Source organism: Pseudophryne corroboree, chromosome 6, assembly GCF_028390025.1.
Source record: "Pseudophryne corroboree isolate aPseCor3 chromosome 6, aPseCor3.hap2, whole genome shotgun sequence".
Classification (NCBI taxonomy): Eukaryota; Metazoa; Chordata; class Amphibia; order Anura; family Myobatrachidae; genus Pseudophryne; species Pseudophryne corroboree.
Window position 1 is genome coordinate 725,016,179 of NC_086449.1, and position 288,358 is coordinate 725,304,536.

Below are 288,358 nucleotides of genomic sequence, written 5' to 3' on the forward strand. Positions count from 1 at the left end.
GCGAGATGCTGCTACTGGTGCCGCCGCTGCTGTTCTTGCGGCGGGAGTCCATACATCTACCCAGTGGGCTGTCACAGTCATATAGTCCTGACCCTGCCCTGCTCCACTTGTCCACATGTCCGTGGTTAAGTGGACATTGGGTACAACTGCATTTTTTAGGACACTGGTGAGTCTTTTTCTGACGTCCGTGTACATTCTCGGTATCGCCTGCCTAGAGAAGTGGAACCTAGATGGTATTTGGTAACGGGGGCACACTGCCTCAATAAATTGTCTAGTTCCCTGTGAACTAACGGCGGATACCGGACGCACGTCTAACACCAACATAGTTGTCAAGGCCTCAGTTATCCGCTTTGCAGCAGGATGACTGCTGTGATATTTCATCTTCCTCGCAAAGGACTGTTGAACAGTCAATTGCTTACTGGAAGTAGTACAAGTGGGCTTACGACTTCCCCTCTGGGATGACCATCGACTCCCAGCAGCAACAACAGCAGCGCCAGCAGCAGTAGGCGTTACACGCAAGGATGCATCGGAGGAATCCCAGGCAGGAGAGGACTCGTCAGAATTGCCAGTGACATTGCCTGCAGGACTATTGGCATTCCTGGGGAAGGAGGAAATTGACACTGAGGGAGTTGGTGGGGTGGTTTGCGTGAGCTTGGTTACAAGAGGAAGGGATTTACTGGTCAGTGGACTGCTTCCGCTGTCACCCAAAGTTTTTGAACTTGTCACTGACTTATTATGAATGCGCTGCAGGTGACGTATAAGGGAGGATGTTCCGAGGTGGTTAACGTCCTTACCCCTACTTATTACAGCTTGACAAAGGGAACACACGGCTTGACACCTGTTGTCCGCATTTCTGGTGAAATACTTCCACACCGAAGAGCTGATTTTTTTGGTATTTTCACCAGGCATGTCAACGGCCATATTCCTACCACGGACAACAGGTGTCTCCCCGGGTGCCTGACTTAAACAAACCACCTCACCATCAGAATCCTCCTGGTCAATTTCCTCCCCAGCGCCAGCAACACCCATATCCTCCTCATCCTGGTGTACTTCAACACTGACATCTTCAATCTGACTATCAGGAACTGGACTGCGGGTGCTCCTTCCATCACTTGCAGGGGGCGTGCAAATGGTGGAAGGCGCATGCTCTTCACGTCCAGTGTTGGGAAGGTCAGGCATCGCAACCGACACAATTGGAGTCGGACTCTCCTTGTGGATTTGGGATTTCGAAGAACGCACAGTTCTTTGCGGTGCTACTGCTTTTGCCAGCTTTAGTCTTTTCATTTTTCTAGCGAGAGGCTGAGTGCTTCCATCCTCATGTGAAGCTGAACCACTAGCCATGAACATAGGCCAGGGCCTCAGCCGTTCCTTGCCACTCCGTGTGGTAAATGGCATATTGGCAAGTTTACGCTTCTCCTCCGACAATTTTATTTTAGGTTTTGGAGTCCTTTTTTTACTGATATTTGGTGTTTTGGATTTGACATGCTCTGTACTATGACATTGGGCATCGGCCTTGGCAGACGACGTTGCTGGCATTTCATCGTCTCGGCCATGACTAGTGGCAGCAGCTTCAGCACGAGGTGGAAGTGGATCTTGATCTTTCCCTAATTTTGGAACCTCAACATTTTTGTTCTCCATATTTTAATAGGCACAACTAAAAGGCACCTCAGGTAAACAATGGAGATGGATGGATTGGATACTAGTATACAATTATGGACGGGCTGCCGAGTGCCGACACAGAGGTAGCCACAGCCGTGAACTACCGCACTGTACTGTGTCTGCTGCTAATATATAGACTGGTTGATAAAGAGATAGTATACTCGTAACTAGTATGTATGTATAAAGAAAGAAAAAAAAACCACGGTTAGGTGGTATATACAATTATGGACGGGCTGCCGAGTGCCGACACAGAGGTAGCCACAGCCGTGAACTACCGCACTGTACTGTGTCTGCTGCTAATATAGACTGGTTGATAAAGAGATAGTATACTCGTAACTAGTATGACTATAAAGAAAGAAAAAAAAACCACGGTTAGGTGGTATATACAATTATGGACGGGCTGCCGAGTGCCGACACAGAGGTAGCCACAGCCGTGAACTACCGCACTGTACTGTGTCTGCTGCTAATATATAGACTGGTTGATAAAGAGATAGTATACTCGTAACTAGTATGTATGTATAAAGAAAGAAAAAAAAACCACGGTTAGGTGGTATATACAATTATGGACGGGCTGCCGAGTGCCGACACAGAGGTAGCCACAGCCGTGAACTACCGCACTGTACTGTGTCTGCTGCTAATATAGACTGGTTGATAAAGAGATAGTATACTCGTAACTAGTATGACTATAAAGAAAGAAAAAAAAACCACGGTTAGGTGGTATATACAATTATGGACGGGCTGCCGAGTGCCGACACAGAGGTAGCCACAGCCGTGAACTACCGCACTGTACTGTGTCTGCTGCTAATATAGACTGGTTGATAAAGAGATAGTATACTCGTAACTAGTATGTATGTATAAAGAAAGAAAAAAAAAACACGGTTAGGTGGTATATACAATTATGGACGGGCTGCCGAGTGCCGACACAGAGGTAGCCACAGCCGTGAACTACCGCACTGTACTGTGTCTGCTGCTAATATAGACTGGTTGATAAAGAGATAGTATACTCGTAACTAGTATGACTATAAAGAAAGAAAAAAAAACCACGGTTAGGTGGTATATACAATTATGGACGGGCTGCCGAGTGCCGACACAGAGGTAGCCACAGCCGTGAACTACCGCACTGTACTGTGTCTGCTGCTAATATATAGACTGGTTGATAAAGAGATAGTATACTCGTAACTAGTATGTATGTATAAAGAAAGAAAAAAAAACCACGGTTAGGTGGTATATACAATTATGGACGGGCTGCCGAGTGCCGACACAGAGGTAGCCACAGCCGTGAACTACCGCACTGTACTGTGTCTGCTGCTAATATAGACTGGTTGATAAAGAGATAGTATACTCGTAACTAGTATGACTATAAAGAAAGAAAAAAAAACCACGGTTAGGTGGTATATACAATTATGGACGGGCTGCCGAGTGCCGACACAGAGGTAGCCACAGCCGTGAACTACCGCACTGTACTGTGTCTGCTGCTAATATAGACTGGTTGATAAAGAGATAGTATACTCGTAACTAGTATGTATGTATGTATAAAGAAAGAAAAAAAAAACACGGTTAGGTGGTATATACAATTATGGACGGGCTGCCGAGTGCCGACACAGAGGTAGCCACAGCCGTGAACTACCGCACTGTACTGTGTCTGCTGCTAATATAGACTGGTTGATAAAGAGATAGTATACTCGTAACTAGTATGTATGTATAAAGAAAGAAAAAAAAACCACGGTTAGGTGGTATATACAATTATGGACGGGCTGCCGAGTGCCGACACAGAGGTAGCCACAGCCGTGAACTACCGCACTGTACTGTGTCTGCTGCTAATATATAGACTGGTTGATAAAGAGATAGTATACTCGTAACTAGTATGTATGTATAAAGAAAGAAAAAAAAACCACGGTTAGGTGGTATATACAATTATGGACGGGCTGCCGAGTGCCGACACAGAGGTAGCCACAGCCGTGAACTACCGCACTGTACTGTGTCTGCTGCTAATATAGACTGGTTGATAAAGAGATAGTATACTCGTAACTAGTATGTATGTATAAAGAAAGGAAAAAAAACCACGGTTAGGTGGTATATACAATTATGGACGGGCTGCCGAGTGCCGACACAGAGGTAGCCACAGCCGTGAACTACCGCACTGTACTGTGTCTGCTGCTAATATAGACTGGTTGATAAAGAGATAGTATACTCGTAACTAGTATGACTATAAAGAAAGAAAAAAAAACCACGGTTAGGTGGTATATACAATTATGGACGGGCTGCCGAGTGCCGACACAGAGGTAGCCACAGCCGTGAACTACCGCACTGTACTGTGTCTGCTGCTAATATAGACTGGTTGATAAAGAGATAGTATACTACTAATATTATATATACTGGTGGTCAGGTCACTGGTCACTAGTCACACTGGCAGTGGCACTCCTGCAGCAAAAGTGTGCACTGTTTAATTTTAATATAATATTATGTACTCCTGGCTCCTGCTATAACCTATAACTGGCACTGCAGTGCTCCCCAGTCTCCCCCACAATTATAAGCTGTGTGAGCTGAGCACAGTCAGATATATATATACATTGATGCAGCACACTGGGCTGAGCAGTGCACACAGATATGGTATGTGACTGAGTCACTGTGTGTATCGTTTTTTTCAGGCAGAGAACGGATATATTAAATAAAACAAACAACTGCACTGTCTGGTGGTCACTGTGGTCGTCAGTCACTAAACTCTGCACTCTCTTCTACAGTATCACAGCCTCAGGTCAATCTCTCTCTCTCTCTCTCAACCCTAATCTAAATGGAGAGGACGCCAGCCACGTCCTCTCCCTATCAATCTCAATGCACGTGTGAAAATGGCGGCGACGCGCGGCTCCTTATATAGAATCCGAGTCTCGCGAGAATCCGACAGCGTCATGATGACGTTCGGGCGCGCTCGGGTTAACCGAGCAAGGCGGGAGGATCCGAGTCTGCTCGGACCCGTGAAAAAAACATGAAGTTCGTGCGGGTTCGGATTCAGAGAAACCGAACCCGCTCATCTCTACGAGGTAGTAATCCATTATTTCAGCTTCCATTGACCTTTTTGAAAGCGGTAGAAGTTATCGATTCTTTTATTTAATTTTAATTTTCCCCTATTTTTAATTTTCTCCTGCATAGCCCAGTAAAATGTTGCAATGTTAAGTATTGATTTGTGCCTTCTGGGGGTCCACTTCTTCACCAAACCCAGCCAAATCTCATCCTAACACTCTGTTCCACGTTCTCTATGTACCCCATCTGTGTCACCCATGTCTGTCTACCCCTCCCCTTTAGATTGTAAGCTCTCACAAGCAGGGCCCTCTTCCCTCATGTGCTTATCCTTTGTCTTACTTTAATAATCTTCAACTGTACCACATCCAGCAGTCTTCTGCCACCTGATACTTATTCCAGTGTCATCTGCTGATGTAACTATGTTTATTTACCCTGTACTTGTCCTATACTGTCATCAACTGTAAGTTGCTGTTTTCCTGTTTGATTATTTATGTAATTACTCTGTAATTGGGCGCTGCGGAACCCTTGTGGCGCCATATAAATAAAGGATAATAATAATAATAATATAGGGTATATAATCCCCAGGTGTATCTCACACATCGCTTAGTACAGATTACAGGATGTATAATCCGTAATCACCAGGTGTATAATACACGTCGCACAGTACAGTATACATACTGGTCACAACAATGCAGCAGATATTGAGCACTGAGCAAGATACAGCAATGGCCTACTGTACTGTACTATATATGTATACTGCTGGTCACCAAAATGCTGCACTGTCCTACTATACTGCTCACAATAATGCAGCACAGATATGGAATGGATACTTGCAGTGACACAGAGCCGCAAGATACTACAGCAATGGCCTAATGTACTGTACAGCTATATACTGTTGGTCACCAAAATGCTGCACTGTATATATACTGCTCACAAAAATGCAGCACAGATATGGAATGGATACTTGCAGTGACACAGAGCTGCAAGATACAGCAATGGCCTTCTGTACAACTATATACTGTTGGTCACCAAAATGCTGCACAGATATTTGCAGCACACTGAGCACAGATTACGGAGCTTTTCAGGGAGAGAACGCAGCCACGTCCTCTCCATTCAATCTCCAATGCACGAGTGAAAATGGCGGCGACGCGCGGCTCTTTATATAGAATACGAATCTTGTGAGAGTCCGAATGCGGGATGATGACATTCGGCCTCGTTCGGGTTAACCGAGCAAGGCGGGAAGATCCGAGGCTGCCTCGGAACCATGTAAAATTGGTGAAGTTCGGGTTCGGATCTCGGAGAACCGAACCCGCTCATCTCTAAATTTTATAGGACGCTTTTTGGAATGTCCTTACTGCTGTCTATAGCGCTCTAGGAAGACGATCACATCTGTCACTCCCCAATATGTCCCAATAATGCATACATAAAGGAGTTGGCACTCCTACGGTATACAATATATCCAGCCATCCCTGGAGTGCCATTCCTCTACATTACATGGAATTTGTATTTATTGCAATGAATAGCAATCTGAAAGTTTATACATTTCCTCTGAGATTACTTTCATGGGAACTGTCTGATATGTATTTTTTTTTTATTACTATTAGATTTGTGAACGTATATTTATTTATTTTTTGTTTTGCACTTTATACTGTACTTCCTTTTTTTTCTCTGACGTCCTAGTGGATGCTGGGTACTCCGTAAGGACCATGGGGTATAGACGGGCTCCGCAGGAGACTGGGCACTCTTAGAAAGATTAGGTACTATATCTGGTGTGCACTGGCTCCTCCCTCTATGCCCCTCCTCCAGACCTCAGTTAGTATCTGTGCCCGGCCAGAGCTGGATGCACCCTAGGGGCTCTCCTGAGCTTCCTAGAAAAGAAAGTATTTGTTAGGTTTTTTATTTTCAGTGAGATCTGCTGGCAACAGACTCACTGCTACGTGGGACTGAGGGGAGAGAAGCGAACCTACCTGCTTGCAGCTAGCTTGGGCTTCTAAGGCTACTGGACACCATTAGCTCCAGAGGGATCGAACACAGGCCCAGTCCTCGGTCGTCCGGTCCCGGAGCCGCGCCGCCGTCCCCCTTGCAGAGTCAGAAGAACGAAGAGAAGTTGAAAATCGGCGGCTGAAGACTCCGGTCTTCATTAAGGTAGCGCACAGCACTGCAGCTGTGCGCCATTGCTCCCTTAGCACACCACACACTCCGGTCACTGATGGGTGCAGGGCGCTGGGGGGGGGGGCGCCCTGGGCAGCAATTAGATTACCTTACTTAGCGAAAAGCACATAATACAGTCTGATAAACTGTATATGTGCATTAACCCCCGCCATTAAAGTACATAAAAGGACAGAAGCCCGCCGCTGAGGGGGCCGGGCCTTCTTCCTCAGCACACCGGCGCCATTTTCTCTTCACAGCTCAGCTGGAAGGAAGCTCCCCAGGCTCTCCCCTGCAGTATCCTGGTACACAAAGGGTAAAAAAGAGAGGGGGGGCACATAAATTTAGGTGCAAAACTGTGTATATAAGCTGCTATAGGGGAAAAATCACTAAGTATAGTGTACATCCCTGTATTATATAGCGCTGGGGTGTGTGCTGGCATACTCTCTCTCTGTCTCTCCAAAGGGCCTGGTGGGGGAACTGTCTTCAAATAGAGCATCCCCTGTGTGTGTGGTGTGTCGGTACGCGTGTGTCGACATGTCTGAGGTAAAAGGCTCCTCTAAGGAGGTGATAAAGCGGATATGTGTGTGGGAGGGTGTCTCCGTCGACAACGCCGACACCTGTTTGGATATGTGTAAGTGCTGAGGTAAAATTATTGCACAAACGTTAGGGAACAGAAAGGAAATCTACCCTGGTCTGTCCCTATGTCACAGAGTCCTTCAGAGTCTCTCTATGTTCACTATCCAAAATAACAAAGTATCGACACGGAGTTTAACTCCACTGTCGACTACGATAATGCAAAGTTACAGCCAAGAGGGCTAAAAGATATTCAATATATGATTATTGGAATAAAAGATGATTTGCATATCACTGATGACTCATCTGTCCCTGACACGAGAGTACACGTTAACTTGTTAAGGGGAAGAATGCTGAGGTAAATTTCCCTCCTCTCATGAGGAAAAAGAGCGGGAATCTCCAGACAAGAGACGGCAGCTTCCCACAAGAGAATTCTCAGGCTGTATCCTTTCCCCACTAGGTCCAGGATGTGTTGAGAATCTTCCCCTTGGGTGTCCTGTTTGCACTAGCTATTTTCAGGGATCCTGCAGATAGTGTGCACATTCCCAGACCGGCGATTGTGTTGGCATGGGTTTATAGCGCTGTGGCAGCGTGGACAGGTACCTTATCAGCAGATATTGAGACCCTAGTATGCATATAAATATTTTAAGATGCTGTCTTAAGTGATAGATATATAATTTTAAAGCATGCCCAAAGGGACATGAGTATACTGGGTCCTAGAGAAAAAGCTATGTCGATTTCTGCTTGACGTGTCCTGTAGAATATACATTGGACAGATGATGCCGACTTAAGAGACATATGGAAGGCTGAGGATTGTGTGGAGAAAGGTTCTCGGGCCTGGTCTCCACAGCTATAGCTGGTAATTCTGATATTTTGCCTTATATTCCTGCACAGCCTAGGAAAGCACGACATTATTAAATGCAGCTTTTCGAATAAAGAAACAAGAAAGTCTGAGGTGCGTCCTTTCTCGTCAGAGCCGGGGGCAGAGGAAAGAAGCTGTACAACACAGCTAGTCCCCAGGAACAGAAGTCCTCCCCGGCCTCTACAAAAATCCACCGCATGTCGCTGGGGCTCCACAGGCGGAGCTAGGCCCGGTGGGGACACGCCTTCGTAAGTTCAGCCACAAGTGGGTTCACTCCCTGTTAGATCCCTGGGCAATAGAAATTGTATTGCAGGGATACAGGCTGGACTGTGAGAAGATGCCCCCTCACCGAGGACCCGGCGGGCTTTCCCACAAGAGAGGGAGCCAGTGTTAACTGCAATTCGTAAATTGTATCTTCAACAGGTGGTGGTCAAGGGTCCCCTCCTTCAACAAGAGGGTGTTATTATTCATGTTATAATCCCGAAACCAGACCCATATTGTATTAAAACCCCTCAACATATACCTGAAAAGGTTCAGGTTCAAGATGGAATCACTAAGAACGGTCATTGCAAGCCTGAAATGAATCGGGACATAAGGGATGCATACCTTCGTGTCCCCATTTATCCACCTCATCAGGCGTACCTCAGAATTGCGGTACGGGATTGTCATTACCAATTTCACCAAGGTAATGGCGGATATGAGGGTGCTCCTGCGGAAGCAAGGTGTCACTGTTATCACATACTTGGATGATCTCCTCATAAAAGCGAGATCAAGAGAGCAGTTGCTGGACAGCGTATCACCTTCTCTGGAAGTGAAACGGCAACACGACTGGATTCTATGGGGTAAATTTACTAAGATTCGTATTTTCCCGTTTGAGGTCAAAGTTCAATCACGAATGACATCGAAAGTGTAAATATGTAACTTTTTGAATTGATTACGACTAATTTACTAAGCTGCCGTATTCTGCATTTTCGGGTTTTCCGATGTCGATGTCATTCGGGTTTTTTGGCAGTGTTTTACGTGAGTGACTTGTAAAACACTGCCGACTTTAATACAATGAATCTCGGCCGGATCTGAGAGATCCGTGCTGGGCTTCATTGTGCACTTTGTTTAAAAATAAAATAAAGTTTAAATGTAAATAAAAATTTGCGTGGGGTCCCCCCTCCTAAGGCAAACCAGCCTCGGGCTCTTTGAGCCGATCCTGGTTGCAAAAATATGGGGAAAAAATGGACAGGGGTTCCCCCATATTTAAGCAACCAGCATCGGGCTCTGCGCCTGGTCCTGGTTCCAAAAATACGGGGGACAAAAAGAGTAGGGGTCCCCCGTATTTTTGAAACCAGCACCGGGCTCCACTAGCTGGACAGATAATGCCACAGCCGGGGGTCACTTTTATACAGTGCCTTGCGGCCGTGGCATCAAATATCCAACTAGTCACCCCTGGCCGGGGTACCCTGGGGGAGTGGGGACCCCTTCAATCAAGGGGTGTCCCCCCCAGCCACCCAAGGGCCAGGGGTGAAGCCCGAGGCTGTACCCCCCATCCAATGGGCTGCGGATGGGGGGCTGATAGCCTTTGTGAAAAGTGATTGATATTGTTTTTAGTAGCAGTACTACAAGGCCCAGCAAGCCTCCCCCGCAAGCTGGTACTTGGAGAACCACAAGTACAAGCATGCGGCAGAAAAATGGGCCCGCTGGTACCTGTAGTACTACTACTAAAAAAATACCCCAATAAAGACATTACACACACACCTTGAAAGTATAACTTTAATACATCCATCCACACCTCCATATACACATACTTACCTTATGTTCGCACGCAGGTCGGTCCTCTTCTCCAGTAGAATCCATGGTGTACCTGTAGAAAAAATTATACTCGCATAATCCATGGTTGAAGGCTCCTCGGTAAATCCTTTTGTAATCCACATACTTGAAAAAATAAAAAAACGGATACCCGACCACGAACTGAAAGGGGACCCATGTTTTCACATGGGCCCCCTTTCCCCGAATGCTAGAAACCCACTCTGACTGATGTCTAAGTGGGTTTCTTCAGCCAATCAGGGAGCGCCACGTTGTGGCACCCTCCTGATCGGCTGTGTGCTCCTGTACTGTACGACAGGCGGCACACGGCAGTGTTACAATGTAGCGCCTATGCGCTCCATTGTAACCAATGGTGGGAACTTTCAGGTCAGCGGTTGACCGAAAGTGACCTCACCGCTGACCTGAAAGTTCCCACCATTGGTTACAATGGAGCGCATAGGCGCTACATTGTATCTCTGCCGTGTGCCGCCTGTCATACAGTACAGGAGCACACAGCCGATCAGGAGGGTGCCACAACGTGGCGCTCCCTGATTGGCTGAAGAAACCCACTTAGACATCAGTCAGAGTGGGTTTCTGGCATTCGGGGAAAGGTGGCCCATGTGAAAACATGGGTCCCCTTTCTGTTCGTGGTCGGGTATCCGTTTTTTTATTTTTTCAAGTACGTGGATTACAAAAGGATTTACTGAGGAGCCTTCAACCATGGATTATGTGAGTATAATTTTTTCTACAGGTACACCATGGATTCTACTGGAGAAGAGGACCGACCTGCGTGGGAACATAAGGTAAGTATGAGTATATGGAGGTGTGGATGGATGTATTAAAGTTATACTTTCAAGGTGTGTGTGTGTAATGTCTTTATTGGGGTATTTTTTTAGTAGTAGTACTACAGGTACCAGCGGGCCCATTTTTCCGCCGCATGCTGGTACTTGTGGTTCTCCAAGTACCAGCTTGCGGGGGAGGCTTGCTGGGCCTTGTAGTACTGCTACTAAAAACAATATCAATCACTTTTCACAAAGGCTATCAGCCCTCCATCCGCAGCCCATTGGATGGGGGGGACAGCCTCGGGCTTTACCCCTGGCCCTTGGGTGGCTGGGGGGGGACCCCTTGAATAAAGGGGTCCCCACTCCCCCAGGGTACCCCGGCCAGGGGTGACTAGTTGGATATTTGATGCCACGGCCGCAAGGCACTGTATAAAAGTGACCCCCGGCTGTGGCATTATCTGTCCAGCTAGTGGAGCCCGGTGCTGGTTTCAAAAATACGGGGGACCCCTACTCTTTTTGTCCCCCGTATTTTTGGAACCAGGACCAGGCGCAGAGCCCGATGCTGGTTGCTTAAATATGGGGGAACACCTGTCCATTTTTTTCCCATATTTCTGCAACCAGGATCGGCTCAAAGAGCCCGAGGCTGGTTTGGCTTAGGAGGGGGGACCCCACGCAATTTTTTTAATGAAAATTTATAACATTTCCCCCCCCCTTCCCACTGAAAAACATGCACGGATCTCATGGATCCGTGCATGCCTATACAAACACGGGATTAAAAAGTAGGTCTGTTTTTTTTTTAACACTTTTTCACGATTTGTATTTTAGCACGGCAGTGTTTGGCTATTGTTGGCAGTGTTTGTGTTTTGCACTTTTTAGTAAATTCCCGATTTCTACCAAATTGCAGGCGTATTTGACCGATGGTGTATTGATTCGTGATTTTTTTCCTAGGACTTCCAAAATATTACGAATGCCCTCATCACTGCCGTGATTTTTGCTTAGTAAATTACCGAGATGACACTTTGAAGAAAAAACGGCATCTCGGTCAAAATCGGGACCTTAGTAAATATACCCCTATATATTCCGAAGTCGCAGTTGGTTCCTACAGCTCATCTGCCTCGCCTAGGCATGATCCTAGACACAGAGCAGAAGAGGGTTTATCTCCCGATAGAGAGAGCTCAGGAGCTCATGACACTAGTCAGGAATCCATTGAAAACCAAAACAGGTGTCAGTGCATCACTGCACTCGAGTCCTGGGAAGGATGATGGCATCATACGAGGCCATCCCCTTCGGCTGGTTCCATGCAAGGACAATGGAACTTACTGGACAAGTGGTCCAGATCACATCTTCAGATGCATCGGTTAATCACCCTATCCCCCAGGGCCAGGGCGTCTCTCCTGTGGTGGCTGCGGAGTGCTCACCTTCTCGAGGGCCGCAGATTCGGCATTCAGGACTGGATCCTGGTGACCACGGATGCAAGCCTCCGAGGGTGGGGGGCAGTTACACAGGGAAGAAAATTCCAAGGTTTGTGGTCAAGCCAACAGACTTGCCTTTACATCAATATCCTGGAACTAAGGGCCATATACAACGCCCTAAGTCAAGCGGAGTTCCTGCTTTGCGACCAACCGGTTCTGATCCAGTCAGACCGCAGGGGCTCATGTAAACCGCCAGGGCGGCACAAGGAGCAGGGTGGCGAGGGTAGAAGCCACCAGAATTCTTCGCTGGGCGGAGAATCAAGTAAGCGCACTGTCAGCAGTGTTCATTCCGGGAGTGGACACGACCTCCACCCGGGAAAGTGGTGACTTCATCAGGAAGTCTTCACGCAGTTTTGCAAATTGATGGAAACTGCCTTAGGTGGACTACATGGCGTCCCACCTCAATAAAAAGATAAAAAAGGTTTTACGCTGGGTCAAGGGACTCTCAGGCGATAGCTGTGGTCGCACTAGTAACACCGTGGGTGTTCCAGACGGTCTATATATTCCCTTCTATTCCTCCCAGACCCAAGGGCTGAGAATTGTAATAAACGGAGGAGTGTGAACAATATTCTTTGCTCTGGATTGGCCAAGAAGGACTCGGTACCCGGAACTGCAAGAAATGCTCTCAGAGGACCCATGGCCTCTGCCTCTCAGTCAGGACATGTTGCAACAGGGACCCTGTCTGATCCAAGACTTACCGCGGCTGCGTTGGACGGCATGGCGGTTGAACGCCGGATCCAAGCGGAAAAGGGCATTCCGGATGCAGTTATTCCTACGCTGATAAAGGCTAGGAAAGACGTGACAGCAAGACTTTTTCACTGTATATGGCGAAAATAGGTTGCTTGGTGTGTGGCCGGGAAGGCCCTACAGAGGAATTCCAGGGGGGTCGATTCCTGCACTTCCTACAGTCAGGAGTGACTATGGGCCTAAAATTAGGATCCATAAAGGCCAAGATTTCGGCCTATCCCTTTTTCTCTCAAATAGAACTGGCTTCACTGCCTGAAGTTCGGACGTTGTTACAGGGGTGCTGCATATTCAGCCCCTTTTGTGCCTCCAGTGGCACCTTGGGATCTTAACGTGTGTTGGATTCCTAAAATCCCACTGGTTTGAGCCACTTAAGACCGTGGAGCTAAAATATCTCACGTGGAAAGTGGTCATGCTTTTGGCCTTAGCTTGGACTAGGCGTGTGTCAGAATTGGCGGCTTTGTCATGTAAAAGCCCATATCTGATCTTCCATATGGAAAGGGCAGAATGGAGGACTCGTCCCCAATTTCTCCCTAAGGTGGTATCATCGTTTCATTTGAACCAACCTATTGTGGTGCCTGCGGCTACTAGGGACTTGGAGGATTCCAAGTTGCTGGACGTAGTCCGGGCCGTGAAACTTTATGTTTCCATGACGGAGAGAGTCAGAAAAACTGACTCGCTATTTATCCTGCATGCACTCAACAAGCTGGGTGCTCCTGCTTCAAAGCAGACTATTGCTCGCTGGATCTGTAGCACGATTCAGGTTGCACATTCTGCGGCTGGACTGCCGCATCCTAAATTAGTAAAAGCCCATTCCACGAGGAAGGTGGGCTCTTCTTGGGCGGCTGCCCGAGGGGTCTCGGCTTTACAACTTTGCTGAGCTGCTACTTGGTCGGGTTCAAACACTTTTGCAAAATTCTACAAGTTTGATACCCTGGCTGAGGAGGACCTTGAGTTTGCTCATTCGGTGCTGCAGAGTCATCCGCACTCTCCCGCCCGTTTGGGTGCTTTGGTATAATCCCCATGGTCCTTACGGAGTACCCAGCATCCACTAGGACGTCAGAGAAAATAAGAATTTACTCACCGGTAATTCTATTTCTCGTAGTCCGTAGTGGATGCTGGGAGCCCGTCCCAAGTGCGGACTTCTGCAATACATGTATATAGTTATTGCTTAACTAAAGGGTTATTGTATGAGCCATCTGTTGAGAGAGGCTCAGTTATTGTTCATACTGTTAACTGGGTATAGTTATCACGTGTTGTACGGTGTGATTGGTGTGGCTGGTATGAGTCTTACCCTGGATTCCAAATCCTTTCCTAGTAATGTCAGCTCTTCCGGGCACAGTTTCCCTAACTGAGGTCTGGAGGAGGGGCATAGAGGGAGGAGCCAGTGCACACCAGATATAGTACCTAATCTTTCTTTTAAGAGTGCCCAGTCTCCTGCGGAGCCCGTCTATACCCCATGGTCCTTACGGAATACCCAGCATCCACTACGGACTACGAGAAATAGAATTACCGGTGAGTAAATTCTTATTTTTGTTTATTTTACCCACTTTGTTATTCCGTCTATGAAGTCAAGACACAGTATATCATAAAGAGGGGAATTCCTGTTTTTTCCTGTCTATCAGTCAAACAATTGAATATCCCCCATAAGGTTTAAAAAAAAGTGAGATCATTTCTGTGCAAATGTCTGTAACATTACGCTACAAAATCCTAATTTCTGTAAACAGGACTGAGAATCTATGGGGGAGATATAATGAATTGTGAGGTTCCATCAGAATCTCGTATGATGGTCCAGCTGATCACCTAGGAGGCTATTATGGTAGGAAAATCCCTCATAGGAGAGCAAGGTTTTCCTGCTGGATAACCCAACTTACATTGGTGCATAAGACTGTAACAAAACTTTGCCGCTAACTGGATCTCACCTTATGTGCCGGATGTAATGAAGTCCGAGTTGGCCGGAGGTGTGGGCTCCCAGCCGAACTCAGACTTCTTTTTAAAGCGGCAATCACGTAGAAGGCAAAACCATGCCTTGTAAATGATTGCTGCTTTAAAAAAAAATCCGAGTTCGGCCGGGAACCCGCCCCTCCGGCCAACTTGGACTTCATTACTTCCGACCCTATATGTTTTTATTTAATGATCTTGTTCCCTCATAGGAGTGATAAAAATAAATATAATATTAAAGAGCATAAAATAGTGTTCAGGAGCCGACAGTGGTGCAAATTATTTTTCTGTTCTTTCTTACATTATACATATACATAAAGCATTATTTCTATTATTATTTCTTACTCTGCTAACTTTGCATTCTTGTTAAATTATCTTTATGTTTACTATGTACTTACTTAACATCAGTATGTATTTTAACCAGCATGTGCCACCATATCAACTTATTCCACACGTACAACTGTTCACAATCCCATTGATTCCAGTGGCAAATGCAGGATTTCTGGGAGAGCAGTAGAAGAACCTAGTGACAATCCTGGACATTAATGTAAACATTGGTCTTCTTATACACTGGATACTGTATGGAAAACTATTAATATTTAACACTATAGATTTTCTCTAATAAAGGGGGTAATTCCAAGTTGATCGCAGCAGGAAATTTTTTAGCAGTCGGGCAAAACCATGTGCACTGCAGGGGGGGGGGGGGCAGATATAACATTTGCAGAGAGAGATTTGGGTGGGTTATTTTGTTTCTGTGCAGGGTAAATACTGGCTGCTTTATTTTTACACTGCAATTTAGATTGCAGATTGAACTCACCCCACCCAAATCTAACTCTCTCTGCACATGTTATATCTGCCTCCCCTGCAGTGCACATGGTTTTGCCCAACTGCTAACAAAGATCCTGCTGCGATCAACTCAGAATTACCCCCATAGGTTGTATCAAACATTTAAATAAGTGGTCAGGAAAAGGTTAAATATTTCATAATGAATAAATACTCAAACATAATATAACCAGTAATGCACTTTTTAATCTCACATTCTCCCCCCTCATGGTAAGGCTCCTGTCTCTTGTTCCTGGTAGCTATTCTCTGGTCCAGTGCATGGATTGAGGACTCACATTCACACACACCGCATACTTGGTAGAAGAAGCTGCTACCACTGGGCATGTGCAGCAGCTCTGCTCTGTCCCTTAAACTGCATGATGTGGCGGCAGCTGTTGTAATTGTACTATATACCATCACTATTGTTGTCATCATTTGATCCACTTGCCAAGAGGAGGGTGGTTTGCAGGCAACCAGAAACCCCCCCTGCGTTTGCCTATGGATTCCCTTCTCTTATGTGATTATGCTACATACCCACATACCCACATACCCACATACCCACACACACACACACACACACACACACACACACACACACACACACACACCAATACTTTGGGGCAGATGCATCAAAGCTTGGATAGAGCTAAAGTACCAACCAATAAACTTTTTAACTGTAATTTTTCAAACACAGCCTGTAACGTGGCTTTTTGGAGCTGATTGGCTGGTAATTTAGGGGTCTTTTCATGAAGCAATGAACAGAGTGGAGAAGTGATCCAGTGGAGAAGTTGCCAATGACAACCAATCAGTGGCTACATAGAATTTTAGAGAATGTACTTGACAAATATTTCTTGAAAGCTGATTGGTTGCATTGGGCAACTTCTGCACTGGCTCACTTCTATACTCTTTTCACTACTTCGTGAATAGACCCCTCAATATCTCTCCACATCTCTCTCCAAGCTTTGATACATCTCCCCTTTTAGTTTTGTCCGCAACCACTTTTCAAGCCATTCCATTTCGGCACCTCAGTTTTTAGCATAATTTTCATCCCTTCTTTCCAATTACCTCAATACTCTTATCTCCCGAGTCATTTATAAAAAAAAAAAAAAAGTTTGGTCATGCTAATGATATTCCCCCTCCCCCCAAAAAAAACAACAAAAAAAACAGGGACTACACATAATGCAACTCTAGTAACTCAGTAGGGAATAAAACTTCCACACTTTTCACAGATGTTCTTCTAATGGAGGTTACACACCAGAGTTTACTGACTATAGCTCTAGGACGCAATGTTTCTCAATGTACTGAAAATTGTAATTTTTAGGGTTTGTTGCTCCCAGGTGACAGTGGGAAACAGAAAAGAGTCATGATGTTCTGCTGTCAAGTAACCGCTTTGACCCTGCAATATTCTTGATGTAGATATCTAAGTGCTTAATGACAGGCACGTAGCAAAACTCTTACAAACAAGTGCCCATGAGGAATTTGTAACTTGTACTTGATGCTCTAAACGTGACTGTTGACAAATCTTACAAGATATGAGACTTGTCTTCTATACGTTGTACTCATCAAAATAAGGCCGTAGACCAATTAAAAAGAAGATAATGCAAATTCTCTGGCACAGTCTGGGATAATCATTTCATAATAGTTGGAATTTGGAGCTGTACGAAGTTCTTGTCAAGAACAGCTGCTCTCAGACCAAGCTCAGATATTTTCAGCTAACTATTTAACTTGACCTTGACAATCATCCAAGCAAGGACAAAGGACAAATGAAGTACATGTTCTACTGCTTCCAGAGTTGGTGCATATTTGACACTTGCTATGTATTGCCAGAATACTATATTTACTTTTACTGAAAAGCGTACACAGAGCTCGATTTCTTTTTAGACAAATGGCGTATTTATGGTTGAACAACGTTTATACATGACCCTCCATCCAACCACAGTAGCCCTGGAGACAAATCACAGTGTTTGCCCTGAACTCAAGCTCCATCACTTACAAATGGTAACTCAGAAATCATCTCTACTAGGCTCTCTCTAAGGGGTCCATTAATCATCCCATAATAGGTGGAATAATTGTGTTCACCTATTTTTGAAGTAAGTAATGGACCTATTCATTGCAATGGTACCGCATGGGATATCACTGATATCTGATGTTAAACTCCCAGGGCCATATTTAAAGGGAACAAGACACTTCAGAAAGACTGAATGGTATAAAAAAACAAACTAAACGCACTAGCTAAATGTACCATTTAACTAAATGGCACTAAAAACAAAATTTACTTGCAAAACATGTCAACTAAATAGAAATAACTAAATAATATTGAAACAATATATATAGAAAACAGTTAAATAGATCTTCAGAATAGCACTGCTTTTCTAAATAGCACAGATTATTGCAATGCAGAGACATGCTGGCAGACCTCCCAAATAACACAAGTAACTTCCACAGTGAAGAAATGTTGACAGGTAACAGGTTTTCAGAATAGGACAGATTAGTTGAATTGTGGGGACATGCTAACCGATCTTTCAGATATCACAGGTAAATGAGCTCCACTGGGCAGCACAGAGTAGATACCTAAGTAATCACCAGGACTAACAGAATTAGACTAATTACAACCCACAAGGAAGTGTCAAAGGGAAATTTCTAAAAAGGCTTAAGTTAACAGTCAGTAATCACATGTCCAGAAACCAAGCAAGGCTCTGAACTCAGCAGCCATAATCAAGAGTCAGTACATAGCCCAGCTTGATGACTCCTGGTCTGCACTCCTGACTGGTTGGCAGGAGACTGATTAAAGCCACAAGAGCTAACCTCACTAGGAGCTGCTGAACTGTTCTTCTTCCAAATTCTAACACCAGCATTACAAGAACCCGGGAAGTGATATGCGGTCATGCCCTGAAAACATCATACACCAGGGATGTGGGCTCTCTGACACAAGGTCACACCCCCTTTTTCCCGCTTGCTCCTTCAGAGCATGCTAGGAGTCCTGAGATTGGATTTTACATTATTGGGAGACATGCAAATGTATATTCCGAGCAAACAAATCTTTAAAATTAAAGTAATTCTACAATTTGATCTCAAATTTTATGGTATACTTCTATATAGTTGATGAACTGACTCCTTTACAAGTTTATTACACTCTCAACTGGTTTGCATGCATGCAAAGATTTAAACCCAGGACTTTTGCCTCCTCAGACTACTGCACTTCTGACTGAGCCGGTCAAAACTTTCACTCCCGATACGGTCCGCCGCCCCCATACTGAAGAATTGAGACCTTCAGTCATCAAACTCTGAAATCTGAATATTTTTGGAGCTTAACTGCAGGAACCTCAGATGGAATTGGTTCTCAGAGCCCTGCTCCTTCCTATGAGAAGGAGGTCCAAGTTACAAAGAGAGATCCATTGGATCCTAGCTGCCCTGCGCACCTCCAGCAGTGCGCATGCACAAAAAAAGTACCATAACAGCACACCTCTAATTATGGCCCTGGGAGGTATGAATGCGCTTTCTGTGTTGTCACTACAGGAATTCAGGTTGCACAGTAATTTGTGAATAAGGGAAATGATGATGCAGTGTTGTAATCCATGTAATGTAAACAGATCATCAAATCCATTTATACATCCATCACTGTTCTCATTGGTAGATTTGTCACTAAGCATATGCCTAGGGGTGCCACCTGCTTGGGAGGGCATAGCAGACTTCCCCGCATGAGAACACTGCTGGGATGCTGGCCAGATGAGGTCAGGTTTTTTCTTTTCTTTTTGTCATTACGATTTAATTTTCCCACTTGCAAGGGGGGAGGGGGGGGGGGGGCAATGGGCAGTAAATTGTGATGGTGGAGGTGAAATTGGGACTGTTTTGCTGGTCTGAAGGCATTTGGACTGTCCCTGACATGAAGCGGGCAAAGGGGACAGTTATGTGATGGGAGGTAACCAATAATGTGGTGCCTCGGGTGGCCAAACCCCTAAATTTGCTTTGTTGACCGGTTATAATAATGGACTTTTAACCTACACTAGGTTCTATTAAGGGTCACATATTCTAATGTTCCAGATAATAATATGTAGAATAAGAATGTAATGGTGTTCAAAGATAATTGTTCAAACCTAAATGTCCAGGCAAGCTAACACTTTCTAATGATGGTGCTTGGGAAAGCAAATGGCATCCTCCTTCCAGATCGCACACAGCTAACAGCAGCAGGGTCGTAATCAGCAAACTCCTTGTGTCATTGTTTTACACGCAGTGCCCAACACTAGAGTGATGCCAAGTCCTTCTGTTTGTCTGAGCAGCAACGTACATGGAGCAATTCTCATCCTTTATACAAACTATGGGGGTAATTCTGAGTTGATCGCAGCAGGAATTTTGTTAGCAGTTGGGCAAAACCATGTGCACTGCAGGGGAGGCAGAAATAACATGTGCAGAGAGAGTTAGATTTGGGTGTGGTGAGTTCAATCTGCAATCTAAATTGCAGTGTAAAAATAAAGCAGCCAGTATTTACCCTGCACAGAAACAAAATAACCCACCCAAATCTAACTCTCTCTGCACATGTTATATCTGCCTCCCCTGCAGTGCACATGGTTTTGCACAACTGCTAACAAAATTCCTGCTGCGATCAACTCCGAATTCCCCCCTATAAACGTTTGGACATAGGAACCTGTAGTCTTCTTACAGTATATAATATCTTTATTGGCGTTCATAGTAACAAATATCTTGAATACCAATGGAAGCCTTATAGTTTTATGCCCACAATTACACTTCCTCAGAGAGGTAACCTAATGTACAGTAGTAGTTCATACTGTAGATATAAAACAACTATCTCATTGCTGTACATGGAACAGTGAAACTGCTATCTTTCTATCTATCTATCTATCTATCTAGGGCAGGCTTTTTCAACCAGTGTGCCGTGGCACAATAGTGTGCCGCGAACAGTTGCAAGGTGTGCCGCGGAGCCAGAGCAGCTTCCTGCACCTTCAGAGTGAACTGTTGGCCCGGGCTCTTCTTAGAGGATCAGTCGTGCTCCGGCCATGATGTATGCCTTGAAGACGTGGCGGTTTGATATCATAGGTCACGCCGCCGCATCTCACCACTCAGCCAGCTCACCCGCCTGCATACACATCTTCCAGTTCCTGCCTGCATACACAGCTTTCCTTGCCCACCCACTTCCACACCTGCACGACCACCCACTGCTCAGTATTCGCAGCACTCTACTATGAACAACCCCCGCCACTGAGGGACAGGGATGAGGACAGCTGACTGGTAGCTTGCTATTTATTTTCTCCTGTGGGGAACAATAGGATTCATGTGAGGAGAATAAGGATTTATGAATTTATGGGGGGAACAATGTGAATAATTTATGTGGGGAGCAATAGATTTATGTAGAGAGCAATATGATTTATGTGGGGAGCAATGTGATTGGCCTACACAGAAAAAACAATGTATGTATGGATTTTTTTTTACTGTGAGGGCCAATGTGTGTGGTTTTTTTTTCTGTGGGGAACTGATGGTGTGCCTTGCAAATTTTAAAATATTGTTCTGTGTGCCGCGAGTGAAAAAAGGTTGAAAATCACTGATTTAGGGGTTCAAGAGAATGTGCGACCACCACATTTTATATAAACAATTTGTTTTAATCCACAGCAGAGTTGTTAGCAAACTAAAAAAAGTTAGCAATTGGGCAAAAACCATGATGCACTGCAGGTGGGGCAGATGTAACATGTGTGGAGAGATTTGGGACTCAGCTCCAAAATCAGGGAAAGTAACAGACATATTCAGCGGGATTAAATGGAGGTGCAGGTGCAGATCGCTGGAGGTGCAGGATGCAAGCCGATCTTCGATGTTTTTCTTAAAGGGGCAATCACTTACAAGGTATGGTTTTGCCTTGTTATTTGACATTGTTTTGTACAAAATATATATTTTTATGCCCTATCTAATATTGTGTAGGGCCCCCTCATGTTGCCAATACAGCTCTGACCCGTCGAGCCATGGTCTCCACAAGACCTCTGAAGGTGTCCTGTGGTATCTGGCACCAAGACATTAGCTCAGATCCTTTAAATCCTGTAAGTTGCAAGGTGGGGCCTCCATGGCTCAACTTGTTTTTCAAGCACATCCCGCATATGTTCATACAGACTGAGATCTGGGGAAGTTGGAGGCCCAGTCAATACCTGTTATGAGTGCCTACCATAATCTTGAGTGTGGAGAACCAACGTGCTGAGTACTTCACATATAGCAACCCCATTTTCCTGGTACTACAATGGTTCACTGGTACTCTCTCTTGCCAGGACATCAACTCTAAGGCTCGAGATCACAGAACACATATTTAAAGGGAACAAGACACTTCAGAAAGACTGAATGGTATAAAAAACAAACTAAACGCACTAGCTAAATGTACCATTTAACTAAATGGCACTAAAAACAAAATTTACTTGCAAAACATGTCACCTAAATAGAAATAACTAAATAATATTGAAACAATATATATATATAGAAAACAGTTAAATAGATCTTCAGAATAGCACTGCTTTTCTAAATAGCACAGATTATTGCAATGCAGAGACATGCTGGCAGACCTCCCAAATAACACAAGTAACTTCCACAGTGAAGAAATGTTGACAGGTAACAGGTTTTCAGAATAGGACAGATTAGTTGAACTGTGGGGACATGCTAACCGATCTTTCAGATATCACAGGTAAATGAGCTCCACTGGGCAGCACAGAGTAGATACCTAAGTAATCACCAGGACTAACAAAATTAGACTAATTTTACAACCCACAAGGAAGTGTCAAAGGGAAATTTCTAAAAAGGCTTAACAGTCAGTAATCACATGTCCAGAAACCAAGCAAGGCTCTGAACTCAGCTGCCATAATCATGAGTCAGTACATAGCCCAGCATGATGACTCCTGGTCTGCACTCCTGACTGGTTGTCAGGAGACTGATTAAAGCCACAAGAGCTAACCTCACTAGGAGCTGCTGAACTGTTCTTCTTCCAAATTCTAGCACCAGCATTACAAGAACCCGGGAAGTGATATGCGGTCATGCCCTGAAAACATCATACACCAGGGAATGTGGGCTCTCTGACACAAGGTCACACCCCCTTTTGCCCGCTTGCTCCTTCAGAGCATGCTAGGAGCCCTGAGATGGGATTTTACATTATTGGGAGACATGCAAATGTATATTCCGTGCAAACAAATCTTTAAAATTAAAGTAATTCTACAATTTGATCTCAAATTTTATGGTATACTTCTCTTTAGTTTATGATCTGACTCCTTTACAAGTTTATGACACTTTCAACTGGTTTGCATTCGTGCAAAGATTTATACCCAGGACTTTTGCCTCCTAAGACTACTGCACTTCTGACTGAGCTATTCCCACTTCTGCACACATTACTTCCTTTGCTTTGTGTGCTAGCTCAGACTAACTATTAGGAGTTTGTTTGATATGTCAAGGCTGCATTGTGTGTGTGGACCCTATAGCAATTTAGCTGTTGTACCGTGGCACATCCAAGGGGGGTTATTGTGAGACACATTGGGTGGGGGGGGTGGGGAGAAAGTGATGGAGTGTGTAAAAGAGAGAAGGGGGATAAAGGTGCTGGTTGGGAGAGAGAGTGGAGGGGGAGAGATGGAGAAAGGTAGTGGGAGTGGTGTAAAATAGATAACTAATAGAATCCATGAAATGGGTATCAGACCTAGTGCATATATATATATTATATATATATATATATATATATATATATATATACACACACACACACACACACACACACACACACACACACACACACACAGGAATCCATGGCACTCGCCATACCCAGGAGAGGGGTGCACTCACGTATAACCCACCTACTCAAATATACCTATACAGAGAACCCTGCACTCTCCTTAATAGTGTCATTGACTTTAATGTTTTGTTATACAACTGGAAAAAACAATGTGGTTTTAGTTCATGAATTGTACAATGCATTTAAGATTGCAGCCCATTCCACAGGACCAAATGGGGTCCCGTGAAGTGTGCTGCAAGCTTAAATGCATTGTGCAAATTGTGACCTTAAACCCTATTGTTTATCCAGTTGTATATTAAAGCATTAAGGTGAATGAAACTACTAAGTATATACACATAGCTAGTGCTATGGTGTTTGGCACCCCCCTCCAAATGATAAATTTGCACCCTGACTCCCATGCGTGGCCCCACAATAGTAGACCCAATTCAAATTATACCACACTATAGTGCAATCTTGTTCACATTACGCCGCATGTAGGCCCTCATTCCGAGTTGTTCGCTCGCAAGCTGCTTTTAGCAGCATTGCACACGCTAAGCCGCCGCCTACTGGGAGTGAATTTTAGCTTAGCAAAATTGCGAACGAAAGATTCGCAAAATTGCGAATAGAAATTTCTAAGCAGTTTCTGAGTAGCTCGGGACTTACTCTGCCACTGCGATCAGTTCAGTCAGTTTCGTTCCTGGTTTGACGTCACAAACACACCCAGCGATCGCCCAGGCACTCCCCCGTTTCTCCAGCCACTCCCGCGTTTTTCCCAGAAACGGCAGCGTTTTTTCACACACTCCCATAAAACGGCCAGTTTCCGCCCAGAAACACCCACTTCCTGTCAATCACATTACGATCACCAGAACGAAGAAAAAACCTCGTAATGCCGTGAGTAAAATACCAAACTGCTTAGCAAATTTACTTGGCGCAGTCGCAGTGCGAACATTGCGCATGCGCAATTAGCGGAAAATCGCTGCGATGCGAAGAAAATTACAGAGCGAACAACTCGGAATGACCACCGTAGTGCTCATGAAATTGCACCATATAGTAGTGCCACACAATGCTCACAGTAGTAATGCCCTTTACACTTAACACCCACAGTAGTATTGTCACACATAATGTCCTCAGTAGTAGCGCCCCTTACACATAATGCCCCACAGTAGTAGTGCCACACATAATGCACACAGTAGTAGTGCTCCTTACACATAATGCCTCACAGTAGTAGTGCCACACATAATGCAAACAGTAGTAGTGCCCCTTACACATAATGCCCCACAGTAGTAGTGCCACACATAATGCACACAGTAGTAGTGCCCCTTACACATAATGCCCCACAGTAGTAGTGCCACACATAATGCACACAGTAGTAGTGCCCCTTACACATAATGCCTCACCGCAGTAGTGCCACACATAATGCACACAGTAGTAGCACCCCTTACACGTAATGCCTCACAGTAGTAGTGCCACACATAATTCCCACAGTAGCAGTGCCCCTAATACTTATGTCCACAGGAGGGAGGGAGGGGAGAGAAGGGGCAGTGCAACTTACATGGGAGATCAACCACTTCAAGTTGCCGGCACCACAGCCAAAGATGCAGCAGGGAGGAGAGAGGAGGGATGTAGCCGGAGGGACCTGACATGGAAGCTGCACTTTATGCAGCAATAGCAGAGTAGCAGAGCAGGAAGAGCACCACTTCAGCGGGTTGTGCCAGCTCTGTATCTGTATAGATAGTGATAGAGAGAGAGAGAGAGAAAGAGAAGCAATTAGTTAATGAATTTCAGTGTTATATTTTTAAAATATATAATTTTTTGCCACAATGTTTTTCTTTTTGTAATTTTAGAATATTTTTGGAACATTACTTGGAAGGAAACTCCTGAAATACAATTGCTTTAGATTGTACACTTGTACACAGTTTTAGAGGCTACTGTTTCACTGCTCATCCCACACAGATACACAACTCACCGTCTGCTGTTGGTTTTCTGTTAATTTGTCATTTCAACTACAATTTACAATGGATTCCCAATACTCTGTTTGTAATCTCGTATTGATTGACACCTCCTTGTTAATGGCTTGTTCTGCATTACTCAATCCACAGTGATTAATTCATTAGTTTACTATCTACTCTTCGTTCACTGGTAATTTCTAATTTCCATGAAATCATTATGCGACTATCTTCCCTGCCTCACAAATTATTGTATTGCATATTCTTTTTTTTTCTTTTAATTTTTTCAATGCGCCAAAAAATAAAAAAAAATAAAAGTAATTGAAAATGTACATAGGGTATAGGGAACCTGTCAAATTAGACTGGATCAGGGATTTGTGTTGACACAGAAACAGCCGTTGTATTAAAATATTTTAAATATGATAAAAGAGATAAGAGATATATAAGATAGTCAGGACCCAGGATTCATTGGAAACAGAGCACAGTGGTTCAATAGTATGTGGCAGCTGAAATGAGAAATTAGCAGGGAACAAACAGCAGGCAGTGAACTAATTAATCAGGCAGTAAGCACTTGGTAAATGACAGAACGTTACAATGTATCTAATTTCAGGGTTGAATGAGCAGCTGAACAACACGTTGGGATTTTTATGTTAAAACAATTATAATTACTGAACAACAGATTCACTGAACAATTAATGGAAGTCACATCACTTTATAGGCAGAGGTGGTTTAATTTAAATCATAGGTTCTCAAACTCTGCCCTCAGGACCCCAAACAGTTCATGTTTTCCAGGTCTCCTCACAGAATCAAAGAACCAAAAAATGACTGTTTTGCGCTAAAATACTAAATGGGGCATATATGAATGAAAACTCCTGTATAATATATAACCATCTGATTCATTTATTCACTAAAAATATATATATATAAAAAGATCGGGTAACGTTCTGCTTTTACTATATAGAATTCATATGTACAAGTCATCAGATACTTTTCCTAATTGCTATAACAATGGAAAATACCTGATATATATTACAACATGTAGTATGAATACTTATGCACACTGTAGATAGTATCCAATCTTAAGTATACATCTTTCATAAAAAAAGTGCAATTTAACTTTAAAATGTTATTCATATAGATATTGTAGAAACAACTGTGTTTAAAGATGCTGTCCCAAATTGTGGTTACCACTCATATGCTGTATGCACACAGCTTATTGTTCCATGATATATATGTTTCTTAAAATGGTATGAAAACTTTTGCACACTCATATGCTTTTCAGTTTTAAGGTGCAGTCTCTTGTATATACAAGCAGTGGCACTAAGTATGGTGTCCCACGTTATGTGCAAACGATCCTGAGAGCACTTGTCCCGTAATGTGATTGCTGCTTATGTGCCGTGTATGGCAGCTTACCACTGCAGCCCAACTGGCTGTTTTGCGGGATCTTGCGCTGCACTCAGCGGTATGTGGTGCTGTCTCTCACCCGTCTACATCCGCACAACAGAGCACGGGAAGCTGGAGCTGCTTGTATACGGACGGCTGGGCAGATCTGACTCTCCCCGTCAGCTGGTTGGCCGCGTCCTCGTTGCAGAAGACCCAGCCGGAATGCTGATCATTCTACAAATTTCTACAACTGATGGTGATCTGGTCCATAAGCTGGCAACCAAGGACGGCCAAACGTGACTCCTTAAATCAGAAACCGCCGGCTGGGTCTTCTGCAATGAGTATGCTGCCAACCAGCTGATGGGGAGAGTCAGATGTATACTTAAGATTGAATACTATCTAGAGTGTGCATAAGTATTCATACTACATGTGGTAATATATATCAGGTGTTTTCCATTGTTATAGCAATTAGGAAAAGTATTTGATGACTTGTACACATGAATTCTATATAGTAAAAGCAGAACGTTACCCAATCTTTTATATATATATATATATATATATGTTTTTTATTGAATAAATGAATCAGATTATTATATATTATACAGGCGTTTTCATTCATATATGCACCATTTAGTATTTTAGCGCAAAACAGTCATTTTTTGGTTCTTTGGTTTGCTTTAATTTCTGAGGTGGAGATCTGTGGCTCTTCATCATCACTAATTAAAATAGCTGTGTGCACACAGACACAGCTGGACTATTTTTTTTTGCAGCTCTTGTATAAAAACTAATTGAATTTATTAGTGATGAGCGGGTTCGGTTCGTCGGAATCCGAACCCCCCCGAACTTCACCCATTTTACACGGTTCCGAGGCAGATTCGAATCTTCCCGCCTTGCTCGGTTAACCCGAGCACGCCCGAACGTCATCATCCCGCTGTCGGATTCTCGCGAGATTCGGATTCTATATAAGGAGCCGCGCGTCGCCGCCATTTTTCACTCGTGCATTGGAAATGATAGTGAGAGGACATGGCTGGCGTCCTCTCAGTTTTATTCAGGTGGCTGAAAATATCTGTGCTCACTACTTTATTGTGGGGACTGGGGACCAGCAGTATTATATAGGAGGAGTACAGTGCAGAGTTTTGCTGACCAGTGACCACCAGTATTATACGTTCTCTGCCTGAAAAAAGCTCCATATCTGTGCTCAGTGTGCTGCATCTATCTGTGCTCACACTGCTTTATTGTGGGGACTGGGGACCAGCAGTATTATATAGGAGGAGTACAGCGCAGAGTTTAGCTGACCAGTGACCACCAGTATTATACGTTTTCTGCCTGAAAAACGCTCCATATCTGTGCTCAGTTTGCTGCATATATCTGTGCTCACACTGCTTTATTGTGGGGACTGGGGACCAGCAGTATTATATAGGAGGAGTACAGTGCAGAGTTTTGCTGACCAGTGACCACCAGTATTATACGTTCTCTGCCTGAAAAATGCTCCATATCTGTGCTCAGTGTGCTGCATATATCTATCTGTGCTCACACTGCTTTATTGTGGGGACTGGGGACCACCAGTATTATATCGGAGGAGTACAGTGCACAGTTTTGCTGACCAGTGACCACCAGTATTATATGTTCTCTGCCTGAAAAACGCTCCATATCTGTGCTCAGTGTGCTGCATATATCTGTGCTCACACTGCTTTATTGTGGGGACTGGGGACCACCAGTATTATATAGGAGGAGTACAGTGCAGAGTTTTGCTGACCAGTGACCAGTGACCACCAGTATTATACGTTCTCTGCCTGAAAAACGCTCCATATCTGTGCTGCATTGTAGCATATAGTAGGAGTACAGTGCATAATTTTGCTGACCACCAGTATATAATATATAGCAGTACGGTACAGTAGGCCACTGCTCTACCTACCTCTGTGTCGTCAAGTATACTATCCATCCATACCTGTGGTGCATTTAAGTTTTGCACAGTTTGCTGACCACCAGTATATAATATATAGCAGTACGGTACAGAAGGCCACTGCTCTACCTACCTCTGTGTCGTCAAGTATACTATCCATCCATACCTGTGGTGCATTTCAGTTGTGCGCAGTATATATAGTAGTAGGCCATTACTATTGATACTGGCATATAATTCCACACATTAAAAAATGGAGAACAAAATGTGGAGGGTAAAATAGGGAAAGATCAAGATCCACTTCCACCTCGTGCTGAAGTTGCTGCCACTAGTCATGGCCGAGACGATGAAATGCCATCAACGTCGTCTGCCAAGGCCGATGCCCAATGTCATAGTAGAGAGCATGTAAAATCCAAAAAACAAAAGTTCAGTAAAATGACCCAAAAATCAAAATGAAAAGCGTCTGAGGAGAAGCGTAAACTTGCCAATATGCCATTTACGACACGGAGTGGCAAGGAACGGCTGAGGCCCTGGCCTATGTTCATGGCTAGTGGTTCAGCTTCACATGAGGATGGAAGCATTCATTCTCTCGCTAGAAAACTGCAGTGCCACTCCTAGATGGGCCAGGTGTTTGTGTCGGCCACTTGGGTCGCTTAGCTTAGTCACACAGCTACCTCATTGCGCCTCTTTTTTTTTTCTTTGCATTTATGTGCTGTTTGGGGACTATTTTTTTGAAGTGCCATCCTGTCTGACTCTGGATTGCCACTCCTAGATGGGCCAGGTGTTTGTGTCGGCCACTTGGGTCGCTTAGCTTAGTCTAGTCACACAGCTACCTCATTGCGCCTCTATTTTTCTTTGCTTCATGTGCTGTTTGGGGACTATTTTTTGGAAGTGCCATCCTGTCCGACACTGCAGTGCCACTCCTAGATGGGCCAGGTGTTTGTGTCGGCCACTTGGGTCGCTTAGCTTAGTCACACAGCTACCTCATTGCGCCTCTTTTTTTCTTTGCATCATGTGCTGTTTGGGGACTAATTTTTGGAAGTGCCATCCTGTCTGACACTGCAGTGCCACTCCTAGATGGGCCAGGTGTTTGTGTCGGCCACTTTGGTCGCTTAGCTTAGTCACACAGCTACCTCATTGCGCCTCTTTTTTTTCTTTGCATCATGTGCTGTTTGGGGACTATTTTTTTGAAGTGCCATCCTGTCTGACACTGCAGTGCCACTCCTAGATGGGCCAGGTGTTTGTGTCGGCCACTTGGGTCGCTTAGCTTAGTCATCCAGCGACCTCGGTGCAAATTTTAGGACTACAAATAATATTGTGAGGTGTGAGGTGTTCAGAATAGACTGGAAATGAGTGGAAATTATGGTTATTGAGGTTAATAATACTATTGGATCAAAATGACCCCCAAATTCTATGATTTAAGCTGTTTATGAGGGTTTTTTGTAAAAAAACACCCGAATCCAAAACACACCCGAATCCGACAAAAAATTTTCAGGGAGGTTTTGCCAAAACGCGTCCGAATCCAAAACACGACCGCGGAACCGAATCCAAAACCAAAACACAAAACCCGAAAAATGTCCGGTGCACATCACTTGAATTTATACAATTTAAAAACATACAGCGCCTGAATTGTGATTTTTGGACTCCTCCCAAAATCGCAAGTGAAATAATTAGCTCCCCCTGTGGATCTTTTAAACTGTGGCCCGCATTCAGCATGGATCGCTTGTGAGATCCCCTGCGCAGTTTCCCAATTATCAGGAAACTGCATAGGTGCAGGACCCGTTCTGTCCATGTGCAAAGCAGCTCCTGTGTGTGGCTCGTATTTTTTGCAACAGCCTCTGTCTGTTTGACAGGCATCAGGATTCAGTGGGTGGGGCAGGGTGGGGGCAGAGTCGGTCGGGTCGCATTAACTACAAATGCCTCTGCCTGATTGACAGGCAGGGATGTTCGCAGGGTGGGCAGGGAGACAGCGATGGACCATTGCGGGGTTGGCGCAGGGAAAACTGGGGAAAGTTGACGGCATTTTCGGGCAGCTGCATGACATCACACACAGCCGCTCCAAACGAAAAGAAGGCGGCGGGTCTCCTGCCGACTGGAGGCTTCCCTAGTTTCTGTGACCATGTACTAACTGCAGCGCAATCGCAATTAGAGCACGGTCGCAGTTGGTAGGCAGTGGTAGCATGCTGGGCGGCCTTGTCCTGCGATGGGCGGCCCCCAGCGAAAGAACGTATTGCAAATTCAGTTTTTTAGCAGAATCTGAGATCCGTACTGAATAACACCCTCAGTTTGAGAACTACTGTACTCTTTTAAATGGATTCAGACATGGTGATTATCTGGCTGGAAGCATGCAGTGTGTAAGGAACAGCATTCAAAAGCTAGGAGGTAAATGTGGATTTGTGACAATAGCAACTAATCAGAATCTAGCTATCGTTTAATAAGTACATTCTAAAAAATGATAGCTAGAATCAGATTAGGTGCTATGGGCTACACCTCTTCTTTTCCTTTTCAGAAGGTTGATAATAAAAGGTTGTACTGATGTAAGCAATTATAAGTATTTGAGACCCAGTACTGGCAGGAGCACTGGCATAATTATCGGAATTCACTGTGACTCACCCCTGCCACCCACTATCTACCTGTCACCCCTGCTTCCCCTATCACCCACTATCTACCTGTCACCCCTGCCACCCACTATCTACCTGTCATCCCTGCCTCCCCAGTTAACTACTACCATGCCCCTTTCTTGTGAGCCCACACCCCTGTGCACACTGTCCCTTCAAAAAGTATATCCCATCAAGGAGCGCCAAAATTTATATTTGCTTACCAAAAAAACATAAGCTTGGGTGGGCCCTGGACTCACTTCATAGTGTACAGACCTGCTGGGAATACACAATAGGTTGACCTGGGTTATAAGCAATATATAAATCAAGTAATATTTAGAAAATCCCATGTTATTAATCATATACTGAGGTGTTACAAAATTTTAAAGAAATTAGATTAATTATCACATTTTAATAAGGATATTTATCTGATTAATAATTTCTAGGAGATAATATTTTTGTAAAATATCATATAGTGTAAATTAATATATTCAGGCCCTAAAGATTGCACAAGGTTATACGACTATATACAGTATGTACTGTATAAGAAATGGTTTCTCTGATATGTCTGATTATGCAGATAGGAACCCTCAGAGCTGTAACTAGACATTTTGGTGCTCTGTGCAATGAAAAGCATTGGTTATTTTAAATAGACACCCAAAAGAGGTGTGGTCTCATGGGGAACGGGCATGGTAACACAATAGCACCCCCAATTCAAATTATGCCACACAGTAGTGCAACCTTTTTCACATTACACCACACAGTAGTGCCCCTTAGTCACATTACGCCACACAGTAATTCCCCTTATTCATGTTACACCACAGAGTAGAGCCCCTTATTCACATTATGCCACACAGTAGTACCCCTTATACACGTTATGCTATGTAGTAGGGCCTCTTATACACTATGTGCCACACAGTAGTAGTGCCCTTTATAACATATAATGCCACACAGTAATGCTGCTTATACATTATGCTACTCAGTAATGCCACTTGCACATTAAGCCAACATTAGTGTCCATTTTACACTTTATGCCACACAGTAATGCCCTTACACATTATGCCACATAGTAGTGCCCCTTATTTATGTTATGCCACACAGTAGTGTCCCTTATTCATGTTAAGCCACACAGTAGTGTCCCTTATTCATGTTACGCCACAGAGTAGAGCCCCTTATTCACGTTGCACCACACAGTAGTACCTCTAATACACATTATGCTACATAAATATGTCCTCTTATACACTATATGCCACAAAGTAATAGTGCCCTTTATAACATATTATGCCACACAGCAATGCTACTTATGCATTATGCCACACAGTAATGGCCCTTGTACATTAAGCCACACAGTGGTGTCCATTATACACATTACACCACACAGTAATTTCCCTTACACATTATGCAACACAGTAGTGCCCCTTATTCATGTTATGTCACACAGTAGTAGTGACCCTTATACATATTATGCCACACACAGTAGTGCACCTTACACATTATGCCACACACAGTAATGCCCCTTACACATTATGCCACACAGTACTGCCCCTTACACTGCTCTTAAAACTGAACCTGCTGTAACAGCTGCCTGCCAGTCTGGAAGGTGCTGCAGACACAGTCACCACTCTCCCCTCACTCACTGCTGTCCGCTCCTATGTGCTGCTGTGCTACCCTCGCCTCCTGTGGCTGGGTGCAATTCCATCGCAGTGAGCATCCAACAAATTGAAATCACAGAGAGTCTGCTGACATATGAGAGAAAGCATTGCAGTGAGTGCCATATAAGACAAAGAGCACTGTAGTGACCACCATATGATACAGAGAACATCATAATGACCACCATGACAGGGAGCATTGCAGGGACTGCCATATGACACAGCATTACAGTGAACACCATATGATACAAAGAGCATCGCAGTGACTGCCCCATAAAGAAGGGAGAGTTACAGTGACCAAATTATAATAAAGAGAGCATTGCAGTGGACGCTATATATTACATCAAGCATCCATACACCACAAAGAACAAAACACAGAAGGGGTTTGGAGTTTGGAATCTGCACTGGACTGGATTGTGCATTTTTCTAAAGCAAATCAAGAGTGGAAAAATAACATTCGTGATAACCAACATGTGGCTACTGTCTATGCCTCAGGGGTTTTATGCAGTAGTGCCTGGTTGGTGGTGCTCCCAAAAATTAGTTCAGAACAAACAATTTTGGGGGGTTTTGCAGAGAAGCAAGAACACTGTTTTGTCTCCCTGGGGCACACTTTAAATCCAATAGTATGGTAAATATATACTTTTAATTATACGGTAAGTATGGTTACACTGTCGGTATGAATTAAGTTTAAAACGTAACTTTTGTTTTATTCATGAAAATTATACAGACGATAACAAAAAATTCCAAAGAAAATATTAAAAGCTTATTAAATATATTTCTCACTTGTGATCAGTTCGGTTGTCTAATGTCTCTATGGGTACTTACTGTATCCAATGTGAGTATAAATAAATATACAACGTTTATCTGAGCGAAAATTTCAATTTTTCTGTTCTCTCTATCAATATATGAGACTTAATGTATACACATGAGAAAAGAGCAGAAAACAGGCTTAATGACTCCAAGCTCCTATAGGGTAACCAAATGAGTATACACTGTGCACGGTGCAACATCCATATTGAGGGGAGTGGTAAGGTATATGTTTAGATGATGCCGTACTTAAATTTAGGAGATTAATAAAGACTACCGTATATACTCGAGTATAAGTCGACCCGAATATAAGCCGAGGCACCTAATTTTACCACAAAAACCTGGGAAAACTCATTGACTCGAGTATAAGCCTAGGGTGGGAAATGCAGCTCTAGCCGTACACAGCCCTCAGTGCCAGATATGCCCTCATACTGCCAGATATGCCCTCATGCTGCCAGATTTGCCAGATGTGCCCTCATGCTGCCAGATATGCCCCACAGTGCCAGATATGCCCTCATGCTGCCAGATATGCCCCACGGTGCCAGATATGCCCTCATGCTGCCAGATATGCCAGATGTGCCCTCATGCTGCCAGATATGCCCCACAGTGCCAGATATGCCCTCATGCTGCCAGATATGCCCCACAGTGCCAGATATGCCCTCATGCTGCCAGATATGCCAGATGTGCCCTCATGTTGCCAGATATGCCAGATATGCCCCACAGTGCCAGATGTGCCCTCATGCTGCCAGATATGCCAGATATGCCCCACTGTGCCAGATGTGCCCTCATGCTGCCAGATATGCCAGATATGCCCCACAGTGCCAGATGTGCCGTCATGCTGCCAGATATGCCCCACTGTGCCAGATGTGCCCTCATGCTGCCAGATATGCCCCACTGTGCCAGATGTGCCCTCATGCTGCCAGATATGCCCCACAGTGCCAGGAAGGGTACTTACCCTCCATCGCTTCCGCGTTGTCTTCTGAAGGAGGGACACGGAGGGCACAGCGCGCGGCTCTCCTGCGTCTCCGGCAGCGTGTGTGTATTAAATGAAGTGCCGGTTCGTGAACCAATCAGAGCTCACGAACGGGCAGTTCATTTAACACACACACACACACACGCCGACGGAGACGCAGGAGGGACACAGGAGAGCCGTGTGCTGTGCCCTCCGTGTCCCTCCTTCCACTGACTCGGGTATAAGCCGAGGGGGCTTTTTCAGCACAAAAAAACGTGCTGAAAAAGTCGGCTTATACTTGAGTATATATGGTATTAGAGAACCAGTCACTTCCGTTTGTTGCCCATCTGTTGCCATCGACTAGGCAATGAGAGAGTGTTTTGCACCAAGATATTCTGGTTTGGAAGAAAGTAAAGTACACTTCTGCTTTCCTGGGTACAGGGGTTAATTGCACTATCCCTTAGTACTACAGTACCTGGTATTCCCAGAAGGTCTCCCTTTCTGGTACTAACCAGGCCCAACTCTGCTTGGCTTCCAAGATCAGATGAGATTGGGCATGTCCAGTGTGGTATGACTGTAGATAATTGGTAGGGAATATTCATTTTTGTGCAGAAGTACCCAATTGGATGAGAGTGTCTTAGATTTAAGAAGAATATTTGAAGAGTAAGGTAAGTATTGGAACTGAGTATTTGAAGAGTAAGGTAAGGATTGGCACTAAGAAATCAGAGTTGGGAAGGAAGGTAAATATTATACTTCTGCTGTCCAAAAGGGGGCCTCTGTTGCTGTAACGTGCATTGCAGAGGGCAACCCTAAATTATGGATGAGAGAGTGTAAGAAAAGAAAGAAAAGAATGGAGAGGAAGCACAAGGTTCTGAAGTTATTGGTATTTGTCAATTATGAATGACTTAAGATTATTCATAAATAGCCCTAACAGTGATGCGAATGGGGGTGTTTTGAGACTCTGCCACCTTTCTGATGAGTCTCCATCCCTTTTTTGACCACATGTAAAGATGGAAATGTTGGGAAGTATGACCAAGGCCATACTATTGATTATACATATACAAACGTATACATATACGTGAATACATTTACGTAATGAGAGGTCTTGTTACCTTTTAATTTGTTGAACCACCCTCGTATATGTCGGTTTTCTCAATCAAGATACAGTAGCTCATAGAAGTGGCTTAACTCTGAGCTAGCTTCTGTTTAAAAATGCAACACATGTGACATCCAACATTTAGATATTCATGTGTTATACTTCACAGAATGGTGAGACAGACCTCACTATGTAGTGGAGAACGTGTACACAAGGCTCCCAGTGCCGGCTGGAAAGGAGAAGAAAGAGCCTGAGCCACATAAGAGGGTGAGCCCCCAGTCTTGGATGTGATTGGGGGTACCCTTAAATATTAACTATCCTCCAGATGAACCCTGGCGAGATCACAGCAGATATGTCTGATTTCTGCCATGGTCCCTCCATTTCTGACAGCAGGTCTAAAACCTGATAATTTATAAATTTGCCCCTAAGTGTGCCCATGCAGCAGTCATGTACATTTAAATACATTATGAAAAAGAAGAAGAAAATATCCAATAGTAGTGTGTACTATCTGTCGCATTTAAATGTGTTTCAAAATCAACCTGGTTTTGCCATATAAATGATTGTCACTTTAAAAAACAGAAGTATTCTCACAAAATCTCTCACTTTCTGATTCCCACACCCTATTACATTGCCCCCTTGGCCTTTGCTATTGACGAGAAAAATGACTACAAGTTCCCCCGAGTGTGTTGGCTTTGGTATCACTCATGTATTATGCCTACTTTTTATGATTGTATTATTATGGCATCATGAGTATTGAACATTTGTCCTTTGCTGCCTCTGTTACATATTTTATATATTTATCTTGTATACTATGCTCTATATCTGTGTTTCCCAACCTCAGTCCTCAAGGCACAGTAACAGTCCAGGCTTTAAGAATAGCCATACTTGAGCAAAGGTGACTTAATTAGTATCTCAGTTATTTTAATTTACCCATCTGTGCTCAAGCATGCATATCCTTAAAACCTGGACTGCTAGTGTGCATTGAGGACCAAGGTTGGGAAACACCATGCTATATGGACATGTTTCACACACTTTCTAATTTTGTACCAAAAATGTTTTCTTATGGTAACTTTTAAAAGCCACAAATCCACCACTATGTAATAAGTGTTCCTGCTGTAAATGGTGACTGTAATATTTTTTATATATATATATATATATATATATATATGTGGCAGAAGAACAGCCTTCAGCACTATTCCCAAAGCTGGACCATGAAACTCTCTCATCATATTCACTGCCAGCAGAAACACAGCACCAAAACCTGCCCAGACTTCTCCAGAGCTCCAAATCCTAGATTATCTGGTGTCAGACAGGGTCATATTATTAGAACACAATGGGCCCAATTCAATTGTGGCGCCTGCCATGTGCTGGCCATGTAAAGAAATGTGCATCTATCGGAGCTATTAAATTGTTTGTCCGATAGACACCCATTATCCACCCATTATCCACCCGTTATTGTACACTTCTATCACATTTTTTTCTGGATTTGGAGATGTTGGGACAATTCTGTTTAGAATGGTAACTGTGCAGGAAAGTATGGCATCTTTCAAGGAAGCTTACTTTCTGGATAAGAGAGCTTAAATACAGTGCATCCGGAAAGTATTCACAGCGCTTCACTTTTTCCATATTTTGTTATTTTACAGCCTTATTCCAAAATTGAATAAATGAATTTTTCCCTCAAAATTCTACACACAATACCATATAATGACAATGTGAAAAAAGTTTTTTTGAGCTTTTTTGCAAATTTATTAAAAATAAAAAACTAAGAAATCACATGTACATAAGTATTCACAGCCTTTTCTCAATACTTTGTTGATGCAGCAATTACAGCCTCAAGTCTTTTTGAATATGATACCACAAGCTTAGCACACCTATTTTTGGGCAGTTTCGCCCATTCCTCTTTGCAGCACCTCCCAAGCTAGGGTTGGATGGGAAGCATCGGTGTACAGCCATTTTCAGATCTCTCCAGAGATGTTCAATTGGATTCAAGTCTGTGCTCTGTCTGGGCCACTCAAGGACATTCACAGAATAGTCCTGAAGCCACTCCTTTGATATCTTGGCTGTGTGCTCAGGGTTGTTATCAGTGGCGGATTCAGGGGGGGGCACCAAGGCACGTGCCCCCCCTGTCGTTTCCAAGATTTTTTATTATAATGCAGCAACTCTCCCGCCCTCACCCTTGCCGCTGCCGCCGCTGCAACAACATCCACAGCCGCTGCGCTGAGACTTAACATTATCCTGTCAGTCTCAGCCGCGGCTGCCAGCTCCTCCCGGCCCCAGCCAACGCCGCTGCCTGATCCTCAGCTCGCCTCTTCTTTTAAGCCTGTGTCACTCTCCAGCGGCTAGTAAGTGTCACAGTGTCCAGCCGCCCCTACATTCAGGATCTCCAGCCATGCAAAGAGGGGCCGTAACGGACACTGCCTCCTGGGCTCCAGCCGGAGCGTGAAGGTATTTTTTTTTTGTGGGGGGGGGGGGGGAGGGGTAGAATGGCCAGCCATAGTACCACATAATACCACTTAGTACCACTTATGTTATAAAAATAAATGTAGTGTTTTAGCGCACCCCTAGCTTGAGTGTTTGAATATTTTATTTTATATCTATAAAAAATGTCCACAATGAGACAGAGTTATGAATAAAATTTCAATTTATTTGTATAAATGAGTAAGAATAAATAAAAACCAGGTGAATTATAAGTGCAAGTTTTTTTATATATTACTTTACTGGTAATCCTAAAAAAAACTCTCTAGTACCAAACATAAAACACATGGACAAACATATAAATTGCCTGTGGGCACACTTTATAGCGTTTTACCCCACTGGTAATTGATTAATTAGTGATGATTCTTATTCCAAAGAAAAGTATTCTATTTCTATTTCCTTGATGGGTTAAACACAGTGTCTGGTGATTCCCACTGGGAATAAAATCTCTGCAGTTATGAGGCTAGTTCCGTTACTGCATTTAATTGTCCCAATTTATAGGCAAAATGCTGGTTGATTGTCTCTGTGTTATACAGAACTTTCCCCGTGTTTCTGTTTTCAAAGATATACGGGTGGTCTGAGGTGTGTCCTCTGCCTACCTCAATTCAGCTGCTTCTGCATGGGGTTCTCTTTGGTGATGTAGTGGAATGAACTGTAGTCTGGCGGCAGACTTCCGTTGCTCCGTGTCTTCGTCCGTGCGGTCACTGGAGCGGGATCGATTACTCCGCAAAATTATTTTTAGGATTACCAGTAATATATAGAAAAACCTGCACTTATAATTCACCTGGTTTTTATTTATTCTTATTCATTTATACAAATAAATTGAAATTTTATTCATAATTCTGTCTCATTGTGGACATTTTTTATAGATATAAAATAAAATATTCAAACACTCAAGCTAGGGGTGCGCTAAAACACTACATTTATCACATCTGTTACGTCCTAAGTGGGATCCTATAGTATACCCACATACAGTAGTGTTATAAGCAGCAACCAGCCAGAAGGAGGTTGTGTGCAGTAATAACGCAGTTCTTCACTCCTTTTCTCTTATCTATATATCATAGTACCACTTAGCTTACACTTGTCACAGTGGAATCTCATTTGGACCATGCAAATATAAATTCTTCCAGCCAGGAACACCTAGTTTGTCACATGTAGTTATGTAGTACATATGGTACCACACTTTTTTTTTTACTAGTATTTGTACAGTAAGTTGGAAAATTTGTCCTGGAGATGTCGGCCTTCTTTTTTTTTTTTTTTTATTGCAAACACACATGCTCCTACAATTGCCTTGTCTTGATTTATTTTTTAACAAATACATTAAAAACTAAAATTTGCTGTTTGCATAAATATCTAGGCATCCACTGCCTATCACCCTCTTCCTGGTGTCACCCCTTCCTCTCTCCATTACATAGAAACATGGAAACATAGAATTTGACGGCAGATAAGAACCACTTGGCCCATCCAGTCTGCCCCTTTTTTTATCCATTAGGTAATCTCAACCCTTTTTGAACCTTAATTCTTTGTAAGGATATTCATATGCCTATCCCAAGCATGTTTAAATTGCTCTACAGTCTTAGCCTCTACCACCTCTGATGGGAGACTATTCCACTTGTCCACTACCCTTTCTGTGAGTACCTTTAACCCTCTACCTGGCATCACTTATTGCCTCTCACTCACTACCTGTCACCCTCTCCCTGGTGTCACCCAATGCCTCTCTCCGTCACTCTCTCCCTGTCACTTACTGCCTCTCTTGTCACCTTCACTCTGTCACCCTCTGCCTCTCCCTAGCATCATCCACTGCCTCTCCCTTTCACCCTCTTCTGTCACACTTTGCCTCTCCCTGTCACCCACTTCCTCTACATCTCCCACTATCTCTCCCCATCACTCACTGCCAGTCCCCTGTGTCAATATCTCTGTATCACCCTCTCTCTCCAGTCACTTATTGCCTCTCCCCACCACCCTCTCCCTATCACTTACTGCCTCTTCCCGTCACCTTTTCTGTCACCCTCTGCCTCTCCCTGTCACCCTTTTCTGTCACCCACAGCCTTTCCATATCCCCCTTTTTCTCCCCATCAATTCTCTCTCCTGTCACCCTTTCCGTCACCCACGCCCTCTCCCCGTCATCTTCTTAGTCACTCACTGCCTCCTCCTAGTGTCACCTATTGCCTCCTCCTGTCAGCCATTCCCTGGCTTCACCCACTGCCTTTCTAAATATCACCCACTGCCTCTCCCTGTCTTCAGAAAAGCAGTCAGGAGCTGAGCAGTGTTGTGTGAGGGAAGCTGCGCCAGGAGGGGGAATAGAGACTGTCACTTGGAGGCCAAAGCCTGGATGTGACTGCTGAAAGGAGTGGGTGAGGACTGAGGAGACAAAGGTTGGCAAGGGCTGGGGAGTCGGTGAGGAGGCTGGCATAATGGGAGTGGGTGAGGAAGTGTGATGAAAACGAGGGCATAGCTCGTGGATATGGCATTCTCCTTGAGTCCACGCCCCTTGTTGCATGGCTACACCCACTTTTCCATGAGCCCGTGCGCATACAAACCCCCTCCCCCTTTTTTCCTGTCATGGTGCCCCCCCTGTCATTTAGTTCTGGGTCCGCCCCTGGTTGTTGTCCTTCTGAAAGATGAACCGTCGCCCCAGTCTGAGGTCAAGAGCGCTCTGGAGCAGGTGTTCATCCAGGATGTCTCTGTACATTGCTGCATTCATATTTCCCTCTATCCTGACTAGTCTCCCAGATCCTGCCACTGAAAAACATCCCCACAGCATGACTATCCTGTCTCAGAGGTCTACAGACAATTCCTTTGACTTTACTCTTTGTTTGTGCTCAGACATACACTGTCAAGTGTGGGACCTAATATAGGTGGTCATTTCGAGTTGTTCGCTCTGTAATTTTCTTCGCATCGCAGCGATTTTCCGCTAATTGCGCATGCGCAATGTTGGCACTGCGATTGCGCCAAGTAAATTTGATATGAAGATTGGTATTTTACTCACGGCATTACGAGGTTTTTTCTTCGTTCTGGAGATCGTAGTGTGATTGACAGGAAGTGGGTGTTTCTGGGCGGAAACTGGACGTTTTATGGGAGTGTGTGAAAAAAACGCTACAGTTTCTGGGAAAAACGCGGGAGTGGCTGGAGAAACGGAGGAGTGTCTGGGCGAACACTGGGTGTGTTTGTGACGTCAAACCAGGAACGACAAGCACTGAACTGATCGCACTGGAAGAGTAAGTCTCGAGCTACTCAGAAACTGCACAGAGAAGTCTTTTTGCAATATTGCGAATCTTTTGTTCGCAATTTTGATAAGCTAAGATTCACTCCCAGTAGGCGGCGGCTTAGCGTGTGCAATGCTGCTAAAAGCAGCTTGCGAGCGAACAACTCGGAATGAGGGCCATAGACAGGTGTGTGCCTTTCCAAATCATGTCCAATCAACTGAATTTAGCACAGGTGGACTCCAATTAAGCTGTAGGAACATCTCAAGGATGATCAGTGGGAACAGGATGCACCTGAGCTCAATTTTGAGCTTCATGGCAAAGGCTGTGAATACTTATGTGCATGTGATTTTTTTATTTTTTTTATTTTTAATAAATTTGCAAAAATCTCCAAAATACTTTTTTCTTACGTTGTCATTATGGGGTATTGTGTGTAGAATTGTGAGGACAAAAATGAATTTATTTCATTTTGGAATAAGGCTGTAACATAACAAAATGTGGAAAAAGTGAAGCGCTGTGAATACTTTTCGGATGCACTGTAAATGTTAGTGAAAGTAATGGTATCTATACTTAAAAAAATAAGGGAAAAACTTTACTAACAGAGTATGGTCTTTATGGTTAATCTGTCATAGGCAAACCACTGCCATGGCATAGGCAAACGCAGAAGGGGTTTCCAGTTGCCCAGAAACACCCCTTCCCCACAGCCTGGACAGAAGCCACTGAATCTTGTATAAAGGGCAAAATTGGACATGCCAGAAATCCTGTTCCCTTTGCTCCTTCAGCTCCTGTACCCTCAGTTGCTCATCTCACCCGTAACCAGGAGCGCCCCCAAGAGCCAACTCAAATGTCTGTGTGCAAATGTAAAAAATAAGGAAATAATCAGGTTTAAAGTATAATATTGAAAATTAAATGAATCATTTTACACAAATGGCCTTTACATTTATTTGTAAAGCAATATGTGTAGCTATATAATTCATTGGGTATCTTTATATTGAAAATACATGTTAGAGGTATGATGATAAGCACTGATATTATGCTGCTGGTTGCTAAATGTATGTTGTCCTTTAAACATTAGTGGTTGGTGACTTTTAAGCCTATTAAAGTATTCACTAGCAAATAACAAGATTTGTAGTGTGCATGCATTTACTTGCCCAGTACCCTGTACATTTGACTTTAATAACCAATATAGCCCTTGCATTGCTGCATATTCCTTCTTGGTCTCATTGAAAAGATATATATATTCAATATGAGCTCTATACACCTTACATCTACTGAGCAACGATTAGAGTACAGACACTCTAAAGGGCCCCATACACTACAACGATATGTCCTGAGGCTGAAGTTGGAGGCGATTTCCCTTGAACTCTCCCGGGAGTGGTTCCATACGATTTGGTACATTTTGCATGTAATATATCTTATGCAATTCCAGCCATGCCTGCGGGAACCGACATATCACGGGTGCAGCACTAACAATGTAGGGGAGCCGATCCAACCCTCACGGGAACGCGCATCGGATCGTATAGGAAACACCTCCAAAATGCCCGATTTCACCCAATATATCGGCCCGAATGCCCGAAATTGGATGAAATCGGGCATTATCGTTCTAGTGTATGGGGCCCTTAACACAGCTAAATTCATTCATTTTCTGATTGAAAACTCAATTTATACACCTTACAGTCTATACTCGTGTATCTGCAGTACAAAAGCTCAATATGATAATTGTGCAGACTACTGTACAGATATAACATGTACAGAGAGAGTTGGATTTGGGTGGGTTATTTTGTTTCTGTGCAAGGTAAATACTGGCTGCTTTATTTTTACACTGTAATTTAGATTTCAGTTTGAACACACCCCACTCAAATCTAAAGGGCCCTACACACTGGCCGATCCGCCGCCGAGCTGCCCGACGGCGGATACGGCCAATGAGCGACCCGGCAGCGTGGCGGGGGGGCTGGGCAGTGACGGGGGAGTGAAGTTTCTTCACTCCCCCCGTCACGCGGCTCCATTGAAGTGCAGACAAATATGGACGAGATCGTCCATATTGGCCTGCATGCACAGCCGATGGGGGACCAGCGATGAACGAGCGCGGGGCCGCACATCGTTCATCGCTGGAGCCTCCACACTGAAAGATATGAACGAGTTCTCGTTCATTTATGAACGAGATCGTTCATATCTTTCAAACAAATCGGCCAGTGTGTAGGGCCTATAACTCTCTCAGCACATGTTATATCTGCCCCACCTGCAGTGCTACATGGTTTGCCCATTAGAGGAAAATGTTGTTTTGCAAGCAACCTTGAATTAAGCCCTTAATAAAGCCAGGATCACAGATTCCTTCAAACTACATGGAGAGTATTACTTACAACAAAGGGTCTAATTCAGACCTGATCGCTGCTGTGCGTTTTTGCACAGCAGCCAATCAGGTCTGAACTGTGCATAAACCGGCGCTGCAGTGCGCCGGCGCTTGCCAGACAGCCAACGGCCATTTCAGCCCTGCGATTGCCTCTGCCTGATTGACAGGCGGTTGCTGGGCGGGAGGGGGCGGGCCCAGGTGGACACAGGAGTGCCCAGTCCATATGGGGGGTGGGCTGCGGTGGCTGCGTGACATCACACGCAGCCGTTGTGACCCGAACAGTGATGAGTAGCTCCCTGCCAGCGTTTCTTCACTCCCCCCGTCACCCGGCTCCATAGTGGTGGAGATCATCCATATTGGCCTGCATGCACAAGCAACGGGGCACCAGTGATGAATGAGCGCGGGGCCTCGCATCGTTCATCGCTGGTGCCTCCACACTGAAAGATATTAATGGTATCTCGTTCATTAATGAACAAGATCGTTCATATCTTTCACTAATATCGCCCAGTGTGTAGGGCCTATGGGGGTCATTCCGAGTTGATCGCTAGCAGCTGTTGTTCGCTGCGTAGCGATCATTGAAAAAAACGGCAAATCTACGCATGCGTATGCACCGCAATGCGCACGCGCGTCGTATGGGTATGAAGTCCTTTGTGGTTTTGCACTGGTTCTAGCGACGATTCCAATCGCACAGCCGACTGCAAGGAGATTGACAGGAAGAGGGCGTTTCTGGGTGTCAACTGACCGTTTTATGGGAGTGTTTGAAAAAACGCAGGTGTGGCCGGGCGTTTGCTGGGCGGGTATCAGACGTCATTACCGTGTCACTCGTCGCAGCAATCATCGCACAGGATAAGTAACTACAGGGCCGGTCTTGTTCTGCACAAAATGTGTTTGCAGGCGCTCTGCTGCAGAGGTGTTCGCACTCCTGCAAATCGAAAATACACTCCCCCGTGGGCGGCGACTATGCATTTGCACGGCTGCTAAAAACTGCTACCGAGCAATCAACTCGGAATGACCCCCTATAAGAGGATACAAAGAGATTTATTGTTGCAATTGTAAAATGACTTAAATCTCAGCAGCATAATAATGATTATTATCATTAACTAGACAACACCCGAGGATGGGTTAAATAAATTATATAGTTATTTTTGGAAAATTATGTGGTTTGGAAACCATAAGAAAAAGGCTGAACTGAACTATTTATGAGCAACCAAGGAAATTGCAGCATTTAAGACATGGTTGTGATATGTGAGACAGCTTATACCACATGCTGTTAAACTATGTTGCCTGTCAAGGATAAAAAGTAATAATAAATAAGTATTAAAAACAAAATCCTTCTCCAACAGCCCATGCTATTCAGCATTGTACCCAGCCTTCCAGGGGGCCACAGTGCCTAGTGCTGTCTTTTACCCATTGCTGGATAAGCGTTGGCACTGGTGCCTTAGCTAGTGATTGACAGTGTTTGAATCTGTGGCATTACAAGTGGCAGCAAGCACTGACTAACCATTCAGTATGCATTTGCTGGGTGCTAATGTATTGTCACAAAGGGTCATTACAGGTTTTGCCCAAATAATAAATGTGAAAGCAGTCCTCGCGTTCTCATAAATAAATCATCTCATACAAAAGAAATAATTTTATGGCCTAAAACATCCATTTATGTCATTGAATTTAAAACATGAAAATATAAGGGGTCATTCAGATGTGGTTAGAATTGCTGCGTCCACACTAGCAAAGTACCGATTAGCAGTACTTTGTATCGGATCATCTCTGACACCACCGGCCAGCTTTGTGACCCATGCGGTCGTGCAAACCGTTGCGCATTTGCTGTCTAGAGGCAGGAAATCTTCATCCCCTGGTGGAGATCCTGGCCTCCTCCCTCCCTTGCAATGGCAGCAATACTCCTGCATTTGGATAAACGGAGGCTGTTGCTGCCCATACCCCGCCCCCAAATGGCATCAGATTGTCAATCACTGACAGTGAGAGGCAGTCCTGCGACCGTCGTTGCAGGACCTGTTCGAGCATGCTCCACATGTACAAAGTACCGATAATTATTACTTTGCTATGGATGCAGCAACTCCAACCACATCTGAATGACTCCCATAATGTCAGAGATAGTCAGGTCCTTTTTCATTGTTGGTCGCAGCCGCTGCGTCCACATCCATAGGGTCTGCACACACGCCATAGTGCACGTGTGCGACACTTCACCACGCAAAGGTGATTGAAAACCGACGGGCATCCAGGGGCAACAATGCAGCATGGGGAGGGAGTGGGTGAGATAGGGAAATGCAGGTGTGTCATGGACATTTTCTATGATGTCGCCTGCGTTTCTTGCATATGGAAATATGGTGGCGGTTCCACGATTTCTATTCGATGCATTCGCAATTAAATTGTGAACGCATCGCGGGGCTGCGCAACACATGCTGGGTGGCCTTTCCCTGTGCTGGGTGGCCCGCAGCATGTGAGTATGTAGTGCAAAATCTGCATTCTTCTCTGAATAACCCCCATAGTGTAATAACTTGTACAATGGTTTAACTGGATTCTTTTGCAAACGAGCAGTTAGTAAATAAAATCTCATTTCTGCAGCGGGGTACACTGTGTCCACAGGGAATACATTGGGGTGTAGAGGTGGATCTTGATCCAAGGCACCAACAGGCTAAAGCTTTGACTGGCACTGGAGCTCAGTTTGTAAGTTGGTGCTGCATAGCAGGTCACGAACAGGGGGGGCTGCGCTAGGCAGCCCTGAAAAGAGCTTTTAAAGAAGACTTCAAGGGCCGCAGCACTTTCTATGTCATTCTAACATGCTGTGCTGCGGCTCCATCACCTAACACAGCAGCGCTGCATACTGCCGCAGCCTGGTTGCCGGGTACTTGTAGTGGAGGCACCCCGGACTTCAGACACACACCGCTGATGCTCTCCTGGATCGCGTGGCTGCACATTAGGGAGGAGGTAAGAGGGTCCCCCAGGTGGGACCCACCAAAAATCGCGGTACCAGGAGACGGACCGCGCCGCTGGCGTGGACACTGTACTGCACAGGTACCCCACTATATCCACCAGGGCAGGGAGCACAGGTCGGATTTACTAAAATCTGTTTAATATAGGCTCCATAGTACCCGATGGTGAGGCCCAGCATAGGGGATAAGGCGCTGACCTGTAGCCCCTCCCCCAGGCGTGACTGGGCGTTCGCTGGGCGGGTGTATGATGTCAAATCCGGACACGAATAGGCTGAAGTGATCGCAAGCGCTGAGTAGGTTCAGAGCTACTCTGAAACTGCACAAACTGTTTTTGCAGAGCTCGGCTGCACATACGTTCACACTTCTGCTAAGCTAAAATACACTCCCCGGTGGGCGGCGGCATAGCGTTTGCACGGCTGCTAAAAACTGCTAGCGAGCGATCAACTCGGCATGACCCCCATAGTGTACTGTTACGCCCAATGGCTACATTCCTTACAGTGTCTGCTACACAAGGCGGGAAATCCGCGGACGCTTCTGCATCCTGCAGTACTGGCACCACGGATTTACCTGAGGGGGAAGTTTTAGTTGCTGGTTTAGGCTCTGAGTGCCATACACCCAGTCAACCTGTAGCACCTGTGGACAATCGGGACCCTCCCTGGGCAGCGTTCTCAGGTCTGCTGACTACACTTGTGACATGTCTTACGCCCCCTGTGGGACCTCCTGTGCAATTGCAGCCACATATTGTCCCTGCAGTTAATCCGCCCTGGGCGGATATTCTGTCTACCCAATTACAACAATTAAAGCAGTCTTTGATTAGACAAAAGTCTACCCCATGCTCCTCTGGGACCAAGGGGTCATCAAAACGGGCCATTTCTTCCTCGCAATCCACTAATATTTCTGATAATTCTTCCAATAAGGATGGGGAATATACTGATCCGTCAGACACTGACACAGTTGCTTCTGATGAGGAATCTACAATTCAGGTTGATGTTCCTGACCTAGTGGAGGCTATTAAGCTAATTCTTCAAATAGATAATGACATTGAGCCTCCTACTGCGTCTAAGAAACCTAATAAGTTCAAACATCAGAAGGTTGCTAAAGTTGTCTTACCACATTCTGACCATTGAATTGACATACGTCAGGAATCCTGGGAGTCTCCAGGAAAGAAATTTTTCCAAAAAGATGCTAGCTTGTTATCCTATTTCTGCGGAGTTGAGTAACAAGTGGGAAACTCCACCGCCGGTGGATTCTCATGTCCCCGTCTTGTGTCATCTACTCTGCCTGTCACCATATGCACCTCACTTAAGGAACCATCGGATAAGCGTTTGGAGGGATTCCTGAAGTCTATTTACTCCCTTAGACCAACTATGGCCGCTTCCTGGGCTGCGAAAGGTATTGAAGCATCGGTTCAAGCAATTGAGGATGAGCTGCCTCGGGATTTTTGTGACACTGCCAGACAATATCTGTCTTATATTACCACAGCCTCCCACTATATTCAGGAGGCGGCCTCTGATGCAGGCGTAATGGCGGCCAGGGCATCTACTACGTCAATCCTGGCTCGTCGAATTATGTGGTTGATGTCCTGGAAGGTTGACCTGGACTCCAAAAAGACCTTGGAGGTGTTCCTATCTGGGGAGGATCTGAACAAGATTGTGACTGACTTGGCTACTGCCAAGACTGCGTGTCTCCAAAATACTAATCCTTCTGTTCCGAAGGCTAAGAATACCACCTTTCATTCTTTTTGACCTCCAGGAAAAGCAAAAGGTCAGGCGTATCCGCGACAGGATAGTGCTTCCAAAACCACTAAGCCTAAATCTAAACATTCTTTGGCTGCCCGTCAACCTGCTTCCAAACAAGACAAGCCTGCTGCATGACGGGGCGGGCCTCCCCCTGGGGGACCCCAGGGTGGGAGGCCAACTTCTGCAGTTCACCCAGGCCTGGTTAAAGACCACTTTGGATGCTGGGGTGGGGGAAGTTGTTTCTCACGAGTACGCAATCTCTTTCAAGAGACATCCCCCTCGCCAGTTTGGCACAATGGTTATCCCTGCAGATCCGTTAAAGGCGCAAGCTCTACACTTGGTTGTACAATCCCTCCTGGATACAGGAGTGGTAGTGCTGGTACCTCTGTCTCAGAGAGGCAGGGGTTACTATTCAACCCTGTTTCTAGTTCCAAAGCCAAATGGGTCCTTCTGGCCTATACTCAACCTCAAATCATTGAACAACTTTGTGAGAGTATCCAAATTCCGTATGGAAACTCTGTGCTCTATAGTGCTGGCCATGGAACCCGAAGACTATATGGTATCCCTGGGCATACAGGATGCTTACCTGCACATACCTATTTCCATGTCACATTAGCAATGTCTGCGGTTTGCTATTGGCAAGCTACATTATCAATTCCAAGCACTGCCTTTTGGATTGGCCATGGCCCCTCGGATCTTCACCAAGGTCATGGTCGTGATGACTGTTCTTCTCCGCCGTCAGGGTATCAGTATCCTGCCGTATCTGGATGACTTGCTGATCCTGGCGAACTCCCAAGAGGTTCTCCTCAGTCATCTGGAACTGACAGTCCAATTCTTACAAGCCCACGGGTGGCTCATCAACTGGAAAAAGTCTTCGCTGGTCCCTGCTCGGAGCATGGTGCACCTGGGGGCACTACTGGACACACACGTCCAATGATTGTTTTTGTCTCCAGAGAAAATCCTGAAACTTCAGGACAGGATCAGATATTTCCTCTCTCGCCCAAGAGTGTCAATACCCTCGGCGATGCAAGTACTAGTCCTCATGGTGTCGGCTTTCGACATGGTAGAGTAGATTCAATTTCAATCCCACCCTCTGCAGAAGTTAATTCTTTCCAAGTGGGATGGTCTGCCTCATCAGATCAGGTCTCAAATGATCTCATTGACTCTGGAGGTTCATCTGTCACTGAGTTGGTGGCTACATGACCAACAGTTGAGCAGGGACCGTCCCTTCTGGATCTCCAACTGGGTCCACCTGACAAAGGATGCCAGTCTGCGGGGTATGGGTGTGGTGTTGGAGCAACACTCTCTCCAGGGTCGGTGGACCAGGGAGGAGTCTCTCCTCCCGATAAACATTCTGGAATTGCAGGCAGTGTTCAATGCGTTGACACTGGCCCTGCCTCTAGTACAGAACAGGCCTGTTCAAGTACAATCAGACAACGCCACTGCGGTGGCGTACATAAATCAGCAAGGTGGCACTCGAAGCCGCATGGCAATGCTGGAAGTATCAAAAATCCTCCGTTGGGCGGAACGCCATCTGCCAGCAATATCGGCAGTGTTCATCCCCGGAGTCCTCAACTGGGAAGCGGATTGCCTCAGTCATCAGGACATACACGCCGGAGAGTGGAGTCTTCATCCAGAAGTCTTTCAACTCCTAGTGGACAAGTGAGGCCTACCAGACATAGACCTGATGGCATCTCGACACAATCACAAGGTTCTGGTCTTCGGATCAAGGACAAGGGATCCTCAAGCATAGTTCGTGGACGCACTGGCAATTCAATGGAATTTTCAGCTGCCATACGTGTTCCTTCCAGTTTCACTCCTACCCAGGGTACTTCGGAAGTTCAAGCAAGAAAAAGTAATACTGTACTAATTCTAGTCGCTCCAGCATGGCCCAGATGGCATTGGGTCTCAGACCTGCAGGGTCTCTCGATAGAGCGTCCTCTTCTACTTCCTCAGCGCCCAGACCTCCTCGTTCAGGGCCCTTGTGTCTATCCAGACCTGGCCAGACTGGCTTTGACGGCGTGGCTCTTGAAGCTTCACTCCTGAGGACCAAGGGATTATCTGAGGTGGTTATTCAAACTATGTTGAAGGCCCGTAAACCGGCTTCTGCACGGATTTATTACAGGGTCTGGAATTCTTATTTAACATGGTGTGCTGCTAAGAATTATGATGCCTATTCATTCAGAACTTCTAGACTGTTGGCTTTTCTGCAACAAGGCCTAGATTTAGGCCTTCATCTGGCCTCCCTCAAGGTTCATATATCTGCATTGTCGGTGTGGTTTCAGAGGAAAATTGTATCTATTCCTGATGATCATACTTTCACTCAGGGTGTTTTAAGGATTCAGCCTCCCTATGTTTCTCCTGTGGCTCCATGGGATCTGTCTGTTGTCTCAAATGCCCTACAAGAGTCTCCATTCGAACCTCTTGAGTCTGTGGATCTTAAATGTCTTACACTTAAGGTCGTGTTTTTATTGATTATTGCCTCTGCTAGGAGGGTGTCGGACTTAGGCGCTTTTTCCTGTCGTCCAGCCTTTCTGATTTTTCACCTTGACCTGGCAGTTCTTCGAACTCGCCCTGGTTATCTACCTAAGGTGGTATCATCTTTTCATCTTAACCAAGAGATTGTGGTTCCAGCCTTTATCTCTTCTGGTTTGTCCTCCAAAGAGCGGTCTTTGGATGTGGTATGAGCTCTCCGTATTTACGTAGAGAGGACTGCCTACCTCAGGAGGTCAGATACCCTTTTTGTACTTTTTTGTTTTCACAAACGTGGCTGGCCTGGGAATAAGCAGACCTTGACCAGATTGATTAGAATGGTGATTGCACAAGCCTATGCGCAGACTGGTCTCCCAGCTCCTGCTGCTATCAAAGCCCATTCTACTCTGTCTGTTGGACCTTCTTGGGCGGCTCGCAGAGGCGCGTCTGCTGAACAATTGTGCAAGTCGGCTGTGTGGTCCTCTGTGAACACGTTCATCCTCTGTGAACACGTTTGCCTTCGATACTTCTGCCTTCCAGGATGCTTCCTTTGGACGCCAGGTTCTTGTTCCCGCAACAGTACTTCCTCTCCCATGAGGAACTGCTTTAGGACATCCCAGATGTATTCCCTGTGGAACACAGTGTACCCCGCTGCAGAAAAGGAGATTTATGGTAGACTTACCATAGTTAAATCTCTTTCTGCGAGGTACATTGGGTTCCACAGGGCGCCCACCCTGACGCACTTAGTTTCTTTGGGTTTGTATGGCATTAGCCGCTGGTCCCTTCTCCTGTTGTGAGAATGTGGTTCTATGTGACTAACATCTGCCTTCTCTTTTACCTGCTACTGCATTGGACTGGTTAACAAAACTGAGCTCCAGTGCCTGGAGGCGGGGCTATAGAGGGGGCGGTACAATGCATCCTGGGATCAGTCAAAGCTTTAGCCTGCTGGTGCCTCGGATCAATATCCAACTCTACACCCCGATGTATTCCCTGTGGAACCCAGTGTACCTCGCAGAAAGAGATTTAACTATGGTAAGTCTACCATAAATCTCCTTATTGCATTGTGTCTATCAAACTCAAAAATCAGGGATTAATGTTTTAAAGAGTTTGGGGGTCATTCCGACCCGTTCGCTCGCTGCGGTTTCACGCAGCAGAGCGAATGGGTCCCTGCTGCACATGCGTCTGCGCCTTTGTGCACCTGTGCATGCGGGTCGGCCGACGGCCGTAGCAGGGCAGCGATCACCTCTGCCTGATTGACAGGCAGAGGCGATCGATGGGCGAGAGGGGGCGAAACGTCGGTGCTTGGCTGCCGTTTCATAGGCGCGGTCCGGCCAACGCAGGCGTGGCCGGACCGAACGGGGGGCGGGCCACAGCAGCTGCGTGACGTCATACGCAGCCGCTGCGAGCCAGGGAGCGAGGAGTAGCTCCCGGCTAGCACGCTAAACCTGCGCTGGCCGGGAGTTACTCCTGAAGTGCAAAGGATGCCTTTGCACTTCTGCGAGGGGGGCCGGACTGACATGCGGGGCAGGCTAGCCCTGTGCTGGGCGTCCCCCGCATGTCAGGAAAGTTGATCGTAGCTGTGCAAAATTTTGCACAGCAACGATCATCTCGGAATGACCCCCTATATTTCATTCCACTGTCTTAGTTATCACTCAAGGAGTACATTTTCCAAATAATACACAAATTGTACAATATCACCATATTAAACCAGTCATCAAATGCCAGGCAACTCTAGCACACACAGAAGATTAAGTAAATACAGATAGTTATAAAATACGCTTTTCTCACCTGGAACCACAATCAACAGTATCCAATATTAATATGATACTGACTAGAGATGAGCGGGTTCGGTTCCTCGGAATCCGAACCCCCCGAACTTCAGTTTTTTTTACACGGGGCCGAGCGACTCGGATCTTCCCGCCTTGCTCGGTTAACCCGAGCGCGCCCGAACGTCATCATCCCGCTGTCGGATTCTCGCGAGGCTCGGATTCTATCGCGAGACTCGGATTCTATATAAGGAGCCGCGCGTCGCCACCATTTTCACACGTGCATTGAGATTGATAGGGAGAGGACGTGGCTGGCGTCCTCTCCGTTTAGACTAGAGTACTAGAGAGAGACACAAATTTTGGGGAGCATATTATTAGGAGGAGTACTACTTGCTGCTGATAGTGTGACCAGTGACCTGACCACCAGTTTAATTAATCCGTTCTCTGCCTGATAAAAAACGATACACAGTGTGACACAGTCACATACCATATCTGTGCTCAGCCCAGTGTGCTGCATCATATGTAATACTGTATATCATTATCTGACTGTGCTGAGTGCTCACTGCTCACACAGCTTAATTGTGGGGGAGACTGGGGAGCAGTTATAGCAGGAGTACATATTTTAAGTACAGTGCACACTTTTGCTGCCAGAGTGCCACTGCCAGTGTGACTGACCAGTGACCACTGACCACCAGTATTGTGATTGTCTGCTGACCACCAGTATATTGTGATTGTCTGCCTGAAAAAGTTAAACACTCGTCGTGTGGTGTTTTTATAAACGCATTCTGCAGACAGTGTCCAGCAGGTCCGTCATTACATAATATATACCTGTCCGGCTGCAGTACTAGTGTGATATATAATATATATATTTTAATTTTATCTCATTATCATCCAGTCTATATTAGCAGCAGACACAGTACGGTAGTCCACGGCTGTAGCTACCTCTGTGTCGGCAGTCGCTCGTCCATCCATAATTGTATACCACCTACCCGTGTTTTTTTTTTTTTTTCTATCTTCTTGATACTAGTAGCTTACTTTAGGAGTCTGCAGTGCTGACAGACAGTGTCCAGCAGGTCCGTCATTACATAATATATACCTGTCCGGCTGCAGTACTAGTGTGATAGATATATATATATATATATATATATATATATATTTTAATTTTATCTCATTATCATCCAGTCTATATTAGCAGCAGACACAGTACGGTAGTCCACGGCTGTAGCTACCTCTGTGTCGGCAGTCGCTCGTCATCCATAAGTATACTAGTATCCATCCATCTCCATTGTTTACCGGCGTACGAGGTTACTTCCAGAAAATGTGGAGAAGATGATGTTCATTAAAATGAATTATAATCAATTCCTCCGTGGAGACATTGACCAGCAGCAATTGCCTCCACAAAGTACACAGGGAGCTGAGATGGTGGATTCCAGTGGGGACGAATTGATAATCTGTGAGGAGGGGGATGTACACGGTGATATATCGGAGGATGATGATGAGGTGGACATCTTGCCTCTGTAGAGCCAGTTTGTGCAAGGAGAGATTAATTGCTTCTTTTTTGGTGGGGGTCCAAACCAACCCGTCATTTCAGTCACAGTCGTGTGGCAGACCCTGTCACTGAAATGATGGGTTGGTTAAAGTGTGCATGTCCTGTTTATACAACATAAGGGTGGGTGGGAGGGCCCAAGGACAATTCCATCTTGCACCTCTTTTTTCTTTAATTTTTCTTTGCGTCATGTGCTGTTTGGGGAGTATTTTTTTGAAGGGCCATCCTGCGTGACACTGCAGTGCCACTCCTAGATGGGCCAGGTGTTTGTGTCGGCCACTAGGGTCGCTTATCTTACTCACACAGCTACCTCATTGCGCCTCTTTTTTTCTTTGCGTCATGTGCTGTTTGGGGAGTGTTTTTTGGAAGGGCCATCCTGCGTGACACTGCAGTGCCACTCCTAGATGGGCCAGGTGTTTGTGTCGGCCACTAGGGTCGCTTATCTTACTCACACAGCTACCTCATTGCGCCTCTTTTTTTCTTTGCGTCATGTGCTGTTTGGGGAGTGTTTTTTGGAAGGGCCATCCTGCGTGACACTGCAGTGCCACTCCTAGATGGGCCAGGTGTTTGTGTCGGCCACTAGGGTCGCTTAGCTTAGTCATCCAGCGACCTCGGTGCAAATTTTAGGACTAAAAATAATATTGTGAGGTGTGAGGTGTTCTGAATAGACTGAAAATGAGTGGAAATTATGGTTTTTGAGGTTAATAATACTTTGGGATCAAAATGACCCCCAAATTCTATGATTTAAGCTGTTTTTTAGTGTTTTTTGAAAAAAACACCCGAATCCAAAACACACCCGAATCCGACAAAAAAAATTTGGTGAGGTTTTGCCAAAACGCGGTCGAACCCAAAACACGGCCGCGGAACCGAACCCAAAACCAAAACACAAAACCCGAAAAATTTCAAGTGCACATGTCTAATACTGACACATTTCTCTGCACATTATAACAGCATTTTATATTCCTCATTAGGAAGCATACATAATCAGCGCTCCTTTTAATTTGTTTTATAACGTTTTATGCTGTAGGGATCCAGATTATCCCTTAGGAAGAGCAGTCTACATACCCTTCATTTATATTTATATCAATATTACAAATACCTGCAGTTTTTGGGGAGTTTGTGCCCAATTGTATTTTTATGTAACTAAAGCTGGGTATACACTGGCCAATATATTATGCGCATGTTGGCAGAATTGACCAGCGATATGTCTGTGAATGATATCATTCATAGACATACAGATGAAGCCATACTCATCTTTGCTGTAGTGCAGCATGCTGCAAGATGGCTTTCTGCATGGCACGCCAGGCTTTGACTATTGGCCACCAGCAATCGCTCTATTAGCTCCTTTTATAGTAGAGATGTGCACCGGAAATTTTTCGGGTTTTGGTTTTGGATTCGGTTCCGCGGCCGTGTTTTGGATTCGGACGTGTTTTAGCAAAACCTCCCTGAAATTTTTTTGTCAGATTCGGGTGTGTTTTGGATTCGGGTGGGTTTTTTTTTTAAAAACCTCAAAAACAGCTTAAATCATAGAATTTGGGGGTAATTTTGATCCCATAGTATTATTAACCTCAATAACCATGCACACTTTAACAAACCCATCATTTCAGCCACAGGGTCTGCCACACGACTGTGGCTGAAATGACTGGTTGGTTTGGGCCTCCACCAAAAAAGAAGCAATCAATCTCTCCTTGCACAAACTGGCTCCACAGAGGCAAGATGTCCACCTCCCCCTCATCGTCCGATTCATCACCCCTTTCACTGTGTACATCCCCCTCCTCACAGAGTATTCATTCGTCCCCACTGGAATCCACCATCTCAGGTCCCTGTGTACTTTCTGGAGGCAATTGCTGGTGAATGTCTCCACGGAGGAATTGATTATAATTCATTTTGATGAACATCATCTTCTCCACATTTTCTGGAAGTAACCTCGTACGCCGATTGCTGACAAGGTGACCGGCTGCACTAAACACTCTTTCGGAGTACACACTGGAGGGGGGCAACTTAGGTCAAATAAAGCCAGTTTGTGCAAGGGCCTCCAAATTGCCTCTTTTTCCTGCCAGTATACGTACGGACTGTCTGACGTGCCTACTTGGATGCTGTCACTCATATAATCCTCCACCATTCTTTCAATGGTGACAGAATCATATGCAGTGACAGTAGACGACATGTCAGTAATCGTTGGCAGGTCCTTCAGTCCGGACCAGATGTCAGCACTCGCTCCAGACTGCCCTGCATCACCGCTAGCGGGTGGGCTTGGAATTCTTAGCCTTTTTCTCGCAGCCCCAGTTGCAGGAGAATGTGAAGGAGGAGCTGTTGACGGGTCACGTTCCGCTTGACTTGACAAGTGTCTCACCAGCAGGTCTTTCAACCTCTGCAGACTTGTGTCTGCCGGAAAGAGAGATACAACGTAGGCTTTAAACCTAGGATCAAGCACGGTGGCCAAAATGTAGTGTTCTGATTTCAACAGATTGACCACCCGTGAATCCTGGTTAAGCAAATTAAGGGCTCCATCCACAAGTCCCACATGCCTAGCGGAATCGCTCCATTTTAGCTCCTCGTTCAATCTCTCCAGCTGCTTCTGCAAAAGCCTGATATGGGGAATGACCTGACTCAGGCTGGCAGTGTCTGAACTGACTTCACGTGTGGCAAGTTCAAAGGGTTGCAGAACCTTGCACAACGTTGAACTCATTCTCCACTGTGCTTGAGTCAGGTGCATTCCCCCTCCTTTGCTTATATCGTAGGCAGATGTATAGGCTTGAATGGCCTTTTGCTGCTCCTCCATCCTCTGAAGCATATAGAGGGTTGAATTCCACCTCGTTACCACCTCTTGCTTCAGATGATGGCGGGGCAGGTTCAGGAGTGTTTGCTGGTGCTCCAGTCTTCGGCACGCGGTCGCTGAATGCCGAAAGTGGCCCGCAATTCTTTGGGCTACCGACAGCATCTCTTGCATGCCCCTGTCATTTTAAAAAAAATCTGCACCACCAAATTCAATGTATGTGCAAAACATGGGACGTGCTGGAATTTGCCCACATGTAATGCACGCACAATATTGGTGGCGTTGTCCGATGTCACAAATCCCCAGGAGAGTCCAATTGCGGTAAGCCATTCTGCGATGATGTTACTCAGTTTCCGTAAGAGGTTGTCAGCTGTGTGCCTCTTATGGAAAGCGGTTATACAAAGCATAGCATGCCTAGGAACGAGTTGGCCATTTGCGAGATGCTGCTACTGATGCCGCCGCTGCTGTTCTTGCTGCGGGAGGCAATGCATCTACCCAGTGGGCTGTCACAGTCATATAGTCCTGAGTCTGCCCTGCTCCACTTGTCCACATGTCCGTGCTTAAGTGGACATTGGGTACAACTGCATTTTTTAGGACACTGGTGACTCTTTTTCTGACGTCTGTGTACATTCTCGGTATTGCCTGCCTAGAGAAGTGGAACCTAGATGGTATTTGGTACCGGGGACACAGTACCTCAAGCAATTCTCTAATTCCCTGTGAGTTAACGGTGGATACCGGACACACGTTTAACACCGACACAGCTGCCAAGACCTGAGTTATCCGCTTTGCAGCAGGATGACTGCTGTGATATTTCATCTTCCTCGCAAAGGACTGTTGGACAGTCAAGTGCTTACTAGATGTAGTACAAGTGGTCTTCCGACTTCCCCTCTGGGATGACAATCGACTCCCAGCAGCAGCAACAACAGCAGCGCCAGCAGCAGTAGGCGTTACACTCAAGGATCCATCGGAGGAATCCCAGTTAGGAGAGTACTCGTCAGACTTGCCAGTGACATGGCCTGCAGGACTATTGGCGTTCCTGTCTAAGGAGGAAATTGACACTGAGGGAGTTGGTGGTGTGGTTTGCAGCAGCTTGGGTACAAGAGGAAGGGATTTAGTTGTCAGTGGACTGCTTCCGCTGTCACCCAAAGTTTTTGAACTTGTCAATGACTTCTGATGAATGCGCTGCAGGTGACGTATAAGGGAGGATGTCCGAGGTGGTTAACGTCCTTGCCCCTGCTTATTACAGCTTGACAAAGGCAACACACGGCTTGACACCTGTTGTCCACATTTCTGTTAAAATAATTCCACACCGAAGAGGTGATTTTTTTTGTAATTTGAGCAGGCATGTCAATGGCCATATTCATCCCACGGACAACAGGTGTCTCCCCGGGTGCCTGACTTAAACAAACCACCTCACCATCAGAATCCTCCTTGTCAATATCCTCCTCAGCGCCAGCAACACCCATATCCTCATCCTGGTGTACTTCAACAGTGACATCTTCAATTTGACTATCAGGAACTGGACTGTGGGTGCTCCTTCCAGCACTTGCAGGGGGCGTGCAAATGGTGGAAGGCGCCACCTCTTCCCGTCCAGTGTTGGGAAGGTCAGGCATCGCAACCGACACAATTGGACTCTCCTTGGGGATTTGTGATTTAGAAGAACGCACAGTTCTTTGCTGTGCTTTTGCCATCTTAACTCTTTTCAGTTTTCTAGCGGGAGGATGAGTGCTTCCATCCTCATGTGAAGCTGAACAACTAGCCATGAACATAGGCCATGGCCTCAGCCATTCCTTGCCACTCCGTGTCTTAAATGGCATATTGGCAAGGTTACGCTTCTCCTCAGACGCTTTTAATTTAGATTTTTGGGTCATTTTACTGAACTTTAGTTTTTTGGATTTTACATGCTCTCTACTATGACATTGGGCATCGGCCTTGGCAGACGACGTTGATGGCATTTCATCATCTCGGCCATGACTAGTGGCAGCAGCTTCAGCACGAGGTGGAAGTGGATCTTGGTCTTTCCCTATTTTAACCTCCACATTTTTGTTCTCCATTTTTTAATGTGTGGAATTATATGCCAGTAATAATATATCAATAGCAATGGCCTACTGTACTGTACTATATGTATACTGCTGGTCACCAAAATGCTGCACTGTCCTACTATAAACTGCTCACAATAATGCAGCACAGAGATGGTATACTTGACACAGAGCTGCAAGATACAGCAATGGCCTACTGTACTGTCAATCTCCAATGCACGAGTGAAAATGGCGGCGACGCACGGCTCTTTATATAGAATACGAATCTCGCGAGAATCCGACAGCTGGATGATGACGTTCGGCCGCGTTCGGGTTAACCGAGCAAGGCGGGAAGATCCGAGGCTGCCTTGGACCCGTGTAAAATAGGTGAAGTTCGGGGGGTTCGGATCTCGGAGAACCGAACCCGCTCATCTCTACTTTATAAGTAAATGTATTATAGCGGCATGCATCGTTCATTACCGAGGTGAAGCAGGAAGGGACATCAACAAGATGTATTAACATCTTGTCTGCCAAAACGCGCTCCCTCCTCCGGCGATGTTCCCCTGAGCTCACAGCGCGTCAGCTCAGTGCTGACGTGCTGTGTCCCCTTCCCGGCCGGCACCTCTGCACATGCGCGGGATCTCGCTACTCACGTGATATTCCCAGCGCAGTCCAGAGCCGGAACCCGCCACAGGCAGGGACAGCTCTGTCCCTGTTGTGGTGAATGGGCATTGCCACCTGCAACTGTCGAAATCGACAGCTGCAGGTGTCAGAACGGTCAGTGATGCTGAGCGTTTATACATTGTCCGCGCATATCAGCCTGCTATCTTTTAGTGCCCCTGTCACCTTGCAGACACTGCTGCAATCATACATGGGGGTGAAGCAGTATAGCGCACATAACACGCGCTCATACCGCTTCTCCCCCATATCGTCGCATAATACATTTATCACCTAGCTCTATTAGGAAGTAAAGGAGCGATTGCCGGCTGCAAATAGTCAAAGCCTGACGCGGCATGCAGAAAGCAATCTTGCAGCAAAGATGAGCATGGCTTCATTTGAATTGCATCGGCTGTGCAGCAAAGCAGATGGCTGATATATCGTGCTGCTGTGTGTTAGTGCTGTCAGCAACCACCCATACACTTGTTGCAGAGGCTGCTGGTGATAGACATCTCAACTGGGCGGGCACATGTAAATGCCTGCCCAGTTGTGACGACAGATATGACACATTGGGCCGATGATTGGCAAGTGTGTATGCACTTAACAAACATCATATTGGTCGGCGGATCAGCTGGACAACCAATCCCTCGCCTTAGTGTGTACCTAGCATAAGTAGTGGTTGGGTGCCTAGTTTTTCTAAGCTGTTTTAGAACAAGATTTAAATTTGCAAAGCAAGAAAATTGATATGTGATTAAGAAGGGCACACCAGTTCTCAGTTGGAGGGGATCACATCTTCTCCTGTAACTCTAATGGTATGCATTCCGCACCTTCCAGTGCACTTCAATGGAGAAACAGATTCCTACAGTAGGTGCACATGGGAGGCACTCGATATCCCGGCTGTTGGGATACCGGCACTCTGCATACCGGCGCCGGGATACTGACAACTATTCTCCCTCTTGGGGTGCCCACGACACCCCTGGAGGGAGAATAAATAGCGTGCTACGCGTAGTGAGCGCAGCTAGCATGCAAGGGGCTCTTTTGCGCTTACCCCGCTGCCAGCATTCCGACGGTTGGGATCCCAACGCCGGTATGCTGGGCGCCGGGATCCTGAGCGCCAGTATAGCGCAGTACACCCGGAGAACATAGCTCAATTTTCATTAAAAAGCATCAAACATACAACAGTGCCTCATACTTACTTACTAAGCCTTGGACGTAGATAAAGTGGATGGAGATAAAGTACCAGCATACCAGTTCCTAATTGCCATGTCACAGGCTGAGCTTAAAAATAGACAGTTTGGAGCATGTTGGTTGGTACTTTATCTCCGTCCACTTTATCTCTATGCAAGGCTTAGTAAATAGACCCCTTATGGCCTGATTTTTGATCACTACGATAATTAAAGCAGTAAATGAGGCAAAACGATTTGTGATTTAGAAGAACGCACAGTTCTTTGCTGTGCTTTTGCCATCTTAACTCTTTTCAGTTTTCTAGCGGGAGGCTGAGTGCTTCCATTCTCATGTGAAGCTGAACCACTAGTCATGAGGAACATAGGAGAGGGCCTCAGCCGTTCCGTGCCACTCCGTGTTGTAAATGGCATATTGGCAAGTTTACGCTTCTCCTCAGACGCTTTTAATTTAGATTTTTGGGTCATTTTACTGAACTTTAGTTTTTTGGATTTTACATGCTCTCTACTATGACATTGGGCATCGGCCTTGGCAGACGACGTTGATGGCATTTCATCGTCTCGGCCATGACTAGTGGCAGCAGCTTCAGCACGAGGTGGAAGTGGATCTTGATCTTTCCCTATTTTACCCTCCACATTTTTGTTCTCCATTTTTTAATGTGTGGAATTATATGCCAGTAATAATATATCAATAGCAATGGCCTACTGTACTATACTATATGTATACTGCTGGTCACCAAAATGCTGCACTGTCCTACTATATACTGCTCACAATAATGCAGCACAGAGATAGTATACTTGACACAGAGCTGCAAGATACAGCAATGGCCTACTGTACTGTAATATATGCAGGGGCGTAACTAGGGTAGGGTGAGTGGGGCACATGCCCTGGGCACCTTGGCAGGCCCAGGAGAGGGGGCGCCGCCGGCGGCCAGGGCATCATGCCCCACTCGCCCCCGTCACACTGAAATGTGAGGGGAGGAGAGCACAGCGCCTATCCCTCACCTCACCGCCGCTGCCAGCACTAGCAGCGCTGCCAGTAGCGCTGCATGTGTCCGTTCTCTGGCATTAGCCAATCAGAGCTTGCGGACCGGCTCCTGATTGGCTGACGGTCCGCAAGCTCTGATTGGCTAGCGAACAGGCGCCAGACAGCCGCCGGAGAACTGGAGCAGTGAGGGGAAGGAGAGGCGCTGCGCTTTCCTCCCCTCACATAGACACAACAGGTGGTGAGTGACCGTGGGGGGGGGGACTCGGGGGAGCACAGTGGGGTATGTATCTGGCACAGTGGGGCATGTATCTGGCACAGTGGGGCATGTAACTGGCACAGTGGGGCATGTAACTGGCACAGTGGGGCATGTATCTGGCACTGTGGGGCATGTATCTGGCACTGTGGGGCATGTATCTGGCACAGTGGGACATGTATCTGGCACAGTGTGACATGTATCCGGCACTGTGGGGCAATGTAACTTGCACTGTGGGGCAATGTATCTGGCACTGTGGGCCATGTATCTGGCACAGTGGAGCATGTAACTGGCACAGTGGGGCATATATCTGGCACAGTGGGACATGTATCTGGCACAGTGTGACATGTATCCGACACTGTGGGGCAATGTAACTTGCACTGTGGGGCAATGTATCTGGCACTGTGGGCCATGTATCTGGCACTGTGGGGCATTGTATCTGGCACTGTGAGCCATTTTCAGTGGCCACACCCCTTCTGGTGCGTGGCCACACCCCTTCTGGAGTGTGGCCACGGCCATTTTTCGGCGCACGCGCACATGCTTCTTTTGGTGGTTTTTTTTTTTTTTTTGGGGGGGGGGGCGCCATTTTCCATCTTGCCCTGGGCTCCAAACACCCTAGCTACTCCTCTGACTATATGTATACTGCTGGTCACCAAAATGCTGCACTGTCCTACTATATACTGCTTACAATAATGCAGCACAGAGATAGTATACTTGACACAGAGCTGCAAGATACAGCAATGGCCTACTGTACTGTACTACTATAATTATATACTGATGGTCCCCAGTCCCCACAATGCAGCACACTGATCAGATATTTGCAGCACACTGAGCACAGATATGGAGCGTTTTCAGGCAGAGAACGTAGATATTTTCCGCACCCTGACCACAGATATTTGCAGCACACTGAGCACAGATATTTGCAGCACACTGAGCACAGATTACGGAGCTTTTCAGGGAGAGAACACAGCCACGTCCTCTCCGTTCAATCTCCAATGCACGAGTGAAAATGGCGGCGACGTGCGGCTCTTTATATAGAATACGAATCTCGCGAGAATCCGACAGCGGGATGATGACGTTCGGCCGCGTTCGGGTTAACCGTGCAAGGCGGGAAGATCCGAGGCTGCCTCGGAACTGTGTAAAATAGGTGAAGTTCGGGGGGTTCGGATCTCGGAGAACCGAACCCGCTCATCTCTACTTTATAAGTAAATGTATTATAGCGGCATGCATCGTTCATTACCGAGGTGAAGCAGGAAGGGACATCAACAAGATGTATTAACATCTTGTCTGCCAAAACGCGCTCCCTCCTCCGGCGATGTTCCCCTGAGCTCACAGCGCGTCAGCTCAGTGCTGACGTGCTGTGTCTCCTTCCCGGCCGGCACCTCTGCACATGCGCGGGATCTCGCTACTCACGTGATATTCCCAGCGCAGTCCAGAGCCGGAACCCGCCACAGGCAGGGACAGCTCTGTCCCTGTTGTGGTGAATGGGCATTGCCACCTGCAACTGTCGAAATCGACAGCTGCAGGTGTCAGAACGGTCAGTGATGCTGAGCGTTTATACATTGTCCGCGCATATCAGCCTGCTATCTTTTAGTGCCCCTGTCACATTGCAAACACTGCTGCCATCATACATGGGGGAGAAGCAGTATAGCGCACATAACACGCACTCATACCGCTTCTCCCCCATATCGTCGCATAATACATTTATCACCTAGCTCTATTAGGAAGTAAAGGAGCGATTGCCGGCTGCAAATAGTCAAAGCCTGACGCGACATGCAGAAAGCCATGTTGCAGCAAAGATGAGCATGGCTTCATTTGAATTGCATCGGCTGTGCAGCAAAGCAGATGGCTGATATATCGTGCTGCTGTGTGTTAGTGCTGTCAGCAACCACCCATACACTTGTTGCAGAGGCTGCTGGTGATTGACATCTCAACTGGGCGGGCACATGTAAATGCCTGCCCAGTTGTGACGACAGATATGACACATTGGGCCCAGGGGCGGATCCAGAAGAAAATGATAGGGGGGGCACCATGGAAGGGGCAAGTACATTTGCGTGCAGCTTCGGTGCATGTGAGGTGGAGCTTCTTATACAATGCCCACAGTTGTAGCGCTCATTATGCAATGTCCACTGTACTGGTAGTGCCCCTTATATAGACCCCATAGTAGTGGTGCCCCTTATGCAATGCCCGTAATGCCCCCAGTAGTAATGTTGCCTGTAGTAATGCCCGCAGTCATTTAGCGCCCTAGTAGTTATGCCCCTGCAGTTATTACCCCAGTAGTTTACCCCCCCCCCATTTAGTTTAGCCTCCCAGTGGTAATGCCCCCAGTAGTTTGCCTGCTTGTAGTTTAGCCACCAGTAGTAATGCCCCCCTGTAGTTTGCCCCATTGTAGTTTAGCCCCTGTAGTTATGCCCCCCTTGTAGTTTAGCCTCCAGTAGTAATGCCCCCACAGTGCCAGATCCAAAAATGCCCCTACAGTGCCAGATCCAAAAATGCCCCCACAGTGTCAGGTATACAAATGCCCCCACAGTGCCAGGTATACAATTGCCCCCACAGTGCCAGGTAAACAATTGCCCCCGTAGTGCCAGGTATACAAATGCCCCACAGTGCCAGGTATACAATTGCCCTCACAGTGCCAGCTACACAAATGCCCCCGCAGCAGGTATACAAATGCCCCCACAGCAGTGCTGCTGCTGCTGCTTCTCCGCCCGGCTCTGAGGGTGTCAGGAGGAGAGTGCGGCTAGGTCTGGCCCCGGTGGCGGCGGCGTGTAGGACTTCAAATTAGCCGCCGGTTCGTAAGCCAATCAGAGCTCGCGGACCGGCAGCGGTGGCTCCTGATTGGCTGCCGGTCCGCGAGCTCTGATTGGCTCACGAACCGGCGGCTGGTTTGAAGTCCGCTACACGCCGCCAGACATAGACGCGCTCTCCTCCTGACAGCTGAGACACACTGCCGCCGGACTGAGCGGCAGCGTGTCTCAGTGACACAAGTGGGGGACGGACGGGGGACGGAGGCCACAAATGACAGGGGGGGCACGGCCCAAGTGCCCCCCCCCTGGATCCGCCACTGATTGGGTCGATGATTGGCAAGTGTGTATGCACTTAACAAACACCAGATTGGTCGGCGGATCAGCTGGACAACCAATCCCTCGCCTTAGTGTGTACCTAGCATAAGTAGTGGTTGGGTGCCTAGTTTTTCTAAGCTGTTTTAGAACAAGATTTAAATTTGCAAAGCAAGAAAATTGATATGTGATTAAGAAGGGCACACCAGTTCTCAGTTGGAGGGGATCACATCTTCTCCTGTAACTCTAATGGTATGCATTCCGCACCTTCCAGTGCACTTCAATGGAGAAACAGATTCCTACAGTAGGTGAACATGGGAGGCACTCGATATCCCGGCTGTTGGGATACCGGCACTCTGCATACCGGCGCCGGGATACTGACAACTATTCTCCCACTTGGGGTGCCCACGACACCCCTGGAGGGAGAATAAATAGCGTGGTACGCGTAGTGAGCGCAGCTAGCATGTAAGGGGCTCTTTTGCGCTCACCCTGCTGCCGGCATTCCGACGGTCGGGATCCCAACACCGGTATGCTGGGCGCCGGGATCCTGAGTGCCAGTATAGCGCAGTACACCCGGAGAACATAGCTCAATTTTCATTAAAAAGCATCAAACATACAACAGTGCCTCATACTTACTTACTAAGCCTTGGACGGAGATAAAGTGGATGGAGATAAAGTACCAGCATACCAGTTCCTAATTGCCATGTCACAGGCTGAGCTTAAAAATAGACAGTTTGGAGCATGTTGGTTGGTACTTTAGCTCCGTCCACTTTATCTCCATGCAAGGCTTAGTAAATAGACTCCTTATGGCCTGATTTTTGCTCACTCCGATAATTAAAGCAGTAAATGAGGCAAAACGAAGCAGAATTTTAACAAGATTAAATTTTTAAGAGACATTAATAAAATTTTTGTGGTACTGCGTAATTTTTATGCTGCCTAACATATTTTCCTGAGCGATTGGTTCCAAGTAAATCTATAGGTTGCATTCTCATGAATATTAGCTTATCCAACAAAATGGCTGTCTGTCATGATGTGCAATTTTTAAACAAAAGTGCCTCAAGCCACAGTGATGTCAATGGCTGAATCAAAGTGACATCGATTCAGCTCACAAAATGGCTGCCTCTAACGTGGGTGGGTAAAGCAAACATAAAAATAGAAATTGTCTGGATGAAATTAGTCTGGATGACATTTAGAAAAGTGACAAATATGTAAGTCCGGAAGAGTTGTGTCTTTTCTCCACACACTTACTCACTTGTACATATGTAAATATGTACAGTACATCTTCGCCAAATGTCTTCTATTTAAACAATGACTAAGATTTTGTAAACAATGCAAACCCTTTAGGGCATTTTCATGTGAAATGATGGCAATGTTCTTCAACCACCAGCTGTGTGAGTGCAGACACAGGTATAACAGGTATGTTATTTAATACTTTACACATACAGAGGTCTCGTTTAATGACCAAAACTATATAAACTTGTGCAGCCATTTCATGCAATTGCATACACAGCTACATGGCTGCATGAAACTGCTACATAAAATGGCTGCATAAATCCATAGGGCTTTTGGAAACTAGAGAACTGGTAAAATCTCCAAACTGCTCTGTTAAGATATAAGATATCTCACTACCTAAGTATTCGGGATCGGTATGAAATACCGCCAATCAAAATCCCGACGGTCGAAATCCCGACAGCAATTGACCGACGGTCAAAATCCCAACAAGGTCAAAATACCGACATGGACAAAATACCGACATTTAAAATACTGACAAGGTCAAAATACCGACATGTAAAATGCTGACAGGACAAAATACCGACATGCGGTTTTCATTGTTTTTTGTGTGTATGTCAACATAGGTCGACATGGACACCATATAAGTGTACCGCGTCCCCTCGCTGCGCTCTGCACACTATTATATTCCCCCTCCAGGTCCACTGGGATGGTAAAGTATGAACAAGTCAGTTTCAATGGAAAAAATCATGAAAAACTCATGTATTTTGACCTTGTCGGTATTTTAAATGTCGGTATTTTGTCCATGTCGCGATTTTGACCTTGTCGGGATTTTGACCGTCGGTCAATTGCTGTCGGGATTTCGACCGCCGGGATTTTGATTGGAGGTATATTGACTGCATCCCAAGTAATCAATGGCTGAGTAGTTTCTTCTGTGTCATACCTGCAAACTTTTTTTTTAAAGCAAAACAGCTGTTATAATCATTATTATAATAGTAATAGTTATAGTACTTCTACTACTACTGCTAATAATAATAATAATAATAATAATAATGATAATAATACAATTATTATTTATTTAGTCCTTTTTCCCAGTAGGACACAAGGCGCTTTACAGATAGTATGAACATAACACAGAGTATTAGATTTGCATAAAATGCAGAAAACATGAATATAGGACCTGATTCAGAGAAGTGCACCAATGAACGTTTCTCTGCAACGCAAATGCTGATATCAGCAAGTGAAGCTGCTGCCCAGAAACAGAAACAGATGCGCCCCACAGCTACTATAACTCATTCACAATTGCATACACATAACAAGGAACATCGGGCTTAAGGTTAGAACTATGGCTACACAGGCCCAATGTTTTTGTATGTTAGGGCTCGCAGCTGACGTCAGATACACTACCCGAAAACGGCTTCTCGATAACACCATATTAACACCTCCAAACAGTCACTTCCTGTCAATTACTTTGCAATGGAGTCATCATTCGTGCAGGTTTGCAGCAGCACCGTGACACATGCGCAATTCAAATGCAGAACATGCACAGTCTGCCCATAATCAGTTCCACGGAACATCGTCTTTACGTACTTCTCTGAATCAGGCCCATAATACAAAGGTGTGGCAGCCATTTTGGATCATCAGTTCCAAGGATAATTAATCCTACCCACAAAGGATCCCGGTGAGGCAGCCATTTTAGTTGCACTACATAGGCTTTCACTGGGCAGAATCGGTAATGCCTGGAATTGATGACACATAATGAAGAAGAGAAAAATATGGGGTGACATACTTACACAATCGTCCGAACTATGCAGCTATGTTGGGTGCATTGGTGACATACAAATTTAAAATGAAAAGTGACTGACAGGATACCCACTGTATAAATAGCTCAACGGTTTGTTCATCCTGCACTTGAAAGTACCAGGTGAGGCAGCCATCTAGGATGCACTACATCCATTACAATGGGCAGGATGAGCAATTCATAGGGCGGTATTCAATTCTTTTCACCCCATTCCACACCCGTTCTGTTTCTGCTGATGAGCGTGATATAATCATTACAGCTCGCTACCCCTGGGGTAGCAAGGGTGCCCAACCCTTTACGCAGCTAAACCTAATTACTATGGGTGCGATATGCGTGATAATAGGGATCACTTTAGAAAAGAGATTGGGCATGATATATCATTTGAATATCACCCATAGAAGTGTAACACACAGTGGGAAATTACAGAGAACAGAAAGAGTACAGTAAATTGAATTTGGCGGAGGTACCGGGTAACTGGGATTAGGAAGAAGGGGGTCAGAGGAGGGATGTAGAGAGTACATGTATGAGAGTACATAAAGCATACTTGCCTACTTTCTTTTTTTCCTCTCCGGGAGAAGCCCGGAGAGAAGACGCAGCAAGTCACTTTGGGGAGTGGGACCAGACTGCCATGTCAGTAGGCCACACCCCAAGCCAGAGAAATGTCTGCGATTCGCAGGTCCATAGGTAGGGGGAGGGCTAATAGATGCAATTTTCTTCTTTTGTCCAGCCCCCTTTCCACTGCAGGCAGAGGCGGATTTAGGCCTTACGGGCCCTAAGCAAGACACAGATTTAGGGCCCCATATCCTTAGCACTATATCCTGTCATCACAGCACCTGGCTGTGTCTGCTGTGTGCCTCCTTCCCTTACACATCCATGAGGAGGCAGCAGCAGTGCAGGTCCTACCTGCACTCCTGCAGTGGGGACCAATTTTGTTCATCTTCAGCTTCCGACACCAGCAGTAGCTCTCCCAGTAGAGATGCTGCCTCTGGCGGCAGAGGCAGCCGTGCCAGCAGGGACAGACCTATACTTTTCTTTTAGAGGGAGCTGGCAGTAGACACCCCCAGCTATGAGAAGTTTGTGTTGCAGTTTCAGAGAGAGATGTACTAAGCCTTGGAGAGTAATAAAGAGGAGCTGATTGGCTGGTACTTTATCTTTCTCCAGTTTATCACTATCCAAGGCTTAGTACATCTGCCTCAGAGAGAGAAGGAAGCCAAAGTGGCCAATAACAAAGGAGAGAGAGAGATAGAGACGGTGGACAGGTGCAAGGAGCGAGATGGGAGCTAGCAGTAGACGTTTAAGATGAGAGCAAGAGAGATGGAGAGATATAAAGGCAGAGAGAGAGAGGAGAAGCAGAGAGATGAGAGAAGCCGTGGGAGGAACAGAGGAGAGGGGGAGGGGGGGGGGGCACAGAGAGAGGAGGAAGAGAAAGGGGAGAGAGATAAGCAGAGCAAGAATGTGAGAGAGGGAAGAGAGAGATGTGGAGATGAGAGAGAGGTAAAGAAATGTGGAGATGAGAGAGAGGTAAAGAGATGAGAGAGAAGCAGATAGGGGGGGCAAGAGAGGAGAAAGTGGGAGGGGAAATAGAGAGAGAGAGTTAGAAGGGAGGCAGAGAGATGAGAAAGGCAGACAGAGAGAGGAAAGAGAGAGGCATATAGAGAGCAGAGAGAGAGAGAGAGGAGGGAAAGGCACAGAGAGAGGGAGCAGAGAGGAGATATGCAGAGACAGTGAGGCGAGAGAGGGCAGAGAGAAAAGTGAGAGGCACAGAGATAGGGGGCGGACAGGAGATATGCAGAGAGAGAGAGAGGAGAGAGAGGACGGAGAGAGGATAGAGAGGAGAGAGACAGAGGGAAGAGAGTAGAGAAGCAGAGAGAGAGACAGGCAGAGGAGAAAGGGGAGAGAGAGCGGAGAGGAGCAGAGCGAGAGAGGCAAATAATGGATAGAGAGAAGCAGAGCGAGAATGTGAGAGAGGCAGAGAGAGGAGAGAGAGATAAAGGTGGAGAAGAGAGAGAGAGTTAAAGAGAGGAGAAAAGCAGAGGGGGGACCAATACAGGAAAAAGGAAGCAGCCAGGATGCGGACGGATTGCGGGAGAGTCACGCACCCTTCTGGGGCTGCGGGGGACTACTCTAAAAATCGGTAGTCTCGCGCAGCTTCCGGGAGGGTTGAAAAGTATGACATACAGGTACATGGTAAACTGGATCAGTAACAGATATGCCATACTTCAAAATGTGTGAAAACAGAATGCAGTAATGATATTAGTCCATGGTACGCAACACAGGGCCAGATGTAATGCCGCTTAAGTTCAGCGGCCGCGCGGGATGTCGGCCAAACTCTGACTTTTTTTTTAAAGGGGCACTCACTTACAAGGTATGGTTTTGCCTTGTAAGTGATTGCCCCTTTAAAAAAAAGTCTGAGTTTTTCGGGCATCCCACACGGCTGCTGAACTCGGGCGACATTACATCCCGCCCAGTGCGTCACATGACCAGGTGAGGTTGCAGGAGGTAGAATTGAATGGTAGCATGCAGTTGCTTGTAATGCTTTAGAATTTGTGGTATTCTGAGATTAGAGAGTGGGGCAAAATCTTTCCAATCCAGTTCAAACTCCATTTCTAACTCTGTATTCTTGGAATAACATACTTAGAATGCAGCTTTTACAGTGACAGGCCAAGGTCTGAGAACCTACTGTATCTTGCTTATCAACTGCATTTGGTCAATTCACCAGTCTGAATAAAGGGAAAATAAACATTGTAAGTCAAAGATTTTGAGTGGAAAAAATAGAATGCTCTTGAAGAAAACTTGAATACGTACCAAGTTGGTGCCTTTTATTTATAAATATCACTTACTGTAAAAATGAATACTGTATTAAGTGTACTGGGACTATTTTTCCAGTGATGTTCTCAAATAGAGAATTAAGAGACAGCAATATGCTACTTGTCTTTTGCCAAAAACACTGTGAAAAGGAAGAATAGAAAAAAGCACTTAAACATACTTGAAAAGTGATAGGGGAAATTGGCAGTATTGTCCTTTGTGAGATATGAATGACAAGCAGATTGGCTATAAATTATAACTATACGGCAGAATTTATGCATGAGTTTAGACCTCAGGTTTAAACATTTTCCAATAGACAAAAAATTGCAGGATATTACCTTGAGGAAAATGTAATTATGAGGATTTACGCCTGCATTTAATCTATTGGCTTGACATATGACCTTTGCCATTTCAACACTGAAATTATTCGGTATTGACTCTGCTAATGTACAGCTTAACATGACCTAATTTATGAGTGTCAATAAATAAAGGACACGTATGACAATTGCATGCTGAACCATGAGTATTGTACTGAGGCAGTGAAGACATTTCCAGTGATTTGCAAGGAACAAAATGGCTGACAGTAATATAATTATGTGTAATAATCCTTTATTAAATTGTTGCTGGAAATTTCTTACAGTGACTTAGTTGTGCCCATGCCAGGCTTCCAGGAACAAATCCCCACATTTGCGTTTTTGTCTTCCCACAGGAATTTAGCTGCGAGTATTAATACAGTTCCATACAAGTAGGTGCTCTCGTCCTCATTGACCTTGCATGAGAAAAGCACTTTATGAATTCTGTTATGGCAATTTCATCTGATTGTACCTTTCTGACTGGGTTTTTCTCAGGTTACGAATGATTTACTTTTACTATTGTAATGATAAAATAGACATAATTATAAGTAACATCGGGTCATACACGACTACAAGGTTTGTTTTAAGCAAAACAATGTTTGGCAGAGATTATTATTGTGACATTGTTTTTAAAAGGTAAAGTCCTGTACACTAATACAGATAATCGAGTTTGTTAATGGATTTGGGGGAGATGTACTAAGCAGTGATAAAAGTGGAGAAGTGAGCCAGTGGAGAAGTTGCCCATGGCAACCAATCAGCTGCTCTATATACTTTTATAGTATGCATATTATAAATGTTATGTCATTGCTGATTGGTTGCCATGGGCAACTTCTCCACTGGCTCACATCTATACTTTTATCACTGCTTAGTACATCTCCCGGATTTAAATGTATCAAACCTTGTAGAGCGATAAAGCGGAGACCATAGCCAGGGACAGAGCAATGCGGTAAGTGGGGTAAGCAATGCAGGATGGCACCGGACTGGAGAGGCAGTGTCCCTGCTCCACTGCACTGGCATCATATTATGCCCCACAGACCTAAGCTCTGAGAGACAGGAGCAGCAGCAAACTATGGCGGAACTAACTGGGACAATGGAGGCCTCCAGGCACCTGTCCTGAACTGGGCACTCAGGCACCGTAACCTCCTCCATTGTCCACCTGTTTCTGCCATATAAGTTCACTGAGCCACTCACACGCACCTTGACTAGGAGAAGAGACGTACTCAGGAGGATCTGCTGCAAACCAGGCGTGTGCACATGATTGAGTGCATGCTGCTTCCTAAGGCCTAGATTTATTAAGCCTTGGAGAGTGATAAATAGCACAGTGATAAATGACCAGCCAACCACCTCCTGTCATTTTTCAAACACAGCCTGTGGGCAGTATATACTAACCTCTCCCGCTGCGGAAACACTCCTCTTTGCGCTCCCGTTGCATTCTTCACATTAACTGCTCTCCACCTACTGGCTGGCACTGCCCTTTGCTCCCTACAGTTTTCTCATCTCCCGTTCCACCTCCTTACCACCGCGGCCACTCTGGACTCTGCGTTGTCTCTTGCACATGCGCATATGACACAGCCTATCGTCATGCGCACACTGGACGTCCCACAGTCCAGTGTGCGCATGGGACAAGAGACAACGCAGAGTCCGGAGTGGGCACGGCGGTGAGGAGGCGGAATGGGAGATGAGAAAACTACAGGGAGCAAAGGGCAGCATCGGCCAGTGGGTTGAGAGCAGTTAGCATGGATAACATAACAGGAGCGCAGAGAGGGGTGTTTCTGCAGCGGGAGAGGTTAGTACATCCCTCCCTGTGACATGCAAGTTAGCAGCTGATTGGTTGGTACTTTATCACCGTGCTATTTATCACTCTCCTAGGCTTGATAAATGGGGGCCTAAATACCCTATCTGCTGCTCCACCAACCCCTCACATACAACAAAGTAGGACCTGCTCCCTCGCTCTGCTCTGAAGGAGGGAACAGTGTGAGCATGCCCGAAACAGTAAACTGCAGCCAGAAGGTCCATGTTCAACAACAACTGGTGAGATGTGGTGAAGTGGGTGGTATGTCTGGATGTTGCAGTATATAGGGGGAGGGGTATCTAGGTGTTTTAGTTTATGAAGGGGGATGTCTGAGTATTGTAGTGCATGAGGAGATGTGTTTGGGTGTTGTAGTGCATGAGGAGATGTGTTTGGGTGTTGTTGTGTATGAGGGGGGTGTTTGTTTGCTGCAGAAATATTCTGCAGCTATTAAATAATGAGAATGATGCTATAATTTATGTTTAAAATAATTCCCTTCTATGTACTCCCCTTCTGCATTCTTACTTTCCATTGGTCAAAGCCATGCTGTCAGCTGCCTCAACAGCTCTGTTGTTTTCTTCTTTACCTCAGTAAATGATTCCAAATGGGTTTCCTTGAATACAGATTTGACTTTCAGAAAAAGAAAAAGTCACATGTCTAGCATGTTCTAGCGCTGCAGTCTGTTTCTTGGCCAAAAACTGCTAAAAACACAGAGCTGTGTAGGCTGGTGCATTGTCCTGATGAAGGATTAAACCATTTTTCCACAACTCTGGCTCTTTCTTCTGATACTTGTCCACAAAGATTCTAGAACACTTTTGTAGTAATATTGATTCACTGTTGTACCCAGTGTCGGACTGAGGCATGAAGGGCCCAACGGGGGAATGCAGCAGTAGGGGCCCAACCATTAAAGAGGACATAACCTGCAGACAACATGGATACTACAGTGCTCGGGTTTTGAATTTAGATTTGGTTTGACATGCTTTCTTCATTCTTGGTGATTATGGTGTTTTCCAGTGCATAGACTGGCATTTTGTCTCAGGATCGTACTGGAAGATCCATGTTTATTCACAGGTAATAACTTTATCTATTAAAATGCGAATCCACTTGAATTTGTTCCAAAATGTCTGTACTAATCTGCTTTCGATTTTCTCAGCAGTGAGAAGCCTTGGAACCATCTTAGCACAAACTTTCGTCATGTTAAGATCTTGGTGGAAAACTTGCCTAACGGTTTCTTTATCAATGTTTATCATTTCTGATATGATTCGGATGTGAGTCAACAGTCAATTCAAACAATTTTCACAATTTTTTTAAATTTTCATTTGTTTTTCATGTGTAAGGCCTTCTGGTATGTACAGTATCTTCGACATCCTCACGACCATCACTAAGAAGCACATTCGTCATGAAAAAATTGTGCAATGAGAATTTTTAGTTTTCAATTCTCATTGTATTCTCTCACATTTTTTTCAGTATTCATTATGCCCCCATCAGAAAAAAAAATGTATGTATGTATACACTACATACAGAGGCAAAGCGCCCCCCCCACCCCTCCCTTCCCCCCCTCACACACACACACACACACACACACACACACACACACACACACACACACACACACTCACACACCTATTTACCAGGGCTGAACGGCTGCTGCATGGTCACCTGACAAAATACCCCCTGCACCACCACGCTGCTGGCACCTAATCGCACTGCAGTTATGGACAACCTCCACCCCCCACCCCCCCATTTGCTGCACATATTCCCAGCGGACACCCCCGCAAGGAGATTGCTGGCCTGTCCACGGTCTGCCAACCCCCCCCCCCCACCTCCGCCGGCACCTTATTACTGGAAGTGCCACACTGCAGAGATCACACTGCAGTTGCGACCCCCCCCCCCCCCCTTCCCAACTGCCACCTTATTACAGGGGGCTGTCCGGTTGCAGAGTAAACGGCAGCTTGTGTAGAGATTCGGCGGCTATCTCAGGATGGTGAACAGATTCTCTTTCAAACTCCAAAAATAAACCTTTTTTGGAGTTTGATGAATGTCACAATTTATACATCCCGTGTGGAGTGTAAAAATTGTGAACTTTTAAGGATGATGAATATGCCCCTAAACAGTGACGGACTGGTGCTCCATTTTGGCCCGGGCACTCGTGAGCGTGCGCACGTCAAGGGGGGGGGGGGGGGAGCGTGCCGCCACGAGTGCCCGGGCCGCGACTCCTGGGTGTGTGGACTCGTGGCTTGCCCCCATTACCATGACAACACTCGCTGGGGGTGTGCCGCGAGTCCTGGGGTGTGACCCCCTCCTGCATCCCCTCTTCTCCGTCTCCTGTCAGAACAGAAGCAGCATTGTGCTCTAGCCAGCACACGCAGCTGCGTGCCAGCTGGTCTGTGCCTGTGGTGGTGCAGGGAGGCTATTGCCGCTTAGCAGCAGTCTCTTCTGCCTGTGCAGGGGGGAACGATCACACTGATCACTGCCACCCCCTCTGGATTAGCCCCTGGCTGAGGGTCACAATCACGCCTTCCGGTTCTGAAAAAAAACACCTGTTATTTGCATAAGGGGCGTGGTCACACATCCCCGCAATTAGGCCACGCCCCGAACCCGTACCTTGGCTCGCAGCGAGCACAGCAATAGGGCCTCCGTGTCTTCAGTGCTCTGGGCCGTCCCAAGGCATAATCCGGCACTGCATATTATATTCCGGCGGATGCGATGCTTGCTGTCATGTGACCAACACCAGTATCCTGAAGCAGGGAATCCCAACAGGGGTCGGATAGGTACATTATGTGTACCTTCCCCCCTTACCAGCCTAACCCTAACCGCACATACTGCACCCGTTACTGTGACAAATACAGCATTTCTAGAGGGGGGTTTCCAAATGCAACCCACAATCTCCCTCTCTACGGAACATTGGAGCAAGGGCAGGAGTCTGGGGGAGTGGTAGAAGCAGGGCCGGCCCGACACATACTCAGGCTACGCAGCTGCGTAGAGGGCGCTACTCCAGTCCGTTACAGTCTATATCACTCACACTGCACCCCGCTGCTCAGCCTGTACACTAGCAGGCAGCTCTGACCATCGCACAGCTGTGCCGTTGTCAGGGCCGGATCTAGGCCTTGTGGCGCCCAGGGTGAAAAAATAGGGGCGTGGTTTCAGAGAAGGGGCGTGGTCAGTTATGCCCCCTGTAGCTGTGCCCTCAGCAGTTGTGCCCCCAGTACTGGGCCCTCTGTACTGTGCCTCCAATACTGTGCCCCCAGTAGCGCCGATCACCGTCATCGCGCACCGCACAGCATTGGGGGGCACCACCAGTAGCGGATCTTGCCACGGCGGCGGAGCCCTCCGGATGGCGGCTGTGCCCTCTGGAAGGATGCGCCTCGGGCAAAAATCCTGCATGCCCGTAGCAAGGTCTGCTACTGCCCGTTGTACAGCGCAAACTTGAAACCAGTGGCAGATTCTGGGGCCGGGATGGGGGGGGGAGGGATACTCTAAGGCACACGTCCTCACTCATTTAAAATAACAGGCGCTGATAGGTAGAAGGGGGAGCTGACAGTCTCTACCCGGATCCGGAATTGTTGAAGGAGTCCGGGTCCGCATCCCCCCTTCCTCCTCAACATGTAGTGCCGTGCACAACGGGCAGAGAGAGGAGCCGTAAAGCTGCTGCGTACCCAGCAGTCCTGACTCCCAGTGACCAGACCCTGCCCACTACACTCTCTGTGAGTGGGGACACCGGGACCCAGGCTGCAGCCACAGACGTGAATCTTTCCCACCCTTGCAGGTATTAGTGAGAGGCTCCTGGAATGTTTATTTATTGTACAAGGCCGTTTACCTTCTATACAGTAAGTTGCACTGCACACCATGAATATCCTAGCTTTTACTTATCACCTGAAGTGTATGGGTTTAATGCTGCTACTGTAAGTGGCACTGGGTCACTCACTATCTCTCTGTCCCCCCCACCTCAGTCACCCTCTATCTCCATCACCACTGCCTCAGTCACCCACTATCTCCCTGTCACCCCTGCCTCAGTCACCCATTGACTCCCTGCCACCCCTGCCTCAGTCATCATTGCCTCAGTCACCCACTATCTCCCTGTACCCTTGGGGGCACAATTGTGTGGCTACGCCCTTTTCTTGTGAGGCTAAACCCCTTTTTGCGTCATGTCCCTTTGAACAATTTATCCCATCAAGGGGCGCCAAAATTTATCTTTGCTTACCAAAAAAACATAAGCTCGAGCCGGTCCTGGGTAGAAGACCCTAGTACTGGCCCATCAGTGTTTTGCTGCTTCTGAGGCCCTGTGTCACGATCCGGGTATCTGGACGCCATTTCTTACCTATCAGATGCCTCCTAAGGCTGGCTCAGCTGTGTCCGCGTGGTCGGATGTGCATCTGTCAGCCTGGCGTCTCCTGTCTCCGGTGGCCGGCGCCGCCATTACTGTTTTCCAGACCACATGGATTACAATCCAAACTTCCCTCCAAGTGTCTGCATGGGCGCAGCCATCTTGGATTCTGTCAGCTGATCATTCCTACCAATCCGTTGTCAGTATTATTAATTTGCATAATTGCCTAGCCAACGCCTTCCTTGCTGCAGGTATAAATAGGTTGTGCCTGAGCAAGGAAGGCGTCAGTGCTTTGGTTGTCAAACCTAGTTCCAGTTTGTCTCTCTTCTGTGAATGTCTTCCAGGTTCCAGCTCCTGTCTCCAGACTTCTGCTATAGAGACCCGCACCAGCATTCCATCTGCGGTGTAGCCTGACTCTCCGATCCATACTGGACTCACCTGTTTCCAGCTACAACATCACCTGCTTCCAGCTCAGCTTCCAGCAGTGTACAGCTTCTCTTAAAGGGCCGGTGTCCTTTCTGCAGTTTACCACTCTCCACCGGTATTATTATTTCTCCGCTCTCAAATTCTACATTTCATCTACATTGCATCGCTCTCAAGCTTTATTTATTATTTAACTGGTCCCAGCCAGTATCCACTCCGTGCCAACACCTGTCTGGTTCTAACCAGTACCCACAGCAGCATTTTATCTACAGCAGTCCAGCTTTCCCTGGAACACCAGCTGGTACGACCCTGGGCTTTCCTCATTGCTACAGTTGAGCCTGGTAAGGACTTTCCAACTTGCAGATAATAAGAACTGTCTCATACCACCAGAGCTCTGTGGCCCCTGCCACCCTGTAGTACCCAGGAACTGTATTATTATTTCTCTGCTGATTTTTATGTTACCTTTTACTGCTACTGTGATGCATGGAGTTTGTCATAAATAAATATCATTGACTTTTAAGTTGTCGTGGTCACGCCTTCGGGCGGTTTCTCTTCATATTACTTACATGTCCAGGGGTCTGATACAACCTCCCAGGTTCCGGTACATCTCAGCCCCTACAACTGAGGCTGCCTTCCGTCAGCTCAGGCCCTCAGTTGTGACAGTAAGCACTGACCAAATGAATCCAGCCGGAGACCAGGATCAAGCGGCCAGGCCGATGCAAGAACTGGCAGCCCGACTTGAACATCAGGAGGCTGCACAGGGCCACATCATCCGCTGTCTCCAGGATCTCTCTACTCGGCTGGATGGGATTCAGACAACTCTCCGTGGATCAGGCGCATCTGGGGCGTCAACCACAGTGACTCCAACTATAACCCCACCCACCTTACCCGTTTCTGCTCCACGTCTTCATCTTCCAACGCCAGCAAAATTTGACGGATCTCCAAGATTCTGCAGGGGATTTCTCAACCAGTGTGAGATTCAGTTTGAGCTACAACCTGGCAATTTTCCCAGTGACCGAACAAAAATTGCCTACATCATCTCTCTTCTCAGTGGCTCAGCCCTTGACTGGGCATCACCGTTATGGGAGAGGTCCGACACCCTGCTATCTTCTTACACTGCATTCGTGTCAACATTCAGGCGCATCTTCGACGAGCCAGGCCGGGTAACTTCAGCTTCGTCTGAGATTCTCCGTTTACGCCAGGGATCACATACTGTAGGACAATATCTTATACAGTTCCAGATCCTGGCATCTGAACTGGCATGGAACGACGAGGCCCTGTATGCTGCATTCTGGCATGGTTTATCCGAGCGTATTAAAGATGAGTTAGCTACCAGAGACTTACCCTCCAAGTTAGATGAGCTAATCTCACTTTGTACAAAAGTTGACTTACGTTTCAGAGAGAGAGCAATTGAGCGTGGAAGATCATCTGCTCCAAAATCTTCTGCTCCTCCTCCTCGCCAACTGTCACCAACTAAAGATGAACCCATGCAAATTGGCCGTTCCTGTTTAACTCCTGCTGAGCGCCGAAGACGTCTCTCTGAGTCTCTCTGTCTGTATTGTGCAGCTCCGTCTCACACTATTAATGCCTGTCCCAAACGTCCGGGAAAACTCCAAATCCTAGCTCGCCAAGGAGAGGGCCGGCTAGGAGTAATGATCTCCTCTCCATCTCCTCAAGATTGTAATCTCCCAGTCTCGCTTCAAGTTGCTCAACGTTATCAGAACGTCATTGCCCTCCTGGATTCCGGAGCAGCTGGGAACTTTATTACCGAAGCCTATGTTAAACGGTGGTCCCTACCCACCGAGAGACTTCCTTCCTCCTTTTCCTTAACTGCCGTGGATGGCAGTAAAATTTTTGATACAGTTATTGCTCTAAGGACTCTACCAGTTCGTCTGAGAGTGGGAGTTCTTCATTCCGAACTTATTTCACTTTTAGTGATTCCAAGAGCCACACATCCTGTGGTCCTGGGCCTTCCATGGCTCCGTCTTCACAATCCTACAATTGATTGGACGACTACGCAAATCCTGGCATGGGGTTCCTCCTGTGCTGAGACATGTTTGTTTAAAGTGTTGCCTGTCTGTTCTTCCTCCCCCAGGTCGTCTGATGTTCCACCTCCTCCATATCAAGATTTCACGGATGTGTTCAGTAAAGCTTCTGCTGATATCCTTCCTCCTCATAGAGAATGGGACTGCCCGATTGATCTCGTTCCAGGGAAGGTTCCACCTCGAGGCCGAACTTATCCGTTGTCTCTGCCCGAGACGCATTCTATGGAGGAATACATTAAAGAGAACCTAGCAAAGGGGTTCATTCGACCTTCTTCTTCTCCAGCCGGCGCAGGCTTCTTTTTTGTAAAAAAGAAGGATGGTGGTCTGCGGCCGTGCATCGACTACAGAGGTTTGAACGACATTACCATCAAGAACCGCTATCCTTTACCCCTGATTACTGAGCTCTTTGACAGAGTTAGCGGTGCTACCATCTTTACAAAGCTGGACTTGAGAGGTGCATACAATCTCATCCGGATCCGTGAGGGTGACGAGTGGAAGACCGCATTTAACACCCGTGACGGACATTATGAGTACCTCGTCATGCCCTTCGGATTGAGCAATGCTCCAGCTGTCTTCCAGCATTTCGTCAATGAGATCTTCAGAGACATTCTATACCGTCATGTCGTGGTTTATCTAGATGATATCCTCATTTTTGCCAACAATTTAGAGGAACATCGTTTTTGGGTAAAGGAGGTTCTGTCCCGTCTCCGTGTCAATCATCTCTATTGCAAATTAGAGAAATGCGTCTTTGAAGTCAAGTCCATTCCGTTTCTAGGGTACATTGTGTCCGGTTCCGGACTAGAGATGGATCCTGAGAAACTACAAGCAATCCAGAATTGGCCGGTACCCTTAACCCTCAAAGGGGTCCAGAGGTTCTTAGGGTTCGCCAATTATTACCGAAAGTTTATACGAGACTTTTCCACCATTGTGGCGCCTATTACTGCTTTCACCAAGAAGGGTGCTAACCCGTCCAAGTGGTCTGAAGAAGCCATGCAAGCTTTTCATCTTTTAAAACAGAGGTTCATCTCTGCGCCTGTCCTGAAACAGCCTGACACCGACTCTCCTTTCATCTTAGAGGTGGATGCCTCCTCCGTTGGAGTAGGAGCGGTGTTATCTCAGAGGGCTAAAGATGGCCATTTACATCCTTGCAGTTTCTTCTCACGGAAGTTCTCCCCCGCGGAGCGCAACTATGCCATTGGCGACCAGGAGTTGCTAGCCATCAAGCTCGCTCTAGAGGAGTGGAGATATCTGTTGGAGGGAGCTTCTCATTCAATCACCATCCTTACAGACCACAAGAACCTTCTATATCTGAAAGGCGCACAATGTCTCAACCCTCGTCAGGCCAGATGGGCACTTTTCTTTTCCAGGTTCGACTTTAAACTCCAGTTCTGTCCGGGCTCTCAGAATCGCAAGGCCGATGCCCTTTCCCGCTCATGGGAGCAAGAAAATGAGTCAGAGTCTTCAGACAAGCATCCTATTATAAATCCGTTGGCATTCTCCACGGTAGGGATGGACTCTACGCCCCCATCAGGGAAAAGTTTTGTGAAGCCGACACTAAGGAAGAAGCTCATGCATTGGGCCCATGCTTCCCGCTTTGCCGGACATACAGGTATCCAAAAAACCCTGGAGTTTATCTCTAGGTCCTATTGGTGGCCAACTCTGAAAAAGGACGTTTTGGAGTTTATTGCATCTTGCCCAAAGTGTGCTCAACATAAAGTATCCCGCCAGTCGCCTGCGGGGCAACTGGTTCCACTATCTGTTCCCCGTCGACCATGGACCCATTTGTCGATGGATTTTATTACAGATTTGCCCATGTGCAACAAGTTTAATACCATCTGGGTGGTAGTTGACCGGTTCACCAAGATGGCACACTTCATTCCTCTCACCGGTCTTCCGTCAGCTTCCAAGTTGGCTCAAGTATTCATACAAGAGATCTTTCGACTCCACGGTCTTCCAGAAGAAATTATCTCAGATCGAGGAGTTCAATTCACAGCCAAATTCTGGCGAAGTTTATGTCAAGTCCTCCAAGTCAAGCTAAAGTTTTCCACGGCTTACCATCCTCAGACCAATGGTCAAACTGAGAGGGTGAATCAGGACTTGGAGTCCTTCCTCCGCATCTATGTGTCCTCCTCTCAAGATGACTGGGTTCAATTACTTCCCTGGGCCGAGTTCTGTCATAACAACCAGTATCATTCTTCATCTTCTTCAACACCATTCTTCACCAACTTTGAATTCCACCCCAAAGTCCCTGAGTTCCAACCGCTTCCAGCAACTTCTGTTCCCGCAGTGGATATCACCTTGCATCAGTTCGCCAATATCTGGAAGAGCGTACGATCAGCTCTGCTCAAGGCCTCGTTCAGGTACAAGAAGTTTGCGGATAAGAGGCGTCGAGCAGTTCCTGCTCTCAAGGTGGGTGATCGGGTATGGTTATCCACGAAGAATTTGAGGTTAAGAGTTCCCAGTATGAAGTTTGCACCTCGCTACATCGGTCCTTTTAAAATTGATCAAGTCATCAATCCTGTTGCTTACAGACTCCAGTTGCCTCCCTTCTTAAAGATACCCAGGACATTCCATGTTTCCCTGTTGAAACCGTTAATCTTGAATCGGTTTCATTCCTCACTTCCTCCAACTCCGAAAGTCCAAACTCAACGAGGCGTTGAGTATGAAGTAGCCAAGATCCTGGACTCACGTCACCGTTACGGTCAACTTCAGTATCTTATTGACTGGAAGGGTTATGGCCCTGAGGAACGTTCATGGACCAATGCTTCTGATGTCCATGCTCCTGCCTTGGTCCGGAGATTCCATTCCAAGTTTCCTCAAAAGCCAAAGAAGTGTCCTGGGGCCACTCCTAAAGGGGGGGGTGCTGTCACGATCCGGGTATCTGGACGCCATTTCTTACCTATCAGATGCCTCCTAAGGCTGGCTCAGCGCTCCAGGACCGGATCCCATCTGTTATCCTGATGTGCACATTCCCGCATCCTCTCCTGTCTCTCTGGACGCAGTCACAGTAACGCCTTATACATCTGGCATGGCGTCTCCCGCGGCCTCCGCCGCCGTCCCTGAGCTTCTGCATTCAGAGTGGCGATTACGTCAGCCGCGGCCTCCGCTGTGTCCGCGTGGTCGGATGTGCATCTGTCAGCCTGGCGTCTCCTGTCTCCGGTGGCCGGCGCCGCCATTACTGTTTTCCAGACCACATGGATTACAATCCAAACTTCCCTCCAAGTGTCTGCATGGGCGCAGCCATCTTGGATTCTGTCAGCTGATCATTCCTACCAATCCGTTGTCAGTATTATTAATTTGCATAATTGCCTAGCCAACGCCTTCCTTGCTGCAGGTATAAATAGGTTGTGCCTGAGCAAGGAAGGCGTCAGTGCTTTGGTTGTCAAACCTAGTTCCAGTTTGTCTCTCTTCTGTGAATGTCTTCCAGGTTCCAGCTCCTGTCTCCAGACTTCTGCTATAGAGACCCGCACCAGCATTCCATCTGCGGTGTAGCCTGGCTCTCCGATCCATACTGGACTCACCTGTTTCCAGCTACAACATCACCTGCTTCCAGCTCAGCTTCCAGCAGTGTACAGCTTCTCTTAAAGGGCCGGTGTCCTTTCTGCAGTTTACCACTCTCCACCGGTATTATTATTTCTCCGCTCTCAAACTCTACATTTCATCTACATTGCATCGCTCTCAAGCTTTATTTATTATTTAACTGGTCCCAGCCAGTATCCACTCCGTGCCAACACCTGTCTGGTTCTAACCAGTACCCACAGCAGCATTTTATCTACAGCAGTCCAGCTTTCCCTGGAACACCAGCTGGTACGACCCTGGGCTTTCCTCATTGCTACAGTTGAGCCTGGTAAGGACTTTCCAACTTGCAGATAATAAGAACTGTCTCATACCACCAGAGCTCTGTGGCCCCTGCCACCCTGTAGTACCCAGGAACTGTATTATTATTTCTCTGCTGATTTTTATGTTACCTTTTACTGCTACTGTGATGCATGGAGTTTGTCATAAATAAATATCATTGACTTTTAAGTTGTCATGGTCACGCCTTCGGGCGGTTTCTCTTCATATTACTTACATGTCCAGGGGTCTGATACAACCTCCCAGGTTCCGGTACATCTCAGCCCCTACAACTGAGGCTGCCTTCCGTCAGCTCAGGCCCTCAGTTGTGACAGCCTGGAACGATCAATACTGGTGGGTTTAGTGGTTGCAGAGTCCGTTCTAATTTTGGGCCTGGGCAGTGTTGGGCTCTTCTTGCTTTCTTAGATGTGGCTCAGGCGTTACCTATGGAGAAGCTGCGACATGACATCCTAGGACACGCAACTGGACCATGCATCACCATTATATTTGAGTGTGCCTTGGCAATATTTAAATCTTGTTCAGTGTGCCGCGAGTTGTAAAAGGTTGAATAGTATAGGCTGTATTAAACATATTTGATTAATATAAATAACATAAGTGATCAGTAAAATGTTAAACATCCCATACTAAATAAATAAATAAATACATACATACATACATACATACATACATACATACATACATACATACAATAACATGATAGAACCAGTAGGAGACAGAACTGCACTTTTATAAGCACACATTCTCCCACCTCATGGTAAGTCGCCTGTCTCTTCTTCCTGGCAGCTACCCTCTGGTCCAATGCACTGAGTGCTCAGACACACACACACAAAGTTGGTAGAAGAAGATGCAACCACTGGGCATGTGCAGCAGCTCTGCTTTGTCCTTTAAACTGTATGTTGTGGTAGCAGCTCTACTAAACATATAATGTAATACTAGTTACCAGCCCGTTAAAATGATGAAACAACATAACAGTAATGTCTGTGCTGGCGGCTTTGCGCGCCCGAACGTAACAAAACTTGAATTACTCTGTTCGGCGCTATCTAGTGGCCACCAGCACGCAAAATTCACCCCAAAGAGGTGAGGAGCAGCATTAGCTTTTTATTATATAGGATTGCTGGGTAAGAGGAGGGGGTTTCTGGGCAACCAGAACCCCACCTTGTGTTTGCCTATGCATTATAGATATGCCAGTGCTTTCATTATTTAACTTGCCGTCTGTATTTTTAGACATGTTAGTTAGAAATGGCACATTGAAGCGAATGGGGAGCACTCTTCCCAGGGAAGCGGTTACACTCAGAAGATGTTGCATGCAGCGTTAGCGCTTGTTTGAGAGTTACTCATTCAATTCAACATGTTAGTTTGGAGCAATGTCAGAGCTAGTAATGATCAGAAAGGAAACACGTATGGGGATTCTGCATCTGTCCGTGGGTGGGGGTGATCTGTCGGGGGGGTGGGGAGGGTGTCGGGGATGGGTGCCTGTGACAGCTGTCACCAGGAAGGCGGGAAGGGAGAGATGACAGCCTCCCCGATCCGAACTGTTCCGGTTATTACACCTTCCCCGAGCCATACGTGGAAGCTTTAGTCTCCCCCTCCCAGCCGTTATCCGGTCTTTAGGTCGACAACACTTAGGTCTACACTTATTAGGTCAATCACTAAAAAAAACTCATGTCATCCTTTTTCCACATTGACCTTTTCCATATCGACCTAATGACCATGTCGACCTATTTCAGGTGTTGACCTAGTCACTGTCGACCAATAATGGTCGACCTAATGACTGTCGACCAAGTTTCTGTCGACTCAACGATCCACAGCCTCCCTGGTGACAGCTGTCAGCAACACCTCCCCAGACGGGACACCCCATGGACTGGGGCATACCTCCCAACATGACCCTCTTCAGGAGGGATAGAATGCTCTGCTTCTGAACTTCACTCTTAATTTATGATTGCCCTCTGCTGTGGTGATACACCTTTCTTCTCCATTACCCTGTTCAACGCAGATGCCAGCAATTATAAATTAAGAGGAAAGTCTAGGAGCAGAGCATTTTGTCCCTCCTGGAGAGGGTCATGTTGGGAGGTATGGACAGGGGCGCGCACTACAAGCTCTAGAATGGCAGAGTTATTGCAGGTTGCTGGACCAGGCTGGCGCTCCAGAGTCCGGACCGTTACAGTTTTAACCCAATCCCGCGCATATGCTCCTATACAGATGCATCAAACATCATGGTATAAATAATAAGATTTTACTTACCGATAAATCTATTTCTCGTAGTCCGTAGTGGATGCTGGGACTCCGTCAGGACCATGGGGGGAATAGCGGCTCCGCAGGAGACAGGGCACAAAATTTAAAAGTTTGACCACTAGGTGGTGTGCACTGGCTCCTCCCCCCATGACCCTCCTCCAAGCCTCAGTTAGGATACTGTGCCCGGACGAGCGTACACAATAAGGAAGGATTTTGAATCCCGGGTAAGACTCATACCAGCCACACCAATCACACCGTACAACTTGTGATCTGAACCCAGTTAACAGTATGACAAAACGTAGGAGCCTCTGAACAGACGGCTCACAACAATAACAACCCGATTTTTTTGTAACAATAACTATGTACAAGTATTGCAGACAATCCGCACTTGGGATGGGCGCCCAGCATCCACTACGGACTACGAGAAATAGATTTATCGGTAAGTAAAATCTTATTTTCTCTGACGTCCTAGTGGATGCTGGGACTCCGTCAGGACCATGGGGATTATACCAATGCTCCCAAACGGGCGGGAGAGTGCGGATGACTCTGCAGCACCGAATGAGAGAACTCCAGGTCCTCCCTAGCCAGGGTATCAAATTTGTAGAATTTTACAAACGTGTTCTCCCCTGACCACGTAGCTGCTCGGCAGAGTTGTAATGCCGAGACCCCTCGGGCAGCTGCCCAAGATGAGCCCACCTTCCTTGTGGAATGGGCCTTGACAGATTTAGGCTGTGGCAGGCCTGCCACAGAATGTGCAAGTTGAATTGTGCTACAAATCCAACGAGCAATCGTCTGCTTAGAAGCAGGAGCACCCAGCTTGTTGGGTGCATACAGTATAAACAGCGAGTCAGATTTTCTGACTCCAGCTGTCCTTGAAATATATATTTTCAATGCTCTGACAACGTCCAGCAACTTGGAATCCTCCAAATCGCTAGTAGCCGCAGGCACCACAATAGGCTGGTTCAGGTGAAACGCTGAAACCACCTTAGGCAGAAACTGAGGACGCGTCCGCAGTTCTGCCCTGTCCGAATGGAAAATCAGATATGGGCTTTTATACGATAAAGCCGCCAATTCTGACACTCTCCTGGCTGAATCCAGGGCCAGTAGCATGGTTACTTTCCATGTAAGATATTTCAAATCCACGGATTTGAGTGGCTCAAACCAATGGGATTTGAGAAAATCCAAAACTACATTAAGATCCCACGGTGCCACTGGGGGCACAACCGGGGGCTGTATATGTAGTACTCCTTTTACAAAAGTCTGGACTTCAGGAACTGAAGCCAATTCTTTCTGGAAGAAAATCGACAGGGCCGAAATTTGAACCTTAATGGACCCTAATTTGAGGCCCATAGACAATCCTGTTTGCAGGAAATGTAGGAATCGACCCAGTTGAAATTCCTCCGTCGGGGCCTTCCTGGCCTCACACCACGCAACATATTTTCTCCAAATGCGGTGATAATGTTGTGCAGTCACCTCCTTCCTGGCTTTTACCAGGGTAGGGATGACCTCTTCCGGAATGCCTTTTTCCCTTAGGATTCGGCGTTCAACCGCCATGCCGTCAAACGCAGCCGCGGTAAGTCTTGGAATAGACACGGTCCCTGCTGAAGCAGGTCCCGTCTTAGAGGTAGAGGCCACGGATCTTCCGTGAGCATCTCCTGAAGTTCCGGGTACCAAGTTCTTCTTGGCCAATCCGGAGCCACGAGTATCGTTCTTACTCCCCTTTGCCGTATAATTCTCAGTACTTTTGGTATGAGAGGCAGAGGAGGAAACACATACACTGACTGGTACACCCATGGTGTTACCAGAGCGTCTACAGCTATTGCCTGAGGGTCTCTTGACCTGGCGCAATACCTGTCCAGTTTTTTGTTGAGGCGTGACGCCATCATGTCCACCATTGGTCTTTCCCAATGGACCACAATCATGTGGAAAACTTCTGGATGAAGTCCCCACTCTCCCGGGTGCAGATCGTGTCTGCTGAGGAAGTCTGCTTCCCAGTTGTCCACTCCCGGGATGAACACAGCTGACAGTGCTAACACATGATTCTCTGCCCAGCGAAGAATCCTTGCAGCTTCTGCCATTGCCCTCCTGCTTCTTGTGCCGCCCTGTCTGTTTACGTGGGCGACTGCCGTGATGTTGTCCGACTGAATCAACACTGGCTGACCCTGAAGCAGAGGTTTTGCCAGGCTTAGAGCATTGTAGATTGCTCTTAGTTCCAGTATATTTATGTGAAGAGACGTCTCCAGGCTTGACCACACGCCCTGGAAGTTTCTTCCCTGTGTGACCGCTCCCCAGCCTCTCAGGCTGGCATCCGTGGTCACTAGGACCCAGTTCTGTATGCCGAATCTGCGGCCCTCTAACAGATGAGCACTCTGCAACCACCATAGCAGAGACACTCTTGTCCTTGTGGACAATTTTATCCGCTGATGCATCTGCAGATGCGATCCGGACCATTTTTCCAGCAGATCCCACTGAAAAGTTCGTGCATGGAATCTGCCGAATGGAATCGCTTCGTAAGAAGCTACCATTTTTCCCAGGACTCTTGTGCATTGATGCACAGATACTTTTCCTGGTTTTAGGAGGTTCCTGACTAGATCGGATAACTCCCTGGCTTTCTCCTCCGGAAGAAATACCTTTTTCTGAACAGTGTCCAGAATCATCCCTATGAACAACAGACGTGTCGTCGGGATCAGTTGGGATTTTGGAAAATTCAGAATCCACCCGTGTTGTTGGAGCACTACTTGGGTTAGTGCTACTCCGACCTCCAGCTGTTCTCTGGATCTTGCCCTTATCAGGAGATCGTCCAAGTAAGGGATAATTAAGACGCCTTCTCTTCGAAGAAGGATCATCATTTCGGCCATTACCTTGGTAAAGACCCGGGGTGCCGTGGACAATCCAAACGGCAGCGTCTGAAACTGATAATGACAGTTTTGTACCACGAACCTGAGGTACCCTTGGTGTGAAGGGCAAATTGGAACATGAAGGTAAGCATCCTTGATGTCCAAGGACACCATAAAATCCCCTTCTTCCAGATTCGCTATCACTGCTCTGAGTGACTCCATCTTGAACTTGAATTTTTGTATGTACAGGTTCAGAGATTTTAGATTTAGAATCGGTCTTACCGAGCCGTCCGGCTTCGGTACCACAAATAGCGTGGAGTAATACCCCTGTCCCTGTTGTAGGAGGGGTACCTTGACTATCACCTGCTGAGAATACAGCTTGTGAATGGCCTCCAATACCGTCGCCCTGTCGGAGGGAGACGTTGGCAAAGCAGACTTTAGGAAAACGGCGAGGAGGGGACTTCTCGAATTCCAACCTGTAACCCTGAGATACTACCTGCAGGATCCAGGGGTCCACCTGCGAGTGAGCCCACTGTGCGCTGAAATGTTTGAGGCGACCCCCACCGCCCCTGAGTCTGCTTGTAAGGTCCCAGCGTCATGCTGAAGCCTTTGTAGAAGCCGGGAAGGGCTTCTGCTCCTGGGAAGGAGCTGCTTGTTGCAGTCTCTTACCCTTTCCTTTGCCTCGGGGCAAATAGGAATGTCCTTTTGCTCGTTTGTTCTTATAAGAACGAAAGGACTGCGGCTGAAAAGCCTGCGGCTTTTTCTGCTGGGAGGTGACCTGGGGTAAAAAGGTGGATTTTCCGGCCGTTGCCGTGGCCACCAGATCCGATAGACCGACCCCAAATAATTCCTCCCCCTTATACGGCAATACTTCCATATGTCGTTTGGAATCCGCATCACCTGACCACTGGCGCGTCCATAAACTTCTTCTGGCAGATATGGACATCGCACTTACTCTTGATGCCAGAGTGCAAATATCTCTCTGTGCATCTCACATATAAAGAAATGCATCCTTTAACTGCTCTATAGTCAGTAAAATACTGTCCCTATCCAGGGTATCAATATTTTCAGACAGTGACTCCGACCAAGCCACCCCAGCACTGCACATCCAGGCTGAGGCGATTGCTGGTCTCAGTATAACACCAGTATGTGTGTATATACTTTTTAATGTATTCTCCAGCCTCCTATCAGCTGGATCCTTGAGGGCGGCCGTATCAGGAGACGGTAACGCCACTTGCTTTGATAAGCGTGTGAGCGCCTTATCCACCCTAGGAGGTGTTTCCCAGCGCGCCCTAACCTCTGGCGGGAAAGGGTATAATGCCAATAACTTCTTTGAAATTAGCAGTTTTCTATCTGGGGTAACCCACGCTTCATCACACACTTCATTCAGTTCCTCTGATTCAGGAAAAACTATCGGTAGTTTTTTCACACCCCACATAATACCCCTTTTTGTGGTACTTGCAGTATCAGAGATATGCAAAGCCTCCTTCATTGCCGTGATCATATAACGTGTGGCCCTACTGGAAAATACGTTTGTTTCTTCACCGTCGACACTGGATTCAGTGTCAGTGTCTGGGTCTGTGTCGACCGACTGAGGTAAAGGGCGTTTTATAGCCCCTGACGGTGTCTGAGACGCCTGGACAGGTACTAACTGGTTTGCCGGCTGTCTCATGTCGTCAACCGACTTTTGTAGCGTGCTGACACTATCCCGTAATTCCATAAACAAAGCCATCCATTCTGGTGTCGACTCCCTAGGGAGTGACATCACCATTACAGGCAATTGCTCCGCCTCCACGCCAACATCGTCCTCATACATGTCGACACACACGTACCGACACACAGCAGACACACAGGGAATGCTCTGATAGAAGACAGGACCCCACTAGCCCTTTGGGGAGACAGAGGGAGAGTTTGCCAGCACACACCCAAGCGCTATAAATATATATAGGGACAACCTTAATAAGTGTGTTCCCTTTATAGCAGCTCAAATATTATAAATATCGCCAATAAGTGCTCCCCCTCTCTGTTTTTACCCTGTTTCTGTAGTGCAGTGCAGGGGAGAGTCCTGGGTGCCTTTCTCGCAGCGGAGCTGGGCAGGAAAATGGCGCTGTGTGCTGAGGAGAATAGGCCCCGCCCCCTTTTCGGCGGGCTTCTTCTCCCGGTTTTTTTGGAACCTGGCAGGGGTTAAATACATCCATATAGCCCCAGGGGCTATATGTGATATATTTTAGCCAGAATAGGTATATTACATTGCTGCCCAGGGCGCCCCCCCCAGCGCCCTGCACCCTCAGTGACCGCTGGTGTGAAGTGTGCGGAGAGCAATGGCGCACAGCTGCAGTGCTGTGCGCTACCTCATGAAGACTGAGACGTCTTCTGCCGCCGGTTTCTGGACCTCTTCTCTATTCGGCATCTGCAAGGGGGTCGGCGGCGCGGCTCCGGTGACCCATCCAGGCTGTACCTGTGATCGTCCCTCTGGAGCTAGTGTCCAGTAGCCTAAGAAGCAAATCCATCCTGCACGCAGGTGAGTTCACTTCTTCTCCCCTAAGTCCCTCGTTGCAGTGAGCCTGTTGCCAGCAGGACTCACTGAAAATAAAAAACCTAACAAACTTTTTCTAAGCAGCTCTTTAGGAGAGCCACCTAGATTGCACCCTGCTCGGACGGGCACAAAAACCTAACTGAGGCTTGGAGGAGGGTCATGGGGGGGGGGGGGAGCCAGTGCACACCACCTAGTGGTCAAACTTTTAAATTTTGTGCCCTGTCTCCTGCGGAGCCGCTATTCCCCCCATGGTCCTGACGGAGTCCCAGCATCCACTAGGACGTCAGAGAAATGCCTGTTAGTTAGAAGACTAATCTTTTGAACCTACTGATTGCTGATAATGATTTTTAGTAAACCAGGTGCATTTGCTGCTGTCAGTGTGGTGCCAGATGTTTCGTAGGTGGACATGGATCTGAATATAATAAGCAGTAATTTTTATTTTTTTTTATGTAATTTGCGCTTTTTTTGCTAGAAAGTCTGCATTAGCCCCCACACTATCTGAAATCTCCAACTTGTGTAAATACAGCTTACAACACAGGACCAGCTCTATAATGATGGTTGCAGCAGGCTGTCTAAACCTGCTATATAGTAATCCAACAGGACTAAGTGATGCATTGAATGACCCCGTTGCTTACAGCCCGGAGCTTGGTATATAAAGGAACCTTTGACCACGTGTATTTTAAAAAGAAAATTGGAGAAAAAAAATATTGGTACAGTTGCATTAAGAGTATGTGACTAATCCCCCAGCACAGAGTTTGGAATTTGGCTTTTGCACAGAGAACAAAGTTAACCTCTTAATTCACTCAGGTCGCCACAGTGGTTTATTGTGTTATATAGTGTGGGGCCCTTCGGGCAAGAGACGATAATTAATTAAAAATACAACATTCAACTTTGAACGCAGCTGCCACTCAGCTGACAACCCTGCAGCCAGTTTAGAGGAATTTTCTTTGTCCAAGTGCGCCCTCTAGCGTCCGTTTCGAAGGAACTGACACTGTGCTGTGATGTCATTTGTGAAGCAGGCAACTTGCTGGAAGCGATTTATCCTTAGAAGCATGAGACGTCTAGCTAGGCAGCATGTCCCGGCTGTCACCACACCTCCAGCACAGCATCCCTGATCATCTGGAACTCTCAAGCAGCGCCTGACAGCTTGCACTCTGCTCTAGAGGAGCTCTTCCAGGGGGCTTTAATGCATTAAAAGTCCTGTCCTACCCTACCAGAATTACAAATCCAGGAGAGATAAAAAGAAGTTGGCTATGTCACTTTGGCTGATGTGCCCCATCCCGGTTTGTGTCTCCAGCACATGATGCCCTCTGCTCTTCCTCCTGGGTCCCTTTAAATTCATCTTGCCTGCTTCTCCAATACCCATACTTTAGATGTTACTCATGGATGAACCTGTGGAGATGACTACAAGCGAGAACACAACTCTGGGTTTCCAGCTGACTACTGCATGGGACAATGGAACCTTCAGAGCTGACAATCATACTTTTCACAACGGGACTTTGAGTATAAACTTTACCAGGGCCATGCTAGTTGGGTTCATCCTTGGAGCCTTAATATGTGCAGCTGTTGTTGGCAATATCATGGTAATCATTTCTGTGGTCACCAACAGGCAGCTGAGAATTCCCACCAACTACTTAATTGTCAACCTAGCCATGGCTGACCTGCTGCTGAGCACCACAGTCCTACCTTTCTCAGCCACCTTTCAGATCACCAAGTATTGGGTATTTGGTAAGATTTTTTGTGACATCTGGGCTGCCCTGGACGTCCTGTGCTGCACTGCCTCCATATTCAGCCTGTGTGCCATCTCTATAGACAGGTACATCGGAGTAAGGTACTCCCTCCAGTACCCCACTATAGTGACCAGGAAGAGGGTCTTACTGGCATTGCTGTGTGTCTGGATTTTATCCACAGTCATCTCTGTTGGACCATTGCTGGGGTGGAAGCAGCAGACTGTCACTGATAAGTATGCATGTGACATAACCACAGAGCCTTTCTATACCATATTCTCATCCCTGAGCTCTTTCTACGTCCCCCTAATTGTGATCCTGGTGATGTACTGCCGGGTCTATGTGGTGGCCAAGAGGATCACCAAGAACCTGGAAGCTGGAGTGATGAAAGAAAGCATGGACTCCAAAGAGCTGACTCTCAGGATCCACTGCAAAAACATGAAGGACGGGTCTCCCAATAGCAAATCTAACAACCAGCAGCCTCGCAGCTCCTTGTCAGTGAGGTTGCTCAAGTTCTCCAGGGAGAAGAAGGCTGCAAAGACCTTGGGGATTGTGGTGGGAATGTTCATCCTATGCTGGCTACCCTTCTTCACATCTCTTCCTCTAGGTAAGCTAATGATTCCAAGGTCAGAACAAGTATATTGTGTTACAGTATTTCTCAGTGTACCTTGTGGTGGACAGCCTGCTAAACTTTTTCTATATAGAGATGACATACTCTTCATGAGTAGGGCCATTTAGAGCAAAGTTCATTTTCATGTATATGTATGTATATATATATATATATATATATATATATATATATATATATATATACACATATATACACTATATATAATATACTAATATTCCTCTGCATATTTCAATTAAATGGGAGAACCCACTGCTGAGGTTAAATTGACTGGGGTCCAACTGAAAACTTATCTTGGTGGTAAATTGAGTTCTGGAAGTTGATAGAACATATAATTGTCTGTAGTACAATATACAGGACATATATTTGTTTATTTAATAAGTTTTACCAATTATGTACATATGCAGTTACTTATTGCTGATATGTAGCGAATGTATCATTTTATTAATTTATACTAGCAAGTATTTTTGTGACATATCTGGTTTATATGTTATTCTAATAAACTTCAAAGTATTATGTATTCCCTAAGCGTTGTGAGCTACACAAAACTGCACTATTGTAAATAGCTCCTTACAGACACACAATGTCACATTTTGTCACAGAATTTCATGCTTAGTAACCTGGTAGAAATTCTGATTACATGGAGCTTAAACGCTGATTTCCTGTAGTGCGTCAGTCTGCATTCAAACAGTTTCATGTTCCAAGTTATTAAAGGTTTTAGTTCCAGGAATAGTGGTCATAATGATAATAGGAAAAAGTTCAAGGGGATAGTTTTCAGCACAGATATGTGTTAATTACACAATACAGTAATTCCTACTTTTCATGTTCAAGTACTCTTTAAAACTACATTTTTATTGTATTCATTCTCATACTGGAGAATTTTGACTGTCAGTGTGCGGAGGGCAAGGTGTTGAGTGACGCTGATTTGACCAATTAGTTTATTTGTAGATTCTTTGTTTAGACCAGTGGATCTCAAACTGAGTGCTGTGGCTCCCTGGGGTGCCTCGGGACACTTGCAGGGGTGCCTTGGATTGGTGGTCCAGGACCAATACAAATTATTTATGGTCAATGTAATAGGCAAAACCAGCTCTGGTGGCTGCCAATCATAACATATGTGGACAAACAGTAGAAAATCCTGTCCCTCACCACACAACTGGACCTAAGGATGACATATAAACACAATTTACTTCAGTTAATATTTATTTCTAAATTTCTCAATAAGAAACGTTTGGCATGGGGGTGCTGTGAAAACAATTCTGATATACTAGGGCCCGTGATTCACAAAAGTTTGCGAACCACTGGTTTAGACCTATTGCTATTCAAAGTGACTTAGGTACTAATGCCAACGTAATACAGTTAAGGCTTATGGTGTGAGGATAAAATACCCCTGTGATTTTACTTGTTGGTGACAGGTAGGCTATACATATAAATATGAATTTGCCATCTTGGAGCATTCATTTAAAGCACATAATTTTCTTCACTGTACTGCACTATAGGTGAGTTCAGTTTATAAGTAAGTGCGTGTGCGGGGTGTGTGTCTCACACACACACACACACACACACACACACACACACACACGTATATATACATTTGATCTTATATATAAGCATCACTAATAATAACAGCAAGTTTTATGGTTAATAAATACAGACATAGGATGGTATCCAATTACCTGTGATCAAATACCACATGTAATTGTCTCGCCGGGGGCTATCCAATTAGCCCCGATAAGACGTCGCTTATCCCCATTGCTGGCACTTAACGTGGATTATGTGATGCACGCAAATCATAATCCATGATAAGTGCCCCTTAGACCCGTGATAAGTGCCACGAAAATACATAGGTACGGTGCTTTTCGTGAGACCTATGTATTTTTGCACAATATTTTTTTAATTTTCACCTGACCAAATTGGATAGGGGTGATAAAAAGAAACGCGAATAACACCTTTTTTTTGTGGTCGAGGCACTATTGCGGGTAATTGGATACCACCCATATTTATTGTCAGTGGATCCCTGTTGTGGAAATGGGATGCGGTCAACATCCCGCTGGACGGGATCCCGGCGGTCGAAATACCGACGCCGGAATCCGACCGCCACAATCCCGACATATTCTCCCTCCGTGGGTGTCCACGACACCCATAGAGGGAGAATATAATAGTGTGCCGAGCGTAGCGAGGCACCGTGCCCGCAGCGTGGCAAAAGAAGCGAGCCCGCAAGGGGCTGCGTTCCGCTCGCCACCCCTGTCGGGATTGTGTGGTCGGGATTCCGGCGTCGGGATTTCGGCCGCCGGGATCCCGTCCAGCAGGATTACGTACTGATCCCGTGGAAATGTATAAAATATGTATTACATGTTTCTAGCAAATGGGAAAAAGAAACAGAGACTAGGGCACTATTGTGTTTCTAATAAATGTAACAATTGTCCTTACTAGGTCTATATAATCATCGGGGTATGTTATGCAGCAGCTGTGAGCTTTTTCTGAAAGTATTATCTTGGCTTTAGTACTAAAGTACTTTTATCTGATACAAACAAAGTAATTCTTACAACCCCTACTTACAGAGGGACTTTCAGTCATTCAGTCACTGTGTGTGGGATTTTTACAAGGACATTTTCAAATCAACTCACACAATAACCAATCCTTGAAAATATGTTTTTCAGATAGTTCTAAAAAACACTTACTGGCGACCAGCATTTTACTGTTATTCTAAAATGTTTAAAAATGTGAACATTTCAGCAGAAGTATGAGAGGGTTGAGACATAAAAATATTGGGTTCTATTCTGACTTAAAAACCGTGTGGCGAACACTATGTGAAATCTGGTACTGTCAGAGGTTGCATGTTACTTTTTTTTCTTACTGACAGACCAAAATGCAACTAATTTTAACCGACTGTACATTTACTGACAGTTTGTATCCATGTCAACATCATCCCTTTTTAGGATGACAGCTCAAGGAAATGTAGCAAACTTTTTCAGCATATTTAAATTAATGAAACAAAAAACAAAACAAAAACACCTCTATACATTGATCAATTCCTATTACATTATCATTTTTCCAGCATGTTGACACTAAATGAAATAAGTGCTTCCAGTAAAAGTCTGTTAATTTGTTTACATTCAATCACAATCACAAAAAAAATATGTAAAAGTGGTTGTCTATGTAATAAGATGATGAATATCTTATTATATAGACAACCACTATTACATATTGGGCCTAATTCAGGCCCTCGTTCCGAGTTGATCACTCGCTAGCTGCTTTTAGCAGCATTGCACACGCTAGGCCGCCGCCCTCTGGGAGTGTATCTAAGCTTAGCAGAAGTGCGAACGAAAGATTAGCAGAATTGCACAGGAAAAATGTCATGCTATTTCTGAGTAGCTCCAGACCTACTCCTATCTTGTGATGACTGCAGTCCATTTAGTTCCTGGTTTGACGTCACAAACATGCCCTGCGTTCGGCCAGCCACTCACCCGTTTCTCCAGCCACTCCCGAGTTTTTTAGCACACTCCCTGAAAACGCTGAGTTGCTGCCCAGAAACACCCACTTCCTGTCAATCATACTATGAACACTCGAGCGACTGAAAAACGTCGCTCGAGCTTGGGTAAAAGTACAAAGTTTTGTGTGAAAGTACTTAGCACACGCGCGCTGCGTACCATGTGCATGCGCATAATTGCCATTTTTTTCACTTGATCGCTGCGCTGCGAAAAACGGCAGCGAGCGAACAACTCGGAATGACCACCTCAGACCTGATCACTAGGGTGCGTATATTTCATCCCTGCGATCAGGTAGTCGCCGCCTACAGGGGAGGGGGAAATCACTGTGCAGGGGTGCGATCGAATGTGCAGGAGAGCTGCACAAACAGAAGATTGTGCAGTCTCTGCACAGCCCAGGACTTACTCTTCCAGTGCGATGATCGGGGCCGGAGCTGACGTCAGAAACCCTCCCTTCAAACGCCTAGTTCTTCCTGCTTTTCTCTGGACACTCCTTAAAAACGGTCAGTTGCCACCCACAAACAGCCTCTTTCTGTCAGTCACCTTGCGATCACCCGTGCAATCACTTTTGTCGCACCATTTTGTTGCTGCCCGCCGATCCCCATCGTTGCGGACCGACGCGCCTGTGCATTGTGCATATGCATGTGCAGTTCAGACCTGATCGCCCGCTGTATGAAAACGCAGCCTACTGATCAGGTCTGAATTAGGCCCTATATTAGGCTTCCTGAGCCATATAAGAATATGATGCTACTTATCGGTATTCTTGTTGCTTGGCATTAAAATTTCAAATTGGTTGCTGGCAATAAAATTGGGTGTAAAACAATGTTTAGGTTTCTTTACTGTTTCTGCAAATTCTAAATATAATTTTAATCTAAAATGCGATTAGTTAACGGCTTATATACTGGACATATTTTTTGTTTAATAACCTATTTATTGCTTGCATGCAAATGAGAGGCTGTTTATAAAGGCTTCAGTTCTCAATTTTGCATGCTTGCTACTAGTAATTGTTTTATATAAAGCGTGTGGTATTTTCCTTTTATACTGTTGCTATCCCTTAATTGTTTGTTTTAATTGTTTATCCTGCGGCTTATAGTATAACTTATTTTTGCAGTTTCGATTTAAGCATGTATAATGTTCTGCACGCTACTCGCTGGCCGCCATGTTGGTGTCACTTTTTTTTAAATGCATATATTAGGTATTAGATAGAAAACATCTGGTTTATACGTGTTAACAGCTGTTTCATGTCATTATCACATCACTATATCAAGTCATTTCTTTTTACAGAAGGGATCATTAAAAATAAATGTTATCCCTTTCAAACCAGTTTTCTTCGTGTCAGCTACATTCTAGTTTGCCTTGGCATGCGTTACTTCCTTGTTTCTCAAGAGTAATTAAGCATAACGTGTTTCTCCACTCTGAGAGTGTTTAACTTTTGTATTTATATAATGTATGAATTGTGGACGGTTATTAGATGTACTTTCATATTGTTACTGATAACATTGCAGATCTGCAGCGGGATGTAATGGAGTCCAGGATTGCCAGAGGTGCTGGATGCCGGCCAATATCAGTCATTTTTTTAAAGGGGCAAACACTTACAAGGCAAAACCAAGCCTTGTAAGTGATTGCACATTTAAAAACAACATCCAAGATCGTCCGGCATCCCGCACTTCTGGCAATCTCGGACTCCATTACATCCCGACACTAGACTCAGTTCAGTGAAGCTGGATAAGTAGGCTTGATTCAGATGTGATTGGATGTGTGTCTCATGGCGAAAAGTACAGATTATCGGTACTTTGTGCATGCGCCAGACAAATACTGTGCATGTGCAGTACAGGTTTGCAACATCGGATACATGTCGACAGCAGACTGTCAGTGATTGACAGTGTGCTGCCATTTGGGGGCGGGGATGGAACCGCGATGGCCTCTGTTTCCCTAAACAGAGGCGTGTCACTGCTGTTGTGGAGCAGTGACGAAGCTGGGAGCTCCGTCAGAAGACAGAGATTTCCTGGCCTCTTTATGGCATCTGCAGCGGCCATCTTGCGCTACCCCTTGGGTCAAGCATCCAGCTGATGGTGTTGCCGAATATCTGATGTTGCTTCCTAGGACGCAGCTCTGATAAATAATGCAAGCAAGGCTGTATCAACATATGACTGCTATCACTACTGCTTCTGTGCAAGCAGCAGTGATATCAACTCCAACCACAGCTTAATCGGGCCCTGTATGCAATTTTTGGCCCAATATGGCTTTATCTGACCAACAGGGCCGATAATTTTGTAGTGTATGTAGCACAAAGGTCCTATAGTTTGTCAAAAGTGGTTATTTTGACTTCCAATATAATGACTCACTATATCATTCATGTCATTTTGGTATTGTTTGGAAAATGCAGTTTGTATGGACCTCGGCCCGGTGTATAGAGTAACAGTGGCATAACGCTTGAAGGCAGTGGATGCATTGGCCTCCAGGCAGTGGCGTAACTAGAAATTTTTCTCCCCCAAGCCCCTCCCCCCCCATCCCCCATAATTGGCACTAGAAAAGGGATAAACATGCGCGTGCCGCAAAAAGGGGCGTGGCTTTGTTGAAATGGGCGTGGCTTCGCATTAAGGGGCATGGCATTGCAGGAAATGACTACCTCATACCCCAGTTTTGCATCCTGCACGCCCAGACGTTAGCCACCACAGGAAAGAAAAATAATCCTGATTCATGCCCCTTACATTATTTGTCATTTTTCCTCCTTATAGTAATGCCCAGAATACATTATGCCACATACTGCAATGGCCCTTAGACATTATGCCACACACAATAATGCACACACCGTAATGCCCCCGACACATTATGCCACACACGGTAATGCCTGTGACACATGACGACAGGAATCGCAATGCCCGTTATACATTATGCTACACACTGCAATGACCCTGATACATTATAGCACATACAATGTCTGTGACACATTATGACACACACTGCAATGACCCTGAGACATTATACCACATACCACAATGCTCGTGATATAGTATACAACACACCGTAATGCTTGACACATTATGACACACACCGCAATGTCCGTGATACGTTATGCCACACACTGCAATGACCCTGAGACATTATACCACATATCACAATGCCCGTGATATAGTATACCATACACCGTAATGCCTGAGACACATACTGCAGTGCCCGTTATACCCCATGCCACACACTGCAATGCCCGTTATACATTATGCCACACTGCAATGCCCCTGAGACATTATACCACATACCACAATGCCTGTGATATAGTATGCCACACACCGTAATGCTTGTGACACATTATGACACACACCGCAATGTCCGTGATACATTATGCCACACACCGTAATGCCCATTACACATTAAGTCCTACAGTAAGGCTTCTAATTACTTTTAAATTACCTGCTCGTTGCCAGGGGTTTCATGCTCTTGGTTCCATGCACGGTGCCAGGGGTTTTCATGCTCAGGGTGTCATGCTCATTGCCAGGGGTTTCATGCACTGGGTGTCATGCTCGTTGCCAGGGGTTTCATGCACTGGGTGTCATGCTCGTTGCCAGGGGGTAGTGCTTGTTGCTAGGGCTGTTCTCTCCAGGTGCCACATATGCCCCCAGTGCCAGATATTCCCCCACAGTGCCAGGTACTCACATGCCCCCAGTGCCAAATATAGCCCCCCAACCCCATGTGTCAGGTACACATATACCCCCCCAATGCCACATATGCCCCCAGTGCCAGATATTCCCCCACAGTGCCAGGTACTTACATGCCCCCAGTGCCAAATACAGCCCCCTTCCCCCCCATGTGCCAGGTAGACATATACCTCCCCAATGCCACATAATCCCCCTCCCCCTGTGCCACATATGCCCCCAGTGCCACATAAGCCCCCCTCCCCCTGTGCCGCATATGCTCCCCCAGTGCCCCCCATGCTCCCCCAGTGTGCCCCCCCACCACTCCCCCGTTGTTTTGTGTTGGAGGGACACGGAGGGCACAGCGCGCGCCTCTCCTGTGTCCCTCCTGGGTCTCCGGCGGGTCTGTTAAAGGAAGTGCCAGTTTGTGAGCCAATCAGAGCTCACGAACGGCACTTCCTTTATTAGACCCGCCAGAGACGCAGAAGGGACACAGGAGAGGCACGCGCTGTGCCCTCCGTGTCCCTCCTTACAGCAGCGGAGGGAAGGAGGAGACCGCAGATTGACATGCGGATGGTTCGTCCGCATGACAATCTGCGCTAAATCACTGGCACCCCCGCAGCCCCTTGCCCCCAAGCCACCGCGAGGGCTGCGGGGGCAGTAGTTACGCCACTGCCTCCAGGCTTCAGTTGTTAGGGGGACACCAAGACGTAAGGACCGGGGGGGATGCTGAGCATGGAGAGATCACTACTGCTGTCCTTGCTCATAAGCCCTATTGGTGACCCCCCCCAGCAGGACCTTATACTGAAGAGTAATGAAATGTACAGGGAGTTCAAAAGGTCCCTCAGCAGTGACTGTGTGCTAAGCAAGTCTCCACACAGAGAATGTGTGCAAAGCAATATGACAACACACTTTTTAATAAACACTTTATATACATGAAATAAAAGAGAATTTGTAACTTAGTTGGCATACAAATGTCTTAACAAGCAGCGATTTATACAGGAACTTGCTGTGTCCTCTTGTGTTGTGGCTATTCCTCCGTCCCTCCTCCCAGCTCCATTACCGCTGCTGCATATCCTTCTCTCCCCGGCAACTGAGATCCTGAATGAGGAGGCATTGCGGCGCTGCACAGGTTAGCCGGGGGGGGGGGGGGTAGGTTTAGGCTGCGTCCCGGGGGGGTTAGGGTTAGGCTGCGTCCGGGGGGGGGGGGGGGGGGGGTTAGGGTTAGGCTGCGTGGAGGGGGAGTTAGGGTTAGTCACCCCCCTCAGAGGGTTAGGATTAGGCTATGGGGCAGGAGGGTTAGGTTTAGTCAGCGGGGATCGTGGGTTAGGGTTAGGCACCTCCAGGGGGTGGTTAGGGTTTGGCACAAAGGGGGAGTTTAGGATTAGGCTGCGTGTAGGGAGGGTTAGGGGTTTGGGGAGAGGGTTGAACACCCTTAGCTCACCCCTGTTAGTCTTGTAAACTCTGGGATCCCAGCGTCACTATTTCGCACCGCCAGGATATCATACGCCGGGATCTCATACTGATCCCTCTGAACCACACACCCTTCCACAGTTCTGAGCAACCGCCCTTTGCAATCCTATACCGAGTCTCACTCATCCTTTGGACTGTCCCAATGCTCCGCTTGTTGGTGACCAGATGCTGCGCATGTACGGTTTGAAAAAAATCTGGTGGGTGATTCTCAGGAGACTGTGTTGGAGCAGAAAATGATCTCACTTCCGAAAGCCTGTCTTCGTAGAAGGAGTAGCTTTTTGGAAGTGATATTTTAGTAACAGGATGAACGGCCATGATTTTTACAAATAACTCATGGCGAGTTTAGAATTAAATGATCACAAGTAATATTTCTCTTACGTCCTAGAGGATGCTGGGGTCCATTTTAGTACCATGGGGTATAGACGGTACCGCAGGAGACTCTGGCACTTTAAGACTTTTTAACAGTGTGAACGGGCTCCTCCCTCTATGCCCCTCCTCCAGACCTCAGTTTAGAAAATGTGCCCGGGAGACTGGATGCACACCAGTGGAGCTCTACTGAGTTTTGCTGAAAAAGACTTTGTTTTTTATTTTACAGGGAAGCTGCTGGCAACAGTTCCCTGCTTCGTGGGACTTAGGGGGGGAAGTAGGAACCAACTTCTCCATTAGTTCAATGGCTCTGCTTCCGCTGACAGGACACCATTAGCTCCTGAAGGATACTGAACACAGCCCTTGCCTGCTGCTGCTCACTCCCACAGCACTGCCCCCACCCCCTATCAGAGCCAGAAGTCAGAAGGCTGGTGAGTATTAACCGGAGACCTGCAGAGAGGGACCCTCCGGTCATCATGGCGGCATAAAGGTACCAGCGCAGCGTGGGACGCTACGCAGCAACATGACTCTCAGCACAGCGTGCAGAGCGCGCGCGGGGGGGGGGGGGCGCGCACTCTGAGGGACATGATAAATCCTTACTATCACTGGCAAATTATACATACATGTGAGCCGCTGATGTACACTACCCCCGCCAGTATAAATATTACTGTGGCTGAACTGCGCCATTACAGGGGGCGGGGCTTCACCTCAGAATTGCTTGTAACACTTATTTGGCGCCATTTTCTCCTAACAGAGACGCCGGAGTGCTGATCCTACAGGCTGCTTCTACTCACACATCGCTGATACAAGTACCAGGGTGTTATAGAAGGGGAGGGGGGCACATAAATGATTGAAGTCTGTGGGCTTCACATTGGATATAAAGCGCTGTTTTGGTATATATGTATATTCACTGTATGTAATACATATAGGGCGCGTGGTGTGGACTGGCAATTCCCTCTGGGTCCCTCTGATAGACATTAGTGTAGGTCTGTCCCCATTAGCTCCCGTGTGTGTGAGTGGTGTGACTGTACACGCGTGTATCATGTCTAGAGAAAGTAGTTCCCCAGAGGAACCCATTTTGGAGGCACAAGAGTGTTCTGAGCCTGTGTGGGTGAGAAAGCTGCAGAGTAATATGGCTAAACTAGCAAGGAAATTCTCTGAGTCTGAAGAACAGACAAAGCATTGGAGACAGTCTGTGGAAGATGCTTTATTTGCTGATTCACCTACAACGTCCCCTCCAGTTCCCAGAAAAAGTCCCTGGCCCAAATTATGCAAAGGGACACTGACACAGATTCCGACACTGACGTTGACACTGGGGATTTGAGAGGGATAGATCCCAAGCTGGCTAAGAGCATTCAATGTATGATAGTCGCTATAAAAGAGGTGTTGGAATTTCCTGACACAACACCTCCACCTGAGGAAAAAGATTATTTTAAATTAAATAAAAAACAGGGGGTGACTTTTTCTCCGTCTAAGGACTTAAATGCCTTTTTTAGGAATCCTGGGCTAACCCGGAAAATAAATTTGCTATCCCTAAAAGGTTGCGGGTAGCATACCCTTTCCCTGAAGAGGATAGGCGTAAGTGGTAGTCACCCCCAATGATAGACACCTCAGTCTCTAGGTTGTCAAAGAAAATCATTTTACCTGCCCCGGGGACAGCTTCATTAAAAGAACCTGCTGACCGCAAATTAGAGATGACTTTAAAGTCCATCTATGTTGCTACGGGTACATTACTCAGACCCACAAATGCTTCTGCGTGGGTAGGTAACACAGTTGAAAAGTGGGCAGATAACTTGTTTGTTAATATTGACATGGTCGATAAGGATGACATGCTGCAAATTCTAGGTCATATCAAAGAATCTGCAGGTTATTTGGTTGAGGCTATGAAGGATGTAGGCTTACTGGGCTCACGGGCCTCTGCTATGGCGATTTCAGCCCACAGGGCGCTCTGGATCCGTCAATGGAATGCTGACGCAGAATCCAAAAGAAATATTGAGGCGCTCCCTTACAATGGTGAGGCCCTCTTTGGAGAGAAATTAGATGCCATGATATCAGCCACTACATCTGGCAAGTCAGCATTTCTGCCGTCGGCAGCTACTTCGGCTAAAAAAGTATATTATTCTCATACTATGCAGTCCTTTCTGTCCAACAAGTACAAAATGTTAGGTTCCTGGTGCTCAGAACAAGGGAGATGTTGCGTAGCGAGTCCTGAGCACCAGAACGTGACGCTGAAACAAGGTGTGGTGTGGAAATAGCCCCTAGCACCCTACCTCCGTTGTTTTACCCGTGTGGTCAGTTCACGCCTGCATGACTATGGTTTCTTGGGCCCATGGCAGCCGCGTTTGAAGGGCGGATTAGGTCTGCCCAACTCCGATGCCCCCGCAGGTCTTAAAGGGAGACAAAGCGTGAACTGAGACAGGGTAATAACAAGGGGACCTCTAACTAAAACAACCAAAGCCAGGGGCTACCGACTAGCCTAAAACTAAATGTATGTGCGGCTTGCCGCCAAAGGAAAAGAACAATCAAAGGAAATGCTGTCTACACGCCAACACAATACTTTTGTGTACCGGCGGTGACAGCATAAGCAGAACCCTCTGCAAAACACCAGTAACTAAATATAACAAAGGAATACAGCGGCCTAGGCCGACGGACTACTCAAAGGGAAATCCTGGCCTGCAAGAGAACTAAAAACATAAAATAGGAATGAACCACTACCTGTGGTTCATAACAGTATCCTCTCCTTAAGGGTAAGCTCCGAGCACCCCATGACACCCACGGGGAACATAAACAGAAGTATAACATAAAATACATAACCAAAATGCAAAACAGGAATGAGCCACAGCCGTGGCTCATAACATTACCCCCCCCCCTTGAGGAGGGGTCAAAGGACCCCAAAATTCAGGCTTTCCAAAACAAAGGATACAAAAAAAAACCTGACACACTGGTCTAACAGAAACAAGCTGTGGCAACAGCTTGTAACGGTGCCTCCCCCTTGACGGTGGCCACTGGACACAAGACAAGGAAAAAAAATCTTTTTTTTTATCTTTTTTTTTTTAATATCAAGGCAAGAATCAAAAATTATTTCTTTTTCTTCTTCTTTTTACAAAGCTCTTGAGGTCTGGCCAAGGTAATTCCCCAAACATTGTCTGAACTGATGGTACCTCCCTGCAAGGCTGGGTTCAAATCAGAGATTGGTTTCTTAACCTTGGGAGCTAAACTTTCAGGCAAAGTACTACTATAAGAAGAAGACAGAAAAGCACATCCTGCAGTCAAAACAACGGGCTGAGACTCTTGTGCCGAGTTTACAGTATTTGGTGGACTCTCAGCAGACAAGACGGGTGACTTAGAGGAACCTGAACCAATTTCTTTGGAACCATATCTTTTAATAACTGCATCACTGAATGCTGGGGGATCCTGAAGAATGGGATCTTCAGCTTTCATTAGGCTGGTCGCCCACTCAAAAGGCTCTCTTCTAAAGGAATATATCAGATAGAGCACAATGTTCTCTGAAGTGATGCCCAGAAATGGTCTAGACAACAAAATGGTGCAATAGTGTTTGTAAAGCGCCAGAAATTGGACTAAGTCCCCATCAAAGATTATAGATGTTGAGATATCAACAGAGTCAGGATCTGCTTCCTTCCCATCTGACTGACTAGAGTGCTTAGCTAGGACCTGGTCACTATTGACCTTACTCGAGGCTGAGACTTTCTGAACCCCACCTGGGGCAGTGACTTTCTGAACCCCACCTGGGGCAGTGACTTTCTGAACCCCACCCGGGGCGTGGGCAGTGACTTTCTGAACCCCACCCGGGGCAGTGACTTTCTGAACCCCACCCGGGGCAGTGACTTTCTGAACCCCACCCGGGGCAGTGACATTCTGAACCCCACCCGGGGCAGTGGCCTTCGGGAACCCCGCTGGGGCAGTGGCCTTCGGGAACCCTGCTGGGGACAGCACCTCGGATTCTTTTACTGGGACCGGGCCGTTGGCCTCCCTCACTGGGACCGAGCCGTCGGCCTCCCTTACTGGGACCGAGCCGTCGGCCTCCCTCTCTGAGTCGATAATTATCGAAACTTCTCCTGGGACTAAGACTTCCGGGACTTTTGCTGAAGCTATAACCTTCAGAACCTCCACTAACGTTATGCCTCTTGAGTCCTTTCCTGGGGAAGCGACTTCTAGACCCTTCTTTGGGGCTTTGTCTCTCGAGACCCCACTTGGGGATATTACTTCAAAGTTCGCTTCTGGGGTTTTGCTTCTCGAGTTCCCTTCTAGAACTATGGTTTTAGACACCTTCTCTGGAGTTGCGCTTTTCAAGTCTCTACCTGGGGTAACAGCTTCAGAGACCCCTTCTGGTATTGACACCTGAGCTATAATATTCGATGTCCCTCTATAACCTAGAGCATCGGGTACCGCTCCAGGACTCTGGGCATCGGGTACCGCTCCAGGACTCTGGGCATCGGGTACCGCTCCAGGACTCTGGGCATCGGGTACCGCTCCAGGACTCTGGGCATCGGGTACCGCTCCAGGACCCTGGGCACCGGGTACCGCTCCAGGACCCTGGGCACCGGGCACCGCTCCAGGACCCTGGGAACCGGGCACCGCTCCAGGACCCTGGGCACCGCTCCAGGACCCTGGGCACCGGGCACCGCTCCAGGAACCTGGGCATCTGGCACCGCTCCAGGAACCTGGGCATCGGGCACCGCTCCAGGAACCTGGGCATCGGGCACCGCTCCAGGAACCTGGGCATCGGGCACCACTCCAGGAACCTGGGCATCGGGCACCACTCCAGGGGCTTGCAACTCTGCTTCAACAGGAACCTCAAGAGAGGAGAGAAACATTCTCCTTTGGTTCCTGAACCTATAATGGGGCTCCCTAGCCCAAGGACCCCAATTATAGGACAGAGTGCTTTTAAGTGTGGGTTGTGTGACAAGTACCTCTGCCACAGTAGAGACAGGAGTAGGTCTTGTGTCCTGACTAAACTTGGCCAGAGGGCAGGACTTGTCGCCACACTTTGGCTTGCGCAACTCACAGGTCTGCAAATAGTGGCCTAAACCCCCACAATATAGGCATAAATCTAAGTTTCTGCGACGCAGACGCTCCTCTTCTGAGAGCCTGGGCCGCAGAAAACTTTCAAACTTTTTCTCTCTAATTAAACCTGAGGATTCTCTTGTCACCATATTGTGAGCAAGAGTCTCTTCAGAGGTAGATGAACTCTCAATAACTTCTGGCAAGATAAGCAAAATTTTAGTCAGAAGGTTTTGCAGTTGCTTTAAGGATTGCTGCAAAACTTCCAGTCGCTCAGGTCTCAAAGCACTGAAAGCAGAGTTCAGGGCTGAAAGAGATGCTTGCAGGGCTTGCATAGTAGGCATAGGAGGATTTCAAAACTAGACAAGACAAGACTAGACACGATTTTTAAACTAGACAAGACAAGACTAGACACGATTTTTAAACACCGGACTGGATTTTTAAACACCGGACTGGATTCTAAACACCGTACTGGATTCTAAACACCGGACTGGATTCTGCACACTGAATTCTAGACAGGACTGGATTCTAAACACCGGACTGGATTCTGGACTAGACTTTGGACCAAAAAAGAAAAAACTACTATTTAGCTTTGTTTCTTTTTTGTTGTATGGCTGGTGATAATGTTAGGTTCCTGGTGCTCAGAACAAGGGAGATGTTGCGTAGTGAGTCCTGAGCACCAGAACGTGACGCTGAAACAAGGTGTGGTGTGGAAATAGCCCCTAGCACCCTACCTCCGTTGTTTTACCCGTGTGGTCAGTTCACGCCTGCATGACTATGGTTTCTTGGGCCCATGGCAGCCGCGTTTGAAGGGCGGATTAGGTCTGCCCAACTCCGATGCTTCCGCAGGTCTTAAAGGGAGACAAAGCGTGAACTGAGACAGGGTAATAACAAGGGGACCTCTAACTGAAACAACCAAAGCCAGGGGCTACTGACTAGCCTAAAACTAAATGTATGTGCGGCTTGCCGCCAAAGGAAAAGAACAACCAAAGGAAATGCTGTCCACACGCCGACACAATACTTTTGTGTACCGGCGGTGACCACATAAGCAGAACCCTCTGCAAAACACCAGTAACTAAATATAACAAAGGAATACAGCGGCCTAGGCCGACGGACGCGGCAAAGCCGCTACTCACAGAACCGGTACAAATACTGGCAAACGGACAGGAGCCCCCATTGCTGCCGACACAGACTCTCAGAAATGGAGGACAGGCAGAATCCCAAACGACAGACCGGTGGACACCAAGAAGCCAGAAACTCGACCAGGCACAGGCAAAGCCACAGGACTTCTGGGCAGGAATGCTTCACGGCAGGACACGGAATCAGACACAGGAACTGACACAGGAATCGACACAGGAACCGACACCGGAAGCAGCTAGACAGACACTACTAGACAGGAGCTCAGGCACTGGCAGGGACTAGCTCAGAACTCAAGAACTCTGGAACCCAGGAAATATCACCAGCGTCTGTGAATTGCACTGAGCCAGCATATAACAGAGAGGCCTAATTAATTATGTCGTGCAGCTGCCCTGTTGCATGACTCCAAACTGACAAGATGCAATTAGCAGACAGGTGAGGCCAACCACATGGAAACAGGCTGCAATTACACAGACTCACCACTGACAGAAAACAATAATCTTCTAAACCAGAGCAAAGGGAAATCCTGGCCTGCAAGAGAACTAAAAACATAAAATAGGAATGAACCACTACCTGTGGTTCATAACAGTATCCTCTCCTTAACGGTGAGCTCCGAGCACCCCATGACACCCACGGGGAACATAAACAGAAGTATAACATAAAATACATAACCAAAATGCAAAACAGGAATGAGCCACAGCCGTGGCTCATAACACAAAAAGGCTTAAACTACCCCTTTTTTCACAGGAAAGGGGAGAGGAAAAGGTAGAAAATCTACAACACCCTCAGGCTCCCAGGAGCAGAAGTCGGCAACTACTTCTGCAAAAGCCACAGCATGACGCTGGGGTTCCGCTGCAGGAGTGCGATCGGGTTGGGGCACGTCTACTATTTTTCAGCCAGGTCTGGCTTCGCTCAGACCTGGATCTTTGGATTTTACAGATAATATCCCAAGGTTGCAAGTTGGAATTTCAAGACTTTCCCGATTTTTCAAATCAGCCTTGCCAGTTTCCGCTCAAGACAGCTCAAATGTTCTGAACGCAATACACAAATTGTGTCAAGACAAAGTAATTGCTTTGGTTCCTGCCGAACCAAGGAACCAAGGTTTTTATTCAAGCCTGTTTGTGGTACCGAAGCCGGATGGCTCGGTCAGACCGATTTTAAACCTAAAATCTCTGAATCTCTATTTGAAAAGATTCAAATTCAAGATGGAATCCTTGAGAGCAGTGATTTCCAGCTTGGAATAAAAGGAATTTCTGGTGTCAGTGGACATCAAGGATGCATACTTGCATGTCCCCACTTACCTGCCACATCAAGCATACCTGAGGTTTGCGGTTCAGGATTGCCACTACCAATTCCAGGCATTACCGTTCGGGCTCTCCACGGCTCCGAGAATATTCACCAAGGTGATGGCGGAGATGATGGTTCTCCTTCTCAAACAAGGAATCAACATAATTCCATACTTAGACGATCTCCTCATAAAAGCGAGATCCAGGGACAAGCTACTCCAGAACATAGCGTTATCCCTGAAGGTGCTTCAACAGCACAGTTGGATCATCAATTTTCCAAAATCCCAGTTGGAACCGACAATGAGATTATCATTTTTAGGAATGATACTGGACACCGAGGTACAGAGAATATTTCTACCGGTGGAAAAGGCTCAGGAGATCCAGAGCATGGTCAAACAACTTTTGAGACCAAGAACAGTATCAATTCATCAGTACATTCGCCTGTTGGGTAAAATGGTAGCGGCTTACGAGGCGCTACAATATGGCCGATTCCATACCAGGGTCTTCCAGTGGGACCTACTGAACAGGTGGTCAGGGTCGCATCTCCACATGCATCAAAGGATAATCTTGTTAGCGAAAGCCAGAATTTTGCTCCTGTGGTGGCTACAAATTTCTCACCTTCTGGAGGGACGCAGGTTCGGGATTCAGGCCTGGATCCTGGTGACCACGGATGCAAGTCTCTGAGGATGGGGAGCAGTCACCCAAGGCGAAAGCTTCCAAGGAAGATGGTCAAGTCAAGAAACTCACCTTCACATAAACATTCTGGAGTTGAGAGCTGTGTACAACAGCCTTCATCATGCGGCATACCTTCTTCAAGGTCGTCCCATACAGATCCAGTCAGACAATGTAATGGCAGTAGCTTACATAAACCGTCAAGGCGGAACAAAAAGCAGGGCGGCAATGGCAGAGGTGACAAAGATACTCCTCTGAGCAGAAAGACATGCAAAAGCTCTGTCGGCAATTTTCATTCCGGGAGTGGACAGCTGGGAAGCAGACTTCCTCAGCAGACACGATCTCCATCCAGGAGAATGGGGCCTCCACCCAGAAGTCTTTGCGGAGGTAACAAGTCGTTGGGGCGTTCCTCAAGTGGACATGATGGCATCTCGTCTCAACAAGAAGCTTCCGACATATTGTTCCAGGTCGAGAGACCCACAAGCAATAGCAGTGGATGCACTGGTGACCCAGTGGGTGTTTCAGTCGGTGTGTCTGTTCCCTCCACTTCCACTTGTTCCAAAGGTTCTCAAGATCATCAGAAGAACAAGAGTCCGAGCAATTTTCATTGCTCCAGACTGGCCAAGGTGGGCCTGGTATCCAGATCTTCAGGAGTTATTAGTGGAAGATCCTCGGCCTCTTCCTCTTCGCGAGGACCTGCTTCAGCAGGGGCCGTTAGTTTATCAGGACTTACCACGGCTGCGTTTGACGGCATGGCTGTTGAGCGCCAGATCCTAGCCCGTAAGGGTATTCCCAATGAAGTCATTCCCACACTTATTCTGGCCAGGAAAGGGGTAACGTCCAAACATTACCATCGTAATTGGAGAAAATATGTATCTTGGTGTGAATCCAAGAAGTTTCCTGCAGTGGAGTTTCAATTAGGATGTCTTCTCCTATTTCTACAGGCGGGTGTGGATGCTGGATTGCGATTAGGATCTATCAAGGTTCAGATTTCGGCCTTGTCAATTTTCTTTCAGAAACAATTGGCTTCTCTCCCTGAGGTCCAGACGTTCGTTAAGGGGGTTCTGCGCATCCAATCTCCCTTTGTGCCTCCTGCGGCGCCATGGGATCTTAATGTGGTGTTGCAGTTCTTTAAATCGGACTGGTTTGAGCCTCTACATGATGTAGAGTTAAAGTTTCTCACTTGGAAAGTGGTCATGCTGTTGGCCTTGGCCTCAGGCAGACGAGTGTCTGAGTTAGGAGCTCTTTCACACAAGAGTCCTTACTTAATATTTCATGAAGATAGGGCTGAACTAAGAACACGTCAGCATTTTCTTACGAAGGTTGTGTCTTCTTTTCATATCAACCAACCAGTGGTAGTGCCAGTGGCTTCTGACACCTCAGCCGTCTCAAAATCCTTGGATGTCGTCAGAGCGTTGATGATTTATGTTGCAAAAACAGCCAGGATAAGGAAAACAGAATCTTTGTTTGTCCTCTATGACCCCAACAAGATTGGGGATCCTGCTTCTAAGCAGACTATTGCGCGTTGGATCAGGGGTATCATTCAGCATGCTCATTCCACGGCAGGTTTGCGGTTACCGATTTCGGTAAAAGCCCACTCTACAAGGAAAGTGGGTTCGTCCTGGGCGGCTGCCCGGGGTGTCTCGGCATTGCAAATCTGCTGAGCTGCTACTTGGTCAGGTGCAAACACGTTTGCTAAGTTTTATAAGTTTTACACCTTGGCTGCTGACGACCTAAGATTTGGTCAGTCAGTTCTGCAGGAACATTAGCACTTTCCCGCCCATACTGGGAGCTTTGGCATATCCTCATGGTACTAAAATGGACCCCAGCATCCTCTAGGACGTAAGAGAAAATAAGATTTTAATTACCTGCCGGTAAATCCTTTTCTCGTAGTCCGTAGAGGATGCTGGGCGCCCGCCCAGTGCTCATTTTTCCTGCTGATTAAGTTTATCTTTTTGCACGTGTTCAGTTGTTAACAGCTGTTGCTGTTGCGTTATGCATGCTGGTTGGCATGACTTGTGTTAAAGGCCATGTTAGCCGACATGTTGTTTATGGATGGTGTGAGCTGGTGTGAATCTCGCCACATGTTTAATAGTAATTCCTATCTCGAGAATGTTCATCTCCTCTGGCACAGTTCCTATATTGAGGTCTGGAGGAGAGGCATAGAGGGAGGAGCCAGTTCACACTGTTGAAAAGTCTTAAAGTGCCAAAGGCTCCTGCGAAACCATCTATACCCCATGGTACTAAAATGGACCCCAGCATCCTCTACGGACTACGAGAAATGGATTTACCGGCAGGTAATTAAAATCCTATTTTTTTCACCATGAACAGGCAACTAAGTGTTTAAAGTGTTGTCCCTCTCAGGCCTCACATGGCTGCAGAGGAGATCTGAGGCGACAGAGCTCACTGCGGAGGGACTTTTTGAACTCCTTGTATATCTGCAGCAGCAGATAATGAAAGAAAGGAGAGCAGAAGATGTTTTAAGGTAGTGTCCCTGAAAATAAAGATTCCTTATAGCCACTGAGAAGTAATGATCGCATTACTTCCTCCTTTGTCTCCTCAGCTGTGCACATGTGCTAACGCACGTCAACACATCTATTTTGCCACTGGGCACCTGGTATGAACGAATGCTCCTGAGTGTACGTAGACACTATCAGTGAGACGATTTGGGATCGTTTAGAACTAAATGATTATTGGGCCTGTGTGCGCTGTACATCGGAATTGTTTTGGTCTGTCTGAATTTAGCATTGTTGGGCAAAATCTTATAGTGTTCTAGCAAGTTATACTATAATATTACATGATTCTCACCTAAGGTCTGGTGTTCCTCCCTACTCTGTGGGTTCTCTGATGCCTGCTATGGATAAATGCATAAACTTTTACCATGAGAAAGGATTCCATGATTCTAAGTCACAAGCAATGTCTATGCTCACGGAGCTCAGCAGTGTACACTGAGCAAACTTGTACACCGACATAGAGGCAGTATTAGGGGTCAGGCCGCGCCTAGGCGCAACATAATTGGCCGCTCCCCGCCAAAAAAAAACAACCCCAATTGTGCCCCCCCCATAGTATAGAATATAATGTTCCTCCCCCTTCCCATAGCAATGACGTGTGGTGAGCTGAGGCAGGTGAGGCAGAACCTTTCCTGTCATACTATCATATAAATCAGAGTTTTGACTATATAAAGTATATTAAAAAAAATACAAAGAATATTTAGAAATATCTTCTTTGTATTATTCTAATCATTTTTATAGTGAATACTCTGTAGTATACTGGTTTATGAAAGGGAGGCGCTGCCTGAACTGCCTATCTTTTCCGCACATCTGTTATCAAAACTCACCAAATTACCAGCAGTGTATACTGCTGCACCTGTGTATAATGCCCACATGGCTCATATATTGTGTGTAAATCTGGCTCTGGTGCTAGCCAGTGCCTCCTGAGCCATTTACCTCACCTCATGTCCCTGCACCCATAGTATAGAATAAAATGTGCCACCCTTTCCCCATAGTAGAGAATATAATGTGTCTCCCGTCTCTCTGTAGTATAGAATATAATAATATGATGTGCCTCCCCATAATATAGAACAGAGGTTCTCAAACTCGGTCCTCGTTGTCCCACACAGTGCATGTTTTGCAGGTAACCCAGCAGGTGCACAGGTGTATTAATTACTCACTGACACATTTTAAAAGGTCCACAGGTGGAGCTAATTATTTCACTTGCGATTCTGTGAGGAGACCTGCAAAACATGCACTGTGTGGGCCCACGAGGACCAAGTTTGAGAACCTCTGATATAGAATATAATGTGACTCCCCCACCCTGTAGTATACAATATAATGTACCACCCCCTCCCATAGTGCAGAATATAATGTGCCTCCCCCTTCCCATTGTATATAATATAATGTCCCACCCCCTCTACATAGTATAGAATATTACGTGCCTCCCCCTCTCCATAGTATAGAATAAAATGTACCTCCCCTCCCCATAGTATATAATATAATGTGTAGTTTTCCAAAGTGAGCACAGTCTCAATTTATATATAAAATGCGGAGGAGATGGGGGGCACTGCTCAGAGTCGGGGGCCCGCTGCACCCTTGGGCATTAGTACTCCCCAGGCAGGAGTGGTTACACCTGATTATGTATAAGTGCACTCAGCACTTCATAATGAAATTGAAGCAGCTCTCACATAAGAGAGCACACAAATATTTGCCACACGTCATGAGTTTGTTGGAACAGTCCATACTCAGAGAGATTGAAATAGGTGGCATTAACATAAATATAGGCATTCTAGGGGGTATTTGGGCAAGGCTCAATTTGTCCTGATGTTGCATATACTGACAAATGAGACATGGGGAAGCTGTGTAGGGGATGCAACTTTATTTTCCACTCGAAAACGATGTTGGCGGTGTTCCCATTGTTGGTCAAAAGATTTCAGAAGTGTCTGTCTAATAGCAGCGTGCATTTGCAGTAGGGAACGGGGGATATTACGATGATCTTCAGAGGCACAGAAGGAGATGCAGCCCAGGATTAAGGCCATAGATCTTCTAGATAGCATCTTTCAATAATATCCTATTACCAAAAATACAAGATTTTCTATGGGAAAGCTCTAAACAACGTCTGTAGGTAACATATTCTTTTGAATACAGTCTACGTGTGTGGCCAGTGTTAAGAACAACGTGCTACTGAAATCTAAGACATTCGGAACAACCTTATCCGGACAGGAATGATTACCACGCTGATTGTGCTCGACAAATTAATTGAGCATGAACAGACTGTGGGCTGGAAATCTCTTCCATACACAGAGCTGACAGCTTGCAGCAGCAATAACAGGGTAACTGGTGAAATACTTAGAGAACCTTAGAAATTAAATATCAGCCAGTCTGTGCCATCAGAGCAGCCAGGAAAATGGACTATGCGGAACATACTCCCTGCCCACGCTGATTGCCTGGGATGCATTGCATTCTTGACGATTTTCTGACTGCCAGCTCCCGGAGGTCGGCTCAATAGGGGGCGGGGCATCAGCATAGGTGATGTGGAGACACAACTGCATCATCACAGCCCCACTTCCCCACTGTATAATGGCCAGACTACTGTCATTGTAAAGCTGGGAATGGAGCTATAATGACGGGATTTGGGGGTCTATTCATGAAGCAGTGAAAAGTGTGGAGAAGTGAGACAGTGGAGAAGTTGCCCATGGCAACCAATCAGCTGCTCTGTATAATTGTATAGTATGAAAATTAGAAATGTTACTTCAGTGCTGATTGGTTGCCATGGGCAACTTCTCCACTGGCTCACTTCTCCACACTTTTCACTGCTTCGTGAATAGACACCTTAGTGTGGATTGCATCATTGCCCTGCCCACTTTTGCTCAGGAAGCGGGAGAGAGTGGGGGGATGCAGGTGGCAGGACGGCTCCAGGAGAATTGCCTTCCTTTCTGGGCGGCTGGGAGTGCCACTGATATTCCTCCTGGCCGTCCTGGAGAGTAGGCAAGTATGCTGTGATGTAGTGTGCTTGTCGACAATCAAAATGTCAACAGGCATTACAGGGACTCTGGAAGGCAGGTGCCACAATGTCGGCAAGTGTTGACAAGCAATATGTAACCTGATTGCTTTAGTGTAAGTTAAAATCATTCCACTTGTCTGACAGGCTGCAATGCTTTGCTATGCTACTACAGTATATAAACCTCATGAGGTCAGGCAAGAACATCAGCCACCAAATGTATTTGGTAAAATTCAGTTCCAGGCCTAGATTGGCATTTCCAGTTCGCCACAAGAAATCAGAAGAGGTAAGCTGTGCCAAAGTATAAACATCACTTGAACGCCCAACTTCCTACCATTTTAATGCCACTTTTTTCATTAAATGAATCTTTACCATTTCTCCAATAATGCTGGTTGTATTAGCTTTATTTATATCTGAAATTAATCCCAGAGCACAATTATGTGTCCCAGGGTCATCTGAATGTCTTCCCAGTCATCGCCAATTGTAACTGATATAGGGGGAGATGTATCAAATTTCTAAGGTGTACCAGTGAAGAAGTTGCCCATAGCAATCAATAAGCTTGTAGCTCAGGGGTTCTCAAACTGTGTGCCATGGCACCCTGGGGTGCAGCTAGGCTTTTGCAGCGTTGCCTTGGGTTGGTGGTCAAGGACCAAATAATTTATTGTCAAAGTGATAGGCAAAACCAGTTCTAGTGTCTGCCAATCATAAAACATGTGGACAAACAGAAGCACAACTGTGCACCACCACTAGTGATGAGCGGGTTCGGTTCCTCGGAATCCGAACCCGCCCGAACTTCACCTTTTTTTTACACGGGTCCGAGCGACTCGGATCCTCCCGCCTTGCTCGGTTAACCCGAGCGCGCCCGAACGTCATCATCCCGCTGTCGGATTCTCGCGAGACTCGGATTCTATATAAGGAGCCGCGCGTCGCCGCCATTTTTCACACGTGCATTGAGATTGATAGGGAGAGGACGTGGCTGGCGTCCTCTCCGTTGTATTAGAAAAAAAAAAAAACTGAGTGACTTAGTTTTAATTGTGGGGAGGATTGGGGACGGGGAGCAGCTGTTAGGGAGTACAGTGCAGGGTTTTGAGTTTAATCCGTTGTTTCTCTGCCTGAAAAAAAACGCTCCACCATATCTGTGCTCACTCAGTGTGCTGCACTGCTGCATGACATATCTGTGCTGAGTGCACTGCTCACACTGCCTAATTGTGGGGACTGGGGAGCAGTTATAGCAGGAGTACAGTGCACAGTTTTGCTGACAGTGACCACCAGTCCAGTATACGTTTGTCTTCCTGAAAAACACTGTGGTGTTTTTTTTTTTCTTTCTTCATGCTAGTTTGTTTAGCAGTCTGCTGACAGTGTCCACCAGGTCCGTTATACAGTATATTATATATATAATTAAGCACTAAGCAGCAGTACGGTAGACCACGGCTGTACCTACCTCTGTGTCGTCAGTGCACTCGTCGTCCATAAGTATAAGTAATACTATACTATCCATCCATCTACATTGTATACCTGTGGTGTTTTTTTTTTCTTTCTTCATACTAGTTTAGCAGTCTGCTGACACTGTCCACCAGGTCCGTTATACAGTATAATATCATATATAAGCACTAAGCAGCAGTACGGTAGGCCACGGCTGTACCTACCTCTGTGTCGTCACTCGTCGTCCATAAGTATAAGTAATACTATCCATCCATCTACATTGTATACCTGTGGTGTTTTTTTTTCTTTCTTCATACTAGTTTAGCAGTCTGCTGACAGTGTCCACCAGGTCCGTTATACAGTATAAATATCATATATATAAGCACTAAGCAGCAGTACGGTAGGCCACGGCTGTACCTACCTCTGTGTCGTCACTCGTCGTCCATAAGTATAAGTAATACTATACTATCCATCCATATACATTGTATACCTGTGGTGTTTTTTTTTTCTTTCTTCATACTAGTTTAGCAGTCTGCTGACACTGTCCACCAGGTCCGTTATACAGTATAATATCATATATATAAGCACTAAGCAGCAGTACGGTAGGCCACGGCTGTACCTACCTCTGTGTCATCACTCGTCGTCCATAAGTATAAGTAATACTATACTATCCATCCATCTACATTGTATACCTGTGGTGTTTTTTTTTTCTTCATACTAGTTTAGCAGTCTGCTGACACTGTCCACCAGGTCCGTTATACAGTATATCATATATATAAGCACTAAGCAGCAGTACGGTAGGCCACGGCTTTACCTACCTCTGTGTCGTCACTCGTCGTCCATAAGTATAAGTAATACTATACTATCCATCCATCTACATTGTATACCTGTGGTGTTTTTTTTTCTTTCTTCATACTAGTTTAGCAGTCTGCTGACACTGTCCACCAGGTCCGTTATACAGTATAATATCATATATATAAGCACTAAGCAGCAGTACGGTAGGCCACGGCTGTACCTACCTCTGTGTCGTCACTCGTCGTCCATAAGTATAAGTAATACTATACTATCCACCCATCTACATTGTATACCTGTGGTGTTTTTTTTTTCTTTCTTCATACTAGTTTGTTTAGCAGTCTGCTGACAGTGTCCACCTGGTCCGTTATACAGTATATCATATATATAAGCACTAAGCAGCAGTACGGTAGGCCACGGCTGTACCTACCTCTGTATCGTCACTCGTCGTCCATAAGTATAAGTAATACTATACTATCCATCCATCTACATTGTATACCTGTGGTGTTTTTTTTTTCTTTCTTCATACTAGTTTAGCAGTCTGCTGACACTGTCCACCAGGTCCGTTATACAGTATAATATCATATATATAAGCACTAAGCAGCAGTACGGTAGGCCACGGCTGTACCTACCTCTGTGTCGTCACTCGTCGTCCATAAGTATAAGTAATACTATACTATCCATCCATCTACATTGTATACCTGTGATGTTTTTTTTTTCTTTCTTCATACTAGTTTGTTTAGCAGTCTGCTGACAGTGTCCACCAGGTCCATTATACAGTATATCATATATATAAGCACTAAGCAGCAGTACGGTAGGCCACGGCTGTACCTACCTCTGTGTCGTCAGTCATCGTCCATAAGTATAAGTAATACTATACTATCCATCCATCTACATTGTATACCTGTGGTGGCTTTTAGTTGTGCGCAAAATATGGAGAACAGAAATGTGGAGGTTAAAAAAATAGGGAAAGATCAAGATCCACTTCCACCTCGTGCTGAAGCTGCTGCCACTAGTCATGGCCGAGACGATGAAATGCCATCAACGTCGTCTGCCAAGGCCGATGCCCGATGTCATAGTACAGAGCATGTAAAATCCAAAACACAAAAGATCAGTAAAAAAATGACCCAAAAATCAAAATTAAAAGCGTCTGAGGAGAAGCGTAAACTTGCCAATATGCCATTTACGACACGGAGTGGCAAGGAACGGCTGAAGCCCTGGCCTATGTTCATGGCTAGTGGTTCAGCTTCACATGAGGATGGAAGCACTCATCCTCTCGCTAGAAAAAAGAAAAGACTTGCGGCAAAAGCACAGCAAAGAACTGCGTTCTTCGAAATCACAAATCCCAAAGGAGAGTCCAATTGTGTCGGTTGCGATGCCTGACCTTCCCTATACTGGACGGGAAGAGCTTGCGCCTTCCACCATTTGCACGCCCCCTGCAAGTGTTGAAAGGAGCACCCGCAGTCCAGTTCCCGATAGTGAAATTGAAGATGTCAGTGTTGAAGTACACCAGGATGAGGATATGGGTGTTGCTTGGGCTGGGGAGGAAATTGACAAGGAGGATTCTGATGGTGAGGTGGTTTGTTTAAGTCAGGCACCCGGGGAGACACCTGTTGTCCGTGGGAGGAATATGGCCATTGACATGCCTGGTGAAAATACCAAAAAAATCAGCTCTTCAGTGTGGAAGTATTTCAACAGAAATGCGGACAACAGGTATCAAGCCGTGTGTTGCCTTTGTCAAGCTGTAATAAGTAGGGGTAAGGACGTTAACCACCTAGGAACATCCTCCCTTATATGTCACCTGCAGCGCATTCATCATAAGTCAGTGACAAGTTCAAAAACTTTGGGCGACAGCGGAAGCAGTCCACTGACCAGTAAATCCCTTCCTCTTGTAACCAAGCTCGCGCAAACCACACCACCAACTCCCTCAGTGTCAATTTCCTCCTTACCCAGGAAAGCCAATAGTCCTGCAGGCCATGTCACTGGCAAGTCTGACGAGTCCTCTCCTGCCTGGGATTCCTCCGATGCATCCTTGAGTGTAATGCCTACTGCTGCTGGCGCTGCTGTTGTTGCTGCTGGGAGTCGATCGTCATCCCAGAGGGGAAGTCGGAAGACCACTTGTACTACTTCCAGTAAGCAATTGACTGTCCAACAGTCCTTTGCGAGGAAGATGAAATATCACAGCAGTCATCCTGCTGCAAAGCGGATAACTGAGGACTATGTTGGTGTTAGACGTGCGTCCGGTACCCGCCGTTAGTTCACAGGGAACTAGACAATTTATTGAGGCAGTATGCCCCCGTTACCAAATACCATCTAGGTTCCACTTCTCTAGGCAGGCGATACCGAGAATGTACACGGACGTCAGAAAAAGACTCACCAGTGTCCTAAAAAATGCAGTTGTACCCAATGTCCACTTAACCACGGACATGTGGACAAGTGGAGCAGGGCAGACTCAGGACTACATGACTGTGACAGCCCACTGGGTAGATGTATTGCCTCCCGCTGCAAGAACAGCAGCGGCGGCACCAGTAGCAGGATCTCGCAAACGCAAACTCGTTCCTAGGCAGGCTACGCTTTGTATCACCGCTTTCCAGAATACGCACACAGCTGAAAACCTCTTACGGCAACTGAGGAAGATCATCGCAGAATGGCTTACCCCAATTGGACTCTCCTGGGGATTTGTGACATCGGACAACGCCAGCAATATTGTGCGCGCATTACATCTGGGCAAATTCCAGCACGTCCCATGTTTTGCACATACCTTGAATTTGGTGGTGCAGAATTATTTAAAAAACGACAGGGGCGTGCAAGAGATGCTGTCGGTGGCCAGAAGAATTGCGGGCCACTTTCGGCATGCAGGCTGGAGCACCACCAAAAAAACCTGAACCTGCCCTGCCATCATCTGAAGCAAGAGGTGGTAACGAGGTGGAATTCAACCCTCTATATGCTTCAGAGGATGGAGGAGCAGCAAAAGGCCTTTCAAGCCTATACATCTGGCCACAATATAGGCAAAGGAGGTGGAATGCACCTGTCTCAAGCGCAGTGGAGAATGATTTCAACGTTGTGCAAGGTTCTGCTGCCCTTTGAACTTGCCACACGTGAAGTCAGTTCAGACACTGCCAGCCTAAGTCAGGTCATTCCCCTCATCAGGCTTTTGCAGAAGAAGCTGGAGGCATTGAAGGAGGAACTAAAACAGAGCGATTCCGCTAGGCATGTGGGACTTGTGGATGGAGCCCTTCATTCGCTTAACCAGGATTCACGTGTGGTCAATCTGTTGAAATCAGAGCACTACATTTTGGCCACCGTGCTCGATCCTAGATTTAAAACCTACGTTGGATCTCTCTTTCCGGCAGACACAAGTCTGCAGGGGTTCAAAGAACTGCTGGTGAGAAAATTGTCAAGTCAAGCGGAACGCGACCTGTCAACATCTCCTCCTTCACATTCTCCCGCAACTGGGGGTGCGAGGAAAAGGCTACGAATTCCGAGCCCACCCGCTGGCGGTGATGCAGGGCAGTCTGGAGCGACTGCTGATGCTGACATCTGGTCCGGACTGAAGGACCTGCCAACGATTACTGACATGTCGTCTACTGTCACTGCATATGATTCTCTCACCATTGAAAGAATGGTGGAGGATTATATGAGTGACCGCATCCAAGTAGGCACGTCAGACAGTCCGTACGTATACTGGCAGGGAAAAGAGGCAATTTGGAGGCCCTTGCACAAACTGGCTTTATTCTACCTAAGTTGCCCTCCCTCCAGTGTGTACTCCGAAAGAGTGTTTAGTGCCGCCGCTCACCTTGTCAGCAATCGGCGTACGAGGTTACTTCCAGAAAATGTGGAGAAGATGATGTTCATTAAAATGAATTATAATCAATTACTCCATGGAGACATTCACCAGCAGCAATTGCCTCCAGAAAGTACACGGGGATCTGAGATGGTGGATTCCAGTGGGGACGAATTAATAATCTGTGAGGAGGGGGATGTACACAGTGAAAGGGGTGATGAATCGAACGATGATGATGAGGTGGACATCTTGCCTCTGTAGAGCCAGTTTGTGCAAGGAGAGATTGATTGCTTCTTTTTTGGTGGGGGCCCAAACCAACCAGTCATTTCAGTCACAGTCGTGTGGCAGACCCTGTCGCTGAAATGATGGGTTGGTTAAAGTGTGCATGTCCTGTTTATACAACATAAGGGTGGGTGGGAGGGCCCAAGGACAATTCCATCTTGCACCTCTTTTTTCTTTCATTTTTCTTTGCGTCATGTGCTGTTTGGGGAGTATTTTTTAGAAGGGCCATCCTGCCTGACACTGCAGTGCCACTCCTAGATGGGCCAGGTGTTTGTATCGGCCACTTGGGTCGCTTATCTTACTCACACAGCTACCTCATTGCGCCTCTTTTTTTTCTTCTTTGCGTCATGTGCTGTTTGGGGAGTATTTTTTGGAAGGGCCATCCTGCCTGACACTGCAGTGCCACTCCTAGATGGGCCAGGTGTTTGTGTCTGCCACTTGGGTCGCTTATCTTACTCACACAGCTACCTCATTGCGCCTCTTTTTTTTCTTCTTTGCGTCATGTGCTGTTTGGGGAGTAGTTTTTGGAAGGGCCATCCTGCCTGACACTGCAGTGCCACTCCTAGATGGGCCAGGTGTTTGTGTCGGCCACTTGGGTCGCTTATCTTACTCACACAGCTACCTCATTGCGCCTCTTTTTTTTCTTCTTTGCGTCATGTGCTGTTTGGGGAGTATTTTTTGGAAGGGCCATCCTGCCTGACACTGCAGTGCCACTCCTAGATGGGCCAGGTGTTTGTGTCGGCCACTTGTGTCGCTTAGCTTAGCCATCCAGCGACCTCGGTGCAAATTTTAGGACTAAAAATAATATTGTGAGGTGTGAGGTGTTCAGAATAGACTGAAAATGAGTGGAAATTATGGTTATTGAGGTTAATAATACTATGGGATCAAAATGACCCCCAAATTCTATGATTTAAGCTGTTTTTTAGGGGGTTTTGTAAAAAACACCCGAATCCAAAACACACCCGAATCCGACAAAAAAAATTCGGTGAGGTTTTGCCAAAACGCGTTCGAACCCAAAACACGGCCACGGAACCGAACCCAAAACCAAAACACAAAACCCGAAAAATTTCAGGTGCACGTCCACCACATAACTGACCCTAAGGATGACAGGTAGGCACAATTTACTTAATTTAATATTTTTTTCCCCCTAAATATCAATTATAAACTTTTATCCTAGGGGTGTCATGAAACAAATGGTTATACTCTAGGGTGCCTTGATTCAAGAAAGTTTGGGAACCACTGTTCTAGCTTCATTTATGTTCTACTGCATACTATAAAATGATAGGTAGAATCTGATTGGTAGCTGGGGTGAACATCTCTACTTCTCTTCTTTATATGGATTGATACATCTCTACAAAGATCAAAGATGGCATTAAAAAACTATGGTTGGCCAAAACAGGTGTTCCTGTATAAAATGAAGTGCAGCATTGCAGTTCCAATAAGAACTGAATATATCAGTTTCCAGTATATATAGGTTGCAAAATACATCCAGTTTCCAGTCTATTATAGGTCTCTAAATATGAGAATCTCTGTAAATACTATGATAGCAGTGTCGGAATGGGGCATGTAGGGCCCACCGGGGAAATGCAGTGGTAGCAGTGGCGGATCTAGACTTAACTTTTAGGGGGGGGGGCGGTTTAAGAATGATGACTCCTCCCCATAATCATAGCCCCTCCCACTTAGTAATGCCCTTCCCGTTCGCTTCTTAAATTTCCTATTGTTGCCATTACTATTAAAATGTTGCCAGTTAGTGGAGAGAACCCTGCGCACTGGTGATACAGACTAGCGAATCGCCATTCCTTCCATCAGGGGTGGTAGAGGCTAAGACAGTAGGGCAATTTAAACATGCATGGGATAGACATAAGGATCTCCTTACAAAGAAATAAGGATCAAATAAGGTTAGAGATAAAAATAATGTAAAAAAAAAAAAAAAGGGGGCAGACTAGATGGGCCAAGTGGTTCTTATCTGCCGACAAATTCTATGTTTCTATAGCACACAGAATGAGCCGAAATTCACATTATAGCACACTGAATGAGCCGAAATTCACATTATAGCACACTGTATGAGCCGAAATTCACAGTATAGCACACTGAATGAGCCGAAATTTACATTATAGCACACTGTATGAGCTGAAATTCACATCATAGCACACTGAATGAGCAGAAATTCACATTGTAGCACACTGAATGAGCCAAAATTCACATTATAGCACACTGAATGAGCTGAAATTCACATTGTAGCACACTGAATGAGCCAAAATTCACAATATAGCACACTGAATGAGCTGAAATTCACATTGTAGCACACTGAATGAGCCAAAATTCACATTATAGCACACTGAATGAGCCGAAATTCACATTATAGCACACTGTATGAGCCGAAATTCACATTATAGCACACTGTATGAGCTGAAATTCACATTATAGCACACTGTATGAGCTGAAATTCACATTGTAGCACACTGAATGAGCCGAAATTCACATTGTAGCACACTGAATGAGCCGAAATTCACATTATAGCACACTGAATGAGCCAAAATTCACATTATAGCAAACTGTATGAGCCGAAATTCAATTATAGCACACTGAATGAGCTGAAATTCACATTGTAGCACACTGAATGAGCTGAAATTCACATTGTAGCACACTGAATGAGCCGAAATTCAGATTACAACACACTGAATGAGCCGAAATTCAGATTACAGCACACTGAATGAGCCGAAATTCACATTGTAGCACACTGAATGAGACGAAATTCACATTGTAGCACACTGAATGAGCTGAAACTCACATTGTAGCACACTGAATGAGCCGAAACTCACATTGTGGCACACTGAATGAGCCGAAATTCACATTATAGCACACTGAATGAGCCGAAATTCACATTGTAGCACACTGTATGAGCTGAAATTCACATTGTAGAACACTGAATGAGCCGAAATTCACATTATAGCACACTGAATGAGCCGACATTCACATTGTAGCACACTGAATGAGCCGAAATTCACATTATAGCACACTGAATGAGCCGAAATTCACATTATAGCACACTGAATGAGCCGACATTCACATTGTAGCACACTGAATGAGCCAAAATTCACATTATAGCACACCGAATGAGCCGACATTCACATTGTAGCACACTGAATGAGCCGAAATTCACATTATAGCACACTGAATGAGCCGAAATTCATATTACAGTACACTGAATGAGCCAAAATAATGCAGGCACTGGGGGCAAGGGGAATCCTACCCCCATATTAACTTACACTGGGGCAGCGAGGAAAAAAAACACAGGGGGGAGACGTGGCACACACACACTTTAGCTAGGAGGGGGGACATATCATACACTTTAGTTAGGAGAAGAGGGGGGAGAAATGGCACACAGACACTTTAGCTAGGAGGGGAGGGGGGAGACATGGAACACAGATGCTTTAGTTAGGAGGGGAGACATGGCACACACACTTTTTAGCTAGCAAGCTAGGAGGAGAAGGGGGGGTGGAAGATATGACACACACACACACACACACCAGCTAGCAAGCTAGGAGGAGAAGGGGGGGGTGGAAGATATGACACACACACACTTTAGCTTGGAGGGGAGTAGACATGGCATACACTGACACCTACTCATATTTTGTCCGCAGCAGCATGAGGAGTCGGGATGGAGGCCGGGTCCCGCCGTGGTGTTGGGAACGGGGTGGAGAGCGGTGCAGCGCGGCGGGGGAAGGGGAGAGAGAGAGTGTTCCTGACGCGCGTACAGGGAGGAGGGGGCGTGGTCAGAACGGACGGCAGAGGCAGCAGTGTATACAATCACTGTAGCCTGTACCCGCCGGCCTCTGTTCTGACCACGCCCCCTCCTCCCTGTATGCGCGTCAGGACGCTCTCTCTCTCCCCTTCCCCCGCCGCGCTGCACCGCTCTCCACCCCGTTCCCAACACCGCGGCGGGACCCGGCCTCTCTCCCGGTGCCAGTATGTGTAGGGGGGGCGTTCGCCCTAATCGCCCCCCCCGCTAAATCCGCCACTGAGTGGTAGGGGCCCATGTTAGGGGTGTGGCCAGTCTGCAGAGGGGGTGTGGCCTGCCACCTCATTGGTTTGACTAACCATTAGAGAGCGCAACTTTTGGGCCCCTTCATGAATATATACAGTAAATTCAGCTGCTGCATGCATGATAATGTACCAGATTAATAGCAGCTTAATAACAGCAATGCTCTGTAGAAAATACACCATTGTCCAGTATAAGGTAACATATGTATAATGTATAATTCAAGTGCACAGTCTGCAACCTGATCCTTAGAGCAGGAGGTGGGCCCCCAGGCAGTCGGGCCCACCTGTGGTTTCCCCTGTACCCATGTGGGCCAGTCCGAGCCTGTATGATAGTATATTGAATCATTCTGAGTGAAAAATCCATCACAACTGTTACAGAAATGAGTTTTTACATATTTTGTAAATCTGGGTACATCAGGAGCATGCATCATCGTTAAGCAAAGATTCCAAGTAGCATATTTCTCATAGTAAAAATCAGACTCTCGCAACAATTAGGGTTATTTTTTGGTAGTAAATAGAGTTAGGCAGCAATCACAATTAGTATCGACATGTCACATTTCATTCCACACCCCTACACCCAAGTTGTGTTAGTGAACATAAGGATACTGCAGAAGATATGAGCTGATGTGGCCAGTATAGCCAGGTACACACTGAGCGACGGGTGTGGTATAAAAGGTAGATAGTAGTAACTAGGTCGACAGTGTCTAGGTCGACCACTATTGGATGACAGTAACTAGGTCAACAGGGGTTATAGGTTGACAGGGTCTTTAGTTCGACATGGTCTAGGTCAGTGATGGCTAACCTTGAGACTCCAGCTGTTGTTGAACTACACAACCCAGCATGCCCTGCATCAGTTTTAGCATGGCCAAATAACAAAACTGTAGCAGGGCATGCTGGGATATGTAGTTCAACAACAGCTGGAGTGTCAAGGTTAGCCATCACTGGTCTAGGTCGACAGTTCAAAAGGTTGACATGAGTTTTTTATGGGGGTTTTGTGTCGTTTTAGTAACTAAGGTTGAAAAAAGACAATTGTCCATCGAGTTCAACAATTGTCTTTTTTCAAACTTAGTTACTAAAACGTAGAGTGACCGGGAACCCCAATTAGTGCACCGTGTCACCTCGCATGGCTCGCTTTGCTCGCCATGCTTTGGGCAAGGTGCCTCGCTCTGCTACCGCCGCGCTCGGCACAGGTTACCATTCCCAGTTGTAGTCCACGTGGATCGTTAAGTATGAAAAAGTCCAAAAAATGGAAAAAAAAGTGAAAAACTTATGTCGACCTGTTGACCTAGAACATGTTGACCTAGAGACCCTGTCGACCTAGAAATCCTGTCGACCAATAGTGGTCAACCTAGATAGTGTCGTCCTAGTTACTGTCGACCTAGAGACCGGATCCCATGAGTGACCTCCCCTAGTTAGCAATCAGCACTATATCGCTGATTGCTAATTAGGGGAGATTGCCAGTGCATATACACTGAACAATATCGTTCAGTGATGTCATCCACACACACCACGAACATGCAGCTCAACAATATAGCTAGAGTTCAGCTGCATGTTCAATAGATAATGCCTGAACAAGAACGACCCGCAGGTGCGCACATCGTTCGTCGTTCAGGCATACACATTAGACGATAGGAACAAAACATTATTGTTCATTTAATCTAGTGTGTCACTCAGTGTGTACAGGACTTTACTATAAGAAGTTTATTATTTCAATTTGAGTACTAATTGGATATAGTAAGGAATCTTTGTTAGGTCTTGGAAGCAATTTCCTAGTAAACGTTGATAACAAATAATATATTTTTATTTTGCTAAGAATGAAAGAAATAATGATCTAGTTGAGTCTTGCTAATGTTGGGTGGGGTCCCGCATATCTATAATATTTAAAAAATGGTGGGTGAGGATATGTAACCTCCGCTCCATCAGTGCTAACGGCAGACGCTCTACATCCCCATCCTGGGTTGTCATATTAGAAGACTGGCGGGCTTTTCAGCCAGTATATGACATTTCACTCCTGATCAAAATGTATTGGCCTACGTGTCAAACACAGCCATATTTGTATTATATTGCTTTTATTACTCTCCTCCCCCCACCCCACCCTCCCTTCCCATGGCTTGTTTTCCCATGTATGCACTCTAAATGAATATTAGAATTCTAGTATATCATACAGTGGCATTATTTAGACATTGATAACTGCATTGTTGGGCAGTACAGTATACAATAGTGCAGGACAACACGGTAAAATATGCAGGACGGCCATTCTATCCTAGTTTGAAGTGGGAGCATGGGCTCCACAAACAGTACATGTGGGGGATATGGGCCCTTCAGGTTTGGAAGTCCAAGTGTCCATCTATTCGGTCACAATGGGAATGGGGCATGGCCAACCTCGCTAGGGATGTAGATGCACCTTATGGCCCTGCAGCCAGCCTCTTTTACCCACCTGTACCTAAAAGTGGCTGAGCAAAGTAGAGCAGGGAACAATAACGTGGATGCAGCTACACAGCAAATGTATATAAAAATATCAGAAACCTTGAGCTGAGTTCTGTAAAAGTACGGGGCCATTTACACATATATTTGTTAATTGTAATGGCAGGTCTTCATACAGGGTAAGGCGACTTGTATTTCCAGATTTGAATTCAAATTGTTTTTACAGATTCATTGAGCAGAAATCACTCCATGTAGGGACATCAGTGTCGGCTTTTGCTTCGTATAGCTGACATTTGTCTGCTTTTATGATGCATTGCCTGGGTATCAGGGAGCCAGATAAAATATTTAGCTGTAAATGTGCATGTTTCTGGAGCTGGAGAGCACTGCTAGCTGCCACCCGTGTGCGACAGCACACTAGCACTGGAAGGCAACTTGTGTCTCATCAGCTTGTGTGGGACTACAAGTCCCAGCCTGCCTTGGTCAGAATCCACAACAAAAGGCTGTTTTTAGATAAAGTGTGAATGCCACCAGGAGTGAGTTATTGGCTTTAAATATCTGATTGATAATCTAAGAGTTTATTTTAATGATTTCTTCCAGGACAGCATTCCAGTAATTCCTATATGCTAACTACAATATGTCAGCAGCAGCAGCAGCAGCGCTATCTCCCCTCTGCCGATACCACTCCTCTCCTGACCAGTAATAAGTCCTGGAAAGGATCACATACAGGAAAGATGCGGTCACTGGACTTAGGCCCTCATTCCGAGTTGTTCGCTCGCTAGCTGCTTTTAGCAGCTTTGCACACGCTAAGCCGCCGCCTACTTGGAGTGAATCTTAGCTTAGCAGAATTGCGAATGCAAATTTCTTAGCAGTTTCTGAGTAGCTCGAGACTTATTCAGCCATTGCGATCAGTTCAGTCAGTTTTGTTCCTGGTTTGACGTCACAAACACACCCAGCGTTCGCCCAGACACTCCCCCGTTTCTTTAGACACTCCAGCGTTTTTCCCAGAAACGCCAGCGTTTTTCTGCACACGCCCAGAAAACGGCAAGTTTCCGCCCAGAAACACCCACGTCCTGTCAATTACACTACGATCACCAGACTGATGAAAAATCCTCGTTATGCCGTGAGTAAAATACCTAACTTTTGTGTAAAATAACTAAGCGCATGCGCTCTGCGAACCTTACGCATGCACAGTAAGCGACTAATCGCAATATAGCGAAAATCGGCAACGAGCGAACAACTTGGAATGACCCCCTTAGTTCTGCAGGTGGAGTTTGGTCTCTTCAACACCAGCATCTGTCCTGTATGTCCGTATCCATTCAGATGGTAGACAATGTTAAGGTCGACACTCATTAGGTCGACCACTATTGGTCAACATTGGCATGGTCGACGTGGACAAATGGTCGACACATGAAAGGTTGACACGTGAAAAGGTCGACATGAATTTTGAAAAAATACATATTTTATGGAACTTTTTCATACTTTACGATCCACGTGGACTACGATTGGGAACGGTAACCTGTGCCGAGCGCAGCGGCAGCAGAGCGAGGCACCTTGCCTGAAGCATGGCGAGTGAAGTGAGCCATGCGAGGGGACGCGGTGTACTAATTGGGGTTCCCCGTCACTTTACGCAGAAAACGACACCAAAAAAAGTAAAAGAAAAAATGTATGTCGACCTTTTCATGTGTCGACCATTTTCATGTGATGACCATGTGTCCATGTCGACTATGTCAATGTCGACCAATAGTGATCGACCTAATGAGTGTCGACCTTAACATTGTTGACCATTCATACCAGAACCCTGTATGTCAGCCCTTCACAGGCTTATTACTGGTAGGGTTTTGAAATTGATGATCAAAGGCTTCTGACTATGGTAGGAAAACCATTGATGGTTTGCAACTGCACATGCACTGACTGAGGCCTCACATGTGCAAAGGAGAAAGTAACCACCATCATACCTCCTCCAGCAATGTGCAACATTGGACATCCCCCACAATAGTAAAACAATAAGACATCACCAGCAAACCATCAATGGTCGATGACCAACCCTAATATCTGGCCAGGAGATGGGGAGCGTCAGCAGAGAACATAATAGATATTGTTATAAGAAGTATATAGGATGCACTACAATTGGTCTTTTTCATGGAAAACTGGGTAGGAAAAAACTTGTTTTATTAGAAAAAAATTACAAATCTCTCTCTCTCTCTCTCTCTCTCTCTCTCTCTCTATATATATATATTTATTTATAAAGACAAATACCACTGACTCCTCACACAATCTCCTGAACCATAAGGACATAGGGGCCTATTTATCACCATCTGCATCCAGGATGCGGATAACAGGTGATAAAATCGCCCAAATTTGCACTGCAATAATTGATTACTTCGCAGGGATGTATCAATTATTGCATGCAGGGACAGAGCTTGCGGTCAAGCTCTGTCCCTGCGATGACACTCCGCAGCATCATCGGGGTATTTTTTGGAAAAAATACCCTGATGTCCTGCTGCGCATGTGCCGCCCCCGCTGACATCACTGCTACCGCCGTACCGCCCGGTCGACCCCCCCCCCCATCGCTTCCAACCCCGTGCGCCGCGGACCCCTTCCCAGCAGATCAATATACTTACCAGTCCAGGGAGCCGGTCGGCGCTGCTCCTGCTGGGATGCAGGGCGCCGGATCCTGTGTGCTGCTGTGACCGCCGGTGCTGTAAAGTGAGCTTCCATTTTGCAGCATCGCTTTACTGCACCAGGGGGTCACATCGCAGCATATGGAGGATCTGGCGCCCGGCAGCCCGCACCGGAGAATCGATCACCGGCTCCTGGACGGATAAGGAAGTCTTTTGTTTTTACCTTCTTTTTTTGTTTTTACCAGTGACCAGCTTGTGTGTCCATCGGACACACAGAGCTGAATACACTGCCGTGTCCCTGCACAGCTTTCTCTGCCAGGGGGCAGAGAAAGCTGGGCTGAAGGCAGCTTATCACAGAGCTGCCCTGTGATTTCGCCTGAGCTGGCGAAATTATCACAGAGCTCACTGCAATTTTTTTTCTCCACTTTTTTTTTGTATATTCGGCCCAGATTGAATTTCCCATTATAAGTAGAGATGAGCGGGTTCGGTTCCTCGGAATCCGAACCCCCCCGAACTTCACCCATTTTACACGGGTCCGAGGCATACTCGGATTCTCCCGTATGGCTCGGTTAACCCGAGCGCGCCCGAACGTCATCGTCCCGCTATCGGATTCTCGTGAGATTCGGATTCTATATAAGGAGCCGCGCGTTGCCGCCATTTTTCACTCGTGCATTGGAAATGATAGTGAGAGGACGTGGCTGGCATCCTCTCACTTTGTTTCAGGGGGCTGCATATCTTTATTCTGGGGATCAGCAGTATTATAGGAGGAGTACAGTGCAGAGTTTTGCTGACCAGTGACCATCAGTATTATACATTGTCTGCCTGAAAAACGCTCCATATCTGTGCTCAGTGTGCTGCATGTATCTGTGCTCACACTGCTTTATTGTGGGGACTGGAGACCAGCAGTATTATATAGAAGGAGTACAGTGCAGAGTTTTGCTGACCAGTGACCACCAGTATACGTTCTCTGCCTGAAAAACGCTCCATATCTGTGCTCAGTGTACTGCATATATCTGTGCTCACACTGCTTTATTGTGGGGACTGGGGACCAGCAGTATTATATAGGAGGAGTACAGTGCAGAGTTTTGCTGACCAGTGACCACCAGTATTATACGTTCTCTGCCTGAAAAATGCTCCATATCTGTGCTGCATTGTAGTATATAGTAGGAGTACAGTGCATAATTTTGCTGACCACCAGTATATAATATATAGGAGTACGGTACAGAAGGCCACTGCTCTACCTACCTCTGTGTCGTCAAGTATACTATCCATCCATACCTGTGGTGCATTTAAGTGTTGCACAGTTTGCTGACCACCAGTATATAATATATAGCAGTACGGTACAGTAGGCCACTGCTCTACCTACCTCTGTGTCGTCAAGTATACTATCCATCCATACCTGTGGTGCATTTAAGTTTTGCACAGTTTGCTGACCACCAGTATATAATATATAGCATTACGGTACAGTAGGCCACTGCTCTACCTACCTCTGTGCCTCTGCCTGACACTGCAGTGCCACTCCTAGATGGGCCAGGTGTTTGTGTCGCCCACTGTGTCGCTTAGCTTAGCCATCCAGCGACCTTGGTGCACCTCTTTTTTTCTTTGCATCATGTGCTGTTTAGGGACTATTTTTAAATCTGCCATCCTGTCTGACACTGCAGTGCCACTCCTAGATGGGCCAGGTGTTTGTGTCGGCCACTTGGGTCGCTTAGCTAAGTCACACAGCTACCTCATTGCGCCTCTTTTTTTCTTTGCTTCATGTGCTGTTTGGGGACTATTTTTTTGAAGTGCCATCCTGTCTGACACTGCAGTGCCACTCCTAGATGGGCCAGGTGTTTGTGTCGGCTACTTGGGTCGCTTAGCTTAGCCATCCAGCGACCTCGGTGCAAATTTTAGGACTAACAATAATATTGTGAGGTGTGAGGTGTTCAGAATAGACTGAAAATGAGTGGAAATTATGGTTATTGAGGTTAATAATACTATGGGATCAAAATGACCCCCAAATTCTATGATTTAAGCTATTTTTGAGGGTTTTTTTGTAAAAAAAACACCCGAATCCAAAACACACCCGAATCCGACAAAAAATTTTCAGGGAGGTTTTGCCAAAATGCATCCAAATCCAAAACACGGCAGCGGAACCGAATCCAAAACCAAAACACTAAACCCGAAAAATTTCCGGTGCACATCACTAATTATAAGTATGGGAAATGCGATGTGGGTTACTAAAAAAATAAAACACTGTGAATTAAAGGGTTTGGAGCAGTTTTTCATGAAAACTGCTCCAAAAGCCCAATGATACAGTACATTTAAGTGATACTAAAATAATGTGAAAAGGGTGTGAAAACACCCTTTTTGACATTATTTATATTTTTAGTAAAAAATTATATTAATAAATAGGCCCCATGGTGTGTAATAGAAAGAACAGTGTAATAAAATAAAGGTTGTTTAAAATTTACGGCTGTTGTCTTCTTACTGTAAATCCTATATTCTCACTTTGTAGGAGGTTATATTGTCTTTATTTATTGTGAGATCTGGGCATTGTAGTTACATTTGTATCACTTACAATTTTCTCAGGTTGCAACAAAATATGTAATTATAATGTGACACTGTATCAATACTAGATTCTCACTTATGACTGGAGTTTACTACTCATAATCCAGAATTCCGATTGAAATATGTGTCCTTTCTTATGTACCCCACTTCTATTTTTGAGAGAATGCCCCTCCATCTGTAAGTAGATGATGTAGGTGTTCCTGGTTGTCTGATACTCACTTTCATTCATGTGCAGTATCTTGTTTAATAACAGGTGGGGGTTAAATGTTTGTTATGTAATAATACTCTCAATACTCCCTCTAACCGTGTTTGCTGGATGTCAGCTATTTGCTTATAGTCATATGAAATATCATGGGGGCTGTGATGTAAAATAATCACAATAAATTACAATGGTCTCCTCCAAGGCAAATTTAATAGCAGTCTGTGATGTTATATCTCATCACACCCAGTATATTATTTTATTGATACAGCGATCATATTTATGAATCTCCACCAAGTCGTGCGTGTTAGCTTGTGCTGCTGTTATCTCTATTTGCTTATAACATATAGCATATAGCAGGGTTTTCGCTATCTTAGTATGAACATATGTAAATCCCCAGGGCTCTAATTGCTGGCTACCGGTAGATGTTGTCCTGCCTGTTAGCACTTCGATATGTGAACTGACCATATTAATGAATCTCTACCGAACCGTATATATCAGCTATCGCGGGGTGCGGGAGACCACGCTGTACTATCCTTTTTACAGAGCCACACGCTATTCTGAATCATTAGCAGATATATAGACCCATATTTATCAAGCCTTGGAGAGTGATAATTAGCACGGTGATAAAAATCAGCCTATCATCTCCTAACTGACATTTTTCAAACACAGCCTGTAACATGGAAGTTAGAAGCTGATTGGCTGGTACTTTATCACCGTGCTATTATCACTCTCCAAGGCTTGATAAATGGGGGCCACAGTGCCCCTATATCAGTATGCAGTGGAGCGTGCTTTCATTTTATATATCCTATATAGTTGAATACATGGAGGATTCACAGTGGTTGGTCTCCCCCAGGCCACATGCAGCAGCTAATACTGGAAGCGGGAGACCAGCACTTCTTTCTTTCTGTTGCACAGCCAGCCGCTGCTACAACCCTTCTGTAGATGAGGAGCCCTTTCGGTTTTTGTAGTGGAGCGTATTTTCATTAAATACTAATATTGGTCAAAACAATATTGTATAAACAGTATTGTAATGCACAAATACTGTACGGTCTACAGCAGTAATCTCCAACCCGTAGCTCGCGAGCTACTGGTAGCTTGCCGTAGTATTTTCGGTAGCTCACAGAGCACATGGGCTTCGGGAGTCACTGGCACTCCTCCTCCCTTCATTTTTAATATGGTGCCAGCCATCAGCAAATCAGAGCTCGTGGACCGGCAGTGGTGGCACCTGATTGGCTGCTCGACCGCGAGTTTTGAGTGGCTGACTTACCGGCACCATATTTTAAATGCCCGCCGCTGCCGGAGACTCTGTCACCCTCACCACAGCTGCTCTCCAGACTTCACAGGAGATTCGCGCGCTGCGCTCTCCTCCCCTTCCGTCCCTCATACAGGAGGAGCAGCACCGGTGGCAGTAGAAGAAGCCAGCAAGGGTTAGCACTGTGTGGGGCACTGTATCGGACACTGCGGTGGGGGGGGGGGGGGGGGGGGGCATTTTATCCGGCGCTGCGGGGGGCATTTTAAATGGCACTGCGGGGGAAATTGTATCTGGTACTGCTGGGGGCATTATTTGTGTATCTGGCACTGCTGGGGGCATTATTTGAATATCTGACACTGCTGAGGGGCATTATTTGTGTATCTGGCACTGTTGAGGGGCATTATTTGTGTATCTGGCACTACGCGGGGGGTGGGGCATTACTTGTAGTTGTGAGGCCACACCCACTTTTGTGAGGCCACACCCACTCTCACAGGAATGCACATGCATTGGGGGGAGGGGGTAGCTCCTTCAGAGGTTTTATTTTCCGTAAGAAGCTCACACCCCAATTAAGGTTGGAGACCACTGGTCTACAGTGTTAACAACAGCCCACAGCCTATGACCGTTTCACCGTAGGCTCAAGGCTCGTCTTGCAGGACCTGTTCTGTACATGCCCAGTTCACCCACCATCAGGTTTGCATACAATTCAGAATCAGGACAATTGTTTGCCTGTTTTTTATCCTGAAATGTTAGAAGGCATTCTATAATCCAGGGTCTGGGGAAGATATCTGTGTGTTAAGATTAAATTAAAATAATAATATGCATGAATTCATAACACACCACAGCCATTGTCTAAGTATATTTAAAAGCAACTTATTAAAAAAAACTAGCACAATTTCGGTTAGCAGAGCATGGCTAATGGGGCGGGGTAATTTGGACAATTCTATGTCTAGAACATATTGGTCTAAGCAGGGGAGGTGGAGGTGGGTGTTCCCCAAGGTCTTCTGAAGCCAAGAACCACGTTGTACCATGGCTCTCAGCATGGTTGGACTGGGCCTATAGGGGCACAGGGGATACTCCCGGTGGGCCCCACTGCCTGGGTCCCCACCTCCTTCTCTAGGAATTAGGTTCCAGACTGTGGTATTGAATCATACATTGATATATGGAGTATTTTCTGCAGTGCATTCCTGTTATTAATCTAGTACATAATCGTGCATGCACTAGCAGTATTTATTATATATACTTATCAAGGGGCCCAGACCATGCACTCACTTATGGTTAGCCAAGCCTCTGTGGTGGCTGGACACACCCACTTTGGACACTGGCCACACCCCTAAATATGGGCCCCTGCCACTGCATCCCCCCGGTGGGCCTTTCATGCTACAGTCCGAGACTGGCTCTCAGTGCTGACGAACTCAGGACCTAATCTCTGATGGCAGCTGATCTGCGCAGGTCTTGTACTGCAATTGCCCCCTAAGCCTCAGCAATAGTAACATACTGCAGTTGTTTAGGGGTGGGGAGTGGGCTGTTTCCCAAAACAAAGGCATGTCGCCACCTTTTTGTGGGTCTGTTGAGGCCAGTGTCTACATCTTCCAACACAAATTTACTGGTCTTGTCAGTGGTGATGTGCCGGTCATTCTGAGCAGCATTTCTAGGTTCACCCAGATAGCCGATGCTGCCATCGATGGTCGTGATGTTGATGCAATACTGCGTCTTCAGACACAGCACTTGGATCTGCAATCCAGCAGGGGGCGGCTTTTGCTTTCACATGCCTCCTGCGGCATTAGAATATATTCAGATTGCTGCTGCATCCAATTCATTGCGAGTCAGGTCTCAGACAAGCGTTCCACTCTGTGCTGGCCCCTATAAGATTAAGTAGTTTAATCTGCAGTGGTTGACCTTACAAAGAAATAGCTGATGATTTTTGATATGCAGGGAATGGAATGACGGGGATTAAAGAAACATTTACTGTATGAGAATGAGGCTCACTGCCTTCCAGAGTTGTAGCTGTTCCCTGATAAAAGTGTTTCCGCTAGTATGCAGTTATGCACCAGATCTGTGGGATACTGTGGATGTATGTTGTTATATCCCAAATAATCCCACGCAGCTTAGTTTTCTAGGATTCAAAATGTCTTTAATTAAAACAAACTGTTTTGCGCGAATTGAGTAATGAGAGAGAACATTGGAAAGTCCGAACTTGAACTAAGTAAATATACAGTTCTCTGGAAACAGATATGCAGATATAAGGCCGGGACAAGTCTTTATTTTGAAGAGCACAGAGGCGACATATGAAACCTCTTCTGTTATAATTCTTTCAGCAGTCACGTGAAAATAGCTGAGAATGTTTACTATACTGGGGTACCGATATTTGATTTGGGAAATGATGTGGCACACGTTAAGAAAATGATAGAATTTCAGTGATAGGCAGGATCAGACTGGCTTTATAGATACAAGGGATGTATTTGCAGCAGGGGCGCCGACAGGTCTGCCGGGCCCTGGTACAAGGAGGGGGCGTGGCCAATGTAGGAGAGGCAGCGGCACTCAGTTCTCTCTCTGCAACAGGGAAGGGGGAGGGCTTGCACTCCTCCTCTATGCGTTTCCAACAGGCCCAGGCCGTATAAAGAGTACTCACTACCCCCCCCCCCCTTCCCCCGTCACCACTGATTTGTAGTGTGAAAATAAAGCTGCCCGGTATTTGTGCACTACATAAAAAAAACAACAACAAAAAACAAATGTATTCGCAGCCCTTGCATTGCAACATGGTTTGTCCAGGTGCAAAGTTGGACCTTCTTTTTGCTGCCAGCTTGAAATAGTCCCTTGGTGTGTAAAAAACTAAATCAACAAATGATTGCTAAAATGTGAATGTTCACTGTAACTTCTTGCATTTTAGATGAAAACAAAGTGGTAAATTGTATACAAATATGTAATGTACGTAGTGTACAACTATGTTTGAGTTGGCTTGCATATCATAGAGCTGTTTCGCACATGGTTGACCTGGCTCAAACATGTGCAAACTAAATTTTATATTGTTTGCCAATTTTTAATTGTGAGCTGCACGCTAAGAACCTCAAATGTAAACAGAGATCTTCAATCGCAGAAGTGCTCGATATAAAATATAATGCTTAAATACTTTTTTTTTATTTATACAAATTCATGATGATGTGACTGGCTAATTAATACAAGTGAGAATGAGCTTTGTAAATTTTGCACCACAAATTTAAACGGGGTCTGTTGACAATCTTAGTACAAGAATTTTAATGGCCACCATACTGGTGAAATTCAGTTACATTTCAGGTCACTTCTAAATTTTCCAGCATTCTGATGCAATGTGTACTGTATGGTGGTCACTGGGATGCTGTGTGCAAAGTATGTCAGTCACTGGGATGCAATGTGTACTGTATGGTGGTCACTGGGATGCTGTGTGCAAAGTATGTCAGTCACTGGGATGCAATGTGTACTGTATGGTGGTCACTGGGATGCTGTGGGCAAAGTATGTCAGTCACTGGGATGCAATATGCACTGTGTGGTGGTCACTCCGATGCTCTGTGTAGTCTGTGGTGGTTACATTTTAAGAATATTGCCAGTATACAGTTTATATAGTTCTGACAAATTGATTGGTAGTTAACCCTAACCTGGTCCTGTTGCTAACAATATGTATGCATTGCATGCATTGCAGGGGATATGGGGGGGATGTAAACTCCTTGAATCATTTTAAAAGGTTGTCTTTTATGCTGGTTACCATAACGGGGTGTAGTATGGCTGACCGGCGGTCTCCTGACCGCCGGTCAGCTTACCGACGCCGGGATCCCGGCGGGGAGGGGCGAGTGCAGCAAGCCCCTTGCGGGCTCGGTGGCGACCTACGGTAGCCACGTGTTCTATTCCCACTCTATGGGTGTCGTGGAAATAGTCCCTGTTGGTCGGCATGCCGACCATCGGGATAATAGGGGTCGGGATGCTGGAGGAGGTCATGTGACCGTCGGTCTTCCGACCGTCGGTCACATGAATACCACCCACCATAACGTACTACAGTAATTGCTGATACTGTAAATAGAACTTATGTTTTATATTACTTCTTAGAATTACAGAAGCTGACATTCCTTAGCGAAGTCTGTCACCATGGAAACAATCTTTGTAGTACACAGTGGACAGAACCTGCGTACAGATCCTGCGATTTCTAGCAGACTGCATATACAACTTAGGGGGAGATGTACTAAGCAGTGATAAAAGTGGAGAAGTGAGCCAGTGGAGAAGTTGCCCATGGCAACCAATCAGCATTGACGTAACATTTATAATTTGCATAAAAAATATACAGAGCAGCTGATTTGGTTGCCATAGGCAACTTCTCCACTTGCTCACTTCTCCACTTTTATCACTGCTTAGTACATCTCCCCTTCAGTGGCAGTTGTAAGCTGGTAATGTGGCGTTCGCATATAGGATGTGTTCCCTGGGTGTGGTGACGGAATTACAGGCTATTCAAAAGTGGGTTTATGCAGAGATCAGGCCATTTCAGTCGGATATCTTACAACAAGGATAGGACTGGTCTAAATGTGCACTGGTGATTATTATGACTCCTTTCAACTGAGGTATGGGGACGCCTGCTCGTATAGATGCAGCCGACTACAGGTGCAAATCCAAAACGGCACAATTGTGGACGGTTTACTTGCCACTCTGAATCAGGCCCAGTATGTATCCATAGTCATAGATGTTGCAGAGCAAGGTCAGTTACATGTAATCTATGGCTAAGGCATACTTAACTACCCTCCCGCATTCAGCGGGAGGCTCCCGTTTTTTAACTGAGCCTCCCGCTGCCCAGCAAACCGTCCCTGTCCACCCAAGTTTTTCACATTTTTTTTGTAAATATGGACTGTGCATGCGCCTGTCCCAAAGTGCCGGTGACGGAGGCGGAGCTCTGATTGGCAGGACCGTAGAGCAAGTACGGGTGCCCCTAGGGTCCGGGTCTGGTGGTGGTTTGTGGAGAGCTGCTGACAGGTGGAAGGTGCAGAGCTGCTGGTGGGTGGTTTGTGACACCCGCCAGCGGCTCATCATTTGCGCTGTTACACGCCGCTGCCCGTCTAAGCAGTGATCGGGCAGCAGCACGCAGGACAGCTCACACAGCTGAGCTGAGCCTGCAGCGGGAGGAAGCGCCAGGAGCCGGCTAGCAGTAATATAAATAAACATGCCGCTCCGTTTGGGCGGCCGCTGGCAGGGCAGCTCATTAGGCTGATATGAGCCGGCAGCAGCGGGGAGCGACAGAACGGATGCGCGTCTGGCCAGTGGCGTAACTAGAAATTTTTCTCCCCCAAGCCAAAAAAATCTTCGGTGCCCCCCCCCCCCCCATACCCCCCATAATTGGCACTAGTAAAGGGACAAATATGTGCGCGCCGTAGGCGCGCGCCGCCAAAAAAGGAGCGTGGCTTCGCTGAAATGGGCGTGGCTTCGCGTAAAGGAGCGTGGCATTGCAGGAAAAGACTACCTTATACCCCAGTTTTGCAACCTGCACGCCCAGACGTTAGCCACCACAGGAAAGAAAAATAATCCTGATTCATGCCCCTTACATTATTTGTCATTTTTCCTCCTTATAGTAATGCCCAGTATACATTATGCCACATACTGCAATGGCCCTTACACATTATGCCACACACAACAATGCACATGACACAATATGCACACACTGTAATGCCCCCGACACATTATGCCACACACCGTAATGCCTGTGACACATTATGACAGGAATCGCAATGCCCGTTATACATTATGCTACACACCGTATCTGTGACACAGTATGACACATACCGCAATGCCCGTTATACATTATGCCACACCGCAATGACCCTGAGACATTATACCACATACCACAATGCCCGTGATATAGTATACAACACACCGTAATGCCTGACACATTATGACACACACCGCAATGTCCGTGATACATTATGCCACACACCGTAATGCCCATTACACATTAAGTTCTACAGTAAGGCTTCTAATTACTTTTAAATTACCTGCTCGTTGCCAGGGGTTTCATGCTCTTGGTTCCATGCACGGTGCCAGGGGTTTTCATGCTCAGGGTGTCATGCTCGTTGCCAGGGGTTTCATGCACTGGGTGTCATACTCGTTGCCAGGGGTTTCATGCACTGGGTGTCATGCTCGTTGCTAGGGGGTAGTGCTTATTGCTAGGGCCGTGCTCCCAGTGCCACATATGCTCCCAGTGCCAGATATTCCCCCACAGTGCCAGGTATATGCCCCCAGTGCCAGATAGTCCCCCACAGTGCCAGGTATATGCCCCCAGTGCCAGATAGTCCCCCACAGTGCCAGGTATATGCCCCCATTGCCAGATATTCCCCCACAGTGCCAGGTATATGCCCCCAGTGCCAGATATTCCCCCACAGTGCCACATATGCCCCTCACTGCCTGCTCCCCCCAGTGCCAGATATTCCCCCACAGTGCCAGGTATATGCCCCCAGTGCCAGATAGTCCCCCACAGTGCCAGCTATATGCCCCCCAGTGCCAGATATTCCCCCACAGTGCCAGATAGTCCCCCACAGTGCCAGGTATATGCCCCCAGTGCCAGATAGTCCCCCACAGTGCCAGCTATATGGCCCCCAGTGCCAGATAGTCCCCCACAGTGCCAGGTATATGGCCCCAGTGCCAGATAGTCCCCCACAGTGCCAGCTATATGCCCCCCAGTGCCAGATATTCCCCCACAGTGCCAGATATTCCCCCACAGTGCCAGCTATATGCCCCCCAGTGCCAGATATTCCCCCACAGTGCCAGGTATATGCCTCCAGTGCCAGATAGTCCCCCACAGTGCCAGGTATATGCCCCACAGTGCCTGCTCCCCCTCCCCTCCTTTGTGTTGGAGGGACACGGAGCGCACAGCGCGTGCCTCTCCAGTGTCTCTCCTGGCTCTCCGGCTGTCTAATAAAGGAAGTGCCGGTTCATGAGCCAATCGCTCACGAACCGGCACTTCCTTTATTAGACAGCCGGAGAGCCAGGGAGGGACACAGGGGGGCGCGCGCTGTGCGCTCCGTGTCCCTCCGTACAGCAGCGGAGGGAAGGAGACCTGCAGATTGACATGCGGACGCTCGTCCGCATGTCAATCTGTTCTAAGTCAGTGGCGCCCCCGCAGCCCCTCGCCCCCAAGCCACCGCGAGGGCTGCGGGGGCAATAGTTACGCCACTGCGTCTGGCAATAGTAACCTGCCAGAGTGCGAAAGGGAGGAGGGGGGAGAAGGAGGAGAGAGGCTGCCTCTAACGTTAACTGGACCGGCTGCTGCCACTAACAAATCTGGGCTCTGGTCCTGGGTAAGGGCTACATGCCCAGATGCAGTAGCTCCTCCTCCCTTGGGCACTATGCTGTCAGCCAGCCACCATGTCCCGCCTAGATCCTCCTGCCTATGACCTGGGTCCGCCGGCCTCCCTCAGTGACACCCTGCAGCTCACCTTGATGCTGATTGGACACAGTGTGGTGAGTAACCTGGTAGCCCTATAGGTGACCCCCTACCTGTGTGTGTGACCCCCTGCACCCCCTACCTGTGTGTGTGACCCCTCTACCCCCTGTGTGTGAGCCCCTATACCCCATACCTGTGTGTGAGCCCCTATACCCCCTACCTGTGTATGTGACCCCCTGTACCCCCTACCTGTGTGTGACCCCCTATACCCCCTACCTGTGTGTCTGAGCCCATGTACCCCCTACCTGTGTGTGTGTGACCCCATGTACCCCCTACGTGTGTGTGTGTGTGTGTGTGTGTGTGTGTATATGTGTGTGTGACCCCATGTACCCCCTACCTGTGTGTGTGTGTGTGTGTGTGTGTGTGTGTGTGTGTGTGTGTGTGACCCCATGTACGCCCTACCTGTGTGTGTGTGTGTGTGTGTGTGTGTGTGTGTGTGTGTGTGTGACCCCATGTACCCCCTACCTGTGTGTGTGTGACCCCATGTACCCCCTACCTGTGTGTGTGTGTGTGTGTGTGTGTGTGTGTGTGTGTGTGTGTGTGTGTGACCCCATGTACCCCCTACCTGTGTGTGTGACCCCATGTACCCCCTACCTGTGTGTGTGTGTGTGTGTGTGTGTGTGTGTGTGACCCCATGTACCCCCTACCTGTGTGTGACCCCATGTACCCCCTACGTGTGTGTGTGTGTGTGTGTGTGTCCCCATGTACCCCCTACCTGTGTGTGACCCCATGTACCCCCTACGTGTGTGTGTGTGTGTGTGTGTGTGTGTGTGTGTGTGTGTGTGTGTGTGTGTGTGTGTGTGTGTGTGTGAGACCCCATGTACCCCCTACGCGTGTGTGTGTGTGTGTGTGTGTGTGTGTGTGTGTGTGTGTGTGTGTGACCCCATGAACCCCCTACGTGTGTGTGTGTGTGTGTGTGTGTGTGTGTGTGTGTGTGTGACCCCATGTACCCCCTACCTGTGTGTGTGACCCCATGTACCCCCTACGTGTGTGTGTGTGTGTGTGTGTGTGTGTGTGTGTGTCCATGTACCCCCTAACTGTGTGTGTGTGACCCCATGTAACCCCTACGTGTGTGTGTGTGTGTGTGTGTGTGTGTGTGTGTGTGTGTGTGTCCTCCTGTACTCCCCTACCCCTGTGTATGTCACCTTGTACCCCCCTAGTCCCCCCAGTGTTTGCCACCCTGTATCCGCTACCTTTGTGTGTAAGTCACCCTATACCCCCATCCCCCGTGTGTGATACATGGTGTGTGTGTGATACCCTATACTCCCTAACCCTCCCCCTGTGTGTGACACACTGTACACCCTCTACCTCTGTGTGTCACCCTGAACCCCCCAACCCATTCTCAGGGGTAATACGGGTGATTATATTTTTGATCTGTGAGAGTTGTTTAATTTGCTTTTTTATTGTAGTTTGTCCCCAACCTTCCTCTCCCTACTCATACCTTCTGTCCGTGGTTCCCAGTCAGGAACCCCCAACTCCTCTGTCCCCTGGTCACAGTACATCACTCCACACCCTTTGCCCCCCAATCAAAGTCCATCATCCCAAAATCTCTGCCTCACAGTCACAGCCCGGCAACCATAATCAAAAATATTGTCACCTCTGTCCCCCGGTCACAGAAACCTCGGCCTCACAGGCACAGCCTGTCACCCCACACCCTCTACCCCTGATCACATGCTATCACCTCACACAATCTGCCACCTGCCCACAGCCTGTCACCCCACACCTACTACCCCTGATCACATGCTATCACCTCACACAATTTGCCACCTGCCCACAGCCTGTCACCCCACACCCACTACCCCTGCTCACATGCTATCACCTCACACAATCTACCACCCGCTCACAGTCTGTCGCTCCACACATTTATCTACTTGCCACAGTCCATCGCCCCACAACCTGTCCTCTTGTCACAGTCCGTCACCCCACAACCTCTGTCCCCCAGCCTGTTACCACATAACCGCTGATACTTTTAAACGTATTTTGTGTGAATCTGGCATTTTAGTGTAGTTTTATGTGGATTTGGCTTTTTTTTTTTGGTGTTTTATGTTCATCTGGTATTTTCAGTGGATCTGGATGTTTTCAATGTATTATGTGGATGTGGTATTTTCAATGTATTTTAATTTGGATGTATCTTTTTTTAATGTAGGCCAGAGTTTCACATACTCCGCCATCCAGTCCAGGTTTTAAGGATAGCCATGCTTGAGCACAGGTGACTTAGGGCCTAATTCAGACCTGATCACAAAAGCAAAATCTCTCTCTCTCTTATGGGCAAAACCATGTGCACTGCAGGTGGGGCAAATGTAACATGTGCAGAGAGAGTTAGATTTGGGTGGGTTATAGTGTGTCTGTGCAGGGTAAATATACTGGCTGCTTTATTTTTACACTGCAATTTAGATTTCAGTTTGAACACACCCCACCCAAATCTAACTCTCTCTGCACATGTTACATCTGCCCCCCCCCCCCCCCCCCCCCCCTGCACTGCACATGGTTTTGCCCATTAGAGAATTTTTTTGCTGTTGCGATCAGGTCTGAATTAGGCCCTTAATTAGTAACTCAGTCAATTTGATTTAACTATCTGGACAAAGCATGAAAATCCTGAAAACCTGGACTGTAATGTCAGAGTTTGGGAAACTCTGATAGGACCCATAGTAGCGGTGTCATCAGTTCAAATTAAAGGTGATGAGATCAATCATCATTCTTCAAATCGATGGCATGCGACTGTGGCTACATCTCAAGCTATTTTCTGCTGGCTGTGCACAGCATGCTGGGAGGAGGGACGGCATTGTCTGCTAGGGGCACCAACAAAAATCTTGCCTAGGGCATCAAATTGTCTAGGGCCAGCTCTGCGGGTGGGGCTCTGATATATGAGTGACAGCGCTGCTGGGTACGTGAGTTTTTTTTTTTTACTTGTAGTTCTTCTTTGTGAAAGCCGGAGTGACAGAGAGAGGCGGGAGGAGAAGCAAGACAACCTCTGGGACTCAGGTGAGGGATCTATGAAGAGGGATATAATAGGTATATTATAGTGAGTAGGGTATCCAGGGTGATATAATAGGTATATAGTGAGTAGGGTACAGAGAGTATATACAATATATAGATATTATATCACCCTCTGTACCCTACTCACTATTTACATATTATATAACCCTCTGTACCCTACTCACTATATACATATTATATAACTTTGTGGTATGCTGCTCTTCGTACTGTAGTTTTCACCTGCCACTGCAGGACACAATCCTTAGTGGAAACAGACATGCCCATGGGTGGAGCTAGACACGCCCCTTTGGCTGGAACATGACACGCCCTCTCAACGGCGCTCCTTCAATCTCCCTGAAACTACTTTTCAAATATAGGCAAGTATGGGCTAAGGGCAGAAACAGTGTATTTTTGGACTTTCTAATAGACAATTTCAGGCAAAAGTTTTATTCCAAGTGTCAGAAATTATTCCTGTCTGTGTCACAATTAAAGAGGAAGACCCCCAGTAGGTTCCTCTGTCACAATACAAAACTCCAGTGAGGAATTCCCTAGGACAAGTACACATTTAGGGGGTTTCATGGTCCTTTCAGTATTCGGGTTTGTTCATTCGTTCAGCATAACTTTTGTGGAGAATAGCCATAAAAAAGATTTCAAAAGACAGCTGTAATAACTCCTTGATTTCCTTCCCCTTCCTAAATCCCACTAACCCTGGATGCAGTGATGTGTAATACAAAGATGATATTTAGAACTTATATCATCTTTGTATTAATCACAAAATATTTCTTTTATTCTAATTAAATAGTCAAAACTCACCACCAAAATGTATATATGTGTGTAAATCTAGCTCTGACACTAGCCAATGCCCATACCTCCCAACTGTCCCGATTTTCACGGGACAGTCCCATTTTTTGGGGTCTGTCCCTCCCGTGGGCCGCAGTGTCCCGTGGTGGGGAGGGGCAGTTGGGAGACTCAGTTCAGAGCAGAGCAGCGGTGAATAGACGCTGTGCGCACTAGAGTCGGAGGGACAGGAGGCATGCCAGAAGCTCCCAGAGCGCTGGCCATGCCCCCATACTGATGGAAAATGGGGGCGTGGCTCATGATCGCGGCACTCCTGCAAAGCCACCCCTCCTTTTCTATAGGTCATGCCTCCTTTTTGGGTGGGCGTGGCTTTGCCGCGCTGTTGTGTCCCTCCTTCACTTCTCCAAATGTTGGGAGGTATGCAGTGCCTCCCAAGCCATTGACCTCACCGCACCTCACTGCATTGAGGGGTAGAGCCACTAATATGCAAGTAGCTGTAAACAGAGATTATGTACTGTGGGCCTAATTCAGAGTTGATCGCAGCAGCAAATTTGTTAGCAGTTGGGGAAAACCAGGGTGGTCATTCCGAGTTGATCGCTCGCTAGCTGTTTTTAGCAGCCGTGCAAACTCTATGCCGCCTCCCACTGGGAGTGTATTTTAGCTTAGCAGAAGTGCGAACGAAAGGATCGCAGAGCGACTACAACGTTTTTTTGTGCAGTTTCAGAGTAGTTTCAGACCTACTCAGCGCTTGCGATCACTTCAGACTGTTCAGTTCCTGTTTTGACGTCACAAACACACCCTGTGTTCGCCCAGCCACGCCTGCGTTTTACCTGTCACGTCTGCACTTTTTTGAACACTCCCTGAAAACGGTCAGTTGACACACAGAAATGCCCACTTCATGTCAATCACTCTCCGGTTCGTTGTAATAGTACATCGCACGTGCGCATTGCGCCGCATACGTATGCGCAGAAGTGCCTTTTTTTTGCCTCATCGCTGCCCAGCGAACGAATGCAGCTAGCGATCAACTCGGAATGACCACCCATGTGCACTGCAGGGGGGGCAGATAAAACATGTGCAGAGAGAGTTAAATATAAATTGCAGTGTAAAAATAAAGCAGGCAGTATTTACCCTGCACAGAAACAAAATAACCCACCCAAATCTAACTCTCTCTGCACATGTTACATCTGCCACACCTGCAGTGCACATGGTTTTGCCCAACTGCTAACAAATTTGCTGCTGCGATCAACTCTGAATTACCCTAAGAGCATCAGCTGATTGGATGGCTGTGGCATCTGTCCAACTACCCATTGACAAATATTGGAATTTTCCCAGTGGAAGTCAATGGAGGTCTAGCACCAATTATGAAGTGATGCATCAGTGAAGGGATTCTCATCTTACCTCTGTCCAGGTCAGAGGATTCCATAGGGGAGTTTTCTGCTGTTGGATCAGGAAACCTCTTTATTAATGTTACTTCTTTTTGTTACAGACACTGCAGCAAATGTGCTCATCACAGTTAAATAGTATTCCTTAAATCAAGATAAAGTAAAGTCACATTAGGCAAATACTATCTGAAGAATAAGTAGATCATCTTACCACGTTCTACCTTAAAGTACTGATATTGGGGGTAATTCTGAGTTGATCGCAGCAGGATCTTTGTTAGCAGTTGGGCAAAACCATGTGCAGTGCAGGGGAGGCAGATATAACATGTGCAGAGAGAGTTAGATTTGGGTGGGTTATTTTGTTTCTGTGCAGGGTAAATACTGGCTGCTTTATTTTACACTACAACTTAGATTGCAGATTGAACACACCACACCCAAATCTAACTCTCTCTGCACATGTTATATCTGCCTCCCCTGCAGTGCACATGGTTTTGCCCAATTGCTAACAGAATTCCTGCTGCGATCAACTTGGAATTACCCCATAAGATCCTGCTGCGATCAACTCAGAATTACCCCCATTGTGTTAGAAATATTCACACTATATATTACTGTACCTATGTCTATGTGTCATTTACTTCACTTGTACTGTTTGACTCTTTTCAATAAATATATTATTAAAAAAAAAACTATTCAATGTGCAATAAATTGTGTCTTTTTCATACCCACAATCAAAATGCCTTAGATAAAAACTATTAAACGTTTATTAGAAGTAGCAACAGCGCCACCTAGAGGGACAGATCTGTCATTATGAAACACTGCACCTAAAACAATGGAAGATGATTTAAATCGTATAAAGCTGTGGCACTGGAAATAAGGCCGAGTACCCAGAGGCGTTGTACACGTGTTTTTTTGCCTATAGTAAAAATTTATATCAAATTCACACATTTGATTAGTGTTTTCACCTTCATTTTTTCCAGCGTTTAGATGTGTTCTGATGCATTAAAAGATGGAAATGAAACAAGAAGTGTTTTGAGAAATGCTACAAAAATGCAGTGGAGCTCAAAGCTAGAAAACAACCACTGAGTATGAAAACACAATAAATAGTGATTTACTGTACTTATTAATCCCATGTATCTCCCTACACAGGGGCACAGTCACAGCAATGATAGCCTGGAAACACCCCATGGGGTCATGCTACATAGTCTGAGAGCATGCATAGTGACTTAGAAGTGATAGATAACTCCAATTTCCCATCCTCATACAACACTGGTGATCATGTGGTATGATTAAAATTGCTGTTTTGCAGGACTGAAGTTATAATTCCAGTGTCAACCAGGAACCCTTCAGTGTGTGGTTTGTATGTTCTCCCCATGTGTGCACGGGTTTCCTTCCCACAATCCAGAAACATACTGGTAGGTTGTTTGACTTGGCACCTGCAAAACTCAAGGCCATTGGGGTGTCCCCAAGTTGCTCCTTTATGAACCCCTTTTTCCTTGGAAGACTAAAGATAGCTTAGCAGGAGGCACAACCAGGAAAGAGGTCATCCATACAAGCCCACAGTTTGTACATACCTCCTAACTGTCCTTATTTTCGCAGGTAGTCCCTTTTGTTGGGACTGTCACACTGTTCCACCTGCGGGCTGCAGTGTCCCAGGGTGGGGGGGGGGGGAGCAGTTGAGAGGCTCCTGTCACTCGCTGCTCTGCTTAGCAAAAGAGCAGTGAATATTCACGGAGACAAGAGGGACTGGGGGCAAATGGAGGCGTGGCACGCGATCACAGAATTACCACAACACCGAGCCAGAGTTCGCGTTCCTTCCTCCTTAAAGTTGGAAGGTATGGTTTGTAGCATTATAAATAATCCAGAACCAGTGAAAACAGAAACCAGGGGAGCAGGTGTTACATCATAATTGGCGATCCTCTCCGAGGGCGAGTAGGTAAGTAAATAACAATTCTCCCCAGAGGTAGGAGGAGTGTAGGTCACCAGTGTCAGAATGGATGGCTGTGGGCTGTGGTCGGGTGCGATCGCTCTCCTCCCTCTCATCATGCAGGGAGAGAGGACTGACTGCTGCTGCAACTGCCTCTCTCCACAGTACACAGCAGCCTGTGCTTGGCCGGGGAGAGGCTGCTTCAGCAGCAGTAGCAGTCCACTCTCCCTGCCCGACATTCGGCTGTCAGCAAAGGGTGGGGGGGGGCAGCAGGACCCAGGCCCCTCCAATGAGCCCAGGTAAAGAGATTTACAGACCCTGTAGGCAGGGCCAGCACTCTCCCCACTCTGCTGCTATTCCATGCTTGCCTACCCTCCCCGCGTTGAGTAGGAGGCTCCCGGTTTTTAATATAGCCTCCCACTGCCCTACAAATCTTACTTGTCCACGTGGTTTTTCACTGTCCCCCGTGAGAATCTGGACTGCACATACACAAGTCCGGAAATGACGGAGGCGGGGCCTGTACGGGAGACATCATGACACATGACGTCATGTCACTTAAAGGCCGGCCACTGCTGGTTGTCGCCTAGCAGTGCACATTCACAAAGGCACAACTCACAGTCACTGCCATTGCCGGCTCTAAGCCTCACTACGGCAGCCTCATCAATCAGTGCCACTCTGCCAGTCTCAGTTGTAGCAAAGCTGCCTGCAATGTCCCTAAGCGCCAGCTTCGGACCCTACTACTGTCCAAGTACAGCACCAGAACACTCTCAGTTGCTCTCTCTTGCTGACCACTATACTGTAAGTACTGTGTAATTAGCAGTAGCAGCAGGGTTAGGTCTAAATCCTGTCAGGTAATGGACCCCTGACGTCACAAGCACATGACACTCAGCAACAGGGGAAGCGGCAAGGTCCAAACATGGGAGCCCAAATGCACCCTCACGGGCTTGCTTCGCTCACCACGCTTCGGGCACAGTGGCTAACCCTGCTCCGCTTTGCTCGCCACCTGGTTACTAAAGGTATTAGGTGGTGACATGGATAGTGACAGTGCTATCCAAACTACCTTTCTCCTCCCACTGCTGGCACGTGTCACGTGGTGAGAAGCCAGAGGTAGTTTAGCCTACAAGGATTTAGCAACAACTGTAGCAGCAGCTTGTATTATTACACTAACTTCCTCGGTCTGCATGCACCACTTTCAATCACTCTTTGCAGGAATTCAAAGGTTTGGTGTTCGAGAGAGAAAGCGCCCCCTCCCATCGTTCATACCCCCCCCCCTCCCCTGGTACCCGCATCCCCAAGTGCGCTGTCCATTCTCTTTTCCAGGAATTCAAAGGTGCCATATAACCTTCTCTGGAAAAGTATATCATCTGATCATTAACAGCATCAGGGCTTGGGTCTGCAGGTGAGTAGTTTATTTGTGTCCCATGGCTAAAGAGGGAGACTTGTCACACTGGCCAGAGGGGATGTAGTCCACATTCCGACAGTCAGGATACCAATGGTCACAATACCGGCAGTAGTATCCCCACTGTCAGAATCCTAACACATTCCACCAGTAAGCATTAGGGTTAGTGTGAGGGAGGTGTGTGTGTGTGTGTGTGTGTGTGTGTGTGTGTGTGTGTGAATAGGGTGAGGCTACTGGAAGGGGAGGTTAGGGGCTACGATGTGGGACGAGTAGATGGGAGGGTTAGGCAGTGGGAGGGAAGGGTTACAGTACCAAAATGTGTTGGGATCATGAGTGTCAGGATCCTGTACCCAACCCAGCCACAGTTTTTGAACTATTGAAACCAATGTGCAGTGCTTTTAGCTAATTGCTATCTTTAAGGAGAACTCTTCATTGGATAAGCGGGGCCATTCCGAGATGATCGTAAATTTAGCACAGCTACGATCATTCACACTGACATGCGGGGGGACGCCCAGCACAGGGCTATCCCGCCCCGCATGTCAGTACTTCCCCCCCCTCCCCGCAGAAGTGCAAAGGCATTGCACTTCAAGAGTAGCTCCCGACCAGTGCAGCTTTAGCGTGCTGGCCAGAAGCTACTCATCGCTCCCCGGCCTGCAGCGGCTGCATGTGACGTCAGGCAGCCGCTGCGGCCCGCCCCTCGTTCGGTCCGGCCAAGCCTGCGTTGGCCGGCCAGTGCCCACGAAATGGCGTCCAAATGCCACCCTTCCGCACCCCAGCCCAGCGACCGCCTCTGACTGTCAATCAAGCAGAGGCGATCGTAGCGGCCCGATGACCTTCGGGCGTCTGGCATGCGCCGGCGCACTGCGGCACCGGCGCATGCGCAGTTCTGACCCAATGGCACCGCTGCGATAAACTGCAGTGTCCGATTGGGTCAGAATGACCCCAGGATCACAGCCCTCTTCTCTAATGGTTTACTGCACCATATAAGGAACACTCTGTTATATAGTCCTACTTATCCGGACTATTGGTTGGACTGTCAAAGACACTTTTTTATTCAATTAAACATGAATAGACATTCTATTTGTATAACTTGCAGTGGTCACATATGTGTTAGTTACAGTAGTTATAACTATGTAGCATACAACTATTTTGATGGATGGGAATATGTTACATGTTGCATTGTAACATTTTCTATTTTTTTTTTTTTTTATAGATTAATCTTGTTCAGGTACCAGCATTTTACATCTGATTAATACATTTGTTGTTTTTATGTGTAAATAAATGGCTATATCTACTTAAATGATAGAGCTGAATTTAATTTTACTTAGGGTTTTTATGTGAATGTCAGCACTGCTTAAATTCTGTGTTTTGGTGTTAATATTTATTGGGGCTGGCATCCCTTTAAGCATACTTACCTACATTTATTTTCTCCTCTCCGGGAGATACTCAGAGAGGAGAAGCAGGTGGGCGGTGCCAAGACAATTACATTATTAGGTCCCGCCCACTACACAAGCAAATACCGCGATTGGACGGTATTTGCATATGGGCGAAGCTTTGATGATGCGATTAGCATATAATTGCATCATTAAGCCCCGCCCCCTCTGCCGGGTCCGCAATTTGGCACTATTTAGCTCCCCATTCTGCCCACTTACCTAGGTAGTGGGCAGAATGCGGGAGGGGTGCCCACTCTTCCGGGGCTGCGGGGGACCACCCGTGAAACTGGGTGTCTCCCGCAGAATCCGGGAGTGTAGGCTAGTATGCCTTTAAGCAGCTGCTGTATAAGCATACAGTATGTTGCTGTGCGCCTGGAATTATTTTATTTCTTCTAGTGTGTAGTGTCAGTGTCAGCTGCAGTGGTGGCCTCTTTTCCTCTCACGGTGGCCTGTTAGAATGTAAGGGAATTAAGTAAACCAGAACTGAATCATAGGGTCCGTGGTAGCTGGACTGGGCAGGAGAAAGAGAAGAAACTGGGTTCTGTGGGGGTCATTCCGAGTTTATTGCGCACTGCCGATTTTCGCAGCACATCAATCAGGTAAAAAAGCAGCAAAACTGTGCATGCATATGCTCCGCAATGCGCAGGCGCGTCTTACGGGTACATAGAGGATCGGTGCTGGGCGATGGATTTAGTGAAGATTCCATTCGCACAGCCGATCGCAAGGAGATTGACAGGAAGAAGGCATTTATGGGTTTCAACTGACCGTTTTCTGGGAGTGGTTGGAAAAACGCAGGCGTCTCCTAGCGTTTGCAGGGCGGGTGTCTGACGTAAATTCCGAGACCAGACAGGCTGAAGTGATCGCAAGTGTTTTGTTCATATGTTTGTAAATCCAGTCATCAGGACACAGAGACATGTGAGTTCACTGCTGTGCTGTTTATTCCATCACCAACTCCAGACACACTGCACATTGGACCACCCACTTCCCAGCATCCCCCTGGTCCTAGGGGCCATCACTGAAGATTCAGGCTCACATATGTTAGTAAGGGAGTGTCTACAAATATTAAGCATTCTAATACACTAACATCACATCCCCTTTTCTTTAAAGATAAGCCCTATACGCTTCAATGCAACAATTAACAACATCATATTAAGATCATCATCTAACACGTTTCAATGAGTCTCTCAGGTCTGCGTATTTCCCTTTTGGGTCTTTCATACACAGTCTGTGTTTCATCGACCATGTTGGACCTTTCTAGAATCGTGGATTGTTCACCATTATCAGGATCATCATACATGTCAGATGAATGGTATTCTTCAGTCATGTTGTCTTCATTATGGTTAGGTTGAGATCTTAAATCCACCCGATTTCTTCTTCCGTTCCACGGTCTGTACGTATAGTATAAGATCTTGGTGCTACTTGTGCTTGCACAATACCTTTCTGCCCCCAAATACCTTTCTCGTGATCTCTGACACGGACTTGGTCACCCGATTTTAGATCAGATAAGCTTTTTGCTCGCCTGTCATGGAACAGTTTCTGTTTCGCCTGTTGACGTTACTTACTCAGTCTGACCAACGCTGAGTTATGTGTATTAAGCAGTTCATCATGTATCGGGAGATTTGCTCTAATCTTCCTTCCCATCAGCATTTGTGCAGGAGAAAGTCCATTCTGTAAAGGTGTACTGCGGTAGATTAAAAGACTTTTGTAGAAATCTTCTTTACCTTCTTGAGCTTTTTTCATGAGACTCTTTACAGTTTTTACTGAACTTTCCACCAACCCATTTGAGCGTGGATAGTGGGGACTTGACGTAGTATGGACAAATTCCCACTCATCAGCAAAATTGTCTAAATTCAGCACTGGAAAACTGAGGACCATTGTCAGTGAACACTTCCATAGGAACACCATGCCTTGCAAAGATTCACTTCATACAATTGATTACGGCTATACTAGTAGTTGTATGTAGTGTATTCACCTCAGGGTAGTTAGAGTAATAATCAGTCACGACAATGTACGTTTTCCCATTACAATCAAACAAATCTGCGCCAACTTTCTGGTACGGTCTCTCTGGCACTGCGTTAGGACTCAGTGGCTCGACTTGTTGTTTCGGTCTATACGTAAGACATAATTCACATGTAGCTGTAGTCTGTGCTATGTCTTGGTTCATTCTTGGCCAATACATAACTTCACGCGCTCTCCGCTTACATTTTTCTTCTCCTAAGTGGCCTTCATGTATCTTGCACAGCATAGTTTTTCCTAGTCGTGCAGGTATGACAAACCTATTGCCTTTGTAAATAATACCATTGACAACTGTAAGGTGACTGCGGTACATCCAATAATCATGGATAGACAGCGGGCACGCATGTTTTTCTGCTGGCCAACCTTTCAGAATGATATCTTTCAACACTTTCATTGTGTCATCTGTCTCAGTTTCTTTCCTAATCTGTTCTTGTCTTGCAAGAGACACTGGTAGAGAAGCTATGATCAATTTAACATAGGCTTCTATCTCTTCATCCATCAGACTTTTGGAACCTTCCTTTTTGTCCACAGCACAAGAAAGTGTATCAGCAATGTACATGTATTTGCCGGGACAGTACAGCAAGTGTACATCATATTTCTGTAGTCTGATAAGCATTCGTTGAATTCTCATGGGACAGTCATATAATGATTTAGTCATGATAGCTACCAATGGCTTGTGGTCAGTTTCCACTGTAAATGTTTGACCATACACAAACTGATGAAATCGCTCACATGCATATGTGATCGCTAGAAGTTCTTTTTCTATCTGAGCATACCTTGTTTCAGCACTTGTCAGTGCTCTTGATGCATAGATTACTGGTTGCCATGTATCCTCATGTTCTTGTAACAGCACTGAGCCTAGGCCAAATTGCGAAGCATCTGCTGAAATTCTTATTCTTTTCGCAGGATCAAAGAATTTTAGCACTGGTTGCTCTGTAATGATCTGTTTCAAGTTTTGCCAACTTTCTTCATGTTCATGTGGCCACATCCACTCGTTATCTTTGTCCAACAACCATCTAAGAGAGGCTGTTCGTTCAGAGAGTTGAGAAATAAACTTTCCTAAGTAAGTAATCATTCCAAGGAATCTTCTGATGTTGTCTTTGTTGTTAGGCCGTTCCATGTTCACTATGGCTGATATTTTCCTTGGGTCTGGTTTTACACCTTGATCAGAGACCACGTCGCCCATAAATGTATTCACGCCAAATTCACATTTGTCCTTGTTTAGCTTTAGATTCACTCTCTTGACAAGTTCCATTACTTGTCTAAATCTAGAATCATGTTCTTCCTTTGTAGATCCCCAGACAATAATGTCATCCATCATTGTTTCAACACCTGGAATATGTTCAAAAATCATGCGTATCTTTTTGTGATATACTTCTGGAGCAGACAATATTCCATATGGTAGTTGAAGAAATCTGTATCGACCTTCTGGTGTATTAAATGTACAAAGCTTTGAGCTGGCCTCATCTAGCTTCATTTGCCAGAATCCTGAAGATGCATCCAATTTACTGAACCTTTTTGCTCCCGCAAATTGCGACATGATTTCATCTCTGGTTGGTAGTTTGAAATGTTCTCGTTTAATAGCTTTGTTTAAATCTCTGGGGTCTAGACATATTCTGAGTTGTCCATTTTTCTTTTCAACAATTACTAAGGAGCTTACCCATTCAGTAGGCTCATCAACTTTCTGTATCACACTCAAGGCTTCCATGCGATTTAACTCTTGTTTCAGTTTTTCTCTCAGCGCAAACGGCACTTTTCTACAGGGGTGTATCACTGAAGAAACTTGCGTGTCTATATTTATTTTATGCTCTCCAGGCAAACAACCTAGACCTTCAAACAAGTCTCTGTATTCTGTAAACATCGATTTGCAGTCATCTTCTACTTGTGATGTCACCATAAAAACTTTCTTTAGCAAGCTTAGTTTCTCACAGGAACTTAATCCTAGAATCGGTTGCACATTTTTATCCACAATCAGTAGAGATGTTTTAAACTGTTGTCCCTTATATTTCAGTTTAACTAAGCATGTACCTTTCACAGGAATTTCCTCCCCAGTGTACCCTGTAACTTTCACTTTGGCTGGATGAATTTTAGGTTTTACTCTAAAAGTCTTATAGTCTTGAAACGATATTAAATTCACCTGCGCGCCAGTACCAAGCTTAAAGGGAATGACAATCTTGTTCACAGTTAAAGGGACAATCCATTCTTTCTTATCTGCACTGCAAAGTTCAATGTAATCCACAAAGAATTCCTTTGTTTGTTTAACAGCATGCACATTGCTTGTTTCCCTTTTCATTTTACAGTATTTGGTCAAAATGATTAAGTCTACCACATTGCATGCAGGTTTTACCATAAGCAGGGCACATTTTAGGATTGTGAGCATTTCCACATCTACTACACATTTCCTTATTAGACTGTGACTTAGACTGTTTCATTCTTGAGAATGGAGGTTTGCTTGGCTCTGTGTTCTGCACTACATGGACAGCAGCATCAACTTCCATGTGTAACTTTTTTGCTTGAAATCTAGTTATTTCTGCAGATCTGCACATAGTCACTGCCTTTTCTAGTGTTAGGTCTTGCTCTCTCAGCAATCTCTCTCTGAGTCCATTATCAGGTATTCCACAGACAATACGATCTCTAATCAGTGAATCCTTTAAATCACCAAACTCACAGGTTTTACTGAGTGATTGCAGCTCTGTAACATACTGATCAAATCCATCTACAGACTTCTGATCACATGTGAAAAACTTATATCTTTCATATGTCACATTTTTCCTTGGCACAAAGTAATCTTCAAACTTTTGCATTATAGAAGATAGCACCATATTCTGCCCCTCAGCAAACTGAAAACTATTATAAATGTCCAGCACATCCTCTCCTATCACATGGAGGAAAATGGATGCCTTCGTTTTGTCAGCCTCTGTATCAGCTCCACATGCAGCAAGATATATATTAAACCTTTGCTTAAATCTTTTCCAGTTTTCAGACAAGTTACCAGACATCAGCATGCCGGTTGGAGGAGCTAGTTTATCCATGGTTACTCACTGTTTGAAGAGAGGAGCACACGGCAGGCTTTGCAGACACAGAGTATCACAGCCTTACAGACAGCTGCAGGATTCTTTCACACTCTGAGAGCACTAGCAGTCCAAGTTAAAATTCTTCTGACACCATGTTTTGTTCATATGTTTGTAAATCCAGTCATCAGGACACAGACATGTGAGTTCACTGCTGTGCTGTTTATTCCATCACCAACTCCAGACACACTGCACACTGGACCACCCACTTCCCAGCATCCCCCTGGTCCTAGGGACCATCACTGAAGATTCAGGCTCACACATGTTAGTAAGGGAGTGTCTACAAATATTAAGCATTCTAATACACTAACATCACAGCAAGGGCTGAGTAAGTCCAGAGCTACTCTGAAACTGCTAAAAACTTTTTTGTCCCGCTCAGCTGCACACGCGTTCACACACTTGCAAAGCGAAAATACACTCCCCCCATGGGCGGTGACTATGCATTTGCACGGCTGCTAAAAGTAGCTACCGAGCGATCAATTCGGAATGACCCCCTGAGTGTCACAGGCAGGCAAGCATTAACTGCACTCTGAAAGGGCACCCACTGACAGTCATCCATAGCTATCAGTGAGTGCTCTCTCTGGGGGGACGCAATGCCTGTGATACCCAGCACCAAGTTTCTTCCCTTTCATCTGTCAGCATTTGGGTATTGGGATAGTGTAAAAAGGAAGCCAATCTCAGTGGCCTCACTTAAAATGAAGATATGTTATTTGTACAGTCGTATATGCAAATTCTCATTTGTTGTTTATAAGTTACCAGGGTAATTACAGGAAGAAGCAAAGGGTGATTTTTAAATTAAGTGACCTCACCTTGGCCACAAACCTTCCATATTGCTGGTACCCATGCACTGGGAACCACACAGATACTAAACCCAGCAGCTCTGCTGCAGGACATACCCCTGAGCAGGGGCAAATTGGGAACAAAAAGCGGCCCTGGAAATTTTTTTACTAGTGGCCCCACACGGGCAGCACCAAAGGTGTAAGGTCTAGCCATGGGCCATGGCAGCAGCACCCTCCACCCAAGACTTTCCAGATAGTGGGCATGTCAAGCATCAAGGGGGAAGTTAAAAGGAAGTAAAAAAAAAATTTTTGAAAATATATTTATTGGGTTTTTCAAGTATTACATTGATAACAAGCCCTTGTTAGGGTGCGAAACCATACAGGGTATCAAGTCAAAACATCATAACAGTGAGTTTCACATGGTTATAAACATTCATATACATTTTTGCTGGGTTATTTAGAACCTTTTCCCATCTGTTTTTCTTATGTTCTCTTTCAATGTAAACTTTATAATGTAAAATATTGAAGGAGGGGGGGAAAGGATTGGGGGGGGGGGGGGGGGGGGGAGTAAGGTGATAGGAGATAGTGGTTACAATATATATAGTTCAAAAAAAAAAAACATCCATTTATTTGATTAGGTTCTCCGAGTCTTTTTTTTTTTTTTTTATATTAGTGCTGGGGGTGGGCAATCTAGGATTGTGTACATTTTTAGCTGTTCAGGATCCGATTTGGATTCTATAAAGGCTCCCCACTTTTTCCAAAATTGACTGCCTGTATGGTGCGGTTCACCTAGCATCTCATATCTTTCATAGTACATATATATCTTAACATTAGTGTGTCAATCTCTCTCAAAGTGGGGGTGTGGTGGGCTATCCATGAGTTAAGAATAACTTTCTTTGCTACCGTTACCAGCAAGGACAGGAATGGTATAAGTGGTTTATCATCAGCTGGCAGGTTCCAATTGTCAAAGTTGGCAAAAAGTAGAGGCACTGGATCCAAGGTCACAGACAGCTGAAAGGTCATATTCACGTAGTGTACAAGTTTGTTCCAGTATTTTTTTAATTTTGCCACATGACCACATGTTGTGAAAAATCGAAGCGGATAGTGCCCCGCATTTCGGGCAACTACCAGTCTCATCTTCAACATAGTGCGCTCGTTGGCTTTGTGATACATATGCCCTGTGTATTGTCTTAACGTGGACTTCCTGAAGGACCGATGCCCTTACTATGCGAAGTGTAGTTTCATAATATTTGACTATTTCATCGGCTGAAGACAAAGAGGGTATATCCCTTATCCATAGCCTTTGTAGCCCCTGGGGTATAGTATGTGGGGAGTGTGTTAGTAATAGTGAGTACAGGAGTTTAGGTTTATATTTATGTTTGATGAATTGAGTGATGAGTGGTTGTAAAGGGTCTCTGGAGGGTATTGTGGGGGTGGACACCGCCAGGGAATGGGCATAATGCTGAATCTGTGCCAAGGCGTACATACTATTTTGCGGGATGGAGAATTCTGAGGTCAAGCGTTTAAGGGATTTTACTTGGCCTCCCGGGTCAAAGACCTGAGATGCCATTCTGAGGCCTTTATGTATCAGTCTACGGCATACCGGGTTTTCCAGCCCAGGCGTGAATGAAGGATTGCCCCATAGTGGAAGCCAGTCCAGTCTGTGTGGTGATCTTTTAATTTTTGCAGATACTGCATTCCAGGCCTCGTATATATCCTTAAACAGGATATTAGTGCGTATGTGTGCTGGTACCAACTGCCTTTTTGATTGGATTAGAGCGCCCGGGGAGAATGGTGCGAACAGCGCACAATCTAGGTCGTGGTCTACATATGTATTGAGGATAGCCTTGGACTGGGCCTTGGAACTCATCAGTAGTGCTCTCGAGTATAGCAATAGGTCGGGGAAACCAAGACCTCCCTCCCTTTTTGACCTTCTCAGCTTCCAAGATGCTATACGCGGTCTTTTGGATCTCCATATAAACCTGGTGCATAATCTGTCAAATTGTTTAATATCTTTCATGGTCAGTTTTATTGGAAGTAGCTGCATGGAATACGTTAATTTTGGCAATAGCACCGTTTTAATCACCTCGATTCTACCAAGTACTGATAGAGGTAGATCTTGCCATTTTTCCATTGTTTTTGCCATTTTTGCAATAATCGGGGTGAAGTTTAGTCTATATAAATCCTCTAGCCGTCTTGGTATCTGGATTCCCAGGTATTTAACGTGAGAAGATACCACCCTGAAAAGGAAGTAAAATTAAATGTTATGAGCACATTATATGATACACCTTCAGAATTTAGGAAACTATATAATACTTTAGAAAGATATATTTTCTTGCTTATTACACCACCGTATACCAATCACTATTCACTCAATCTTATATGTCAGCCAAGCAGGCAGACAGAGCATACACTAGATCATCTGCAATCACAGGCTAAGTGGCAAAGTACTTTTCATATATGCAAATTATTTTGCATCTTATTCATTATGTCTATAAATAGGACCACATGTCCTCAAACAAAACAGGCCCCGAGGTGCGTCGGCCCACCGGGAATCTTCCCTGTAAGCCCTATGGCCCATCCGCCTCTGCCCCTGAGTGGCAATAGATATGCCCACAGGTGGATCTAGATACGCCCTTTGGGTGGTACATGACATGCCCCCTCAACAGCATGCCGCACATTCTGCTACCACCTACAGTCTCCCTCAAACTAGTTTCCAAAAGTAGACAAGTATGGAGTAGGTGAGCATAGGAGTGTGCAGGAGCTGACACGGGGGGCCGCTCTGGGGCTTCCTCCTCCTATACAGGGTCACAGAGTTCCTCCTCCTCACCTTGCTCTGGGACATAGGCTACGGCCCAGGTGAGCAGTCTATGTCCTGGAGGGTGGGAGACTAGGTAAGCATGTGTTACATAAATAACAACTCAGGTAGGAGAGTTTGCAAGTATGCGTTACATAAATAACAATTCTCCCCATATCTTAGTACATATGTAGCGGCATAGGGTGGGTGGAGCAAGTGGAGTTTCGAGCTCCAGGCGCCGTTGGGGACAGAAGGCGCGGGCTCCCTGTAACATACCCTCCAACTGTACCTTTTTGGCAGGTACAGTACCTTTTTTTTATGGTCTGTACTGATTTTTGGCTCTCTAAACTTCCATTGAAAGTACAGGAAAATGGGTGTGGTCACGCCCCCTTTACCCGTGACCACGCCCCCTTTTCGAATTTGTCCCGATTTTTGGGGGTCATTCCGAGTTGTTCGCTCGCAAGCTGCTTTTAGCAGCTTTGCACACGCTAAGCCGCCGCCTACTGGGAGTGAATCTTATCTTATCAAAATTGCGAACAAAAGATTAGCAGAATTGCGAATAGACACTTCTTAGCAGTTTCTGAGTAGCTCCAGACTTACTCGGCATCTGCGATCAGTTCAGTCAGTGTCGTTCCTGGTTTGACGTCACAAACACACCCAGCGTTCACCCAGACACTCCTCCGTTTCTCCAGCCACTCCCGCGTTTGTCCCAGAAACGGCAGCGTTTTTTCGCACACACCCATAAAATGGCCAATTTCCGCCCAGAAACACCCACTTCCTGTCAATCACATTACGATCACCAGAACGAAGAAAAAACCTTGTAATGCCGTGAGTAAAATACCTAACTGCATAGCAAATTTACTTGGCGCAGTCGCACTGCGGACATTGCGCATGCGCATTAGCGACTAATCGCTCGTTATTTTTTTCTCGCAACGGAGCGAACAACTCGGAATGACCCCCTTTATGTGTAAAAGGTCGGAGGGTATGCTGTAACAGAGCTGAGAGCCAGGATCGCGGAGTAGGAGGAGATGACTGGAAGAGTTGAAAGGGGTGGCCACCACACTGCCTGCATGTTCCATATCACTGATTGCAGTGCAGCGAGTCCAGTGCAGTGTAGTGTGGTGTGTTGTTAGGGAAGTGGGGAGGTTTGGAGGCTTGTCAGAAGATGCTTCCTGGCTGTCAGGTATCTGTGCATTCAGTGATCTGGAACATGCAGACAGTGTGGTGGCCACCCCTTCCCTTTCCTCAGTCCTTTTCTTCTACCCACGGAGGCCCAGCCTGTCAATCACATAGAAGCTCCGCCCCTCCAGGCTAGAACAAGGAGCTGCTCTGCTGCTGCCCACTTGGTGAGAATTAATGTGTGTATACTATGTGTATATGTTTATATCTGTGTATACTGTGTGTTTGTGTATGTGTGTGTTTGTGTGTGTAAATGTATTTGTTTGTAAATGTGTGTATACAGTATGTATGTGTGCATATGTGTGTTTATGTGTATATATGTATGTGTGTTTGTGTATATATATATATATATATATATATATATATATCTTTGTATATAGTATATGTGTGTTTATATTTGTGTTTGTGTGTGTATATATCTGTGTATATGTGTGTGTTTATGTATGTCTGTATATCTGTGTGTATATTTGTGTGTGTGCATATCTGTGTATATTTGTGTGTGTGTGTGTGTGTGTGTGTGTGTGTGTATATATGTGTATGTATATACCTGTGTATATGTGTGTGTTTATGTATATCTGTGTGTATATTTGTGTATTTGTGTGTGTATATATATATATATATATATATATATATATATATATATATCTGTGTATATGTGTATATATCTGTGTATATGTGTGTGTTTACATATGTCTGTGCCTAAGTGTGTGTGTGTGTGTGTGTGAATCTATGTATGTATGTATGTATGTATGTATGTATGTATGTATGTATGTATGTATGTATGTATGTTGGTGGTGGGTGGGGGCGCGGTGACATGGCCCTGCTCCGGGTGTCATGTCTCCACGCTACGCTTCTGTACATATGCGATTTGTATCATTGCGAACTGTGTCGGAATATAGTCTGCAGCTTTACTACATCCCACCCTCAGTCTTATGTGTAACTTAGCCAAGTGCAGGAGGCATCTCTTATATGTGTACCACTAATAATAAGTGCCCAGTGCTAAAAACAATATAATCATGTGGAACCAGACTTTTGCACATAAATTAGGCTTAATCAATAGTAGTGATGTGCACCGGAAATTTTTTGCGTTTTGTGTTCGGTTCCGCGGCCGTGTTTTGGATTCGGACGCGTTTTGGCAAAACCTCCCTGAAAATTTTGTCGGATTCGGGTGTGTTTTGGATTCGGGTGTTTTTTTACAAAAAACCCTCAAAAACAGCTTAAATCATAGAATTTGGGGGTCATTTTGATCCCATAGTATTATTAACCTCAATAACCATAATTTACACTTATTTTCAGTCTATTCTGAACACCTCACAATATTATTTTTAGTCCTAAAATTTGCACAGAGGTCACTGGATGGCTAAACTAAGCGACACAAGTGGCCGACACAAACACCTGGCCCATCTAGGAGTGGCACTGCAGTGTCAGGCAGGATGGCACTTCAAAAAAATAGTCCCCAAACAGCACATGATGCAAAGAAAAATTAAAGAAAAAAGAGGTGCAAGATGGAATTGTCCTTAGGCCCTCCCATCCACCCTTATGTTGTATAAACAGGACATACACACTTTAACGAACCCATCATTTTAGCGACAGGGTCTGCCTCACGACTGTGACTGAAATGACTGGTTGGTTTGGGCCCCTACCAAAAAAGAAGCAATCAATCTCTCCTTGCACAAACTGGCTCTACAGAGGCAAGATGTCCACCTCATCATCATCATCCTCCGATTCCTCACCCCTTTCACTGTGTACATCCCCCTCCTCACAGATTATTAATTCGTCCCCACTGGAATCCACCATCTCAGATCCCTGTGTACTTTCTGGAGGCAATTGCTGGTGAATGTCTCCACGGAGGAATTGATTAGAATTCATTTTGATGAACATCATCTTCTCCACATTTTCTGGAAGTAACCTCGTACGCCGATTGCTGACAAGGTGAGCGGCTGCACTAAACACTCTTTCGGAGTACACACTGGAGGGAGGGCAACTTAGGTAGAATAAAGCCAGTTTGTGCAAGGGCCTCCAAATTGCCTCTTTTTCCTGCCAGTATATGTACGGACTGTCTGACGTGCCTACTTGGATGCGGTCACTCATATAATCCTCCACCATTCTTTCAATGGTGAGAGAATCATATGCAGTGACAGTAGACGACATGTCAGTAATCGTTGGCAGGTCCTTTAGTCCGGACCAGATATCAGCACTCGCTCCAGACTGCCCTGCATCACCGCCAGCGGGTGGGCTCGGAATTCTTAGCCTTTTCCTCGAACCCCCAGTTGCGGGAGAATGTGAAGGAGGAGCTGTTGACGGGTCGCGTTCCGCTTGACTTAACAATTTTCTCACCAGCAGGTCTTTGAACCTCTGCAGACTTGTGTCTGCCGGAAAGAGAGATACAACGTAGGTTTTAAATCTAGGATCGAGCACGGTGGCCAAAATGTAGTGCTCTGATTTCAACAGATTGACCACCCGTGAATCCTGGTTAAGCGAATTAAGGGATCCATCCACAAGTCCCACATGCCTAGCGGAATCGCTCTGTTTTAGCTCCTCCTTCAATGTCTCCAGCTTCTTCTGCAAAAGCCTGATGAGGGGAATGACCTGACTCAGGCTGGCAGTGTCTGAACTGACTTCACGTGTAGCAAGTTCAAACTGTTGCAGAACCTTGCACAACGTTGAAATCATTCTCCACTGCGCTTGAGTCAGGTGCATTCCCCCTCCTTTGCCTATATCGTGGGCAGATGTATAGGCTTGAATGGCCTTTTGCTGCTCCTCCATCCTCTGAAGCATATAGAGGGTTGAATTCCACCTCGTTACCACCTCTTGCTTCAGATGATGGCAGGGCAGGTTCAGGACTGTTTGCTGGTGCTCCAGTCTTCGGCAGGGCCGTAACTAGGAGTGTGCTTAGTGTGCCTGGCACACAGCGCACTTGCAGTGGGAGCACATTTGTGCTGTGCGCTACCGATTGGGTGTCCTAGCAGATGCAGAGCTGTTCGGCACTGCAGGAGTACCTGCTGCAGGCACCTGACTTCTGCTGCTGGTGCTGAGCAGCAGATCCCGACTCCAGTGCCTCCTCCTCCTCCTCTCTCTCCCCCCCCCCCCCCCCCCCCGGGACAGCTCCACCTCCAGCCTAGGTGCCCTGCTGCATGCGATTGGGTTTTTTTAATTAAAAGGGCGTGGTCACGGAGGTCCGTGATTAGGCCACACCCCCAACTTTTGTCTGGTCCTTGGTGGTGATGTGTGTGCAGCCCAGCCTGCTACCTCTGCGGGACCTGCAGGTAACACGTGTGTGAGTGAGTGATAGTGTGTGTGATAGTGTGTGTGATAGTGTGTGTGATAGTGTGTGTGATAGTGTGTGTGATAGTGTGTAGGGTACAGACTGTGTGGCCCTGCCTGCTACATCTGTGGGGACATGGAGGCAACATGTATTAATGTTTGTAATACAGTTATATATATATATATATATATATATAAATATTTCTCTATCGTCCTAGTGGATGCTGGGGTTCCTGAAAGGACCATGGGGAATAGCGGCTCCGCAGGAGACAGGGCACAAAAGTAAAGCTTTCCGATCAGGTGGTGTGCACTGGCTCCTCCCCCTATGACCCTCCTCCAAGCCAGTTAGATTTTTGTGCCCGGCCGAGAAGGGTGCAATCTAGGTGGCTCTCCTAAAGAGCTGCTTAGAAAAGTTTAGCTTAGGTTTTTTATTTTACAGTGAGTCCTGCTGGCAACAGGATCACTGCAACGAGGGACTTAGGGGAGAAGAAGTGAACTCACCTGCGTGCAGGATGGATTGGCTTCTTGGCTACTGGACATCAGCTCCAGAGGGACGATCACAGGTACAGCCTGGATGGTCACCGGAGCCTTGCCGCCGGCCCCCTTGCAGATGCTGAAGTAAGAAGAGGTCCAGAATCGGCGGCAGAAGACTCCTCAGTCTTCTAAAGGTAGCGCACAGCACTGCAGCTGTGCGCCATTTTCCTCTCAGCACACTTCACACGGCAGTCACTGAGGGTGCAGGGCGCTGGGAGGGGGGCGCCCTGGGAGGCAAATGAATACCTATTTTGGCTAAAAATACCTCACATATAGCCTCCGGAGGCTATATGGAGATATTTAACCCCTGCCAGAATCCGTTAAGAGCGGGAGACGAGGCCGCCGAAAAAGGGGCGGGGCCTATCTCCTCAGCACACAGCGCCATTTTCCCTCACAGAAAGGCTGGAGGGAAGGCTCCCAGGCTCTCCCCTGCACTGCACTACAGAAACAGGGTTAAAACAGAGAGGGGGGGCACTAATTTGGCGTTAGAAATATATAAAAAAGATGCTATAAGGGAAAACACTTATATAAGGTTGTCCCTATATAATTATAGCGTTTTTGGTGTGTGCTGTAAACTCTCCCTCTGTCTCTCCAAAGGGCTAGTGGGTCCTGTCCTCTATCAGAGCATTCCCTGTGTGTGTGCTGTGTGTCGGTACGTGTGTGTCGACATGTATGAGGACGATGTTGGTGAGGAGGCGGAGCAATTGCCTGTAATGGTGATGTCACTCTCTAGGGAGTCGACACCGGAATGGATGGCTTATTTAGGGAATTACGTGATAATGTCAACACGCTGCAAGGTCGGTTGACGACATGAGACGGCCGACAAACAATTAGTACCGGTCCAGACGTCTCAAAAACACCGTCAGGGGTTTTAAAACGCCCGTTTACTTTAGTCGGTCGACACAGACACAGACAGGGACACTGAATCCAGTGTCGACGGTGAATAAACAAACGTATTCCTTATTAGGGCCACACGTTAAAGGCAATGAAGGAGGTGTTTCATATTTCTGATACTACAAGTACCACAAAAGAGGGTATTATGTGGGATGTGAAAAAACTACCGTAGTTTTTCCTGAATCAGATAAATTAAATAAAGTGTGTGATGATGCGTGGGTTCCCCCCGATAGAAAATTATGGGCGGTATACCCTTTCCCGCCAGAAGTTAGGGCGCGTTGGGAAACACCCCTTAGGGTGGATAAGGCGCTCACACGCTTATCAAAACAAGTGGCGGTACCGTCTATAGATAGGGCCGTCCTCAAGGACCAGCTGACAGGAGGCTGGAAAATATCATAAAAAGTATATACACACATACTGGTGTTATACTGCGACCAGCGATCGCCTCAGCCTGGATGTGCAGAGCTGGGGTGGCTTGGTCGGATTCCCTGACTAAAAATATTGATACCCTTGACAGGGACAGTATTTTATTGACTATAGAGCATTTAAAGGATGCATTTCTATATATGCGAGATGCACAGAGGGATATTTGCACTCTGGCATCAAGAGTAAATGCGATGTCCATATCTGCCAGAAGATGTTATGGACACGACAGTGGTCAGGTGATGCAGATTCCAAACGGCACAAAGGTGTATTGCCGTATAAAGGAAGAGGAGTTATTTGGGGTCGGTCCATCGGACCTGGTGGCCACGGCAACTGCTGGAAAATCCGCCGTTTTTACCCTAAGTCACATCTCTGCAGAAAAAGACACCGTCTTTTCAGCCTCAGTCCTTTCGTCCCTATAAGATCATATCTGCCCAGGGATAGAGGAAAGGGAAGAAGACTGCAGCAGGCAGCCCATTCCCAGGAACAGAAGCGTTCCACCGCTTCTGACAAGTTCTCAGCATGGCGCCGAGACCGTACAGGACCCCTGGATCCTACAAGTAGTATCCCAGGGGTACAGATTGGAATGTCGAGACGTTTCCCCTTCGCAGGCTCCTGAAGTCTGCTTTACCAAGGTCTCCCTCCGACAAGGAGGCAGTATGGGAAAAAATTCACAAGCTGTATTCCCAGCAGGTGATAATTAAATTACCCCTCCTACTACAAGAAAAGGGGTATTATTCCACACTATATTGTGGTACTGAAGCCAGAAGGCTAGGTGAGACTTATTCTAAAAAATTTTTTGAACACTTACAAAGGTTCAAATCAAGATGGAGTCACTCAGAGCAGTGATAACGAACCAGGAAGAAGGGGACTATATAGTGTCCCGGGACATCAGGGATGCTTACCTCTATGTCCCAAATTTGCCCTTCTCACTAAGGGTACCTCAGGTTCGTGGTGCAGAACTGTCACTATCAGTTTCAGACGCTGCCGTTTGGATTGTCCACGGCACCCCGGGTCTTTACCAAGGTAATGGCCGAAATGATGATTCTTCTTCGAAGAAAAGGCGTCTTAATTATCCCTTACTTGGACGATCTCCTGATAAGGGCATAGTCCAGGGAACAGTTGGAGGTCGGAGTAGCACTATCTCGGATACTGCTACAACAGCACGGCTGGATTCTAAATATTCCAAAATCGCAGCTGATCCCGACGACACGTCTGCTGTGCCTAGGGATGATTCTGGACACAGTCCAGAAAAAGGTGTTTCTCCCGGAAGAGAAAGCCAGGGAGTTATCCGAGCTAGTCAGGAACCTCCTAAAAACAGTGCATCATTGCACAAGGGTCCTGGTAAAAAATGGTGGCTTCCTACGAAGCAATTCCATTCGGCAGATTTCACGCAAGAACTTTTCAGTGGGATCTGCTGGACAAATGGTCCGGATCGCATCTTCAGATGCATCAGCGGATAACCCTATATCCAAGGACAAGGGTGTCTCTCCTGTGGTGGTTATAGAGTGCTCATCTTCTAGAGGGCCGCAGATTCGGCATTCAGGATTGGATGCTGGTGACCACGGAGCCCAGCCCGAGAGGCTGGGGAGCAGTCACACAAGGAAAAAATTTCCAGGGAGTGTGATCAAGTCTGGAGACTTTTCTCCACATAAATATACTGGAGCTAAGGGTAAATTTATAATGCTCTAAGCTTAGCAAGACCTCTGCTTCAAGGTCAGCCGGTATTGATCCAGTGGGAAAAACATCACGGCAGTCGCCCACGTAAACAGACAGGGCGACACAAGAAGCAGGGGGGCAATGGCAAAAACTGCAAGGACTTTTCGCTGGGCGGAAAATCATGTGATAGCACTGTCAGCAGTGTTTCATCCCGGGAATGGAAACTGGGAAGCAGACTTCCTCAGCAGGCACGACCTCCACCCGGGAGAGTGGAAACTTCATCGGGAAGTTTTTTCCACATGATTGTAAACCGTTGGGAAATACCAAAGGTGGACATGATGGCGTCCCGTCTGAACAAAAAAACGGGACAGGTATTGCGCCAGGTCAAGAGACCCTCAGGCAATAGCTGTGGACGTTCTGGTAACACCGTGGGTGTACCAGTCGGTGTATGTGTTCCCTCCTCTGCTTCTCATACCTAAGGTGCTGAGAATTATAAGACGTAGAGGAGTAAGAACTATACTCATGGCTCCGGATTGGCCAAGAAGGACTTGGTACCCGGAACTTCAAGAGATGCTTACAGAGGTCTTATGGCCTCTGCCGCTAAGAAGGGACTTGCTTCAGCAAGTACCATGTCTGTTCCAAGACTTACCGCAGCTGCGTTTGTCGGCATGGCGGTGGAAAGCCGGATCCTAAGGGAAAAAGGCATTCCGGAAGAGGTCATTCCTACCCTGGTCAAAGCCAGAAAGGAGGTGACCGCACAACATTATCACCACATGTGGCGAAAATATGTTGCGTGGTGTGAGGCCAGGAAGGCCCCACAAAGAAATTTCAACTCGGTCGTTTCCTGCATTTCCTGCAAACAGGAGTGTCTATGGGCCTCAAATTGGGGTCCATTAAGGTTCAAATTTCGGCCCTGTCGATTTTCTTCCAGAAAGAATTGGCTTCAGTTCCTGAAGTCCAGAAGTTTGTCAAGGGAGTATTGCATATACAACCCCCTTTTGTGCCTCCAGTGGCACTGTGGGATCTCAACGTAGTTCTGGGATTCCTCAAATCACATTGGTTTAAAACCAGTCAAATCTGTGGATTTGAAGCATCTCACATGAAAAGTGACCATGCTCTTGGCCCTGGCCTGGACCAGGCGAGTGTCAAATTGGTGGTTTTTTCTCAAAAAAGCCCATATCTGTTTGTCCATTCGGACAGGGCAGAGCTGCGGACTCGTCCCCAGTTCTCTCCCTAAAGGTGGTGTCAGTGTTTCACCTGAACCAGCTTATTGTGGTGCCTTGCACCTACTAGGGACTTGGAGGACTCCAAGTTGCTAGATGTTGTCAGGGCCCTGAAAATATGTTCCAGGACGGCTGGAGTCAGGAAAACTGATTTGCTGTTATCCTGTATGCACCCAACAAACTGGGTGCTCTTGCTTCTAAGCAGACTATTGCTAGTTGGATGTGTAATACAATTCAGCTTGCACATTCTGTGGCAGGCCTGCCACAGCCAAAATATGTAAATGCCCATTCCACAAGGAAGGTGGGCTCATCTTGGGCGGCTGCCCGAGGGGTCTCGGCTTTACAACTTTGCCGAGCAGCTACTTGGTCAGGGGCAAACACGTTTGCTAAATTCTACAAATTTGATACCCTGGCTAAGGAGGACCTGGAGTTCTCTCATTCGGTGCTGCAGAGTCATCCGCACTCTCCCGCCCGTTTGGGAGCTTTGGTATAATCCCCATGGTCCTTTCAGGAACCCCAGCATCCACTAGGACGATAGAGAAAATAAGAATTTACTTACCGATAATTCTATTTCTCGGAGTCCGTAGTGGATGCTGGGCGCCCATCCCAAGTGCGGATTATCTGCAATACTTGTACATAGTTACAAAAATCGGGTTATTATTGTTGTGAGCCATCTTTTCAGAGGCTCCGCTCTTATCATACTGTTAACTGGGTTTAGATCACAAGTTGTACGGTGTGATTGGTGTGGCTGGTATGAGTCTTACCCGGGATTCAAAATTCCTCCCTTATTGTGTACGCTCGTCCGGGCACAGTACCTAACTGGCTTGGAGGAGGGTCATAGGGGGAGGAGCCAGTGCACACCACCTGATCGGAAAGCTTTACTTTTGTGCCCTGTCTCCTGCGGAGCCGCTATTCCCCATGGTCCTTTCAGGAACCCCAGCATCCACTACGGACTCCGAGAAATAGAATTATCGGTAAGTAAATTCTTATTTTACATGCATGTATGTGTCTGTGTGGGGGAAGTGTGGTCAGGGCTGGTTCTACACCTTGTGGCGCCCAGTGCGAAAGTTTCCACTTGCGCCCCCACCCTACCGCGGCAAAACAGTGCACGCAGAAGGCGCGCACCAAAAACTAGGGGCGTGGCTTCATAGGGGAGGGGCATGGCCACAGTTATGCCCCCAGTAGTTGTACCCCCTGTTGCTTTGCCCCCAGTAGATTTGCCTCAAAAGTTGTGCCCTCTGCTGCTGTGCCCCAATAGTTGTGCCCTCTGCTGCTGTGCCCCCAATAGTTGTGCCCTCTGCTGCTGTGCCCCATCGCTTTGCCCCAATAGTTGTGCCCTCTGCTGCTGTGCCCCCAATACTTGTGCCCTCTGCTGCTGTGCCCCATCGCTTTGCCCCAATAGTTGTGCCCTCTGCTGCTGTGCCCCAAATACTTGTGCCCTCTGCTGCTGTGCCCCCAATAGCTGTACCCTCTGCTGCTGTGCCCCCAGTCAAACACACACAAAAAAAAAATACTTACCACTGCCCCGCTCCCGACCGCTGCTGCTCCTCTGTCTGGCCGCCGCAGCTCTTCTCTATTGGAGAGACGTCATGACGTCTCTCCCATAGCCGCACCGCACAGACACTAAAAGTCAAAACTGACCACTAGTGTCTTTCCCTGGAGCCGGCTGCAGTGTGGGCAGGCGGCGGTGCCTGCGGGGTGACTGCGGCCGCAGCTCCCCGGGTGCAGACACTGCTTTCCCGCACCAAGAACCGCTCCTGGTGAGTTGGGCAGGTGTGAGGGTGTGTCCGTGCGAGTTGGGCGGGTGTGTCCGTGCGAGTTGGGCGGGTGTGTCCGTGCGAGTTGGGCGGGTGTGAGGGTGTGTCCGTGCGAGTTGGGCGGGTGTGAGGGTGTGTCCGTGCGAGTTGGGCGGGTGTGAGGGTGTGTCCGTGCGAGTTGGGCAGGTGTGAGGGTGTGTCCGTGCGAATTGGGCAGGTGTGAGGGTGTGTCCGTGCGAGTTGGGCAGGTGTGAGGGTGTGTCCGTGCGAGTTGGGCAGGTGTGAGGGTGTGTCCGTGCGAGTTGGGCAGGTGTGAGGGTGTGTCCGTGCGAGTTGGGCAGGTGTGAGGGTGTGTCCGTGCGAGTTGGGCAGGTGTGAGGGTGTGTCCGTGCGAGTTGGGCAGGTGTGAGGGTGTGTCCGTGCGAGTCACACTTGCCTACTCTCCAGGAATGTACAGGAGGCTACTGAAAATGGCGTGGCCCTCCCGCCCACCTGGGAAAGATGGTATGTCTCCCGGCTAGCAGCCATGTCCCTGCACCCCCAGGAGAAACACTCATATCTCTTGTAGCAGGGGTACTAATGACTCGATTCGTGTCATCATGACCCCCCCCCCCCCCCTCCCTTCCCTACTATACCGGTAATCTCAATCTAGTGTAACAGGGGCAGGGCTATGATAACACCTTCTTGCAGCCATGCCCACTGCTCCTCAACACCCCCCCCTCCATGACACCACACCCCTTGCTGTGCCGACTTGGCTGCCTCCTCCCGGAAGAGGCAGCAAGAATGTCAGCAACTATGGCAGGTGAACCAGCGGGAGGTGTGCGCGGGTGAGCCAGCGGGAGGTGTGCGCGGGTGAGCCAGCGGGAGCAGGGGAGATGTGAGCAGTGCCGTTGAGAGCCATGCCGAGACCCGGTAAATACCTGGGGGTGTGGCTTAAGTGGGCATGGTTATGCATATTAGTATAAAAATATGTGACTAACAAAATAATTGTGGGTCTGTGAAGTGGCCCCGCGTGGTCCACAAAGGGAAAGCACCATTTTAACATAGGGGACAGCCTGTGACATGGCAGCTAGGAGCTGCACGCTTCCTACTGTACTTGATCTGGAAGCAGCTCCCTCCTCCCCAGCCACTGCCATCTTCCCAGTGATATTTGAGAAGAGAACGCTGGCTACTACAGTGCCAGAGTCTTTGCTTTCTATGTGAGGTGACATCTTCCTGAAGATATCACGGGAAGATGGCAGTGCCACTGCCGGTTAGCCACAGTACAGGTATCCTCAGGGAAGTTAGCTACCCAGTCCCCACCTTGGACCCCTCCAGCAGCCCAGGCAATTTGTACCTGCTCCCCCTGCCTCTCGGCACCACTGGCTGTGAACGTGTACCAGAAGGAGAACAGGTTGGAGTAGGTGGAGCATACTTGCCTACTTTAATTTTCTCCTCTCCGGGAGCAGCCTGGAGAGGAGATGCTGCAGGAGACTTCGGGGGCGGGCTATTACATCATCAAGCCTCACCCCCACATCTGGAAGCCACCACAATTTGTGGGTCCACAGAAAGTGGGTGGGGCTAAAATTATACAATTTGTGTAATTTTAACTCCATCCTCACCCCACGGACCTGCAGATACAGACGAGTCTCTCTCCATCCTGCCCGCATCACTAGGATGCAGGAGACCCGCCTATTGTTCCAGGGTTGCGGGAGGTTCCTGCATCTTCCAGGAGAGTAGGCAGGTTGGAGATGGAGGTGTACCAGTCAGTTATAATATATGCACTGATAAAGCCTACCAACATTTTCCCTGTTCTATCACAGGGTGGGGGAGGATGGGAAGTTGGTTTCTTCCCTGAAGAGGAGACAAGATATTGTGGCCATATACTGATATATCCATGTATGACCAGGCTATCAAAGTCTGCCAGACATCTGACAATGTATGCCCAGTGCTAGTGGTAGGAGGCAGAGTGACGCATTGCCCGCACCTGCTCCACCACTAGTTTTCCCATCTGGTGTCCCTGCTGGGGGAATGGCACCTGTAACCCAAGTGTGATATAACATTAGAGGAGCATCAGGTGCTATGTTACTCATCTAGCTAATGAGCACCAGCAAGCAGATACAGGCTTATGGTAAGCCAATTGCAAGTGCTATCAGAATCCCATATATGTACGAGGTTTGATTGAGGAGAGAATTGTTACACCTTGCAGGTAAACACTTTGATGTCTATATACCAAGCCTTAGATGGAGATCAAGTACCAGCCAATCAGCTCCTAGCTGCCATGTCACAGGCTGGGTTTGAAAAATGTCAGTTAGGAGCCGATTGGCTGGCACTTTATCTCCATCCAAGTCTTCGTAAATAGACCCCATTCTGTCAGTTACTTTTCTCTTTGACGCTCTAACCCTGCCGGTATGTGGTCAGCATATCGCTCGTCGGGATCCCGGCTATCACAATACCGACGCTGGGAAGCCGACAGGTCACCATATTGCCGCTGATATACTGGTAAGGTAGGCGATTCCCCCTCTATGGGTGTCCAGGGTAAGGGCAATTTGCCCTCTGTGGGTGTCTCTCCAAGGCTTGATAATCCGGCCCTGGTGGGATGTAAGCCTTTGGGGGGCACGGGGTACTTAAGACAGGTGGGCCCTGATGGAAGGTGGGGGAAGTAGATTAAACTGTGCATACCTTTCACATGTCCCATTCCAGGAGAGACAAAATGCTCTACCTGGACTTCCCTCATAATATATGATTGGCGTCACCTGTCTAAACTACTTAATTAAGAAAGATATTTCAACACAGGTGATTGCAATCATAAATTAAGAAGGAAGTCCAGGTAGAGAGCATTTTGTCCTCCTGGAATGTGTCATGTTGGGAGGAATAGATTGTGTATATTAAATTTAAACCAATGGTGTATAATAGTTTTAACTAATAGTTAGATAATGGCTGGGTACTGTTTATACCAAATAGTTTAGTTGCATAACACATTACACAGGACTCAGACACCCAGGCGGGGAGGAGGAGAAGCTGGGATCCCTGTGTCACTTACAGCCGTCTCCACCCTCCTCTGGTCTGAAAGCTCTGTCATTCCTGTGCCTCTGCCTGCACTGCATATTGTCCTGCTCACATTCTGGCTGCTGCTTAACAGAGAGAGGGAGGGAGGGTTGCAAATCCCACCCCTACATTTCCCTTCAGCACACTAGAAAATTACCTGTAACCATACCTGAACCTATCTGGTAATAGAAATTCAGAGAATTAGTTTACACGTTTGCAAACACATGTTTAAGCTGCTGAGCCACATCACGGCTTCTCCAATGTCAGCAGTCCTAACACTACATGATAGCAGTGCCCACATAGGGCCATGTAATTTGTCACAGTAGGCCTCATGATATAGGCTGCTGCTTAAGACTGAAAGCTAGTGTTTTAATGTGCTCTGGACAGGGGGGCGTCCCGATACAGTATGCTCTGCATCCTCCCCTTAATTTGGCTATGCATCCCACCAATCCTCCATCTTTGGTTAAGAGAGCCGACAGTACCAGTGTTGGGGATTTGTAGGATTAGGACCCTTCACTGAGCAAAACCCACAACCTTTACCATTAGCTAACAGCCAGACTCTGCTCAGATTGCTGTATAATGGATTATGGTGTGTGAAGCCAGTTACCAGCCCACCAACATGACAGAACATAACCATTTTGTCTACACCCGTGGCTGTGCGAGCCCAAATGGAGCAGTTACAGTGTTGCTCCATCACACGCCATCTAGTGTCTACTGGTCAACAAATCACTTCAAATACCCCCATAGAAGTGAGGAGCAGCGTTAGCCTTTTATTATATAGAATGATAACATTGCTCATTCTGTGCTCACTTACATTCATCCCCACACCATAGTCACAGGCTGCAAGCAAGACTACACACTCCTGCCATAACATCCCATCACATCTACAGGCCGGCTTTCACATCTCAGTGCTCCTTCAGGGATAACACCTATACAACACATGACATATACTGTTACAATATGTTTATTCAGGCACAATCAGCCCCAGGTGACACCACAAGCAGCCCCTAAGGGCATCAGGCCCGTGGCTGCCTAGCATTGTTGAAAGCCACAAGCAAATTGGCCACCAGCGTTACAAACTCCCGGAAATCCACCAGTCCATCTTTGTTCTCATCCAGGCCTTTCATGATCTGGTTCACATATGATGCATCTGTCACGGTCTGTCATAGGAAGGTAGGTGGTTAGAACACATCAGGATGACCTACGTTTACAGATTAGGGACCAAGGGGTCCATTTACCAAGCCTTGGATGGAGATAAAGAACTGGACAATCAACTATTAACTCATTTTTCAAACCCAGCCTGTGAGATGGCAGTTCGAGGCTGATTGGCTGGTACTTTTTCTCCATCCAAGGCTTAGTAAATAGACCCCCAAGTCACAATTATATCGGACAAATGGCAGCAGTGCGTCTTAGACTACTTACCCATTGGGAGTTCTTCCATGACCACTGCTCAGCCTCACTTACCAAGAACGTTTATGCAATCATTCCAACGTTAGCCAAGTTTCTGTGGCTAGGACGGACTGCATACACCTGGTTGGGGTTATCACGATCCTAGGCATCGCAATTCCCCAGATACACCAATCAGCAGATCCCTGCCATGTGACACTGCTACTGGATACCTGAGCACGTGCGTTAATTTCAACACGGCCACTGCCACCAGCCAAAGTACAAACGTTTAGGGTATGACCCAAGGCAAACTTATGGCTTTTGCCTGAACCTACAATTAATAATATTTTGGTAACACCTCTTTCAGAGAGTTGGATACACAACAGAAAGCCAGAGCTAAAGTTAAATTAAAATCTAATTAAAACTTCAAAGCTTGTGTTACAGAAAAAGAAAAAAAAGTTACAAGATATGATAAAAAGTCAAAGTCACATGCAGTAAAGAGTTTCAAGAAAAATAGGGAGATAAAACCCACCGATCCTAGCATATGCAGAGTGGAACAATGGGATGAAGTGAAGCCTCTTCAGATATTTGGCATACTACAGAGCCAGGATTCTTCTCTTAACTCGCTTCCTTGATAACGCATAATTTGCAGTCTGTGTTTCTCCTATTTAAAACTCAGGCTGCCCCTTCAGCCCCCCTCTTCCTGGAGAGTTCATTTTAACCCTTCCAAAGCAAGAGAAGGTATTGAGTGTCAGCTCATACTGGGCTTCCCAGCCACTCGCTCACGGGCAAATGGCCTTATCGTCTAAGCCTATGAAGCTCTGGTCATGGTTCTTGTGTAAACACAACTGTGACATGGGTTCTCTTGGTCATATACACAGGGGCTGGCTAATTACTTTCCCCATTCATTTTGAAGTTGGGCAATCAGATTTATCAATCATACTAAGACAGTCATAGCTAGCCGAGAGACGGTTTTATCGCCTTCCCTAGCCAGCATGTCTTCTCCCGTGACCCCTGTGGTCAGTAAACAACCTGTTAGGAGATACACAAGCCAGTGGAGAAAACATGTTTCAGGCCTGACCTGCCTTTACTTTAACGTCTTTGTTCTGGTAAGGGTTTCATCAAACCCTCCTTTGAAGCTCTATCTTTAACGAGATACTAGCTAGGCCAGTACTATTCTATTTGTCCTGAGAAGACATTTACAACACAACAGAGCAAATACAGTACTACTTAATATAGTTTATTGATACAGAGAGGAAGGGGATACAATATGCTTCCCTGAAGCCTTCTCGGCTTGACTTATCCCAGAGCTTGCTACCTTGACACATAGCAGGGTTCCGGCTGTGAATGGACAGTCAGAATGACCTTTTCACACAGGATTTATATATAACCACACAAGGCATTTGCAGAGATTGATCAAAACAATATTATCTGCAGTTATTCACATTCTGGCGTCAGAATGGCATTCAATCATAACAGGGGTAACGCTACCGTGATACTACGAGGACACCCAAACCCATTTCCAGCAGGTCCTGGATTATGGCTTCCTACCCAATTCCCCTTTAGGCTTCGTATTACCATAATACACAGGTTTACCCTTCTCCTTTATCTAAACTTCTGATCACACTACATACAGTAGCGGTTACCAAACTCTACCCTCAAACCACCCCAACAGTACAGGCTTTAAGGATATCCATGTTTGAGCATTATGTTATTTTATGTATAAAGCCACTTGTGATGGAAAATGGATATCATAAAACCCTGGACTGTTAGTGTGCTTTGAGGAGAGAGTTTGGGAACCACTGACATACAGCAATGTTACTGCATTTCCCACAAAGTCATGGGTTCAGACAGCAGGATACTCACATTCCATGCCAAGCCAGCCCTGTTACTCCAGCTATACACCAGGCATGTCCAAACTGCAACCCTCCAGCTGTTGAGAAACTACACATCTCAGCATGCCCTGACACAGCTTTAACATTCTGACAGCAAAACTGTGTCAGGGCATGCTGGGATATGTAGTTTCAGAACAGCTGGAGGGCCGCAGTTAAAACATACCTGCCGTACACGATCCAGAACAGCCTATAACCGGCCCATAAGCAAGAAGTACACATTGCGCCAGAATCATCCAATAGAATCATAATGTTCTGCCACTCAGCCTTCCGGGACCCCAAGCGCAGACCAGTATAGCGTTAACCAGATCTGCCACTGTGACCACAAAATACGTTTCCAGATACCGACAGCTGAGGCACCCCTGCTTTATGTGACTAGCCACCTACACACCCTAAGTGACCCCATACGCATACCACACCCTCACTAGAGGGGTCTCACCTTTATAGAGTCCCCCAGCTGGTACCTTAGTAATTTCTTCAGCTCCCCCCTGTTCAGCTTGTCCTCCCCATCTCTCCCTGAGGCGAACTGGTGGAAGGTGGAGATCACTCGCTGTATGGCGCTTTCCAACTGTGTAGGCATCTCTGGGCTGTAGATGGGTAACAGTGGCTGGAGCTCAGCGGTGTGGTATAATATCTGGAAGGGAAACGTGTAATAAGACATCTCTTGTGGGGGATAAATATGCACAAAGACCCCAGGAAGTAGCAGAGAACAGAGTTACATGAGGAGATAATGGACGCAGCTAGAGAATAAGACAACAGGATGGGCAGAGAGATAGGGGGGAGCTGTTGTACGCAGAGGACAAGGCAGAGAAGGGAGGGAGGGGTAGATCTCTACGCAGAAACAGGAAAGTCATTGAGTGAAGTAGGAACTATATATAGTTACGTAAACACATAGTACCATTGATCACAGGTTCCCAAACTCGGTCCCCAGGACCCCACACTGTGCATGTTTTCCAGGTCTCCTCATAGAATCACATAAAATCATCATTTAGGAGGCCTTAGTCCCACATACTGTACAGACATGTCTCTTTTGTGCTTAGACCTTGTTGGTAAAAGTAATAAAGGGGTTTAAAAACAAACTCTAGACTATAAATCCCATCACACAGTACCACAGCATTATACAATCACTCAGGGGCAGAGTCCTCACAACTCATGGTGTAAAGGTGGTGGTGATGCGATAATGTCACCAGTGGCGGATCCAGGGGCGGGGGGCACCCAGGCACGTGCCCCCCCCCCCCCCTGTCATTTAGAAGATTTTTTTACTTTCATTTTAGCTGCATGTGCCCTGGCTTCGTGATGGTCCCTTACAGCAGCGCCAGTCCCGGCTCCCGGCAATGTCGCTCATCTGCTGTAATGAGGACGAGACACTGCCACAGCCTGACAGAGGAGCCGGGAGAAAAAAAAAAATGCTTTGCTGCTGTAAGGTGGGTGGACAGGTAGATGCTGAAACAGGACGGGAGACACAGGGCATAGGCGTCGTAATGGGGGGGGGGGGGGGGGGCAAGGGGGCAGCTTGACCGCCCCAAACATGATGCGTCGTCGCCCTTTTCTCTGACGTCCTAGTGGATGCTGGGAACTCCGTAAGGACCATGGGGAATAGCGGCTCCGCAGGAGACTGGGCACAACTAAAAGAAAGCTTTTAGACTACCTGGTGTGCACTGGCTCCTCCCACTAAGACCCTCCTCCAGACCTTCGTTGGATTTCTGTGCCCGGCCGAGCTGGATGCACACTAGGGGCTCTCCTGAGCTCCTAGAAAGAAAGTTTATTTTAGGTTTTTTATTTTACAGTGAGACCTGCTGGCAACAGGCTCACTGCATCGAGGGACTAAGGGGAGAAGAAGCGAACCTACCTGCTTGCAGCTAGCTTGGGCTTCTTAGGCTACTGGACACCATTAGCTCCAGAGGGATCGACCGCATGGAACTGGCCTTGGTGTTCGTTCCCGGAGCCGCGCCGCCGTCCCCCTTACAGAGCCAGAAGAGGTCCGGAAAATCGGCGGCAGAAGACATCAGTCTTCACCAAGGTAGCGCACAGCACTGCAGCTGTGCGCCATTGCTCCTCACACACTTCACACTCCGGTCACTGAGGGTGCCCGCCCTGAGCAGCAATAAAAACACCTTGGCTGGCAAATATATCACAATATATAGCCCCAGAGGCTATATATGTGATAAATACCCCTGCCAGAATCCATAAAAAAGCAGGAGAAAAGTCCGCAAAAAAGGGGCGGGGCTATCTCCCTCAGCACACTGGCGCCATTTTCTCTTCACAGTGCAGCTGGAAGACAGCTCCCCAGGCTCTCCCCTGTAGTTTGCAGGCTCAAAGGGTTAAAAAGAGAGGGGGGGCACTAAATTTAGGCGCAATATTGTATATACAAGCAGCTATTGGGAAAAATTCACTCAATATAGTGTTAATCCCTAAATTATATAGCGCTCTGGTGTGTGCTGGCATACTCTCTCTCTGTCTCCCCAAAGGGCTGTGTGGGGTCCTGTCCTCAGTCAGAGCATTCCCTGTGTGTGTGCGGTGTGTCGGTACGGCTGTGTCGACACGTTTGATGAGGAGGCTTATGTGATGGCAGAGCAGATGCCGATAAATGTGATGTCGCCCCCTGTGGGGCCGACACCAGAGTGGATGGATAGGTGGAAGGTATAAACCGACAGTGTCAACTCCTTACATAAAAGGCTGGATGACGTAACAGCTGTGGGACAGCCGGCTTCTCAGCCGCGCCTGCCCAGGCGTCTCAAAGGCCATCAGGGGCTCAAAAACGCCCGCTCCCTCAGATGGCAGACACAGATGTCGACACGGAGTCTGACTCCAGTGTCGACGAGGTTGAGACATATACACAATCCACTAGGAACATCCGTTACATGATCCCGGCAATAAAAAATGTGTTACACATTTCTGACATTAACCCAAGTACCACTAAAAAAGGGTTTTATGTGTGGGGAGAAAAAGCAGGCAGTGTTTTGTTCCCCCATCAAATGAGTGAATGAAGTGTGAAAAAGCGTGGGTTCCCCCGATAAGAAACTGGTAATTTCTAAAAAAAGTTACTGATGGCGTACCCTTTCCCGCCAGAGGATAAGTTAAGCTGGGAGATATCCCCTAGGGTGGATAAGGCGCTCACACGTTTGTCAAAAAAGGTGGCACTGCCGTCTTAGGATACGGCCACTTTGAAGGTACCTGCTGATAAAAAGCAGGAGGCTATCCTGAAGTCTGTATTTACACACTCAGGTACTAGACTGAGACCTGCAGATAGTGCTGCTGCAGCGTGGTCTGTGACCCTGTCAAACAGGGATACTATTTTGCGAATAAGAGCATATTAAAGACGTCGTCTTATATATGAGGGATGCACAGAGGGATATTTTGCCGGCTGGCATCCAGAATTAATGCAATGTCCATTCTGTCAGGAGGGTATTAGAGACCCGACACTGGACAGGTGATGCTGACTTTAAAAGGCACATAGAGCCTTATAAGGGTGAGGAATTGTTTGGGGATGGTCTCTGGGACCTCGTATCCACAGCAACAGCTGGGAAGAAAATTTTTTTACCTCAGGTTTCCTCACAGCCTAAGAAAGCACTGTATTATCAGGTACAGTCCTTTCGGCTTCAGAAAAGCAAGCGGGTCAAAGGCGCTTCCTTTCTGCACAGAGACGAGGGAAGAGGGAAAAAGCTGCACCAGTCAGCCAGTTCCCAGAATCAAAATTCTTCCCCCGCTTCCTCTGAGTCCACCGCATGACGCGGGGGCTCCACAGGCGTAGCCAGTTACGGTGGGGGGCCGCCTCAAAAATTTCAGCGATCAGTGGGCTCGCTCACAGGTGGATCCCTGGATCCTTCAAGTAGTATCTCAGGGGTACAAGCTGAAATTCGAGGCGTCTCCCCCCCGCCGTTTTCCTCAAATCTGCCTTGCCGACAACTCCCTCAGGCAGGGAGGCTGTGCTAGAGGCAATTCACAAGCTGTATTCCCAGCAGGTGATAGTCAAGGTGCCCCTCCTTCAACAAGGACGGGGTTACTATTCCACACTGTTTGTGGTACCGAAACCGGACGGTTCGGTGAGACCCATGTTAAATTTGAAATCCTTGAACACATACATAAAAAAATTCAAGTTCAAGATGGAATCGCTCAGGGCGGTTATTGCAAGCCTGGAGGAGGGGGATTACATGGTATCCCTGGACATCAAGGATGCTTACCTACATGTCCCCATTTACCATCCTCACCAGGAGTACCTCAGATTTGTGGTACAGGATTGCCATTACCAATTCCAAACACTGCCGTTTGGACTGTCCACGGCACCGAGGGTCTTTACCAAGGTAATGGCAGAAATGATGATACTCCTTCGAAAAAAGGGAGTTTTTAATTATCCCGTACTTGGACGATCTCCTTATAAAGGCGAGGTCCAAGGAGCAGTTGTTGGTCGGAGTAGCACTATCTCGGGAAGTGCTACAACAGCACGGATGGATTCTATACATTCCAAAGTCACAGCTGGTTCCTACCACACGCCTACTGTTCCTAGGGATGGTTCTGGACACAGAACAGAAAAAAGTATTTCTCCCGCAGGAGAAAGCAAAGGAGCTGTCATCTCTAGTCAGAGACCTCCTGAAACCAAAACAGGTATCGGTGCATCACTGCACACGAGTCCTGGGAAAAATGATAGCTTCTTACGAAGCAGAATTCCATTCGGCTGGTTCCATGCAAGAACCTTTCAGTGGGACCTCTTGGACAAGTGGTCGGGATCGCATCTTCAGATGCATCGGCTGATAACCCTGTCTCCAAGGACCAGGGTCTCTCTACTGTGGTGGCTGCAGAGTGCTCATCTTCAAGAGGGCCGCAGATTCGGCATACAGGACTGGGTCCTGGTAACCACGGATGCCAGCCTTCGAGGCTGGGGGGCAGTCACACAGGGAAGAAATTTCCAAGGACTTTGGTCAAGTCAGGAGTCGTCCCTACACATAAATGTTCTGGAACTGAGGGCCATTTACAATGCCCTAAGTCTGGCAAGGCCTCTGCTTCAAAACCAGCCGGTACGGATCCGATCAGACAACATCACGGCGGTCGCCCATGTAAACCGACAGGGCGGCACAAGAAGCAGGATGGCGATGGCAGAAGCCACAAGGATTCTCCAATGGGCGGAAAATCACGTCTTAGCACTGTCAGCAGTGTTCATTCCGGGAGTGGACAACTGGGAAGCAGACTTCCTCAACAGACACGACCTACACCCGGGAGAGTGGGGACTTCATCCAGAAGTCTTCCAACCGTTAGTAAACCGTTGGGAAAGGCCACAGGTGGACATGATGGCGTTCCACCTAAACAAAAAACTAGATATGGCGCCAGGTCAAGGGACCCTCAGGCAATAGCTGTGGACGCTCTAGTGACACCGTGGGTGTACCAGTCGGTTTATGTATTCCCTCCTCTGCCTCTCATACCAAAGGTACTGAGAATAATAAGAAAACAAGGAGTAAGAACGATACTCGTGGTTCAGGATGGGCCAAGAAGAGCTTGGTACCCAGAACTTCAAGAAATGATATCTGAGGACCCATGGCCTCTACCGCTCAGACAGGATCTGCTACAGCAGGTGCCCTGTCTGTTCCAAGACTTACCGCGGCTGCGTTTGACGGCATGGCGGTTGAATTCCGGATCCTAAAGGAAAAGGGCATTCCAGAGGAAGTCATTCCTACGCTGATAAAAGCCAGGAAAGTAATCGCAAACCATTATCACCGTATTTGACGAAAATATGTTGCGTGGCGTGAGGCCAGGAAGGCCCCAGCAGAGGAATTTCAGCTGGGTCGTTTTCTGCACTTCCTACAGTCAGGAGTGACTATGGGCCTAAACTTGGGTTCCATTAAGGTCCAGATTTCGGCTCGGTCGATTTTCTTCCAGAAAGAACTGGCTTCACTGCCTGGAGTTCAGACATTTGTAAAGGGAGTGCTACATATTCAGCCCCCTTTTGTGCCTCCTGTGGCACCTTGGGATCTCAATGTGGTGTTGAGTTTCCTAAAATCACATTGGTTTGAGCCACTTAAAACTGTAGATTTTAAATATCTCACGTGGAAAGTGGTCATGTTATTGGCCTTGGCTTCGGCCAGGCGTGTGTCAGAATTGGCGGCTTTGTCATGAAAAAGCCCTTATCTGATTTTCCATATATATAGGGCAGAATTGAGGACTCGTCCCCAGTTTCTCCCTAAGGTGTTATCAGCTTTTCGCTTGAACCAACCTATTGTAGTGCCTGCGGCTACTAGGGACTTGGAAGATTCCAAGTTACTGGACGTAGTCAGGGCCTTAAAAATTTATATTTCCAGGACGGCTGGAGTCAGGAAAACTGACTCGCTTTTTATCCTGTAGGCACCCAACAAAATAGGTGCTCCTGCTTCTAAGCAGACTATTGCTCGCTGAATTTGTAGCACAATTCAGCTGGAGCATTCTGCGGCTGGATTGCCGCATCCTAAATCAGTAAAAGCCCATTCCACGAGGAAAGTGGGCTCATCTTGGGCGGCTGCCCGAGGGGTCTCGGCTTTACAACTTTGCCGAGCTGCAACTTGGTCAGGGGCAAACACGTTTGCAAAATTCTACAAATTTGATACCCTGGCTGAGGAGGACCTTGAGTTCTCTCATTCGGTGCTGCAGAGTCATCCGCACTCTCCCGCCCGTTTGGGAGCTTTGGTATAATCCCCATGGTCCTTATGGAGTTCCCAGCATCCACTAGGACGTCAGAGAAAATAAGAATTTACTCACCGGTAATTCTATTTCTCGTAGTCCGTAGTGGATGCTGGGCGCCCATCCCAAGTGCGGATTGTCTGCAATACTTGTATGTAGTTATTGCCTAACTAAGGGTTATTGTTGAGCCATCTGTTGAGAGGCTCAGTTATATTTCATACTGTTAACTGGGTATAGTATCACGAGTTATACGGTGTGATTGGTGTGGCTGGTATGAGTCTTACCCGGGATTCAAAATCCTTCCTTATTGTGTCATCTCTTCCGAGCACAGTATCCTAACTGAGGTCTGGAGGAGGGTCTTAGTGGGAGGAGCCAGTGCACACCAGGTAGTCTAAAAGCTTTCTTTTAGTTGTGCCCAGTCTCCTGCGGAGCCGCTATTCCCCATGGTCCTTACGGAGTTCCCAGCATCCACTACGGACTACGAGAAATAGAATTACCGGTGAGTAAATTCTTATTTTCTGTGCTAGCCGGCTGTCTCTTAACTGGTGATATATTACTGGGAGGAGGTATGGCTGTGGGCCACGCCTTCTCCCAGTAATGCATCACCATTGAGGAGACAGCCGGGTATTACAGAAGAGGGGACACCCATGGAGATGCAGAGGTAAGCGCCCCCCCGCACTGATTTTGGGGGGGTTGAAGGAGAGCGACTGGCACTACAGCGGAGGCGAGGGGATGGAGGGGGTTGAAGGAGAGGAGATCGGCACCACAGCAGGGTGCCAGAATTAAATTCAAACTTGCTTCCCCAAGCGTGAAATCATTCTGACGCCCCTGACAGAGGGCACTATATAGAAAACACACTGGCAGGAGCTGAGGGGTCTATAACAAAAAACAGAAAAAAGGGGAGCACTATAAGAAAAAACAAAAGCAGGTGGACCACTCCAACAAAAAATGGGGACTATAACAAAAAGAATTACAGAAGACGACGCTGTAACTAAAAACACACTTGCCTTGTGCCCTACCAGGCCTGTCCCCGCATACTTGCCCTATCTCCTACCATACCTGTCCCCGCACACTTGCCCTATCCCCTACCATGCCTGTCCCCGCACACTTGCCCTATCCCCTACCATGCCTGTCCCCGCACACTTGCCCTATCCCCTACCATGCCTGTCCCCGCACACTTGCCCTATCCCCGCACACTTGCCCTATCCCCTACCATGCCTGTCTGCACTCTCGCCCTGTCCCCGCTCACTCACCGTCCCCGCACTCTCATCCTGTCACCCACTGCCCTTGTACTCCATGCCCCCAGCGTGATGAAAACGAGGGCGTGACTCATGGGTGTGGCATTCTCTGTGAGGCCAAACCCCTGGTTACAAAGCCACACACCTTTCACAGGAGCACATGTGCCGAACCCCCCCCTTCCTTCCCCTATTGTGGTGCCCCCCCTGTCATTTTGTTCTGGATCCGCCCCTGAATGTCACAGTCAGATATCACAGGATATAGTGCTGGGAAGGAGCTTGTGTGACAGCGCTGTGTCCCCATGAGGCTGCTGCTATAGTGAAAGCTGTCACATGCGGGGCCTCCCTCCGCACATGCCCAGTCACGCAGTACAGAGCATGGAGACTGATGATTGCCGGAACACGGCTTCTTGTAATAGGGTCCATGAAAAATAACCCAGGTCCAATTGACCGGTAATCCAACCCAGGTGGCATGCAGGGTTGGACCCAGCTGATGGGCAGTGTAAACAGGTGATCCAAATCATCCAACTTAGGTCCCATTACAGGCCTATGATAATATCTCCATGCGCAGACATCAGTAAGGGCCAATAGTTACTGGGGTCCAGTCTGAACACAGATTACAGATTCTGTAACACGGCTTGAAGCAGTTCTCAGTGACCCAGGTTCTGAGGTACTAGTTACATCACGTGTGCTCAGACATGGATATCACTAACACCTGGACTGTTAGTGTTCCTTGAGGAGTGAGGTTGGGAATGCCTGCAGCAAGTACAGGAACGTGCAGTGGTTACCTGGGAGAGAATTCACTTCTACCCCTTTCACACTCACAGAAGTGTCCAGGGTTAGTGAATGTGTGCAGCAGCCCAGGACGTTGCGTCATGTGAAAGCAGACTACCCAGGACTAGCGCTGATCATTACCAGGGTCCGGCTGAGGTTGGGAATTCAACATTTTACTAGAGCCACCAGATTCCCATGTCTCATCAGAAGGGGGTAGGAGAGTACTAATCACTCAATGGGCAATGGGGTGTATTACTGTGTGATATATTATAATGAGGGAAAAATAGTTAAAAACAAAGGATGAGAAGACAAACAATCATATTACACTAGCCTCCTGTAACATGGAAGTGTAAGGAACTACATCAGACAACCCAACGTAATTATAGACTGTATCAAAGATAGAAGACCAGGTTCCAGTACACTGAGCTTTCTATAAGCAATGCAAAGCTTGTATACAACATCTCTATGCTGCAGGCTCAGGTATATACCCAATGGAGCAGCTCTGTGCTAGGGATCAGGTGTAGCCAGGTATATAACGAATGGTGCAGTACCCATGTCAGGGCAGCTCTGTGCTAGAGATCAGGTGTAGCCCAGGTATATACCCAATGGTGCAGCTCTGTGCTAGGGATCAGGTGTAGCCCAGGTATATACCCAATGGTGCAGCATCTGTGGCAGGAGATATCTGTGCAGCAGATTAGTGACATACTTGGTGAGACAGGTAAGTAGGGGAGAAAGTGATGAATAAGTGATCAGTGTATGGACAGAGGTCCATGGTGAGCAGGAAATGTCCCAGGTGGGACCACAGATACCAGCCAGACCACCAGCACCATTACCTTACACAGTTAGTACACCAGCTTTCTCAGAGACATGTGGGGTAATGATGACTGAGCCCGGCATATAAGTACTATCCTTAATTGGCTAATGGGCTGCACATGTAATTAGCAGTAATTAGCACACACACAGTAGCTCTATATACATTATACAATAATAATAGCCTCGTCTTAACAGGAATATTAATTATGGTAATAATAGCAATAATGAGGAGGAGATCATCCTATTTATGGCCGCATGCTGTCTGCGCTGCACATTCGTGTAATCAGCAGCCATTAAACATGTCAGTCACATGACCAGATCATATTTGCCTACCTGACCCTCTCCATGAGGGAGAAAATGCTCTGTTCCTGGACTTTCCTGGTAATGTATGATTGCCCATCACCTGTGGTGAAACACCTTTCTTATCAATTACCTAGCTCACCACAGTGGCAAACGCAGGATTTGCATGGGGTGGTTCCAGAACTGGGCGGAGCCAATCACGGGGGTGGGGACTGAGGTGACCCAGTATATGCTGGGTCCGTAAAACTAGTGTGTCTGTGTGTGTGTGTATATATATATAGCATATTAAACATGCATACATACATATATATATATATATGTACACACACATACAGTACACATATATATACACATGCATATATATATCATGTGTGTGTGTGTTTATATGTATGTATATACATGTGTATATATGTATGCACATGGATATATATGTACTATAATTAAAATAAAGTAAACTTTTATTGCACTTACAAGTGCCACCAGGAAGACAGCAGGCTGCAGAGAACGCTAGACAGCCATTAATAATACTCATGCAGCTAAAAAAAAATGGCAATCATACATTACCAGGAAAGTCCAGGAACAGAGCATTTTCTCCCTCATGGAGAGGGTCAGGGAGGCAAGTATGGACCAGATTACAGGTCACATGGGCCGCTCAGAAGTCGGTGACACAAAACAAAAGTGACAAATGTAACACAAGAGGAACATACCTTTTGCTGGCACAAGACAATGTATCTAGGGACACGTAACTATTAACGGTAACAGGGATTTATATTTATATATATATATATATATATATACACATACACACACAGTATATATATATAAATATATATATATATTTATATAATGTGCATACCGCCCAACATGACCCTCTCCAGGAGGGACAGAATGCTCTGCTTCTGGATTTTTTTCTTAATTTATGATTGCAAGCACATGGGTTGAACAGGTTAATAGATGAGACAGGTGTTTCACCACAGGTGACGGCAATCATAAATTAAGAGGGAAGAGCAGGAGCAGAGGATTGTGTCCTTCTGGAGAGGTCATGTTGGGAGGTATGACAAAAGGGCCCTACTCATTGGCCGATCCGCCGCCGAGCTGCCCGACTGCGGATACGGGGGAGGGGGGGCAGTGAAGTTTCTTCACTCCCCCCGTCACCCGGCTGCATTGAAGTGCAGGCGAATATGGACGAGATCGTCCATATTGGCCTACATGTACAGCCGACGGGGGACCAGTGATGAATGAGCGCGGGTCCGCGCATCGTTCATCGCTGGAGCCTCCACACTCATTTATCGAGATCGTTCATATCTTTGGCTGATGTTGGCCAGTGTGTAGGGCAGGCATTCCCAACCACGGTCCTCAAGGCACACCAACAGTGCAGGTTTTAGGGATATCCAGGGTGCAGCACAGATAGTTAAATCAAAATAACTGAGCTACTAATTAAGTCACCTGTGCTGAAGCCTGGATATCACTAAAACCTGCACTGTTGGTGTGCCTTGAGGACCGTGGTTGGGAATGCCTGGTGTAGGGCCTAATACAGGGCTGGCCAAACCGGTCCTTGAGATCTACCAACAGTTCATGTTTTCCAGGCCTCCTGGTGATCTGTAGAATTGTCAGTTAGGAATGAATGCACCACATCTTAATTAGTAATGACTACACCTGTGCACCAGCTAGGTGGTCTGGAAAATGTGAACTGTTGGTAGATCTCGAGGACTGGTTTGTCTAGATCTGGCCTAATAGGTATGAGCACTGGGTCAGTATTAGGGTACAGCACAGGTGATGGTAATCATACAGTAAGAGGGAAGAGCAGGAGCAGAGCATTGTGTCCTCCTGGAGAGGTCATGTTGGGAGGTATGACATAGGTATGAGCACTGGGTCAGTATTAGGGTACAGCACAGGTGATGGTAATCATACAGTAAGAGGGAAGAGCAGGAGCAGAGCATTGTGTCCTGGAGAGGTCATGTTGGGAGGTATGACATAGGTATGAGCACTGGGTCAGTATTAGGGTACAGCACAGGTGATGGTAATCATACAGTAAGAGGGAAGTGCAGGAGCAGAGCATTGTGTCCTCCTGGAGAGGGTCATGTTGGGAGGTATGTACAGGATGATTTAAGAGTCGCAGTACACACTTTTCTTTAAAAAATTAGCAGGAAATGGGAAAACTGAATACTCCAGTAAGGTATGGGTGAGGCTATCTTTTAGGGTATGTACCGAACATTGGCGCCATCTTGAAATCGGCCATCTTGAATCTAATCAGTTTTTTTCAAATGGAAAGGGGGTCGTGTAACATGTCAAACAACATCAGAATTTGCTGAAAAGTTTATAGCTGCAAACCGATTTGAAATAGCAATTATGGTTCAAAAGTTACAACACTTTTTGTTGTTGTAGGTAACTGAAGATGGCTTTGACAAAAGAGGAGAGAATTGGGGTCATTTTGATGTCTGGAGAATGACAAACATTGTGTGCTGCGTTGTGGGCTCTTCATGAAGGATGCCAAAACCATTGTTGAGGTTGTCTCGTCAGTAGCACTTTTTGGACGACAACTCCGTGACTTGTCAGCCCCAGTCCCAGTTTCTCGCAATTTGGAAATTAGGCACCTGACAGTGTTATGTAAAATTGGAGGTCTTTCTGGGTGCCGGTTGTTAAAATCTGCAGCTATTACATGGAAACTTCATTCTCCAGACATCAAAATGGCCTCAATTCTCTCCTCTTTTGTCAAAGCCATCTTCAGTTACCTGCAACAAAAAAGTGTTGTAACTTTTGAACCATATCTGCTATTTCAAATCTGTTTGCAACAATACACTTTTCAGCAAATTCTGATGTTGTTTGGCATGTTACATGACCCCCTTTCCATTTGAAAAAAATGACTTAGATTCAAGATGTCTAATTTCAAGATGGCGCCCATGTTCGCAACATACCCTAAAAGATAGCCCACCTCACCCATACCTTACTGGAGTATTCAGTTTTCCCATTTCTTGCACAGTTTTTGAAACAAAAGTGTATACTGCAACTTTAGAATCACCCTGTATACACCTCCTGCTGCAGTAGTGATTCCACCTAGATGGCAGCATTGGAACGGTCACTCACCATCGGCACCTTCGCAGGCCAGGATATCTCCATCCTGTGACGGAGATCCCCGGCCTCTTCCCACCCGCAATCCACATCAGACGGTCAATAACTGTTATTCTGGTGCCAGACTGCGTGCTACATCACATGACCCATTCTCGCACGCTGCAAACCGGCTCCTGCGCATGTGCTAAGTGCAGGTAAACAATGCCTTGTGCATCCTGTTGCAGCTGATTCCGGATCTGAATAACAGAATTATAGCTTAGTGTTATGGTACTTGTGTGCGCCACCCCAGGCAGCCCCGTCCCTTCATCCTGATAGCCTTGCTGTGACTGGCAGCACCCAGATGATGGATGACTATGATGTGTAATGATAATACATAGAACACTATCTCAATCCTTCTTTTCTGGAACCTCAAATATCCCAGCTACCCCTAGTGGAAAACATGGCAGAAGAACACAAAGCATTAGGCTGTTCTATCACCTGGAATACCTCCCTGAAGACCTTGGAGCATTAGTGAGGAGGAAGACGAAAGATTAACCCAAGATGTAAAGGAGATGAAGTAACGATACCAGGGAGAATGGAGTGACAGTGTCGTAGGACATTACTGTTGGATGGTGCACAGAGGAGACCCGCACACAGTGTATAGTAATAAGACTAGCAAATAAAGCTTTGAAGAGAAAGGAAAAAGGCAGAATAAGTGTTTGATCAGGCATGTGCTACTATGCTTACTCCATACTGGTTCCTCCTACAGGGAGGCTACATTTCCTAACCAAGATGGCCGCCAAACCTATTACTGCACATGCGTTGTTCCCAAGCTTTCTGTAATAACAGCACCCTACATTATCAGAATTATTTTCATAGCACCTCTAGGACAGAAGTTTCTTATTGAAAAATTCAGCAAATATTAATAAATACAGTAAATTGTGCTTATATGTCACTCTTGGGGTCAGTTATGTGGTGGGGGGAGGGTTGCGCTTGGTTTTGTTGATTAAATTAATCAATGTTGCAGGTCAAATGGAGCTGATGGCTGCCAATCACAGGATATGTGACAGATAGTAGTGTAGCCCTGCCCTGTGGTGACTGGAGGGGACAGGGTGTGTGTGTGTGTGTGTGTGTGTGTGTGTGTGTGTGTGTGTGTGTGTGTGTGTGTGTGTGTGTGTGTGTGTGTGTGTGTGTGTCAGAGGTAGAGGGGCGAGAGACTGGTGGGGGAGTGACCCAGCCCTGCCTGCTACATCTGTGGGGATATGTAGGCAACATGTATTAATGTATGTAATACAGTTTAATATATAGATACATGCATGTATGTGTCTGTGTGGGGGAGGTGGGGTGACTGGAGGGGACAGGGTGTGTGTGTGTGGGGGGGGGGGATAACAGGCTGTGTGTGGGTTGGGTATGTGTGACTGGCGGTCAGGAGACAGCAGGTCACAATACTGACATCGGGATCCCGGCTTTTAGATTGCCGGCATGGAGCGAGCACAACAAAGCCTCTTGCAGGCTTGCTGCGTAGTGGGCTCGGTGGCTCGCTGTGCTTGCTACAGTTTTTATTCCCACTCTATGGGTGTCGTGGACACCCACGAGTGGGAATAGTCCCTGTTGGTCGGCATGCCGACCAGCGGGATATTGAGGTTTTGGGATCCCGGTGTCGGTATTGTGACCGGCTGTCTCCTGACCGCCGGTTACATAACTACATCCCCTGTGTGTATAATGATTGGAGACGCCAGGCTGTGTGTGTGTATGTTTTGAATGGGGGGAACAGGCTGTGTATGTGGTGACTGGAGGCACTGTCGGATCAGGTAGAGGGGGGGGGGGGGGGGGCACAAGGGCACGTTCCCACCCCATGTTGTTTCTGCCACTTTTTTTTTCTTTTTAAACAGGGACCTAAAGCGGTGTGGTGCAATAAAGGGGCATGCAGCAGCATTGTCAGTGCAGTACTCAGAGGAGGAGGCGGTCCAGCCAATCCAGACCCTCCTCTCACCTTTTCTTCCCCTTTCTGCTGCTGTTGCCCGACATCACAATTCCACAAAAACTAGAAGAGGGGACCTGCTGCTGCTGGTGCTGAAAGGAGGACCCGCTGCTACCGTCACTAATTAGAAGGGGGACCCACTGCTGCCTGAGGTACACAGTGCAGATTGTACTTAAGGGGACGACGACACATAGTGACACTTGTATCCAGTGGTTAAAGTGGGCCGGAACGGGGCGGAACTGCGTTCCGTCACCTCTAATTGCAGGCGGAACCAGTTCCGCCTCCGTCCGGCCACAGCATCATGTCCCCACTGCATTGTAAAGGTGGCAGCGGCCGCCAGCCAATCCTGGCTAGCGGACCGGCTGCAGCACCAATCAAAAGTAGGGGCGGCATTTTTAAAATCGGGCGTGAGCCAATCACGGCTCGTGGACCGCCAGCCAATGAGAAGCTGCCAAGTGGCAGCTTCTCATTAGCTGGCGGTACGGGAGCCGTGAATAGCACACAATCCAAGTGCGGCCTCACTTCTTTTCAATAGCAGCCATGGTCGGTCCACTCACATCACATCTCCCCCCAGCCGCCACTCACGCCGCATCTCCTCCCCCAGCCGCCACTCACGCCGCATCTCCCACGGAGTCCCACCTCCACTCCCCTCCTGCCAGGGGCAGCCCAGGTGTGGGATTAATACTGTACTAAATGGTGGCACAGTTTTCCAGTGCGGCGGTGCATCCTCTGCCGTCAGGTGTGAAGGAGGCGGCGGCCAGCAGGATTTTCGTCAAGACTGTGATGCTGCTGTCTGCTGCTGCTTATCAGAGGTGACCACCTAGCAGCTGCTAATCAGGGATGGGGTCCGTGTCCTGCAGCTTCAGTCTATTAGGGCAGTGCCTCTGAAAAAGGTATGAGTGCACCTGCCACTGACTGAAGACTTTAATGTTTATAATGTCTCATGTGTGATACAGTATATGTATATCTGTGCTTTATATATAATAATATGGATTGGGATCTGGTGGCCGATGGTTGGGACCCCCGGCGGTCAGCATGCCGACATCGGTATCCTGGGCGCCAGATTGCCTGGGGGGCGGGGGTGTGAGTGCAAAACAGCGGGCTTGGTGGCTCGTTACAGGTTCTCTTCCCACTCTATAGGTGATGTGGATACCCAAGACTGGGAATAGTCCCGGTTAGTCAGCATGCCGACTGTTGGGATTTCCAGCGGTCGGGATTCTGGTGTCAGTATACTGACCGGCGGGATCCCGACCACCATTACCATGATTACGTTATTTTTATATATATATATATATATATATATATATATATATATATATATATATATATATATATATGGTCAGTATAACGACGCTTGCATCCCTAACCGTCCCCGTCTGCAGTGTAACCCTAACCTCCCCTCAGGTGGTGCCTAAACCTACCCCCCCCCCCCCCCGAAGCCTAAACCTAACCCTCTCCCCTTAGTGCCTAACCTTAACCCCCCACTCTCTGCAGCCTAACCCCCCTAGAGTGTGCCTAAACCTAACCCGTCCTCCCGCATCCTAAACCTAACCCAGCAGTTCATACTGACCGTCAGGATCCTGACTGTCGGGATTTCGTTGTCGGGATCCTGATCTCTTTGGGATGCCATCGTCGGTATTCTGACGGCTGTCGGGATTCTGACGACAGCCGGGATCCTGAATGCATTCCATATAAAACACTGTATGTATCTATATAAGGATTGCATTTACATACTAAAGTGCGTATTTTTCTATGTAATTAGTTAAGAAGGCTCACTTAAAAAAACTAGTGGGTCCTCCTAGGTAGGGCTGTATTTAGACTTAAATTGTGGGGGCCCCCTCCAATAAAATGACCCCTAGCTCTGTTTCCCTCTCCCTCCAATATAGTCACAGTGCACCCCAGGCAACCCCCATGCCACCCGGGTACTCACCTCCTGCGCTTTTTTCCAACTGCAACTTCTGTGTGGCCACGCCCTTCCTTGTAAGGCCACACCTCTTTCTACGGTGCGCGCTAGGTGGGAGGGGTCGTGGGGGAGGTGAGTTCCCCCACCTCTCCAGGACCACTTTAAGCCCTGCTTGTACCGGGGATAGGGGGACAGAGCGAGGTACACAGTGCCACATGTTCCCCTCCCCTCTCTCTCACCCCCCCTCCTCTTTCACTTCTCTCCCCCTTTCTCTCTCTCAGTTTCTCTCTTTCTTTCTTTCTCTCTCCCACTCTCTCTCCTGCTTTCTGTCCCCTCCGCCTCCCCCTCTCTCTCACCCCATCTCATCTTTCTTTCTAACTCTCTATCTCTCTTTCTTTTTTCTATTTTTTATTCTCTTTCTTTCACTTTTTCTTTCTCTGCTCCCCCTCCTATCTCTGCCCTGTTCTCACTCCTCCACCCCCCTCTCCCTCTTTCAACCCTCTCTCTCAACCCCCGTCTCACTTAACTTTTTCTCTCATCCTCCATCTCTCTCACCTCTTATTCTCTCTCACCCTCACTCTCTATCTCACCTCTCTCTCTATTTCTTTCTCTCTCTCGAACCCTCTTTCTCCCCGTCTCTCCCTCTTTCTTTTGCGCTCTCCTTTTCTTTCTCTTTCTCTCTCTCTCTCTCTCTCTCTCTCTCTCTCTCTCTCTCTCTCTAATCTCCCTCACTCTGCTCCCCCACTCTATCAACTCTCTCTCTCTTTCTCTCTCCTTCTTCCCCTTGTGCCTCTCTCTCCTCTCTCACACTGCTATCTCTTCCCTGCTGTCTCTTCTCTCATGCTCTTGTTCCCTCCCCTTTCTCTCTCTCCTTTCTCTTTCACTCTCATCCCCACTCTTTCTTTCTTTCTTTCTTTCTTTCTTTCTTTCTTTCTTTCTTTCTTTCTCTCTTTCTTTCTTTCTTTCTTTCTTTCTTTCTCTCTTTCTTTCTTTCTCTCTTTCTTTTCCCTCCCTCTCTCACTCCCCTGCCTGTCCCCTCTCTGTCAACCCTCTCACCCCCTTCTCTCTTTCTTTCTCTCCTGTGTTCTCTCTCTTCCCCCTGACCCCTCTCTCTCACACCCCCACTTTTGTCTCACCTCTTTCACTCTCTTTCCCCGCACTCTCTGTCCCCCGCCTGTTTCCCCTTTCAAACTTCCCCCAGTTCCCTCTCTCTCACCTCTTTCTTTCTCCCTTTCTTTCTCTCTTTCTTTCTTTCTTTCTTGCTTTCTTTCTTGCTTTCTTTCTTGCTTTCTTTCTTGCTTTTTCTTTATTTCTCACTCTCTCATGCTTTATCTCTCTCTTTGCCCTGCTCTCTCTTCCCCTGCCCCTCATCCTCTTTCAACCCTTTCTCTCAACCTTGTCTCACCTCTTTCTCTCTCTCTCTTTCTCTCTCAACCTTATCTCTCATCCTTCCTCCGTCTCACCTCTCTTTCTTTCTCTCTATCCCTCTCCTCTCTATCTCTTACACCCTGCTCCCCTTCTCTGTCAACCCTCTCTCACTCCCCCTCTTTCTCCCTCCTCTCTCTCTCTTTCTCTCCCTCTCTCATCCTGCTTTCTCTACTCTGCTGTCTGTCTGTCTCTCTCTCTCTCTCTTTCTACCCACTCTCTCTTTCTCTCTCCCGGCTCTATTTCTCACTCTCTAACCCCGCTATATCTCTATCCCTCTCTCCCCCTTTCTGAGGGGTAATGGGTGTTGCTGGCTGCTGCTGTGATCTGTACTGCTGGGTGAAGGGTGATGGGTCAGAGGCAGAACTAGTGTCGATGCTGGGGGGGGGGCACCAGCCAAAATCTTGCTTAGGGCATCAAACTGGTTATGTCCGGCTCTGCTTGGGGAGAGCATCAGCCTTCCCTCTGCGCCAGGACCGTGCGAAGGTCGTGCTCACCTGAAGAGGGTCAGAGCATCCAGGGAGCTACCTTTCCCAACCGCGACCCAAGCAGAAAGGAACCGCCGGCAGTGGGAGTTTGGGAGCCAGTGACTGGAGTCTGCACTTTATGGATTACAGCTGGCATGTTGGAGTGGCAGCAGCGCTGCGGATCCAGGAGCCGACTGCATCTAAGCTGAAGAAGACCCCTGTCTGCTGCCGGAGTGTCCTCAGAGTGCCTGTGTGGATGGAAGTCATCCAGGAGGAGACCCCTGGAAGGATCAAGCTGCTCAGGAGTCGTGGCAGAGGGGAACAAAATGGTGGAGGAGTCCCCCTTTTTCTTGTGGCCACAGAAGACCTGGCAGTGGAGACCAAGGGTGTGCAAGCACCACAGAAGACAACCCCCACTGGCTTCAAGACCCGTCAGGACCCACAGAAGAATCCCTATAGTGAGGACGCGGCCTGAAGAACATCTTACAGAGGACCCCTACAGAGAGGGCAATAGGAGAACTCCGGTGGAAGTGGAAATCGGAGGAGTCGTGCCAGCTGCCAGATAGGATCGGCAAGGACCCTTTGCGTTGCAGCTCTTTTGCCAATTCCTGTGCAGAGAGACATTGTTTTTTTCTTTTCTGCTGCCCTTCTGCTGCGTACCCTGCCCTGTAAGGCTAAGACAACCCTGGGGGGGGGGGGGTGTTAGGGGGGTGCCAATGCTGTTTCTTGCACAGAGCGCTGAAATGTCTAGTTACGGCACTGGTCTTCGGCACGCGGTGGCTGAATGCCGAAAGTGGCCCGCAATTCTTCGGGCCACCGACAGCATCTCTTGCATGCCCCTGTCGTTTTATAAATAATTCTGAACCACCAAATTCAATGTATGTGCAAAACATGGGACGTGCTGCAATTTGCCCAGATGTAATGCACGCACAATATTGCTGGCGTTGTCCGATGTCACAAATCCCCAGGAGAGTCCAATTGGGGTAAGCCATTCTGCGATGATGTTCCTCAGTTTCCGTAAGAGGTTGTCAGCTGTGTGCCTCTTCTGGAAAGCGGTGATATAAAGCGTAGCCTGCCTAGGAACGAGTTGGCATTTGCGAGATGCTGCTACTGGTGCCGCCGCTGCTGTTCTTGCTGCGGGAGGCAATACATCTACCCAGTGGGCTGTCACAGTCATATAGTCCTGAGTCTGCCCTGCTCCACTTGTCCACATGTCCGTGGTTAAGTGGACATTGGGTACAACTGCATTTTTTAGGACACTGGTGACTCTTTTTCTGACGTCTGTGTACATTTTCGGTATCGCCTGCCTAGAGAAATGGAACCTAGATAGTATTTGGTACCGGGGACACAGTACCTCAAACAAGTCTCTAGTTGCCTGTGAATTAACGGTGGATACCGGAAACACGTTTCTCACCACCCAGGCTGACAAGACCTGCGTTATCCGCTTTGCAGCAGGATGACTGCTGTGATATTTCATCTTCCTCGCAAAGGACTGTTGGACAGTCAATTGCTTACTGGAAGTAGTACAAGTGGTCTTCCGACTTCCCCTCTGGGATGATGATCGACTCCCAGCAGCAACAACAGCAGCGCCAGCAGCAGTAGACGTTACACTCAAGGATGCATCGGAGGAATCCCAGGCAGGAGAGGACTCGTCAGACTTGCCAGTGACATGGCCTGCGGGACTATTGGCTTTCCTGTGAAAGGTGGAAATTGACACTGAGGGAGTTGGTGGTGTGGTTTGCAGGAGCTTGGTTACAAGAGGAAGGGATTTAGTGGTCAGAGGACTGCTTCCACTGTCATCCAAAGTTTTTGAACTTATCACTGACTTCTGATGAATGCGGACCAGGTGACGTATAAGGGAGGATGTTCCTAGGTGGTTAACATCCTTACCCCTACTTATTACAGCTTGACAAAGGCAACACACGGCTTGACACCTGTTGTCCGCATTTGTGTTGAAATAATTCCACACCGAAGAGGTGATTTTTTTTTGTATTTTGACCAGGCATGTCAATGGCCATATTCGTCCCACGGACAACAGGTGTCTCCCCGGGTGCCTGACTTAAACAAACCACCTCACCATCAGAATCCTCCTTGTCAATTTCCTCCACAGCGCCAGCAACACCCATATCCTCATCCTGGTGTACTTCAACAGTGACATCTTCAATTTGACTATCAGGAACTGGACTGCGGGTGCTCCTTCCAGCACTTGCAGGGGGCGTGCAAATGGTGGAAGGCGCAAGCTCTTCCCGTCCAGTGTTGGGAAGGTCAGGCATCGCAACCGACACAATTGGACTCTCCTTGGGGATTTGTGATTTTGAAGAACGCACAGTTCTTTGCTGTGCTTTTGCCAGCTTAAGTCTTTTCATTTTTCTAGCGAGAGGATGAGTGCTTCCATCCTCATGTGAATCTGAACCACTAGCCATGAACATAGACCAGGGCCTCAGCCGTTCCTTGCCACTCCGTGTCGTAAATGGCATATTGGCAAGTTTATGCTTCTCATCAGACGCTTTTAATTTTTGGGTCATTTTACTGAACTTTTGTTTTTTGGATTATACATGCTCTCTACTATGACATTGGGCATCGGCCTTGGCAGACGACGTTGATGGCATTTCATCGTCTCGGCCATGACTAGTGGCAGCAGCTTCAGCACGAGGTGAAAGTGGATCTTGATCTTTCCCTATTTTAACCTCCACATTTTTGTTCTCCATTTTGTAATGTGTGGAATTATATGCCAGTATCAATAGCAATGGCCTACTACTATATATACTGCGCACAACTGAAATGCACCACAGGTATGGATGGATAGTATACTTGACGACACAGAGGTAGGTAGAGCAGTGGCTTTCCGTACCGTACTGCTATATATACTGGTGGTCACTGTCAGCAAACTGCAAAACTAAAATGCACCACAGGTATAGAATCTAGATGGATAGTATACTTGACGACACAGAGGTAGGTAGAGCAGTGGCCTTCCGTACCATACTGCTATATATACTGGTGGTCACTGTCAGCAAACTACAAAACTAAAATTCACCACAGGTATAGAATCTAGATGGATAGTATACTTGACGACACAGAGGTAGGTAGAGCAGTGGCCTTCCATACCGTACTGCTATATATACTGGTGGTCACTGTCAGCAAACTGCAAAACTAAAATGCACCACAGGTATAGAATCTAGATGGATAGTATACTTGACGACACAGAGGTAGGTGGAGCAGTGGCCTTCCGTACCGTACTGCTATATATACTGGTGGTCACTGTCAGCAAAACTCTGCACTGTACTCCTCCTATATAATACTGCTGGTCCCCAGTCCCCACAATAAAGCAGTGTGAGCACAGATATATGCAGCACACTGAGCACAGATATAGAGTGTTTTTCAGGCAGACAACGTATACTGGTGGTCACTGTCAGCAAAACTCTGCACTGTACTCCTCCTATATAATATACTGGTGGTCCCCAGTCCCCACAATAAAGCAGTGTGAGCACAGATATATGCAGCACACTGAGCACAGATATGGCGTGTTTTTCAGGCAGACAACGTATACTGGTGGTCACTGTCAGCAAAACTCTGCACTGTACTCCTCCTATATAATACTGCTGGTCCCCAGTCCCCACAATAAAGCAGTGTGAGCACAGATATATGCAGCACACTGAGCACAGATATGGAGTGTTTTTCAGGCAGACAACGTATACTGGTGGTCACTGTCAGCAAAACTCTGCACTGTACTCCTCCTATATAATATACTGGTGGTCCCCAGTCCCCACAATAAAGCAGTGTGAGCACAGGTATATGCAGCACACTGAGCACAGATATGGAGTGTTTTTCAGGCAGACAACGTATACTGGTGGTCACTGTCAGCAAAACTCTGCACTGTACTCCTCCTATATAATACTGCTGGTCCCCACAATAAAGCAGTGTGAGCACAGGTATATGCAGCACACTGAGCACAGATATGGAGTGTTTTTCAGGCAGACAATGTATACTGGTGGTCACTGGTCAGCAAAACTCTGCACTGTACTCCTATATAATATACTGGTGGTCCCCAGTCCCCACAATAAAGCAGTGTGAGCACAGATATATGCAGCACACTGAGCACAGATATGGAGTGTTTTTCAGGCAGACAACGTATACTGGTGGTCACTGTCAGCAAAACTCTGCACTGTACTCCTCCTATATAATACTGCTGGTCCCCAGTCCCCACAATAAAGCAGTGTGAGCACAGATATATGCAGCACACTGAGCACAGATATGGAGTGTTTTTCAGGCAGACAACGTATACTGGTGGTCACTGTCAGCAAAACTCTGCACTGTACTCCTCCTATATAATATACTGGTGGTCCCCAGTCCCCACAATAAAGCAGTGTGAGCACAGATATATGCAGCACACTGAGCACAGATATGGAGTGTTTTTCAGGCAGACAACGTATACTGGTGGTCACTGTCAGCAAAACTCTGCACTGTACTCCTCCTATATAATACTGCTGGTCCCCAGTCCCCACAATAAAGCAGTGTGAGCACAGATATATGCAGCACACTGAGCACAGATATGGAGTGTTTTTCAGGCAGACAACGTATACTGGTGGTCACTGGTCAGCAAAACTGTGCACTGTACTCCTCCTATATAATATACTGGTGGTCCCCAGTCCCCACAATAAAGCAGTGTGAGCACAGATATATGCAGCACACTGAGCACAGATATGGAGTGTTTTTCAGGCAGACAACGTATACTGGTGGTCACTGTCAGCAAAACTCTGCACTGTACTCCTCCTATATAATACTGCTGGTCCATAGTACCCACAATAAAGCAGTGTGAGCACAGATATATGCAGCACACTGAGCACAGATATGGAGTGTTTCTCAGGCAGACAACGTATACTGGTGGTCACTGTCAGCAAAACTCTGCACTGTACTCCTCCTATATAATATACTGGTGGTCCCCAGTCCCCACAATAAAGCAGTGTGTGCACAGATATATGCAGCACACTGAGCACAGATATGGAGTGTTTTTCAGGCAGACAACGTATACTGGTGGTCACTGTCAGCAAAACTCTGCACTGTACTCCTCCTATATAATACTGCTGGTCCCCAGTCCCCACAATAAAGCAGTGTGAGCACAGATATATGCAGCACACTGAGCACAGATATGGAGTGTTTTTCAGGCAGACAACGTATACTGGTGGTCACTGGTCAGCAAAACTCTGCACTGTACTCCTCCTATATAATATACTGGTGGTCCCCAGTCCCCACAATAAAGCAGAGTGAGCACAGATATATGCAGCACACTGAGCACAGATATGGAGTGTTTTTCAGGCAGACATTGTATACTGGTGGTCACTGTCAGCAAAACTCTGCACTGTACTCCTCCTATATAATACTGCTGGTCCCCAGTCCCCACAATAAAGCAGTGTGAGCACAGACATATGCAGCACACTTAGCACAGATATGGAGTGTTTTTCAGGCAGACAACGTATACTGGTGGTCACTGGTCAGCAAAACTCTGCACTGTACTCCTCCTATATAATATACTGGTGGTACCCAGTCCCCACAATAAAGCAGTGTGAGCACAGATATATGCAGCACACTGATCACAGATATGGAGTATTTTTCAGGCAGACAACGTAAACTGGTGGTCACTGTCAGCAAAACTCTGCACTGTACTCCTCCTATATAATACTGCTGGTCCCCAGTCCCCACAAAAAAGCAGTGTGAGCACAGATATATGCAGCACACTGAGCACAGATATGGAGTGTTTTTCAGGCAGACAACGTATACTGGTGGTCACTGTCAGCAAAACTCTGCACTGTACTCCTCCTATATAATATACTGGTGGTCCCCAGTCCCCACAATAAAGCAGTGTGAGCACAGATATATGCAGCACACTGAGCACAGATATGGAGTGTTTCTCAGGCAGACAACGTATACTGGTGGTCACTGTCAGCAAAATTCTGCACTGTACTCCTATATAATATACTGGTGGTCCCCAGTCCCCACAATAAAGCAGTGTGAGCACAGATATATGCAGCACACTGAGCACAGATATGGAGTGTTTTTCAGGCAGACAACGTATACTGGTGGTCACTGGTCAGCAAAACTCTGCACTGTACTCCTCCTATATAATACTGCTGGTCCCCAGTCCCCACAATAAAGCAGAGTGAGCACAGATATATGCAGCACACTGAGCACAGATATGGAGTGTTTTTCAGGCAGACAACGTATACTGGTGGTCACTGTCAGCAAAATTCTGCACTGTACTCCTCCTATATTATATACTGGTGGTCCCCAGTCCCCACAATAAAGCAGTGTGAGCACAGATATATGCAGCACACTGAGCACAGATATGGAGTGTTTTTCAGGCAGACAACGTATACTGGTGGTCACTGGTCAGCAAAACTCTGCACTGTACTCCTCCTATATAATATACTGGTGGTCCCCAGTCCCCACAATAAAGCAGTGTGAGCACAGATATATGCAGCACACTGAGCACAGATATGGAGTGTTTTTCAGGCAGACAACGTATACTGGTGGTCACTGTCAGCAAAACTCTGCACTGTACTCCTCCTATATAATACTGCTGGTCCCCAGTCCCCACAATAAAGCAGTGTGAGCACAGATATATGCAGCACACTGAGCACAGATATGGAGTGTTTTTCAGGCAGACAACGTATACTGGTGGTCACTGGTCAGCAAAACTCTGCACTGTACTCCTCCTATATAATATACTGGTGGTCCCCAGTCCCCACAATAAAGCAGTGTGAGCACAGATATATGCAGCACACTGAGCATAGATATGGGGTGTTTTTCAGGCAGACAACGTATACTGGTGGTCACTGTCAGCAAAACACTGCACTGTACTCCTCCTATATAATACTGCTGGTCCCCAGTCCCCACAATAAAGCAGTGTGAGCACAGATATATGCAGCACACTGAGCACAGATATGGAGTGTTTTTCAGGCAGACAACGTATACTGGTGGTCACTGTCAGCAAAACTCTGCACTGTACTCCTCCTATATAATATACTGGTGGTCCCCAGTCCCCACAATAAAGCAGTGTGAGCACAGATATATGCAGCACACTGAGCACAGATATGGAGTGTTTTTCAGGCATACAACGTATACTGGTGGTCACTGTCAGCAAAACTCTGCACTGTACTCCTCCTATATAATACAGCTGCTCCCCAGTCCCCACAGTTAAGCAGTGTGAGCACAGATATATGCAGCACACTGAGCACAGATATGGAGTGTTTTTCAGGCAGACAACGTATACTGGTGGTCACTGTCAGCAAAACTCTGCACTGTACTCCTCCTATATAATACAGCTGCTCCCCAGTCCCCACAATTAAGCAATAAGTACAAATATTTGCATCAACATTAATAAACGGAGAGGACGCCAGCCACGTCCCCTCCCTAACATTTCCAATGCACGAGTGAAAATGTCGGCGACGCGTGGCTCCTTATATAGAATCCGAATCTCGCGAGAATCCGACAGCGGGATGATGACGTTCGGGCGCGCTCGGATTAACCGAGCCATACGGGAGAATCCGAGTATGCCTCGGACCCGTGTAAAATGGGTGAAGTTCGGGGGGGTTCGGTTTCCGAGGAACCGAACACGCTCATCACTAATCAATAGGCCCCTGTGTGTGTTGTGGTATAGTCAACATGGGTTGCAGTTATGTGAGCAGCAGTCAGGAGACCGCAGGTCACAACACCTACCCCTACATTCTATCCCCTCCAGGACCCCCACAGAGTGGGAATAGAACCTGCGGCTAGCGCAGTTCCCCACCGAGCCCGCAAGGGGCTTGCTGCACTGACCGCCCCAACGGCATTCTGCGGGTGGGATCCCGGCGTCGGAATGCTGACCGCTGGGATCTCAGCTGTCGGTCACGTGTTAGACACCCAACCAACATGCGTGATCATGCACCCCATTTGGGACATTTTCTGTTTAAGGGCTCTGTCAAGGTAGGGACTGAAGTGATATGTTCAGCAATCCTGTGATGGGATGCCGGCAGTCAAAATCTCAGTGCTGGAATACCAACACGTGGCCAAAATTATGGCTACGGAACTGTGACATGAGTCGAAATGCTGACAATCCCTACTGCCAGCATCCCGAACATAAGTATGCCAGGGACTCTTAGGTTTAGGCTGAGAGTGGGGGGGGGGGGGGGGGGTTGGGTTTAGGCACCACCGGGGAGGGTTAGTGTTAGGCTGCACGGAAGAGAGTATTAGAGTTAGGCTGTGGAGAGGGGAGGTTAGGTTTAGGCACCACCGGGGAGAGTTAGGGATAGGCTACGGGAACGGAGGGTTAGGTTTAGGCATCACCGGGGAGAGTTAGGGATAGGCCCCGTCTCGCAAGCCATTACATTCGGCCCTATATGTTAATAAGTTAAACTTTGAAAAGAAATGTCTGATTTGAAAATGTTAAAGCAGATGAGCCTACTGGGCACTATTAGTAAATTACCATCACTGAGTGTAATTACAGACAGACCATTAAGCTATGATGAATGTTCCAATGTATGTTTTAATAATTTTTCCATTAACAAAGATCTCACAAACAAGTGACAGATGTGTTTCTGACATGAACGTTGGTTTAAAAGCCAAATTACTGTCATACTTGATAAGTGCTTTTGTAAATAGCTTGTTAAAATGTTTTGGGGTTTTTCCATCCCAAATTAACAAATATCAGTCTCTTATTTAAAAATACTTCTTCTAGCAGTATTTCTATTTGGCCGTGTGTCGTGCAATTTCAGTTTACCCACTCTGAAAATAACATTACATTTTATTCTGCTGATTAAATGGGATCAGTATGATTTACCGACGGTCGGGATACCGGCCGTCAGTATACCGACAACGGCATTCCGACCATCAGTATGCCGGCAGCAGGAAGAGCGCAAAGAGCCCCCTTGCGTTTCCAAACTTTCCTCATATTTGCCTCCTCTTGGTAACTGGATACAGATGTTTGCCGGGGACCTTGAGGAGTCTGACACCCATGAAAATGATATTACACGGCAGGTGGCGCTCCTCTCTCCCCTCCTGCATTCACCAATGAGCAGAGCTGCTTTATATATTATATAACTCCTTATTACATATGGCGCCACTCTGCTCCACAACAGAGTACCTAGTGCCTTATTCATATGTCACGAATATACAGTATATATTATGGCAAAAGGGTAATGTTGTAATCCCTACCGTTGAAATCCTGTGCTTGTTCATGACTATAGATTAAATAATAATTTGAATATCACCTTAATAAGATTTACTAAAATAATAATTGTAAAAAAAATGTTAATCATTTAATAAGAAAATATATTATCATTATTTTTATTATTATTAATAATAATAATAATTTTCTAGGGTTTGTCTGGCTGTGAATGGGTAAGGTAAGTATGAGAAGGGAGGGGTGGCGATGGAAAGCAGTTGTGGAACAGGACAGCAGGGGGCAGAGCAGAAGAGAGCGAGGGAGCAGTAGGACAGCAGGGGGCAGAGCAGGACAGAGCAAGGGAGCAGTAGGACAGCAGGGGGCAGAGCAGGACAGAGCGAGGGAGCAGTAGGACAGCAGGGGGCAGAGCAGGACAGCGCGAGGGAGCAGTAGGACAGCAGGGGGCAGAGCAGGACAGAGCGAGGGAGCAGTAGGACAGCAGGGGGCAGAGCAGGACAGAGCGAGGGAGCAGTAGGACAGCAGGGGGCAGAGCAGGACAGAGCGAGGGAGCAGTAGGACAGCAGGGGGCAGAGCAGGACAGAGCGAGGGAGCAGTAGGACAGCAGGGGGCAGAGCAGGACAGAGCGAGGGAGCAGTAGGACAGCAGGGGGCAGAGCAGGACAGAGCGAGGGAGCAGTAGGACAGCAGGGGGCAGAGCAGGACAGAGCGAGGGAGCAGTAGGACAGCAGGGGGCAGAGCAGGACAGCGCGAGGGAGCAGTAGGACAGCAGGGGGCAGAGCAGGACAGCGCGAGGGAGCAGTAGGACAGCAGGGGGCAGAGCAGGACAGAGCGAGGGAGCAGTAGGACAGCAGGGGGCAGAGCAGGACAGAGCGAGGGAGCAGTAGGACAGCAGGGGGCAGAGCAGGACAGAGCGAGGGAGCAGTAGGACAGCAGGGGGCAGAGCAGGACAGCGCGAGGGAGCAGTAGGACAGCAGGGGGCAGAGCAGGACAGAGCGAGGAAGCAGTAGGACAGCAGGGGGCAGAGCAGGACAGAGCGAGGGAGCAGTAGGACAGCAGGGGGCAGAGCAGGACAGCGCGAGGGAGCAGTAGGACAGCAGGGGGCAGAGAAGGACAGCGCGAGGGAGCAGTAGGACAGCAGGGGGCAGAGCAGGACAGCGCGAGGGAGCAGTAGGACAGCAGGGGGCAGAGCAGGACAGCGCGAGGGAGCAGTAGGACAGCAGGGGGCAGAGCAGGACAGAGCGAGGGAGCAGTAGGACAGCAGGGGGCAGAGCAGGACAGAGCGAGGGAGCAGTAGGACAGCAGGGGGCAGAGCAGGACAGCGTGAGAGAGCAGTAGGACAGCAGGGGGCAGAGCAGGACAGAGCCGGGGAGCAGTAGGACAGCAGGGGGCAGAGCAGGACAGAGCGAGGGAGCAGTAGGACAGCAGGGGGCAGAGCAGGACAGAGCCGGGGAGCAGTAGGACAGCAGGGGACAGAGCAGGACAGCGCGAGGGAGCAGTAGGACAGCAGGGGGCAGAGCAGGACAGAGCGAGGTCCCTTTACTACTATAATAATATTTTAATTTCCTAAACATATTTTGGAAATCTTCAAGAAACGTTAATAAATTCCATTAATTTTGTATTATTAAACATAAGCTAATGTAAAGTTTGATAAATATGCCCTATAGAGGTTAGTCCTACATAATAATAATTATTATTTTACGTTTTTCTTTTTAAGGTTACTTATACTGGGATTTACAATATACATGTATGTTATATGCTGCAGGTATGTCAGAAATGTATGTCATAATATGTGTAGACTCTAGGGTGGGGAGGTGGATTTAATGCTTTTGGGCATCACTATAATTAATGGGAACCCGAAAGAGCAATTCAGTTCCCATTAATTATCACACTTGTCACACCAATATAAACGGGGTTTAGCCGCCTATATCAGCTAAATCCGTCTACAGTCCTGGTCTGGGCATCCAAACAGCTGTTTGACATCCCAACCACTGACTTTTCGCACATTTCTTCTCGCCACCTCAGGAGGCTGCAAGAAGAAATGTGTCCCTCCTGCGGCTCTCGCGCATGAATGTAGCAACAACTGAATTGCACCATCAGGCGCCACCTAGTAGAAACCACGGAGGAAAACAATTGACCCCCCATATACATTTGTCTACATTGTACGCTGTGCATAAGTACATGAAGTGTGAAGGGTGTCTGACAATGAGGAACTAATTAGTCTGTCATCCCAGGAACTATACAAATGATGCAGTGACCTGGAGCCTCTGATAAGCCTCCAGCCAGCAAAGTAATAACTGGATAAATTGTTGGCATCTGACTGGCTATTAGCGAAGTATATTATGAAATGACTGTACATATTTATCAGTAACATAATTGTTAATGTTGTATTTATACTTGTGTTCCAGAATTTATTTAATGTTACCTAGGTTTTATGATATTTAGCAAAGCAAGTTTTCCGCTAATTTGACCTGGTCAGTCCATGAAGCTGTGCAAGGGGTGTAATGTAAACATGTTGGGTCATGTAAGATATATAATTTGGGCTTTTCCATGATGCACATATATACAGGGAATCTTTTACAGTTTGGTTTCAGTCCTATCTTCTTACAGCTAAAATTAAAGTTGCAGCACAACATGGTATGGTCCATTGTTATCATGGCAGGAGGATTAGGTGCTTACCCTAGGAGACCCTGGCTTCTCACTCCTCTGCTCTGTCACAGTGTCTAACTGGTTTAGTGGATTCACTTACGCTGATATGGATTTGCGCTGGCAGTAGCAGAGGCATGGAGTCTAATGAGCATCAAGTATTGACCAGTGACCACGGCAAGTGGATTTGGGCTTCAAAATCTCACAAAATCTGCTGAGTCTGGTATACAAACTGACTGCAAATAAGCTGGGAGACAGCGTAAAGACTAGCCAGGTCTGAATCCACTGGAGCAGGGTGCGTGGTTATACAATGGAGTACAACCATGCAATCTCCTAGGCTTCTGACTGTATAAGCTATGGCAGAACCTATGGATATTGCTAAAGAGTCAGCATTGCATGAAGGAGGTTAGTCCACACGATGAGTAACTCATACTTGCCTACTCCCGGCCTGGCCCCCCGGGGAAGAGGGCAAGTCTTCCACATCCTGCTCCCCATCAACCATCAATGATTCAAAATATCATCAATGGTTTATGGCCGATGTAGAATACTTTTGTCATCGATGCGGGAGAACCAGATGGTTTCCCTCCATCGGTGGAAAGGCATGGAAAGGCATAACCAAAGATATATATATATATATATATATATTATTTTTTTTAAGAGATGCTGGGAAACAGAGCATAGCTCCACTCCCCCGACACACTCAAAGCTCCGCCCCCATATTCTGATTGGCCCATGGGCCAGTCAGTGAAAAAACAGCAACTGTTGATAGCGGGAACCATTGATTGTCATCCACTGCATAGTTTACAGCCATCGATGGTTACCTGACAAATAACCATCGATGGCAATCACGCCGATGGCCATACCTACACCCACCACTCACTGCCACCAGCCCTCCAGCGGCATCCTGACACACAGGACAGGTGGGTGGGGTGATGATGCGATTCACGCTAAATCGCGTCACCGTAGCCCCGCCCCCTCTTTACAATGATGGTAATGTGGGCATTGTAAAGTTGGGGGCGGAGCTACAATGACGTGATCACGTCACCATGCCTGATCCGCCTCCTCCACGCCCCCCCCTGCTGTGTGACTTGGCTTCTCCCTCCCGTAGGGAGCAGCCAGAAAGTAGGAAACTATGGAGTAACGTAACCAGGCTTGTAGGTTTATTAACCGTCAGACAACAGGATACAGGGCAATTCAGCTCCTAACTGTCATTTTCCAAACCCAGCCTGTAACTTAGAAGTTAGGATCTGATTGGCTGGTGAGTTATCACCTTCCACTTTATCAGTTCACCAGGCTTAATAAATCTGCCCCTGTGTCTCTTTCTCAAGACAGTCATTTTTCAGAACTATGTCGTTATGTGTCTCATTTCTTATTTGCTGTATTCCTTTCTCATTTATTTCAGAACTATGTTCCACAAAACTATTCCATAATCAGTTGTGTCACCTTCCCAAGCACTAGATAAATTACTTTATTAAGAGTAGAGACTGTCGTGCCTCTGACTGTATATGTAGAGTGATATCCCATTTTCCAGACTGTCCAATTTTCGTGCCAATCATGTCCCTTTCTCCAGATTATATTTCCATACTATTTCTAATCATTCTCAAAGTGCGTTTGACTAAAGTTCGAGCACTTTACAGAATTCGCTCTTCAGGCGAAGTTCAACTAGAGGCCTTGGTGGCCAGGTGCCCGCATGCCAACTGTGTATCTGGCACTTCACAGCCAGTAATCTCTGATCATTGCCTTGCATGCCACAGAGGTATGCAGGAAAATCTGCAATGTTAGATTACCATAATTAGCAGCAATGTATGCAGCCGCACATGGCACCTGAATATCCCCTTTATCTCCTGGATGACCCCAGTTTCAGAATTGGAAGAAATAACAAGCTAAGCAACTCAGATCCATAAGAATGTCAGCACAGAGTATCTGTGAGTGCACTGACCTGGTGGGAGAGAGTAACCCACACACTTGTGGGAGTATGTTACCAGCAGGGGCGGATCCAGAAGAAAATGATAGGGGGGGCACCATGGAAGGGGAAGTACATTTGCGTGCGGCTTCGGTGCATGTGAGGTGGCGCTTCTTATACAATGCCCACAGTTGTAGCGCTCATTATGCAATGTCCACTGTACTGGTAGTGCCCCCTATATAGACCCCATAGTAGTGGTGCCCCTTATGCAATGCCCGTATTGCCCCCAGTAGTAATGTTGCCTGTAGTAATGCCCACAGTCATTTAGTGAGTGTGGCCAATTAAAATGAGACGTGATACACAGACATATGGCCCCAATAGTGCAGTGCCAAATCCACAATTGCACCCACAGTGCCAGATCCACAATTGCCTCCACAGTGCCAGATCCACAAATGCCCCCACAGTGCCAGATCCAAAAATGCCCCCACAGTGCCATATCCACAAATGCCCCCACAGTGCCAGATCCAAAAATGCCCCCACGGTGCCAGATCCAAAAATGCCCCTACAGTGCCAGATCCAAAAATGCCCCTACAGTGCCAGATCCAAAAATGCCCCCACAGTGTCAGGTATACAAATGCCCCCACAGTGCCAGGTAAACAATTGCCCTCACAGTGCCAGGTAAACAATTGCCCCCACAGTGCCAGGTATACAATTGCCCTCACAGTGCGATACAAATGCCCCCACAGCAGGTATACTATACAAATGCCCCCACAGCAGTTCTTACCGCTGCTGCTGCTGCTGCTTCTCTGCCGGCTCTGAGGGTGTCAGGAGGAGAGCTATGTCTGGCGGCGTGTAGGACTTCAAACTAGCCGTCAGTTCGTGAGCCAATCAGAGCTCCTGATTGGCTGCCGGTCCGCGAGCTCTGATTGGCTCACGAACCGGCGGCTGGTTTGAAGTTCGCAACACGCCACCAGATAGCCGCGCTCTCGTCCTGACAGCTGAGACACGCTGCCGCTGGACTGAGCGGCAGCGTGTCTCAGTGACACAAGCGGGGGGGACGGGACAGATGGGGCCTCAAATGACAGGGGGGGCACAGGCCCAAGTGCCCCCCCCCCCCCTGGATCCGCTACTGGTTACCAGCACAGGGCTGCATGTGACTAAGAGGAATATTCATTATCAAAAAATAATGAAATGAGAAACTTAAAGTTTTCAATTCTCACCCTGACATTTTACATGGGGTTTTTTTTTCGTAATTCACCATGCCCCTTTAATAAAAGTATCACTTCCTAAAAGCTGCTGTATTTGCAAGGCAGCTTTACGGAAAAGTGATACTTTTACCTCCGCAGCTGAGCTGTCCATGCACATGTCACCCTTCAACTGTAACCACAGTCACCCCCCCCCCCCCTGCCACCGTTTTCTGTCAGCCCCCCATGCATCCTCTTACCCGTGATGTGCGGCGCGCCGGGTCTCTAATACCTGCCCGCAGCAGGTGCCTGCTGTGGGCACTGTGTACCAGGAAGACCCTGTCCAGGAAGCAGGATGTGACCTTTACCGGTTGCTGTGCTGCAGGCGCCGAGAGATGATCTGGAGGCAGTGTGTAGGCTAGGGGCACAGGTGGTAGTGGTGACACAGCAGTGAGGGAAAAGATCTCTTTCCTGCACAAGCTTGAGGACATCCCGGTAATTGAATGCCATCTCAGCATGGCGAACAGTTTCACTATCAATTGATGAATGCCACAATTTCTGTACCCCTGTACTTTATTATGATACAGGGAAGTGTGCAAATTATCGTGGCAAGACTGTAACAAGGAGATATGAGTGATATCTCCATCGTTACAGGCTTGATGAATGAGGCTGTAACTTAAACAGAGAGAAAAAGGGGTGAAATAACTTTAAAAAACAACAGTTTAGTTATCATGAATATGCCCCATTGGCAGTGTTACATTATGATGCAGGGAGAGTAATGAAAGCAAGTAGGAAGCACTGGCTAAGTATTATATAGTGTAATAAGCAGGGGCGTATCTAGAGAGGAGGAGGTCCGTGTGCAGGCTCCGTCTGGGCCCCCTACTCTCTAGCCGACAGCGCCGTAGCTTTGGGCACTGTGGTCACATTTTGTGTTGCATTCCTCACTCAGGCGTATTCAGCTTTTATCAGCTAATCAGCGTAAGATAATTCAATATCCACGAAGGCAATTATAGTCTGATGAATAATAAGGGCCTGACTCTGAGTCACTTGTAATGAGAAAACAACTCTAAGTGCCCACCGAGAATGCAATGCACATGGTAATGTGGGTATAGGCATGCTGGGAGTCATACATATCTGTGTGATCACAACGCCTCAATCTTCCATCTGGGAGAGCAGTGGTCATCATTATCATTGGCACTTACACCTACCCCATGCTAGGTGCAGGAGAACCATGTGACTTTGGCATCACAGTGCATACGCATGACTGTATAGCATGTAACTTTGACTGCACCCTTCTTACACCCCCACACAATGGTTCTCTTGCGTGCGTTTGCATTGTTGCCACCCAGATGCCACATACAAATGTCCATTTAGCAGCACAATGAAATGCCTGAATTGTGTACGACTCTGAATCACACACGACGCATATTCAGCCCATGGCGCAGAATGAGAAACATCAGTAGATGCAGGAGGGCTAAGCTTGAACTTGAACAAGCATTGTGATTTACAATACTGAGATACTGTACTAGTTATAATTGAATAGGGCCCCTACGTACATAGGAACTCACGAAAGTTGGTCATCTTTACAGTAATGTCTTATGTGCTTAATTCCAGGTTCCATTTTCAAACAGCTGGAACCACCACCAACAGTGCAGGATGTATTTTTTTGGCTGGGATACTTCAACAGCTGCATGAATCCAATCATCTACCCCTGCTCCAGCAAAGAGTTCAAGAGAGCCTTCATCCGCATAGTAACTTGTCAGTGGGGAAGCAGGAGGTCGTCTATGATGCGCAGATCTCAGCACCACACTCGGAGCAGCAGCACCTTCGGTCAGTTACGGAAAGAATCCCTGGATGACAGGCAGTTTATGAACGGCAGCCAGAAGACAGTGGCCTCCATCTCTGAAAGCCCACGCTATACGAGAAAACCACCTACAAAGGAGAGCGGTCTTCGTGACTGGAAACATCCGTACGTCCTAGTGGACTCTGATGAAAAACAGACTCAAGAAAACAAGGCCCAGGACAAGCCGAACAATGCCTTGAAATTACCAAATCTTTCAGACTGTAATGACCACAGCACAAGTATTGCATTACAGGACTACAGTGACTCCAAAGCCACCTGAGATGTTGTTGTGGGATGTGATGGACTATTAATAAAATAGATCTGTTCAAAGTGCCAATCTAGTTAATGCATCTATGACTGATAGGCATTTGTAGTTGGGTTTTGTGGAAGCTTATAGGATAAAAATATTTGGATAGCACTTATAAGGAAAGTCACATAATGGACTAAACAGCTGAACAAGGTAGAGAAAAGGATAAGGATACAGCTACATTACGTTGAACCCAAGTTGATCACAGGGAGAGGAAAAGGACTTTTATTGAATGGTAGCAGATGCTAGTATATATGTGTTCATTTGTATGCAACTATAACTATATTTTCTGGGGAATACACAGTGTGCAGTAAATTTTACATGGACCTCAAGCACTAGTCACATGGTCATTTGGGGGCCTGCTCATTGGTGCACAGCCAAAAAATATATATATTGCAAGTTGTGTCTATGTTCCACTGAGCATTCATCCTATAGTATCTGAAAAAAACATGTGACTGCATTTTTTTTAATTATCCCATTACAGAGTTCCATCTGAGTGGCAGCTGAAGCAAAGGGAAAATAGGACCTGAACGTTCCTGTCATTACTTATTTCTGTGGTCCCCAATGCATGATTTAAAAGTCTTAGGGCTAGATTTATCAAAGATTGGAGTATAGAGGAATAAAGTAGCAACCAATAAGCTTTATAGTTTGAAAAATTACAGGAGTTGATTGGCTGGTACTTTTTCTCTATCCATTTTATCTCTCTCCAAGCTTTAATAAATATCTCCCTTTATTTCATTATAGCGTTATATTATTTTCTATAAATGAAAGTTGATTGACTATACTGTATGCTGTTTTTTTGTGTATATTTGGTATATATTTCAAGATAATTTATTTCTGTATACATTTGGAATACACATACCTCTCGACATGTCAAATGGCAAGAGAAAGGAGCACTGGAATGACCATTTCGCATTTCGTTGATAAAATCAGATAACCACGCGACTTTACTTAAAAAGACACAATTTCAAGGGGCAATGAATATAGTACATTAATGTTATACACTGTTCAACTTAGATACTATCTAATATCACAAATGGAAAACTATACACAATAATGGAGCAGGTATCACAGCCCGGATGCACCAGACGGCTCTACACATTGCAGGGGGTGTGCCTGGGAGTATAGGGGTCTATTTACTAAGCCTTGGATGGAGATAAAGTGGCCGGAGATAAAGTACCAGCCAATCAGCTCCTAACTGCCATGTTACAGGCTGTGTTTGAAAAATTACAGTTGGGAGCTGATTGGCTGGCACTTTATCTCCGTCCAAGGGTTATAAATATATATATATATATATATATATATATATATACAGGTTGAGTCTCCCTTATCCAAAATGCTTGGGACCAGAGGTATTTTGGATATCGGATTTTTCCGCATTTTGGAATAATTGCATACCATAATGAGATATCATGGCGATGGGACCCAAGTCTAAGCACAGAATGCATTTATATTACATATACACCTTATACACACAGCCTGAAGGTCATTTTAGCCAATATTTTTTTATAACTTTGTGCATTAAACAAAGTGTGTCTACATTCACACAATTCATTTATGTTTCATATACACCTTATACACACAGCCTGAAGGTCATTTAATACAATATGTTTAATAACTTTGTGTATTAAACAAAGTTTGTGTACATTGAGCCATCAAAAAACAAAGGTTTCACTATCTCACTCTCACTCAAAAAAGTCCGTATTTCGGAATATTCCGTATTTCGGAATATTCCGTATTTTGGAATATTTGGATATGGGATACTCAACCTGTGTATATATATATATATATATATATATATATCTATCTATATACACAGCGGTCAGGCTCGGCACTCCTTAAAGGGGAAGATTACTTGCTGTGGTGCCATCTGAGGATGTGTTCTGAATCCTTTATGCAGACTTGGAAGCAGAGGCACTCTACAGACTGGTAAAATAAATGTACAGCATTTATTACGGTCCTAGGCCGTTTAGGGGCAATACCCCGTCTTCAGGGACAAGCAATACATTGCTTGTCCCTGAAGACGGGGTATCGCCCCGAAACGGCGTAGGACCGTAATAAAGGCTGTACATTTATTTTACCAGTCTGTAGAGTGCCTCTGCTTCCAAGGCTATATATATATATATATATATATATATATATATATTTATAACCACATTATATAATGACAACTAGAAATGGACTAAAACTGCTATCAGATGAGGTGTGTCATGTATGGAAATCCATACCAATAAATATAATAATAATTATAATACTAATAATCACAACAATATATAAATAAAGACACAGAGAAATAAATTTGGCAGAAAAAATGTTAGCTATTTATTTATTTATATTTATATTTAAGAGATAGTATGGTGGCAAAGAAAGGACAGCCAGAATCAGCTAAATCCACAATGCACAATAACAACCAACAATATGCATTGCAGGCGGATGTCGCCCAAGGTGCATGACTCAACGAATAACACCACCAAGGGTATCCACTCACCTTCTAACTTGACTACCCACCCGTTTGGGTGATGAGTGATGGCATTGCCCCCTGTTTGGGTGGTACAGCCAACTACCAGTCAACGAAGGGAGCGCACCCAAGCTAAGGGGGTAATTCAGACCTGATTATAGCAGCAAATTTGTTAGCAGTTGGGCAAAACCATGTGCACTGCAGGGGGGGTGGGGCAGATATAGCATTTGCAGAGAGAGTTAGATTTGGGTGGGTTATATTGTTTCTGTGCAGGGTAACTACTGGCTGCTTTATTTTTACACTGCAATTTAGATTTCAGTTTAAACACACCCCACCCAAATCTAACTCTCTCTGCACATGTTATATCTGCCCCTCCTGCAGTGCACATGGTTTTGCCCATTAGCTAACAAATTTGCTGCTACGATCGGGTCTGAATTAGGCCCTAAATTATTGCACCCGGACTGGTGAGCTGCCGTTTTTTCCCGCCACGAAATAGCCAACGATCAATCATAAACCAACAAAAGGGAGGGAGGACAGGAAAACTGGAAATAGAGAGGTTTTGGGCCACAGCACCAAGCCCTTAAATAAAGTCCAACATAGAAACACCCCCTGCCACACCATAGGCAGGCTAATTCATGTGATGTCCCTGCCACATCATAGGCAGGCCAATTTTTGTGATAGCCTGCCTTTGGTGTGGCAGGGACAAGTCATGTGATGTTCCTTCATGCTAGCCCCCATCCTAGAGGTTTAAACTACCTAATTTCTTATAGCAATCATTCGGTTTCTCTTTTGTGACAGTGAATGCTGTAAACATCAGATAAAAATATTTTTTTAAAGCACCACCAAGGTTGTATTTTAAAATACGGCCAGTGGTGTATCTGTAATGAGTGCAGTGCACACACACGGGCCCCCCAGGGTCAAGGGGGAACCACATCGCACACACTGCACCCATTTTTTCAATACCTCTCTGGAGTCCCCCATCGACAAAATCACCAGGATAATGGCGCGGCGGCCATTTTCCCGGAATTTGCTCATGCCCTCTAGTGCTCAAACTATTGTGGTGCTGCTGGCTGCAGAGGAGGGGGCCCGGACAGAGCAGGCTGCACATAGGAGTCCTACTCTGTTAATACGTTCATGGATATGGCTTATTTCTCACGTGCGCTATACCCATTACCATCACTACCACCTCTATCTGCACTACTCCACTTTACAGCAGTAGGTAGAAATGCATTACTTTATTAACAAATATATAGGGGGGGTATTCAATTCATGTCGGATCCTTTCTGATGGAAACGATCCGATGTGTGAGTATTCAATGGTCGGCCAAAGCCGACAGGTTTGGCCCGTTCCCAACAATGCCAATTCGACTTTTTTTAAAGTCGGATTGACATTGTCAGAAACAGGGCTAAAACCTGTCGGGGTTGGCCGCGCTTCCAACAATACACGTGGATTGGCGGCTTAAGCTACTGACCCACATGCCTTCCGACAGGTTTCTAACAAGTCAGATTTCCTGACTTGACGGAAAAAAGGGGGCAGTATTGAATAGTTCGGAACCCCTTCCAACCTACAACCGACAAGACAGCTGTTTCCGACAAGAATTGAATACCCCCCTTAGTCTAGACCAGGGGTTCTCAACTCCAGTCCTCACATTCCCCCAACAGGCCATGCCTTGTGGTTTCTTTTAATCATGCACAGGTGAGTACATCTATTTTGCTGAGTCTTTAATTATCCCACCTGCTTCCACAGACATAAATCCTGAAAACACGACCTGTTGGGGTACTTGAGAACCACTGGTCTAGACAAGTGGAAAACGAAAGACAAAAATGTTGATTGTTCTTACTTAAGATTATAAATTCCCCTGTTGACTGGTCCCAGTTGAATACATACATGACCACAAACACAATAAAACACTAAAGCTAACAACACTGTGTTATATCTATGTAACACATAGGTTTATTTGATATACTTTATGTTGGTTGTTGTGTGTATTTGACATACAGTATACTGTATTTATTGTGTGTACTTGATATATATATATATATAATTATACATTTTCAGTTTGGTCATATTTTAATATTAGAAATTGAAAAAAAATGTATGTAAATTAGACTACACCAGAGGTTCTCAAACGCGGTCCTCGAGGCACCCCAAAGGTCCAGGTTTTAAAAGTATCCATGCTTAGCCATAGGTGACTTAATTAGTACCTCAGTCAATTTGATTTAACCATCCGTGGTGAGCCATGTATATACATAAAATCTGGACCGTTAGGATGCCTTTAGGGCTGCGTTTGAGAACCTCTGGAGTCTGGACTACACTATCAACTACTATAAACACACCACACCAGGGTTTGGAATTGTAGAAAGTGCTAGTGTTAGAGTTTATAAAATTATATACCACTAACAGTCTAATATAATGCAAAGTATGAAAAGAAATGAAAGTCTAATATATATATATTTATTTTTTTCCATTTGTCATATTACATGATGACCATATTGTAAAAAAAAAAGGATTATTTTCCTATAATAAAACTATTGTTGGTTTTTACATTTTGTGACAGTTCCCTTTGTTACATATTTAAGCCTAGAATGAGAGAATCTATATAATCTCTGTACAACACGGCCACATGAGGAAACAGAATTGCCATTTGGGCATACTTGCCTACTCTCCCGGAAGCTGCGGGATGCTCCTGTTTCTTGGGTTAGCCCCCCGCACCCCCGGAAAACTAGGCAGGTCTCCCGCATCCTGCTCGCACCCTAGTAATGCGGGCAGGATGAAGAGATAATCCCCCGTATTCGCGGGTCCGTGGGGTTGGGAAGGAGTTAAAATGATGCAAATTGTATAATTTTAGCCCCGCCCCCTTCCCGCGGACCCGCGAATCGCCGCTTATCTCGGTGTGGGGGCAGGGCTTGATGATGTAACAGCCCGGCCTCCCCCCCTGAATTCTCCTGCAGCGTCTCTTCTCCTGGCTTCTCCCGGGGAGGGGAAATTGAAAGTAGGCAAGCATGCATTTGGGCCCAATTAAAGTAAAATGGGCCAGTAAAAATGTAGGCAATATCGTAAATATAGTGGTCAGTTAAATATGATATCATAAATGTACTATGAAATGTCACATCACCTACAACACACCAATAGTATGGCCTAGTGTATGTATATGAATACTGTATTCCCAATATATTATTATTAACTAGATTGTCAAGAATAAAAAACTCAATAAATCTAACGTCAATAATGTATCATACTGTATACCATTTCATCTAGACCTACACACTGGATGACATTTTAGAAAGATATGAAAGATATTGTTCAAAATTAATGATATATTGTTCATATTGTTTAGTGTGGAGGCACCGACGATGAACAATGCGCGTCCCCGCAGTCGTTCATCGTTGGTCTATCATCATTTATCATTGCAAGCCAATTTGGACGATACCGATGTTTGCAATGTCAAATCGTTCAAATAGTTCATACAAAATGTTCAATGTGTATGCAAAAAATCGTTACTGAAAAATCGTTCATTGTTCAAATCGCCCAAATCACACAGTGTGTAGGGCCCATAAAGATGGGTACACACTACCCGATGTTTAAACGTTCAACTGTATAATGCGTACACACTGAACGTTATCGTTCAACGATAACGTTGAATGACGTCACCGCCGGCATTCCTGGACATGCAGCTCAGCCCGACATCGGGGGTCATTCTGACCCAATCGCATGCTGCAGTTTATCGCAGCGGTGCGATCAGGTCAGAACTGCGCGCCGGCGCATGCCGGACCGTGCGGGAGTCAGGCTGCAACGGCTGCGTGATGTCACACGCAGCCGCTACGGGCCGGGGAGCGACGAGTAGCTCCCGGCCAGCACGCTAAAGCTGCGCTGGCCGGGAGCTACTCCTAAAGTGCAAAAGCATCGCCGCTGTGCAATGCTTTTGCACTTATGCGAGGGGGGGGGCGGCACTGACATGTGGGGCGGGATAGCCCTGTGCTGGGCGTTTCCTCCGCATGTCTATGGTCATGATCGTAGCCCTGCAAAAATTTTCAGGGCTACGATCAATTCGGAATCACCCCCACTGACAGGTTGAGCTGCATGTCAGCTCAATATTGGTGAACGCCGAACGACGTGCGGGAGCGCGCATCGTTCATCAGTCACCAATATCATCCCCATACACACTGGATGCTTTCTGGCTAAAAATAAATGATAACGACATAAATGTCATTATCGTTTATTTTTTAGCCAGAAATCGCCTAGTGTGTATCCCCCATAAGACTCATTTGAAAGTGTTGTCCAAGTTTGGATTTAGCAGCTGGCACATATTTAATAGCTTTAATTCTATCGGAGACATAAGCAGAGTTATTATGGGATACTGATACTAAGGTGGAGGTGATAAATAATTAATTTTAACCTAAATTCACAAAGGCTTCAGTGTCGGTGCTTGTAATGTACATGCATCAGTGGGGCTGACGGAGAGGTATCCTAAGCATCCCTCCTCACTAAAATACACTGGTATCCGGACTCCAGGTCGACAACAAAAAGGTTGACACACCTTATGTTGACACCAAATGGTCAACACACCTTAGGTCGACATGGGGGTAAATTTACTAAGATTCGTATTTTCCCGTTTGAGGTCAAAGTTCAATCACGAATGACATCGCAAGTGTAAATTTGCAACTTTTTGAATTTATTACGGCTAATTTACTAAGCTGTCGTATTCTGCATTTTCCGTTTTACCGATGTCGATGTCATTCATTTTTTTGGGCAGTGTTGTACGTAAGTGACTTGTAAAACACTGCCGACTTTAATACAATGAATCTCGGCCGGATCTGAGAGATCCGTGCTGGGCTTCATTGTGCACTTTTTTTAAATAAAAAATCAGTGTTAAATTAAAAAAAAAAATGCGTGGGGTCCCCCCTCCTAAGCAAAACCAGCCTCGGGCTCTTTGAGCCGGCCCTGGTTGCAAAAATATGGGGGGGAAAATGATAGAGGTTCCCCCATATTTCAACAACCAGCACCGGGCTCTGCGCCTGGTCCTGGTTCCAAAAATACGGGGGACAAAAAGCATAGGGGTCCCCCGTATTTTTGAAACCAGCACCGGGCTCCACTAGCTGGACAGATAATGCCACAGCCGGGGGTCACTTTTATACAGCGCCCTGCGGCCGTGGCATTAAATACCCAACTAGTCACCCCCGGCCGGGGTACCCTGGAGGAGTGGGAACCCCTTCAATCAAGGGGTCCCCCCACTCCAGCCACCCAAGGGCCAGGGGTGAAGCCCGAGGCTGTCCCCCCCCATCCAAGGGCTGCGGATGGGGGGCTGATAGCCTTTGTTGAAAGTGGGAACTTTGTGGTCAGCGGTGAGGTTACTTTCGGTCAACCGCTGACCACAAAGTTCCCACCATTGGTTACAATGGAGCGCATAGGCGCTACATTGTAACACTGCCGTGTGCCGCCTGTCAGACAGTACAGGAGCACACAGCCGATCAGGAGGGTGCCACAACGTGGCGCTCCCTGATTGGCTGAAGAAACCCACTTAGACATAAGTCAGAGGGGGTTTCTGGCATTCGGGGAAAGGGGTCCCATGTGAAAACATGGGGCCCCTTTCAGTTCGAGGTCGGGTGTCCGTTTTTTTATTTTGACAAGTACGTGGATTACAAATGGATTACAAGCAGAAGAGCCTTCTACCCTGGATTTTGTGAGTATAATTTTTTCAACAGGTACACCATGGATTCTACATGGAGAAGAGGACCGACCCTCGTGTGAACATAAGGTAAGTATGTGTATATGGTGGTGTGGATGTATGTATTAAAGTTATACTTTCAAGGTGTGTGTCTTATGTTTTTATTGGGGGATTTTTTTAGTAGTAGTACTACAGGTACCAGCGGGCCCGGTTTTCCGCCGCATGCTGGTACTTGTGGTTCTCCAAGTACCAGCTTGCGGGGGAGGCTTGCTGGGACTTGTAGTACTGCTACTAAAAACAATATTCATTTTTTTACACAATGGCTATCAGCCTCCCATCCGCAGCCCATGGATGGGGGGGGACACAGCCTCGGGCTTCACCCCTGGCCCTTGGGTGGCTGGAGGGGGGGGACCCCTTGATTGAAGGGGTTCCCACTCCTCCAGGGTACCCCGGCCAGGGGTGACTAGTTGGGTATTTAATGCCACGGCCGCAGGGCGCTGTATAAAAGTGACCCCCGGCTGTGGCATTATCTGTCCAGCTAGTGGAGCCCGGTGCTGGTTTCAAAAATACGGGGGACCCCTACGCTTTTTGTCCCCCGTATTTTTGGAACCAGGACCAGGCGCAGAGCCCGGTGCTGGTTGTTTAAATATGGGGGAACCCCTGTCAATTTTTTTCCCATATTTTTGCAACCAGGACCGGCTCAAAGAGCCCGAGGCTGGTTTTGCTTAGGAGGGGGGGCCCCACGCAATTTTTTTTCTAAAAATGAACACTTTCCCATCCCCTTCCCACTGATAAACATGCACGGATCTCATGGATCCCTGCATGCCTATCCAAACACGGGATAAAAAAGCAGGTCTGGTTTTTTTTAGCACTTTTTTACGAATTGTATTTCTGCACGGCAGTGTTTGGCTATTGTCGGCAGTGTTTGTGATTTGCACTTTTTAGTAAATTCCCGATTTCTACCAAATTGCAGGCGTATTTGACCGATGGTGTATTGATTCGTGATTTTTTTTCCTAGGACTTCCAAAATATTACGAATGCCCTCATCACTGCCGTGATTTTTGCTTAGTAAATTACCGAGATGACACTTTGAAGAAAAAATGGCATCTCGGTCAAAATCGGGACCTTAGTAAATATACCCCATGGAAAAAGGTCGACATGAGTTTTTCACTTTTTTATTTCATTTTTACAAACTTTTTCATACTTTACGATCCACGTGGACTACACTACGATTGGGAATGGTAATCTGTGCCAAGCGAGCGAGGCACCTTGCCCGAAGCTTGCAAGGGGACGCGGTGCACTAATTGGGGTTCCCGGTAACTTTACGAAGAAAACGACACAAAAAAACATTAAAAGCTTCATGTTGACCTAAGGTGTGTCGACCAATTGGTGTCGACCTAAGGGGTGTCGACCTGGAGTCCCAGACCCAAATACACTATATAGTAGCCCATAGGCTACCAGAGATGTGCAGTCAGGGTAGGCAGGAGAGGCAGAGCCTCACTTGTCATACTTTAAAGTTTTGGCTCTAAATATGATTAGAATGATACAAAGACGATATTAGAACTTATAAGCCTCTTCTTTGTATTATTGCAATAATTTTAATAGTTAAAACTTGGCCAATTTGCCGAGCTCCCTGGAATTGCTAGGAGAGACGAGAGGTGAGGCCGCAACAGGCCCAGCCTCACCTCTCTTAGACACTGTCTGTAGACAGTGGCCAATAATATTGCAAAGAATATGAGCCAGGGGAGGCATGTCTCACAGTGGGCACCTCGGATTGGTCATGTGCAGGAAGAGACCAAAGCTGAGCAACATAGACAGCAGCCTCCCGTGCACAGTGAGTAGGGTGAGTAGCAGCCAGTACCTGGCTTCCTGTCCGCAACCTCACCACATGTATGTAAGGACAGCAGCGGACAGTCCTGGCTGCAGTGGTGAGACCTTGAGTACAGATCTGTTCCTGCTCGTGTGCCCCCCAGCCACTAACCTTACTGCACATCACTGTAGGCTACTATAGGATGACAACATCTTCAGATGGTGTTAGCAGCAAGGACTAATCTTCAGAATGCTTTGCATTCTGGAGCTTGGTAAGTGTGGCAGCATAACAGCCCCCATAGAACCATATCAGTGTTGCTTGGCGATCAGAAATGGAGGGAACAGGACTAATATCAGAAACATCTGCTGCAGTCCCTCCTTGAATCCCAGGATCATTAATATTTGCCAGTTCTCCCGAAAACACCTGCAAATATCCCTTAATAAATATGTCTCTAAACCTGGGAAAAACGGTCCTGATAAAAGTGAAGATACATTTACGATCATTAAGAAATTTCCAATTAAAATGAAGGTATCCCTACTTAGAGCATTCTGCAGAACGTTCTGAGGCTTGTAATGAAGAGAAATTTGGACAGCGGGTACTTTAGAGGGTGCCCTAGTTATTTATTGAAAGATAAAATAAATAAATTACTACTGCAGTTACAAATGTTGTCACCAGTTAATGATGTGGCAATACAATCATTTGAGTGCTAGATCACAAAAGAGACAATAAAACATACTTGCCTACCTTGGGTTTCTCCTCTCCGGGAGAAGCAGGGCCGAGCTAGTTGCATCATTATTGGTGCATACACACTAGGTGATTCTGAGCTCAGAGTAGCTCACTTTTGGCGTTTTGAGCTACTTTGAGCTCACAATTGCCTAGTGTGTATGGCCGGGCGACGAGCGGTGAGCGCTGATGGACGCTCCCACACCTAACGCCGGCTGCCGCCGGCTGTCGACCTGTTTTACCGGCCAAGTGAACCACTTTCCACAGTCTCCTTCTGTTGAAAGTGGATCACCCCCTTGAAAATCGCTGGGCCGGGTGAAATCGCTCAGTGTGTATGCACTGTGCAATTTTCCGGCCAGCGATTTTCACATCATCTCTCTGCATACACACTGGGTAAAAACACCCAGAGTGTATGCACCTTAAATCCAAAAAGACACATTTACATAGACCCCGCCCCCTCCTCGAGGACCATTGGTAAATTTTGCATTAATCTCCCCATTCGGCCCACTTCACTAGGCAGTTGGGCGGATGCCAGAGGGCTGCCCACTCTTCCTGGGCTGTGAGGAACTACCCCAAAAATCAGGTGTCTCCCGCAGGATCTGGGAGAGTAATTAAGTATGCAATGAAATATTTAAAAACAATATATTCTATGGGATGCTTTGGGTACCGGCTGTCAGAATACAGACATCGGCATCCCAACACTTAGGATCCCGACACATGCTAGGTAAGTATGCTATTCCTAATCCCTATCCTTCCTAACCCTAGCCCTCCTTAGCCGCAGCCTAACCCTAAATCTCCCCCACCCCGGAGCCTAACCCTAACTCTCCTTGGTGATGCCTAATCCCCCTTCCCTTCCTGCAGCCTACACCTAACCCTTCCTCCACCCTGAAGGCTAACCCTCCCAGGTGGTGCCTAACCCTAACCTCCCCCCCCTTCCCACAGCCTAACCCTCCCCCCACAACCTTAACCTAACAGCCCCCCCATAGGCAAATGCAGGGGGGGGTTTTGGTTGCCCAGAAACCCCCTTCTATTGACAAGTGGCTCACATTATGACAACAATAGCAATGGTATATAATACGATTACTAGAGCTGCCGCCACATCATGCAGTGTAAGGAACAGAGCAGAGCTTCTGCACATGGGTGGCCATTCCGAGTTGTTCACTCATTGCCGATTTTCGCTATGCTGCGATTTGCTGGTAAATGCGCATGCGCATGGTACGCAGGGCACATGCGCTTAGTTATTTAACTAAAAACTTAGCAGTTTTGCTGTTGGTCGTGCGGCGCTTTTCAGTCGCACTGCTGATCGGTGAGTGATTGACAGGAAAGAGGCATTTCTGGGTGGTAACTGAGCGTTTTCCGGGAGTGTGTTAAAAAACGCGGGCGTGCCAGGTAAAAACGCAGGAGTGGCTGGAGAAACGGGGGAGTGGCTGTCCGAACGCAGGGCGTGTTTGTGACGTCAAACCTGGAACTAAACGGACCGAGGTGATCGCAATCTAGGAGTAGGTCTGGAGCTACTCAGAAACTGCAAGGAATTATTTATTAGCAGTTCTGCTAATCTTTCGTTCGCTATTCTACTATGCTAAGATACACTCCCAGAGGGTGGCGGCCTAGCGTTTGCAATGCTGCTAAAAGCAGCTAGCGAGCGAACAACTCGGAATGAGGGCCATGGCCTCAATCAGTGCACTGGACCAGAGAACAGCGACCAGAAAGAAAAGACAGGAGCCTTAGCATGAGGCGGGAGAATGTGTGCTTAGAAAGTGCAGGGTTAATTATGTCTGTGTATTTATTATGGTATGTTTAACCTTTTCCTGACCACTTTGTTTGACACAGCCTATACTATAGACCAGGGGTGGGGAACCTCAGGCCCGAGGGCCGTATAAGGCCCTCAAAGCCACTTGATCCGGCCCGGCCCACCTAAACGAGAGTAGATGCCCAGCGCCCGCTGAGATTTTACCACCAGCGGGCGCCTGGCTCCTCAGCAGCAGCCGGAGGCAGGAGCTCACTCCTGAGCTCCAGCTTCTGGCTCAGGCAGTGTACATATGTGGCTGTGCGGCGCTATGGGAGAGACGTCATGACATCTCCTATAGTTTCGAGGAGAGGGAGGGCAGCGGTTCGGAAGCAGGAGCAGGGATGGTGAGCATTTTTTGGGGTTTTTTCCTTTCATGTAGTGTGTGTGTGTGTGTGTGTGTGTGTGTGTGTGTGTGTGTGTGTGTGTGTGTGTGTGTGTGTGTGTGTGTGTGTGTATACACGGCACTACTAGGGGGCATTTAATGGGGCATAACAAGTGACTGGGGGTAGGCTAATTTTTAAGTTGATAATTTTTGTATGGCCCCCGAAGGATTTTATAAATATCCGAATGGCCCTTGGTAGAAAAAAGGTTCCCCACCCCTGCTATAGACCATCTATAATGTTAAATATTAATAGTGTATTCCATACAGTAGACAGTGTATAGAAAGACCAATATTTACATTAATGTCCAGGACCATTAATGGGGTTTTCTTCCGCCCCCACAGACTCTCACACTTCCTCCAATGTTCGCAGAGTGGTAGATTGTGGACTTCCATTTTGAAACCCCCTTCTAGAAATCCTGCGTTTGCCACTGCCCCCTTTCCCGCGGCTTACCTGTCAGCAGTTCCAGCATACTTACATCCGGGATCCTGCCGTTCGGGATCCCGGCGCTGCGATCCATGTTGGGATTTTGGTGTCAGTATTCCAAGCAGTATTGGGATTCCGGCAACGATATTCTGACTGCCGGGATCTTGATCGGATCCCATATATTACATCCAGTCTCCAAATATTTTACATAAAAGCACCAGGACATTATTAAAGCAGCATTACCTGCTCTGGGCGCTATTTTAGAACAAATATTTAATAAGAATGAATCAGGGACAAGAAGATCAAGCAGCTTATACAGTAATTGGGACATGGTATGATGTCTGGGGTGAGGTATGACACTGTTCCTGGTAATGTTTCATGATATTAATTAATGGTGAAAAGATGTGCAACAGGTAAAAACAGCCTGGCCTGTAGACCTGCCATTTGTCAGGTGCTAAGAAAGATGGAAGCATCCGGCATCTATACAGGTGAGTGTATAGCTAAATTAGTGCTCAATGCTTAATTAAACGTATGGCCTTGCACAGATAAAATAAATGGTAAAGTTTTATTTGCAGGGTCTAGAACAGTTTCTTACTGCTCTAACTCCAGACTGGATCTCAAATAACAGGATAACCCCTTGGGATGGATCCTAGCAGCCATAGTTAGCTGTGCAAAATATATATAGAAAATACATAAAGGATATAAAATAACACATCACTAAATGAATAAAACGATGTATCAGGTTCTGGCAATTTAGCCATCCGTGCTAGAACTGAACTACGCCTATCTCTGCTGTGGTTATATACACAGACTGACAGGGTTCTAAACAGCGACATTCACAAATTCATACCCCTTTCAGACAGAACATGAAATTACCGGGTGAAACAGTTCCACCCGGTAATTTCATGAAACACACGGGTCCTTTTTCTGTGTGAAAGGGTCAACCCATGTTGTAATTCCTGGGACTTCGACCCAGGAATTTACCAGGGTCGGAGACACAGGAATTATGACACGGGTTGACCCTTTCACACAGACAAAATACCCGTGTTGATCTGCAAATTACCAGGTCGTAATTTGCATGTCTGTGTGAAGGGGGGGGGGGGGTTAGGAAGGTCCCGGCAAAACGACTCGGCACTGAAATGTCGGGTAATTGCCGGGACATTCAGACTTTTCTGTCTGAAAAGGGTATCACAAGAAGATTGAAACTACTTGGAAGCACTGAGTCTGGAAGAGAATAAGGGATACCCTGGCGTGTTGTGAGAGCAGGGCAGGTGGAGTGAAACATTGAATTTGAATGCAGATAAGTACCACTTGGCCCATGTACACGCACACACTAGGACAGAGATTCTTAAACGCGATCCTCAAGGCGCCCTAACGGTCCAGGTTTTAAGTTTAACCATGCTTGGCCACAGGTGACTTAATTAGCACCTCAGTCAATTTGATTTAACCATCTGTACTGAGCCATGGATATACCATGGTAGTGAAATTCGCCGATGATACAGCAGTGGTTGGCTTGATTAGCGAGAACGATGAGGAGGCTTCTAGGCATGAGGTTTTCAAATTGTTAGAATGGAGTAAGGAAAATTGTCTGCTCTTAAATACATCTACAACGAAGGAGCTGGTAATGGATTTTAGGCGAGGTAGTCGAAGACCGCTACTCCCTGTTTTTTTTTAGATGGTATGAAAATTAAGGAGGTTGATTCTTTTAAGTTTCTGGGCATTTACATTTCCGAGACTTAACTTGGTCTTTAGACTGTACCTTCTAAGTTAAGAAGGTGCAGCAGCGCCTTTTTTTCTTAAGACGACTCAAGGCTGCCTGTTTGAGTGTAGATGTGCTGATTAAGTTTCATCACAGTATAGTAGAGAGTGTTCTGACTTGTGGGTTAACAGTATGGTATGGGAACTGTACTGTGGCTGAGAGGGTTTCCTTGGAACGTGTGGTCAGAACTGCTGGTAGGGTCATTGTGTATCCTTATTCCCTACCACGTGTACATGACCTTTATGAAAAGAGAGTGTTAAAAAGAGCAAAAAGTATATTGGCAGATTCCAGTCATCCAGATTACTCAGTTTTTGAGAGACTACCATTACAAAAACATTTTAGAAGTGTACGTACACACACAAAACATATGCTTAATAGATTCTTTCCAACAGCTATACGTGCACTAAATGGTTTAAATGAAATGGGATAATTTAAATGAGACATGTTGTTTTACTGAGCAGGATGTTTATATGAAAATTTAATTGACATTTCATTGTTGTTTTGTTAACGACAATAAAAGTATATTGTATTGTATTGTACCTAAAAGCTGGACCATTGGGTGCCTGGAGGACCGCGCTTGAGAACCTCTGCACTGGGGTTTATTTTTGTTGGGTGCCAATTAACCTACCAGCATATTTTTGTATTGTGGGTGGAAACTAAAGTACCCAGAGGAAACCCAGGCAAGTATAGGGAGAATATACAAACTCCACACTGTTATAGCCATGGTGGGACTACAACCCATGACCTCTGTGTTATGAGGTAGTAATGCTAACCATTACACCATCCATACCTAGTGAGCAATGCTAGTGCAAAGGGAGAAGAGTAGCAAACAGCTGTACAGTCCCAGTGAGCAGGAGTGTCAGCTCTGGGGATTAATTGTTGCCTCAGTTATGATTAATGAAGCTGAGAACTATGCTGGTGAAGAAACTTGAAAAAATGGTGACTATTGTGAAAATGGTCCGGCGCCCATTTGTCACCAGATGGTACTGTGTTATGCTGCTTGCGTCTGCATTACGATTAACTTTCCTCAGTTTTACGGTAAGTTTGAGACCTAATAATAACCAAATCTTTGTCACCTAACAAAGGGACAGATTTAACAACAAGTGTTATTCTTGTTATCAAACGATATGAATGATCACTGGTGCTCCAGCCAATCAGCTCCTGTCATTTTTCAAACACATAACAGGAGCTGATTGTCTGGAGCATCATTTATCATTTGTAGTGAGTGATAACAAGAATATCACTCGTTGTTAAATCTGACTCCAAATCCTTAAACACTATGGGGTCTATTCATGAAGCAGTGAAAAATGTGGAAAAGTGAGCCATTGGAGAAGTTGCCCATGGCAACCAATCAGCTGCTCTGTATAATTTTATAGTATGCAAATTATAAATGTTACTTCAATGCTGATTGGTTTCCATGGGCAATTTCTCCACTGGCTCAATTTTCCACACTTTTTACTGTTCATAAATAGACCCCTAACGCCCTTGCATCAAAGGAAATGTAAGGCTGTCCCTATTGTTTGACCCTGTCATTTTTCACATAAACAAAAGCGTCAACTGAATAAGAGCCTTACACATATTCATCTTTGTGGTAGTCAAAACGGCCCTCAAAAGCCTTAAGGAGATTATCATCCACAAACATATAGAGTTCTATCCACAAACCCATAAATATGGTAGCAAGATAAATAGAAAATTTACCCAGCCTCATAAAAACTCCACACAACTGCAGATACATCTCCCCATAAAATAGAAAATAATTATAAGTAAGTAGGCATCACAGAGTTAGCAAAAAATAAAAAATAAAAAAATATGAAGAGTCACTATATATACTCAGGTAGAAGGGAGCTCCTAATGATGCACCATACTGTAGAAGACTGTTGTCACATGGGATACTTAAAAAATGGGTGTTTACTAGGGATAATACGCATATTTCATTGATAAATAGGCCCCTATGAGAGAGCCTTCTGGTTTCTGTAAACTCTTGCACATCAAGTCAGGATAGTAGGCAGGGCCATAACTAGGGTGGTGCGGACAGTGCGCTGCACTCAGCGCATAAGCCCTGTGGACAGAACTGGCCGCTGCAATGATCTATAACCTCTCATAAGCCCGTGCTGTGTTCCTCCAGAGTATGCCGGCATCAGACTGCAGGAGATCTACAACATGGGTGCCTGTGTACAATATCTTACAGCCGGGAAGATTCACTACTAACCACCATCGATTTCACAGGATCTAAAGCTCAGCAGGCAGCACCTCGGACCTGGCATTCCCGCTGGTTCATGTGAGTGACAAATTAGGCACTGATGCAGAGATTACAGCAGACACCAGCTCATTTACCCTTAGCACATAACAGAATCGCCATGGCTAATACAACTCTGGATAGAGGTAAACGTGCAGGAATTACTACAATTTATCAACACCAGAACCTGCACCTTCTTGAACTTGCTATACTGACCTTACCAACCAATACTTCACTCATATACTTTAATACAGAGGTTCTCAAACTCGGTCCTCGGGGGCCCACACAGTGCATGTTTTGCAGGTCTCCTCACAGAATCGCAAGTGAAATAATTAGCTCCACCTGTGGACCTTTTAAAATGTGTCAGTGAGTAATTAATACACCTGTGCACCTGCTGGGTTACCTGCAAAACATGCACTGTGTGGGCTCCCGAGGACCGAGCTTGAGAACCTCTGCTTTAATAGGTACTGCAATAAGGAAAGGTAAGTTTCCCATGTATTTCACTCCTACTGAGTTTCCTGATAATTCACTGAATATTTAATGCATGTGCACATTTATGTTTTTTATGCCATTTTAACTGTTTTTTTATGATTGCATAACAATATAGGACCCTTTATAGGATATAAAAATAGTGTGGTTAGGTTGCCTGTACCAAACATTTTAACCTTTACTGGGTTGTTACAATAATCACACTGTGTGGGCATAACATGTGTAAGGGGCTCTACTACTCTGTGGGCATAATGTGTGTAAGGGTCTCTACTACTCTGTGGGCATTAAGTTTGTAAGGGGCACTATACTCTGTAGGCATAACATGTGTAATGGGCTCTACTAAGCTATGGGCATAATGTGTGTAAGGGGTTCTACTACTCTGTGGGCATAACTCTTCTAAGGTGCACTACTACTCTGTGGGCATAATGTTTATAAGGGGCACTACTGCTCTGTGGGCATAATGTGAGTAAGGGGCACTTTTACTTAGTGGGCATAACAAGTGTAAGGGGCTCTACTTCTCTCTGGGTATAACATGTGTAAGGGGCTTTACTATTCTATGGGCATAATATGTGTATTATTTTAGAACTCTAAATTACACTCAAGGTCTTCATAGAAAAGACTGAGTTATTATGGGGAAAAACATTACCATCACTTTAAATTAGAGATGTGCGCCAGCCCAAATCATGGGATTTGGGTTCTTGTTTTGGATCTGTATCTCCTTCGTGTTTTGTATTTGTATTTGTTTTGAATCTGTATTTACAGCTGAAATCACAGAATTTGGGCCTGCTTTTGTTCCTACAGTATTATTAACCTCAATAACATTAATTTCCACTCATTTCCAGTTAATGTTGACCACCTCACAGGTCACAATATTGTTTTCATCCAGTTTAGGCCAAAAGGTTGCACCAAGATAATAGGATTTTAATTACCTACCAGTAAATCCTTTTCTCGTAGTCCGTAGAGGATGCTGGGATCCACATTAGTACCATGGAGTATAGACGGTCCCTTGGGAGCCATGGTCACTTTAAGAGTTTAATAGTGTGGGCTGGCTCCTCCCTCTATGCCCCTCCTACCAGACCCAGTCTAGAAACTGTGCCCGAGGAGACGGACTTACTTCAAGAGAAGGAAATACACAGATAGTGGTGAGATTCACACCACCTCAAGCATAATAAGGCAAACAAAGCTAACCAGCTTGAACAATTCAGCAACAGCTGAACAACAGCACTTAACCAAGTAACAATGCAGTACTTAACCAAGTAACAAGGTAGTACCGAACCAAGTAACCACTGCAGGAGAATGAAGCGCTGGGCTGGGCGACCAGCATCCTCTACGGACTACGAGAAAAGGATTTACCGGTAGGTAATTAAAATCCTTTTTTCTCTTACGCCCTAGAGGATGCTGGGGTCCACATTAGTACCATGGGGATGTACCAAAGCTCCCAGTACGGGAGGGAGAGCGCGGAGGCTCCTGCAGAACTGATTGACCAAACTTAAGGTCCTCAGAGGCCAAATTATCGAACTTGAAAAACTTAGCAAACATGTTCGACCCAGACCAAGTAGCCGCTCGGCAAAGCTGTAAAGTCGAGACACCCTGTGCAGCCACCGTACGAGTAAAGTGGGCCTTAACAGATTTTGGACATGGCAATCCTGCCTTAGAATAAGCATGCTGGATAGTGAACCTGATCCAGTGAGAAATCATCTGCTTAGAAGCAGGACACCCAATCTTGTTGGGATCATAAAGGACAAACAGACTGACAATGTCTATAATATTTGTCCTATTAAAAACACGTTAAAGGTTAAAGAACACAGTACGCAATTGGCGCAAAAAGTACCGCAAGGGTACGCCCTTAACTATACCTTAAGGAATGTACTTATACTGTAAACATTTGTGCAGTGATAATGTGTAGATGTAATGCAGTGTAACCTTGTTAGCTTAAAAGCTGTATGAGCGACTATGACGCTCTGAGAACCCCTTAGTAATACAATAATCAACCAAATACCGGTCTAAGGTTCTAACGCCTTTAGTGAGAGAATGAACGTTCAAAAAGAATAATACAATACAAGCTATACACTACCATCATAACATAGAATTCCTAACCAAGTTACTACACATAAAATACAATAAAGACACAAGTACGTTTAAGGGGAAGGAGAGAGAGAGAGAGAGAATGGCTTACAATAACAATAAAGGCAATATGGTTGCAGAGAAACTTACACATGTGAGAAACAATCGCTGCGCAGTTAGTCAATGCTGAGAATCTTTGTGGAGAGAATACTTGAGCTTACCCATACTGGCTGTCCCTATATACACAACACCCATCAACAACACAATGGTACCGCATAGGACAGAAGCTAGACTCCATTTTGGGAAAACTCCCATGATTCCAAGGACTGCAACACATGGTTCAAAGGGGGAGGAGAAAACACCCAGCAGCAGCCATTTTCTACAAACCAACTAATCTTATTCCACATTCCAATCCAACTAATTATATTCCACATTCCAATCCAACTTCCTAGAACCATCTTATTCAATTTCACATTCCAAACAAACTCAGTATCTCAATAACCTGAGCATATGGTATGCTGGCTATGCTATATGAATCGTCACAAGACCAGATCACAATGTAACCACACATATCAGCCTGCCATTGCTACAAGCACATGACTACAGTAACAAAAGGAAGTATGTTTTGACTGCAAGCCTTCAGCAAGATGCATCATGTAAAACTACTATAATCTGTTATAAATCACCATCCATAAATGTATACCAGGAATACTATGCTACAGATTGTCTACTGTTCCAATTCATTACAGATTTCATAGAGTATTATCACCAACACATAACAATCACACAACTGCACAAGCCTCATTAACCTTAAGCCATTTGTATCTCCACTAACTATTCAATACCAATCATTTCACAACTACTTTAAACTATTCTATGCCAATCAGCCATGTGGATTCAATACTTAGCCTTTCGCTTGGAGCCTGGTGATAAGCAAGCCATTTCTTCTGGATGCCAGCTTGGTTCTGAGTGTAGCTACAGTACATCTGTTCTCTGAGATCACAAGCAACTGAACTCTGACCTCTTCTCTTAGCCAGGAACTACTTTCCTGTTTGACTAGTTCCTGGGGGAGGGGTCTCTCTTGCTTTGTATATGCTGATCAGGTTCAGCCCTGAAATCTGCCAAAAGGGTTGTCTTCAGTTCCCTGTTCACTGCATTGTTCTAACAAAGTGATTTTTAGCTTTTATACATATAATCATAACTATCCGCAGCAATGTCCCACAACTTCACAACAAGTATCAAATTAATCTACACACCAATCTGCTTGTTTCAATATTAAACATGACGGGTGTATCTGGTTCTGTTCAAATAATACACATTCATGACATTAATTCATTAGCTAATTTTAAATCTCCATGATGTCTGGTGCTTGATATTATTATAATTATGTACTGTATGAAATAAGTGTCGAATCCATCTCTGTGCCACGTCCGTGTAAATGCGTGTGTTACCATATATTGCTGTGCTCGCTACGCATATTTGCAAGTATAGCGACTTAAATGTGTGCAGTTTGTATGTTCTCTCTATGTAATATTTTTGACTTTGACAAGACAGTCCGACTTTCTGTGAAGAGAAGTTCTCTTCACATAAATCTTCAAAGCCCTCACAACATCCTAGGACTTTGAGGCAATTGAGGAGTCAGTAGCCACTGACACCACAATAGGTTGGTTGATATGAAAAGCCGACACAACCTTTGAAAGAAACTGCTGACACGTCCTGAGCTCAGCCCTATCTTCATGGAAAATTAAGTAGGGGCTTTTGCAGGACAAAGCCCTCAATTCAGACACACGTCTAGCAGATGCTAACGCCAACAATGTGACCGCCTTCCAAGTGAGAAACTTGACCTCAACCTCCTATAAAGGCTTGAACCAATACGATTGCAGGAACTGCAACACCATGTTAAGATCCCAAGGTGCCGTAGGAGGCACAAAGGGAGGCTGGATGTGCAGGACCCCTTTCAAGAAAGTCTGAACCTCAGGGAGGGAAGCCAATTGTTTCTGGAAGAAAATGGACAAGGCCAAAATCTGGACTTTTATGGAGCCCAAACGTAGGCCCACATCCACACCTGCTTGCAGGAAGAGAAGAAACTGCCAAGTTGAAACTACACCGTAGGAAACTTCTTGGATTCACACCAAGACACATACTTTTTCCAAATGCGATGGTAATGTTTAGACGTTACTCCTTTACTAGCCTGGATCAGGGTAGGAATAACCTTGTTCGGAATGCCTTTCCGAGCTAAGATCTAGCGTTCAACCTCCATGCCATCAAACGTAGCTGAGGTAAGTCTTGATAAGCAAACGGCCCCTGTTGCAGAAGGTCCTTCGCGAAGAGGAAGAGACCTCGGATCTTCCAGCGTAACTCCAGAAGATCCGCGTACCAAGCTCGTCTTGGCCAGTCCGGAGCAATGAGGATTGCCTGAACCCTTGTTTTTTTTTATAAGTTTGAGAATCCTTGGGATGAGTGGAAGAGGAGGGAACACATACACCGACTGGAAGAACTACAGAGCCACCAGTGCATCCACCGCCACTGCCTGTGGGTCTCTCGACCCGGAACAGTACCTGTGAAGCTTCTTGTTGAGGCGGGAGGCCATCATGTCGATTTGAGGTATGCCCCAAAGACTTGTCACCTCTGCGAACACCTCGGGGTGGAGGCCCCACTCTCCTGGATGGAGATCGTATCTGCTGAGGAAGTCCGCTTCCCAGTTGTCCACACCCAGAATGAAGACTGCCGATAGCACCATCGCATGCCTTTCTGCCCAGAGGAGGATCTTTGTTACCTCTTACATTGCAGCTCTGCTCTTCGTTCTTCCTTGTCGGTTTATGCAGGCCACCGTCGTTACATTGTCTGACTGCACCTGAATGTCCTGATCTTGTATAAGATATGCCGCCTGCCAAAGGCCGTTGTACATGGCTCTTGGTTCCAGAATGTTTATCGGAAGGATGGATGCCAGATTTGACAACCTTCATTGGAAGTTTTCCCCTTGGGTGACCGCGCCCCAACCTCTGAGACTTGCATCCGTGCTTTGAAGGATCCAGTTCTGAATCCCGAACCTGCAGCCCTCGAGAAGTTGAGGCATTTGTAGCCACCATAGGAGTGAAATCCTGGCTTTCGGCAACAGACGTATCCTCTGGTGCATGTGCAGGTGAGATCCCGACCACTTGTCTAGGAAATCCAGTTGGAAGGACCGTGCATGAAATCTTCCGTACTGTAGAGCCTCGTAGGAGGCAACCATCTTCCCCAGAAGGCGAATGCACTGATGAACCGATACCTGGGCAGGCTTCAAGACATCCAGGACAATTGATTGTATCACCAACGCTTTTTCCACCGGTAGAAACACCCTCTGCACTTCCGTGTTGAGGATCATCCCTAGGAAAGACAATCTCCTTGTCGGCTCCAAATGAGACTATGGAAGATTCAGGATCCACCCGTGATTCCGCAGTAGTCGAGTTGTGAGAGCAATGTTCTGCAACAACTTCTCCCTGGAAGATGCTTTTATCAGCAGATCGTCCAGATACGGAATTATGTTCACTCCCCGCTTGCGTAGGAGTAGCATCGTCTCTGCCATTACCTTGGTGAACACCCTCGGTGCCGTGGATAGGCCAAATGGCAGTGCCTGGAACTGATAGTGACAGTCCATCAGCGCAAATCTAAGATAAGCCTGGTGAGGCGGCCAAATCGTAATGTGGAGGTACGCATCCTTGATATCCAGGGATACCAGAAATTCCCCCTCCTCCAGACCTGAGATCATCACTCTCAGAGACTCCATCTTGAACTTGAATTCCCTCAAATAGGGGTTTAAAGATTTCAGGTTCAATATCGGTCTGACCGAACCGTCCGGTTTCGGTACGACAAGAGGTTTGAGTAGTAACCCTTATTTTCCAGATGAGGTGGAACTGGGACAATGACATTTGCCTCTACCAATTTTTGAATGGCTTCCTGTAGGATAGCCCTTTCTGTCAGCAAAGCTGGTAAGCCTGATTTGAAAAATCTGTGAGGTGGGAGTTCTTGAAACTCCAGTCTGTACCCCTGGGACACAATATCTTGTATCCAGGGGTTCAGGCCTGATGACGCCCAGACCTGACTAAAATTTCTTAGACGTGCTCCCACCTGCCCGATTTCCAGGCTGGGAGGACCACCGTCATGCTGAGGATTTTGAGGAAATAGAACCAGGCTTCTGTTCCTGTGAATCTGATGGTGCAGGTTTTCTGGATTTTCCCCGACCACCTCTGAAGAAAGTGGAAGGGGGCTTGGACTTTTTAACCTTTGCGGTCCGAAAGGACTGCATAGTAGACGTAGGATAAGATTTCCTTGTCGGCGGAGTGGCTGAGGGAAGAAAGGTTGACTTACCCATGGTTGCCGTGGAAATCCCAGCATCCAACGCTTCCACAAACAAACAAATAATGTTTTTATTTGCTTGGTCCCACTCACATAGGTATATAATAATATTGCATGTAGAACATCAAGGTTCAACAATCCTTATAGGTGAAGTGGCTTTTTACTCCATAGAAGAATCCTCATTCATATGTCACTTGGAAAAGAAATGGTAGTAATAGTGCAACACCGTCTTTGTATTTAAGAAAAAGGATTTAATAATAAAAAATGCACTCACAAACATTCAATAAAAAACAACATGTAAGGTGCCAAGGAAATTCTCATTAAAAGGGCTGCTGCAGGCAGAAACCTTAGGGTATAGTCACCACAAGTCCCGGTAACTCCGGTGTCCCCACCAGTTCAAGATCGCAGCTTTAGTTCCCAAGTCCTCGTACTGCACCGTCTCCCTGCCTAAGCGCTTTCGGACTGACGTCCTTCTTCAGAAGCATGGGAGCTGTATTAACCAAATCCTCCAGGAGATACAAGAGAGAGCCTGGCTTGCCAGTCCAGAGACGACAGAGGGATCAAAGGGGGAAAGAAGAGGAATAGTAACATTTGAGGAAGCCTCCTCAAGAAACTGACCATCCAATACCTACTAAGTGGGGAAGTAAGACCCTAACGACTATACCCACTGACCCGTATTATCCCAGGGGGTGCGCACATCAACAATCTGTGACATTATTTGTGAACCTTAATAGACTACCCAGTCCTAAAAGTTAATAAACACTCCCCCCCCCTCCCTATAACCCCCTGGTACCGCACAGGATAGCTGGAGTTATGTGGAGGGTCAGCGCTCCCTGTCAGCGTCTCTGATCTGTGATTTGCAGGGAGAAAATGGCGCTGGTGAGTGCTGGATCCATTCTTAGGAGAAGCTCCGCCCCCTAAAATGGCGCATCTTCCCGCACTTGTAAGGATTATACTGGCCTGAGGTATCGCATGCTAGCAGCAGTACAGAGTCCCTGATAGCTTAGATGACCAGTCTGTAGGGTATTGCGCTGGCCCAGGTCGCCCCTCACAGAGCCGCACTACAGTACCTCTGAGCCCTCCAGAGCGCAGCATCAGCGCTGCGCTCCCACCCATATGCCACCATTCTCACTGGCTCCCCGCTTGTCGGGGCGCCGGCGTCCAACTCCCCACCGACATCTTCCGGCTCTGTTAGGGGGTGGCAGCAGTGCTGCGGGAGCGAGCGGGAGCCTCGGGGGCTTGCGAGCGACACCCTCAGGAGCTCAGTGTCCTGTCAGCGGAGATAAGGGCCATTAACCTCAGAGGGTTGGATCCTACTCCCTCCCTAAGTCCGACGAAGCAGGGAGGCTGTTGCCAGCAGCCTCCCTGTGCCTAACTTTTAATAAAAATAAAAAAAATAAAAAAACTCCTAGGAGCTCCCCTAGCTGTGACCAGCTCCACCGGGCACATTTTCTAAACGTCTGGTAGGAGGGGCATAGAGGGAGGAGCCAGCACACACTATTAAACTCTTAAAGTGCCCATGGCTCCCAAGAGACCTGTCTATACCCCATGGTACTAATGTGGACCCCAGCATCCTCTGGGACGTAAGAGAAAGCTGGATGATTAAGCTAAGCGACAGCAGTGGGCGGCACAAACAGGTGGCACTTAAACTTCCAACATGGCACATCTAGGAAATAGAATGTCACTGAGGTGGCAGACGTGGTGGCAGTTTAATAAACTATACAAATGTTTGTCGTCACAGTCAGCAATGCTACAAACAGCACATAATGCAAAGAAAAGAAGTGCAAGATGGAATTGTCCTTGGGCCCTCCCACCTACCCTTATGTTGCAGACAGTAGCGGATCTTGCCACGGGCAAGCAGGACTTTTGCCCGGGGCGCCGCCTTCCGGAGGGCACTGGCGCCATCCGGAGGGCGCTGGCGCCATCCGGAGGGCGCCGCACCGTGGCAAGATCCGCCACTGCTGCCCGCTGTGTCCCCCGTCCGCCTCCGCTGTGTCCCCGCCTCCTGTGAAGGGAACTAGACGCGTAGCGTCTAGTTTCCCTTCGTGGAGTGTACCTTTGCTGAGCGGTGCGCGATGACGTCATCGCGCACCGCTCAGCAGTCAAGCGGCGCTAGTAATGTACAGGGGGGCGTAACTGACCACGCCCCCTGTATTAGACCACGCCCCGTTTCCTGCCCGGGGCGCAGAGCGGGCTTGAACCGGCCCTGGTTGCAGATATTAAACAGGACATGTACAGTTTAACAAACCCATCATATCAGTGACAGGGACTGAAATGATTGGTTTGTTTGGGCCCCCACAAAACATTTTTTTAGAAGGACTACCTCCAATCAGTAATGACTCTGAGGATGTTGATGATGAGAGTGTTAATTACATTATAATCTTGTACAATCTTCGCGGCAAATTATGTAACATGGAGGAGGTGCCTAGATGGCTAACGTTCCTATCTCTACTAAGTTTGGCCTCACAAATTGACTAGATTATTTCACAAACATTGTTAGGATTGGGGTAAAAATAATCCCACACCCAAGAGGTGGCTTTTTTGGTCTTCTGTCCAGGCATCGCAATGGCGTTCTTTTTATCACAGTCAACATCTGTAGCCACTGGTGGCTGACTTACACAAACATCATCAACATCCTCAGTGTCAAATAGTAGTAGTACACACATATCCCCCTCATCCTGTTCCACTTCTACAAACAAATGCTCAATTCCTATTATGTCCTCCACACCATCACCATCTTTACTTGTACTGCTCCCCACATGTGCAGATAGTGCAGAAATGGTGGAAGGAGGTGAAAGAGGTTTTCTCTATGATGACAGTGTGAGAAATGTCAGACTCACATATAGCTTACCTGAACACCCCCTAAACGTTCCTCAAGAATGTCTGATGGTTCTGATTCTGAATGCTTAGTTTGTCTTACTGCCTCTGCAGCTAACTTTCCTTTTGATGTTTTTTTCTTTACCAATGCAAAATTAAATGATTTTACATGCCCTGACTTAAGCCCTCTACAGTGCATCCAGAAAGTATTCACAGCACTTCACTTTTTCCACATTTTGTTATGTTACAGTCTTATTCCAAAAAGGAATAAATTAATTTTTTCCTCAGAATTCTACACACAATGGCCCTCATTCCGAGTTGTTCGCTCGCTAACTGCTTTTAGCAGCATTGCACACGCTAGGCCGCTGCCCTCTGGGAGTGTATCTTAGCTTAGAATAGCGAACGAAAGATTAGCAGTACTGCTACTAAATAATTTGCTGCAGTTTCTGAGTAGCTCCAGACCTACTCCTAGACTGCGATCCCCTCAGTCCGTTTAGTTCCTGGTTTGACGTCACAAACACGCCCTGCGTTCGGCCAGCCACTCCCCCGTTTCTCCAGCCACTCTTGCGTTTTTACCTGGCACGCCTGCGTTTTTTAGCACACTCCCTGAAAACGTCCAGTTTCCGCCCAGAAACACCCACTTCCTGCAATCACACTACGATCACTCGAGCAATGAAAAAACGTTGCTCGAGCTTGTGTAAATCTACAAAGTTTTGTGTGAAAGTACTTAGCGCATGCGTGCTGCGTACCATGCGCATGCGCATTTTTGACGTTTTTTTACTTAATCACTGCACTGCGAAAATCATCAGCGAGCGAACAACTCGGAATGACCACCAATACCCCATAATGACAACATGAAAAAAGTTTTTTTTAGATTTTTGCAGATTTATTAAAAATAAAAAAGTAAGAAATCACATGTACATAAGTATTTACAGCCTTTGCTCAATACTTTGTTGATGCACCTTTGGCAGCAATTACATCCTATGATGCCACAAGCTTGGCACACCTATCTTTGGGCAGTTTCGCCCATTCCTCTTTGCAGCACCTCTCAAGCTCCATCAAGTTTGATGGGAGTCGTCGGTGCACAGCCATTTTCAGATCTCTCCAGAGATGTTTAATCGGATTCAAGTCTGGGTACTGGCTGGGCCACTCAAGGACATTCACAGAGTTGTCATGAGCTACTTCTTTGATATCTTGGCTATGTGCTTAGGGTCGTTGTCTTGCTGAAAGATGAACCATTGCCCCAGTCTGAGGTCAAGAGCGTTCTGGAGCAGGTTTTCATCCAGGATGTCTCTGTACATTGCTGCATTCATCTTTCCCTCTACCTTGACTAGGCTCCAGTTCCTGCCGCTGAAAAATATCCCCACACAATGATGCTGCCACCACCATGCGTCACTGTAGGGATGATATTGGCCTGGTGATGAGCGGTGTCTGGTTTCCCCCAAACTTGACTCCTGGCATTCGGGCCAAAGAGTTAAATTTTTGTTTCATCAGACCAGAGAATTTTGCTTCTTATGGTCTTAGAGTCCTTCAGGTGCATTTTGGCAAACTAACAGGCGGGCTGCCATGTGCTTTTTACTAAGGAGTGGATTCCGTCTGGCCACTCTACCATACAGGCCTGATTGGTGGATTGCTGCGGAGATGGTTGTCCTCCTGGAAGGTTCTCCTCTCTCCACAGAGGAATGCTGTAGCTCAGACAGAGTGACCATCGGGTTCTTGGTCACCTCCCTGACTAGGGCGCTTTCCCCCCGATTGCTCAGTTTAGATGACCGGCCAGCTCTAGGAAGAGTCCTGGTGGCTCCGTGCTTCTTCCATTTACAGATGATGGAGGCCACTGTGCTCATTGGGACCTTCAAAGCAGCAGATATTTTTCTGTACCCTTCTCCAGATTTGTGCCTCGAGATAGTCCTGTCTCTGGAGTCTACAGACAATTCCTTTGACTTCATGTTTGGTTTGTGCTCAGACATGCACTGTCAAGTGTGGGACCTTATATAGACAGGTGTTTGCCTTTCCAAATGATGTCCAATCAACTGAATTTACCACAGGTGGGCTCCAATTAAGCTGTAGGAACATCTTAAGGATGATCAGTGGAAACAAGATACACCTGAGCTCAATTTTGAGCTTCATGGCAAAGGCTGTGAATACTTATGTACATGTGATTTCTTAGTTTTTTATTTTTGATTTAAAGATTTTATTGATTTTTTCCAAACATATATGTGATATACAGTTTAACATGAGTAGACTACTAATCTAAGTAATCCTTGAGGAATAATATACATTAGCATTTCTTACATACAGATTTGGGTGGAAGAACTGAGTGAGATATCATATTACAGTGAGTAAGGTATCAACAGGATTTACATAGTCAAGCATATCGTTGTTTAGGTAACATAGATTCGGCGATATTTCAGAAGTTGAAACCACCATATCAAAATAGTTTGGTGATTAGGATATCGATAATGTTAATTAGGACAAACAATAAGATGAAGACAATGGGAGGGGGGGGGGTGGAAAGGGCTGGGGTGGGGGGGGGGGGGGGGCGGTATAAGTTTCATACAAGAAAATTGGACAATAAGTATGAATGTGACTAATAGTCGATATAAGTAGAGAATCATGTACATGCTAAATTGTTCCATATATCTTTTTTAGTTTCGTCTTCTAGTGAGTTGATGTATCGTTCCCACTTCTGAGAAAATTTGTTTATTTGCATCTTAGGATCAAGGAAAAGTGCTCTCTTGTCAAAGTAAATCAATTGTAGTAATTTGTGTTTCAATTCTAGAATTGTAGGTGATGATTTAACAGTCCAGTGTATTAGGATGAGTTTCTTTGCCATGGTTAGAGTGACGATAAGGAAGGGGGTGAGGTTACGGTCTGTTGTGGGTAGGTTCCAACTCTCCAAGCTTATACATAGACATGCCATGGGATTTAAAGTTAACTTCACTTGAACTGTAAATTCAAGGAAAGCCAGAACCTTTCTCCAGAATTTCAAAATCTTATGGCAGGCCAATATAGAGTGAAAGTATTTCGCATTGGACATTGAGCATTTGGGGCAGATACCCGATTCCATATTCGACATGTACCTTCTTTGGGCAGGGGCAATATATATTCTGTGTATTGATTTGAAGTGAACTTCTTGTAGGTATACTGATTGCAGTATGCTCATTATTTTAGGGGTCTGGGCGTTGAATAGATTATGAGTTGTTATTGTGGGTATATCCTTGCTCCATGAATGGGCGAGTAAGTTAATATGATTGTCAGATTTATAATTCGTAAGGAAGAGGTAAAGTGTCTTGGTTTTAAAAGTTTTCTTGGAGATAGAGTTGAAGAAGGGATCCATGGGGTGAGTTATCTTGGGCTTAGTGTTGTTTGGTAATAAGGATAGGGCAAAGTGTCTTGCTTGGAGGTAGAGATAGAACTGAGTGTTAGGGAGTGCATAAGTCTCTTTTAGGGAAGAGAAAGGGAGAATAGTTCCTCCTGGATCAAATAGTTTTGTTGCCAGATTGAGTCCCTTCTCTGACCATTGGTGGAAAGTGCTGTCAGAAATGGATGGAATGAAGTTAGGGTTACCCCAGAGTGGGATGAATGGGGTTCTAGAATGTGATGATTTGAGGATCTTATTGATTTTAATCCAGCTAGAGTAGGTATCCCGGAATAATGTATGAGTCGAAATTTTCTTTGGTATGAGTCTGGCTGGCGTTTGAAGAAGCGCCCCAGGGGAGAAAGGGCGGAAAACCTGTTGTTCTAGTGTTTTGTCAGTGTAGGTGGAGGTTTCCATAAGCCAATCTGCAATATAACGAACGTGAGTGGTGAGGGCATATAGTGTAAAGTTTGGGAGATTAAGTCCACCTGAGGTTTTTGTTTTGAAAAGTTTTTGTAAGGATATTCTCGGCCTTTTGCCATTCCATAGAAAGAAAGAAAAGGCTTTTTCTAGATTGCGTATATCATGTTTAGTAATGAGGCATGGTAGCATTTGTAAAATATAGTATATTTTTGGAAATATAACGCTCTTTAAAACTGCTGTCCTACCAAACAAAGATAATGGTAAGTTGGTCCATGCTTTAAGTTGTGAGTGGATTTTTGTTAGTAGAGGGGTAAAGTTGGCTGAATAAAGTGTAGAGGGGGTATTAGTGATTTGAATTCCCAGGTATGTGATTTGTGAGATTTGTATCTGAAATTGGGCTAGGGCTGGATGATGTCGGAGTGCGGAATTTAAAGGATGAATGGGTAGGATAACTGATTTCGATATGTTAATTTTATAACCAGAGATGGGGCTGAATGAATTAATAATAGCTAGAATAATTGGTAAGGATTCTGTCGGTTTAGATATGAAGAGAATCATATCATCAGCAAATAATGAAATCTTTAATTCTAAGGATTGTATATATATACCTGTGAATCTTGGGTCTGATCGAAGTGCTATTGCTAGGGGTTCAATTGCCAGGGCGAATAAGAGGGGCGAAAGGGGGCATCCCTGTCGTGTTCCTCTCTGTATAGGGAAGGGAGGGGAGAGGAAGCCATTGCAGGCTATTTGGGATGTTGGTATTGTGTATATCGTCTTGAGGAAATGTATGAATGTGGGGGGGAAGCCAAAGCGTTCTAATGTAGAGAACAGATGGGTCCACTGTACTAGATCGAATGCCTTCTCGGCATCTATCGACAATATGATTTTTCCATTGGATCCATCTGTCTCCAACCCATCAGTGTGTAGTGTGGCCAGAACTTTGCGAATATTTGTGGCTGAATGTCTTCCTTTAATGAATCCTGACTGGTCTGGGTGGATCACTGCTGGTAGGATTGGGTTTAGTCTAGTGGCAAGGATTTTTGTAAGTAGTTTATAGTCGCAGTTTAATAATGATATGGGTCTATACGAACCTGGAAGATCAGGGTTTTTCCCCGGCTTTAGAATTAGTTTGATTATTGCTGAATTGAAGTACAAGGGAGGTGAGCATTTATATAAAATTGAGTTGTAGAATGACGTTAGAATTGGGGAGACCTGATCTATGAATAGTTTATAAAATTCTCCGCTGTATCCATCTGGTCCAGGAGCCTTGGCTGGTTTTAAGGATTTAATATTCTGCCTGACCTCTTCGACTGTAATTGGGCGGGTAAGGGAGGGGATTAGATCCACTGGGATTTGAGGGTATGATAAGTCTTGCCAAATAGATTGAGGAATATCCGGGTTTGATGGAATACTAGTGGAGAGTGTATCCGAAGGCAAGTCTGGTGGGGTATTGGTGGAGGGGTGGGGATGAGAGGACTGGGTATTAGAATATATGTTGGCAAAATATTCACTCATAATTTGGGTTATTTGTTTATTTGAGGAAGTGTGACTCCCATCAGGTAGTATTAGTGGTTGAACCCTCATTGGTGGTCTGGTTCCGTTTAAAATACTGGTTAGAAATTTGCTAGTTTTATTTCCATATCTATGATAGCGAAAATCGGATGAAAATTGATATTTATCTGCCATTGTTTGTAGTAATTCATCAAATTTAATTTTGGCCGTCAGGTATATGGACTTATTAGTGCTAGATGGGTTTTGTGTATAGGTAGAATAGGTGTTCGTGAGTGTTTGTTGAAGGGAGATATAGGATTCAGAGTTACGCTTTTTTACTTGGGATTCATAGGAAAGGATAGATCCTCTAATGACTGCTTTCGCAGTCATCCAGTATAGGGATGGGTCCGAGGTAATAAGATGTTTATTGTGTTCATGGTAGTCTTCCCAAGCTTTATTTAGAGTAGCGACAAATTTCGGGGAATTGATTAGATTTGCAGGAAACCTCCATGTTCTATGTGAGGATACCTCATTTTGAGTTTTTAGCTTTAGCCAAACTAAAGCATGGTCTGACACTAAAATTGGCTCAATACCTGAGTCCGTGACTTGGGTAAAGAGAGTATTAGATATAGTGATATAGTCAATACGGGAAAGGGTATTGTGGGCTGAGGATAAGCAGGTGTATTCACGCTCGGTCGGGTTGAGGGCTCTCCAAACGTCCACCAGCTGGAGCAAATTTAGAAAGGAAGGGATACCTTGTTTAGGTGGGGGGTGGGATGAAGCTACGGGTAAAGATTTATCTAGATGTGGATGGGAAATTAAATTAAAATCACCTCCTAGTATCATGTTAGAAGAGGCAAAGGGTAGGAGTTTCTGAATTAATGTATGTAAGTAAGATTGGGTTTTGACGTTAGGAGCGTATAGGGAGCATAGAGTATAAACTGTGGAGTAAATCTTAACCGAAGCTATAATATACCGGCCTTCTGGATCTACCTCAGTGGATACTATATCATATGGAATATTTTTCGAGATCAGTATGACAACTCCCCTAGATTTGGAGTTAAAGGGGGAGGAGGCTAGGAGTCTCCAGTTGAGCATCTGCAATTTAATTGTTTCTTCGGGTATGAGGTGAGATTCTTGTATGAATGCTATGTCCAAATGTTGTCTGTTTAAGTGAACCATTACCTTACGGCGTTTTGCTGGAGAGTTGAAACCTCCCACATTAATCGAACCAATCTTTAAAGATGACATGAGATGTAGGTTGTTAGGAGCATCAGGAGCACAGTACACACTTTGTTGACAGTAGACCTGGGTGGGAATGGAGAACAGAAAGGGAAAGAACAAAAAGGGAGGGGGAGACAAGACAATGCAAAAACATAATGGGACACATTTCCCATGGGTTTGTACCACATGGTGAACAGAGTATTCATTTGCCAAAAGGCATAGATCTTCCGCAGTTTGATAAAACTTATAAATAACACAACAACACTAATTAAAGTGTGTATTAAACTAGAATGGTGCATAACGGAACATAACAGGTGTTCAGGAACCCTTAGAAAGTGTTAAAATAGACCTCTTTATGGGTGAAATAGATGTAAGTTGTGTATTGTATCATAAAGGTATAGGCAGTGTGATTGGCAGGAAGTATGATTTCTCAAGGTATGTAGGGAGGAGAGGTTCTACTAAAGTTTAGGTTACGTAGTCAGAAGTAGAGAGCCTTAGTCAGAGATATATTTAAGGAGTGTATTGGAATGGGATGGAGGAGGGGGGGGGGGCGGGGAGTGGGGGGGGTAGAGGGAATGGGCAGAGAGATTGATGGGGGGGGGAGGGGGGAAGGGCGGGGGGAGAAGGAAGGGGGCGAATGTGTGGTATACTTTCCGTGGACTTAGTATCCATACAGCAGAGATGGTAGGGATCATAGAGTAAGCATAGCTAGTGTGATAGGGAGATTCAGGCTTAGAGATTGTTAAACTTGCTTATAATAACATCAGAGAGGTATATATATCTATAAATAGGTATTAGTATAACATCTTATTTTTGTAAGGGTTGTGGGTATGAGATATCTTCTGGGATCTGGCGGCGCTCTTCTCTCAGAAAGGCTTGTGCATCATCAGGGGAATTAAAGTCAAAATGTTTGTCATCGTAGAAGATGCGCAGGCGCGCCGGGTACATGAGTGCAAATCTTCGTTTTTCAGAGACAAGAGAGGAGCAGATTGGAGAAAAGGCTTTTCTCGCCCTGGTTAGTTCAACCGAGAAGTCCTGAAAAAGACGTATGCGTTTGCCTTCCCATACCAGATCTGGGATCTTTCTAGAAGCTTTCCAAATAGCAAGTTTGTGCAAGTAATTTAGGCATTTAAAAATGATAACTCTAGGCCTTTTATCATGAGGCTTAGGTGGGGGGCCAACTCTATGGGCTCTTTCAATTACCAGGTCTTTACATTCCATTTCTATCTTCAGGAGTTTTGGGAGGGTGATGGTTATGAATGATGTGATATCTGGCCCTTTTAGGGATTCTGGGACTCCTACAATTCTGATATTACATCTACGTGATCTGTTCTCTATATCATCAACTTTATTCCAAAGCTGATGATTTTCTTTCTGGAGTCTGAGGATCTGACACTGTGCATCTGACATATCATGGGAGATTGTTCCTATATGGTTCTCTGCATCTGAGATCCTGCTCTGTAGATTCTGTATTTGCTGTGTTATATCTGACACTGCCTGTGTCAGCAGGGGGGACATAGTGGTTTGGATTGCTTCCACTATATCTTTATAAGTCACAGGGGAGTCCGGGGATCGCCGTACCTGAGGAGAGTCTGGGTCTTCTGAAGCTGCTGCAGCAGCTTTCTTATGTGCTGGTACGCTGGGCGCTGTGTCAGCGTCCGGCGCCATGATGGGCTCTGCACGGCGTTTCTCCAGTCTGGGCTGCAGCGGCTTGGCGGCGGGCGGGGAAGCAAGATACTTCTCCATCAGTGCTCAGTGTGCTCTTATGCTGCAGGGTGGAGAGGTGATGAAGGCGTTCGGCAGCCTTTTAGAGTTTAGTTTGGCGGGTCCTGAACGGAGCAGCGGAGCTATGCTGCGACCTGCATGAGACCGGAAGCGGAAGTCCTTAGTTTTTTATTTTTAATAAATTTGCAAAAATAAAAAAAAAAAACCCCACCTTTTTCACGTTGTAATTATGGGGTATTGGGCCTAATTCTGAGTTGATCGCAGCAGCAAATTTGTTAGCAGTTGGGCAAAACCATGTGCACTGCAGGGGGTACAGATTAGCGATGTGCACCGGAAATTTTTCGGGTTTTGTGTTTTGGTTTCGGGTTCGGTTCCGCGGCCGTGTTTTGGGTTCGGACGCATTTTGGCAAAACCTCATCGGAAATTTTTCGTCGGATTCGGGTGTGTTTTGGATTCGGGTGTTTTTTTTTAAAAACACTAAAAAACAGCTTAAATCATAGAATTTGGGGGTCATTTTGATCCCATAGTATTATTAACCTCAATAACCATAATTTCCACTCATTTTCAGTCTATTCTGAACACCTCATACCTCACAATATTATTTTTAGTCCTAAAATTTGCACCGAGGTCGCTGGATGGCTAAGCTAAGCGACACAAGTGGCCGACACAAACACCTGGCCCATCTAGGAGTGGCACTGAAGTGTCAGGCAGGATGGCACTTGAAAAAAATAGTCCCCAAACAGCACATGATGCAAAGAAAAAAAGAGGCGCAATGAGGTAGCTGTGTGACTAAGCTAAGCGACCCTAGTGGCCGACAAAAACACCTTGCCCATCTAGGAGTGGCACTGCAGTGTCAGACAGGATGGCACTTGAAAAAAATAGTCCCCAAACAGCACATGATGCAAAGAAAAAAAGAGGCGCAATGAGGTAGCTGTGTGACTAAGCTAAGCGACCCTAGTGGCCGACACAAACACCTGGCCCATCTAGGAGTGGCACTGCAGTGTCAGACAGGATGGCACTTGAAAAAAATAGTCCCCAAACAGCACATGATGCAAAGAAAAAAAGAGGCGCAATGAGGTAGCTGTGTGACTAAGCTAAGCGACGCAAGTGGCCGACACAAACACCTGGCCCATCTAGGAGTGACACTGCAGTGTCAGGCAGGATGGCCCTTCAAAAAAATAGTCCCCAAACAGCACATGATGCAAAGAAAAATGAAAGAAAAAAGAGGTGCAAGATGGAATTGTCCTTGGGCCCTCCCACCCACCCTTATGTTGTATAAACAGGACATGCACACTTTAACGAACCCATCATTTCAGCGACAGGGTCTGCCACACGACTGTGACTGAAATGACTGGTTGGTTTGGGCCCCCACCAAAAAAGAAGCAATCAATCTCTCCTTGCACAAACTGGCTCTACAGAGGCAAGATATCCACCTCATCATCATCGTCCGATTCATCACCCCTTTCACTGTGTACATCCCCCTCCTCACAGATTATTAATTCGTCCCCACTGAAATCCACCATCTCAGGTCCCCGTGTACTTTCTGGAGGCAATTGCTGCTGGTGAATGTCTCCACGGAGGAATTGATTATAATTCATTTTAATGAACATCATCTTCTCCACATTTTCTGGAAGTAACCTCGTACGCCGATTGCTGACAAGGTGAGCGGCTGCACTAAACACTCTTTCGGAGTACACACTGGAGGGAGGGCAACTTAGGTAGAATAAAGCCAGTTTCTGCAAGGGCCTCCAATTGCCTCTTTTTCCTGCCAGTATACGTACGGACTGTCTGACGTGCCTACTTGGATGCGGTCACTCATATAATCCTCCACCATTCTTTCAATGGTGAGAGAATCATATGCAGTGACAGTAGACGACATGTCAGTAATCGTTGGCAGGTCCTTCAGTCCGGAGCAGATGTCAGCACTCGCTCCAGACTGCCCTGCATCACCGCCAGTGGGTGGGCTCGGAATTCTTAGCCTTTTCCTCGCACCCCCAGTTGCGGGAGAATGTGAAGGAGGAGCTGTTGATGGGTCACGTTCCGCTTGACTTGACAATTTTCTCACCAGCAGGTCTTTGAACCCCTGCAGATTGTGTCTGCCGGAAAGAGAGATACAACGTAGGTTTTAAATCTAGGATCGAGCACGGTGGCCAAAATGTAGTGCTCTGATTTCAACAGATTGACCACCCGTGAATCCTGGTTAAGCGAATGAAGGGCTCCATCCACAAGTCCCACATGCCTAGCGGAATCGCTCTGTTTTAGCTCCTCCTTCAATGTCTCCAGCTTCTTCTGCAAAAGCCTGATGAGGGGAATGACCTGACTCAGGCTGGCAGTGTCTGAACTGACTTCACGTGTGGCAAGTTCAAAGGGTTGCAGAACCTTGCACAACGTTGAAATAATTCTCCACTGCGCTTGAGACAGGTGCATTCCACCTCCTTTGCCTATATCGTGGCCAGATGTATAGGCTTGAATGGCCTTTTGCTGCTCCTCCATCCTCTGAAGCATATAGAGGGTTGAATTCCACCTCGTTACCACCTCTTGCTTCAGATGATGGCAGGGCAGGTTCAGGTATTTTTGGTGGTGCTCCAGTCTTCTGTACGCGGTGCCTGAACACCGAAAGTGGCCCGCAATTCTTCGGGCCACCGACAGCATCTCTTGCACGCCCCTGACGTTTTTTAAATAATTCTGCACCACCAAATTCAAGGTATGTGCAAAACATGGGACGTGCTGGAATTTGCCCAGATGTAATGCACGCACAATATTGCTGGCGTTGTCCGATGTCACAAATCCCCAGGAGAGTCCAATTGGGGTAAGCCATTCTGTGATGATCTTCCTCAGTTACCGTAAGAGGTTTTCAGCTGTGTGCGTATTCTGGAAAGCGGTGATACAAAGCGTAGCCTGCCTAGGAACGAGTTGGCGTTTGTGAGATGCTGCTACTGGTGCCGCCGCTGCTGTTCTTGCTGCGGGAGGCAATACATCTACCCAGTGGGCTGTCACAGTCATATAGTCCTGAGTCTGCCCTGCTCCACTTGTCCACATGTCCGTGGCTAAGTGGACATTGGGTACAACTGCATTTTTTAGGACACTGGTGAGTCTTTTTCTGAGGTCTGTGTACATTTTCGGTATCGCCTGCCTAGAGAAATGGAACCTAGATGGTATTTGGTACCGGGGACACAGTACCTCAATCAAGTCTCTAGTTGGCTCTGAATTAACGATGGATACCGGAACCACGTTTCTCACCGCCCAGGCTGCCAAGGCCTCAGTTATCCGCTTTGCAGCAGGATGACTGCTGTGATATTTCATCTTCCTCGCAAAGGACTGTTGGACAGTCAATTGCTTACTGGAAGTAGTACAAGTGGTCTTCCGACTTCCCCTCTGGGATGACGATCGACTCCCAGCAGCAACAACAGCAGCGCCAGCAGCAGTAGGCGTTACACTCAAGGATGCATCGGAGGAATCCCAGGCAGGAGAGGACTCGTCAGACTTGCCAGTGACATGGCCTGCAGGACTATTGGCTTTCCTGGGTAAGGAGGAAATTGACACTGAGGGAGTTGGTGGTGTGGTTTGCAGGAGCTTGGTTACAAGAGGAAGGGATTTAGTGGTCAGTGGACTGCTTCCGCTGTCACCCAAAGTTTTTAAACTTGTCACTGACTTATGATGAATGCGCTGCAGGTGACGTATAAGGGAGGATGTTCCGAGGTGGTTAACGTCCTTACCCCTACTTATTACAGCTTGACAAAGGCAACACACGGCTTGACACCTGTTGTCCGCATTTGTGTTGAAATAATTCCACACCGAAGAGCTGATTTTTTTCGTATTTTGACCAGGCATGTCAAGGGCCATATTCCTCCCATGGACAACAGGTGTCTCCCCGGGTGCCTGACTTAAACAAACCACCTCACCATCAGAATCCTCCTTGTCAATTTCCTCCCCAGCGCCAGCAACACCCATATCCTCATCCTGGTGTACTTCAACAGTGACATCGTCAATTTGACTATCAGGAACTGGACTGCGGGTGCTCCTTCCAGCACTTGCAGGGGGCGTGCAAATGGTGGAAGGCGCAAGCTCTTCCCGTCCAGTGTCGGGAAGGTCAGGCATCGCAACCGACACAATTGGACTCTCCTTGGGGATTTGTGATTTTGAAGAACGCACAGTTCTTTGCTGTGCTTTTGCCAGCTTAAGTCTTTTCATTTTTCTAGCGAGAGGATGAGTGCTTCCATCCTCATGTGAAGCTGAACCACTAGCCATGAACATAGGCCAGGGCCTCAGCCGTTCCTTGCCACTCCGTGTCGTAAATGGCATATTGGCAAGTTTACGCTTCTCCTCAGACGCTTTTAATTTTGATTTTTGAGGCATTTTACTGATCTTTTGTGTTTTGGATTTTACATGCTCTGTACTATGACATTGGGCATCGGCCTTGGCAGACGACGTTGATGGCATTTCATCGTCTCGGCCATGACTAGTGGCAGCAGCTTCAGCACGAGGTGGAAGTGGATCTTGATCTTTCCCTATTTTTTTAACCTCCACATTTTTGTTCTCCATATTTTAATGCGCACAACTAAAAGCCACCACAGGTATACAATGTAGATGGATGGATAGTATACTTTATGGATGACGAGTGACGACATAGAGGTAGGTACAGCAGTGGCCTACCGTACTGCTATATACAGTATAATGGACCTGGTGGACACTGTCAGCAGACTGCTAAACTACTAGTATAAAAAAAAGCCACCACAGGTATACAATGTAGATGGATGGATAGTATACTTTATGGATGACGAGTGACGACACAGAGGTAGGTACAGCAGTGGCCTACCGTACTGCTATATACAGTATAATGGACCTGGTGGACACTGTCAGCAGACTGCTAAACTACTAGTATAAAAAAAAAGCCACCACAGGTATACAATGTAGATGGATGGATAGTATACTTTATGGATGACGAGTGACGACACAGAGGTAGGTACAGCAGTGGCCTACCGTACTGCTATATACAGTATAATGGACCTGGTGGACACTGTCAGCAGACTGCTAAACTACTAGTATAAAAAAAAAAGCCACCACAGGTATACAATGTAGATGGATGGATAGTATACTTTATGGATGACGAGTGACGACACAGAGGTAGGTACAGCAGTGGCCTACCGTACTGCTATATACAGTATAATGGACCTGGTGGACACTGTCAGCAGACTGCTAAACTACTAGTATAAAAAAAAAAAAAGCCACCACAGGTATACAATGTAGATGGATGGATAGTATACTTTATGGATGACGAGTGACGACACAGAGGTAGGTACAGCAGTGGCCTACCGTACTGCTATATACAGTATAATGGACCTGGTGGACACTGTCAGCAGACTGCTAAACTACTAGTATAAAAAAAAAGCCACCACAGGTATACAATGTAGATGGATGGATAGTATAATTTATGGATGACGAGTGACGACACAGAGGTAGGTACAGCAGTGGCCTACCGTACTGCTATATACAGTATAATGGACCTGGTGGACACTGTCAGCAGACTGCTAAACTACTAGTATAAAAAAAAAGCCACCACAGGTATACAATGTAGATGGATGGATAGTATACTTTATGGATGACGAGTGACGACACAGAGGTAGGTACAGCAGTGGCCTACCGTACTGCTATATACAGTATAATGGACCTGGTGGACACTGTCAGCAGACTGCTAAACTACTAGTATAAAAAAAAAAGCAACCACAGGTATACAATGTAGATGGATGGATAGTATACTTTATGGATGACGAGTGACGACACAGAGGTAGGTACAGCAGTGGCCTACCGTACTGCTATATACAGTATAATGGACCTGGTGGACACTGTCAGCAGACTGCTAAACTACTAGTATAAAAAAAAAAGCCACCACAGGTATACAATGTAGATGGATGGATAGTATACTATTACTTTATGGATGACGAGTGACGACACAGAGGTAGGTACAGCAGTGGCCTACCGTACTGCTATATACAGTATAATGGACCTGGTGGACACTGTCAGCAGACTGCTAAACTACTAGTATAAAAAAAAAAGCCACCACAGGTATACAATGTAGATGGATGGATAGTATACTTTATGGATGACGAGTGACGACACAGAGGTAGGTACAGCAGTGGCCTACCGTACTGCTATATACAGTATAATGGACCTGGTGGACACTGTCAGCAGACTGCTAAACTACTAGTATAAAAAAAAAAGCCACCACAGGTATACAATGTAGATGGATGGATAGTATACTTTATGGATGATGAGTGACGACACAGAGGTAGGTACAGCAGTGGCCTACCGTACTGCTATATACAGTATAATGGACCTGGTGGACACTGTCAGCAAACTGCTAAACTACTAGTATAAAAAAAAAGCCACAGGAGTGTTTTTCAGGCAGACAAACGTATACTGGTGGTCACTGTCAGCAAAACTCTGCACTGTACTCCTGCTATAGCTGCTCCCCAGTCCCCACAATTAAGCAGTGTGAGCACTCAGCACAGATATATCATGCAGCACACTGAGCACAGATATGGTATGGAGCGTTTTTTTCAGGCAGAGAAGAGAACGGATAAAAAACTGGTGGTCACTATCAGCAAAACTCTGCACTGTACTCCTCCTAACAGCTGCTCCCCAATCCTCCCCACAATAGTAAAATAAACAAGCAAAGCAATCAGATCAACTGTAGTGTCTCGTATAAATGGAGAGGACGCCTGCCACGTCCTCTCCCTATCAATCTCAATGCACGTATAAAAATGGCGGCGACGCGCGGCTGCTTATAGAATCCAAATCTCGCGAGAATCCGACAGCGGGATGATGACGTTCGGGCGCGCTCGGGTAAGCCGAGCAAGCGGGAGGATCCGAGTCTGCTCGGACCCGTGTAAAAAAAGGTAAAGCTCGGGTGGGTTCGGTTTCCCGGAAACCGAACCCGCTCATCACTAGTACAGATATAACATGTGCAGAGAGAGTTAGATTTGGGTGTGGTGTGTTCAATCTGCAATCTAAATTGCAGTGTAAAAATAAAGCAGCCAGTATTTACCCTGCACAGAAACAAAATAACCCACCCAAATCTAACTCTCTCTGCACATGTTATATATGCCTATGCCTCCCCTGCAGTGCACATGGGCCCTCATTCCGAGTTGTTCGCTCTGTAATTTTCATCGCATCGCAGTGAAATTCCGCTTAGTACGCATGCGCAATATTCGCACTGCGACTGCGCCAAGTAATTTAACAATGAAGATAGTATTTTTACTCACGGCTTTTTCTTCGCTCCGGCGATCGTAGTGTGATTGACAGGAAATGGGTGTTACTGGGCGGAAACACGGCGTTTTATGGGCGTGTGGATAAAAACGCTACAGTTTCCGGAAAAAACGCAGGAGTGGCCGGAGAAACGGAGTAGTGTATGGGCGAACGCTGGGTGTGTTTTTGACGTCAAACCAGGAACGACAAGCACTGAACTGATCGCAGATGCCGAGTAAGTCTGAAGTTACTCAGAAACTGCTAAGTAGTTTGTTATCGCAATATTGCGAATACATCGGTCGCAATTTTAAGAAGCTAAGATTCACTCCCAGTAGGCGGCGGCTTAGCGTGTGTAACTCTGCTAAAATCGCCTTGCGAGCGATCAACTCGGAATGAGGGCCATGGTTTTGTCCAACTGCTAGCAAAGTTCCTGCTGCGATCAACTCAGAATTACCCCCTATGTCTCCAAACTACAAATTATCAGGCTTACAGAAGACTACATTTCCCGGCATCCTTAGCGGCGCCATGGTAACCCTCGGTCCCGGCCCATGTCTCCTAATAGAAGCTACAATGATTACAGAAGACTACATTTCCCGGCATACCTAGCGGCACCGCGGCAACTTCCGGCCCCGCCGTTATGCACATTAGCATCCATTTTGAATAAAAACAAATTACCTCGCCCAAACAGCATCAAAGTACTCCAAAGTCAACAAAACACCCCAACTTTACATGATGCATTACCCCAAACCAGAATTTAAAAAAAAAAAAACATCCTAAAAGCACTTTAGCTGCTGTGGCACTACACAGCCCAGCATGCCCTAGTACCTAAACAAGTTAAAAGCAGCCCAGCATCCATTTAAAAAAAAACACACATCTGCATCCATTTTGAATAAAAACAAATGACCCTGCCCAAACTGCATCAAAGTACCCCAAAGTCAACCAAACACCCCAACTTTAGATGATGCAATACCCCAAACCAGGAAAAAAAAAATTTTTAAAATCCTAAAAGCACTTAAGCTGTGGCACTACACATGCCAGCATGCCCTGCCACCTAAACAAGTTAAAAGCAGCCCAGCATCCATTTAAAAAACACACACACACACATCAGCATCCATTTTGAATAAATACAAATGACCCCGTCCAAACCGCATCAAAGTACCCCAAAGTCAACCAAACACCCCAACATTACATGATGCAATACCCCAAACCAGGCAGAAAAAACCCCATCCTAAAAGCACTTTAGCTGCTGTGGCACTACACAGCCCAGCATGCCCTGGCACCTAAACAAGTTAAAAGCAGCAATGATGCAAAAGCCAAAACAGCATAAAACATTTTAAAAGCAGCCCTGCACACATTTTAAACATACACAAACCCCACCCAAACAGCCCCAAAGTACCCCAAATACAGCCCTACACCCCAACATTACAAAAAAGAATACCCAAAAACCATATAATACAATTTTAAAAGCACCCCTGCACACATTTAAAACATACCCCAAACATATCAGAGCAAGCCCGAAGTACACCACATGTGTGACAGGTAAGTACTGTGGATGTGTTGTGCAGGTGCAACATGGCCGTTTCTTGGGGCAGGCGGGCAGTGCAACTGGGCGCCCAGCCGCGGCACTAACTGTGGCTCCCTGCTTCCCCCTCCTATTTCTCCCCGAGTAACCCGCTTGGGGGGCGGAGTTTCATGGAATGACGCCGGTCCGTCGTTACGTCACGACGCAACCCCGTCACTCCGCGAAACTCCCCCCCCCCCCCCGAGCGGAGTACAGAGGGGGATCCAAGTTAGGAAGAGGGAAAGGCCGGCGCGAGGAGCGACTGGTGAGGCGGGCCGAAGAGCGGTAATCGGCTCTGTAAGTATTCTCTCTCTCTCTCTCTCTCAATGTGTAAAATGGGGACACCTGCTGTAATGTGTGAAATGGGGACTCTTGCCTGCCGCAGTGTGGGGATTTAATGTATCAAGGGCATTGCGGTGTGTGGCATAATATGGTGCAGGGGGCATTACTGTGTGGGGCTTAATATGGTAGAATTTTTTTTCTGTGGTGGTCGTGATCTGTTGGAGCAGGCTAAAAAACTGGATTGTGAGGTAGTCTTTTCAGACGAGGCCATGCCCATTTAAATGAGGCCACACCCATTTAGATGAGGCCACGCCCCATTGACGGGAGCGCGCGCAAGTTTTTTCTTTTTTCATCTAGGTGTGTGTGTGGGGGGGCACATTTTTTTATGTCATGGGGGCGCATTTTTAAATCTCGCACTGGGAGCCAAATTGGCTAGAAACAGCCCTGATGGTGCAAGTGGACGTACCTGGATTGCTCACCCGGGATCACCTCTTGGACTGGATCTCACTGCTCGAACCCTAGGCAGAAAGGATGAGGAACCACAACCCCACAGGACCCAATCTAATAGTCACCACACGTTAGGACGGTGACATAAAGATTTATTATTCGGGAACAAAAAAATGGTCACCGCTGTAACTTTAACTTTTAGTTAAGTGTTGAGACAGTATTCACATTTACGGTTCAATAGCAGGATTCAGCATACAGTTGACATAGACCTTCAATAGATGTTAACCCCAAATTATACAGTAGGTGGCAGTATAATGCCACTAACAGTCAAAGTCAGATTCAACTAGTACCTACTTTCGGTCAGAAATACAACCTCCTAAGCGTGGGTAACACATTTCTATTCCGTAGCAAAGCTAAGCTAGCATCAGTGGTTTTCACAATTACAATTCTGTCACTAGGCGGAACAAAGCCTGCAAGCACTGTGTTAGTTGCAGAGGTAAATAAGCACGTTTAAAATAGAGATGCAATCGGAGCTTCTGACAGGAAAGTCAGTATACTAGCTACTTGAGATTTACCTGGTACATCCACCAGGTGACAGTCTATAACCTGCCGTAGTCTTATTCAACACCTGAAGACCGTTACCTGGGTAACAATATCACGTATGGGATGTTGCAGTACCTTATCAGTTCCTACATTGAACAGTAACCCCAATCCCAGTGTTGTACAACAAGTCTCCTTCTATACGCAACTACACTAGAAGCAGGTCTGCAGACAGATTAGGAGTAAAGCAGGCAGGTATTAAGCAGGGTTAATTACGCAGTTCCAAATCCTCTTGCCAAGGGGAGAAAGTTACAGAAATTTGAGAGTGGTCATTAGCAGGGACTGGCGTAGTGACAGTGATAAGACCATACCTCCCAACTGTCCCGATTTTCGCGGGACAGTCACGTTTTTTGGGGACTGTCCCGCTGTCACACTTGTGGGCCGCAGTGTCCCACGGTGGGGGGGGGGGGGGGAGTTGGGAGGCTCTGTCTCTCGCTGCCCTGCTTAGCAGAGAAGCAGTGAATAGACGCTGTGCGCATGTGCACAGCGTCTATTCAGTGGAGACAGGAGGAGAGGGGGCATGCCAGCGGCTCACAGAGTGCTGGGCATGCCCCCTCAGTGACGAAAACGGGGGAGTGGCTTGTGATCGTGGGTCATCCGCGAAGCCACGCCCCATTTTGGATGGGCCACGCCCCTTTTCCGCGCGTGTGCCCCTCCTTGGGCCAAAACAAAGTTGGGAGGTATGATAAGACAGCATTAGCCTGCAGTAGATACTTCCCCTCAAGTTAGGGCATTTACTAGCAAATGTTCCTCTGGCGGACTGTACGAGCTTTGCAGATGAGTAGGTCAGAGAACCAATAACATACAGGCAGCAGCAGGGTTCAATGAGAGTGCAACTAAAGAGCAGTTTTCAGTCAAAGCCGTAAGGTTTTAAGCACAGCTGGTAGATGCAGACTATATTAGTACAGGTGGCTCAGAATAGCTGGGTTGTGCTAGCCGTACAGATCAGCATCACATTAAAGGTGCATACAGATGACAGGCAGCATGAATTAGCAGGTAAGTACATTGGTCAGTATAAGTCTGGTGTTGTCTTATAGTATACAAGGAGTTCTTTCCCAACTCACATGCTGGCTATGACTGCGGCTGGCGGCTCTGTCAGCAGGTCTTGGCGGTTCCCCCTTCTATCACCTCAGCGGCGGCTGTTAGCTCTCTAGCTAGTCCCCTCAGATACAGGCTCATGCAGGCGGCGGTGCTCGACCATTCGCTTCCGTTCCCTCAGCTGAGGACCCCTCTCTCCCGCCTTCTCCTACTCCCGCCTTACAATATCCAATTAGCACTCAGTCAGCCTTCCCGCACAGAGAGGCTGCGGCTCTGCTTTTCTGGGTCCCACTGCTCGCCCGCTCACCAGTCCAGCTGATGTCACCCGGCAAGCAAGGGGAAGCTGTTAACCCCTTCAGCTGCACTGGGCCGGCTAGTGAGAAATGAGGGGTACTTTAGGGAGAATTTAGGTGTCTCACCCAGGTTGTCTCCAGTATATGGGCGATGGTACCTATATAGCCACATGTATCTCCATAAATCCAAGTTAACATGATATCCATTTCAGAGGGCCACATATTTCTCCACTATAAACATGCATGTCCTCACGTAAGATTTCCAAAGACAAGAATTCTGAGAACCCGTTCGGCAAATACACACTCAAGTCTTGGATGTGGCAGAGCAACATTGAGCATAAGCAGCATACTCAAAGCAATTACACATACATTATATACATTTCCATGGATTCATATACAGAAACAGTGGTTAAGGAAACATACTGTATCAAAACATTTCAGTCGCGGTACCTTAGAGGTAATGTACCTCTTGTACTGTGTTCTAGCCTCTTAGGGACTGGGGAAATCAAAACTTCAGCCTGATCAGACATATTATCATCACACTCAGAGGGTACCTCTACCCTGGGTTGTGGGGCTACTGGTTTCATTGAGCTTGGAATTGTGCTGCCCATAAATAAGAGCTCTATGGGGTCATGGAATGGGATGCCCCATAGGGTTCCCCGCCTTTCTGCCAGAGGTGAGCCCTCCTCTACTGCCGGGATGTCAACGGTGCAGAGCTTTACTTGGTCACAAGGAACAGTACTCAAATGTCCATCGGGTCTTTTTATTTGGTAGATATATAGTCCATCAGTTGGGACTCATACTGTGACATAGGGCACATCTTCCAACATTGCTTGACTGGTGGTTTTTCCTTTTCCAGACTTTATCTCTGCTCTTGTGAGGTGTTGGCCGGGCATCAGAGATATAGTTTTTCTCCTGATGGTGATGCACCATTTACATCTGTTGTTCAACCAGTTGGCGAGCAGTTTCCATCCGAGTCTGTATTGTGCCAGGCTCATCCACCATTGACGTCAGCTCTAAGTCCTTTGGGAGTTTGCCCTGTCTCCCAAACATTAAGTAAAATGGGGTGAATCCCGTGGAGCAGTCCTCCGTATTGTTACAAAGGTAGATCAGTTCCGGAAGAAGGTTAGGCCACTGGGTACGTTTCCCCTGCCGAGTGGCTTTGGAGCATTCCAATTACAATCTGGTTGGCTCTCTCACATAGGCCATTTCCCTGCGGGTGATAGGCCGTAGTCCGCAGTTTCTTGCAACCGTAGAGAGAACAGAGGCCCTCATTCTGAGTTGATCGCTAGCTAGCTGCTTTTAGCAACAGTGCAAACGCTAAGCCACCGCTCTCTGGGAGTCTGCCATTCAGACCGCAGTATATCATTATTTGGTACTCATACACGTATTGTGCAACACTGTTGTTGAAATTAAACTGCAGTGTTTGATTACTATATCTGACTCATACACATATTGTGACACTGTAGGTGGTACATTTTTTGTACAAATTGTGGTGTGTGATGTATCCCACTTCGTTCCTATTTGTTGATACTTGATAGATATGGAGGATGAATAATTGAAAGGAGAGCACGAAGCACATACTAGTGCTGCAGCTGTTGCCACCAGTCATGACAATACAAGTCCGTCAACGTCATCTACTAAGGCCAATGCCCAAGGGCATAGAGGGCTTAAGTCAGGGCATTTAAAATCAAAGAAGCAATATAATTTTACAGTGGTAAAGAAAAAACACATTAAAAGGAAAGTTAGCTGCAGGGAAGCATAAGATTGGCAATATGCCAAAGTGGCAAGGAAAGACTCAGGTCTTGGCCTTTATTTATAAGTGGTGGTTCTGCAACTGTCAGTGAGACATCTTCTTCTGCTTCTCATGACGAGTCTAGAAGAGGTGTAAAAAAAATGAAAACAACTAAAGCAGTAGAACAAACTGTGCGTTCCGAACCGTCACAGTTTCCTGAGGAACATTAGGGGTGTCCACGTTAGCTATGTGGGAGTCTGACATTTCTCACACAGTCTTCATAGAGAAGCCTCGTTCACCTCCTTCTACCATTTCTGCACCATCTGCACATGTGGGGAGCAATACACATAAAGATGGTGATGAGGGCATAATCAAAATTGAGGATACATGTGTGGAAGTGGATCAGGATGAGGGGGATATGTGTATACTACTACTATCTAACACTAAGGATGTTGATAATGTTGTTTGTGTAAGTCAGCCACCAGCGGCTGCAGTTCTTGCCTGTGATAACATAAAGTAATTGTGATGACTGGGCATAAGACCAAAAAAGCCACCTCTTTGGTGTGGAATTATTTTTCTACAAATACTGACAATGTTTGTGAAGGCATCTGCTCCATTTGTGAGGCCAAAATTAGCAGAGGTAGTGATGTAAGCCATCTAGGCACCTCCTCCATGTTATGTCATTTCCAGGGAATTCATGAAATTTATTTTACAAGATTATCATGTAATTAACACCCTCATCATCAAACTCATCATTAGTGATCGGCGGTAGCTCTTCCAAAAAATAGTTTTGTGGAGGCCCAAACATAGCAAGCATTTCAGCCACAAAACTGTCAGTCCCTGTCACTGAAGTGCTTGGTTTGTTACACTGTGCACATCCTTTTTAATATCCAACATAAGGGTGGGAGGGAGGACCCAAGGACAATTCCATCTTGCACCACTTTTCATTTCTGCACTGTTATACGCTATATATGCTATAAACTACTGTATGTTTGTGCCGCTGCTCTGTTGGTTAGTAACCAGCCAGCTTGCTGCAGCCTTTGGCCTAAAATGGATGAAAGCAATATTGTGAGCTGTGAGGTGGTCAAATTGACTGGAAATTAGTGGAAATGAATGTCATTTAGGTTAATAATACTGTAGGAACAAAAACAGGCCAACATTGTGTGATTTTAGGTGCTTTTATTATTTTTTCTAAAAAAAATGCAGATCCAAAACCAAAACCCACAAGGGTGAAATTGGCCTCACTGTCTTATACAATTCCTAACATGCCAGCTAGCATGTATACATAGGCAGGAAGGATGGTCGTCACTCAAGGATTTGAAAGTGAAAGTATATTGTGAACAAAGTCACAAAATGTTGTGAATTTGCTTACAATATACTTTTTAACTTTAAAAGTCCTTGAGTGTTGTCCCTTTTCTCTGTATATGTATAATGACGCAATTCCCCCCAGCCCACCTAGTGGCCACCTGCATCTTACCCCCTGTGAGAGGTGATGGTGGTGAAGATTGCAGAGAGACCTTGCCCCGTACCTGGTCACACCCACCTCTGTCATCTCTCCCAGCCACTGTGTCACCTGCCCCCCCATGTTCTCTCCCAACCACTATGTCACCCCCCACCACTGATTTACCACTGCCCGTTAAATGCAACTTCCTCATACATCTGCTTTGCTTACCTGATCCAATAGACCAGCAGACACAGCACCTTCAGTGCCTGTAGTACATTGGCTAGCGCCTCCGAGGTCTCGCACCACCAGTTTCCCACTTGTCACTGAGCAGAGCCCCTCTCCCTCTGTGCCACTCGGGTCAGCCTGCCCCTCAGAAACCGGCACCATGCGGAAGCGATGCCATTAGCCACACACAGAACTACTGAATGCAGTGTGTCCTTGGCTGATAAAAGACACCGCAATAGGTAAATAATTCCAACGGCTGCTGTCTGCACTACTGGGAGCCTGTGAGAGAAGGCCTGAGTACAGATTTATCCAGTATGGCTATTCCTAGCCGCACTAACATCAAAGCTGCAGCGCCTAAGCCACCAAATCTAAACCATAGAGACTAGAAAAAGCCACAGACTGGACAATTATGGGCCTAATTCAGGTTCGAATGCTAAATAACGGGATCGCAAAATGTTTTGCCATTATTGCAAAGATACGCAAAACTGCGTAAATTACCAGCAACACCCATACCACACAGAACTACTAAAGAAAAAACAAATCCGCAAAAGAGGAGGCACCCGGGGACTCAAGCAAATTTGCGAAAACCATTGCGTATTTCTCTGTGAAATACCGTATGGTCGCAAATTAACGTGCATTCGCAAATTACAATCGGGACCTTTTTACAGGGTTGTGTATAACAAACACAGGGGTAATGTGTATATATTACTAATATAATTGTTTAGACAGAACAGTTTATTTGAATGCTGCACTTACCAACAGGTGATAGTAAAATAAAATAAAAAACTGTAATTCAGTGTGCACAAAGGTAAAAAGCTTGAGGCTAAAATTAATTAACACAAACGGTGTGTGATTCTGTGTGTAAAGTTGTGTGTTATTCTGGCAGTAACACATCAGCTATATGAGATTCTTCTCCAATTGTGTAATCAGCACCGAAAACATCGATAATACTGCACCTGTCATGGTGACGTACATGGGCCCTCATTCCGAGTTGTTCGCTCGTTCTTTTTCATCGCATCGCAGTGAAAATCCGCTTAGTACGCATGCGCAAAGTTCGCACTGCGACTGCGCCAAGTAACTTTACTATGAAGAAAGTATTTTTACTCACGGCTTTTTCTTCGCTCCGGCGATCGTAATGTGATTGACAGGAAATGGGTGTTACTGGGCGGAAACACGGCGTTTCAGGGGCGTGTGGCTGAAAACGCTACCGTTTCCGGAAAAAACGCAGGAGTGGCCGGAGAAACGGTGGGAGTGCCTGGGCGAACGCTGGGTGTGTTTGTGACGTCAACCAGGAACGACAAGCACTGAACTGATCGCACAGGCAGAGTAAGTCTGGAGCTACTCTGAAACTGCTAAGTAGTTAGTAATCGCAATATTGCGAATACATCGGTCGCAATTTTAAGAAGCTAAGATTCACTCCCAGTAGGCGGCGGCTTAGCGTGTGTAACTCTGCTAAATTCGCCTTGCGACCGATCAACTCGGAATGAGGGCCATGGTGTACGTAGCTTCATACCTGCTCAGAAACTGCGAAAGCTTTGTAGGTATTTTAAAGTTGCCTGTGCGCAGAATATCGTATGCATCGCCCTGGACACGGGTACCATACATCACTACACGCCCCTGTTATACGCCTAGTTTTGCTAATTTTCGAGGACGACCCGCTGACACTCCTCCACCATGCCTTTTCCCCGTTGTTTGTTTGCATATTGTTTTTTGTATGCAGATCTGCGAAAGTTTCGTAGTTCGTGTCCTGACGTATGCGCCCTGTGTTGTTACTAGAGATGAGCGCCTGAAATTTTTCGGGTTTTGTGTTTTGGTTTTGGGTTCGGTTCCGCGGCCGTGTTTTGGGTTCGAACGCGTTTTGGCAAAACCTCACCGAATTTTTTTTGTCGGATTCGGGTGTGTTTTGGATTCGGGTGTTTTTTTCCAAAAACACTAAAAAACAGCTTAAATCATAGAATTTGGGGGTCATTTTGATCCCAAAGTATTATTAACCTCAAAAACCATAATTTACACTCATTTTCAGTCTATTCTGAATACCTCACACCTCACAATATTATTTTTAGTCCTAAAATTTGCACCGAGGTCGCTGTGTGAGTAAGATAAGCGACCCTAGTGGCCGACACAAACACCGGGCCCATCTAGGAGTGGCACTGCAGTGTCACGCAGGATGTCCCTTCCAAAAAACCCTCCCCAAACAGCACATGATGCAAAGAAAAAAAGAGGCGCAATGAGGTAGCTGTGTGAGTAAGATTAGCGACCCTAGTGGCCGACACAAACACCGGGCCCATCTAGGAGTGGCACTGCAGTGTCACGCAGGATGGCCCTTCCAAAAAACCCTCCCCAAACAGCACATGACGCAAAGAAAAAAAGAGGCGCAATGAGGTAGCTGTGTGAGTAAGATTAGCGACCCTAGTGGCCGACACAAACACCGGGCCCATCTAGGAGTGGCACTGCAGTGTCACGCAGGATGGCCCTTCCAAAAAACCCTCCCCAAACAGCACATGACGCAAAGAAAAAAAGAGGCGCAATGAGGTAGCTGACTGTGTGAGTAAGATTAGCGACCCTAGTGGCCGACACAAACACCGGGCCCATCTAGGAGTGGCACTGCAGTGTCACGCAGGATGTCCCTTCCAAAAAACCCTCCCCAAACAGCACATGACGCAAAGAAAAAAAGAGGCGCAATGAGGTAGCTGTGTGAGTAAGATTAGCGACCCTAGTGGCCGACACAAACACCGGGCCCATCTAGGAGTGGCACTGCAGTGTCACGCAGGATGTCCCTTCCAAAAAACCCTCCCCAAACAGCACATGACGCAAAGAAAAAAAGAGGCGCAATGAGGTAGCTGTGTGAGTAAGATTAGCGACCCTAGTGGCCGACACAAACACCGGGCCCATCTAGGAGTGGCACTGCAGTGTCACGCAGGATGGCCCTTCCAAAAAACCCTCCCCAAACAGCACATGACGCAAAGAAAAAAAGAGGCGCAATGAGGTAGCTGTGTGAGTAAGATTAGCGACCCTAGTGGCCGACACAAACACCGGGCACATCTAGGAGTGGCACTGCAGTGTCACGCAGGATGTCCCTTCCAAAAAACCCTCCCCAAACAGCACATGACGCAAAGAAAAAAAGAGGCGCAATGAGGTAGCTGACTGTGTGAGTAAGATTAGCGACCCTAGTGGCCGACACAAACACCGGGCCCATCTAGGAGTGGCACTGCAGTGTCACGCAGGATGTCCCTTCCAAAAAACCCTCCCCAAACAGCACATGACGCAAAGAAAAAAAGAGGCGCAATGAGGTAGCTGACTGTGTGAGTAAGATTAGCGACCCTAGTGGCCGACACAAACACCGGGCCCATCTAGGAGTGGCACTGCAGTGTCACGCAGGATGTCCCTTCCAAAAAACCCTCCCCAAACAGCACATGACGCAAAGAAAAAAAGAGGCGCAATGAGGTAGCTGACTGTGTGAGTAAGATTAGCGACCCTAGTGGCCGACACAAACACCGGGCCCATCTAGGAGTGGCACTGCAGTGTCACGCAGGATGTCCCTTCCAAAAAACCCTCCCCAATCAGCACATGATGCAAAGAAAAAGAAAAGAAAAAAGAGGTGCAAGATGGAATTGTCCTTGGGCCCTCCCACCCACCCTTATGTTGTATAAACAAAACAGGACATGCACACTTTAACCAACCCATCATTTCAGTGACAGGGTCTGCCACACGACTGTGACTGATATGACGGGTTGGTTTGGACCCCCCCCAAAAAAGAAGCAATTAATCTCTCCTTGCACAAACTGGCTCTACAGAGGCAAGATGTCCACCTCATCTTCACCCTCCGATATATCACCGTGTACATCCCCCTCCTCACAGATTATCAATTCGTCCCCACTGGAATCCACCATCTCAGCTCCCTGTGTACTTTGTGGAGGCAATTGCTGCTGGTCAATGTCTCCGCGGAGGAATTGATTATAATTCATTTTAATGAACATCATCTTCTCCACATTTTCTGGATGTAACCTCGTACGCCGATTGCTGACAAGGTGAGCGGCGGCACTAAACACTCTTTCGGAGTACACACTTGTGGGAGGGCAACTTAGGTAGAATAAAGCCAGTTTGTGCAAGGGCCTCCAAATTGCCTCTTTTTCCTGCCAGTATAAGTACGGACTGTGTGACGTGCCTACTTGGATGCGGTCACTCATATAATCCTCCACCATTCTATCAATGTTGAGAGAATCATATGCAGTGACAGTAGACGACATGTCCGTAATCGTTGTCAGGTCCTTCAGTCTGGACCAGATGTCAGCATCAGCAGTCGCTCCAGACTGCCCTGCATCACCGCCAGCGGGTGGGCTCGGAATTCTGAGCCTTTTCCTCGCACCCCCAGTTGCGGGAGAATGTGAAGGAGGAGATGTTGACAGGTCGCGTTCCGCTTGACTTGACAATTTTGTCACCAGCAGGTCTTTCAACCCCAGCAGACCTGTGTCTGCCGGAAAGAGAGATCCAAGGTAGGCTTTAAATCTAGGATCGAGCACGGTGGCCAAAATGTAGTGCTCTGATTTCAACAGATTGACCACCCGTGAATCCTTGTTAAGCGAATTAAGGGCTGCATCCACAAGTCCCACATGCCTAGCGGAATCGCTCCCTTTTAGCTCCTTCTTCAATGCCTCCAGCTTCTTCTGCAAAAGCCTGATGAGGGGAATGACCTGACTCAGGCTGGCAGTGTCTGAACTGACATCACGTGTGGCAAGTTCAAAGGGCATCAGAACCTTGCACAACGTTGAAATCATTCTCCACTGCACTTGAGACAGGTGCATTCCACCTACTATATCGTGCTCAATTGTATAGGCTTGAATGGCCTTTTGCTGCTCCTCCAACCTCTGAAGCATATAGAGGGTTGAATTCCACCTCGTTACCACTTCTTGCTTCAGATGATGGCAGGGCAGGTTCAGTAGTTTTTGGTGGTGCTCCAGTCTTCTGTACGTGGTGCCTGTACGCCGAAAGTGTCCCGCAATTTTTCTGGCCACCGACAGCATCTCTTGCACACCCCTGTCGTTTTTTAAAAAATTCTGCACCACCAAATTCAAGGTATGTGCAAAACATGGGACGTGCTGGAATTTGCCCATATTTAATGCACACACAATATTGCTGGCGTTGTCCGATGCCACAAATCCACAGGAGAGTCCAATTGGGGTAAGCCATTCCGCGATGATCTTCCTCAGTTGCCGTAAGAGGTTTTCAGCTGTGTGCGTATTCTGGAAAGCGGTGATACAAAGCGTAGCCTGCCTAGGAAAGAGTTGGCGTTTGCGAGATGCTGCTACTGGTGCCGCCGCTGCTGTTCTTGCGGCGGGAGTCCATACATCTACCCAGTGGGCTGTCACAGTCATATAGTCCTGACCCTGCCCTGCTCCACTTGTCCACATGTCCGTGGTTAAGTGGACATTGGGTACAACTGCATTTTTTAGGACACTGGTGAGTCTTTTTCTGACGTCCGTGTACATTCTCGGTATCGCCTGCCTAGAGAAGTGGAACCTAGATGGTATTTGGTAACGGGGGCACACTGCCTCAATAAATTGTCTAGTTCCCTGTGAACTAACGGCGGATACCGGACGCACGTCTAACACCAACATAGTTGTCAAGGACTCAGTTATCCGCTTTGCAGTAGGATGACTGCTGTGATATTTCATCTTCCTCGCAAAGGACTGTTGAACAGTCAATTGCTTACTGGAAGTAGTACAAGTGGGCTTACGACTTCCCCTCTGGGATGACCATCGACTCCCAGCGGCAACAACAGCAGCGCCAGCAGCAGTAGGCGTTACACGCAAGGATGCATCGGAGGAATCCCAGGCAGGAGAGGACTCGTCAGAATTGCCAGTGACATGGCCTGCAGGACTATTGGCATTCCTGGGGAAGGAGGAAATTGACACTGAGGGAGTTGGTGGGGTGGTTTGCGTGAGCTTGGTTACAAGAGGAAGGGATTTACTGGTCAGTGGACTGCTTCCGCTGTCACCCAAAGTTTTTGAACTTGTCACTGACTTATTATGAATGCGCTGCAGGTGACGTATAAGGGAGGATGTTCCGAGGTGGTTAACGTCCTTACCCCTACTTATTACAGCTTGACAAAGGGAACACACGGCTTGACACCTGTTGTCCGCATTTCTGGTGAAATACCTCCACACCGAAGAGCTGATTTTTTTGGTATTTTCACCTGGCATGTCAACGGCCATATTCCTCCCACGGACAACAGGTGTCTCCCCGGGTGCCTGACTTAAACAAACCACCTCACCATCAGAATCCTCCTGGTCAATTTCCTCCCCAGCGCCAGCAACACCCATATCCTCCTCATCCTGGTGTACTTCAACACTGACATCTTCAATCTGACTATCAGGAACTGGACTGCGGGTGCTCCTTCCAGCACTTGCAGGGGGCGTGCAAATGGTGGAAGGCGCATGCTCTTCACGTCCAGTGTTGGGAAGGTCAGGCATCGCAACCGACACAATTGGACTCTCCTTGTGGATTTGGGATTTCAAAGAACGCACAGTTCTTTGCGGTGCTTTTGCCAGCTTGAGTCTTTTCAGTTTTCTAGCGAGAGGCTGAGTGCTTCCATCCTCATGTGAAGCTGAACCACTAGCCATGAACATAGGCCAGGGCCTCAGCCGTTCCTTGCCACTCCGTGTGGTAAATGGCATATTGGCAAGTTTACGCTTCTCCTCCGACAATTTTATTTTAGGTTTTGGAGTCCTTTTTTTACTGATATTTGGTGTTTTGGTTTTGACATGCTCTGTACTATGCCATTGGGCATCGGCCTTGGCAGACGACGTTGCTGGCATTTCATCGTCTCGGCCATGACTAGTGGCAGCAGCTTCAGCACGAGGTGGAAGTGGATCTTGATCTTTCCCTAATTTTGGAACCTCAACATTTTTGTTCTCCATATTTTAATAGGCACAACTAAAAGGCACCTCAGGTAAACAATGGAGATGGATGGATTGGATACTAGTATACAATTATGGACGGGCTGCCGAGTGCCGACACAGAGGTAGCCACAGCCGTGAACTACCGCACTGTACTGTGTCTGCTGCTAATATATAGACTGGTTGATAAAGAGATAGTATACTCGTAACTAGTATGTATGTATAAAGAAAGAAAAAAAAACCACGGTTAGGTGGTATATACAATTATGGACGGGCTGCCGAGTGCCGACACAGAGGTAGCCACAGCCGTGAACTACCGCACTGTACTGTGTCTGCTGCTAATATATAGACTGGTTGATAAAGAGATAGTATACTCGTAACTAGTATGTATGTATAAAGAAAGAAAAAAAAACCACGGTTAGGTGGTATATACAATTATGGACGGGCTGCCGAGTGCCGACACAGAGGTAGCCACAGCCGTGAACTACCGCACTGTACTGTGTCTGCTGCTAATATATAGACTGGTTGATAAAGAGATAGTATACTCGTAACTAGTATGTATGTATAAAGAAAGAAAAAAAAACCACGGTTAGGTGGTATATACAATTATGGACGGGCTGCCGAGTGCCGACACAGAGGTAGCCACAGCCGTGAACTACCGCACTGTACTGTGTCTGCTGCTAATATATAGACTGGTTGATAAAGAGATAGTATACTCGTAACTAGTATGTATGTATAAAGAAAGAAAAAAAAACCACGGTTAGGTGGTATATACAATTATGGACGGGCTGCCGAGTGCCGACACAGAGGTAGCCACAGCCGTGAACTACTGTACTGTGTCTGCTGCTAATATATAGACTGGTTGATAAAGAGATAGTATACTCGTAACTAGTATGTATGTATAAAGAAAGAAAAAAAAACCACGGTTAGGTGGTATATACAATTATGGACGGGCTGCCGAGTGCCGACACAGAGGTAGCCACAGCCGTGAACTACTGTACTGTGTCTGCTGCTAATATATAGACTGGTTGATAAAGAGATAGTATACTCGTAACTAGTATGTATGTATAAAGAAAGAAAAAAAAACCACGGTTAGGTGGTATATACAATTATGGACGGGCTGCCGAGTGCCGACACAGAGGTAGCCACAGCCGTGAACTACCGCACTGTACTGTGTCTGCTGCTAATATATAGACTGGTTGATAAAGAGATAGTATACTCGTAACTAGTATGTATGTATAAAGAAAGAAAAAAAAACCACGGTTAGGTCACTGGTATATACAATTATGGACGGGCTGCCGAGTGCCGACACTGAGGTAGCCACAGCCGTGAACTACCGCACTGTACTGTGTCTGCTGCTAATATAGACTGGTTGATAAAGAGATAGTATACTACTAATATTATATACTGGTGGTCAGGTCACTGGTCACTAGTCACACTGGCAGTGGCACTCCTGCAGCAAAAGTGTGCACTGTTTAATTTTAATATAATATTATGTACTCCTGGCTCCTGCTATAACCTATAACTGGCACTGCAGTAGTGCTCCCCAGTCTCCCCCACAATTATAAGCTGTGTGAGCTGAGCAGTCAGACAGATATATAATATATATAGATGATGCAGCACACTGGCCTGAGCCTGAGCAGTGCACACAGATATGGTATGTGACTGACTGAGTCACTGTGTGTATCGCTTTTTTTCAGGCAGAGAACGGATATATTAAATAAACTGCACTGTGTGTCTGGTGGTCACTCACTATATAATATATTATGTACTCCTGGCTCCTGCTATAACCTATAACTGGCACTGCAGTAGTGCTCCCCAGTCTCCCCCACAATTATAAGCTGTGTGAGCTGAGCAGTCAGACAGATATATATAATATTATATATAGATAATAGATGATGCAGCACACTGGCCTGAGCCTGAGCAGTGCACACAGATATGGTATGTGACTGAGTCACTGTGTGCTGTGTATCGCTTTTTTCAGGCAGAGAACGGATTATATTATGCACTCCTGGCTCCTGCTATAACCTATAACTGGCACTGCAGTAGTGCTCCCCAGTCTCCCCCACAATTATAAGCTGTGTGAGCTGAGCAGTCAGACAGATATATATAATATTATATATAGATAATAGATGATGCAGCACACTGGCCTGAGCCTGAGCAGTGCACACAGATATGGTATGTGACTGAGTCACTGTGTGCTGTGTATCGCTTTTTTCAGGCAGAGAACGGATTATAAATAAAAGTGGTGGTCACTGGTCACTATCAGCAAAACTCTGCACTGTACTGAGTACTCCTAATGCTCCCCAAAATTAGTAAATCAAGTGTCTCTCTAATCTATTCTAATTCTAAACGGAGAGGACGCCAGCCACGTCCTCTCCCTATCAATCTCAATGCACGTGTGAAAATGGCGGCGACGCGCGGCTCCTTATATAGAATCCGAGTCTCGCGATAGAATCCGAGCCTCGCGAGAATCCGACAGCGTCATGATGACGTTCGGGCGCGCTCGGGTTAACCGAGCAAGGCGGGAAGATCCGAGTCGCTCGGACCCGTGAAAAAAAACATGAAGTTCTGGCGGGTTCGGATTCAGAGAAACCGAACCCGCTCATCTCTAGTTGTTACGCATGCGTGGATGCGAAACATCGCCAGTTGCGTTTGCGACTGAACCTGAATTAGGCCCTAGGAGCCTTCAATACATCCACAGAGACTCCTTACTAATCATGACCAGAAAAGGTTTAACTACACCTATCTGTACCAGGACTTGTTATATTTAAAACTAAATAACAATATTTTTACCAATATATTTTTTATGACAATTTATTGTGATTTGTAATTAAATACCATATCATTAATTTCAACCTAATTGGAGTGATATTTATGTTCTAACCTGCACCTATTACACTTTCTTTTTACTACTTACCCTTTCAGCCCTGGTAGTAATACAGGTTGAGTATCCCATATCCAAATATTCCGAAATACGGAATATTCCGAATTACGGACTTTTTTAAGTGAGAGTGAGATAGTGAAACCTTTGTTTTTTGATGGCTCAATGTACACAAACTTTGTTTAATACACACAGTTATTAAAAATATTGTATTAAATGACCTTCAGGCTGTGTGTATAAGGTGTATATGAAACATAAATGAATTGTGTGAATGTACACACACTTTGTTTAATACACAAAGTTATAAAAAATATTGGCTAAAACTACCTTCAGGCTGTGTGTACAAGGAGTATATGTAACATAAATGCATTCTGTGCTTAGATTTAGGTCCCATCACCATGATATCTCATTATGGTATGCATTTATTCCAAAATACGGAAAAGTTCGATATCCAAAATACCTCTGCTCCCAAGCATTTTGGATAAGGGATACTCAACCTGTATACCATACCTCCCAACATCTATGGTAGGGGAAGCGGTACTTTTGAGCGGCGAAGTTGCGTCCGATTTTGAAAAGGGGCATGGTCTATGGAAAGGGGCGTGACTTCATGGGAGTGATGCGATCGCGAGCCATGCCCCCATTTTCGTCATCGAGGAGGCAAGCCCAGCGCTCTGTGAGCTGTTGGCATGCCCCCTCTGCCTTCTGTGAATAGACGCTGTGCGCAAACACTAGAGTCCCACCTTTCAGTAAGTACTAGGGACTTGGGGATCAGAGTTCAGTTGCCAGAGCAATCCACCAATGAAAATATAAAACTGCATACCAGGCGTGTGGAGCTGGAGCAGGGACCAGCTGCTGGAAGGCTGATATCTCTGGTTCTGGGCATAGTAGAGACAGGCTGCCAGTGTCAACCAAAAGGGGAGAGTCTCAGTCTTTAGAGTATGCCCTCAGAAAAACTCTTAATTCAGACAGAACCCAAGATATCTGGCTGGGAAGAGCAATTAACAGGCTCAGAGGGGGACCACTGCAGGCCCAGCGACAGGGGGGGGGGGGGAGGGGACACTTGTGCAGGGCCCAGAGGTTCAGGGGGCCCCAAGTATCAGGGACCAAATAACAGGGCCACAGTGCCAGCATTGCTTTTTAAAGTGTAAGCTCCAGCTGCTCATTTTAAGCAGGAAAACAATTAACAGGCCCCCAAACCCTCCCCCCTCCTTTTGCTCCATTACTTTGTCCAGTCCCTGTGGGCCATGCTGTATTGCCATCATTATGCATGTCACTGCGCTGGCGCTTTTCTGTATGTCCCTGCCACTGCCACTGCAGAGCTGGGTATGTCCCTGCCACTGTCACCTGCTGGGCTCACTGGTAGTCTGAGTCAAAGGCTCAATTTATTTTTATTTTTTTTTAAAGATCCCCTCTTCCAAGTTAAGGGGGTATGAGGGCACCCCAGAGATTTCAGTGTGTTGGGCCCAAAGATTTCTATTCCAGACTCCAAAACTAACCCTAATGCTTGCAGTAAATGTCTGTGTTTCTATGCATATAGGCCCTCATTCCGAGTTGTTCGCAGCAGTTCATCGCATCACAATCGGCGAAAATCTGCAAACTGCGCATGCGTGAAAACTACACTGAGCATGCGCAAAGCCTGCGTTACGACGCTTGTGCAAAACTACAAACTGATTTTCAGTACATACTACTCTAAAGAAAACAGGGTGTGACGGAGGCGGTGCGGAGGCTTGGCTTCGCTATCTAACGAAATGGGCGTGAATGTGGGCGGCTAGTGTGGGAGTATGCAAACGGCAGTAGGCGTGTTTTGTGCAGAAATGCGTAGCAGATGGTTATAAGTACACAACAAATGTTCGCTAAGTGAACGCAGCCTAGGAGTAAGTCTGCAGCTACTCAGCCCTTGCGAACTACTGCTACAAGTGTGTCTGCCCTATTTAGCAGTTAATTGGCAAACTAAGTCACCTGTTGAGCAATTAATTGGAAAACACTGCAGTTACAAATGACTCTTACCAGCAATTGTTTTTACACATAACAATTTATCATTTACCATGTATAAATCTGACACACTCACAAATAATGTACTGTTTGTTTTTTTTTGGATTATTTGTAAATACTTTGCTGTTAACAGCATTTTTATTTTTTGAAAAACAAATATTCTCCTTCATCGAGTTTGAATAAACCAACTTATAAACTACATCAGCTAAATGCCAACATGCCATGTTTTCTACATTGTCATCACTCTTTGTACATACCGATCAACATGAGCCACATAATGCAGCCTACGCTTAATGTTACTTACTAATAGTGATGAGCGGGTTCGGAACCCCCCCGAACTTCACCCATTTTACACGGGTCCGAGGCATACTCGGATTCTCCCGTATGGCTCGGTTAACCCGAGCGCGCCCGAATGTCATCATCCCGCTGTCGGATTCTCGCGAGATTCGGATTCTATATGCGCGTCGCCGCCATTTTCACTCGTGCATTGGAAATGTTAAGGAGAGGACGTGGCTGGCGTCCTCTCCGTTTATTCATCGTTGAGTTGATGCAAATATTTGTGCTTGCTTATATCATTGTGGGGACTGGGGAGCAGCTTTATATTAATATAGGAGGAGTACAGTGCAGAGTTTTGCTGATCAGTGACCACCAGTTTTATCCGTTCTCTGCCTGAAAAAAACGCTCCTTATCTGTGCTCAGTGTGCTGCATATATCTGTGCTCACACTGCTTAATTGTGGGGACTGGGGAGCAGCTGTATTATATAGGAGGAGTACAGTGCAGAGTTTTGCTGACAGTGACCACCAGTATACGTTGTCTGCCTGAAAAACACTCCATATCTGTGCTCAGTGAGATGCATATATCTGTGCTCACGCTGCTTTATTGTGGGGACTGGGGACCACCAGTATAATATTATATAGGAGGAGTACAGTGCAGAGTTTTGCTGACCAGTGACCACCAGTATACGTTGTCTGCCAGAAAAACACTCCATATCTGTGCTGCATTGTGTAGTATATAGTAGTACAGTGCATAATTTTGCTGACCACCAGTATATAATATATAGGAGTACGGTACAGAAGGCCACTGCTGTACCTACCTCTGTGTCGTCAAGTATACTTTCCATCCATACCTGTGGTGCATTTCAGTTTTGCACAGTTAGCTGACCACCAGTATACAATATATAGCATTATGGTACAGTAGGCCACTGCTGTACCTACCTCTGTGTCGTCAAGTATACTATCCATCAAGATTCTATACCTGTGGTGCATTTCAGTTGTGCAGTTTGCTGACACAGTGACCACCAGTATATATAGCAGTACAGTACAGAAGGCCACTGCTGTACTTACCTCTGTTTCGTCAAGTATACTATCCATCTACATTCTATACCTGTGGTGCATTTCAGTTGTGCAGTTTGCTGACAGTGACCACCAGTATATATAGCAGTACGGTACGGAAGGCCACTGCTATACCTACCTCTGTGTCGTCAAGTATACTATCCATCTACATTCTATACCTGTGGTGCATTTTAGTTTTGCAGTTTGCTGACAGTGACCACCAGTATATATAGCAGTACGGTACGGAAGGCCACTGCTGTACCTACCTCTGTATCGTCAAGTATACTATCCATCTAGATTCTATACCTGTGGTGCATTTCAGTTGTGCAGTTTGCTGACACAGTGACCACCAGTATATATAGCAGTACGGTACGGAAGGCCACTGCTGTACCTACCTCTGTGTTGTCAAGTATACTATCCATCTACATTCTATACCTGTGGTGCATTTCAGTTGTGCAGTTTGCTGACACAGTGACAACCAGTATATATAGCAGTACGGTACGGAAGGCCACTGCTGTACCTACCTCTGTGTTGTCAAGTATACTATCCATCTACATTCTATACCTGTGGTGCATTTTAGTTTTGCAGTTTGCTGACAGTGACCACCAGTATATATAGCAGTACGGTACGGAAGGCCACTGCTGTACCTACCTCTGTGTCGTCAAGTATACTATCCATCTAGATTCTATACCTGTGGTGCATTTTAGTTTTGCAGTTTGCTGACAGTGACCACCAGTATATATATCAGTACGGTACGGTAGGCCACTGCTGTACCTACCTCTGTGTCGTCAAGTATACTATCCATCTACATTCTATACCTGTGGTGCATTTCAGTTGTGCAGTTTGCTGACACAGTGACCACCAGTATATATAGCAGTACGGTACGGAAGGCCACTGCTGTACCTACCTCTGTGTCGTCAAGTATACTATCCATCCATACCTGTGGTGCATTTCAGTTTTGCACAGTTTGCTGACCACCAGTATATAATATATAGCATTATGGTACAGTAGGCCACTGCTGTACCTACCTCTGTGTCGTCAAGTATACTATCCATCTAGATTCTATACCTGTGGTGCATTTCAGTTGTGCAGTTTGCTGACACAGTGACCACCAGTATATATAGCAGTACAGTACGGAAGGCCACTGCTGTACTTACCTCTGTGTCGTCAAGTATACTATCCATCTACATTCTATACCTGTGGTGCATTTCAGTTGTGCAGTTTGCTGACAGTGACCACCAGTATATATAGCAGTACGGTACGGAAGGCCACTGCTATACCTACCTCTGTGTCGTCAAGTATACTATCCATCTACATTCTATACCTGTGGTGCATTTTAGTTTTGCAGTTTGCTGACAGTGACCACCAGTATATATAGCAGTACGGTACGGAAGGCCACTGCTGTACCTACCTCTGTGTCGTCAAGTATACTATCCATCTAGATTCTATACCTGTGGTGCATTTCAGTTGTGCAGTTTGCTGACACAGTGACCACCAGTATATATAGCAGTACGGTACGGAAGGCCACTGCTGTACCTACCTCTGTGTTGTCAAGTATACTATCCATCTACATTCTATACCTGTGGTGCATTTCAGTTGTGCAGTTTGCTGACACAGTGACAACCAGTATATATAGCAGTACGGTACGGAAGGCCACTGCTGTACCTACCTCTGTGTTGTCAAGTATACTATCCATCTACATTCTATACCTGTGGTGCATTTTAGTTTTGCAGTTTGCTGACAGTGACCACCAGTATATATAGCAGTACGGTACGGAAGGCCACTGCTGTACCTACCTCTGTGTCGTCAAGTATACTATCCATCTAGATTCTATACCTGTGGTGCATTTTAGTTTTGCAGTTTGCTGACAGTGACCACCAGTATATATATCAGTACGGTACGGTAGGCCACTGCTGTACCTACCTCTGTGTCGTCAAGTATACTATCCATCTACATTCTATACCTGTGGTGCATTTCAGTTGTGCAGTTTGCTGACACAGTGACCACCAGTATATATAGCAGTACGGTACGGAAGGCCACTGCTATACCTACCTCTGTGTCGTCAAGTATACTATCCATCTAGATTCTATACCTGTGGTGCATTTTAGTTTTGCAGTTTGCTGACAGTGACCACCAGTATATATAGCAGTACGGTACGGTAGGCCACTGCTGTACCTACCTCTGTGTCGTCAAGTATACTATCCATCTAGATTCTATATCTGTGGTGCATTTCAGTTGTGCAGTTTGCTGACACAGTGACCACCAGTATATATAACAGTACGGTACGGAAGGCCACTGCTGTACCTACCTCTGTGTCGTCAAGTATACTATCCATCTAGATTCTATACCTGTGGTGCATTTTAGTTTTGCAGTTTGCTGACAGTGACCACCAGTATATATAGCAGTACGGTACGGTAGGCCACTGCTGTACCTACCTCTGTGTCGTCAAGTATACTATCCATCTAGATTCTATACCTGTGGTGCATTTCAGTTGTGCAGTTTGCTGACACAGTGACCACCAGTATATATAGCAGTACGGTACGGAAGGCCACTGCTGTACCTACCTCTGTGTCGTCAAGTATACTATCCATCTAGATTCTATACCTGTGGTGCATTTTAGTTTTGCAGTTTGCTGACAGTGACCACCAGTATATACAGCAGTACGGTACGGTAGGCCACTGCTGTACCTACCTCTGTGTCATCAAGTATACTATCCATCTAGATTCTATACCTGTGGTGCATTTCAGTTGTGCAGTTTGCTGACACAGTGACCACCAGTATATATAGCAGTACGGTACGGAAGGCCACTGCTGTACCTACCTCTGTGTCATCACGTATACTATCCATCTAGATTCTATACCTGTGGTGCATTTTAGTTTTGCAGTTTGCTGACAGTGACCACCAGTATATATAGCAGTACGGTACGGTAGGCCACTGCTGTACCTACCTCTGTGTCGTCAAGTATACTATCCATCTACATTCTATACCTGTGGTGCATTTCAGTTGTGCGCAGTATATATAGTAGTAGGCCATTGTTATTGATACTGGCATATAATTCCACACATTAAAAAATGGAGAACAAAAATGTGGAGGTTAAAATAGGGAAAGATCAAGATCCACTTCCACCTCGTGCTGAAGCTGCTGCCACTAGTCATGGCCGAGACGATGAAATGCCATCAACGTCGTCTGTTAAGGCCAATGCCCAATGTCATAGTAGAGAGCATGTAAAATCCAAAAAACAAAAGTTCAGCAAAATGACCCAAAAATCTAAATTGAAAGCGATGATGAGAAGCGTAAACTTGCCAATATGCCATTTACCACACGGAGTGGCAAGGAACGGCTGAGGACCTGGCCTATGTTCAAGGCTAGTGGTTCAGATTCACATGAGGATGGAAGCACTCATCCTCTCGCTAGAAAAATGAAAAGACTTAAGCTGGCAAAAGCACAGCAAAGAACTGTGCATTCTTCTAAATCACAAATCCCCAAGGAGAGTCCAATTGTGTCGGTTGCGATGCCTGACCTTCCCAACACTGGACGGGAAGAGCTTGCGCCTTCCACCATTTGCACGCCCCCTGTAAGTGCTGGAAGGAGCACCCGCAGTCCAGTTCCTGATAGTCAAATTGAAGATGTCACTGTTGAAGTACACCAGGATGAGGATATGGGTGTTGCTGGCGCTGGGGAGGAAATTGACAAGGAGGATTCTGATGGTGAGGTGGTTTGTTTAAGTCAGGCACCCGGGGAGACACCTGTTGTCCGTGGGACGAATATGGCCATTGATATGCCTGGTCAAAATACAAAAAAAATCAGCTGTTCGGTGTGGAATTATTTCAACACAAATGCGGACAACAAGTGTCAAGCCGTGTGTTGCCTTTGTCAAGCTGTAATAAGTAGGGGTAAGGACGTTAACCACCTCGGAACATCCTCCCTTATACGTCACCTGCAGCGCATTCATCATAAGTCAGTGACAAGTTCAAAAACTTTGGATGACAGAGGAAGCAGTCCACTGACCACTAAATCCTTTCCTCTTGTAACCAAGCTCCTACAAACCACACCACCAACTCCCTCAGTGTCAATTTCCTCCTTACCCAGGAAAGCCAATAGTGCTGCAGGCCATGTCACTGGCAAGTCTGACGAGTCCTCTCCTGCCTGGGATTCCTCCGATGCATCCTTGAGTGTAACGCCTACTGCTGCTTGCGCTACTGTTGTTGCTGCTGGGAGTCGATCATCATCCCAGAGGGGAAGTCGGAAGACCACTTGTACTACTTCCAGTAAGCAATTGACTGTCCAACAGTCCTTTGCGAGGAAGATGAAATATCACAGCAGTCATGCTGCTGCAAAGCAGATAACTCAGGTCTTGGCAGCCTGGGCGGTGAGAAACGTGGTTCTGCTATCCACCGTTAATTCAGAGGCAACTAGAGACTTGATTGAGGTACTGTGTCCCCGGTACCAAATACCATCTAGGTTCCATTTCTCTAGACAGGCGATACCGAAAATGTACACAGACCTCAGAAAAAGAGTCACCAGTGTCCTAAAAAATGCAGTTGTACCCAATGTCCACTTAACCACGGACATGTGGACAAGTGGAGCAGGGCAGACTCAGGACTATATGACTGTGACAGCCCACTGGGTAGATGTATTGCCTCCCGCAGCAAGAACAGCAGCGGCGGCACCAGTAGCAGCATCTCGCAAACGCCAACTCGTTCCTAGGCAGGCTACGCTTTGTATCACCGCTTTCCAGAAGAGGCACACAGCTGACAACCTCTTACAGAAACTAAGGAAGATCATCGCAGAATGGCTTACCCCAATTGGACTCTCCTGGGAATTTGTGACATCGGACAACGCCAGCAATATTGTACGTGCATTACATCTGGGCAAATTCCAGCACGTCCCATGTTTTGCACATACATTGAATTTGGTGGTGCAGAATTATTTAAAAAATGACAGGGGCGTGCAAGAGATGCTGTCGGTGGCCAGAAGAATTGCGGGCCACTTTCGGCATTCAGCCACCGCGTGCCGAATACTGGAGCACCACCAAACATTCCTGAACCTGCCCTGCCATCATCTGAAGCAAGAGGTGGTAACGAGGTGGAATTCAACCCTCTATATGCTTCAGAGGATGGAGGAGCAGCAAAAGGCCATTCAAGCCTATACATCTGCCCACGATATAGGCAAAGGAGGGGGAATGCACCTGACTCAAGCGCTGTAGAGAATGATTTCAACGTTGTGCAAGGTTCTGCAACTTTTTGAACTTGCCACACGTGAAGTCAGTTCAGACACTGCCAGCCTGAGTCAGGTCATTCCCCTCATCAGGCTTTTGCAGAAGAAGCTGGAGACCTTGAAGGAGGAGCTAAAACAGAGCGATTCCGCTAGGCATGTGGGACTTGTGGATGGAGCCCTTCATTCGCTTAACCAGGATTCACGGGTGGTCAATCTGTTGAAATCAGAGCACTACATTTTGGCCACCGTGCTCGATCCTAGATTTAAAACATACGTTGTATCTCTCTTTTCGGCAGACACAAGTCTGCAGAGGTTCAAAGACCTGCTGGTGAGAAAATTGTCAAGTCAAGCGGAACGTGACCTGTCAACATCTCCTCATTCACATTCTCCCGCAACTGGGGGTGCGAGGAAAAGGCTAAGAATTCCGAGCCCACCCGCTGGCGGTGATGCGGGGCAGTCTGGAGCGAGTGCTGACATCTGGTCCGGACTGAAGGACCTGCCAACGATTACTGACATGTCGTCTACTGTCACTTCATATGATTCTCTCACCATTGAAAGAATGGTGGAGGATTATATGAGTGATCGCATCCAAGTAGGCACGTCAGACAGTCCGTACGTATACTGGCAGGAAAAAGAGGCAATTTGGAGGCCCTTGCACAAACTGGCTTTATTCTACCTAAGTTGCCCTCCCTCCAGTGTGTACTCCGAAAGAGTGTTTAGTGCAGCCGCTCACCTTGTCAGCAATCGGCGTACGAGGTTACTTCCAGAAAATGTGGAGAAGATGATGTTCATCAAAATGAATTATAATCAATTCCTCCGTGGAGACATTCACCAGCAGCAATTGCCTCCACAAAGTACACAGGTACCTGAGATGGTGGATTCCAGTGGGGACGAATTAATAATCTGTGAGGAGGGGGATGTACACAGTGAAAGGGGTGAGGAATCGGAGGATGATGATGAGGTGGACATCTTGCCTCTGTAGAGCCAGTTTGTGCAAGGAGAGATTGATTGCTTCTTTTTTTGGTGGGGGCCCAAACCAACCAGTCATTTCAGTCACAGTCGTGTGGCAGACCCTGTCGCTGAAATGATGGGTTCGTTAAAGTGTGCATGTCCTGTTTATACAACATAAGGGTGGGTGGGAGGGCCCAAGGACAATTCCATCTTGCACCTCTTTTTTCTTTCATTTTTCTTTGCATCATGTGCTGTTTGGGGACAATTTTTTGGAAGTGCCATCCTGCCTGACACTGCAGTGCCACTCCTAGATGGGCCAGGTGTTTGTGTCGGCCACTTGTGTCGCTTAGCTTAGTCACACAGCGACCTTGGTGCGCCTCTTTTTTTCTTTGCATCATGTGCTGAATGGGGACTATTTTTTTGAAGTGCCATCCTGCCTGACACTGCAGTGCCACTCCTAGATGGGCCAGGTGTTTGTATCGGCCACTTGTGTCGCTTAGCTTAGTCACACAGCGACCTTGGTGCGCCTCTTTTTTTCTTTGCATTATGGGCTCTAGTAGAATATTTGTACCGAGCGCTGAAAAGATTAATTATATATTAAAAGATTTGTAAAAAAACTTGTAAAAAACATGTGAAAAACAGTGGCACCTGTAAGGAAAAATACTGTTAATGTAACGATGTTTACAGCTCCTTTTGGAGAATTTTTGAGCTAAGTCCGTCCCGATTCACAAGATGTGAAAGATCTACCTCTCCCTACCTACTGACCGGTACTCATGCAGGGCTCCAAGATGTAATATGGTACGTCCTCTTCTCCCGTACCGCTGCGTCCAGCGGTCTGGGATCGCGGTCAGTTGTCAGGTCGCGGCCCGATGACGTCACACTGCGGTTCGGCGTCGGGGAGTTCGGGCCGGTCAGATGGTCGACTGTAGCTCTGTGCCTCCAACGCGTTTCGTGCGTCACCGCGCACTTAGTCATCTTACGCATTATGGGCTGTTTGGGGACAATTTTTTTGAAGTGCCATCCTGTCTGACACTGCAATGCCACTCCTAGATGGGCCAGGTGTTTGTGTCGGCCACTTGGGTCGCTTAGCTTAGTCACACAGCTACCTCATTGCGCCTCTTTTTTTCTTTGCATCATGTGCTGTTTGGGGACTATTTTTTTGAAGTGCCATCCTGCCTGACACTGCAGTGCCACTCCTAGATGGGCCAGGTGTTTGTGTCGGCCACTTGTGTCGCTTAGCTTAGTCACACAGCGACCTTGGTGTGCCTCTTTTTTTCTTTGCATCATGTGCTGTTTGGGGACTATTTTTTTGAAGTGCCATCCTGCCTGACACTGCAGTGCCACTCCTAGATGGGCCAGGTGTTTGTGTCGGCCACTTGGGTCGCTTAGCTTAGTCACACAGCTACCTCATTGCGCCTCTTTTTTCTTTGCATCATGTGCTGTTTGGGGACTATTTTTTTGAAGTGCCATCCTGCCTGACACTGCAGTGCCACTCCTAGATGGGCCAGGTGTTTGTGTCGGCCACTTGTGTCGCTTAGCTTAGTCACACAGCAACCTTGGTGCGCCTCTTTTTTTCTTTGCATCATGTGCTGTTTGGAGACTATTTTTTGAAGTGCCATCCTGCCTGACACTGCAGTGCCACTCCTAGATGGGCCAGGTGTTTGTGTCGGCCACTTGTGTCGCTTAGCTTAGCCATTCAGCGACCTCGGTGCAAATTTTAGGACTAAAAATAATATTGTGAGGTGTGAGGTGTTCAGAATAGACTGGAAATTAGTGGAAATTATGGTTATTGAGGTTAATAATACTATGGGATCAAAATGACCCCCAAATTCTATGATTTAAGCTGTTTTTTAGGGTTTTTTGAAAAAAACACCCGAATCCAAAACACACCCGAATCCGACAAAAATTTTTCGGTGAGGTTTTGCCAAAACGCGTCCGAATCCAAAACCAAAACACAAAACCCGAAAAATGTCCGGTGCACATCACTACTTACTAACACACTTATTATTGTTTTGGAACATGTGCCCATTTCTAATATTATGGCATGTTGCCCCTAGTAACCCAAGTTGATTTCAAAGTTGTTGTTTTTTTCTAGGCACAGTTAAGTGTTGTGAAAGCAAAAAAATTTCTAAATTAGAATAATCAATGTTTGTAAGATTATTTAATGTTTGTTCCCTTGTTCCACAAATGTAAATATGCAATGTCAAAGTTTACTGTACACATTTTTCAAGAGTGCATAACCTTAAAATAAACACACAAGCAATTTTCTTTTTACTTAAGAAAATAAAGCAATTCCAAAAGCCAACATGGCTAGAAATTAGCATGAAAATAAAAATTGGACATAGCAACAAACAGTTGCCAGTGGTGATTTATACATAACAGAAGCCACTACTGTGGTATCCCCATCTACTGGCCAAATACAATTTATAATAAAAAAATTAAATGTTGTGAACCCCCAGCCAGAGGGTACTTTTTGGAAAACTGAGGTAGATTCTGGCCACAATACACAAACCCAAACATACACAGCACGCTAGGAAGAGGAAGCTGGATCAAGTGTACAGGAAACTAACACACAGGCTACAAAACAAAAAAGAATACAACAACCCCCTTTCAGCATGAGAGAGTTGTCCATTCTGGCCACACAAGCCAAAAAAATACATAAAGGCAACATGGAAAATATGGGTGCTGGGCATCTGGAGAGACATTACTTTCTCTTCTTTTGCCCCGCCTGATGTGGTTGGTCACGGCTTGGTCTGCGAAGTGACCTTGGAGGGCCCTGCCCAGTGGGATCTTCTTCCTGGGCAGGGGGAGGGGAGGGAGCAGATGTGGCTGGCTCCCTGCCACTGTGGGCAAGGCGGCCAGCGATGTCCTGGAGCCCTTGCACAACAGAGCTGGCCAGTTGTTGGACCGAGGAGGCGAGTTCGGCTTGGCCCTGCCTGATCTCTGCCAGACCTTGGCAGAGTTGAGCTACACCTTGCCCAACACAGGTTGTGTGCTCAGTGAGCTGGATAGATATATGGCTTACCTCCCGGATCATCCTGTCCTGAAATTGTGTCAGCCTCTCACCATGACTGGCAATTTCAGACAGAATGGCCGGGATAGCAGAGGGTTGGGTGGGGGGGGGGGCAGTTGGAATCTGGCCAGGTGGAATCTGGTGACCCACACTGGAGGACTCACTAGGTCCCCCTACCTCAGCCTCAGCCAGATACCCCTCCACTGACTCAATCTGCTCACCCACCTGTGCTGTGTTATGTTAAAAGCAAATAGAAGAATGAGAGAAAAAAGGACAGAAAAAAAAGGTCACAACTTTGAAAACACTAAAAAAAATATATATATATATATATATATATATATATATATATATGTAAACTTACCTGGCAAGTCATGTAGGTTAACAATTTCAGGCAGGTCCGTGTCCATATGAGACACCCCACCCGCCTCCTCGTAGCTGACACAGTCCATCGCCAGCTCCTCAAGGTCTGTATACTCCACAGTGGCAGCGGGACCTCCCCCTGTTGCCCTCGAGGTATTCCACTCCGCAGACCTCTTGCCCTTCAGGCGGGACTTGAAGTCGGCCCAACTACATATGTGATTAGAATTAGGGGTAAGGGACATAAAAGTTAAGAATACCTGTTTTGTTTTCTTGTACACATGTTATGTATTTGGTTGCTATAGGCAACATCACATATAGCTAAGTTTTTTTAAATAAATTGGACATAAAATTGTGTGTCAATATGCACTTACCGTCTTCTAACTTCCTGTGGGGTACGGACAATTGAGCCGACTTCATTTACAGAATCTGTAATGTCCCTCCAGATGCAATCTTTGGTTGCAGCACCCATGTTTTTGCTGCCTCTATGTATTTTGTCCATGGCTTGTGTGACCAGAACTCGTAGCTCCCTCTTAGAAAAGGCGGGGTGTCGCTTTCTCTTTTTGGCTGTAGCCTGTGAGGTATCGTCCTGTACCTCCTCACCATCTTCCTCTTCACTTGCTGGTTGTGTTGTTTGGGTTTGTGTTGTTAGTCCTGAATCTACCTCAGTTTCCCTAGTATCTGTGTCTGGCAGGGTACTCACAGAATACCCCTGTGTGTCAGAAGATGGGGTTGCCCCAGTACTGGGTCCTGCTATTTCAACATCACCACTGGCAGCTTGTAGCATCTGCTGCAGCAGCACTATTCTCCTAGATGTTAATGCGCTCATCTGCTGCTGCAGCACGCTCAACTCTGCAGCTATTTGTTCGGGAGTAGCCATGTTGCCGATGGCATGTGTGTTGGCACAGCTGTCTGGCGATTTATAGCTGCGTGTGATTTCCAGTGCGGG

The 288,358-nt window shown here is 46.4% G+C and overlaps 1 protein-coding gene and 1 pseudogene across 1 annotated transcript; one reads left to right on the forward strand and one right to left on the reverse strand.

Annotated features, from left to right (window-relative positions):
• Window positions 1–35,253: 35,253 nt before the first annotated feature.
• LOC134939030 (5S ribosomal RNA) lies at window positions 35,254–35,372 on the reverse strand (annotated as a pseudogene).
• A 57,134-nt stretch (window positions 35,373–92,506) lies between these two features.
• ADRA1B (adrenoceptor alpha 1B) lies at window positions 92,507–216,650 on the forward strand. Its single transcript, XM_063928413.1, has 2 exons — window positions 92,507–93,881; window positions 214,190–216,650. Exons 1-2 carry the CDS (start codon window positions 92,921–92,923, stop codon window positions 214,696–214,698), a joined length of 1,470 nt encoding a protein of 489 aa, XP_063784483.1. The 5' UTR covers window positions 92,507–92,920; the 3' UTR covers window positions 214,699–216,650.
• The last annotated feature ends 71,708 nt before the right edge of the window (window positions 216,651–288,358 follow it).

Bases quoted from the DNA above. Each gene is read 5' to 3' on its own strand.
- ADRA1B (XM_063928413.1), top strand. From the start codon at position 92,921: ATGTTACTCATGGATGAACCTGTGGAGATGACTACAAGCGAGAACACA. The intron at 93,882-214,189 runs GTAAGCTAATGA...GCTTAATTCCAG, and splicing joins CTTCACATCTCTTCCTCTAG to GTTCCATTTTCAAACAGCTG.